We start from the raw sequence: 288,358 nt of genomic DNA, 5'->3' as shown, positions 1-288,358 counted from the left end.
CATCACCCACTAACATGATGCTTTGGAGCGGCAGATGATGCAGAAGCAGGTGTTCTTTCACTCACTCCACCACCTTGTCCAGACTTGAAAGGTAGCAGGGCTCTAGAGCTCTACAAAGTAAGCAAGCAGGCAGGTGGCCATTAGAGGATGACATGACTACATGCTGTGCTATGTAAGCCCTGACACAGGAGGGCTACCACGGACTGCAGCAAAGCTCAGCCCACTCTGCTGCCACACCCCCAGATTCTATTTTATTGCATAGAATGAACATGCACTCAATATACCAATTTAAAAAGATTTCTGCACACATCCCACCCCTCCACAAAGTGACCAGGAGAGATTTCTATCTGTTGCTGACTGACATAATAAAAGCAGCTTTATTTTCCCCTTTCAGCAATTTAGAGCTCTGCCTGCCCTAAAACAAGCAGGGTCATTTTAGTCTGTGACCACATAAATAAGTTGCATCTTCAGAACAAAGGGATCTCAGGTCAATTAAAAAGATCCTGTGGCTACAATATTCTTCTGGGAAGATGCCATCTACATATGCTTATTACAGCCACATAAATCCCACCCCCTCATTTGCCGCAAGCAAGTAATTGTCTCTCAAAGCAAGCAAAATAATTATTTTTCCAGCATGCTTGTCATCATTAATTATGGCCAGAATAGCCAAGCAAGAGCTCATGCCCAGGCTTTTAAATGCTTGTAGCTAGTTAGCATGGCTGCCTGTAACTTTACAGCTTTTTTTGCAGAGTTAACATTAACATACTATGGCTTCATTAAATCAAGGCACTCACTGATGAGCTAAGTATGATTTGTCTGCAGAACATTGAGACCCTTCATGCCTATGTGCCCCATAGCAGGAACAAGGTTTAATTCATGCCTATATTATGGGTAAATAACACTGCCAGCTGTATTCCTGATGTCACATTCAAACAAACATGTTCCAATGAAGAGAGATTTTCAAAAGAAAAAACAGAGCTTGCAGGAATTAAATGGCAAAAGGAGATGAAGTTAGAGGCATTTCACCTCTCCCCTGGCTGCCTCTGCGAAGCTCTGTGGTGTTCATCTGTGGATGTGTGATACGAACTTCCTAAAAACCCGAATGCAAACTTTGGCCTGGCTCCTGTACTTCTCCCTGAGCCAAGTCTCCCACTGAAGTTGATGGGACTTTCCCTGCATAAAGGCTACAGAATTTGCCCTACTTTTGTTTTTGTTTTTGGCCCTAGTTTAACAGGGAGGTGGGAGGGGAAGAGATGTTCTGTTATTTCCTTGTTACATCTCTGTAACATCTTCATCCTGCTTACTAGGACTTCCTAAACTCGGTGAACCTTGAAAATGCGTTGAAAAAACACTTGATACAGAAGATTACAATGTACCATGAAGTCCATCGATAGCTTCCAGAAGGCATTTTTATCGTAATTGATTTTTAAATTACATGTTTCTAAAGTAACAGTGACTGTTGTTTGCCAACCAGCCTGCACACAGTCTGCCTTCTGAATCATTGCTGCTCCAGGCATTCACAAATTGCAGGTCAGCCCACCAAAATCAAGAGACTGGCTTCCAGTCAACGGGAAGTGTTTATTATCTATCTTATGGTTTCTGAGTCTTTACAGAGTCTATTTGATATCTTTATTTAAAATCCACAAGCACTATGAAACTTGCTTTTTATTAATGAAAGCTGTAATTTTTGCATAATCACAGTACTCAGAATCAGGGCTCTTTGAGGGAGAACACATAATAAACAGCACACGAATTCAGGCCTATGCATTTCTGAGTGGGAAACCTCATGGCCTTGTGACATTTTACTTAATTCACTTCAATTCAAATTGAGCAGGCATCTAAACCAAAACAAGGACACAAATATATCTGTGGCACTGAAAAATTGGTAAACCTATAGTGTTTAGTTAAAAGATACTGATGCAGAAAATGGATTCAGTAACACTTTTACTGATGGAAATTAGTGCAAAGCCTGGATTCAAGTGACACAGGAGGTAAAACAGGACAGAGTAAACCGCTGTAAACTTGCATGCATTATGAGAGCAGGGAAGGAGCCCTTCCTTACACCCTCAAAACAAGAAACAGCAAAAGAGTTTAGCAGACACCTGTACTCTCTACCCTAAACAGCATAATGGAAATGATGATAAAGACAGAGATGGGAGCTGAACAGAAACACAGCACATGCAACATAAGCTAGCATCACAGCTTTTGTGATGTATCCTTATGCTGAAGCTCTAGAGCCACTGGGTACAATTCTCTGGCAATTCCCTGGTGCACTGTGCACCTCTCAATGCATCTTCCAGCACTTCCAGTAACAGTCACAACTGGCCCCACGTGTGCAATCAAGGGGATGAAAGCCCTGGGGCACCAGCTAAGGGAAGAGGTTGTTTTTTTTTCTCCCCACAGTAAGTTCTGATTTTCATCCTCATTACACGATTGCCACTCTACAGTCGCTCAAGTATACACAATGCACCGTGGTGATGCCAATCTCACCATGCAAACCTCCTTAGGCTTCTTTAGAGAAAAGGGGAAAGAGGAGTAAAATGGTAAAATGCAAATCAGCCACATATTGAATTTCAAAGCCTTCTTTAATTACAAATTCTTCCTGTTTCTCTGGGTGTTGGAAGCATTGCTCTAAGCAAGCCACATAGTTAAACAGTCCTGATCATTTTGTTTAGCTCATTTAAGCACGTTACATCTGCTTTGGCAGTTCATTGCCTTCTAATGGAATTTGAGTCTAAGCTTGAATCAGGTTTGATTCAGGTACCAGACCAATATTTCTATCTTCATATCCCTCCACTGGGCAGAAACTGAGACAAAACTTCCCTTTCATGTGAAAATATGAGGAAATGGAAACAATGCAGATTCCTGTAAGACTACTAACCCAAGGATGTGCCTTCTTCAAGGGTTACACTGACGCTTGCCTGAAACCCACAGCCCTTTGGTCCTGCACTCAGGCCAAGATCCCTTCTGTTAACCTGATGCCTTCTCAGTGCAATGACTTGACAGCCAACTGTCAAGTTTTCCCTCTCTCTCTACCAGACCTGACAGCAGGTAAATAACTTCTCTTCAGAGTTGGCAATTGTTACTTTCCCAGGAAATAAATAATAAATGTAGGCAAGTAATAAATGTAAAAAACCAAAACACAGACATGCATACAACCCCCCAAACAAAAAACTGCCCCACAAAACCCCAGCATCTGTGTAATTGTATGATTCTGTAAAACCTCAAACATGAACACTAAACCCAAACAACAATAAAAAGTTACTTTCTTTTCAGTAGTATCTAGATTAAGCCCTACAAGTTCCTCTTTGCACAGAAAAGCCCCTGCAGCTGGCTGTTACAGAGGCTCAGACAGGTCCTTTCCCAGTGGAGCATGAGATGGAGAGCAGGAAACATTGGCAGCCTGAAGTGCTTTGATTCATCAACACCCATCAGCTAAACATTTCACACCACTAGCCTCCTTGATAAAGATTTGTCAGCATCTTCGCTCTTCTGCTGCACACAGGTCCATAGCCCATAGGTGTGACTACTCATTTGCATTTCTTATCTTTCCTCATTTGTCCCTAGGGAGTGAAAGACTCTCTTCACCTTTCATACTGAATATAGTAGATGGGAGGTTTGATGTACTGTGCACATTCACCACCATTTTGCTTTAAACTGTGCTCTGACTCTTCCAAGTTTCTCTTCCTTGCTGCCTATCACAGAATGCATAGCATTGGAAGGAAACTTTGAAGGTTAATTTGTCACCCCCTGGCACTGAGCAGGGTCATAGCTCTGCTTAGGGCCCCATCAAATTTGACCTTGAATGTCTCCAGGAATGGGGCCTCCAACACATCTCTGGCCAACCTGTTCCAGTATTTCACCACTCTCATAGTGAAGTACTTCCTCCCAAATATCCAATCTAAATCTACCCTGCTCTAGTTTACAACCACTGCCTCCCATCCTATTGCTACAAGCCCTTCTTAACAGCCCCTCCTCTAAGTCTCCTTCAGATAATAAAATGGCAAAAATGCCACTATGAGGTCTTCCTAGAGCCTTCTCTTTTGCAGACCAAACAACCCCAAGTCTTTCAGTTTTATCTTTGTAGAAGACTTTCTCCAGCCCTCTGATTATCTTAGTGGCCCTTCTCTAGACCAACTCCAGCTGTTTAGGTTCCTGCAGGATGTATATACAGTGCAGTGTGTATGTACAGCACCAAAATACCTGCATATTGAGTCCTAGTACTTGTGACTTTGATCCACAGGTGTTTATTTTTCAGAGCTCTGAACAGACTTACCATAGCCAGAGTGAGAACTCTTTCTGGAGTCATCTCATCTTGTTACATCTTTTTTGATAAGCTAATTAATGAGAGCAGCGGCGAGCAGTACACCAACAGAGAACGTTTCAGACTTTTCCTGTTTTGATACACACTAAGTAAGATGTCTCACTGTACAAACAACTGACAGCGTACAACAGACATGCTGTCATGAACTGCCTATCCACTACATGTGGTACAGAAGCCACTGCTGAGTCACAGCCGCCTTTTCTGAGACTGCATCCACAGCACTGCCACAAAAGAACACGACAATATTACTCTGGATCAGACCAGCAAGCCCAAGCTGCCATATCATGGTAACCTACTGAGCAGGAGAAATGGGGTTAAACACTGACATACCCAACTCTTGCTTAAACACAGAAGTTTGTATTATTGTCAGGCTGGGAACATTGTTTCATTGTTTTCAGTTACAGCTTCCTCAGTTGCCTCTTAGTCAAAACACAACTATTTCACACAGAGCTGTCTGTGTCTCTCACAGTGTGGCAACCTCACCCTGGGTAGTAAGAGCTGCCTTGTCTGCAATGGATCTGACATCCCAACCTGTTCTTGATGGCTGCCTACTTTTTTTTTTTTTTTTTTTCTTTTTTCCCTGTTCTGATGGAAAGGAGTCAACTAAATTCTGCTAAGAGTCTGACTGGATTCCCTAGGGAAGTGCTCTGTGGAAGGGACATCATCTCTGCAACTGATTCTTCTGAGATCATAAAGTGAGCATAAGATAGAATCTTCTCAACTGCAACTTCATATGAATTAGCTTTCAGGCCTTTGCTGCTGTTCCATGAAGCATTAATTTTTACTTCAGGACTATCCTCTACAACCCTTTCCTAACATTGACCCTTAAGACCAGTGGATAATTCCTAGTATGGGAACTCTGGAAGATCTAACCTGGCATTTCACTCACTGCATCCGGGACCTGACAAAAGCAAGTTAAGAATGCTGGTTGTGCCTGCATGACCTCACACAGTATTTATAATAAATAGGTGTCCTAATTTTATTGCAATGAGCTTACACATAGTGGTGGTTTGCTGAGTGGGCACCAAACTGTGTTCTATGCCTAGCATTAACTCCAGCTTAAAGGAGACTTGGAGGAAGACAGATTCTTTTGAACACTGGGGTCAGATTTACATTACCATTAAGTGCAAAATTTCCACCTAACTACAGAGCTAAATGCTATAATAACCTATATCCTCCAAGCAGGCATAAAAACTAAGATGAATAATCCATGGCATTACTGGCCTAAGCCAGACCCTTACTCCAAGCAAGAATATAAGTAATAGGAAGAGAAATAATCCCTCATCAACTGCAAGACAGTAAATGATGGATTTCAGACACAGTGTGGTTCATAAAGAGCAAAGTATTCCAGACAAAATGGACTGGGTTGCTACTGTGAGACAAGCAGAGTACAGCAGGAGCAAGATGCTCGGATTTTGTTACAGTGTTATATCCTGTTGTGATGGTTTGGGTGTTCCCTGCCCCCCCACACACTTTGGAAATCACCCAGACTAGACTCAGCCGGCTCTGGAAATTGAATGAAGCTTGTATTCACAGCTTAGCAGAATACACAAGCAGATATTTACAGTATATACAGTTATATACAGAAATATACAAGGTAAAAGGTAATACAGAAACACAATACCCTTCCCAGAAACCTGAGTCCCCAGGAGGGGCTCCCAACCACCCCTCCACCTTCCCCCTACCCCTCTCAACCTTATCCCAGTCCCAAGGAAGAATAGAGGTTCGGCCAGGGGGTTAGGAAGCAAAGTGGATTAATCAGAAAAACTGAGGGTGAGGTTAGAGAGAGATGCAGCTCAGAGCTCCCCAGCAGGAGAAGTTGTGCCTTCTCTATGTTTTGATTCTTCTTCTTGTATCTCTCAGCAAGCCTATGAGTGAAATAGACATGACCATTGTTTTCCTTTCACAGCCTGTAATCTATTTCTTCTCACCAAAACATTCTAGCTACCTTCAAACTAGCACGCCTGTGACTCCTGAATTCCTTAGTTGTGTAACTCAAGTTGTCTGGAACCTGAGCACTGCCAGAGGAACCCAAAACTGAGAAAGGTTTCTCAAAAAGGCATTGCCATAGCACAGAGTGTAATAAATTTGAGACAAGATATACAATATCCAGCAACAGAGTAGAAAGACCAGAGAAAGTGGATCAGATCCACTCTGAACTGGAACATGGTTTTGCTCCCTTTGCCGTAGCTACCAACATGCAAAACAGCTAAGATGACAACTTCTTACTTCTGTCTTGCCTAACACGACAGAGGTTCCACAACAATTAATGCTGGCTCTAAGCTACCAAATCGCTTAATAGGGCATGACTGAGCTAGATCAGGCACAGACACAATCACATTTCTGTCAAGTTAGCAAAAGTACAAAATAGAGAGTTTACATCAGCTTTATAAAAGCTGCAGAAGAAAAGATACATAATCCAACATGAAACTGGAATGATATGAACAAGCCCTATCTCAGCCAAAATAAAGCTTGTTGGTTTACAGCCTAGGGAGAGATTTTTTTTTTAATCTTTTTTTTTATCCCCCCCCCCTCTTTTTTTTTTAAAGTAAAAAATACAAAATTGAAGCATCAAAATTAAATTATATCAGAACAGTGTTTCATATCTTTGGTACCAGCAGCTTTCTAATCGTGTTAAATTATTGAAACAGCCTCAGACTGTCAACTCTTCAATACATGTTAAACCTCATATCACAGCACGCACAGTAGGAGGCTCTAGTCTCAGCTGTGCTTCAGGTCTTGTGACTCTGATGCAAATAAAAATCTTGAGGGGATTCAACATTTCACTCTCTCTAGAGAACACATCTTGGGATGTTTTACTTAGCGTTCAGGTAAGGTCTTTATAAAAATCTGCAAGCAGAGAAGTGTGAGAACATGTGAAGACAGTGTAAGCGTTGTAAACTGCAGTAACAGTAGTAAAGAATCCTAGATTTGATACAAAGAGAGAAATAACCACATAGGATTAAAACCAATGTATTGTATGAAAAGAATGTGCATGTTATAGAAAATATATCTAACATAATGCATAACTCTCATGATGATGTGAGTTGACAGTCAGTGGCTAATTACAGTGCAATTTGCATGTGATAAAACAGCAAAGAAAACACAGTTTGGACTGCAAAATAAGAGACCAAACATCATCAGCCCTCTTAGAACACACTGCATGGCTCTGTGAGCATACAAATTGTCCTACAGCTACTTGCTGTATGCCCAGCTGAAGACCTTCCCAGCCCTATGGCTAGAATTAATTTCTTACCACTCTTGTCTGAATTTAGTGATTTTACTAATACTGGGAAGAGTCTAATTTCTGTGGAAAGTAGATTTCTCTAAATGCCTTGGTTTTCAACACAATTACTAGGTGACTTTGGCTGGAGATCTACCTCTGAAAAAGCAAGGTTAGAGTAACATTATTACTGGCTATTACTCTACAGCTTATACACAGGGTAATGGGTATTTGGCAAGGTTAACACAACTACATTTGAGGTTCAGAACAAACTTTACCCCTTCTCCCTGCACATACATCATACAGATTTTTAACAGATGACTGCTTTCAAGTGTATTGAACTGCTAGTCAACTAGGAAGCTGGTTCTGGAGTTTTTAGCAGTAAATGTAAACCTCATCATCCTGTGCTGGCACACATTTCACATTTCTATGAAATATCCTATGCATATATCCATTTATTTTGCAAGACAACATATTCTGCAATGGGATCTGGTAACTGAACCTCAGCATTAAGCTCTACAAGACTATTCAGGAATATCTCAGAGAACTTTACACTAACCTCCAACCACAAAGAATACACAACAGGGAAAATTCAGGTTGAACCTTATTCTGAACAGCATATTGTGATGGTTTGGGTGTACCCTGCCCCCCTCCCACTTTAGAAATACTCAGACTAGTCTCAGCCAGGCTCTGGGAATGTAAATGAAGCTATTTATTTACAGCTAGCACAATATACAAGCAGATATTTACAGTACATACAGTTATATACAGAAATATACAAGATAAAAGGTAATACAGAAACACAACTCCCCTCCCAGAAACCTGAGTCCCCAGGAGGGACTCTCAACCACCCCTGCACCTTCCCCCTGCCCCTCTCAATCTTACCCCAGTCCTAAAGAAGAATAGGGGTTCGGCCAAGAGGTTAAGAAGCAAAGGTGAATGGAGGGTGTGTTAGAGAGATGCAGCTCAGTCAGCAGCCCAGCCAGAGTGAATCAAAATGGCGAGAGTGTTATCTGATGTTGTCATTTATTCTTCCCAAACTCCTTAGCGAGACTTCTGAGGGAAGTGGACATCACCACTGTTTTCCTTTCACAGCTTATGATCTAGTTCTTTTCACCAAAACATTCTAGCTAGCTTCAAACTAACACACATATCTTGTCTATTTCAAGCATCTTCTCTGCAGTGTTCCATGGATTCAAGACAAAAAAGTGAGCAGAAAGAAAAACGAGTAGGTAGCACAGAACTTAGTAGAAGGGATTTGGAAACACCACAGGGCCATGCTGACAACTAAGTCAGAAAAAAATCATTCAAACCTGTCTGAAAGCCAACAACCTATAGTATCGAAGGCCAAAGCTGTCCCTTTCATGAGCCTACTAGGACTTACAGTTCCTATAGCATCTCTCCTGTTATCAGTAGTTGGGATAGCATTTTGGGTTTATATGGGAAAACAAGAGAACAGAACAATGATTCAGTGTGGAATCCATCTTTCCCCCCAGCTCCCTTCTTTTCTCCACCTTCCATCTGCTCTCTGCCTGCAGGGAACCCTTGCTGGGAGTCACAATAACAGTTGCTTATCTCTGTAGCCTCTCCAGCTGGATTGGTGCTATTAGGAGCAAGGCACAAACACTTCCTAATCAACTTTATTAAAACCGTTCATTACAACATATACACATCACTTGAACGTTTATGACAAAAATGATCCTCAAAGGCGCAATTCCTATATTATTAAAAAATCAATGTGGTGCAACAAACAAATCTGGGTTTCATAATAGAACTGAAATTGTCCCTTGAGTTACACTTAAAGAGACTGACTCACCTTCTCACTACTGGTTAAGATTAAATCTACACTAGCCTCATATTCTTACTTCATTGTACACATTTTATTGCTTGTGAGCAGATTCTGCTTTCCCAATAAATTTGTATGGTAGGGAACACACTGTAAATTATATAATTGAATACTTATGGTTATTACTTCATTGAATCAGGTTTAAGTTCTTTGTCCTTCAAGACTTTACTTAATTGTGTTTACCCCAAAACTTTTTTGCTTGTTATTATGCCTAATCTCAGACAAATACCCTTACAATTATAGAATCATAGAATCAGCCAGGTTCAAGAGACCTCCAAGATCATCCAGTCCAACCCAGCCCTAGCCAGTCAACTAGACCATGGCACTAAGTGCCTCATCCAGTCTTTTCTTGAACACCTCCAGGGACAGTGACTCCACCACCTCCCTGGGCAGCCCATTCCAATGGCAAATCACTCTGTGAAGAACTCCCTCCTAACATCCATCCGATACTGCCCTTGGCACAACTTGTTCTGTTGCTGGTTGTCTGGGAGAAGAGACCAACCCCCACCTGGCTACAACCTTTCCTCTCTCTCACACATTTATATAAAAGTCTAGTTTTAACTCTGTATATTTCAGCTTTAAGAGCTATACAGAATGATGTAGACCACTGAGCCAGGATGGAGTGGTTCTCCTAGGATATGTGAATTATAGGTGAGTGGTAAACACGTACTACCTACTCTCTGAAAGGACAATGGTTCACAATTCATCACCATCACAGAAGCTACTGAAATAGTTAACATTTCTGCCCAAATAACACTAAAACAGAATCCCTTATTAAGTTACAGGTAGCAGGAAGTCTCTGGATATTCTTATAAACTGTTTAAAACATAGGTGGAGAGATGCTAGTGCTTCTTAAGAAGTTAATACACTCTTTTATTCTAATATCTCTTTAGTGTTTACATGTTTTTCTAGTAGTTGGTGAATAGAGCAAAACTTTTCATTCCCATAGGTGTGGCAATCCTAAATTGGCACAGAACTTCTCTCAACTTGAGCAGCCTAGCACAGGAATTGTGGATAGCCAAGAGGTAACAAAGATGCTTCTGCTAAGCTGCATGGTCTGCTTTAAAGCTTGCAGTTCAGGGTGTCAAGGCACATTTCAGAAGAAATCACAGAATCACAAAACATAAGGGGCTGCAAGGGACCTCGAAAGATCATCTAGTCGAACCCTCCTGCCAGAGCAGGATCATCTATACCAGATCACACAGGAATGCATCTAGACTGTTCTTTAGAATCTCCAGAGAGGAAGACTCCACAACTTCCCTGGGCAGCCTGTTCCAGTGTTCTATCACTCTCACAGGGAAAAAGTTCCTCCTCATGTTTACATGAAACTTCCTATGCTTCAGCTTCCACCCATTGCCCCTTGTCCTGTCATTGGGCACCACCGAGCAGAGCCTGGCTCCATCCTCCTGGCACTCACACTTTACACATTTATAAATATTGATGAGATCACCTCTCAGTCTCCTCTTCTGCAAGCTAAAGAGCCTCAGCTCCCCCAGCATCTCCTCATAAGAGAGATGTTCCATTCCCTTAATGATGTTTGTAACTCTGTGCTGGACTCTCTCAAGCTGTTCTGTGTCCCTCTTGAACTAGGGGGTCCAGAACTGGACACAGTACTCCAGATGCAGCCTCACCAGGGCAGAGTAGAGGGGCAGGAGAACCTCTGTTGACTTACTGGCCACATCCCTATTAATACACCCCAGAATGTGGTCAAATCCCACTTACCCAGTAGATGGGCTCAAGCTCTTTCTGCTCTGCGTCAGAAGGCAATAGAGAATTACAAAGAGGCATTGAGCATTTACTCACAAATTATTATTACCTACTCACGGGGGCTAGCCACACTCCAGACAGTGCCCAAATGCTTTCAGGGGACTCTGTCTTGTTGGACATTGTCTTGGGTTCTAATTTAAATTCCCAGAGACTCTAATAAATTTGCTAGAACCAACAGCAATTTTTAGAGTGCCCTCTCCTCTTCCCCCTCCTTTCCTAAAGAAAGGGGTTAGATATAGGGAGAGAGAGAGGTAAGCACACCCAAACAAATGAATCTCACTCGATTCGGAAGTTAAAAGGAAAAGTTTAACAATAACTTAGAAAGGTATTGGAGGTAGGGAAGTTTACAAAGGATAGGGAAGGGAAAATAGCAAAATACAAAAGGTATAAATACAACCCGAGTTGTATGATGGCGGCTTTGTCTGCCTCGTGTCTGCCACGTGGTATGGGGGTATGCAGGGAGAGATGTGCAGAGTGAGGTGTGGGGTGAGAGAGAGAGAGAGCGGAACAGGAAGTCTCCCTCCTTTTATGGGACAGGAAGGGGGGAGTGGGCGAACCATCACCTGGTGGGGTTCAGACCCACCCCTGGGGAGGGGTCAAGACCCCTAGGGTCAGGGTTAGTCCCCCTGGAGTGTTAACCCTATACAGACGTTGAGGCTTGAATCTTCCTGGCTTCTGGGGAAAGGATGCAGACAATCTCTGACCTTGTCCCCTGGCTTCTTCTGGACGATCTGTGTATATGTCCAGGAATTCCAGGCAGGACCTTCAGGTGCAGAAGGCAGATGTTGTGCAGTCTCAGCACGATGTCACGCTGGACGCACAGGCCGATTGCATGCAGACATCCAGGGTCTGCTCCTGGTAACTCACAGCAGTGGAGTTTAGCAGGCAAGCACTAAGGCAGTGTGCAATAGCAGCAGGGCTGGGCACAGCAGAGAGGGCACAGCAAAGAGAAGGGAAGCAAAGTAGGTAAACAGTTCACCTGCGTATCTCCTTTTGTCAATGTGGGCCAAGATTAACTGCCCTTTGGACACAAGAATAGGCAATCAGGGTGGCAGTTAGCCAAACCATACCATATTAGGCAAAGCCACAGGCTCGCTTTTGCCTAATTTGGGAGAAGCAGGGGCCTTGCACTAGGCAGGCACAAGCTAAGTGTGTGTGTACCTTACAGCACAGGACCCCGGGCAGGCCAGACTCTGTGGCTCCAGGTTTTGTGTCTGTTTCCCGTGCTTGCCTCTCTGGTGGAGCAGGAAAACATGCCTAGGCAAGGCAGGACAGGTATAAGCCTATTTTGGGCCTATCAGGCCTACCACAACACCAGGACACACCAAAACACAGTTTCATATTTTTCATTTGAATAATCCTCTCCAATCCCATAACCAATTCTAGATCACCAAAAAAGCCATTCATCTGAAATTTGTCCCTTCTGAGTTAACAACCACCAATACAACTCCCACTCATTCAAGAGATACGGAAAATAACCTTTAAAAATAAAGTTAAAATTGTCTCCCACAAGTTTTTAAACACAAACAGTTCTCTGAACTTGCAGCAGGCATCCACTGAGTAATTTCAGTCTTTAGAATTCTTAATCCAACTCTGGTGATAATGATCCTTTTTATGACAAGCTAAACCTAGACATTCTTTGGACAGACAGAGGGAAACTCTACACTTCACATTCCTTTGGAACCTCCTAGTACCCAAAGAGGTATTTATGTTCAAAAGAACAGCAGCAACAAAGGCTGAGCATTTCATATTAACACCTAGGGAAGGCCAGCTTCAGTCATCTCGTTCACATGTCACAGCCATTGCAGGCAAGCCCCTAAAAGCTCCCCAGTGATGCAGGGGCAGCAGTGGGATTAACATTTGGTAGGTAAACATCTCCTGGTGACAGAAACCTAACCCCTCTATCCACATCAGCTTCCTCACTGCCATCTCAGCTGTCTCAAGTTCCTCAAACACTGAAAGTGGAATGGGAATAGTGGAAAGAAAGAGGATGAAAAATAAACTAAGTGATCTCTATTAATAACAGCTGAAGGGAATGAATGAGACAGACTGGGTCAGGGCCAGGAGAATGGGAAAGGGCAGGCTGGGCCTCAGCATGCTAATACGGGCTTCAGATTCTGAGAAAGAAACTTGAAATTAAGTACACTTTAAAAATAAGTCCCAGTCATTCCTGAATCTCTCTCTCATGGGTGCAGCTGCAATGCTGAATCTCTGCCCACAACAACGTATCTGGCTTTCAGCCCAAGGTTTGAAAGTCACTGTGATCTTTTTTCCCCTCCTCCCCAGCCATACATAATTTTTAAGCATTCCCACAGCTGTGAAAGAAATGATAGCTGGGAGGGAGCAGTGGTTGTGTACTCAAAGGCTGCTCTCTCCCATTTGCTCACAGCTGGAATTCTTCATGGTCTTTGGCACAAGCCTTTGCTACTGCCTGCAGTGCCCTTTGAATGGGCACAGCTATCTGAACAGCTCCAGATTTATTTCTAATTGGCAAATACTGGATTTCCCCATAAGTTCACATAAAAATGGACAGATGTTTCCAGACTGGGGGCGGGGGAAGGAAAAAAATGTTGCAAGTCTATTTGCAGTAGAGGTTCATAATTCAAGCAGACACAAAACTTTTTGAATTCTGAAGTGCAGTCTGCTTAAGGTGAACTTGTTGTAGAAAAGGGTTGGACTAGGTAATCTCCAGAGGTCATTTCCAACCTCTACTATTCTGTGGTTCTGTGATACAGACTCCAGCTGCAGGCTGCATCTCGACCATCTCCGTGAAAACCTTTTCTTTATTCACATGCAAAACTAACTCCACCATGAAGTCCAGTTCGTAGCGCTGCAAATTACTGAGCATGTGGTGAGCTCCTAGAGAAGCAAGGGCAGCAGCCAGGAGTCACAGCTGTCTTCTACCTGCCCGGTTGTTTAGCATGGGAACCACCTGAGCTTCTGTCTCCCCCTGCCTGACCTAAAACCAAAATACCAACTCAGTAAATCCGTGGTGCTCAAGCGTTCACCTAGTATGAGACAAATCACCTCTTTTAGAGGCACCTTTTCTAGGGGCGCCACACCCAATCATCACCCTCCCATCATTAGAGATCCATCACATGACAAGTAGGTGTCACACAACAGAAACAGGTTACATCTTGTTATGGAATGTGCACAGAGAGTCAAGTGTAGGTGTACCCTGCACTTTCCAGTCCGTCGCCAGATGTGTCCCTACCGCCTGCATAGGAGCTGTTAGAATTTCATTCGCTTGAAATATTTCCTTTGTTCACACACTGGGAAAAAAATTTACAGAGCCTCTGGGTAGGAGCACAGCTACAGGACACGACTACAAGAACAATCCCTCCAGTCCTCAACACACTCCCTGCCCACATCTAAAGAACCACCAACAAGCAGGACAGGAGAGGAATGTTCTGGCCTGTGTGGTGTTTGCTTGGCATCCTTGGATTGATTTTTTTGACCCCTCGGGCTGTCCTGACAGTTTTTAAAAGCTGTAAATATAGGATGAAAGGTCCTGAATGAATATGCTTGCCTAAAACTGTGAAGATTTTACCTTGCCTAAAAAAGTGGATTCCCACCCCCCTGCCTCCCCAGCTCCACCCCCAATCCCCTCAGTTTTGAGGAAATTACTGAAGTGGTAGAATCATAGAATGGCTTTGGCTGGAAAGGACCTTTAAAGGTCATCGAGCCCAGCCTTCCTGCAGTGAGAAGGGACGTCTTCAGCTACATCAGGCTGTTCATTTACATACCACTGCTACTGTGCAATGTGCCCCCCTCAGATTACACCTCAGCTTTTGCCTCTCTCAATGTAGTTTATGAACTCAATGCCTGAGACGCAGTGAGGTATGTCTGACAAACATCACAACTGAAACAGCTGACACATATCACAGTTAAAGTTTTGGTGATATCAGAACTCCATGGTGCCATACCGCTCTAGAGTACAGAACTGGTGGAAACAGTCACAGTAGTGACTAAAAATGTTGACTATGTCTGAGCTGCAAAGTGCTAGGTGCTGCCTAAACATGCAGCTGGCAGTTTCCACTGTCTACAAGATAGAAGTAACAACTGGCTGAGACAACAACAACTAAATATAGTCTAAGGAGGGAGTGGTAACTAATGAGGAAGTGCATGGCATTTTCACACCACAAGAGATGGTCCATGCCCTGCAGAGTTTAATCATCATAATAGACAGGTAGGGAACTGTGGGCAGACAAAGGGATCAGTGTTCTCAGTCACAGAATAGGCATCAGTAGAGCCAGGAGAAAACTCCTGTTGCTTTGTTCTGCATCATGCACCTTCCACTATGCATAATGTGAACCTGCCACACAAATACACACATTCCTAGCAGACCTACTTGCTGCTTTATATGCCACCCACCTCAAATGAGCTGAGCAGACTCTGCAATTAACTTCTGTTGATGCCTTTCTTGGATTTCACAAGTTAATCACAATAAAAGGAGATTATAAAGTCTCTCTGTTAAACTGATCAAAGAAAAAAGAACAAAAAGTGTGATATGAGACAAAATAACTGATTGAGATGTCTGGTATAAGAGCACATTTAAGCAAGGAGAAGAAAGCCAAGCAACAGGAGGTTTCAGACTAGGTATTGCTTGACTTGGAAATGTCAATTCTTATGGCATTAATATTTATAAAATAAAAAATAAACCTAGAAATTGTTATCATTGAAGACTAAGTTAAGAGCTGAAGATGAGGTAAAACCTGAACTGATAGTAGAACAAGCTTACAATGCAAGCTTCCTTTATGGAACTCTAAGAGCTTGTCAATATTCACTTTTACACAGATTTAACTAAATTGACATAAACCCCAATGCACTTGTAGCCCTTCAGCATAACTAAAGTCAGAGTACATTAAAAGTATATTGGCATGACTTGATTGGATAGTGAATTAACTAAAAATCAATATCCATTTAGTAAAATGGGTTTAGTAATAGAATGCCAACTGGACACAGGCAATGATAGATTCTAGCCATTTATATTTCTTCCCTAGGCTCCAAGTTCTGTCTCTAGCACTATGACTGACTTGCTGAATAAATAGTCCAAATTTTTGATTCACAAAACCTTAGCAAGATACATTTCAAGCTGAGATATAATTAGGGTCCATGCAAGAGCCGCTAGGCAATGCTGATTAGGCAAGGCTTAGCATGACTGTTCTAGCATCTGTGCTTTCCAGCAAGTGCAGGCATAATGATAGGAAGAGTTCAAAAATCTCCTCGTCCCTTTGTGGAGTCTACCATGAAGAAAGATAAGAGCAGAACTGTCATGTACAGTTTCCTCTCTTTGGCGTTTCTCATGCTCTCCCTCTTGTGGTAAGAGGAACTTTTTTTCCTTCAGAAAAGAACAAAACCTTCAATGCAGTTAATAAGCAAGTTTCTGCATGAGTCAGCACACATCGTTAAGAACACAGAAGAAAAAAAATACAACAAAAACTGTTACCAACGAAACAGAAGCTCTCTACTACCTCTTCTTTACACTTGTAACAATGACATGTGCATCAGCAAAAGTGAGATCCGAGATCCTGTCACTTCACCTCTTCTCTTTATAGCTATGGTTTTAAACCATCCCCTTTGAAACTCCTATTTGCCCCATCATGACTTAGTTCATCCTCTTGCAAACTCATTCTTGTATATGTTTTCATCAGGTTGGATGAGGCCTTGAGCAACCTGTTCTAGTGGGAGATGTCCCTGCCTATGGTGGGGATTGGAACTGGATGATCCTTGAGGTCCCTTCCAACCTAAAACATTCTATGATTCTATGATTTTAGCAGAAGTCAGATTTGCCTATACAGAAAAAGACTAACAGCTGAATAAAGATGGTAAGAAGGTGGGGAATAAAGATGGTAAGAAGGTGGGAAACAAAGGGACCAAAGGCCATTCTCTGTACACAGCTTTAGAGAACAGTCCAGGGTACAACCATCAGTTCAGCTCACTCTGTTGCCAAGCAACTGAAAATGGGGATATGTGAACTGAATCCAGCCTCAGTATCCAAGAGGTTTCAGAGAATGGGATTTTAAGAACCTTGGCATATAAACACCTGTAATGGTGGTCATTGATGACACACTTTTCAAAAGGAAAATTAGTGTGTCCTCTCAAAGGTTGCATTACACCTGATCTCTTTCTAACCCTGTTTTGTATTAACTACATTCAACATCAACTCCCCTCAATTAGACCCATTATTTATCCAAGCTAATACAAGATGCCCCTGAGAACTCGGACTAGGAACCAAGGCTACCACTGCAGAAACAGACATATGTTTAAATGACTACAGCTTTAAACAGACCAAAAGTCTGCAGAAAAATTATCCCACAGATTCCAGAGATAGTCTGTTTTTAGCATGTGTTCATGCTCAAGAACAAACTAACATGTTACTTCTAGCTGCAATAACTTCATTTTATTGTCCATAGTTTACAGGCTTCATGCTGTGTGAACTTTTTCTTCTAAAGAGCTGCATTGTAACTCTTGACTACTCATCTGAAAATCAATTTATCAAAGTGAAAGCAAGCAATCCAATGTAAATGAGGATTTTGACGTAACCATGAAGGTTCAAATAAAGTAGGCAAGAATGGAATACTACAGGCACAACTACTTCATACTCTCCTTCCCTTATTTAATGCTTAGCTACTAAATAGTCAAATGGTTAATTCAGAGGTCTTCCCATAAGACTGAAATGTTCTTGCAGTAGTAGATCTTATATTCACACAGTGTGTGGGAAAGCTTCAACACAAGCAAACAGCATGAGAATCATATACAGATTAAACACTTTGATGCTACTTGCAGGTCATAACTTGCAAGCCAAGGCAGACATGAGTGATATCTAGGAAGACCTATGTCCTACATAAAGGTAAGAGCTGTCTTTAAGGATGCAGAAAACGAGCCTAGTACAGTGCTAGGAAGAACTGTATTGCTGCAGCTACTGCTCAACTAATGAGTAAACAACACCTGATCATTTGAACATGTCCTGTTTAACTCACATGTAAACTAAGAGACAGTCTGCTAGAAATAACAGCTCTAGCCTTGGAAGATTTTAAACCAGTGCAGGAAGAAACTTCAATGAAAGCTTGTTTTTAACACCACAGGAATAGTGCATCAGAGCAGAGCCTTTATTTCATTGCCATATAAAGACTTTCTAATTTGTGCCTCTGGACTTACTAGATGGAGCCCTTAGCATACTTTTTATACTTCCTGATTGGCTTTACCAGCTTGATCTAGAGCTTGTGGTCAGTTACAGATACTGAGGTGAAAATTCCACTGCTATATACAACACACCCCTTCCCAGCTGTCTTGGTCTCAACAGTTTTTAGTCTAACTTGGGCTAAAGCCTTAACTTCTAAATAGAATTTATAAAGTATTCTTGGGTATGCAGATACATTCCTCCATTTTTCTCAAGCATTTAAAAATGTTTAGGCATTTACTCAGTAGTTTCTCATTTATTTTATAAACAGCATCTGTGTTAGTTGTCATGGGCTGCAGGCAACTACTACAATCCTTAAGTAACACTACATCCAAGTCCTCAGAGACTCCTTTTTATGAAAGGCCACTGAATTGAGAACAAAGCTGGGAAGTGATCCTTTTCAAGTGGCACATGGTGTGCCGGCCCTATCTGCTCACAACCCACTATCAACTACACAGTACGAGGAGGATTCATACCCGTTGACCAGTATTGGTAAGAAGGTTTGTCTCCTGGAGTTGCTATATATAGAGCTGCAAACTTGTAGTCCAACAACTAATAGCATAAATAAATTCCACTCAACCCCTCTTAATCATAACACTATTATAGTCTCCAATTGTTTGAATTTTTTCGAGGCAATAACAAGCTGAGAACCAGGGTTTTAACGCTAAAGTTTCACCTCTTCACCATGGATGTTAAAGGAAAAGAAATTAAAACCACTGCCAGAAACCAGCAGCCTCATGTCTCTGATCATGAGGCACTATCAGTTCTGAACAATTAGTCGTGACAACAGCTATTTGCATATACACAATTCAAGCAGTCCATTAGGATAACATCAATAAAATGAGAGTTAGCATTCACCACCTCACAGCACCAGTCTGACTGCTCTGAAAGTCTTTTATAACACTTTGTTACCAAGGGCCAAAGATGCTTTTACATGCAAAAAAACTTGTGTTGCTCCTTTGACTACTGCCATCCTAGGGGGACACCATGGATGACAGAATGCATGTATTCTCCTTAAACAGTGCCTCATTTCAATAACCAGCAGTTCTAGAGGAGCATCACCATTACTGACCTTGGGATTGCTGAAAACAGACTATTAAGAGGATAAAAAACTACCCAAAGAGGATATCCATATTCAAAGCAATCCAAACAGGCTCCCTACTCAGAACTGACTTCCAAGCAAACCAGATTATAACTAAGGATAGTGAGTGAATTCAAAAGTGAGTGAATTCAAAAGTGAGTGAATTCAAAAGTGAGTGAATTCAAAAGTGAATGAATTCAAATTTCTACTTTTTAGGAATACCTCCTGCACATTTAGATGAGTCTGGAAAGATGCATATGACTACTTTCATGTGTACTGGGGTAACATCTCTGTGCATTAATCACCGATCAATTACTGTAAAACCAAAGCAAAGGTCTTTGCCTCAAGGAACTGGACAAGAACAGAGAGACCTCTTCTGATGCTCAGGCAACAATTAAGTTACGGTCAGATAATTTACGTTTCAGCAATTACCAGCTCTTATCTTGACATTTGTTTTTTAAGGGTGATGCATCAACATACCACCTTATATTTTTCAGCTAACTTGTTTTACTTGGCATTTACACCAGATAGAGGTACATCCATAAGTTATTACACCTCTTTAGAAGATGAAAGTTTAAGGTGTATTATCAGCCAGTGATCACAGGGCTCCTTCCTAAGAGCAGAACAGAAAGTTTACCTGGAAAGAGAGTAGATCGTGATGATTACAAGACAGGAGCCCTAAGAAGGGATTATGTTGCTCATATTGAGTTGTTTGTTACAACCCTCAGGTGCCTTTCTGCCAGAAATTTTTCCAGCCACACTTCCCCAAGCCTGTAGCATTGCTTGGGGTTGTTGTGACTCAAGAGCAGGACCTGGTATTTGGCCTTATTGAAGCTCATGCCATTGACATTGGCCCATGGATCCAATCTATCTAAGTCCTTCTGTAGAGCCTCCCTACTCTCCTGCAGATCAACACTGCCACCCAACTTGGTGTCATCTGCAAACTTACTGATGACGCACTCATGTCTATTTGAGGGTTGCAATGGGCAAAGTTACAAAGAGTTCTCCTTCCTGAAATGTTTTCTGAGATGGACCTCAAATACTGCATCTCAGACTTTGTAGGTCATTTGCATGGGTTCAAATTCCATTCCAGTTCAAAGCTGTACAAGCAGCCTTTTCTAGGCCTACAAGCAGAACTTTTTCTTTGCGTTTCCTGAGGAAATCCTCTCCTGCATTTTTACCTCTCCTAATGACCCAGAAAGTACTTGAAATCCATATAAGGCAAATCCATATTTTAATGCATTATTTATCCATTTCTGAAAGTTCTCATGGCTGCTGCACTCTGTATGGTAACCAGAACTAGCTTTGCACATACCTCACAAAACACCAAGTCCACTCATGTGGTAGCAATTATGAAACTCCCTGAGGAGCATATCTTGATGGATGCTTCAAATGAAAGCTATTATCTGGTTCATATTGATTCCAATTAGTAGTCTGGAACAGAACAAAAGGTCTGCCAAAACCAAAAGCTGATAGGACTACTAGAGATCTGATTGGACACAGCATCCTGACACTGGATAAAGATATCAGAATTTACTGCTCCTTAGGAAAAATTTATACAAGAAAATCAACCAATCACATGTTGAAGGACATTCAACTCTAGAATCAGTATTCAACACTGTTGTGGGACACTACAAATGCCTTCTTCCCCTCCACCCCTGCCTCTGGAGGTTTGAGTGGGGGAAGCAGTTGGCGTGAAAAACTGCTTCCCCTCTTGCCTTGCAGGCTTGAAGGGGGAATAGCAAAGGTGCCCTTTTCCACATGTGTACTGGCTCCTGAGAAAGCCCATGCTGGAATCAGCTGATGATTGGCTGGATTCTTTGTGCCCAGTATATATGGCAAGTGGACACATTGTCTAGGAAAATATTATAAATACAGTGAGGAAAACAGCACAAGATTCCCTCTTTTGGACAGTTCCCATTTTGCACCGTTCCCGTTTTTGCACCGGTCTGCACAGTCCCTCTCTTGTGCCATTCGTGCTGCTTCCCTAACAAGTCTGCAACTTTGGCAAGTCCTTAGGTCCATTTGAGATAGAGCTGCCAGTGTGTTGTGGTAGGCCTAAGCAGGCCAAAATAGGCTTATACATGTCCTGGCTTGCCCAGGCATGTTTTTCTGCTCTCCCTCCTTCTGTTCTGGGGAGAAGCAATTGCAGGAAAGAGGACAAAGAACCTGAAGCCACTGAGTCTAAGGACTGTGATCTGCCCATACTTGTTTGCATCCTATGGTAAACAAGATACCCACAGTTCGGTTGTGGCTGCCTTGTGCAAGGCCTATGCTTTTCCCAAATTTGGTAAAGCAAACCTACAGTTTCACCTAATATGGTCAAGGTTGGATAACTGCCATTCTGATTGGCTATTCTGTGTCAGAAGGTCCATTAGCCTCAGGCTGTATTGACAAAAGGACATGAGCAGGAGACACAACATGCTCTGCCCTTGTATTCGTGCTTGCTTACCTGCTGCCACAGCTTACTGCCTTATTGCATGCTATGCTAAGTGATAAAATAGCTCTGCCACAAAGTAACAAACACTGACACTTGAGATTTGTTTGCCTAGAAACTGCCTGCCTTGAGTTTACCAGGAGCAGGCTCCAAATGCCTCCACACGATTGGCCTTCATAGTCAGCATGACATTGTGCTAAGACTGCACATCACAAGACATCCTGCCTACACCTGAAAGTCTCCTGCCAAGATGTGATATCCTAGAGATACACAGACTGTCCAGGGCCAGGTCAGAGATTGTCTCTCTCCTTTCCCCAGCTCTCTGAAGCCTGGAAAGAATCAAATCTCAGTGGCTGACAAGACAGTTAACAAAATTCCCTGAAAGCTTTTGGGTACTGTCCAAAGCTGTAGCTAGCCCCACAAGTTGGGAGATAATTTTGTGAGAAAATATTTGAAGCCTCTTGTAATTCAACATTGCCAGGAGAGCCAACAGCAGTCTGGCCTGTATCAGGAACAGTGTGGCCAATAGGAAAAGGGAGGTTATTCTTCCCCTGTACTCAGCACTGGTCAGGTCACACCTTGAGTACTCTGTCCAGTTCTGGGCCCTGCAATACAAGAGAGAAGCTGAGATACTGGAATGTGTCCAGAGAAGGGAGACAAATCTGGTGAGGGGCCTGGAACACAAACCCTATGAGGAGAGGCTGAGGGAGCTGGAGGTATTTAGCCTGGAGAAGAGGAGGCTCAGGGGTGACCTCATTGCTGTTTACAACTACCTGAAGGGAGGCTGTAGCCACATGGAGGTCAATCTCTTCTGCCAAGCAACCAGCAACAGAACAAGGGGACACAGCCTCAAGTTGTGTTGGGGGTGGTATAGGCTTGATATTAGGAGGAAATTCTTCACAGAGTGATTTGCTATTGGAATGGGCTGCCCAGGGAGGTGGTGGAGTCACCATCCCTGGAGGTGTTCAAGAAAAGACTGGATGAGGCACTTAGTGCCATGGTCTAGTTGATTGGCTAGGGCTGGGTGCTAGGTTGGACTGGATGATCTTGGAGGTCTCTTCCAAATTGGTTGGTTCTGTGATAAGCAGAAAGGAGCTCCTTGAGTCCATTTAGTGGACAAGTGGTATATTGACCACAAGAACTTTCTCTTCCAGTTCAATCAATGTTTATATAGTTTTGCAAGTTATTTCTAGATCTAGTTATTCCTCTGTGTAATGTTTCCATGATTGTGTTAAGTAGTATTAAAATTAATGGCGTGTGTGTGTGTGTGTGAGGCTCCTGAATGTAAAAATTAATAAACAATATTAATTTTGGAAAAATATAATCTTGCATTAATTAATTACCCCTCCATAACACTCTGGCACCCAGATCTGGCTTCTCTTGGGCCATGCTGTATCCTGACTTCCTGCTTGCTATCCGAGCTGGGCAGCGTGCTAGCAGTTTGACTTTTCCTGTCCTGCTAAGGCAGTGCCACTCCACAATCTTTTGCCTTGTGGAAGCTGTATCTGAGACACTTTGGACTTTGGCAGGTTTTATTTGCCTCGGACTTAATGCTGTGTGGATCCACGATGGGATATAGCTTGCAGTTTCAGCGACTGCCTCAGAGAAAATCACCAGGGATTGTTGTTAAATTCCCACCTCACCTCCATGAATAAAATCTGCTGATTCCCTAGGGTCTCTGCTCAGCCTGACTTATAAGTGGGGTAAAGCTGTCTTGTAGTTTAGCCTTTTCCATTTCCTGACTTTTCTAAATTACTAAACTTACCCATAAGCATCCTTGTGAAGATTTCCCAACCCAATTGAACCTATAAACAAACCGTAACTATTTCTGCATATAGTTTGCAGGTGGGGTTTTGGGGAAAATAAAAATTATACTATTTTTTGTATTTCCTGCCTCAGCCAATTAATTCCCAACCGAATCAAACACTAACCACATCACAGCTGAAAAGGTATCTTTTAGGAAATCACCACTGACACATCAACATCTACCCTGTGGATCACACACTGTCTGTGCATCATCAGGCCACACTGTGCCACTAGGAATCAAGCAGTAAGCCATAACACTGCCTTTCATGTAAGACTGCCAGAGGATGGGTATCATCTATTGTGCTGATACTATATGACACAGTTTGAACCAGTAAACTCTACCTGCTGTGATGATGAATATGGTATCCAATGTTCTGTGGCTTATGTGGACAGCTGACAGCAGCAGAGGTTTTGTCAAGAAGCCATGTGCACAGATCATTTCATGTCCCACGTGCCAGTTCTGCTCAGTTCCAAAATTGGACCAATGTAATTAGACAGAAAGAAGCTCAAAGGAAAGAGGTGGGGCAAAACCCACTCTGCTACAAGATTCTGGGTTTGTTTTTCAGCTATACTTAGATGCCTTACTGAGATGACTCCACTAGCTTCAAGGACTGCCTGCCAGTATTAAATCATCACTGCCTCCTTGGTATTAAATCACCACTCCTCACATCCACGTTACACCTTAACCTCATAAGGCTTTTTATGGACAGTATGAAGGAAATTAAAACTGGACAAAAGAAAATTATTTCAGGAGTTTTCCATTTCAATGCAAAACCCTCCCAGCATTACACAACAAAAGGACACCAAGACCCCTGGGTGCATTGCTGCTACTTAAGGATAATTATCTTGGCATAGTTTGCTTAATCAACACTTGTCCCACACATGTGCCCTATGAATGAACACTCTCTGCATGGTTTGGTTCTCAAAGACAGCAGAGAGACTCACTTAGATTAGTCTGCATGAGTCTTCCTTGATTTCTCTCTCCTCTGGGGGCTCTGCATTCCTTCCACAACCAAATAGATGGAAACAAACCTACATTGTCACCCATCAAAGCACAAGGTTAAGGCATCTATCAGCATTGCATTTAAGCACATATTTGGTTGGACAGACTACTGAATGTTGATCTATGCTGGGAGACAGCAATTCCAAGTTTTCTCCCACAGTTTGCCAAGGGCATGTCACACACAAGTGAGTGTCACTTAGGAAGATGGAGCACACAGCAGCTCTGAAAAACAAGACCTTTCTCTACTGACCTCAGTGGATGTTGTGAAATGCATTTCTGAAGGTCAACACCTTAACTGCTCAGTGTCTCAGTAACCTCACCTGTAAAATAGGAATAGATCAGATCTATACTCCAGATCAATTATTCCTGAATGCTATTCTAATGTGCAGCATCATTTATTTTCTACCTTTATGTTGCCCTGAATCAATATATCACTAAACAACTGCACATACACAGCTGTTGCCAGAGATTTCTTCAAGTAATGCATCTCTGGAAATCTGAGTTACAGTTCTGTCTGTCTGTGCCATAAGCTTCACCAGTAGTTGTAGGATAATCACTCCAGCTAAAATTTGCAACAAAGTAGGCCAAGCTGAGTTGTGAATCTGAACTATACTAGTTGACATTTGGGTGGTGCTTAGTCTTAGTGACCCTAGTCCATTTTTAGACTTGGTGATTCTTAGATCACCCCACAGCTTGTACGCAGCCAAACAGATCAAACTCTCAAACCCAGACTTTTCTTTGAAGAAGTAACACCCATTAGGGGACCTGAAATACCACATTCCCTGGTTCAAATGCCAGATGGCCAAATTGGTCTCTGCCTCAGTATTCATTTCTGTGAAATACAGGCAATATGTTTACAGAAACAGAGCTATTTTTACTGAAATCCAGGTAACAAAAGACAAAAGGAGGCAATTTTTCCTATACTTCTACAAGTGGTCAGATTGCATCTAGGCAGCAACAATTAACAGTGCTCAGAAGAGCAGCCTCCAAGACTAGTAGACAGCAAGAAGCATTTTCACCACCACTGCGGCAGAGATGGCTTTAATAAAGAAGAAACTGCTTTTTCATAAGAAAAAAAAATGTTAATGACTTTCCTGAGGAGCTAGGAAGAGTCAGAGAGAGAAATGACACTTCAGAAAACAGGAGTATTACCCTTGTGCCACCACATATTTAGAGGCATCAGACTAAAAACAAGGGGGGGAAAAGGCAAAACACCACAAAATTTACGATTCAAATCTATGTACATTGCCAGTGCTAACAGGATCTTTCAGAGTGATCACTTCACTATAACAACAGACATTTGGCAGAAATATTGAAACATCTTTTTCAAAGCTTAACTTATCTCTAGCTGTTAAAAGCATGATAAAAATATAGTATAGGGGTAGATTAGCTCCCACCTACTCTTGCAGACCCCAGTCACCACCTCAGAGACACCTGGCACCAGCCACTGTAAGAGATGGAATACCAGACCTTGGGTCATATCCAATCTAACAACTGCTGCATTCTCAGAAAAAGAGAACAACAGATCTAGATAATGTGATAATTAACATCCCAGCAAGGGTTCTGAGCAAGGAAACGGAACTATCAGTGAAAACAGGCCTTGATCATGCTTTATTTTAGCCCTTATCAGAAGAAGTCTACAGTTGCAGAGATTTCTTCAAGTGTGATATCCCTACTCTTTTAGATAATACAGAAAGGATGCAGAGAGGAGGAGAGAAATACATCAGCTTCAAAGTAATGAAATCAGAGTACACTTTAGTTTTGTTCAGCAGAAAACATAAAATTTCAGACTCTTACTCGTATTCCTCTATTCAAGTTTTTGTTGCTTAATTCTGCTCCACCAGCTGCTCACCTACAGCATCAGAGAAACAAAAGAGAATGATTCTGAAGTCCTTTCTGGACTAGCCAAGTCTGCCAGTACCACCAGCTTAGGTCTCTGACAGGGTGAACAATTCAATATGGATAAATAATTGTGAGTGAGAGGAATGATCTTGGTGCTGAAGTACATTCATATCATTCAGACATTCAAGCTGTTCTGTTAGTGTCTGGCTATACAATTGCTAATTATGGTAAATGAGTGATTTAGATGGTGATTAATCCTTTGCACTGCACACGAAAGAGGAAACTCCATTTAGAATTTGAGAAGACATTGGTCCACATAGAACATCAGAAAGTTTGAAAATCTGCATTGGTGATGAGTGGTAGAACAAGAGGAAATGAACTTAAGTTGTATCAGGAGAGGTTTATCTTGGAAATTGGGAAGAATTTTTTTTCCCCTAAAGGGGCTGTCAAGCCCCAGAAGCAGTCCCCATCCCTGGAGGGTTTGAAAAGCTGTGTAGCTGTGATGCTGAGGGACATAATTTAGTGGTGACAAGGCAGTGCTGGGTTAGTGGTTAGACCTGATGATCATAAAGGTCACTTCTAACCAGGATGAATCCATGAATCTAAGAAAACCATGAATTCACATGGGTTACTTGGTAGTATATAGTTAAGAGGACATAAAATTGTGGGAGACTGGAATGAATGATGACAACAGACTCTTTAAGGATACCATCCTGTGAGGCAGTAGAGCAAGTTTTAGTGCATTTTCCGCTATACTGGAAAACACCCCAGCTGCACAGGGTAAAACAAAGGTGGCAGTTCTGCCTGCCATAGTCAGATGCATGAAAATATCACAGTATCATCAGGGTTGGAAGAGACCTCACAGATCATCAAGTCCAACCCTTTACCACAGAGCTCAAGGCTAGACCATGGCACCAAGTGCCACGTCCGATCCTGCCTTGAACAGCCCCAGGGACGGCGACTCCACCACCTCCCCGGGCAGCCCATTCCAGTGTCCAATGACTCTCTCAGTGAAGAACTTTCTCCTCACCTCCAGCCTAAATTTCCCCTGGCGCAGCCTGAGGCTGTGTCCTCTTGTTCTGACGCTGGCCACCTGAGAGAAGAGAGCAACCTCCTCCTGGCCACAACCACCCCTCAGGTAGTTGTAGACAGCAATAAGGTCACCCCTGAGCCTCCTCTTCTCCAGGCTAATCAATCCCAGCTCCCTCAGCCTCTCCTCGTAGGACTTGTGCTCAAGGCCTCTCACCAGCCTTGTTGCCCTTCTCTGGACATGCTCAAGCATCTCAATGTCCTTCCTAAACTGGGGGGCCCAGAACTGAACACAGTACTCAAGGTGTGGTCTAACCAGTGCAGAGTACAGGGGCAGAATGACCTCCCTGCTCCTGCTGACCACACCATTCCTGATGCAGGCCAGGATGCCACTGGCTCTCTTGGCCACCTGGGCACACTGCTGGCTCATGTTCAGGTGGGTATCAATCAGCACCCCCAGATCCCTCTCTGTCTGGCTGCTCTCCAGCCACTCCAACCCCAGCCTGTATCTCTGCATGGGGTTGTTGTGGCCAAAGTGCAGCACCCTGCACTTCGAGCTATTGAACACCATCCCATTGGACTCTGCCCATCTGTCCAGGCGGTCAAGGTCCCACTGAGGCGGTCAAGGTCCCGCTGACCTTACAAAAGGGTAAACTTGAAGGTTTTGTGTGTTACATCACGCACAGCCTGCTCCCAGGGGTAATACAAGGCAGAAGCTGACAGTATAAAACCCTACACTGTTGCTGTCTCATCTGATATAACACTGATGAATTTGTCCTTGTAAAGGGCTAACCCTCCTGGGGATGGTCTGAACCTGACCCCAGGTGCAGTGGTTAGCCCACTCCCACTTCCTGTCTAGATGCCCTACAAAAACACAGGCACTTTCTGTGTCTCTGTCTCTTTGACCAGCAGCACCCTGCTTCCTGGTGCTACTGGTTTTGCCACGTGGCCACCCTACCACATGGTGGGACAAGCCCTTCCTGAATCTACTTCCATCCATTGCCATCAACCTGGTTGTACATATATATATATATATATAGTACCTTGTTTCCCTTCCCTATGCCTTTTTGTAACTCCCCTTACCTTAAATACCTTTTATTTGTTGTTAAAGCTTTTCTTTTAACTTCCAAATTGAAGCAAGACTATTCTTTGGGTGTTTTATCCCTTTTGCCCCTCTACTTCTAATTCTTTTCTTTCCAAAAAGGAGAGAGGGGAAAGCATCCTATAATTGCATTGTTCTGTTAGGTATTTTGGGCTCTGGAAAGCTAAATCAGACCAATACAGTCCTCTAGATCAGATTCACACATTTATGCTGCTGTGTGATCCAGTAACACACATCTGGTATTAATAGGAATGGAACCAGCACGCTTAGGCAGTAAAGTGCTCTGACCAGCAGAGTGCTCAGGGAACATTTCTACCTCCCTGAGCAGCTGCTTAAGAAGCACCTCAAGCAGCCTAGTCCCCTTGATTCAAGGGAAGAATTCTAGTTCCAGGCTTACTTGTTTCTTACTCCTGTACTAAAATCTCTCTATATCTACATGTGTCAACACTGGATCTTCAGAATGAAGATTGGAGGTAAATTACAACATAAAATGAAGACATAACAAGGCTCTGAGTCAATGCTACTGTCAGTAGGCACAAAACTCCTATGTCTACCTTTGGCTCAGACTGGTAAACCCCTGATGGTACCATCCAAGAGCCCTTTCACATTGATGCTGTTTTCAAGCAGATTCCTTGATTCCCTTGGAGTCTCATTTTCCTCCCTACAGTGATGGCTGAATTATTTTTTGCCTCCCAAGGGAGAGCTTGATGCCTGTCACTTGAATTACTTACAGCTGGGCTGGACAAAGCACATGAGAATATGCTGGGGCAGACAATACCACATATGATTTCTCAGCATTCCTGAGAGCTGCAGACAGAAAGGGATTGATGAAGCCAAAGTCCTCCCTCCCACTGCCCTTCAATCTGACTCTTCACTTCAGAAGGGTGTCTGACCCAGTAGCAAATCAGCAAGGCACACACACTGGTGCACATATTTTCCCACACAGAAAGCCAAAACACTGATTTTTCAAACAGTACTTCAAGAGCTAGACACAAAAGGCCTACAAGTTTTAGGTTAATAGGAGTAGAGGCTCTGATTCTGCCTTTAGAAGCACTTAAGTGGTTTAACTTCAGGAAGATGCTGCCCTTCATTGAAACAGAAACCAATTCTCACAGAGCATGAGGAGACAGTGGTGCAGCATCCCTTGAGGGACTGACTGCTCCATCTCTCACCCTAGCACCTTCCTTTGTATCCAGGGCAGCTCCAGGGGAAAAGCACCACCTGGAAATACATGGGGAGATGACTGAGAGCTTCTGGGTCAGTATTAAAGGCAGAGTAGGGGCAGGTGACATTATAGTGGGTGGTCTGCTACAGGATGCCTGGCTGGGAAGAGCAAGAGGATGAGGCCCTCTACAGACAGGTAAGAGCAGCCACACATTCACATGCCCTGGTCCTCACAGGGAACTTCAACCATCCATTATCTGTTGAAGGGACAGCACAGCAGAGGACAAGCAGTCCAGGATGTTCATAGAATATGTTGATGACAGTTTCTTTCTCCAAGTGGTTGAGAAGCCAACAATGAAAGGTTCTATGTTGGACTTTGTTCTCACCAACAACCTGAAAATGCTGAAACTCATGGGGAGCCTTGGCTGTAGTGATCATGAGATGCTACAGATCAGGATCTTTAGGGCAACAAGGATGGTGAGCAGCAAGCTTGCTACCCTGGACTTTGAAAGAGCAGACATTGATCTCTTCAGAAACCTGTTAGGAGGAACACTGTGGGATGAGGTCCTGGAGGGGGAAGAGGCCCAAGAGAAATGGTTAACATTCAAAGATTACCTCCTCTAGGTTCAGGAGTGTTCCAATAAAAAAGGGATGCAAAAAGACCAAGTGGTCTGTGTGGATGAAGAAGTTGCTCCTGGATACACTGACCAAGGAGGCCTACAGAACATAGAAGAATAGACAGGCATCTTGGAAGAAATAAATAAGTTGTCTGAGTAGCCAGTGATAAATTCAGGAAAGCTAAAGCCTAGAGCTAAATTTAGCCAGGAACACAAGAAGAAAATCTTCTATGGGTGTGTCAATGATAAAAGCCTAGGGAAGAAGTGGGCTCACTTCAGAAGGAAACGGGACCTAGTCAGTCACTCAGCAGGAGAAGGCTGAGGTACTCAATGACATTTTTTGCCTTAGTATCCACTAGCAAGAGCTCTAACCACACACTCAGGTTACAGAAGATAAAGATAACAGAAAATAGAGAAGAACTCGGAGAATCAAGAAACCCCCACTGTAAGGGTACAAGTCCTTGGGACCTAATGAGATGCATCTACAGGAATATGGGGAACTGGCAAATTAAGCTGCTAAGACACTTTTCATCTCATTTGAAAAGTCATAGAAAAGTTGAAGTTCCCACCAACTGGAAAAAGGCAAACATGACCCCTATTTAAAACCCAACCAACCAACCAACCAACCAGAAAACCCAGAGAACTACATCCCACTCAGTTTCACTTTGCACCTAGCATGGAGCAGATCATAGTGCAGATCCTCCTGGAAATTCTGCTAAGGCATATGCAAAACAAGGTGTTTGGTGCAGCCAGCATGGTTTCACCAAGGGCAAATTTTGCCTGCTGAATTTGCTGGCCTTCTACGACTGGGTAATAGCATTGATAGACAACAGAACAACAACTGTTGTCATCTCCCTGGACTTCACTGTCACAAACAACATACTGGTCTTGAAATTGGAAAGACATGGGTTTGATGGGTGGACCACTTGGTAGTTAAGGAATTAGCCTGATAATTGCACTCAGAGAGTGAGGTCAATGTATCTAAGTGGGAAAAAGAGGCTAGTGGTGTTCCTCAGGGATGGCTACTGGGACCAGTGTTCTTTAACATCTTTGTCAGTGACATGGACAGTGGTCTTGAGTGCACCCTCAGCAAGTCTGTCAATGATACCAAGCTGTATGGTGCAGCTGACGTGATGGAGGGAAGGGACACCATCCAGAAGGATATTGACAGGCTTGAGTGATGGGCCAATGTCAACTTTATGAAGTTCAAAGCCAAGGGCAAGGTCCTGCAGCAAATAAAGAATAAAAAAAATAACAGTATAGATTGCCTACCGTTGCTAAAATGAGCAGTTACAGGCATATTACACTTCATGTGTCATGCCATAACATATTTACTCATACAACATCCAATCTCAAAGACTAATAGGACAGTATTTGATTGTAACAAATTCTTTATTGTTTCAATTCCAGGCATTAGCTGTTTTTCACAAATAAAGGGAGGCCTTAGAGGACAAAGCAACTGGCCTAGAGTCAAAACAATGACTGAGGCAAAGCAGGGTAGACTTAGGTCTCCCTAAACAGTGCTTTATCCACAGGACTTCCTTAGGTTCTCTTAATCTCTATGTTCTATTCTTAATCTGGAGCACATCAATAGCAAGAACATAAGCGAAAAGGCCATGATAATATATGGTGGTTTTCATTTCTTATTCTGATGGTAGCAGTTCATGGTATTCACAGAATTCTACAATATCAAGTTGGGAGGCACCTCGAGGACCATCTAGCCCAGCCTTGCAGTGTAAGAATATAGTTTAAATGAGAGGCCCTATCAAGCTGGGCCTTGAGACTGTCTAATGTAGGGGGATCCACCACCTCCCTTGGGAGTTTATTCCAATGTCTAATATTTCAAATGGTGGCATCCAGACTGAATCTCCCCAGCAGCAACTTGTGCCCATTACCCCTTGTGTTTACCAAGCGACTCTCTTTGTAAAAAGAAGTCACTGCGTATCTCAGCAACCTCGGTAGAAAAGTTATCTCCATAGACTGTAAACTCTTTATGACTTCCTCTACCAACTTCACTTCTGATTTGTGTTTTGATAAACAAGAGATGCTGGGAGACAGTGTTGTCTTATCACAGAGATAAGCTAGGAAACTGCCATAGACACTCAGACTGGAGAGGTTTGTCCTCTATCTATCCAACAAAACATGCTTGGGGGTGGAGACAAAGGACAATTCTCCATACAGGCATTTTATTTTCTTATTATCCTCATGATACCAGAAGCAGAGCATAATCCACTTGCCTGGCAATAGCCAACTCACAGGGAATGACCAGTTCACAGTTGGTCCTGCTACAAGGACACATGGCCGAGAGAAGCCACACTGAAATTACTGGGAAGCAATGGTTGCACCTTGTACTGCCAGGGCCTCCACTGTTAGCTCTGTCACAGGTTATTAATGAACCTGCACATATACTACACTTCCTAGCTGAGGTGTAATGGTCTTTTTATAGATTTCTCAGAGCTGAGTTAATTTAAAAGGAGATCACATTCATTTCTCAACTCCCACCAGATTCATTTGCTTATTTGATTAAACCTGCCAATACAGTACGACTAGATATCCATTTCCACTTGGATATGTTATAGCACTTTGGAAGTTTAGAGAGAACATTTTGGCTGCAAAGGGAGGGCAAACAGTCTCTCCTGCAACTCCAGCCACTCTCAAAGTAGTGCTGAAACTTATCAGTTTTATTCTTTCAGGACACTGTCCTCCCAAAAGTTTATTCATATCACTTACAATTATTATTAAAGCCCCTGCTAGGGAGAGAACATTGTGAGCTCTCTCTCCTTACTACCAACTTTTTAAAGCCAAGAAAGACAAGAGGACAATCCTATTTATGTGGTCCAGAGTCCATTCCATTTTCTCATGTAGCACCTACCATATCTAGAACTGAAAATGCAGCCTTGAGAATCATGTATACAGTGCCCACCTGCTGTAATGTTTGTCTTACATGCCTTTACTCTTGGTTAAAAACATTGATTACATCAGAGCTGCAAAACATGCCTTTCAGACTTCTATTTCACTGTCTACACTGTGGAACTGCTGAAAATAAAGTTACTAAGTCACTGGCAAACCACTAAACCAGGTAACTGTTAAAGTAGCAAAATGAGAGCCTGTCTGCTACTACAAGTAGTAAAATGTGAAGTTAAATGTTTCTATGTAGATTAAATATTTGATTCCATATCTGCAATGAAAATGTGTTATTTTTTAGGTCACTAAAATTTACTACATTGTTGTGGAAGGCTGACTCAAAACAACTTTTGAGAGAATACATGAGTGGAAGAGTGTAAACAGTGAATTATTCTCAACAGTTTCATCAGGAAACAAGAATTTATCTCCTCATTCTCTTGATTATTTGCTGGGAAGCATTTGCAAGTCACTTCCTTTCTCTGTACAAAAACATGAAGATAATAGGGGAAAAAATAAGGCCTGCCTTGTTTTAGCTTTTCAGTAGGGTAAACCACAAAATGAAGAACTGTTAACCGTTGCAGAAAAGCAACTCATGTCGTTGTGTTTTGGTTTGGTTTTTTTTCCAATAAACCCAGCACTTTTTTCCTGCCATTTCTCTGTTCTGGTCAGGTTTCACCTAGCACAGCAAGACAGGTTTGAAGACCAGAGGCAGCAGACACACCTCAGAAAATCAGTGAAAAACATCAAGAGTGACAGATTTAGAATAAATCCCACAGAAAAGCTAGAAAACAGTGGGTTTGTTTAGTCTAAAGTGACTGAAGTCGGGATTTCAGATAGTCTCACAGTATGCTAATGGCTGTCACTAAGAAATAAGTTTCACAAAAGATGCATGTAGGCTTCAGGAGAGAGTTTTTGCTGTTGGTGCTGACTGAAGATGCTGAATAGAAAGCTTGTGTTGTACAATCTTTCATTAGAAGTTTAAGACCCTACGGTAGTCATCAGTCTGAGAGCTGGGGTCGGAGTGGCTGGAGAGCAGCCAGACAGAGAGGGATCTGGGGGTGCTGATTGATACCCGCCTGAACATGAGCCAGCAGTGTGCCCAGGTGGCCAAGAGAGCCAGTGGCATACTGGCCTGCATCAGGAATGGTGTGGTCAGCAGGAGCAGGGAGGTCATTCTGCCCCTGTACTCTGCACTGGTTAGACCACACCTTGAGTCCTGTGTTCAGTTCTGGGCCCCCCAGTTTAGGAGGGACATCGAAATGCTTGAGCATGTCCAGAGAAGGGCGACGAGGCTGGTGAGAGGCCTTGAGCACAGCCCTACGAGGAGAGGCTGAGGGAGCTGGGATTGATTAGCCTGGAGAAGAGGAGGCTCAGGGGTGACCTTATTGCTGTCTACAACTACCTGAAGGGTGGTTGTGGCCAGGAGGAGGTTGCTCTCTTCTCTCAGGTGGCCAGCGCCAGAACGAGAGGACACAGCCTCAGGCTGCACCAGGGGAGATTTAGGCTGGAGGTGAGGAGAAAGTTCTTCACTGACAGAGTCATTGGACACTGGAATGGGCTGCCCAGGGAGGTGGTGGAGTCGCCGTCCCTGGAGCTGTTCAAGGCAGGATTGGACGTGGCACTTGGTGCCATGGTCTAGCCTTGAGCTCTGTGGTAAAGGGTTGGACTTGATGATCTGTGAGGTCTCTCCCAACCCTGATGATACTGTGATACTTGGTCTGAGCACAGGAGCTGGAGAAGATAACTTCTTGAGGCAATTGTGACAACCTCCTATCTACATTTCAGCACTTAAGCAGCATCTCTTTTTTAAAAAGATAATAAAAATATTCACATGAATCATTACCTTCCACTTGTGCTCTGTTGTCTGCTGTTGCTCCTTAGCCCTAAGGAAATGAGTGTATTGCCACAGAAGACGCATTGACCAACACAGCCAGATGTCTGACAGTACACTTCAGATATTTCAGCCAGCAAGAACAGTAAAACATGTCCAAACCTAGTGCATTGTATGTCTTTCTAGATACAACAACACAGTAATCCAAATTCAAAACAAAAATCCCTTCACAATGGTTTTCGCACAGTCTGGATAACAACTCTCTGCATACAGGTCCTGAACATTTGTGTTATGTTTAGGTGGGGAAAAAAAATAGGAAATAATCAGTATTCCATGAAATCTCAATTCTTGCTGCAGCTGTGATATACTGTAAGCAAAAGGTCTCAAAATGTATAGCTCAAACTGTCAAACAGAACTGAAACCAAAGGTTTACTTCTAGACGTGGAAATAAACCAGAGGGTCTGGTTAGCTGGAGTGGGATCTGAAAGACAGGAATTCTTTCTACAAATAATTCATACTGCATTTGTCTTCAGGTGAAAACTGTGTAGAAGATTGAGCAAATTAATACCAGGTAAAACAACATCAGCCAGAGAACCTTTAAGCTCAGCATACTAATGAACAGAAATACCAAACAGTATCTAAAGAGCATCCAGGCAGTTAGTGTTTCTACAATAATCATCAATATGTTTGCCTGTAGAAAAAGATTAGTAGTCTGAAACCTGTGTGTACCAAGTTTTCAGCTGGCTTCCTGAACAAGTTGCCTTGATTCTGTGTGCCTCAGTTTGCAGACTGTAATTATATGTATGTGAATTCATCACTCTTGCAAAACTATTCCTGGAGACCTCTGTACGAGATATTCTAGATGAGGTCAGAAAGACTCATAAATCTTTAGTTAGGGATCACAGACTCACAGAAACATTCCAGTTGGAAAAGACCCCCAGGATCCTCAAGTCCAACCATTGTCCTTACTTTGCAAAGTTCACTCTTACACCATATCCTCAAGCACCACATCCAAACAACTTTTAAACACATCCAGGATTGGTGACTCAATCACCCCCCTGAGCAGCCCATTCCAATGCCTGACCACTCTTACTGTGAATAGATGTTTCCTTATGTCCAGTCTAAACCTACCCAGTCACAACTTGAGGCCATTCCCTCTTGTTCTATCACTATTTACCTCTGAGAAGAGACCAGTAACAGCCTCCCCACAATGTCCTTTCAGGTAGCTGTAGACAGTGATGAGGTCTCCCCTCAGCCTCCTCTTCATCAACTAACCAGCCCCAGCTACCTCAGTTGTTCATAAGATTTATTTCACAGGTCCTTCACCAGCTCCATTGCCCTCCTCTGCACTCACTCCAGCACCTTCACATCCCTCTTGTAATGGGGTGCCCAAAAGGGAACACAATATTTGAGATGTGATCTCAAGTAAAAGGGGGCAGTTACCTCCCTATCCCTGCTGGACACAGTACTTCTAATACAAGCCAGGATGTCATTTGCCTTCCTTGCTGCCCAGGCACATTGCTTGCTCATATTGAGTTGTTCGTCTGTTACAACCCCCAGGTGCCTTTCTGCCAGACAGCTTTCCAGCCACACTTCTCCAAGTCTGTAGCTTTGTTTGGGGTTGATGTGGCCCAAGCACTAGACCTGGCATTTGGCCTTATCGAAGCTCACACCACTGACATTGGCCCATGGATCCAATCTATCCAAGTCCCTTTATAGAGCCTCCCTACTCTCCTGCAGATCAGCACTGCCACCCAACTTGATAGAGTATACTTAACTGTTCTCTCTAATGCCTCTTCAATTTTTAAGTCAGCACACTATTAACCACTTGGAAGAGAGTTAGCAATGTTAGCTTCAATAAGACTTTCCCATAGCACATTTAATTAAATAGCTAGTTGGTACACTTCAGCAAGTCTCAGGAACAATGAACTCAAGTTCTAGGTCTGGTAAGATGACAGGCTGAAAACTTTTATGTCCATCTGGACACTATATGTAGGAAAAAAGACAACAAAGAATATAAAACAAGCTTAAGACGAAAGAGCACATCTCATTTCATGCAGATTAGGAAGTTTTCCTGTTTCAAGCAAGTGATGTGGTAACAGAGAGCAGAAACACTGCAGGGGTCCATGCTGCCTTTACAATTTTCTCACTGCTAGAGCCTGGAATTAGAGCAACAAGTAACAAGACTCTGTTGACAGTAAATATAAGCCAAAGGTTGTATAGACAGCAGATGTTATCAAATCTTCATGTGTCAGCTTCAGTTGTTTACAGATTAAAGTCAGCAGGCAATTTAACATATAAAAAGCAGTTCATTGAAGTGGCACCAACAGTCTCACAAAGGGAAGAGCTGCTTAAGCTTCTCAGATGATGTAATTGTTACACATTAAAAACCTCTGTGAAGCTACCCTCTGCATAGACATATTCCATAGGTTCCTGGCTTTATATATGGGCAGTTACACACTGCTTTGCTGAAACTCAGCAGCCTCATTTCTAGTTTTGGCCCCACATTCATGTCCTGCAAGGTGGCATCCCACACCAATCAAGAAACTGCGTGGCCATGTCTGGAGGACAAGGTCCAACATCACACAAAGCAGTGTTTGCTCCCTTAGGTACTAATGACAACGGAAAGCATTCAGCACTTTGGGGTGCAAAGTATTAGTTTTATGGGAAGAAATAAACTGTTCTTCTCATTTTTAATTGAAAAGTATGTTTCCAAGTCACAGGAATTGAACACTGAAGGAATACAACTTTTGATTAAACAGGTTTTTTTTTAATAACATGCTTCAATAAAAGAATTGGAACTAGTTTTGCTTAGCAACTATATGGTATCTTTGAAAATCAGTCCAAAAACAAGACAGTACTTCAGACAAGAGACTGAACATATGATCAAGCCTTTGAAATGTTATCAATTAATTTCTTTCCTCTTCAGAGCAGAAGTAGTAGAGACCATAGAGGTTAATAGTATCTTCCCATCAGCTAACATGGAAGCAGCTCTGCTGTGTTAGGTCAAAGGTCAGTGTTTGCTTTCATTGACAAAACTAGGCACAGACAGATTTTCTAGACAAGTGACAACTGACCAGGTACCTTCCACATAATACTTATCTTAAAATCAATCTCTCAAATTTTCAAATGTCGAGTTATCTTTTGGATTTCAGTAAAAACTACCAAAGAAAAGTCTCCTACATGCCTCAAGACATACCCTCCAAATGTCACCCTTGTTAGCCATAAGTCCATGTGAAAAAAGAAGAAAGCACATTTGGGTGCACACCAAGTGGAGACCCTTGCAGGTAATATTCTTCACTCTACTGACTGACAGAATCCAATTAACTTTTCCCTGCATTTTAGAAGAGACATGAATTTATCTTTTATTGCCTTTGTTATGTCTAGGGTTTTCAAAAAGGACACAGAAGGCTCAGAACAACCTCAAGTCTTATTTTGCTACTGTGATTATCATGTGAACCAATAACCTTGTTGAAATGAGGAACAAGTTCACATACTAAATTCATATACATTCCTACCCAACACAGGCTGTACTTACAGTGCTTAGGTCCCAGTACACAAAGGAAAGAACTGTTTCTTACATGAAGGAAAGTGTGCAAAATAATAAGCACACAAGTTTATTTATACAGATACTTTCTCATCTGAGGACTGCATAACTCTAAAATACTGCAACTGTGCTACTGTGTAACACTCTCCCACCAGCCTCAGGTTCCATTCTCGTCCAGGCTAGTAGGAGCTGACTGTACCAGTGAGCGAGGTTTTTTAGTTCCATTCCAATTCCTACCAGCAATCATACCCTTCTCCCACCTTCATGTTTCAGTGCACAGTCAGTCACCAAATATAAAAGACAAGGTAAGAGGGCAATTTAGCATTCCTGACCAGGAGTCTGGTACTTTCTAGTCAGTAGGATAATTCTACAGGAACAGATGTAGGTGGGTAACTGAGAATGACAACACTCAAACTCCATTCTGGCCTTAAACAAAATAAATATCCCCAAATTCCCATCCCCAGATAACCAGCCTCACTCAGGCAGACCAACTCTTCAGCCAGCCACTTCTTCTAAGATATCAGAATCTGTTAATCAGCCCTATCTGTACCTAATGTGCTAGAAGCCTACCAAGGCAAAAAGCTGCTAGGGCAAATGCAATAACCCAAAACATACTGTTATCAGCGCCCTCGTCCCCAGCCACACCTCTCCTCCCACATGTGCTGAAAGCATTCTCACCACAGAGCAGGGCTAGTTAAAGCTCATGGTCAGAAGGCCACTGCAACAGTAGCCTGAGCCATTCTCTAAAGCCATATTACAAAGACTTTTGTGAATTGACACGGGAGAAAATCAATGAAAAAACCTCCACTGAGCCTTTAGAAATAACATGGTGCAAAAGCAGAACAGGCAACCCCAATCAGGGGCTTCTCTATCTGCTTTATAAATCTTGGAGTATCTGAAAAGCACTGAAAAATGAACTTAATGCTTCAAAGGGACCTACACCAAGCACCATCGAACAAATGAGTTTCAGCAGCATCATACAAAGCCAAACTTGTTCCCAATTAAGAATAAAAATCACAACTTGGCACTTCAGGCCTTCCCTCACAGTGACTGACCAGAATATATAACATAGACTTTTCACTGCACTGATCATATTAGTGCCAACAGCAGAGTTGTATTAAGCTTGAGATTTTTTAAGTTTTATGAGCTTCATGAAACAAATTTCAACTAGAAGAAAATTTTATACTATTGCACAGGATTGACTTAAAAATATAGTTCTAAAATATGACAAAAATCATGGCAAGGCCACTAATGGGATACCCTTGAAAGAAGGCCTCATAAGATGTAATGGCTACAGGCTCCACAGATAAAGTGCTGTTTAACATATATATCTACCTCAATCATACCAATTCTCAGAGAATGGTGGTGTTTCACCAATGCTGGCAGGTTTACCCCAATGTCCAATGTGGACACAAACATACTTTGTTCTTTCAAGCCTGAACTTAATATGCTAACTGAAGCTCTACCCAAAAAGAGTAAATATAATTTCACTTAAGTGAATGAAATGTCTGGATTTATGCCAGGAATTAGGACAAATGGGTTTTTGTAATCCCCACTCTAAGCCTCCCTTCCTCGGTAGGTTAAACTCAGGAGCAAACGAAAAAGCCCATGGTACTTCCAATCAAAAATTCAGGGCTATTTTGCTCAAAGTTAGGGTTTGCTGGTTTTTCTCTTTCTTTTCTTTTTTTCTTTTCTGAGCCTGTCTCTAGAAGAAGAGTAAAGTACTTTCAGCAGAATCTGTGTTAAGTATCAAAATACTTAGATACACCTTTACCTGACCCTCCCTACTCCTGACATAGAATCATAGAATCAGCCAGGTTGGAAGAGACCTCCAAGATCATCCAATCCAACCTAGCACCCAGCCCTAACCAATCAACTAGACCATGGCACTAAGTGCCTCATCCAGTCTTTTCTTGAAGACCCCCAGGGACGGTGCCTCCACCACCTCCCTGGGCAGCCCATTCCAATGGGAAATCACTTTCTCTGTGAAGAACTTCTTCCTAATATCCAGCCTATACCTACCCTGGCACAACTTGAGACTGTGTCCCCTTGTTCTATTGCTGGTTTCCTGGGAGAAGAGGCCACCCCCCACCTGGCTACAATGCCCCTTCATCTCTCTTGAAACAGAGAATTCATTTCAGTACTATCTCTCTCTCTAATATAACTGATACTGCTAATACCTCAGACTACCACACTTTTCATCTATTTTTATATTGCTTCCTTAACTTCACAAAATTTATGCATCCTGATAAACTTCACCCTGATAAAACTGTAATGCTGACAGCAGCTTCATATTCACAAGTTCTAAAGACTTTGTTTTGTCTCTGTCTCAAAATCAAAACACATTTGCTAAGTTACAACAAATTTTGGACTCACGCTTTCAGTATAACAACTGTGAGTGAGCATATTGGCTTTTCCAAAGTTTTACACAATAGTTTCCCCCCCCCCCCCCCCCCCCCCCCCCCAGGAAATCAGAGGATTTTTAAAAGTAAGTATTTTCATCTGTTAAAAAGTTAAAATATTTAAGATTTCATTTTACAGATTTGAAGCACATCAATGCTTTTGAACACTAGCCTCAAAAAAAAACCAAAACCACAACACTTTCTGCAGAGAAAAGCTACACTTCTTTGAAATACTCACTTGACCCATTCTTAGAGCTCCTGACTCCAAACTACTAACTTTTGCCACAGCAAACCAGATGTTGAGGGCTGGTCCCAACAGGTAAATCCATGCAAAAAGCCACCTTGGGAGTAGCTGACACACCATATGAAGACACGAAAATTAAAAGCAGCTTTAGGTTTGTCAGATATACTGTCCCTTTGCTTCCTACACCAGTCTATTCTGGACTGCGGGATGCTTTCAGAAAGTATGCATGTCTTCCGAAGGACAGAACAGAAGAGGAAAGACTGTGTCAAGTAATCCTGTTACCACAGTAGCAATCTTTCTGAGAAAGAAAGAACCACTCCCCCTCACATCAAACTTCACTTGCTAGTGGAGGAAAAAAATAAACAATGAGTTGTGTTTTAAGCATAAGATCACATCCAGAGACAGCTTGCAGGGTAGGGTTTTCTGTGGCTTCTTGTCTGTTTTGATTGCTGTTTTGGGGGTTGGTTGGGTTGGGGCTTTTCATGAACCATAAAAGAAGACACGGCACTTTCCGAAGGACTGGACACTGAACACTGGACACACGGGAAAACAGCTTTGTTTCCCTTTCAACTTTGTCCTGCTCTGGCAGGATTTGAGAGCGGCGCAGCTTAGCACGGGCTGCAGATGCCGGCTCCGTGCTGCGCTGGCCGGGGCTGGGGGAGGCATCCCACAGCCGCCGCGGCCCCCGCGCCGGATTGAATCGCGCCGCAAGGACAGGAGACAAGCGGGGAAGGAGATGTACCGGCGCCCCAGTTCCCCTGCCACCTTTGAGGGATCGGTTAGTTACCTCTGGGCTCCTTAGGACAATCTTTGCAGCAACATAGTCCCATGGCAGGTGACAGTGTCCCTCGCAGCCGAGACCAGCCCGCTCCCTGCCAGGCGGAGCCGCCCCCAGCATCCCGGGCAGCGGGGCGGGCAGTGGGGCCGCCGAGCTCGGGCTCCCAACAGGCTGCGCAGGGGCCAAATCCGCAGGCTGGTGCCCCTCGGGCTCGCTGCCTTTGTCACCTGTGTTTCCAGCCGGCCTTGGGGTAGACGAGCGCTTCACGGCTCTTTGCCCGTTAAACTTCACCAGCTTATTAATTATAGTTGCTGCTTTGAAGAGTGAAAGCCGACAGAGGCTGCTTGGCGTGAGCGGCAGATGCTTGCTCTAAGGTGGCCGGAGGGCACCAGATACCAAAGGTAAATCTTCAACGTGCACAGTAAGATACTAGAAAGACCATTTCAACTCTTGCAAAATTAAGTCAGCACAGAACAGGGTCATACCATATGTTCTCCTTCCCCCTACTCGGCAAGAGTAAACACTTAACCGCGTATCTTTGGGAGTCACTGCAGAGATTGCAGGAGTTACAGGGACCTTGCATTCTTGCAAAGGTCAGCACTGGTCTAGCAATATTCAAAAGGCTTGTTTAAACACTTACTTTTAATTGCATTAACCTAACTAAATCACTAGCCACAAAGACAAGATAAGCGTTTTGTTTTGGGATAAGGAAAGAACAACAACCCTAGGACAGATATTTGCTGGTTCTCTGATCACTCAGTGTTTGCTTTCTATACCCTACAGCATTTAAACCAGCATGGACTCTGCTTATTGAAGACCCGCTGCTCAGAAGTCGGAATGCCCTGAGCATTGCAGCATAGTCACACAGCTTTGTTTCACACAGAACCTCCCAAGCAAATGAGTCTACCTTTGCAAAACTTGAATCAAGTGTTAAGAGACCAAAGGAAAAGGTCTTTTCCAGTTTGGCCACTGCAGGAAACAATGCTTTTTGATAGCTGTGTATAACGTACAAAAATTTGAGTGCTGGTAGGAGAGAGGCACAAAGAAGTTTGAGGCATGGGGCAACAGGGGTGGTAACAAGGAGTTGTATCTTTAAATATAAGCTAAAATATCAGAAACAGCCTGAACCTGAGACTTAGTGAGAATCTTGAACTCCTGCTTCCACACATATCCAAATCTCTTAAAATGTTTCAGAGTGGATTTCCAGGACAGAAACAGAATAGTAGATGGATGACTACTGCATCTCCCACCATCTAAAAAAAAAAAAAAAAAAAAGATTACAGTCATGTGCTACAGACATCTTCCTGCAGAGTAGCTGTTACTGCACATTTAAACCATGCTAGGTCAGTTCAGTAGTTATCACAAAAAACCCAAACCAAAACAAAATCCCACACAGGATGGAGGATGGACAGGGCAAAAAATCTTCCCCATCACCACCAAACATGCTAGAGGAACCTTCATATGTTCTTGCAGGAGAACAGAAGGATACAGCATTCTGGCTTTCCTGGTACTAACTTGTTGCTCTTGAAGAGAGGCATAAGAACTCATCACAATTGTTTACTTGAGCCTCTAAATTTGTCAAATAATGCTGACCACTGCATAAAAAAAAAAAAAATCTCTTGTGCAAAGTGCCTTCCCTAAGTAAAAGAGCCAGAGGATGATCTCAGAGAAGAAGCACATAAACCACCTGTTTGAGTGTCTGGATGCTCTCCTAGCAACACTTTTGCATTTCATACAAAGGAAGCTCTGGAGAGCCTCTTGGTTGAGGTAAGATTTCCACGTTCTGGAAAACTTGCACAAGGCATTTACTAATGATGCTGTCAGATCAGCGATAGATAAAACACGGAGAGAGCATCTTACACTCCAGCTGCTCCAGCCTGTCAGCCAGGTCAGTTCTGTATAGATTGTTACTGCAGAGCAACTTCCCAGACTACCTAAAAGCTGCTGTCATTTCAACATTCACGAAGGCTCAGAACTACTATGTGTATCACTTCACACTGACAGACAGAGGCTGCTGTGGTTTTAAACACACATGCTTCTTTTGAACAATAAAGCTGACAGCCTCAGTACAGCACGTCATGTTGGGGTTTTGTTGAGGTTGTTGTTTGGGTGTTGGCTTTTTGTTTGGGTTTGGTTTTTTTGCATTAGTCCTAAATTCCCTATTTTTCACTTTTTTTTTTTTCAAAATTACAAGAAGTTTGTCTTCTCTTTTGCTTATGTCAATTACATGAGGGAATTAGATGGTCCTAAATGAAAACAACCAAGATTCATTTACTGCAGTGTCGCAGAGGGGTATTCTGCTGCCTACACCGATTTGGCAGAGGGAAGAAATTAATTGGTGCAAGATAATATTCTATACAAATATATATTTATTAAACTCAATATTCTGAACTCTCACCATCCCCAACCACTGTAATTAATATTAAAAGGATTCTACACGGTCATGGAAACATTCTGGGATTAATATCCAAACATTAACTATTGTAATAACTAGCAAACAGTTCAAAATATAAACAGAGAGAGGATTTTTTCCCTGCAGCAAATATCGCTTGGGAGTCTATAAGCTGCTTGCCCAGCAAGGTGGGCTGGGAGCTCTTTCTGCTCTGTGGCAGAGGCAATAGGTATTACAGAGGCATTAAAACATTCACTTACAATTCTTATTAATTATCAATCACCCTCCGGGGCTATGTCACAGCCTATTACTAGTGTCCAAACTTCAGGGATGTCTTTGCCTGTGGACTTGGAGGCTGGAATCCTCCTGCTTCTGGGGAAATAGTCTCTGACCTTGTGCTGCTGATTTCTTCTGGATGCTCTGTCCATGGATTGTTAGGCAGGATCTCAGGTGCAGAGGCAGGATGTCGTGCTGTCTCAGCATGAAGTAACGCTGGCTAGCAGGCTCAACACATGCAGACAATTGGTGTCTGTTCCTGGTTACTCGGTGGCAGTGGCACTTACCAGGCAATGATAAAGCAGTGGGCATGCAAGGTGTGCACAGCTGCTTGGGAGTCTGTGTTCCGTAGGTAAAGGCTGGCAATACAGGAACTGATTCTGATAACTCACTACAGTGGTGTGCAAGTGTGCACAGCTGGCTGGGAGACTATGGGCTCCATATATATACAAGCAGGCTTAAATGAGCTCTGCAAGTGAATACACAGGCAGGCAAGCAATGCAGGGAGTCTGAGCAATTGGGAGAGTCCGAGCACGTTGTTTACCTGTGTACCCCCATTTATTGAATGTGGGCTGAGATTAACGGCCCCTTGGCCACTAGAATGACCAATCATGTTGGCAGTCAGCCAAACCTTATCATAATAGGCAAAAGCCACAGGCCTGGACTTCCCAAATATGGGGATCACATGGGCCTACACCAGGCAGGCATGAACTGAGCGTGTGGGAGCTTATACAACATGTTTACAAACAGGAGTCCTGGCAGACCAGACCTTATGGCACCAGGCCTATTGTGCCCCTTTTATCCATTTAATGTGTTTACCTCTGGTTTGGGCAGAAAAACATGTCCAGGCAGGGCAAGTGTGCTAGTTTGAAGCAGCGTAGAATGTTTTGGTGAGAAAAAGTAGATCATAGGCTATGAAAGGAAAACAATGGTGATGTCTCCTTCCCTCACAGTCTCGCTGAGATGTATGGGAACAAGAAGGGTAAACACTAGATAACACTCTCGGGCTGGGCTTTGACTGAGCTGCATCTCCCTAACCTCACCTTCCACTCACCTTTGCTTCTTAACCTCTTGGCTGAACCTCTATTCTTCCTTAGGATTGGGGTAAGCTTGAGAGGGGCAAGAGGAAGGTGCAGGGGTGGTTGAGAGCCCCTCCTGGGGACTCAGGTTTCTGGGAGGGGAGTTGTGTTTCTGTATTACTTTTACCTTGCATATTTCTGTATATAACTGTATATATTGTAAATATTTGCTTGTATATTGTGCTAGCTGTAAATAAATAGCTTCATTTATATTCCCAGAGCCCGGCTGAGTCTAGTTGGGTACTTCTAAAGTGTGAGGGGGCAGGGTACACCCAAACCATCACAGCAAGGCATAAATAAGCCTATTTTCGGGCTTATTTAGGAGACTAAACTTTTTTTTGATGTATCTAATGCAAGAAGAGTCTCTGTTGTCCTTACTGTGTGAGCATAAAGTGACATTACCTGAGAAAATTGCTACATGAAGCAGAATTAAAGAACACTTGGCCTATCCCTCATTTTTCTCTGGATGGCAGTAATAACTACAGTGAGGTTCAGCAATAAACCAAGCCAATGTTGATAGCTTTCAGAAAGCTATCCAAAGTTTGCTTATGCATGAACGATTCACATTTTCAGTTTCACAGAAAAATACAAGTTTTGGGTAAACCAAAGCAGTTCAACACTGGTTGAAAAAAAAAAACCAACAACTAAAACCCATCAACCCACAAACAAACAATTAGTAGAAGAAAATCTTCATTGTATTGGTGGCTTTGGTATATTTGCCTGCAAGTTTTGAGAGTGAAAAACTTAGGAGTACATTCAGGAAATACAAATCCCTGGGACTGGAAACAAACCAACCAATCTCAAAACCCAACAAAACCAACAAAAAACCCAACCCAAACCAACTGACCAACAAAAAAAAAAACCCACAAACAAAAACCCAAAACAAAAACGCACACTAAAAAAACAGCATTGTAGAGGGTTGCTCATTGATAATTCCACCAAACAAATGGAAGAGGGAATATAAGAATTATGCACCAGTTGGGATTAAGAACAGACACCTAGCCTTTAGTAAAATACTGTAACTACTATCACTTTCATAATACCTCTTTTATGACCTGAAGAAGTCCATATAAGCAATGAGCTTACACCACATGCATGCTGTACTTTCCTTCAATGGACTTCACAGCCCATTTGTCATTTTAGCTTTAGAGGGCACATGTGTTGTTTCTTAAAACACATGTCAGTGTCCATTCTTGAACACACTGCCAGTCCAAATACTGCCAGGCCAGCTGATTACACCCCCACAAACTCATCACCTTCGTTTCCTTTGGTGGGGGGAAGGGTGTTTGGGAGATGCAGAAGCCAGGTTTGTCATCCTATGGGTAATTCAAGATTCTTCAATTATTAAACCTTATTACGTTTCTCTTTTTAATGCAGTTAGCACTAGGAGGTCATCTCTGAATAGAGCCAATGCAGGTAAGATGGGGTCTGTCTACAATGAGAGTTTTTGGGTTGCTTTTGCACATAGGCAAAAGACTTTAGTGGACCATCTGTTGATGCAAAAAGTTCAGAGCTTCCTAAGCAAAACATAGGAATTTTAGGTTTAAGCTTCAATAAATGAAGAAAGTTTGGTTGTAAGTTCCTATATAAAACTTTAACCAAATCATGCTAAGGAGTAAACCACCAGGGCTTTCCTTTGAGAGTATTAGCAAGCTGTTATTAGGGTTCTGGCATTGAGGTACTAAGGAAGAATGAAAAATCTCTCATATAGTTAGCCTTACTCATTGGGAAAGTCCCTTAGTAATGAATCTTTTGCACCTGGCTCTGGTAAATCTGATGTCCTTGCTGTTCTGCCTTTGCCAGTAGAAAGGGTATGTGTGGTCTGATTAAAAGGACAGTGCTAAGATAGCTCTGACTGCTGTGCTTCCATTTCATTCGGAAGGAGGTGACATCTGCAAGTCTTAACTGTTTGCAGACCCTCAGGATTATGCAGAGAGATTCAAGAAAATACCTGGATTCTTACAGCCTGATAGACGTTGACAGAGGTGGTTAAGAAACAGCTTCTATTTCCAAAGTTGCTGAGACTGAAAGCAGAACTCTCTGATCACAACTGAAGGCAGAACTGTAGTTTTCAAGAGACAATAGACGTGATGTCCACAGATGTATTTATGACACCTTCCACAGACCCTCACCAGCTTCAGAAGAAGTGCTTGGGAGGGAAGTTTTCTCCTTCCAAGCATGATCATAGTCACAATATTTCCATTTCTACTTTCCATGTTCTCTGCTGTGATGCCTTTGGGTCACAGACCTAACCAGATGTAATATGCACTATTACATATTCTGCAGTGTCAGTAGCAAATTACACCGATGATCCATTTTCAAGACGTATGACAACACCAGCACAGAACTAAATTACTGAACCCCAGTCTGTCCACAAAACAGACCACAGGAAATTCAGCCTGGAAAAGCTGAACTCTCTCAGAAGGCATAATTTTCTCTCTTTGATTAATATATAAATCACACTGTCTCAAAGCAGAAACTTTATGGCCTCTATAAAGTAGGAGTATTCTCACACTAGCATAGCTAGAAGGCTGCTACTCTTTGTTGGCACTTATATTTGTGTTAGGAAAAGTCATCTTTCTCCATGTTGCACTAGTATGCTAGTACAGGCTTGCTTTTGGCATTAACCATACCAGTACAGCATTCCTAATGTAGATAAGTTTCTACATCACTCCAGTTAGCAGCTGTCAGAATACTAATAAATCCTTATATCAGAATCCACAACTTCAAATCTTGGGAAGCAACATCATTTGTACACAAAGAATGTGTGATTGGTTATAATAACTTTTCCTTGTGGCCTCGCGGACGCTCCCTTTTAACACTGTGTGCTTTTGATTTCATAGCTCTTACTTGTTATCTCAAATTCCTCCTCCTCCAAGTTTTCCTGAGTGTCAGAGAGTTGGCAATTAAAATAAAACTCCAGAATTAACAACGATGTTTCATCAGTTCAGTATGATATATTGCATCGTTGGTGTCATGTGAAAACATGGATATCAACATCATCTTAAGTGGACTTCAATTAGATGAGCAATGGTTTATGGATTTAGGATACGCTGCCTAATCCTGCAGTTACAAATGCTTCTATCTCTGGCTGAGATTCAAAGCCAGAATTTGAAAGAATGTGTATGCACTGAGCTGTGCACCTGCCAGAACAGAGAAGACACAAACTTGGTGAACATAAAGATTTAGAGTGTGTTAAAAGTTCTGTAATTACACTTGACCTGAACTTTATCTTCCTAATAGAGAAAATTATATTAATTTTAGTTGGAGTGCTGGAAGAAAATTGGGAAGATTAAGCTTATCAAGAATGTGCTGTGTTAAAGAAAATACAGTCATGCCTCAGAAAACTGCTTCACTGCTTTTGTAGAATGGTACCTTGAGCAGAGCCCCTGTGATGGGTACTGTAAAGATGCTATGAAGTTTAAGTTAAACTGATAAGAATAAAGTTATTGCAGTCATGGTAAATTCAAGAGACATTAGCCATGCTTCACTAAGTGTTCTTAACATTCACTGTTTTGAGGTCCTCTTAAAAATCTTGAAAATTAAATAGAAAATGTTAGTGAAGAATGCAGCATTTTTAAAGTGCTTGCAGTCATATGGAGTACTTTCAAGATCTGGCATTTTACACCTGTTTAGAAATGGGCTGCTGAAATAATAAAATCAAAGTAATTTCTGGTATTAATATGAACACAGAACTTGTGTTCTTCCCTGGTATGGTTCAGATCTGGTAATGTGGTGCAATGTAAATCTTAAAATGGTATGACACCTTCTGCATAACAGAGGCATACTTATGCATGTCCTGTAAGAAAGCTATAGAGGTAACTAACACTGGGAGTTAAAAGCCTTACCCCAAATAAAATAAAATAAGGTAAAGAAATAAAATAGAATAAAGAGATGTGAAACACAGCCATACCAGTTAATAATTAGGTCTCAAGCAAAACTGTCATAATGTCTCACCTTTAAACCGAAAGACTTAACCAAATCAACAGGCTGTGCTCAAGTTCAGTGCTCTATAGAGCATAAAAATATCAGAAAGGAGGAATTGTTCTCAGGGCTCTGAAATACATGTGAATCCAATATCCAAACATTTACAGAATGCTATGTATTAGAAAAACTTGTGACCTAAAATAAAATAAAAATCCCATTCATTCTGGACATGGTAAGGATTCCACATTCACCTCTTGCTTAATATATCTAAGCAACTGATGGAAAAAGACAGATATTCTTATAATTTGTTCATTTTAACACAGACAAATTTAACTCATTATAGAATTTATTTTATACGATTTGTGTCAGTATTTCCTATGGCTTTACTGCTTTTCATGCACACTAGTTCCTTAGATCCTGTCTTTTCAACAGTTCAGGTGTCAGACTGACTTACTTCCCTGTCTTTCCAAACTTATTCATAAACACTAAGGCCAAGAGGGATCCATGTGATAACCCAGTCTAAGTTCCTGCATAACACAAGAAAAATCCTACAAGCAACTTCACAGGCATCTATTTTATAAGCAAGTTGGTAGAACCCTACCAAAGAGTGAGGCTAAGCAGAGGCATGTGTGTAGGGTAAAAATCTGGGACTGAAAAAAAAAATCATTAAAAAGAACCACATAAGTCACTTCATCACCACAGCCTTCCTCCTCCACTCATCACAGGTAATCAGTACTTTGGAAATACATAAGTAGCTTGTGAAGGGCAAAGAAAGCTTTTACAATGTAACATTAAGTTCTTATTACTTATTGTATGACTGTTCAAAGTATAAATCTTAAGTGTTATGCCCTAGGCAATACATCTTTGCTGTATTTCTTCCCCCTCTCTATGAAGTTCAGAAAGTCCAGTGCAAACTGGTTCTCACTGATAGCACACAAGTCATCCCTAAAGTATTTCAAACAGAGTAGGTTTTGCCTGTGAACTCTCACAGCTGCTTGACAGCAGGCCAGCTGCCACTTTGAACTGGCATTAGTGCACCATTCAAAGATGCAGTTTCATTAACACACCAGATAACAGTTTCCTAGTTATAGTTCCTTTTGGATGCTAGAGCAGCACATTATCAGTTTTGCCTCCCTTTCCCCACACTTGTGCAGGCTGTATGAAAGGGAAATGTGTTTTATTTTTCTTACCTTTGCTTCCCAGAATGACTTCCAGACAGTACTTTTAAGTTAGTGTATTACAATAAGTAATTAAGATACTAGCACTGACAGCTACTGCAACACTATCAGCAGTGCTGCCTTAGAGGAATGCAGTGTGACTGATGTAGTTTGAGAGTGTTTGTATTTCTCTCTGTTCTTCATAGCCTGCGTCTGCTGTACAAGGCACAGAAATCAAATCCACAGCACCTCAAAGCAGGTAGGAAACCAGAGTAAACACACAAGCCATTAAATGCTGCAGATGTTGCAGCAGTTCTGTAAAGACAACAGCGGGAGCATAGCAGGCACACACACACAGAAAGACAAAAAGAATAAATAAATGAATAACAAAATCAGCTGCTACTCCCTGTCCACAAAATTTTACAGCTAGAGTCAAAGAAATGTTTTCACTATTCTTGTTGTTATAAAGCAAGTGGATAAATGCATTCACTGACTGGTGATGATCCACAGAGTATTATAAAAAAATAATAATCCACCTCAAATAAACAAAGTATCATTATCCATCCACCAGCTATTTACTTCTCCTAGTATCAGACATACAGAAAGTGAACTCAGCAGACACCTGACCCTTAAAAAGCTCAAGTACAGAAAACAGAGGAAAGTACTCCCTAGGAACACTGAAGGATAAAAGTGAGTGAACCTGACTGCATCACCAGCTCATGCAACCAACCCAACCCTGCAAATTAATCTGAAATGTGTTTTATTTGTAATTTCACATGACTATGCCAGATCAGCTAGGGATAAGAGTTAACCTACTGAACTGCAGGTGAACTTCAAATAAATGGCCCAGTCCCACAAAACTTAGATCAACTCCTCTCAGATTACTGAGTTAGTAAAATACTTGTGGAGCAGGCATCTAAGCAGTAAATTTCTTTTAAGCTGGATTTTTTTTTTTTAATTCATGCTGATGTTGACCTTTAATCCTTATTTTTGCTACCACTAGAAATTGCTGTGTGCTATGAACTATTTAGCCACACATCGTGTATCTTATTTTATTTACTTCATTGTGCTAACCTACTAGAGCATTTTTTTCTTTGCTTCAGGGATCCCAAAAATTGCATTAAATCCTGTGGAGAGCTGCTACTGAGGCAGAACAAAGCTTAACCTGCAGCAGCAGCACACAAGCTGCAAGCAGCACTGAAGACTTGATTTCTAACAAATTAACATGAAATATAGGAGAGACATTATATAACTGATCATGCTGACAGATCGATAAACATATCTTAATGGAGCAAAGCTCTTCTTGCACATAAATGCTTGGGGGTAAAAGAAATCTCTACTAACCACACATGCTTTTGGGCTTAAAATACTGTACTCAAGTCAGAATACTCAACAGCACAGCTTACTCTGGAGCATCTCATCAGGAAAAATTCAAAAGTCATACCTAATCTGCACTAAAAAGGCAACCTGGTGGAATCAAATTTTGCCTATGCACTCCAGCAACAACATGCCATGGTCTTACGGAGCAATGTTTCTGTGCCCAAAGAGCAGCCACACAAAATGCTTGTGAAGACATATTCCACTTTGAGAACTACAATGAGTTAAAACTGCTCAAGAACAGTCAGGTGTTACATCTCAATAATCTTTACTAGCAGAAAAGCTATTCATGAAGCCCCTTAAGTCTCATGCTTCTTTTCCAGTGGGCTTCATGCTGTTGCAGTTGAAGTTGTGAAAAATAATATAAAGACAGGTAAGTGCTACTGACCATGAATTAGATGCAGAAGTACTCCTGGAGGTGCAAATTACAGGACAGCAGAACACATATGCTGTCATAGTCTGTTTCCAGGCATACTTTAAAGGGTCCAGGGCCTCAGAGCACTGAGGTTTGTAGACAGTACAACTTGGAATACATCAAACACCTCTAATGAAACAAAGGCTAGCTCTTGTTTATTTCATGTGGCAGAATCTTTGCTTGCCAAATGCAAATATAAGCCTTGGGCATTGCATATTCTAGGGGAAAGAAAACCCAAAACACACAGCAAAAAAACAAACAAAGTTAAAAAAAAAGAAAACTTACAGGCTGTAGATGCCTCCTGATGCCCTTCAAGATGTTTCAAGCTGACAACATCATGTGAGCCAAAGCGTTCTTAAACTATCAGAGAGCCTCACAGCCCTCAGGGAGAAAGAGCAGTCTAATAACCTTACTGTACAAAAGTCTGGCTGCAGTCCAAAGACCTTCACCAGCAATGAGTCATCACCTGAAGCAGGCAATAGAATATTGGTCAAGTTGTAGGGATACTTCATTAGACAGAATACAACACTGTAGAAATCAGTAAGGCTAAATTAACCTAGAAGGCAACATTCAGTCCCTTTTTTCATGTTCTTTTTTCAGTAGTATTCATTGACAGGGCACAGTCAAGTATTCAATGCAAGTATTCAATGCAAGTAAGCAGAGATGCCTCACTTGCAGAAGATTTGACTTGTCTGTGTCTGCTGTCTGCATGAGGGAAAGTGGGCCCTCCATTAACTTAATCAAGTAATAGCTGTTCATCTCAAAACCATTTACATAACACAGGCCTAGAAAGACTGGCATCTGATTGATACTTCTATTTATGCTAAATCATAGAATTAACCAGGTTGGAAGAGACCTCCAAGATCATCCAGTCCAACCTAGCACACAGCCCTATCCAGTCAATTAGACCATGGCACTGAGTGCCTCATCCAGTCTTTTCTTCAACACCTCCAGGGATGGTGACTCCACCACCTCCCTGGGCAGCCCATTCCAATGCCAATCACTCTCTCTGGGAAGAACTTCCTCCTAACATCCAGCCTATACCTACCCCGGCACAACTTGAGACTGTGTCCCCTTGTTCTGTTGCTGGTTGCCTGGCAGGACAGACTGACTACAGCCTCCCTTCAGGTAGTTGTAGACAGCAATGAGGTCACCCCCGAGCCTCCTCTTCCCAAAGCTAAACAACCCCAGCTCCCTCAGCCTCTCCTCACAGGGTTTGCATTCCAGACCCCTCACCAGCTTTGTTGCCCTTCTCTGGACACATTCCAGCATGTCAACATCTCTCTTGAATTGAGTGACCCAGAACTGGACACGGTACTCATGGTGTGGCCTGACCAGTGCTGAGTACAGAGGAAGAAGTCAAGGTCTAGATAGACCACATGAGCTGGTTTTTTCCCACTGGATTAAAAAAAAAGTATGATTAGGAAAGGAGGCACAAAGAGCAAGAGGACAATTGGCATCTTTTGTTCTAACCAGCAGATCCCTAAAGCAGCAATGCAGTGGGAGATTTGATCAAACTCCTTCACCCTCACACTCAGACAGAAGGGGAAAATGCCAATTCATTTAAACTGGAAATGTCTGAAGACACAGATTTTGAAAACTGGGTTTATTGAGCTCAGAATGGGAGAAGGGAAAAACAGTCAGGTGCCACAAAATGCCCAGCAACCCCTGGGTCAGTGTGTTAACCTGAAAGTGTGGAGACCCAGGTTCAAGTGGCTTCCCCATGCAGTCATTACTACACATGTCTGTGTAGAACATGTTTTGCTCTTCCATATAAAACATGTCTTGTTTTCCTCTTAAGTGAGCAAAAAAATCTGAACTTGCATGTTTTGAAGACTCGATTTGGGCATCTGCAACAGCAGCTGAAAGCATTCGGTTACTTGCATCTTGCAGATTTAGAGATAAAGATGCCCATGGCAGGGTAGATGTGCAAAAATGCTTGCAATACTGTGTTCTGCCCACAGAGCACAGCATTAGCTCCACAGGCTGGGCAATGACATTGCTAGGGAATTCTTGCTTGATGATCTGTGTGGTGGAGGGGCAGCAGCCCCAAAACTGAGGCTTTTTCTATGCCTCTACATGCCCAGACATGTTCTTCTGCCAGGACCCACGAGGCAGCAAACAAATTGCATAACACACATGCCCAGCCCGTGTGCCCCTGGGGTCTGCCCAGGTAATCCCTACTGGAGGTCCATGCACGTCTCTACTGCCTACTGGGGCAAGGTTTGGCTTACTGCCAACCTGATTGGTCATTTTAGATGTCCAATGAGCCACAAATCTTGGCCCAGAGTCCATAAAGAGGGGTGCACAGCAGCACCACGTGTTCAGTCTGTTCAGACAGTCCAGAGGTTCAAACTGTTCAGAAGCTTAGAGCATTTAGACTCAGCTCTGATCCACAGCAGCATCCTGCTGCCCTGACCTCGCTTGAATGGCCTAGACACAGGATCAGGCCTTACTCACTTGCAAGCATTACAGAGGCTCAGACCTCATTCATTAATCTCAAGGCGCAGTCAAGCTACCTGCGAATCCTTTGAGAAGCAGAGCACATTCATGCCTGCACCATACATATATGGGGAGCCGAGAACCCCCTGCCTAAGCCTAGAGCTATCTTGATTCATCTACGGAGCATTAGTCTCCATGCAGCACGGCATAGACCCTGCTTGCCCGGCATAGATACTGCTTGCCAGCTATTCTGTAACTCTGGAAAGACCCAGAGCCAGCAGACCCCTTCCCAGATGGTCTGCAAACCTGCAAACACAGCCTGCTAGCTGCCAGATCGTGTCAGAGACCACACGGAAAAATCCTTCTCCTGCACCTGGAATTCCTGCCAGCTGATCATCCCTGGACACGCACAGCATCCAGAAGCCACAGCACCGAGGCAGAGACTACTTCACCCCAGGAGAGAAGGTTAGAGAAATACTGTTACCCCAGAGACTGGGAAACTTTATCATGCTTTGCAAGCCGGGACAGACTCCAGCTCACCAAGACCCCAATACTGGGCACATGCTGAGACAGATTCCCGGGAGGGTGATTAGTGATTAATACTCAAGAGCAGCACACCTAATAAGCTTTAAACCTTTGTAATATAAGTTATCTCTATCTGAAGAGCACACACAGTTTCAGCCCCTACTGGGCAAACACTAGAGTGGTTAAGAGGCATTAAGCCTAAGAATCTTTCTCTCTGTCAATAATTGTTAATAATTTGATATTTCCATTTGATAATCAATACCTGTAAATATATATCCCAAAGCTATTTTCATAAACTTGCAGATGAACTTGATTTCATAGTGGTTGGGGGTGGTGTAAATTTGTAAATATTAATTTTAATTAAAAAATTTATAAAAAATCAAAACCGCCTCAAATTAATTTCTCACCTCCCCCTAACAGGGGAAGAATAGAGAAAACCCCTCCATGACAATCTGATTTTGAGGGAATACTAATGAACAGTAAAACAAAGCAGAGGTGATTGGTGGTAACCAGCAATGGCTTCACCAAGGGCAAATCACGCCTGACAAATTTAGTGGCTTTTTATGATGAAGTCACAGCAACAGCGGATGAGGGAAGGGAACTAACACCATCTACCTGGACCTGAGTAAGGCATTTGACTCTGTCCCACATGATATCCTGGTCACCAAACTGGAAAAACACAGACTTGATGGGTGGAGCACTTGCTGGATAAGGAATTGGCTGGATGGTCACACACAGAGAGTGGTGATCAATGGCACAACGTCCACGTGGTGACAAGTGGTGTCCCTCAGGGGTCAGTGCTAGGACCATTGCTGTTTAACATCTTTGTCAGTGACATGGACAGAGGAATAGAGTGCACCCTCAGCAAGTTTGTAGACAACACCAAGCTGTGTGGCACAATCAACTTGCTAGAGGGAAAGGATGCCATCCAGAGGGACCTGGACAGGCTGGAGAGGTGGGCCAAGGCCAACCACATGAAATTCAACAAGGCCAAGTGTAAGGTCCTGCACCTGGGTCAGCCCGATCCCAAGCACAAATATAGGCTGGGTGGTGAATGGCTGGAGAACAGCCCTGAGGAAAAGGACCTGGGGGTCTGGGTAGATGAAAAGCTCAACATGAGCTGGCAGTGTGTACACACAGACCAGACATCACAGTATCACAGTATTATCAGGGTTGGAAGAGACCTCATAGATCATCAGGTCCAACCCTTTACCACAGAGCTCAAGGCTAGACCATGGCACCAAGTGCCATGTCCAATCCTGCCTTGAACAGCCCCAGGGATGGCGACTCCACCACCTCCCCAGGTAGCCCATTCCAGTGTCCAATGACTCTCTCAGTGAAGAACTTTCTCCTCACCTCCAGCCTAAATTTCCCCTGGCGCAGCCTGAGGCTGTGTCCTCTCGTTCTGGTGCTGGCCACCTGAGAGAAGAGAGCAACCTCCTCCTGGCCACAACCACCCCTCAGGTAGTTGTAGACAGCAATAAGGTCACCCCTGAGCCTCCTCTTCTCCAGGCTAAACAATCCCAGCTCCCTCAGCCTCTCCTCGTAGGGCTGTGCTCAAGGCCTCTCACCAGCCTCGTCGCCCTTCTCTGGACACGCTCAAGCATCTCAATGTCCCTCCTAAACTGGGGGGCCCAGAACTGAACACAGTACTCAAGGTGTGGTCTAACCAGTGCAGGGTACAGGGGCAGAATGACCTCCCTGCTCCTGCTGACCACACCATTCCTGATGCAGGCCAGGATGCCACTGGCTCTCTTGGCCACCTGGGCACACTGCTGGCTCATGTTCAGGCAGGTATTGATCAGCACCCCCAGATCCCTCTGTCTGGCTGCTCTCCAGCCACTACGACCCCAGCCTGTATCTCTGCATGGGGTTGTTGTAGCCAAAGTGCAGCACCCTGCACTTGGAGCTACTGAATGCCATCCCATTGGACTCTGCCCATCTGTCCAGGCAGTCAAGGTCCCGCTGCAGAGCCCTTCTGCCCTCCAACTCAGCCACATCTGCCCCCAGCTTGGTGTCATCTGCAAACTTGCTGATGACTGACTCCATGCCCTCATCCAGATCATCTATGAAGATGTTAAAGAGGATGGGGCCCAGCACAGATCCCTGAGGGACACCACTAGTGACTGGCCGCCACCTGGATGTGGCTCCATTCACCACCACTCTCTGGGCTTGGCCCTCCAGCCAGTTCCTAACTCAGCACAGAGTGTTGCCATTTAAGCCATGGGCTGACAGCTTAGCCAGCAGTTTGCTGTGGGGGACAGTGCCAAAGTCCTTGCTGAAGTCCAGATAGACCACATCCACAGGCCTCCCCACATCCACCAAGCGGGTCACCTGATCATAGAAGGAGATCAGGTTGGAGAGGAAGGATCTGCCCTTCCTAAAACCATGTTGGCTGGACCTGAGCCCTTTGCCATCCCTTAGGTGCGCTCTTATCACCCCCAAGATAACCTGCTCCATCAGTTTCCCTGGCACTGAGGTCAGGCTGACGGGTCTGTAGTTCCCAGGTTCCTCCATCCGACCCTTCTTGTGGATGGGGACCACGTTGGCCATTTTCCAGTCTCCTGGGACCTCTCCAGTGAGCCAGGACTGCTGGAAAATGATGGAGAGCGGCTTGGCCAGCTCAGCTGCCAGCTCTCTCAGCACCCTGGGATGGATCCCATCTGGTCCCATGGACTTGTGGGTGTCCAGATGACTCAGCATCTGGACATCAAGAGAAGCATGGCCAGCAGGGCAAGGGAGGGGATTCTCCCCCTTTCCTATGCTCTTGTCAGACCCCACCTGGAGCACTGTGTGCAGTTCTGGAGCCCCCAACATAAGAAGGACATAAAACTGTTGGAGGGAGTCCAGAGGAGGGCCACGAAGATGATCAGAGGGCTGGAGCATCTCTGCTACGAGGACAGGCCACAAAAGCTGGGGCTCTTCAGCCTGAAGAAGTGAAGGCTTTGAGGAGACCTTACTGTAGCCTTCCAATATCTGAAGGACGCCTACGGGAAGACTGGGGAGAGACTATTTACAAGGTCTTGTAATGACAGGATGAAGGGTAATGAGTTTAAACTGGAAGAGGGGAGATTCAAACTAGATGTTAGGAAAGGGGTCTTTATAGTAAGGGTGGTGAGACACTGGAACAAGTTGCCCAGGGAGGTTGTGGATGCTTCTTCCTTGGAGGTGTTCAAGGCCAGGCTGCATGAGGTCTTGAGCGAGCTCTTCTAGGGGGAGGTGTCCCTGCCCGTGGCGGGGAGTTGGAACTGGATGATCTTGGTTTAGGAGGTCCCTTCCAACCTAAACCACTCTGAGCCTAAGCTCACGGTGGAAAGAAACAGCGCCATCTAGTGCTGAGCAGCGGACGGCGCAAGCTGAACGTAACAAAAATGGATCAAACCTTAGGCATGGAGGTGCAAGTTTCACACTTCCAAGGAGACACAGGCTGCACTTTTCTTGCACGTGAAAAAGAGATTCTGCAGCTGGCAAAAGGCAAGCAGATGCACCTATCGCTATATTAGTGCTAAGACCTTGAAGGTCTTCAACCCAATCTGTAAGATAATAAACCAGTTTCCAGACTCTGTGACTGCAAAGGCAGCATGTAATTTTATCATTCTGGGCAGTCCTTTTGAAAGATAGTTCGACTGAAAGTCTATTTCATGTTCCAAAAAACAGTTATCACTTCGAGTGACATACAAATATTTGCATGCCCTCAACTTCAGACCTCTAGGAATGTTAAACACAGATCAACTGTTGCTCTCCACTGCAAAACCATGACCGTCAATCTTCTTCTGCAGGTCAATGAAGTGCCAGAGATGCTCTGATGACCAAAAGCTCTCTCATTTGCTAAGTGTTTACACAGTACATTGCTGAAACTACATTTCCTCAGTCAATGTGCTGTGCATCAAACCAGAAACCTAAAACTCTCGAAATATCAACATCATCACATATTCAGATATGCACAGTCAATTATCAGCTGTAGACTTCAGGAGTAAATTTAATTACCAGTGGCAAATTCAGTTTCCTGATGTTAGCTAGAATTGTAATTTGCATTGAATAATAGAAAACTCAGACTGATTTTTAATGTCTGAACTCCGAATTTCCCCTCCAGGTATTTTAATTACACACCATCTCAACAGGAAGTGAGATAGAATGGCCACAAAAATAACTTAATTGATGTCGATCCCCAAGGATATAAAAGTGTACCACAGAGCAGAATGCTTTGTAGGCATCAATCAACCTATTAGGATAAGACAAACGAGCTGCCACTCCAGTTGCTCTGGAGGACACTGCCAACAGCACTGACTGACTCTGCAGAACAAGCAGTCAACATATACTGTCCCTGTAAGAGTTAGGATTGCCACTTTCTAGTTCTTTCTTTCTTGATTTCTTACTACTTGTGTAGCACACACAAGACAATGAAAGAGCTTCTGCATAGAAGTTCCTGGATAGGGTATTTCACTCTGCCCCAGCTGAACTGCTAGCAGAACACAACCACCAGCCCAGCTTGAAAGGGGTTACTATTTAATGCAGGTCCCTTTTGTAAGGGCAAGCTGCCTATACTGAGCTCAGTATTTATAATAAATTGAAGAGTGTGCCACAGAGCTCTCATGTCTAAAGCTTTGAAAGCAACCTACATGGGAACCAATCATAGACAGTCTTTACACAGAGTCTTCAGAAAGCCTAAGACAAGAGTTTTGAAGAGGACTGAGATGCTAAAAGCTCTCTTTAGGGGTGGTACTTAGCTGGAGCATGAAAAGCAACCTGAAGGTGCAGTTTTCATCATGATCAGTTAAATCAGCCTTAAGTCACAAACTCATAGAGTGTTAGAGGTTGGAAAGGAATCGCAGAAATCATCTAGTCCAATTTCCCTGCCAAGGCAGGACCACTTATGGCAGGTCACATAGGAATGGGTTCAGGTGGGTTTTGAAGATCTCTAGAGAAGGAGACTCCACAACCTCTCCAGATGGTTTGGAATTTTTTGTTGTTGTTGTTGTGGGGTTGGTTTTTTTTTTTTTTTGTGGTTATTGGGGTTTTTTTTTGTTGTTGTTGTTGGTTTTTTTAATCATAAAAGCTGAAGTGAGAGATAAGATTAGATACTGGAGAATATGCCACAAGGAAAGGGAAAAAGCAAGATCAACTCCCTTTCAGCAGCAGTTTCCAGTGAAAGCAAGTTCGACGTATCACAAAACAGATTCTTACTTTCACACAAAGACTGTGCTATGAGCTGTCACTTTGGCAGAACGCATCGTGTCAAGAAACAGGGGTTAGCAACATTGTCTCCTTATCACTGATGACAAGATGCGTACCACGAGTTCTGGGCAGGAATTTTTCAGCAAGGCTGCTTTTAACTATAACACACTAGTCTGTTGAAATAGAAAAGTATACAGTTTATTTGGACAAAATCATTACTCTAGAAATAATTAATAGGAAAAAAATGCAGCAAAAACATCTTGCCCAGAAAAAAAATCCAGCAGTAGTCCCTTAGTCGCTTGTCTACTATGCAAACAGTTCAGGCTCCTGGTCTAACTCCAGCAGAACAGAATCTCCTGCACCACAGGAGATGATGTTAGCCACAGGTACCAGGTAACCCGTGGAAAAAAAAAAACATGCTCATGTTTCGATCTTTCACCTCATGCTCCGTGAAACTGATTCTACTCTGAAGTAGAATAGAAGAATCTTCTTAAAAATCATCAAGTTTCTTGCAAATAAAAGCTGTTCTCCAGATAGTTGGTAATAACTTTTGCCATATCTGAAGACAATGCTTTTACCTTCTAAATTCTGAAGCTTTTTACCCCTCCACTTCCTTGACTCTGAAAGCCTTAGCACATAAGAGAATTATCTCCAGTTCTGCAAAGAAACATGAACATCTCATCTCAGTGCTGCAAAGACCAAAGAATAAAAACTTGGCAGGCTGTTAGCTACAAGGCATTAGAAACAAATTCCTATATGCTCCTAAGGTCTCACCTTCTAATCCATGAGTATTCCTTAAGACATTCTCAGAGGTCAATCCCTGTGCTGCTTTACATGACTTTTAAATCACACTGTAACCTCAGACTAAGGTGTGTTTGCTTTATTGCCCCTAGTGATCAGGTAGCTTCTGTTTCTGATACCACATTTGGATTCCCCTCCTGAGCAACATACAGTGGTAATTTCTACCCAAAAAGGCCATTGCCTCTGTGATGATTATCCCAGATAGTTAAAGCTCTGCACCTGACTTCATCCTACCCTGCTAATCTCATAAACTGACATCCCCTCCCTCTCCCAACACACACAACCTCTTAATGTGCACTGGAACAAAGCATCTCGAGCCTGCAGCTTATGCTGCCATTTCATTTTGAGCTTCACTATCTGTGAGAGAGAAAAGCATGAGTGGGTTAAAGGGTGCTTGGAAATTTACACAGCCTCCCCAGAAAAGAAAATAGAGAACATCTCTTGCCAAAGGAGGCACTTCAGGAAGCGCTGTCACCAGATCTGACACTGGTTTGACTGTAGAACTATTCTACAGTCTCTCATGTCCCTATTTAACCCTTCTCCCAGCTGCACTATACAGCTTGGGAATGAGCTTGATGAAACATGAATAATACACAATGCCCATCATTAGTTCTTGTTACTCAGCAGAAAATCAATACATGCTCTGTTACACCACAGGACATGCTATTACTTTAAGGAAGCAGCTCACAGCCTGCAGCAGAGGAAAGGTGAGAAGATTCCATCAACACTTTCAGAACAAGAATGCTAAAAGCCTTAGCTATTGATGATTAAATAAGGGTTTGTATGTAATTGGTCCAACACTTTCTCAAGCCTGGAGTACGTTTCCTTTCTGAGGGATAGCAGTCTTTTCTCTCTGGCAGATAAATTGGTATAAGGACACTGGGAACGTTTTAGGAATGCTGCACTTTGTTCTTGACTGTGTTAGTTAAAGCTCTACTGCTTATAAGCACAGTAAAATCTCATCTTAGTTAAGATGACTTAAAAGTTAAAATCTCATAATCCCTATGGAAGCTACATGAACTTATATTGCAGTGGGAGAACTAATGCAGAATTAGGCAGAGATATGATAATAGCCACATATCTAATACAGGGGAAGAGGGCAAGTGACAGAAAATAACGATTTGGGTCCTGCAAGATCATTCATGCTCCCTTTCCTGTCTGGCATCCTTTCAAGAGCCTTTCACTATGTGGGTGTTCTGCAGGCTGGCAACCACACAGAACAGTCATTTCAGAACACATGCAGAAGAGAAAAGGCATTTAAGCCAAAATCAGCACAGAATAAATGCACTGTGAATAGAATAAGGAATTCTTCAGGCCATGTTCTCCAGCAACTCCTGTGCTGAGTCACACTCTGTAATGGTTTGATATATATATATATATATATATCTACATCTATATCTCCATATATATATATATCTCCATGTCAGTTTTTCGGGAAGGACAGCGGTGCACTAAGACTGAATATTTTTTCCAGGGAACACAGAGAAGAGCAATACCACAAGTGCATGCCAAACACAGGTGTCCTGGGATTCACAAATATGGCGTGAACAGTGTCATTTTTTTCTATGCTTCTGGATAGCCCCTTTCAAGGAGCCACACAGGATCACTCTACCAACTCCAGAGAGGCAACTGCCAGCTATTCAGGACAATTCTTTTGCATACCATGACATTTTGGGCAGGAAGCACAGAATGACTGGTTTCCCACATGGAAGAACAGAGCAAACACAAATCTTGAGGAAACTCAATCATGACATTTTGTGGTTCAGGTAACTCTTTTGGATCAAGCCGCAACCAGAACTGAAACCTTTCACATCCCAGGTTGTTATGAAGGGGATAGATGAAATCTGAGTTTGGGGTGAAATGCAATGAGGCCACTTCCAAAGTTATTAAATAATTTATTAATATATATTACAGTATCACCAAGGTTGGAAGAGACCTCCTAGAGCATCAAGTCCAACCCTTTACCACAGAGCTCAAGGCTAGACCATGGCACCAAGTGCCATGTCCAATCTTGCCTTGAACAGCCCCAGGGACGGCGACTCCACCACCTCCCCAGGCAGCCCATTCCAGTGTCCAATGACTCTCTCAGTGAAGAACTTTCTCCTCACCTCGAGCCTAAATTTCCCCTGGCGCAGCCTGAGGCTGTGTCCTCTCGTTCTGGTGCTGGCCACCTGAGAGAAGAGAGCAACCTCCTCCTGGCCACAACCACCCTTCAGGTAGTTGTAGACAGCAATAAGGTCACCCCTGAGCTTCCTCTTCTCCAGGCTAAACAATCCAAGCTCCCTCAGCCTCTCCTTGTAGGGCTTGTGCTCAAGGCCTCTCACCAGCCTCGTTGCCCTTCTCTGGACACTCTCAAGCATCTCAATGTCCCTCCTAAACTGGGGGACACAGAACTGAACACAGTACTCAAGGTGTGGTCTAACCAGTGCAGAGTACAGGGGCAGAATGACCTCCCTGCTCCTGCTGACCACACCATTCCTGATGCAGGCCAGGATGCCACTGGCTCTCTTGGCCACCTGGGAACACTGCTGGCTCATGTTCAGGCGGGTATCAATCAGCACCCCCAGATCCCTCTCTGATTGGCTGCTCTCCAGCCACTCTGACCCCAGCCTGTATCTCTGCATGGGGTTGCTGTGGCCAAAGTGCAGCACCCTGCACTTGGAGCTATTGAACGCCATCCCCTTGGACTCTGCCCATCTGTCCAGGTGGTCAAGGTCCCTCTGCAGAGCCCTTCTGCCCTCCAACTCAGTCACATCTGCCCCAGCTTGGTGTCATATACAAAGATAATTCCCCCAAACTTATTTACAACTATCCACACAAGTTCTTGGATGCGGTTAGCAGAACTATTTCACAGAATGTCTCTATACAATGGAATTTTGAAAGGTTTTAGAAATGTCTTTAATAGAGAGTCTGGAGGCTTAATTCACTGCCTGTGAGGTTAATCAAATTCCTTCAGCAACTTGAATAAAGAATTCAGAATACTCACTAGTCCTCGGTCTTAATGTCTGTGGCCCAAAATGTATGCAGGAAAATACTCAACAGAAGTCCTGTGGTGAATTCCACGTGGGCTGTGCTGTGGAATCGGCTGCTGGCTGAGGTGGCTGAAGTGGCAGGGGACCGTCGGGTGAGCGAGGAACGAAGGAGCACACAAGCACCTTATTCACCTGTTTACCCCCTTTTATAGCACAATGGCCGAGGTCAATGGTCTCATTGGCCACACTATCACCCAATCACCTTTGGCAATCACCCAAATATACCCAAAAAAGGAAGAACCCACAGGCTGCTCTCCTCCAAAAATGGGGGCGCCTACACCTTGCACGCGACAGGGGCGTGGGCCTCATGAAACCCCTCTTATGTGACCAGACTAAACCAGACCAGGTTGTTCTGGGTTTCTTTTGTCCTGTTTTCCCGCCTCTGGCCACAATGCAGACAGGCAGGTAAACATGTCTGGACAAGAGAGGACATGCTCAAGCCCGTTTTGTGACCCTTGGGACTCTCCACCACACAGGTCCCCAGTCCTGCTGCATTAGCATGGTGCACATTCACGGGGAAAGCCTGAAACTCCCGAGAAGGGTGTGCAACACAGGCATTTTAAGCCAGTCTGATTAGAGGGTAAGAAAAAGAATCCAGAGACGCGAGTGAGAGCACATCTGTCTCTACAACAGTAACATTCAAGGATAGCATTTAAAACCAGAACCACAGAAACATCCAGGTTGGAAAAGCCCCTCAGGATCACTAAGTCCAACCTATAACCCTACTCTGAAAGATTCACCTCAAACCATATCCCTGAGCATCACATCCAAGAGACCCTTAAACACGTCCAGTGTGGGTGACTCAACCACCTCCCTGGGCAGCTCATTCCAGTGCCTGACCACTTTCTCCATAAAAAACTTTTTCCTAATGTCCAATCTAAACCTACCCAGCCTCAGCTTGAGGCCATTCCCCCTTGTTCTGTCTCCAAATAAAAGGTTGCCTAATAGGCTAATATGCTAACTTTTATCTACCTTATCAACAGTATCAACATGTGGAAACTAACACACTATGAAGCATGGACAGGTAAACCATGCAGGAGAAACAATCTGTGAAATAAAGCATGACTAAATTAATACATCAACATCTTTTTTATCATATTCACATTTGCCTTTCTCCTTGTTTCCACGAACTCAGTCTTCAGATAGTGGGAGACAAATGTGGAAAAAGTGACTTGGTTCATCTTTTGCACTCCTCTGGTCTAACACTGCTGGTGATGAGAACTTACTTCTCTGTAGATCCTGTCACCTGAAACTATTTTAATTTAATAAAGCCAATACAAATGCTGCATCAGGGAACTTAAGTCTAAATATACCCTGGAGACACCAAGCTAGTCCACAGGAAACATTTAAATAGGAGTTAAAAGGATTTCAAAAGTTTTACATTAAATTAACTTTTTGAAACATTAAAACTATGCTGACAGGTCATTAGATTTTATACTTAACAAAATTTCAACTTGTCTTCCACAGGTTCCTCTCTTAAATCTTTTATCTAAAAGGAAAATATTTGAAATTATTTTTAATTTCCCTCCTCTTCCCTGAACTGAAGTGGAATATTATGTATGAAAGAAATTACATTCAGTTATTGGATGCCCCTTTTCCATAGGTGCTGTGCTCTGTGTTAGCTTCCCTCACTAAAAAAAAAAAAAAAAAAAAAAAAAAAAAAAAAAAAAAAAACAAAAAAAAAAACAAAAAAAAAAAAAAAAACAAAAAACAAAACCAACAAAAAAACCCCCAACCAAACCAAACAAAACCTCACAAACAAACACACACACAAAAAATCCCCAAAACAAACCACACAAACCCACCACCAGAAAATCACAGAGACTTGAGGGACCACACAGCACTCCAGGCAAGGAACTTTCTCCAAACAGGAAACAAAAAAAAATATCAAGGAACATGAAGCAGCTCAACTACTGTTTCTTTGAGGTACCACAGCAGCAGTTACATCCACAAAGAATAACAAGCAGCCTTTCAAGATAACCTGGTTAATGTATCAGAATGCTTAGAAGTGAAATACAATTCAGTTGTCATCAATAACCACCAATGAGCATGAGATGATATGTTCAAAGTACAAGGAAATGCTGACCTACCTGGGGCAATTTCAAAGAGATGTTTCCCTGGTTCATCTGGATTAGGTGGCAGCTCATTCACCTGATTGCCTTGCAGTAATATCAAACCCTGTAAGGGACATAAACACTGTGAAAGGGGAAAGGCCACAAAGAAGGTAATGAAAAGAATATATGCATAGCATACAGCAAATTTAAGCGTAACTCTTCCACTGAGTCCATCTCCTTTCCACTTTCCTGAGCAAGAAAAGATGGATCTGATCATGCACCTGCCGCATCTGCTTTCTCTCGCACTGGACCCTCCTTGCCAAATGATCTTTCCTATGGAATACAAATACTACAAGCATGGATGATTCTCCATAGTTTCCATAATTAATAATTCCTTGCAAAATTTTAATCTTATGCTGCATCTGCTCTTCCTTCACCCTTCAATTTTCTGGATGCAGTCTGCAGCAATGAAGTGTCTGAAGTTCTGTTTCTAAATCTTTACATCTGCAACTGAAGAAAATAGCCTGTTTTGTAGAGACTCTCAGGACACAAAAGTTTCCAGGAAGATACTGGAGAAGAACATCCAAGTCAGGTTTTCAAGGCAACAGGGCTACTTTTTAATCTAAGAGATAACAGTTTTGCTAGCAAGAAATCTGAGCCCCTTTACTTCCTAAATTCAAATGTTGCCAGAATTCAGATTAATTTTCACCTTGAGTCCAAGCATAATACAATATATTCCACTAATAATTCTGCATAGTTGGTGGTACAATATCTTCAAAGTTAAGAAAATCATATTAACCTATTCTTCCTTGGGATTGGGGTAAGGTTGAGAGGGGTGGGAGAAGGTGGAGGGGTGGTTGAGAGCCCCTCCTGGGGACTCAGGTTTCTGGGAGGGGAGTTGTGTTTCTGCATTACCTTTTACCTTGTATATTTCTGCATAAAAATGCATACACTGTAAATATCTGCTTGTATATTCTGCTAAGCTGTAAATATAAGCTTCATCCAAATTTCCAGAGCTGGCTGAGCCTAGCCTGGGTGATTTCCAAAGTGTGGGGGGCAGGTAACATCGAAGCCACCACAGCTCCCCTGGAAACTAGGGAGAACTACAGGCTACCTCCTCTCCTGGAAATAGAAATAAACCCAAAGCAACTTCAAAAACCTGCACATGTATTGACGGTTAGTGGCAGCATCAAAAGGTCTTAGGGGGTTAGTTCTCCCCTCTCCCTTTCTTTATGAGGGCATTGAAGAAAATACTCCAAAAAAAGCAATGACTGCAAGTTCAGCCTCTAACCTTTGGGACAGAAGTTAGTCTGATGGAGCAGACTGTGCAACTGTGTCATATGGCAGACAGCAGGATACAGCTTCAACAGTACTTGATTCATTAAGACTGCAGAGTAACTCCTCTTCATGCTAGTAAGACCAAGCCATTCTCCTGTCACTTGATTACAGTTCCAGCTTTTCAGCACTATTTTCAAATAAAAGATAGCTAAAATTCCCTCTAGGGACCCAGAAGTACACGTTTTCATAAAAATAGTCAATGAGACCAATGTTGTTTGAAGTTTCTCTTTTGAAACATTATGGCATAAATCTAGTTTGACTTTTTCAGATAAGCAGTAAGAATATGACCATTTACCAGAGTACATATAAATAATCAAGCAGATAGAAGATCAATGGCAATTTCATTCAAGCTAATGATTTAGGTTTGCACACATGCTGCAGGCCATACTTAATATTTAATCCAGATCTTTAGAGCCGAAAGAAATTAGAGGTATCAACTGATGAAAATATCTACATGACCTGTAACAAAGATGTCTCAGGGTAACATCTATGTTCTTAAGACATGTGGACATGCTTGCATCATTGTCCATTCCAGAGAACCCCAAGCAATAGCTGCCTACAGATTCCAAAAGTGTGTATCACCTGTGGGATGCATACGGTCCTAGCTGAAGCCAGATGCAAATTCTAGTTTGCAGCTGTTACAAGAGTAGTCAGGACACGGTCCTGTATTATCCTACAGGAAATGGCTCACACCAGCGATAAATGCATAACAAGAAGAGACAGGAGTCAAACAAAACCCTTTCCAACATGAGTCTTTGAGGCAGGTCAAAGCTCTTTGTGTTTACTGATACAGAAGAACCCAGCTCCCCCCATGCATTGTATGGGATGTTAAGGTACTTGTCTTTAAAGTGTAAAACCCAGCTGTTGCCTGCAGAACCCCCAGTGCAACTGGTTACTTCATCAAGTTCAAGTCTCTCTAGCCTTTACACAACAGCTATCTATAATGATGAACCAAATTCCTCATTAAGCAAGTGTGGGACATAACATGAGCCAACATCCTCATGCATCTACCGTGTGTCAGATTCACAAGGGGAAACTAATTTCCATTCTCACTCTGCAATGAAATTTATATGCAACAATTAAGCACACAGCTGCATCAAGCACCTTAATAATAGACTATAATGAGTGTGTGCATGGTGATGATGATTCACAGGTTGTCTGTCACTGTAATGCCTGTCTTGATTCATCAGGAGGCAGCACTACAGGGACATTGGTTTATTCATTTATGTTCCCTCTGTTCAATCACCCTGGTTAGAGACCTGGCAGTCAAAACAATCACTACATCAAATATGCAGAAGGTATTACAACAGCTTAGGAACTTCCTTAGCTCAAATGCTACTAGAATATTTTACAAGTGTATTAAAGAAATTCTTATTTAATTTCTTCATCTCATCTGTAAGCTTTATCCCATCCCAAGAAGCTGGAGATATAGAAGGGTCAGAGAAGCAGAAAATCACCCCAGTTGTAGTGTTGATTGCAGACCAACAATTGCAATGTTCTCAGCTTTGCATTTACCCCAAGTACAGAAGCACTACCCTGCTGTTACAACTTGTTTTAGAGAACCACAGTTAATTGTAAGAAATGGGTGCTAGACCAGTAATACACTCACAAAAACGATGTGAAGTAGCAAGAAGCTAGTTAAAATGTTCCATTAATTAATACTTGGCTTGAAAGACATACTTACACAATGCTCACCTTATTAAAAACCACTGAAAACATTCACTACCAAAATTTGCAAGTTAAACATGTCAGTCACATGGTGACTGTCTATTACCCTTTGTCACCAGGAAGCTGCCCTACAGCTAATCAACACAGTTAAGTAGATTCTCTTCAGTTATTTGCAAGAACAAAGGTACTTTGGTGAGCTTTCTTGCACACATTTGTTGTCCCTTGGACAAACTGATACAGCTGATCTAAGCTCACCATTTTAAGTAGTCCTACTGTGATTCAGTTCATTCAATTATCATTTAGTAACTGTTATCTAACACCTAGCTGACAACTTCTCTCTTTGCTAGCTCCTAAATACTCTGATCCTATTCCTTTCCTTTGTCATTTTCCTTTCCATTGTTTGCTATGGGATGGCTCTTGGGCACTGTCAAATACCTATCAAACAGCAGGATTTAACCAGTGGTTTCCACACAGAAAATTGGTCTTCTCTTTCATTCATACTCTGCAAAGTCCAAAAAGACAGGTGTCAGACTATCTGGGGCTTTTTCCTCCGTTGTAGATCGTCACATGGTTTCCCAATCTGCTGTCAGACACACACTCCTTCCAGACACAGGGCACAAAAGCCTTAAGTAAAGTCTTTCTCAAGCATTTTGCACAGAAAAGCAGTAACTTCCAAGTATATATAGAACATATTAGAGCCCATTCTCAAGCCCAGCGTGCTGGTAACAAAATCTATGTACTCTACCCACGCAAGCTATCCCTAAGCAGCTGACTCACATCTCTGCTTAACAATGGATTTTTTGGAAGATAATGAGTCTCAGCTGACTGAGCAAGGTTTTTCACTCCTTCCTGGAACTCCATAGCTCTTCCCAGCAAAATGCAGTGTCATAGATGACCATATTAAGCCTTGGAGGTCAGTATGCCCTAGCAGCTAAATAAACACTTCCTGGCCATCTCCCAGGCTCTGCTACTTGCCTGTCTAGTAACTAAGTCTCCCTGCAATGTCTTGTACCTTTGATCCTCCTTAAGCATGTGGAGTTTTGGCTATGATAGAAAGCAACTGAAATACTGTCAATCAAGGCAGTGACTATGACCCATATGGAAGTCACATTCAACATGCCCTACAGTCCTCTAGTCATACCTGAGGTTTAGTTTCCTCTTCATCCTTATAATAGGAGAGCTGATCCCCACGCAGCACAAACCACCGCTGCTGCCAGTTCTTCATAATGCTCCTTTGTTTCTTCAGCCAGCCACACTTTAGCACACGTTCTTGAGGGTTTGGAGAAGAAGATCTGGAAGGAGGCCCAATCTGTTCACCCATCACCAAGCTCTTTGACCGGGCTGAAAAAGCAATTACAGAGTAAATTAACAACAACAACAAAAACAAAACCAAAAAAACACAACAAACTTTTTAAACAAGGAGTAAGAGCACACAGAGAGGCTAAATAACTGCCCATACTTTCTGCTCAGATATGGACACACCATAACAGGAATGCTCCTCAGGTACTTGTTTTTCAGGATATGCATTCAAGTCCATGGTAGTCAGACACAAGAGAAACATCTAGCTTTTGGTACTGATTACTCTAGCAGTCTTGTAAGCAACATGATACCTTCACTAAGGCTTCACCGTCTGCATTACCTTTCTTTGTGGCAAATCATTATTGCCTTCAGGCTCCACATGAGAATAACAACGTCTCTCTCTCCTAAAGGGATCTTTACCCAGTGAGGATGTGTAAGTGTGGTAAGGTGGGACAGAAAAGAAAGAAGGAGAGAGTATAAGAAAATATTGCCACTTCAGACTGTCCTGGTATGGCATAAATCCTTCCAGGCAGGTTTAACCCTTGCTCTCCTTCTCCTGTCGTGCTGGGGTCCAGGAGCGAGGGTTTCTCCTCAGCAAAGCCTTGCGGGCTAGGGGGCTTAGCACCTCAGCTCAGGTGTCTTGTGCTGCCCTCACCATGCCTGCATGGTCAAAGGAGGCAGGAAGCTCTGAATTCATTGGCCAGAACAATGGTGCTAGTGCCTATTGGCCAGTTTGACTTTCAAATCAAGTATTTAAAAGGAGGAAGATTTAGAAACCACACTTTTTCTACACTAGCCGTTCTGCACCATGCCTTTGTCTGCATGGAGTCTCTCCCTGTTTGCGGCTCATTAACAGGAGGCCACATGTATGCAGCTCACACTTAGTGGCTTAGCAGCATTTCTTCCCTCTGCCTGAAACGTCTGTATTTTACCCTGGGATCATTGTGAGTTTGAAAGCATCTTTCATACAGGAGACTTACGCAGGAACCAAAGAGTCATGAGTACATATGCTGGATTGAATGCCAAGGCTCCACAGGCATTAGTTAGAATTTTTCCTGTTCTCACGTTACTGTTTTCCAAGTTCTGATTGTTTAAGCTGTTTAATTCTGCGCAACTGTTTCTTGTCGACTGCAAATCCAAAGAACCTCAGGGAATTTTCCCGATTTTCAAATATCAATAATAAAAATTAACATTCATAGAGAAATTAGTAGTCATAATTCTGTCCTGGAGTCCTGTACCCCTAAATTCCTCTCCTGCGCAGAATTTGGGGGGAAAGGGGAAAAGCTGCCTGGTTTCCCCCCTCCTCGTCTGCCCTGCAGCCATGAAGGGGGGGACGACTGCCCCGTGAGTTCCCGCGCTGGAGCCAGGCTGGGACTGGCCGTGCGCTTTCGCGCCTAAGGTGTGGTAACTCTGCCCTTTGTCTAGAGGAGGTTATAAATATTGGGGGTCTTCCCGCCTTTGGGGTTCCTGCTTTGGAGTTTGCCTGTGCCTGGACGTATGTGTCTGCCTGAGCTCACACACTCCCCTGTGCCTGGACTGCAGAGAGACCAAGGATTCGCTTTCCTATTGACACCTTTGTGTGCCTAACGACCCTTAACGACCTCTTAACGATTCACCTGCAGCCACTGGAAAAGAAGAGGAAGACAGACCGCACGAGTCAGCCTGAGTGAGTTATTTGGCTTAGCTTAATTTAGTAAGAAACCGCTATTAATTAATAGCTAAAGCTTTTTCCAACTTCTGACTTCCATTATAGTCAGATTATTGATGGTATCCTTGTAGGTTAATTCTCATGCAACTGAATCTGCTTATTAAACTAAATTAATCTTTGTATATATAGTGGGGGGGGTGGGTTTTTGGGAAAAAAATAAAAATAACTATTTTTGATAAATTCCCAACTCGGCCACATATTAATTCCTGCTCTCCGCAACAAATTCATAACCAATTATTAATTTTTGCTACACAGGCACTACTACTGGAGCCAGTGAAACCAGTTGTAACAGAATTAAAACTGAGAAAGATTCAAAGATGGAATAGAAATATATAGATAAGATAGCTATCCAGAATGATTAGTCACCTCACTCTTCAGGGCCTTCTGACTGTGAAGCAGAAAAACACAATGGAAATACAGACAAAATAAGAGTTTTTTTAAAGCTAGTCTGGAGTGGCAGATAGTGATTATATATGGCAGGCAGGAAGCCAGTCCTCCAGAATGGATTGGTTAGGTGACTCCACAGGTCTTTTCCTCCTCTTCTTCCTTTGGATTTATCAAACATCTTGTAATAAGTTATTAAATATCTTGTGCCATCTTCCTTCATCAGTGCTCACGTGATCCTTTTCCTTCTCACTTTCTAGATTCAACTAACTTGAAGCACAATTTGTAATTGCTCACATGAGATAGGACTACAGTTCACAGGCTGGTACCAGTAATCTATGATACTGATGTCTTACACTGTAAACTGCTGCAGATAAAAAACAGGCCAGCTTCTTATTCTGCCATCCTCAATACAGTAAATTCGGCCTGTCTCAACAAAGGGCAACTCTCTACCTCTCAAAGTATTGTCTATTTTTGCCTCTTTTGGGACCAATTAAAACACAGCAACCTTGATGTTAACAGCTGACTCTGGTTTCTGACCTTGGTGCCTCACATCAAAGAAAAATTATAAAGTGGAGGTGGAGTTGGGAAATAAAAGCTTATTTGAAAAAATACTAAAAATGACAGAAGTGTCATGAAACTTGATCCTGTTTCTTTGTTTCTATGAAGCAGACTGCAATAGAAGGAGAAGCAGGTAAGACACTGAGGTCAGATCTTTGGAGAGCCTCCTTAGTGTAAGCCAGTGAAGAACAATCACACTGGTGTCTGTGATAAAGCCTATTTGGACCTTCCACATAATCTGGTAAGTCAGGCCACCATGTTCTGCTTCAGAAAGAAGTACAAAACCTGCACTTTTACACACAGAACACTTATGCCAGTGAAGGGTGTTCTGAATAGTACCACATCACTCATTACCAAAAAGCCTCAGTGACAGCAGTCCCCACTTGGGTAGTATCATATACTTCTTCCCCCACTCCAGCTTGAAAATATACACACCTCTCTTATAAGCATTCAAAAGACAGCATAGTCTCTGACAACTTACCAACTGTATAAGCAGAAGGCAGCATCACTTTGTTAGTCTTACATTTCAAACTCAAAGCCATGTCTGATAGGCAGAAAGGATTGTTTGGGTTTTTTTTATTCTCTAATTTGTCTGAACTGTTAAGGCAAATTCTGCAGCCCTCAACAGAAGTTTGAATAACACATTTGGCCTTGGGCCTCAACAAAGAGAAATTAGGTCTCAACCTACAACTATCTCCTGCTGTTATAAAAACAAACAAACAAGCCCAGAAAAGTTTTACTTTGAAATTTATTACAAAATTGAAATGTGACTGGTGAAGGGCCTGGAACACAAACCCTATGAGGAGAGGCTGAGGGAGCTGCGGTTGTTTAGCATGGAGAAGAGGAGGTTCAGGGGTGACCTCGTTGCTGTCTCCAACTACCTGAAGGGACATTGTAGCCAGGTGGGGGGTGGCCTCTTCTCCCAGGCAACCAGCAATAGAACAAGGGGACACAGTCTCAAGTTGTGCCGGGGGAAGTACAGACTGGATGTTAGGAGAAAGTTCTTCCCAGAGAGAGTGATTGGCATTGGAATGGGCTGCCCAGGGAGGTGGTGGAGGCACCATCCCTTGAGCTCTTCAAGAAAAGACTGGATGAGGCACTCAGTGCCATGGTCTAGTTGACTGGCTAGGACTGGGGGATAGGTTGGACTGGATGATCTTGGAGGTCTCTTCCAACCTGGTTGATTCTATGATTCTATGATAAGACTTGCTGGTGCACTATCACAGCTTTTTTAGAATCACAATTCCCCTTTTTTTGGGCTAAAATTCCCTGCTGAATGCAACCACATAGAGCATTAATCCCATATTAGTAAATTATGCCAGTGCATCTCAGATTGTGCCAGTAATCTAGTTCCACTTCAGTTTTACATAGCCAAGCCAATAATATTAACTTTAAAAAACCTTAATACAGAAATCGCTTAAAATCAGTCTTTGATGTATTCAGAGTTATTGTCTAAAGTTACTCACTGTCGTCTGAACTCTCACAGACAGTCATTTTCTTTCCAGCAAAACACCTAAAGCACCACTTTCCACCACGCGTCGAAGAGCCTTAGGCTTTAACGCATCCCTTTCTGGCAGCACAGTGCCCTCTAGCAGATAGTTACAAAAACTACCAGAGCAACCTCATCTCCCTCCTCTTCCCGGCACTGCCAAGAAATGAAGGGTCCTATTTCATGTGCATTTAGTAAAAAAAGCCCACCACTTGTCACATTCAAATCTCTGTGGCACAAGGTTTTAGCTGAAGGAACCACAACTACCTTGTCCCAGGCCACATACTGCAACAAGGACAAAGATGTAATCTTATTTACACTGTCCCAGATTCTTTTCTACATTTATGATGCAACAACCAAAAATACCCAAAGTATTTACTTTTCCAGATAGAATTATAATACTTTAGGCAACAGCTTGGCTATTAACTAACTTGTCTAAGACCACCAAAATTCTTACTTGAGTAACACCTCAGTTATCTCCACACCTCAGCATTCTCCAGATAAAGCATGCATATCCCAGAAGTTTCAATTTTCTTGACTTGTGTGTGGTTATATATACACTCTTCTACTTCACCCCTGGTCCTAAAAAGAAATTATATTTATTTAACTGGAACTCTATCATCCTTGTTTTAGTGTCTGTGTTGACAAAGAATTCACAAAAGACATCAAGTATCTATCCTTGGAATAACTCAGTGTATGTTACCCCCTATTTTCCCTCAAATAGTCTTTGGTGGGTTTTATACAATTAATAATTATTTATTATAGTGAAGAGCTAAAGCTTTTGTCATCAATAACTGGATAATGTGGGTCTGAATATTTTTATTTTAAGCAACCCCAATCTTAGTTGATTGTTTTGGTTTTAAATTCTTCATGCTGTCTTCATGCTTTCTATTCCTAGTTATGAGTGTAATAGTTAATTTCATTAGGGAGAGACTTAGCAGCCTCATCCGTAAATTAACAACGTGGATCAGATAGAAACTTTGAGCAGGAGGAATTATTTATGGCTAGTGACAGTACTGATGTTTATATTTCATGCTCTAGAGAGCACAGTAATTGCACAAAGGTCAGAAGAAAACTTTCACAGATGAACACAGCCTGCCTTTAAAGCAGAAGATATCTCACAACACTGAGATCAAAACATCTGCTTTTATAATCTGATCCAGTACATCAAGACCCTGATTCTTAATGGTAGATATATCATGTTGCTCATCTACTTTACAGAACTATGGAATCAACAGAGCATAAGGAAGAAACAAATCAATAAATCAGATTCACAACAACTCAGCAAGTACTTTACATGCTCTAGTTTTGATCCTGTAATGTCTTATCAATAACACACAGTCTGGTTATGCTCTTCACATGTTCATTACTTGATTATTGATTCAGCCGTACATGTAAACTCAAAACACAAATCAACATATAAAGGATTCTAGGTCTCTTTGAGGAAAAAAAAAAGATTCATGATCCATTTGCACAGTGCAGCAGTACTGAAATGCCAGTGACAGGGCATATTCACTCAGAAGCAGGGAAACAGGGCAATTATAGGACACAATGTTCACAATGGATCAGGAAAACCTATCCTTGCTGCCTCCCCCATAGCACTAACAATGAGTCAAGCTTGTCTTTTGAGATGACAAATCATTGGAAAGCAAGAATTACAATTCACAGAACTTGAAAATGTTCCTATAAATGGAATGACAACAGCATGAGGAAGTTCTAATACCTCAATGAAGATGGGAGGTAAAATATGAAGGAGTAATGATCAATGCCAGTAGTGCCTATGCCTGGACTGCACTGAATATGCTCCCTATCCAAAACTGCACACTTGGTTGCCACATATTTAATAGTAAACTCAAAGATTGTCCTAAGCAGTGGATGGACCAGATCAGATGAAGCCACACTGCCATTCCCTACAGAAACTGCAATTCCTATCCCCATCCCAACTCAGCCCTATCTGGATACTCTTTCTCCATTTCTCTCCCTTGCCCCTTTAGTTGAGCACCATGCAATTCTATAACAGTGCCTCTGCAACTCAGATCTACTCCCAGGCAAAGCTTTCCCATTTTGCCATCACATACATTTTCTGCCCTAAGCATGAATGTAACAACAGACAACTTCTTTCCTATCCACATCAACCCTTTTCCTGTCAGTCCTGCTTGACAACGTTACACAATGGCTTCTGCTTTCGTTCTCCCACTCGCAGCTCTAAGCATGACTACAGATTTGAGCAATCAATAAGTATCTACTTAAATCAGGGATGTGGAAATCAATCAAGTCAGTGCAATTCAATATCAATTAAAGATGTAATCTTTTGAAATGTCATAGGCAGTTAGCTTAAATCAGTATAGCCATTATAATTGATTCTGGATGACATTCTCCTACAGTGCAGGCACTTTGCTTTAGTTTTTTTTCAGCCTCATGACATAGTGACACTGTGTATTATTTCTGACATAGTCTCTGTCTACCAGCCACAAAGGGAAGTGTTTTCATATGCTACAAACAAAATTCTCAATTGTTTCATTTAATTCTAACTTTGCCTCCAAAATGGGTGCATTGAAAATCCAAGAGTCTGGTGCTTTAGAAAGAGGTCATTTCCTGTCAGCAAATTGTAGGAAATGAGATATTTGAATTAGATTTGTTTTCTGTGTCGGTTGTACATCTGTATTTGTGTTTGGATTTGATTGCTGAGATACCACAGCCAGTGAGCATAAATGAAACCAAGATACTTCCTCAACAAAACCTGAGAATTTGGCATCTTGAAACACAATAAGCAAAGAAATGAAAGGCAGTCTGTTTGAAGTAGTTGGTGATAAGATGTGTTTAGGTAACTAGAAGGATTTCAGTTGTAAGATACCAGCAAGGGCTTTTCATTCTCTCAAGCCAAAAGGAGTAGTAATCTGTATGAAAACAAGAGGGTGTTACACAGCCACCTGCTTGCTCACATTTTGTGACCTGAAGGGCACTCAGCACATTCAAAAACACTACTGTAAGAACAGGTTGTGCTGCTTCACTTCAATAAAGCTGCACTAATCTATTCAGAACACTTCAATGGATCAAAATGTTGTGCTGCATTCTGCTTCCTTTTCTTCAACTGTTTCTTATTCAGTCAAAACCATGAAAGGATATTTTGCTCTGGAAAAAACATTTCCATGGCCACACATCAGATATTACTGAAGAAAGTTAAAGGGAAAATAAATGTATCTGGAAACTCTTTTTTTTTTTTCCCTAAGAGAAAACATACATGCACTACACTGGAAGCAGTTCTCCAACTTTATTGTCCCACTGAATGAAAACTACCATAGCTGCACTGCAGCAAAACAACTCAAGATAGTCACAGGCACTCCAGTCACTCATGTGTATGATAAACACTAACGTTTGTGCCATGCCAAGCACGTGGTCCATATTATTCAGATACTGCACTTGTACCTTGCACTGGTGTTACGAGCAACAAATATCTTTGTCTGCCAGGCTCCATGGGATGTTACTTTCCATAATTATTCAGGACTGGAAAAAAAAATTGAGTACAGAAAACTTTGTCAAGGCCTTTTGCCAGCAACTAGCTATAAGACTAAAGTCTCATGGCCACTTTCATGAATAAACTTCCCCAAATTCAGCCAGAGCACTACAGTTCTCATTTCCCCTGTCCAAACATCAGAGAGGTATTAATTTCTATCCTACATCTCAGGACACTGTCCAGTGTGCCTTTCCCAGCATTTGTTTTACCTGTTTCCGAAGTGCAATCAGAGTCTGCTTACTTCTCTGTACAACAGGTGGGTAAGTTAAAATCAAAAATCCAGAAATTCCTATTCCTACATGAATTCATACTCTGAACCTAGGTACCCAAGTTAGGTTATTTACCTATAAGTATTTGTAATAAGGTATTGCTGATTAATAAGGTAAGGGTGGTCCCTCCTAAACTGGAGATGTGCACAGGAGTATTAACCCTGCACTACAGTTATCCCAAATCAAATATTTTTCCCATCACAGAACTGTTTGTGGCCATTGAATAAACATATCTTCCTTGTCAGTTAGCTCCTTATAGCACAGATTTGTTCTTTAAACTTCAGTACCAGGTCACAGGATGACTGTATTACTGAAACATAAATAGTTCTTAAGACCTGCATTTAAGAAGACCATTACAAGTGACATTTTTCAACCACAGCAAAGACCCAGTATCTCCCCTCTTTAGCTCTTCATTAAGACCAGTTTATTTACCTTTGGGGCAAAAGGCACATACAGAAAAGCTCCGTGGAAGGAACTCACATTAGAACAACTGTCAGCAGCTGCTTCCCTCACCTATGTTAATTTTAAATACACACAGAGCAGAGTCTAGGCATAGATTCTTTCCTCTTGTAGCTCATTATATAGCTCAACTCCTACTGCAGTCTCCTCAGGGGCTTTTGCCTTCCTACTAGCATGTGAGTGCTTTTATCACTGCATCTCAGCCCACAAAGCAGGGAGACAGAGAAAATAAATCAAGCTGCTTATGCTGTTGTGCTTGTCTATCAGCTACCATAACACAAAGGGAAAACCATCAAGGAAAGAAGTCATTCCGATAGTAACCTTGCAATGAAAACAATTCCATTTATACAAACGCTACAAGTAGCAGGTGACTGCCCCCTCAGTAGAGAGCTGCTAGCACTTGCAGTGCTTCCACCAAGCTCTTCAGCACCATGCCAGTTTCACCTTGTACTCACACCATGGGCGTTTTACAACTAACTATAGAGCTGATGGCTTTTCATTTTTAGGTATTCAAATCCTTCCCCACAAATTCTCTCCCCAGCAGTTCAGCTGCCCTTTAAGCTGAGTTACTGCTTTTTCTCTGTACCCCTTTCCCAGGAGGTGAGGCTACGGCTCACTATTTCAAATTCAGATTGCCTGTGCTTAATAAGCTGGTGCCTGCCTGTAAACTTTTCAGGGTTTTTCTTAAGGAGAGTGATTTTCTGCCTGAATCTTCAGGCAAGGACAGAAAGCTGTTATTGCCAAAAGCTGCATTTACTTCGGTACACACTGTGGATCCTATGTGGAAAAAGAGGGACATCCCAACAGTGATTATACTTCTGAGCAACCCATAATCTTCCTTATGGACACAGTACATAGCAAGAATGGGAATCTGAACCTTTGTCTGGAGGAATGGCACAAGTATCACTTTCTTGATCCTTCCTGTGTTTGTACACGGCCACTGAGACAAAGTAATTACAGCACACAGCTAATAATGCAGCTCACTGCTGCATAACCCTGCACCAGAACAGTACAGCGCCAGGAAACTGACCCAGTACCAAGAGGAAGAAGTAATTTCTAGCTGCATTCACCTCCCTAAGGGTGGACATGGTAACAAGGGACATCCAGCTCTCCCATCTCAGGGTATTTCTTCCTGCTGCCTTTAGGGTAGTTAATTCAGTAGTTCAACCAACTCTAGCCCCAGAGTCTCCTTCCATTAATTCCTTTAGTATTTGCCTCTGTGTCATTTCCATGGGATTTTAAGCTCAACTCAGAAACTTTACACACATTCCTCCAAAGCAAAATGATGAAACCTAGACTCACACCACAGGCAGGGTCACAGCTGTTGTGCCTCCTCTTCTCCAGTGCATCACAGCCTCCTTCCTCCACCACCTCACAAAGTATGAGCCATAAACCAAACCAGCAATGTTGGTGGGCTTTCAGCAGCTGAAGAGAGTGTTTGGAGGAGTTCATGCTCCAGGGCAGTTTACTTTGGTTCCAGGAGTGTTATTCTTTGCCTGGTAAGCTGGAGGTGCCAAGATGCTGGCCACCCACATGTTCTGCAAATAGCTAGGTGGATCAAGCCCCTTAAAGCAGAGCTGCAGCATGGGGTTGTGAAGACACTGGTGTTCCTCTTTACAGATTTAAGAGGCTGCAGATGCTATGCTGTGGTTTGCTGAGGGGACTAAATACATGGGAAAGTTCCCATTTTCTGCATTTCACTGGCCAGTGAAAGGAAGGGATTCACACAGTATGATTTTGAAGGGAACGCAGCCTGAGGAGCTGCCTGCACTGAGCAGTTTCTGAGGTCCAGGACTTGCTCCAGTATAGTGCTGGCCTCTACAGGAGCAGAGGGGAAGGGTGCCACAAATTCTCCTTAATGTCACAGGAAAGTAGAAACATGACCCTGAACTATTGTGCGTGTGGCATCAGGATTACTTTCTCTGTGTGGATGACTTGGAGAACAGTCAGAAGCTAGAAGGTTGATGCCTTGCTAAACAAAAAGTCTGAGTGCACTCAGGACTGTTTGGCTACCTCTGGGTCCCTATGAAGCATGTTTATTTTGCTGTTTCTAGTTTCATCTCTCTGCTATGTCCTCTTTTGCACACTGAGTTGCACACTGTTTCTTTTTCTCTTTTTCACTGAAATCTTCTTCAACCACTGGCTTTTGTTCCCTTTGTGGTCACTGTCTCAGCTCTGCCAGATAGCTCAGCTGACAGTCTAGTTGCCTGTGCTTGTTGCTGGGGTTGTAGTTTGGCCTCTTAGATAAGGTCCAGCTCCTGGAACCTGAAGAGTGTAGGTGATACTGAAGAATTATTAATTGGACAAATACAACTCTGAACAAGCAGCACCTTCTAACAGTGTCAGAGGTCACCTTCACTGGTCTAAAAATGCCTACCTAACTCATGTTTCCTTAGAGGTCATTTATCATCATCAACAAAGCTTATTCCTGAGCCTGGCAAACTCAGGATAGATGAGAACGCCTGAAAGCCAGGACTGGTTGATAGCCTTCTCCTATGATTAAGACTGTCTTGAGGAAATGATTAATAATGACATTTCCTTTAGGCAAAAAATCCCCAGGATGGCCCAGATCACCCTATGTTTCTGGAACAGTAAAAAATGTTCCTGAAGGCATCCCCCACAATTTCATCTTCTTATGCTGATATCAGTTAATATATTTTGAGTTACTAAATTCTGAGATACAATGGTAACAAATTGTTGGCCACCTAAGTAATGGGTTAACATGAAATTATCAGCTCTGAGTACAAACATCTTGGGACTGACCACTTTGGAGATGTCTAAATTAGCAAACAGTGCAGAACATTTGAAGTGGATCTGTTAGCTAATGTTAGGCAACTAATATCCATGCTACACATGGCAATTCATGGACTCTGTTTCAGACTAGTTCTATTCTGATCATGTGAACTGAATACCCATTAGTGGCCTGAGAGCACTAAGCATTTCCCACCTAGATTAATCTAAAAGGAATTCTATTTTGTTTATTCTGAGGCTGCTTCCTGACATTACCAAAATGCAGTAGGTGAGGAGAATTAGATTAGTTTCAAAACCTTCCTTCTAACCCTTAAACTCTCATAGAGATCCCAAATTGTACTACTGTAGTTCTCGTTACTGTCACTGACTTTCATATTAAATAATGTGCTTTCAGACTGCAGAATTAAACTTTGCATTTCTACTAATTCCTCTTTTACATTTTTCTATCACACAGACCCCAGTTCCTTTACATGCTCTTTAAACTTGTGCAATGCCATCTCTTCATTTCCTTCAAATACATATTTTTTTTCTGTATCTCTGACAAGCCAATGCATTGCTCTATCCATTAGCTTTCTGGCTAACTTGAATATATGTCTGCTCTTACATGAGAGACAATATGTGCCTTTTGGATGGTCAAGTGGTTATTATCTCTCAGAACATCTATTTCTGCCAAGTACTAGGTGTCAGTTTTCCCCAAGTATACAGATAGAGTTATCTTTGCTATGCTATCAATTTTATTTGAGTTTGTAGGAGTTTAATGCATTTTAATATTTGTTTTCTGCTTTCTAATCTGGTTGGATTTAGCAGAGCACCTAAAATACCTGTGAGGACAGACTAATAGAAAAATCTTACAATCATGTGCCCTTATTGCCATAGGGAAGCAGAGGGCTGTAATAATACTTTAGGCTATAAAGTCCTCCCTGGCAGCATTACTATACAAATTCTCTAGAAATGTTTTATGTATGCTAAAGCCACTTATCATTAGAATTTAATTCTGAGAAGTCTCAGTGAAGGAAAAAAAAAAAGAGAGAGAGAGAAAAAAAAAAAGAGGAGAAGGAACCTCAAAAGTTCTGTGATTCTGTGATGCTGTGAAATTGTTCTGTTTAGTTCCTTCATGCTGAAAGGTACTCAAGGTAAAATCAGTTTATCTGCAGCAAGCTCTTTAGCCAAAATGTCTCACACCACTTTCCCCAGTCTCTAAGTTTTAATTAAGCAAACAGCAATTTAATTATTATGACTGTGAAGAAAAATTTCAGCATATTGTAACATGTGTATGGCCATGGCAAACCCAGAAATAACAGGCCAGGGAAGTGCAGATAATTCCATAGTATCAGATATCCAATAGTATAAAGTCCTACTAAGGAGAGAAGACTATTTCCTAGTGCCTACATTACCTCAGCTGAAGATAGGAATGCTGTAAAGCACTGGTTTAGTCTTTTGTTATATTGGGTAATCTCATCACACCACTCATTAAGAAACATATGCCTAAGCTTGACATCAGCCCAGCTTCCATTTCCCACCACACTTAAATGAAACTGGGTATTACAGCTGTGCTGGTCTGAAGCAGGCTAGAACGTTTTGGTGAGAAGAACTAGATTACAGGCTGCAAAAGGAAAACAATGGTGATGTCTACTTTGCTCATAGGCTTGCTGAGATGTATAGGAACAAGAAATAAAAACACAGATAACCACTCTCACTTGGGCTGCTGGCTGAGCTGCATCTTACTCTCTCACCTCACCCTCCATTTCTGGACTAATCCACTTTGCTTCCTAACCTCCTGGCCGAACCTCCATTCTTCCTTGGGACTGGGGTAAGGTTGAGAGGGGTAGGGTGAAGGTGAAGGAGCAGTAGAGACCCTCCTGGGGACTCAGGTTTCTGGGAGGGGAATTATGTTTCTGTATTACCTTTTTATCTTGTATATTTCTGTGTATAACTGTATATACTGTAAATACTGTAAATATCTGCTTGTATATTGTGCTAAGCTGTCAATATAAGCTTCATTGTATTTCCAGAGCCAGCCGAGTCTAGTCTGGGTGATTTATAAAGTGTGTGGGGACAGGGAACACCCAAACCATCACAACAGCCTATTTTTTTTTTTTAACTTTTTGAACCAAGGAGCAAATGCATCCTTCCTTTCTTTCTTTCTTTCTTTCTTTCTTTCTTTCTTTCTTTCTTTCTTTCTTTCTTTCTTTCTTTCTTTCTTTCTTTCTTTCTTTCTTTCTTTCTTTCTTTCTTTCTTTCTTTCTTTCTTTCTTTCTTTCTTTCTTTCTTTCTTTCTTTCTTTCTTTCTTTCTTTCTTTCTTTCTCTTTCTTTCTTTCTTTCTTTCTTTCTTTCTTTCTTTCTTTCTTTCTTTCTTTCTTTCTTTCTATTTCTTAAAAACAATGAAACAAAAAATGCTTTTTTTGAGACTGAAAAATACAGTCTGAAAACTGCCTTCCCTGCTCTTTATACCAGGAACTCTCTTGTCTCCACTCTGGAAGGATTTCTTTGCCCCTTCAACATAGAAAGAAAGTGAAAAATAGATGTTTTCCATTGCAGTAACCTTTTTTTGAATCCTGGACTCCATCAATTGCTGTGAACACAAAATCCATTCAGGCTTAGCCTGGATGAATGATCTTCCAGAAGGCTCTTTTATCCACATGAAGATTTTTAGTTTTCCTAGGTCTTGGGAAATCATAATGTACCTCTGAACACATTTCTGAGCTACAGATTCGAAGTTGTTCATATAACAGCAAGGGCTGCATTGCACTTGAGAGTTACTTCTACTAAGGCAAATTATCTTTGTCCTCTGACAAACCCTTCGCAGATATTAAGAATAACACCCTAAATATCAGGCTCAAGTCCAGATTCAACATTTTCAAAAGCCTGGATGTATTCTAATGCAGGAGCTGTCTTAAGGGGCACCACAAGTCAAATACTGACAGCATAACATGGCACAAGTGAAGATTTAAAGGCGAATTCTCAGCAGAGATATAGAAATATAAGGGAAGCTGATGAAGCTTTCCTGTTTGCAAAGATGCAGGCATTCTGAAGCAAAAAGCTGGATGTGCACACAAAGTGGTTTGAGAAGTTGAACAGATAATATATGACTAGCCCTAGGTTCAGCTTTGCTGCTACCTTCCATCACACTCAAGTGAAACCACAGGCTGTATCCAGAGTACTTTCTTATCCCTTCTCTTCATTCTGTCTGCTCAGAGAAGTCACAGTGGCCCTTACACAACTAAGTCCTCAATGGTGGAGTTAGCAGACGCTACTCTGAGAAGTCAGAGAAGCTCATGCATCAGCTGGCAACAGATCTACTGCCCTTGTTGATGTTGCCAGCAACAGTCTTACATCCTTCTCAATACTTTGCTTGCTCTTCATTTGCCATCTGAAACTTCATTAGCAGTCCCAACTGCTTGTCCAAGGAGCACAAACTACAATTTCATATTTAACTCAGTCTTTTAAGGTGGGACACATACCTTCAAGAAGCATTTAACATATCAGCACTGCAATTTTATAGCTCCTGTGAACAAAAGCTATAGACGAACCTTGCAGGATTAGGTCCTGGTTGGTAACCTTTGTAAGAGCCTACCAATGCTCTGCCACAGCATTTCAAAAGTAGGAAAATTCCTGGAGTTTCAAAAGCTTTCAACCCAGCTCTTTTCATTAGTTCTAAATCCACTCAGAAATAAACGCATCACTGCACAGTTAATGAGCCAGAGAGAATGACATATACTGCTATAAACTGAAATCTAATCACAAAGGTACACTACCGTTTGCCCCCAAGCGCCAGTAGCCCACCGAGATCTAGAATAGTGTCTGTCCCATAACTAGACTTCAATGTACAATATAGAGTTTAATCTCTTCCAGATGAATTAAGAAAGTGAAAGAGCAATAGACATGCAGTTTTGAAAGCCAGCACTCCTTGCTCTGCTACTGAGCTTCCTTCACCATTCTAATCACATCATTCCACTTGTCTCATCAGAGCTGTAACAGCCCACATGAATACTGCATAACGAATATACTAAAGACTGGCAGGAGATTAGACACCCCATAAAAGGAGAATGGCAAAGGAACAGCACCTACAAAAGGCTTGCTGAACTTCTACAAAATTCTGTAACTGAAAAATACCTACATACGACTTTACTGTGAGTGAGGCTATGAGTTTCTGATCCTGACACCTCCAGATGGCAAGAAGCTTCTTCTTTCCAAGATACTAACAGCTGTTTAATGGTCTGCTGGTATTTTAAAGGCTGTTCCAGTGTCCAATACATGTGATGCAAAATGACATTCAGCTGGAGTATCTGTGTCTGAATCACAGTAACTGGAAAGAGTGGCAATTACCTATTTTATTATGTTGGCATGGCTGAACTAAAACCTAATCTTTGCACGCTCTTCCAGCTGTGTCTGCTTTAGTTCCTAAATTATGTGAACCAAGGATCTGTTCCTATTGGGCTGGAAGACATCCTTTTGAGATTGTCTCATTGGACTGTGAATGGTAACAGTGCTCAACAAATGCCATGTCAAACGAGAAACTGGTGCTGCAGCAAATCATGCAATACATCCTCTGACAGAGCATCTCCTTTAGGGAAGCTGGAGAAGAGATGCTGCTGTGCCAAGCCCCACATGGTCACTTTACCTCGCAGGTTTGAATGACTGCTCAAAGAAGCTGCTGTAAACCTACGGTAGATTCTCCTTCCTTCCTTCCTTCCTTCCTTCCTTCCTTCCTTCCTTCCTTCCTTCCTTCCTTCCTTCCTTCCTTCCTTCCTTCCTTCCTTCCTTCCTTCCTTCCTTCCTTCCTTCCTTCCTTCCTTCCTTCCTTCCTTCCTTCCTTCCTTCCTTCCTTCCTTCCTTCCTTCCTTCCTTCCTTCCTTCCTTCCTTCCCTCCTCTTGCTTACAGCAAGCGACTGCTTCGAGCCTTTGGAGACAGCTTGCTAAGCAAACTGCTCGAGATTTCACAACTGTCTCTTGCTGCTAAAATGACTTTCAGCATTAGAAACACAACATCAGCAACCACCACAGGGGTGCAAAGGCTCCGTCGAGTCCCAGGACGGAATTCAATTGCTGAATTATCCCCGTTGCTCAACTCTAACACTGCAGACCACGCTGATGAACACAAGCACAGGTTCCCTCCTCCCCCACCTCCTTCTCCCCGAACCTTTGCAAGTGCCGCTCACTCCATCTGCCGTCCCCAGATCCGGCTTCTGCGAGAGGCACAGCAGCTTCACTCTGCCGTGGAGCGGCCACCGCAGCTGGAGAGGCACTGGCACCCCGCGGGCTGAGGCAGAGGCTCTTCACTACCGCCCTGAAGTTTCGTCGCTCAGGCAGACGTTCCCCCCGCCCGAGCGCATGGGAAGGCAGACTCACCTCTCCTGGCTTGCCTGATCCTGGGACTCAGCATTCTGCCACTCGGGCTGCCCGCAGACGCCAGCTTCAGCGGACGGTCCCGGCCTCGGACGCTGCACCGCGCATAGGCGCGCCCCGCTCAAAAGCCGCGTCTCTGCTCCCTCCGGATCTGGCTCGGGGCAGCGCTTCACATGAGCCTATATAAACCCTAATGCATTATTTAGCCGGTTTGCAATTAATTCTCATCCAAAGCAGGCATTAAGTGCCTGGGTAATTACTGTCGATAAATGGCTAGCACGCAGACACGAGGGCTAGCCCCGGCTCCTGTGACTGCCTGCGCACCGGCAGCATTAGTGTGCAGCTGCCAGGGCGCAGCTCCGGTCCCACGCTCTCCCCGCATCCTCCTCCGGTCGCGCTCAACAGACGCTTGGACTCGACGAGTATCAGCTCAGGAGCAGAATGTCTCCAAGCTCGAGCCAGAGGGATAAAAGGGCACAAAGCACACTCCGAAAAGCTGGTCCAGGGAGCAGCCTCGTGCTGTGCTGCCTGCTGAGCACTGCATCCCTCCCAGGGAGAAATTCCGGTGGGCGCCCGGGAGCCACTCTCTGCAAGAAAGAAAAATGTCTCTTGCCTACACTGACATCCTGATGGGATGGGCCCAAGGGAATGCCAGCACTCCATTTTATCATCCCATCATTTTCATTTGTACTTCTTACTAAGCTCTCTCACACCTCCCTGGGGGACGGGGGTAGGCAGGAGGCAAAGCCTGCAGTCAGTAATGGAAGGATGAAGGACAAACATTTGATGAAATAGATACTCTCAGATAGTATCCTACAAATTATAGCTAATTGGCTGAAAGTCCAGTCTGAGCAATTGACACATCCTGCCCCTGGGCTGCTTTAGCACAACCTCCTTTCTCGACATCCCCATCAGTTCCTTCTGCAGTACAGAAAAGCAGGTAAATATTTCCCCAGCAATCTGCTTGTCCTGCAATATTGCTCTGCAGATTTATATTGCTGAGTTACATTGACAAAAAGTATCTGAGGTTGGCAGCTTTCCCCTTTGCTAAGAAGATGCATCATATTTTGGATGCTGAATACTGTCCATCAAGTCATACCTTCAATAATGAAAGAGATCCTCTGAGCTTTTAACAGAAGCTGTACTTCTCTTGATGTGCAGGGTGCAGCATTGGCTAACATGTTCTGGAGTTTTACCTGCTGGTGGAACCAGCATCTTAGAAGTGATGGCAAATCTTTGAGTTCATTGTAGATATCTCAAACTTACCTGTTTGTGAGGCTTGAAGTGGAATCTGAACTGTCACCAGCTAACCAGTGATCCCTTGGCCAGCAAGCTTAGCAAGAGTTTGGATGCTGCTGACAACCAGAAAAAGCATCAGGAGAGGGAAAATGTGCTTATCCCTTTCTAGCCAACCCCAATCACTGAATCATTCCTACCAACCATTTAACAGAACTTTTCCTCTCTTCACATTTTTATTTCTTGGTTGCTTTGCTGCTGTTTAATTTTGCATTTGGAACAGGAAGCCAAAAGGTATGTACAGTAAGACATGACAAGGAATAAAGTTAGCTAAGCTTTTAACCTCTGGGAAACATGGGACACTTCATCCTGCTAAGTCACTTCCCATGGAAGGTTGATTTTCCCTCTGGAGAATGACATTGTTAAGGCACTTATATAAATAATTATGTTCATGGGTAAAATGAAAATGTTTAGATTAAAAACAGCCAAGTTCAACACTAAATGCTAACTTTGAAGGGTTTTGTTGCTAGATTAAAAAAGTATTCAGTGTGAAGAGAAATAGCCAGTTTGGTCCTGTTTGAAATGTTTTGCTTTGATTTGAACAGTTACAGCCCTTCTGAAGCACTTTCTGAAACAGAAATGTAACTTAACACATTTTTTATTATTAGGTCAGTTTTTCTTCCCCCCCCCCCAAAGCTTAAATACAAGAAATTCAGAGCTGAATTTCTCAGATTAATTCTTTGGAGCAAATAAACTCTTTGTCAAGGGGAAAAAAAATATACAGAAAACATCAATTCCAGCAAGTGGCTGCAATGCCTTGCTCTGACAATTCAAAGAAATATTTCCTCAAAGAAACACTGAGAATAAGTCCAGTAGAAAGATAGCCTAGCAAGAATCTAGAAGGAAGCAGATCCCACAGGAATGTTTAATCCCTGAAGTTCTGTGCTGAACTACTTAGGCAGAGTAGGATCATTATGACAAAATATTTTGATGGTTTGTATTTACCTTAATTCTCCTGCAAATTTCACAGCCTCTTTTCATCTCATGGCTAGTTTCTCAGGGTGTGTGTTCTTCACCTGTACCAGTTCCTCAAAACTACATCCCACAGGAGCCCTGCCTGTAGAGTTGGGAATTCACTTTATCTGTGTCTTAAGTCAGCTCTTCCCCTGCATCTGTCCCCACCACTGCCAGCTGCCCCTTCAGCACACATGGCAAGAAGCACTTTGAACATATACTTTTCTATATCAAAATCCCCTTTATAAAAGGTGACAGAGCTGTGGTGATGCAGAAGGCAAAAAAAGGTTGAGTAATGGCTGATTAAACTTATTCACCCCACATCAGGTTTTCTGTAACTCAGATGTTGTTCCCAACTTGCACTGGTGTTGGCAACTTTAATTCTTGTGAAGAACAGCAACTGCAATCTGAAGAATTCATGATTTAAATATACTGATGTTAATTTGGCAGTACATCTAAGGACAGTTATTACAGTGAAGTAGTTTTGCTTAAAAGAAAGGATTGTAAAGGTGTGAAGAACAAAGCATTAATCAGTGGATTCTTTTCTTTCATTGTATGTGCATCATGTCCCTCATTGAATATGCAGTCACATAGCACAAAAGAAGGGATGCTAGGTTAGCCCAGCCCAATCAGGGATATATTAGCCCCATGCAACTTTGTTAAGCAAAATCTAGTAAGTATAGAGATGATAGAGCTGAGAAAAATAGGGGTATCATTCTGTGACATCAGTTTGCTTCTCTCGCCTTCAGACCATCTTTTCTACTGAAGACTAGGCTTATGATACCATGACACTTCTTGCACAGAGATGCAGAATGAGTTGCAATGGAGTCACAGCAAGAAGCAGAATTATTTTTGCACTTAAGCATACCCTTACAAAGACTACAGAAACCTATATTGTAGTCCTAAAGGGCATTAATAGACTTCACAGCCCTAACCAGCCTCACTTGGTCACCACTCGCACCTTCAGCCCATAGGCCCAGGAGCTTGATTTAAGGCCAGGCTTGGAGCTTCACTACTAGTCTGTGCTATTTTATAGCAGTATTGGTCTCTAGCTCAGCCATCATAGGATCACAGGATGTTAGGGGTTGGAAGACACCTCCATAGATCATCGAGTCCAACCCCCCTGCCAGAGCAGGACCATACAATCCAGCACAGGTCACACAAGAATGAATCCAGACAGGTTTTGAAAGTCTCTAGAGATGGAAACTCCACAACCTCTCTGGGAAACCTGTTCCAGTGCTCTGTGACCCTTGTAGTAAAGAAGTTCTTCCTCATGTTAAGGTGGAACTTCCTGTGTTGTAGTTTATACCTATTGTCCTTGTCCTATCACAAGGTGCAACTGAAAAGAGCCTATCCCCTCCCTCCTGACACCCAGCCCTCAGATATTGATAAATATTGAGTAGATCTCCTCTAAGTCTTCTCTTCACCAGACCAAAAAGCCCCAGGTTCCTCATCTTCTCTTCATAGGGCTCATGCTCCAGCCCCTTAATCATCTTTGTAGCCCTCTGTTGGACTTTTTCAAGTAGATCTCTGCCCCCTTGAACTGGGGAGCCCAAAACTGAACACAATTTTCCATGTGAGGTCTCACCGAGGCAGAGTAGAGAAGGATAAGAACCTCTCTCCATCTGCTGGCCACACTCTTCTTAATGGACCCCAGGGTCCCATTAGCCTTCTTGGCCACAAGGGCACATTGCTCTCCCATGGATAGCTTGCTGTCCACCAGGACTCCCAGGTCCTTCTCCACAGGGCTGTTTTCCAGAAGGTCACCTCCCAGGCTGTACTGGTGCAGTTTACTATCCCTTCCCAGGTGCAGGACTCTGCACTTAGCCTTGTTAAACCTCATTAGGTTCCTCTTTGCCCAGCTTTCCAGGCTGTCCAAGCCTCACTGAATGGCCACACAGCCTTCAGGTGTGCCAGCCAAGCCTCTACTAATGCATATGTCTGGATTGTGATATATGTAGGTGTCTTGGGTTAACACAGCCTGCCCTCACAAGCCCCTCTCCTCCAACACAGAAGTGACACAACCCAAATTCTGGGTTGAGATAAAGAGCTTCACAGGAAATTAGATAATGTAATGGACAATTACTTTAGCCTATTTGCAGAAGAGTGCAGCCAAATGCAGAAGCAGCAGCAGAAGCCAGCAGCCTGCCCATACCTCCTGATCCATAGCCTGCCTAGCACAAAAGACCAATGCCCCAAATCTGGAAACCAAAAGCAGCAACCAGAGCAGGAAACCTCTCATTCCTGTCTGAACTTCAGGCACCATGGTATGTTGCTCCAGCAAGCACTTTAATTTTGGAGCTGGCATCATGGCAGCATGGTATTGAGTATCAACAGCAAATTCAACTCAAGCCATGACAATAGGCTATCTCCTCAGTTTTGTCTGTTGTGGATCTACCTAACAACTGCTGGATTGTCTGGTGCTGGTAGCCTTCACCCAACTTAATTCTGATTATGAGTTGTGGGTAAGTTTTTACTTGATTCTCTATCTGCTTTATCATTACTAACAAGTTTTTTGATCTAGACTCCTAACTGAACCTCACTATCACTTCTAATTCTATCTTTCTTACCTCACTCAGGTACTGTGAGGACTGTGCACTGTCTTGCTGTACTGTTCCTCTGTTTCCTTTGGGGAGCAAATGACTGTTGCTGGTCATCCTGTTCCAGATCTAGGTTAAAAGTGGCCTAACAAATACACTTCTCAAAGACACTTAGGAAGCTGCTGGACTGTGGACAATAGAGCTTTTATAACGAACTGATTTGAAGCAAGAGAGGCATTGCTAGTGGCTTGAGATACCAACACCAAGGTGTGCACCAGTTGTTGGAAACCACTGTTTTCACAGTTATGTCTCTCAGCTTGTTCAAATCCAGAATGGCAGCCTGTCATAGAACACTGAGTGTCTAAAAGGCTAGAAAATAGAAGTCAGTTGATTAACCACATGCTAGAGAAGCATTATTATCTCTTAGGTGAATCTAAAAATACATGTACTCATTGTCTGTTGCCTGTTTGGAACGTGGAAAAACTCTTTTGTATAACCCAAGCGTTTGCTGTATATCACCACTGATTGCTAAGCAAACATAATGAAGGAAAAGTGATGTGTCCTACGGATTGGAAGATTCAGGAGCCAGGAGAGGCTTGGCTCCACCCTTAACGGCAACTGATATTCTCTTTCAGGTCCTATCCACCTCCATGCAGCGTTTAGAGAATGGGGATTGGCAAACACTACCTAAATGCAAAAGATGATAATGATAGTAAGTTACTGCAGCAGGGACACTCACAGAAGATATGATTCATGTGTTGGCGCCAAGGCTGATGGCTGGGGGCTATGAAACATGCCGGGTGCCTGAGATGGAACAGTGCCTGGGCCAGTGAAGTTGCGGAATCTGTGTGTGTGGGGTTGAATGGATCTCTGTTTCCGCAGGCTGCACACACAGCATGCTGTCACCTACCAATTATTACGCTGCACATCCTTTTTTACCTCCTCCTCATCTTCTGCTTCCATAGGCAGGCCAAGGACTTGTTGGAACTAGCTAATTGATATATTTTCTTTACTCATCAGCAAGATGTATTTGGACCAAAGCCCAAGATCTAATCACCCTGGACTTCAACATCACTGAAATCAGATCCAGCTTATGTAGATTGTGACTTTTGTTACTATCTTTTCTCGTATGGCATAAAGTGGAGTTGATCACACAGAATGACCTTCGAGATCATTGAGTCCAGCCTATTACCTGACACCTTCTAATTAAGTAAACCATGGCACTAAGAGCCTCATCCAGTCTCCTTTTAACCATCTCCAGAGCTGATGACTCCACCACCTCCCCAGGCAGCCCATTCCAATGCCAATCACTCTTTCTGTGAAGAACTTCCTGACATCCAGTTTAAACCCTCCCCTGGCACAGTTTGAGACTGTGTCCTCTTGTTCTGTCACTGGTTGCCTGGGAGAAGAGATCAACACCCACCTGACCACAACCTCCATTCAGGTAGTTGTAGAGAGCAATAAGGTCTCCTCCGAGCCTTCTCTTCTCCAAACTGAACAACCCCAGCTCCCTCAGCTGCTCCTCATAGGGCTGTGCTCCAGCCCCCTCACTAGCCTTGTTACCCTTCTCTGGCCAGGTTCAGGCATTTCAACATCTTTCTTAAACTGAGGGGTCCAGAACAGCACACAATGCTAACCAGTGGCCTAACCAGTGCTGGAAAAGGGTCCAAAGAAGAAAGACTACAGTCTGCATTTTGAGATCTGTAACTGCAGCAGCATTGCCTTTGTATGGCAAACTAGAATAACTATGTATACAGGAAAATCTGCTGAAGAAAATTTGCCATAAATTGACAATTTTTCAAGTATCTAATGACCAGAAGGAATTTTAGTTTGATATGACCCTTGATTACAAGCTAAGTGATCACCAGTTCAAACTTATCAGTGATGATGATGCTGCATGGTTTTCCAGGTGAAAAGGCTTACTGGTCTTTCAGCTGCCAGTAACCAGCACTTTTATTAGCAGTCTTTAGAGATGCATCAAGAAAATCTCCAGCCATGAAGAAAAAACTCCTCTGCTCTCATTTTGAGATGGCCCCTGTAGTACTACGTAAGCTGAAGGTGCAGGATGGAGAAGGTTGTGCAGTTGTTCTACAGAAACTCTGGAAACAACAAGAAGTTTAAAGGTATTTTTGAAGAAAAAAAAAGAGTTCAGCAAAAAAATTATTTCAGGGAGTATCTAAGGCTAAGAGGTGGGAAATAGAGCAATTTCTTTAGATTTGGCTGCAAATGAAGAAAATGCATAAGCCTAATGATGTCTTTGTCTTCTCAAGAGTAATTCTTCCCAGAGCAGGCAGTGAATATGCCAAACACATTGAGACTACTAAAAGAAGACAGAACTATGTTCTCATGGAATTACATTTAGGAATGATGGGTCAGGTGGAGACTGTAAACAAGAATGATTTTAAAGGCTTTGCAGAAACTAGGCAATTTCTGGGTATCTGTATTGTTTTTTTACAGTTACTGTTTCTTCCCATCTAGTCACATTCCAGAAACAGGTCAGGAGTAACTAACCTTTCATTTCAGGATATAAGAATGAATCTCTAGAGAGTAGCTATAACTTGAGAGAAGGCTCTAACAGCTGCCATAGACTTCAGCAGGACAAGATCTTACCAAGCAGAGATATCACTGTCAGCCAAAGGTGGCTTTCATTTTTCTTTCCTCTGTAGCGATGAAAGTGCACAAAGTGTGCCTATGTCCCTTCAAGGTCTCTCCCACTTTTACAGCAAATATGTGAAAATCATTTGACTTTATTCAGAAGAGCAGCCTGTAAGTAGGAAGAAAGATATCTTACTTAAGTGACCTGAAGAAGCAGTTTGAGAATTGCATGTTATGCTTCATGGCAGATAAAGAAATCTTGACTCGGTTTGTGTGGGGTTTTGTTTGGTTTGTTCTTGTAGCACTTTGGGTTTTTGTTTTGGAGTTTGCTTGTTTGTTTGCTTTTTATATTTGACAGAGATCAGAGATGCTGATGTGCACTTTCTGGTTTTGCTATAACAGTGGCCTCTGTCCATGCCAACCGTGTGCACTCTACTACTGAGAAGAAAAATCTTGAACAGAAATTTCTCACTTCCAAGAAGCTGTTGGGCAGTGCAATTGATGAGATGACAAAAGAAAGGCTAGATAATTCTGAATGATCTCATAAAGATCTCCAACTTTGTCTTGTGGTGCACCTTCATACCTTGGAGGCAGGCAGTGTTACGAAGACTTAGATCCCAAATGCAAACATTTTTTGCAAATAATAAATCTCTTAAATCCAAGTATTCTAGATTTCTCTAAGCTTTATGAACAGTGTGACAGAGCATGCTCCTGCTTCTCTAATTCTTTTATTTTCTTTTCTATAGTAGCCATTCTGGTATCATTCCTATTACACCAGGGGCAACACCAGGAACGGAGATGATATTACCAGAAATTCTCTTGATGTTACAGTATTTCTGAACAAGTCTGCAGCACAAAGTTTTCTTCAGTGATGAAGGCAGTCATAGGGTTAGTAAGACAGAGTGGTTTCAATATTGCCTTTCATAGGGTAAGAAGATAAATTGCATATAAGATGGATCTGAGTTGCATGGATAACCAGTTCTTAATTTCGTGCCTAGGTGATAGCTTTATTAATGAGGTAGGAAGAAATCTTTTTATCTTATCAGTATCTATTTGAGCCACCCCAGGGCAGATTAGAGACTTTGAATTATTTGATTGTGCTTCATAGAAGATCCATATTTATCAATATGAAATAGAAAGACAATGACACTGCAACTTGTGTCTCATAGCCAAATGAAATACTGAGTCATTGTGGTGGTTTGGCTGTAACCCACCCCCCCACACTTTAGAAATTGCCCCAGGTAACTCAGACAGGCTCTGGGAATATAAATGAAGCTATTTATTTACAGTAGCACAATATACAAGCAGCTATTTACAGTATATACAGAAATATACAAAGGAAAAGTAATACAGAAGCACAACTCCCCTCCCAGAAACCTGAGTCCCCAGGAGGGGCTCCTAACCACCCCAGCACCTCCCCCAGCCCCTCTCAACCTTACCCCAATCCTGGGAAAGAATAGAGGTGCAGCCAAGAGGTTAAGGAGCAAGGTTAGTGGCAGTGAGGTTAATGAGATGTTAGTCTAAAGCCAAAAGCAGAGTGAAGACAAAATGGAGAATGTTATTTAATATTTACTTCTTGTTCCCATACTTCTCAGCGGGACTGTGAGAGAAGAGACACAACCATTGTTTTCCTTTCATAGCCAATTATCTACTTTGTCTCACCAAAACATTCTAGCCTGCTTCAAACTAGCACAGTCATATAATTAAGGTAAATAGAAATAAATTGTTCCCAAATTGTGCTTGCCTTGAAATCTGTTTCATGTCTGAGTAAGAGCTACTCAGATGGTTGAGGACTAGGGCACATCACCCACCAAGGGGGTTGAGAAAGACAGACTTGTTTAATCTGGCAGAGATGTTAATGGGGGATCTAATAACAACCCATAGCTAGTTAAAAGGCAGATTCAAAGACTGTGAAACCAACCAATTCTTGGTAGTGGCAAATGCTAAACCAAGAAGTTCCCTCAAGCTGCAATTTAGAAACTCAGATTGGAGCCAGAAAATTGTTTTCTGAGAAAGGGTGGTGCACTGAGATACCCACAGAGCAGGTGAGATCTCAAATCGTCAGAGGTTTTCAGGATGGCTGGATTAGTCTGGTTTTGCTGCTAGCTCTGTTCCAAACAGATCAACCTAAGTAACCCCCAGAGGTCCTTTCTGTCCAACATTTTTTGTGAGCCTGTACAGAAGCCTGTTTTCTGTTGCTGTATCTATTGGTATAGCAAAATGCTGTTTTGCCCTCCATGATCTGTGTATCACTTTCAGATCATCCTAAATCTGTCTAACAGGGCTGTTACTGTAGTCAAAGCTGTCAGATCAGAGAAAGAGCAGCTGAAGGTCTTCCCTTCACAATTACCTCTGAAATGCATGATACTTCTCAGACATTTTCTATTAAGTTAATTCTGATTTCCCCTGAACTTAACTTCCTGATTCCAGTACAGAAAAACATTTAAAGGCTTAAACCGTGAGGGAATACTCACGTGCATCACATAAAAATACATGTTTAACTGCATCAGAATATTTCTGGATCAGAATTTATTGGAGTAGTTTGGGATTTGCATGATGTGAGCAAAGCATAGAGTCTCAAACTTCAAAGCAAAATACTTAACCAAGTCCAAGTTAACTCTGTCAAGCCCAGGTCTCTGATCCTAATTGTGTTATCTACACACTTATGCCTTTAGTTGTATGTTGACATCATTCTGACCTCACTCAGATCTCCAACAAAAATTGTCTGAGTTTCTCTGATATTCCTAGGATGTGGGATGTGAAAGCCTGGAGAAATTACTGATCTTTCTCCTCTTCATCTATTACTCTACACTCCTAGACTGTCCCTGCACCTTTGAGAACAGTGACAGTAATGCATCTTTTAGTCAGGAGTTACAGGACTTCATGAATCAGCTGCATTAAAATGCAGCAACCTGGTCCATCATTATCCTGTCTGCCATCTGTAGGCCTAGAAGAAATCAGGTCTTGATTTGGAGAAGAGATACAGAAATGCATTATTTAAAACTTCAATGCTCTCTCTGCAGAATGGATTTCTTTTTTTTCCCTTTAGTGGTAGGAACCAAAGAGCAATGCATGCATATTTCAGACACTGGGGACTGAGGCTGGCATCTTCAGGAATATATCTTCTTCTGCCGTCTCAGGAAAAAAATATAGCCACTTAGGAAGCTCTTGTTCAAACTGAAACAAAGGTGAAAACTGGAGGCTTGGTGAAAAATTAAGGGAGCAAAAAATTTCAAATGTGCTATTTTTTTTAATGCTGACCCAAATATTTTGTTTCAAATATTTATTTTGGGAGGTGGGAGAATAACGAAATTAAAGTAGAATTAATTATTAGTGACTTTTGGACTTGAATTTTGGAGGCTGAAGTAATATCTGTGTCTCTGGCAGTGGCTACCAACGTGGCCCTGGGTATGTCACTTCAATTCTTAATGTCACCATTTCCAGCCTGCAAAATGAAGATTAATACTGGCCTCTCTGGTAAACTTTGCAAGATTTATGGAAGAAAAATGTCTAATAACATGGATTTAATATAAGTAATATTACTTATTAAGGGAAAACGTGATGTGAAAATATGTTCCTGTAAGTAGTTTTGGATCAAAATATAACTGTGAAAAGGATTTTTGTTTTCTGAATAACGACGACAACATTTTCACAAGAGGGAATAATCTATTTAGAGCTCATGATCTTTTAGAATGAGCATTCAGGAGAGCAGATACGATCATAATAAAAGTGGTTTTGATTTTGGCAGTCAGCATTGTGTTTAGGAGCATACCTATTTCCTGGAAGATGACAAATACCTCTGTTTCTCTGCCCCAGTACTAATATGTGGAACAGTTATTTGGGCTATCCATCTGCAGTCACATATGACCTCCTGTGGAGCTTGTCCACTCGTAGAATCTGCAATATAATGAGTCTACTTAGAAATATTTTGTTTGTAAATCAGGAATTTGTAGTATCCAAAAATCCCCATGGTTCTAAATACTTAGCAAAAGAGTCTCTAAAGGAATTTACAGTTTGGAGGAAAAAAACCCCACCCGTGTACCAAGAAGCTCTATATTACTTGTTTTGCAGAGACAAAATTGAACCATTCAGTGAAGTTGTATGAATAAGGTTTTGTTTGTTTATCTGTTTAAAAATAAATAACTGTCTAAAAATTAACTCTCCACAGATTACTGTCTCACAGTATTCTATGTTATGTATTATTAACCTCCCTAATATTCAGTGTTCAGTGTTTAGATGAAAAACACCTTTTCATAAGGAAACATCAACCAGTTTAATTTTGAAAGTATTGGGAAAAAAAACCTCTTCTATTTTTTTTTTTCCTCTGTCAAAGCTGATCTAGTTATAAACAATTTGCTTCCTCCCAAACACCCATTCCTAATTTACAGGTTTTTACCTGCTCTGGCACCTTTATATCTGTGCCTATAGAGTGAGAAGGTCAAACCAGACCAGTTTTCCAAGTGACTTGCCTGCTGGGCACCCAGTTGAAACCTGAGCATCCCAAAGGCTGGTGGGGGTATGACAATGTAATCTTACAAATGCTCAAGCTGCTGAAAGTAAATAAACAAGAAAGTAGTTTGTTATATTTAGTGCTGCAGTGCCTTCCTTTCTTGTTATTTGAGGTGGACTGGGGAAAAGAAATGGAGTCTGCATTTGTAACATGCAATTAAAATGCATACAAGCAGCCATACGATTTCTGCTGCTTCGTGTTAACAGCAGACCTTGAGAGCTCTTCTGTCGTGCTGCCACCTGGTGACTCCTGGAGAGGAAGGTGCCAACACAAAAACTACTCAGGATTAAGATTACCCCTTTTACCGCTGAGACCTGTAAAGCAGGTGACATCTGGCTATCAGCAGACACTAAAAGACTACAGGATAGCATTTCATGTTTGGTCTATTTGGACAAAGTAGGCGCGTACATAAGGAGCAGCTCTGAATATCTCTGGCAGGAATGCAAAGTCCTCCTGTTTGAAATTTTCATCTTTATTCTAATCTCATTTGAGGAAAAAAAAAATAGACACTGGAAGTTTAATGGAAATGGAGAGGAATAAGAACTGAAATAGAAATCAAATTACCACTAGAGCCTGGCATGTCTACATTAAGTATTTGGTCATAAATGTGTTATCTGTGCAATTAAGATGGATTTTGAGATGGATTCCAGCTCTGAGCTTCTCCTCCAATTCTGCAGAATAAACCACAAGCCATTGAACTGACTTTGACCTTTTTTTTTTTTTTTTTCATTTCCTACTGGTGGCTCTGCCAATGATCTGAACACAGATTCTGGTACGTTTGCTGCTACACAGTTGGCATGAAGGGGGCAAACCTGGCAGATCATGTTCTGAATGCATGTTAGCCCCAAACTCTTACACGGTAGACTTCTGCTTCCTTTGCATTTGTGACAGCTGCACGTTCCTCTGTGCATTACATAGTGACCAATGCACTGATATACAAACCAGTTATTTAACTGCTGACTTATGACTGGTGTCTGTTTTTTACACAGTTTAACAGCTTTTTACTGAATAAGCTTTATTAGGACTCCTCGTGAAGCCTGCCATTCACGTTCCCTTGCTTCTAGAGAGGCAATTCTCCCAGGTAGAGACAGCCCTCGAGACTCTGTGTCTGAACAAGCATCCTATCATGCATCCTTGAAGAAGAATTTGCAGATTTGTCATCTCTGAGACTTCTTTTGTTCAGCCCTGGCAAGGTATTAGAGCAAAACGGACCCCTGACCCACGGCCGCTGAGAAGTCTGTTGCAGTTCCCTCTTGCGGTGAGCCTCTTAGTAAGGTAACTACTGTGTTCTTTAACCAGTTCCTCCTTTACTCCACGTGGCAGCAGGCTCTGCTGCAAAGGTGAAAGCTATGTTTTCAAGCTCTGATGAATATTCTGAGCTCTCAAATGATAACACAGCCAAAGACTAGTTTCTTGTTGCTCTATTTTTGCTTCTTTAACAAATTATTTCTATGTGTTGAACACTAGCATTTAAATTCAAGAGTAATATCACCTCTCTGCAGAAGCAGCAATTTTGTGTATCCTCAGAGGTTAAGTTCCTGGCAGAAAAGAGAGCACTAACATAGAATCTGGCTATAAATTTAGCAAATACTTTAAAGATTTTTCTTATTATTTACCAATCTAGAGTTATCTGAATGCCCTAATAAAAGTAGTCCTTTCCCAGGAAGAAAAGGAAACCACAGTCCACAGAGAAGTTAGTCATCTTAAGAATTGTTTGCTTTGAACTAGACCATACCATGTAGCAAAACTACTGCTTTCATCAGTTTGTCCCCGTTCCTTCTTCCCAGAATTTTGTGTGACATGGCAAAATCTAGCAACCAAAAACAACTGTAGTGTTGTCTAAATAAGGAATTAAAGAAAGAGGAAGATACAGGAGCCTAGTTCTGAAAGCTAGAGCAGTATTTGTAGAAAAGCCAGGCTTATCCATGACTAGAGTGTGACAGCTGGTTAAGGATGCCTGTCAGTTTTTGAAAGTATCTGAGCGGTTATTGCTGTGGGAACACAGCCTTCCTGGGCACATGCAGAGTCTCTCTGCAAGGGCATCTTATAGAAGAGCAGGAGTTTACAGATAGACTTGGGAACTGCAAAGGGAAAATAATAGTATTTAGTAGAAGACACATCAAAGATTCAAAAACATCTGCTTTCACATCTGTTTTGTAAGGATTTGTCTTAATTTGTTTAGTCTGCACTTCAGGCTCCCCATTTTTTCTATGATGATGAGAATTGCTGTCGGGTGTGCAAGATACTTAGCATCCTTGCAGAGAGCAGAAAGGTGTTAAACAAGAACTAGGACCAATTTCTGAGACTTAAGAATGTGGCATTTTCTGCGGAGGTTTTGGTGGGTATTTTCCTGCAGAGGGAACAAGAAGAATAAATCTTAAAAGAAGGTAGAATAGAATAGAATAGAATCAACCAGGTTGGAAGAGACCTCCAAGATCATTCAGTCCAACCTAGCACCCAGCCCTAGCCAGTCAACTAGACCATGGCACTGAGTGCCTCATCCAGGCTTTTCTTGGACACCTCCAGGGACAGTGCCTCCACCACCTCCCTGGGCAGCCCATTCCAATGCCAATCACTCTCTCTGGCAAGAACTTCCTCCTAACATCCAGCCTAGACCTCCCCTGGCACAACTTGAGACTGTGTCCCCTTGTTCTATTGCTGGTTGCCTGGGAGAAGAGGCCGCCCCCCACCTGGCTCTTGCTTGGTATGTGTTTAGGTAATTACATCTTGTACTTTTTTTTTCTGAGGCTGTGTCTGAGAGTGGTATCATCTGATAAGCATCATGTGCTAAAGTCTACCTTTATTTTCTAAGTATTTGTAAAAATTTTCCTGCAGAACTGATCCTTCCATCTGACAGTTATTAAGCTGATCAAGAAAGCAGTCAGTTCCTCTGTATCCTGTAGTAGAAAGTTAATCTGGAGTACAGGAGGAAGGAGAAATGGGAGGCCATTTTATTTCACATTAGCCTTTCAGCTTCCTTGATCTTATTAGACTAACATGCCTCCCAGTGTGGGGATCATGTATTCAGTCAGGTTGCCTTAAAAATCTTCTTGCACAACATATTTTTAGTCAATCATTGTTATTTATCCAAAACAGTAACTTCCCAGATGAACTTTCTTATTTGATACTTTTTTCTTCTAGAAAAAAAAATCTTTTCATTTGATCAATATGTTTGGGCTTGGGTCTGAAAGCTTCAAGCAAAAATGCTTTCACTTCTGTTACAAATCTTTTTTTTTTTTACATATTGTTTTGTGGTTGAAAGGAATTTGTTCAAATTTCCAATTAAATGATAAATTACCATTATCACATAACACTGCTACTGCTCATCAGACCTTACCAGTATTAAGGTGATGGCTGGATGGTGGGACACACAGAGGGTAGGGTGCAGGCTACCTGGGGAAGGAAACTGATCCCTTTCCTGAGACAAATTAGGTGTTTGATACCAACAGTGCAAACTGCCCTGTCTTCTTACAACCCATCAGATGTGGTGCCAGGGTAGTCAGTGGTGTAACTAGATCTCCTGATCCAGACTGAGCACTCAGGTTCAAAGGGTGCTGGCAGGCAATAGGCTGAGATGCATTGTCTTGTATTGTCTTGCTGTACATCTTCACCAGCTAGCACTTTCATAGCCTCATTAGGATGAGCTCCATTTAATTCAAAGCTGAAGCTTAGTTATCTGTGTGGGTGTACTAATATGCAAGTTATCTTACAGCCTGCATTGTGTGGTGGTGCCTAGTTTTCCTCGGAGATGGTGGTGCTACTTGAAGGTGGCAGGCCTGAATGGGAAGGCTGCCTCTTGAGGGCTCTGGCCCAGTTCAGGGTGGCCTGGCAGTACCAACAGAAGCTGGCTTTTACTTCCCACCTCCCTACAGCTCTGCCCTCCGTGGAAGACCAGGCCAAAGAGGTGGGGAGGCATTTGATGGTACCCCAGGCTGCCTCGCTCTCTGTGTGAGTGCCAGAGGGAGAAGACCTGAGCTGCTTGAGCTCACAGTCCTGTGGCTTTTTACTTCTTAGGCTGCTGCTTCACTCCTTTGAGAAGATTTGCTGAAGGAGCTGAATGCCTCCTGCATTGCAGATTTCAAGGTTTGCTAAGAAAAACGATGAGTGAAAATGATGGCTGAGCAGATGGTTTTAATTTTTGCATTGCCTTTCTCTGTCAGTTTCTGTTCTGCCATTGAAAAGAGGAGAGGAAAATGAAACACAGCCGCTTCCCTTTATGATAAGTAAATGAAAAATGATTCTATGAATATTTTCTAATCAACATTCTTTTTATCAAGAAAAAAAAAAAAGAAAGAAGATAGCTGGATTTCAGAAGGAAAGGCAAAGAGTCAGAAAAATCCTGCAGTTAGCTCAACTTTTGGCCACCGCAGTGTTGAAAGGGACAAGATTTCACTAGCCTTTTTTCTAGTCTGAAGGTTATAAATGTGCAGCAGAAAAATGTATTGTCTCAGCAAAATCAGCTGCATTTTGTTTCTTATATCTACAAGGAAAGAAACTTGCTGAAGAGAGAAAGACAGACTTCTCAGCAAAGCTCCATCCCATTTGGGTTTGTACTTGGCAGATATGAACTATCCAGCTCCTTGGGAAATGGCAGCTTCGCAGCAATTGCCAGAGAGCCTGGTTACCCTTGGAGTAGCCAGTCAGCCCATTTTGTCAATCCAGTGTAACTGAAACATGATGCATGTTGGGTTTCTGGAGAAACCTGCAGTAACTAACCCCTAGCCTCAAGATGGAGAAGTGCTCTGCTTCTAGCTGTTCAGGACCACTAAGGCAAACAAGAAATCTCAGTGTGAGGGGTATCATAGAATCAACCAGGTTGGAAGAGACCTCCAAGATCATCCAGTTCAACCTATCTCCCTAGTATTAATTTAAAGACATGAAATAGGTTTTTTTTTTCCACTTGTGTGTGGAGGTTGGAGTGGCAAAGAAGAGGGAAGTTTGATAAGAATCAACTTATTTTGGGGGACATTATTTTGATGATGTGAGACAGGTGCACCTTGTAGTTATCTCCAGGCCCTTGTCTCAGGAAGCCTACTGCAGTTCTGGCTCAAACAGTACATCTCATCTCCACTGAGCCGCAAATGATGATCTACTTAAGAGTGTTGTCCCTACAAGATGGCAGTTTTGAGTTGGTGTTGATAGAGGTAGCTCCTTGGCCCAGAAAGTTATTATTACTTTTAACCTTAAAGCAAGGTGAGGGCTCCTTTGAGCTAGGTGCCTTCCACATAGTTACAAATACAAGTATGTTTGCAACATGAGTTTGGGTTTTTTTTTCCTCTTCTCGTGAGATTGGAAGAAAAAAGATGAAGAAAGGCATTGTGGTACTATCACCTTCTACACTAGCAATTCACTTCTCTTTACCCCTTGAGTTATTTTTGCTGCAGGTAATTTGATTACAGCTGTCTTGCTCCAGTGAAGCAGAGATTGAGCTGGAGGGTGTGTGTTGAAACTCCAGACTTTCAGCCCCATCAGCAGTCACTGTAAAATGAAAAAGAGAAACGGTGCTTCCTCTGCTGTGGGGATTAAAACTCTACTAATGACTGTGTGGCTACTTCAGTTCTGACAATATCTAGTGAGTAGGCCAGCACTGGGTAGGGAGTGCTTATAGTTCTGATAAAACAGCATGGAGGGTTGCTGCAAATGACCTTCTGTAATGTAGTTTCAAACTGAACAGTAAAAGGGTGGAAATGGAGCACATTTAGGCTTGCTTCTGATTTAGGAAAGGAAAACAACAGTGTTATCTCTGGGTTTGCATTAAAATTCTCTTCTGTGTCTCTGTGCTTGTGCCATTCATCTCTTCCCTGTGGTTTTAGGGTTTTGTGGATTGCAGCTGCAGAAGTACCAGCTAGGATGTGAATGGCTTAAGGCAGAAAGCCGGTGGATATGTTGTTGCAACCCTTTGCAGGCTGAGTGAATTTGTTAGACCTGTGCTCAAAACTGTCCAGAGGCTACACAGCCATGTGAATGTGGCACTGATTTCAGCCAGACCTGTGTATGTCTCAATGGAGCTCACTCATGGTCAAATGTGACATCCGCTGGAGCTGACCTGGGTGTGGGTAGCTCAGTGTGAACTTACATCTGCCTGGAAAGCAGACTGTAGATTAAGTTTAGTTTAGCTAATACTTTCCAAAACCCAGTGTTAGGCTGCTGTATGTACAGACTGGAGTAGGATATATTTCTGTGTCAAGTATGTTTCTGTTTACAACAAAGCTACAAAGATGCTTAATTGCTAGGGTAATCTGTAAAGGCATGAATGAGGCCCCTGACTGCTGCTGCCTTTATTGTTGATCTTTCCTTCAATAAATACATTTCCACAGTAAGAGATGAGAGCAGTTGTGATGGTTTGGGTGTTACCTGCCCCTCCCACTTTGGAAATCACCCAGACTAGTCTCAGCCAGCTCTGGAAGTTGAATGAAGCTTATCATTTACAGTTTAGCACAATATGCAAGCAGATATTTACAGTATATACAGTTATATACAGAAATATACAAGGTAAAAGGTAATACAGAAACACAACTCCCCTCCCAGAAACCTGAGTCCCCAGGAGGGGCTCCCAACCACCCTTCCACCTTCTCCCACCCCTCAACCTTACCCCAGACATTACCTTGTGCCCCAAGGAAGAATGGAGGGTCACCCAGGGGGGTTAGGAAGCAAGTGGATTAACCAGAGAGTCGGAAGGTGAGGTTAGAGAGAAAAGCAGCCCAAAGTTCAGGCAGTGCCCAAATACTAAATGCCCTATCTATGTTTATACTCTTGTTCTTATACATCTCAGCAAGCCTATGAGTGAAGTAGACATTGCCCTTGTTTCTCTTTCACTGCCTGTAATCTAGTTCTTCTCACCTAAGTATTCTAGCTAGCTTCAAACTAGCACAGCAATCCTCTGGGACTGTTGTACGATAGAAACACCACTCCCTGTGCTGCACAGGCAGTCATGGTCCTGTTTTATTATTTAACCCTACAAACCAGCAAAATCTGTCCCTTTGAGATTTGGTGTTTCTACCTTTGGAAATATCAGGAGTCTCCGGTCTGGCTACTGCCCTAGCTTAGCTGGAAGAGGAAGTTAGATTTCATCCTGAATAATTTTTAAGACATCTGAGTGAAGAACATGTTAACAGAAAACAGATGGCTTTAACCAACAAGGGCAAAATCCCTTCAGATTTCAGTCACTGTAAAGCTGTACTGATTCGCAGGGTCACCATAAAACCATCAGGGAAAAGCAGTTTAGGAAACACTTGAATTTCCTGTATAAAAGTATTTAAATTCCACCTCCCTTTAAAGTCCAAGTGCAAAGCCTTTCAGATGTGTTACTATAGTGAGCAAAAAAAAATCCAAGTAGACAACTAAGAAGTAGTCTCCCAGCCCTGTACCCTAGCCTAATTGCTAGACTGCTTTATACTGGCAGTGAGTTTATTTGGCTCATTTAGGTCTTGATCTGAGTAGCTGTCTTGACCATTTTAGTAGAGGCCAAAGTCTTAGCATTCACCTCAACATTCAAACGTATTTATTTTAAGGATACTGCATTTGAGGAAAGATTGCAACTGTTGCCTGCCGTTGGAGAGAGCTTGAATGTCATAGTGCTCTATTCCTGTAGTAGCTGGGTAAGCATTACATCTAGAAAAACTCAAACCAACCCCAAACCCGAATGACAACAACAAAACACCCAACAAACAAACACACACACATAAAGAAACAAATACCCACTCACCCCCCCCCCCCCCCATTCCTGTCCTTTCTTTGTGAATATGGCATGGAGGAAGTACTTGGTTGCTCTTAACCCAGGGAGAACTATGCAATGCCTGTCAGGTTTGTGTGTAAACTGAACTGTTATAAGCTGTTTTAGGAACCTGGTGGGCTCTGAACATGTGGTTTGTTTGCTCTTCACTTCTGCTTTCTTCAGGAAGTAAGTGCAGCAGCTAATCAAGTGATTCACAGTGGAAGGTCTAAAGAGCTGCTGCATGCACCAATATGCCTACTTGGACAGAAGCAACAATGCTCATTTCTCTGGCTGTGGTTACTGACTGCCACGGGAGCTGCTGAATCCAGGAGCCCAGGTATGTCAAGGGATTTGTGTGAAAGGACAAAGAAGAGACCTTGCCATTAAAAAAAACAAAAACAAAAAACAGGCAAAGCTCTGAAATTTTATATGAGACTTGATCACATTTTGGTCAACCATCTTGCCATGAGACACTTCTCTGATAACAAATGATTTTAGATACATAAGTAAACTTCCTGATTTTGGTGCAAATTGGGATTTTGTGGCTTCTTTGGGTTATTCTTTGAACTTCTGGGGGAGTTAATATCAAATAAATATAATTGGAATGTGATTTTAAAATTATGATTGTTGAACTAGTAAGCTTTTGGTATCAGTTTTGTTTCTGTCCTTCTGCTAGCTTAGGTCAGGCTTTTCTTCCCTTTAGTCATGTCAGAATGAAAAGGCATAGCCACACTCCAGTGTGATTTCACACTAGCTTATTTTAGAACAAAAGGGAAAATACATTATTAAGTTCCATTTCCTCTCTGTTATCTGACACTACTTTCTAAATGATAGCATCAGGATTATTTGATATAATTTCACTTTACTGTCCTTTAAAATCTTTATTATTTAGTCTTTGTCTTTTATATATTTGTGGCATTTATAACTTATAACTGAAAATAAGCTGTTGGATGAGGATGAGGAAAAATGGTGGCATGTATAAGACAGCCAACATATGAGACCTTTTAAAATATCTATGCTATCCTTAATACAAATGGTATTTCAGTGCTGGATCCAGTGGTGGAAGAATAAATATCTGCCTAGAAGAGTAATTATCCTCCAAGAGGAACAGAAAAAGTGAAGTCTAAAAGAAACTGCAGATGCAAAAGAAGGCTATTAGAAGGAATATTTAAAGCAGATAGGGCAAATAAACACAACAGAATAATACTGGAGGACTGATAGTGAGTCTAATATTCTTCTACTAGTCTAGATGGTTGAAGTAAATAAGGAGGCAAATCATAATCTTTGTTTTGCTTTCTGGAGATTAAAGATTTCCACGTACAGTGAAATGTTTTACCTAGTCTGTTACAGTTACCTCATTGTTAAGGAAGTTGTGTGTGTGTGTGTATCTGGTTTTAATAGTTTCTGTGGAGAGCAGAAGAATTATTTCATTACATAGATTCATGAAGTGAGGATTTTTTAAGAGATCTTAGTTTGCTTTTGCTGTGCCACTAGCAAGAAAGGCCTGCTAATAATGAATAAAAAGAGAGAAAATTGCTAAGCACATTTGCAAGGCCATTCAGTGCAGTACAGTTCAAGCAGTGCTGTTGATGGCTCAGTTACTGACCTGAGGCCAGTGTAAGCTTTTAATTTTAATTTCTCTTCTCCATGCCTCAGTTTCCCCAAATGTTTAATGCCTCTATAAAGGGTTTTGAGATTCTCTATACAGTAATCAAGGTGAATGTATTGGGAGCTGGGGTTGTTCAGCCTGGAGAAGAGGAGGCTCAGGAGTGATCTTATTACTGTCTACAACTACCTGAAGGGGAATTGTAGCCAGGTGGGGGGTGGCCTCTTCTCCCAGGCAACCAGCAACAGAACAAGAGGACAGTCTCAAGTTGTGCCGGGGTAGGTATAGGCTGGATGTTAGGAGGAAGTTCTTCACAGAGAGAGTGATTTCCCATTGGAATGGGCTGCCCAGGGAGGTGGTGGAGTCACCATCCCTGGAGGTGTTCAAGAAAAGACTGTATGAGGCACTTAGTGCCATGGTCTAGTTGACTGGGTAGGGCTGTGTGCTAGGTTGGACTGGATGATCTTGGAGGTCTCTTCCAACCTGGTTGATTCTGTGAATCTATTGGTTTAGGCACAACAGAGCAGCATCCAAGGTGAGAGATTTCTCTTAGGCAGAGAATGGTGCCACTTGGAATGCAAGCCTCATTGAAAACATGGCTCTAAACTATGCTCACTGAAGCCCCCAGAACTTTACCCAGACTTTCTCAACAGATTCACAGTCACTACATAGCTTTACAGTGACTCAAGTGGGCTGCAATCCCACACCAGGATTAAGTATAGCATATGACAAATGTAACTCCCACACAGTCATGAGGACAGAGTCTTCCTGTTTACTTTGCACAGAGTCATCACACTTTTTCTGCCCATAGAGCTCTGTTGTCTTAACACAGATAATTAAGGAAAACAGAAAACAAACAAACAAACAAACAAACAAAAACCAAAACCACAAAATGTTGTTGATGTAGAAAGTTCCAGATTGACACCCTTGGAGACTTTTCAAGTATTCATATCCCTCCATCTCCTAGTGAAGGTTGGAATATGGGCTGTGGTAGCATAAGCTGCCCTCTGCTGTGGCGTGAAGGATCAACATTTACATCCAAGCATAGATGTATTCTGGTTTGCTACAGGTGTTACGGTGTACAGTGACAAGATAATTACATCATCTTCATCTCTACAGTATGGAGCTACTGTGGAAGTGAAAATACTTCATCTGATTTAGGGTGGGGAAAATCCAAGCAGTGAGCAAGCTGCATAACTGATGGATGGCACAGGAAAATAATCTCAGATACAGTATTAGTATTGTCTCATATTTTCTAAACCAGGCTCATAATTGTCTTAATTTTTTTTTTTTTCTAATGAAAGAGTGTATGCATTGATAGTGCAGATTTGACTCGGGTTTTTTAGTTACATTTGGGTTTGGGCATTTTTTTTGTCATGATAGAACAGTAATCAAAAAGACACTGTACAGAAAGAACTTATTTCCTAGAAATTCAATTGCATTAGTGTGTTTCTCTAAAGGGGTGTAATGATGTGCTAAAAATTCTTCTAGTTACTTAAAACCTAATACATTTGGTAAACAAAGTGATGAGCTATGTTCATCTTGGTGACAACTTCCCAGCCACCTGGGCACACTGTTAATTTATGTGTGTTTCACTCTAAGTAGTCAGATGATGTTGTAGACACAAATAAGCTTATGACTGATTTTGATGGAAACAAGAGAATCTTGATTTTCTTTGATGTAAGTGTTGCCATTATGTAAGCTCTGGTAGCAGAGCAGGATCACAGAAGGCTATGACAAAGGATTAGCCTGTGAACTACTGTGAACTCAAGGATGTCAGTGACCTTCCAGAAGACTATGAGTGAAAATAAGGCTGTAAAGTACATGAGAGGACTTGGGGCTGAGATGCCAGTGTTAGAAGGATTCCTCTACCTATAGTGCAAATCAGACCTATTATAAATTCAGTTTGATGGAAACGAGACTGCTAGAAGTACCTTGCTGCTTCATTGAAGCACATACAGTTTACAGGTTCAAACAGGTCATGTTGTAGGAAAAATATCTACCTCTTGTACAGAGCTGTACATCTGCAGCACAGAATGTCACTGTCTGTTTTGGCCAAGACATGTGTGAGGGAATCTGTGGCTTTTCCACACAGCTCCTATTCCAGCCAGTGCTTCAGCCCCAGACTAGGTGGGGAACACATCAGAGATTTGCAGCTTATTTTAGCATCCATACTCACTGGAGCTTGGTTCTTGGATCATATTCTTCTCTTGCAAATCTGATGATGGTAATAATAATGACCTGGTTTATGATTGTGTTGACCGAAGTACAGGGAGTGGTTCTTGCCTGGGGGCAAAGCTGGGGCTAGAATCCATATTTCCTTTATGGTTTACCAGTATGTCCTGCCAAAACCTGGTTGAGTTGTGTAGCACATGGATATGTGTCTCCTGGAAGAGACCTTGTTCATGTGATTGCAAAATGGTAGTGCTCTTGTCCAGGAGCAGAGTGCTTTGCCATCAGAACTGGAAAAGAGTAAGTGGCTGCCAGCATTTCCGTACTGCTAAACCCCACAGCTCCAAGAGTTCAGACGTTCAGTGTCTAGTTTTGTGGAACAGCTGACTGGTAAGAGGTGATTCTAACTGTAAATGACACAGTATCTTTAACTTCAGATTTCATTTCAGAATGGACAAAGCAGATGAACTCATGTGGCAGCTGGAGGGTTCACCTGGCAAAGCAACACAGCAAGAGCAAAGCACTGATGGTGAACACAAGGCAGAAGTGCTGGGAGAGCCCACACATAGCAAGGACAATCCATCCCTGAGCCATACCCTCCAATGGGACACGCTAAACAGACAGTTTGTAGAGTATGAGCAGATGGTTCCATTCCTCATACCAGAGGAGCAACAGAGAAGGCTGCTGGACTTTCTTCCCCTCTTCTTAAAGGTTTGCTCTTGTTTCTGATTTTAGTGTAGGTGCCATAGATGTGCATTTGAGTTTCTGTCGCTCTATTCACCATATAATGAGCATGAAGTAAGCAAGACTTGGGGAGATGAGATTATATAGAACAATTTTAGATTTGCTGGTCACTAAAATGAACAACAAGAATGCCAGCCATGTGAAGGTCTATTTTTTTTTTTTGAGTGAGGAAAGCGAGTGAATGTTTAGAGTGAACTTTAAAAGGACTGAAGAAGTTGACAGGATCACAAGATGTTAGGGGTTGAAAGTGACAACCATAGATCATCGAGTCCAACCCCTCTGCCAGAGCAGGACCGTAGAATCTAGTTCAGGTCACACAAGAATGCATCCAGATAGGTCTTGAAAATCTCCAGAGAAGGAGACTCTGGGAAGCCCATTACAGTGCTCTGTGGATCTTATGGTAAAGAAGATCTTCCTCATGTTGAGACGGAACTTTCTGGGCTGTAGTTTATACCCATCACCCCTTGTCCTATCACAGGGTGCAACTGAGAAGAGTTTGTCCCCTCCATCTTAACACCCAGCCCTCAGATATTGGTAACTATTGATTAGATCCTCTCTAAGTCTTCTCTTCACCCGACCAAAAAGCCCCAGGTCCCTCAGCCTCTTCTCATAGGGCGGTGCTCCAGTCTCTTAATCGTCTTCATAGCCCTCTGTTGGACTCTTTCAAGTAGATTCCTGTCCCTCTTGAACTGGGGAGCCCAGAGCTGAATGCAGTATTCCAGGTGAGATCTCACCAGGGCAGAGTAGAGAGGGAGGAGAACCTCCCTTGATCTGCTGGCCACACTCCTCTTAATGGACTTCAGGATCCCATTGACCTTCTTGGCCACAAGGGCACATTGCTGTCCCATGGGTAGCTTGTTGTACACCAGAATTCCCAGCTCCTTCTCCACAGGGCTGCCTTTTAGGAAATCACCTCCCAGGCTGTACTGGTGCAGTTTGTTATTCCTTTCGAGATGCAGGACTCTGCACTTATCCTTGTTGATCCTTATTAGGTCTCTCCAGGCTGTCCAAGTCTCACTGAATGGCCACACAGCCTTCAAGTGTGTCAGCCAAGCTTCCCAGTTTGGTATCATCAGCTAACTTGTTGAGCAGACTGTCTGTCTGTCCCCTCATCAATGTCATTGATGAAGATGTTGAACAGGACTGGACCCAGCACTGATCCCTGGGGGACTCCGCTAGTTACAGATCTCCAGATGACTTGGCACCATTGATCATCACTCTTTATACACTGTACTGTAACCAGTTCTTAATCCATCTTGCTGTCTGCTCTTCTATCCCACACTTTCTGAGCTTGCTTACAAGGATGTTATGGGAGATAGTGTCAAAAGTCTTGCTGAGGTCAAGGTAGGCTGCATCCAGTAGTCTCCCTGCATCTACCCATTTGGTTAAAGCATCACAGAATGCTATCAGATTAGTCAACCATGATTTCCCCTTGGTAAATCCATGCTGTCTATTCCTGATAATCTTCTTCTCTTCTAAGTGCCTAGAGATAACCTCCCAAATGAGCCACTCCAGTTTTTTTCTGGGAATGGAGGTGAGGCTGACTGGTCTACACTTACCTGGAATCTCTTTCTTTCCTTTTATGAAGACTGGAGTGACATTGGCTTTCCTCCAGTCCTCAGGCACCTCTCCTGTTTCCCACAATTTAGCTAAAATGATGGAGAGTGCCAAAGCGTCAGCGTTGCACCTCTCCTGTTTCCCACAATTTAGCTAAAATGATGGAGAGTGCCAAAGCGTCAGCGTTAGCCAGTTCTCTCAACATTCTTGGGTGTATCTCACCAGGAACCATGGACTTGGAATGCTCAGTTTTTGTAGCTGATTCCTAACCCAATCTTCATTGACTCGTGGAGAGTCATCGCTCTTCCAAGTTTCCTTTCCTTCATCTAGGGGAAGTTCAGTCTTGGGAATAAAGGCTGAAACAAAGAAGATAGTTAGCAACTCTGCCTTTTCTGCATCCTCAGTTGTCAGGGCTGCCTTCTCATTCAGCAGTGAGCCCACACTTGCCCTATTCCTCCTTTTACTACGGATATATGTGAAGAAGCCCTTCTTGTTCACTTTTGCATCCTTTCCAAGTTTTAGTTCCAAGAGGGCTTTAGCCTTATTTGTTGCCCTCCTGCATGCCCCGACAACTTCTCTATAGCTCTCCCAAGTGACAAGCCCCTTACTCCATGAACTGTGAGCTTTTCTTCCACAAGATTATCTTCAGAAGTTCCTAGTTCACCCATGCAAGTCTCCTAGCACATCTATTTTTTGCTCAAGGAAACACACTTATCTTGGGCCTGGAGAAAGCGGCATTTAAAATTTGAACAACTTTCTTGGGCTCCTTTACCCTCTAGAGCCTTAGCCCATGGGATTCCTGCAAGTATATCTCTGAAGAGTACAAGGTTAGCCCTGCCAAAGTTCAGGGCTGTAATCCTACTTATTGCCCTGCTTCTACCCTGTATAATACTAAACTCCACCATGTCATATTCACAATTGCCAAGTCTGTTTCCAACCTTAATGTCCCCAGTCAGGCCTTCTTTGTTAGCTAATATAAGGTCCAGCAGTGCACCTCTCCTCGTTGGTTCCTTCACTAGCTGCATCAGGAAGTTGTTACTGAACAAAGGTGATGAAAGCTATAAAATCTAGATGTCTTAGAAATTAAAACCTTGTCAGCAGAGCAGAAAATTGGTTATTCATCATGTCACATGAGAAATAAACTTTAGTACCAGGGTGTCAGAGTACCAGGAGGCAAGCTGAGCATTGCTAAGGTATTGGCAATGTTGTGCATATACACACACATCATGTTCTTCCCTTCTCTAGAGCTGAGCTTCCCATGCTTTAGGGTTGACTAAAGTTATTTCCTGAATTGCAGTAATGCTTGCCAAGAGGGGTTTTAAATTCCTAAGGGACATTTTGGCTACAGAATATATTTGAAATAAGAATGAGATTTTCTCATTAGCTTAACACTTCATTTTGTGTTCTGAGAGATTCTTCCCCTTCACTTTTCTTAGATGTGTCAGTGGAGCTTTGCGGAGCTTTGTAGGTGTTTAGACTCATACAAGTTGCTAGATCACTTTGTCCTTGCACCCAAGATTTGGGAGTACATTGTGGAGGATTTGGACCTTCAGCTTTGACTCATTATGTCCTTCCCCCTATGACATTTATTTCCTTCGTGTACCAGCCTTCTGCTTTGTGTGAAGTCTATGAGTTGGCTTGGGGAAATGCATCTCAGTTTGAGTTGTACATGTTTTGAAGCTCCTACAGAAACTATCTCACTTCCTCCAGTTTAGCAAAAGACTCTGCATAACTCCTCTCCCTTCTTGGAGAATTCTAATCTCTTGTTTTTCCTTTCCTTGTTTGATCATGTAAATGCCAGTGCATGTCTGTCTTTCTGTCACAGCATTTTATCTCTTACTTGGGTGGCTGGAGAGAGAGGGCAATAAGTGGGAGCCACTTGGGACATGGGGGCTCATTACTTACTGATATTCCTTGATATAGAAGGAAATGTGTAGGAGGAAAGTGTTAGCCATCTGCTTGTGATTCAGGCCTAGTTTGGAGTCATTTTGATGTGCCCTCTCTATATTCCCTCTTGGTGCCTCAGTATCAGAATGTTCCATTACAGGGCTGACTTTTGAGCTAGCACCTCTCCATGAAGCATGAAATAGGAAGGACAGATGGTTACAGCAGGCACAAGGAATTTGTAGCAGAATCTTGAACATGTAGAAATAGACTTGAGATGAAGAAAAAAAAATCTTAAGAGGAAGAAAAAAACTTTCTCCCAAAGACAGACATCCTGGATTGGAGGTAGCTTGATATTCTTCCAAACACATATCTTTTGTAAACTCAGAGATGAATATGGTACCAATTAGATCTGTTCTTAAAGGAGAGCATAATATAGAGGTTGATATCTGACCCCCCTATAAAATCAAATCAGAACATTAATGACCTATTATGTAATGAGATGCATGAACTGAATATTTGCCCAATGGTAGCACTGCTATGAACTTTTGATTACTGCTCTATGATGATTTTATGAGGCTTATTTTCCTGACAAAGTAGAGTAGAATTGAAAGTCAGAAACTTAATTAAACCCAAGAAAAACTCCACAACCCCAAACAACAAAAAACCCAAATACTTGAAGTGTTTTTCTTGTTTGCTTATTCTGTGATTTGTTTATATTTATTGACTCAAAAGGAACAGTTCAATTTCAGGTAAATCTTGGCCAATATTCTGCTACCTGGGAGCAGTAGTCTTGTATTACCAGATTCTTTTGGACAAGTTTGATGCAAATTCTCCATGACAGTAGCACTTCCAGCCCAATTTCAGTCTAAGTAGCTGAGAATACAAGCACTTGCTAAACAGAGAAAATACAGTTTTTGTTTTTCATTTGTATCCATTTCAAAACTCAGGTTTTCTTGTGACCAGCTTTAGTTTTGGGGAGATTAATTTTTGGAGAAGGATATATATTTATTGAAAAATTCTCACCCAGATGTAGCTACAAGATATTATGTGGTATTTCAAAAGGGACAAGCATGCTTTTTGATGCAAATAATTAGCAGCACAGTGGTGAAGACAAACATTAGCATTGTTCTGATTCTATTCAATGGAGAAAATAAAGTAAATGAGCTCTAGAAGGTGCATTACATGATTTCAAAGGTAGTTCTGGACTGGCTTCTCTGTGGTGTTGGATGACTGGGGAGGGATTTTTCTTGCAGGGATATGTTAGCTTTATGTTTATTTATATTTATTGGTACTTCTCAGTCTACTAAAGACATTTTGTATCAGAAAGACTAAATGGACACTCTTGGATTTCAGGCCTGGGAACAATCTGCTGGAGTAATTGTATTCCCCAATATTCAGCTGTTAGCTAGTGAGGTTTCCAAGCTTCTGACAAAAGAAATTAAGAAGAACCTTAATGGCAAGCCTGCAGGTAATGATCTAATACCATACCCACTGGATCTGCTTCCTCTAGGAATATGCTGTCTTCATGAGTCCTCTGCTTACCATGAAGGAAATAGAGGGAACAGGAAAATGCTAGGTGTATCAGCCAGATCTTTTAGTAAGTGTGATCTAGCACTGATTTTGGATGATTGTACTGAAGATGTGGTCTCGTATGGTATGATGGCCTTGATTTTTGGAACTTTGCTAGCTGGAAATGTATAATACTGTACCTGTGCATAGAAAGAGTAGGCTACATATTATTTTGAGGGGCTTTCTTTAAAGAGAAATCTCCTGCTAGCCACACATGGTTTTCATGGTGACTGTTGTACATTCTGTTCAGCTGGCAGACTTCAGGAGCTGAGTTTGTATACCACTAAAGCTTGTCAGTTTGAAAGATGTAGTTTACATGAACTGACCTGAGCCCAACGCTGAATCAAAATCCTTTTATGTTTTTCTATTGACTTTAGTGGACTTCTGTGAGTGTAGTTTTGTTAAATTTGTGAGGTTTGTTTAAAAAATAATAGAAGCAGCATTTCCATGTTTCATTGAGGAATTAAAGTTTCATGGTTTCGTGTAACAGAGGAAGCTCGTCTGGCTTTGGAGCAACTGCTGCAACAGAAAGGGGAAGCAGAAGATGGCCATTTGCTCCTTAAATCAGCCTATCTGCTCTCACAGATTGACTTGGTAAGAAAAATTACTATAAAGGGTAGTTTGTTGTCATTAGTTTGTTTGATCTTGTTTGGGTTTTTTTCCTTTTGATTTTGGAGAAACTAGATGACCACCCCAACAGTGGAACACTTAAGTCTCGTGTTTGCATTATCGCCAATACTTTGTGCTTCAACATGCCCAGGATCTGCCAGTCAGATAGTGAACACACCACCAGGAGGGAAGTAAATCCTCTGTGCTTGCAGATACCCTTGTTGTTTTCATCACCAGGAAGCTGTTTTTCTGCTGTTCTGATTTATGTTTTCCTGTTGTGTGTCACTGCTCTTCAGCTCTTCTTTGTCACTCCAGCTTACATATCAAAAAGTTGACTAGCAAGGATCTGTCAAGTAAGTCAGTGATTGTATCTTCCATCCTGATAGCCTTTCTCTGAAGCATTTCAAAGCATTTCACAAACTCTGCTTATACAGTCATCCTCAATGCAGACTGGTGCCAGTAGTACAACCTACTGATGGGCAACAGGGATGTGTTTGTCCTCAACACTGACCAGAGCAGTTTGTCTTGTCTCTTTTTCAGATATATGAAAATAAAATCTTACTGTCAGTTTCTGGTGGACACAATCTGTGTCATAATGAGCTCTATAAAATTAGATATAGTTAGTCACAACATGAAGCTCCTGATGAGGTGTGTGATTTTCACAGATTAAAGACATTGCTATTTTTGGTAGCACATACACTTAAAAAACCTCCATATCACAAACCTTATTCTTCTGTTTAATTTGCTGCTGATTTTTGGGTTGATTATTATGTGCCAAGCAGGCACACCAAGACTTCTTTGCAAGTTGTACATAGCTGCAGTGAAGATGGGAAGAAACTAAGTGTTGAGAAACACTGTGGAGAAATTCTGTCTCTTGCATTTATAAGAGCTATAATTAGAAGTGTATGTACAGTTATTCCATTTGTTACCAAAGCAAGGGCATTATAGCTAAATGTTTTTGTAAATTCTGTAAATTACTGGGTCAAAGAGAAGATGAAGAATTGTGATGGTTTGGGGGTTACCCCACCCCCCCACACTTTTGTATTTGCCCCAGCTAACTCAGACGGACCCTGGGAATATAGATGAAGCAATTTATTTACAGCTAGCAGAATTTACAAGCAGCTATTTACAATATATACAGTTATATACAATTATATACAGAAATATACAAAGGATAAACAATACAAAAGCACAACTCCCCTCCCAGAAACCTAAGTCCCCAGGAGGGGCTCTCAAACCACCCCAACACCTCCCCCCGGCCCCTCTCAACCTTACCCCAGTTCTCAGGAAGAAAAGAGGTGCAGCCAAGAGGTTAGGGAGCAGGGTTAGTAGGAGCAGGGTTAATGAGATGTGACCAGGTCTAAGGCAAAAGCAAGAGTGAGAGACAAAATGGAGAATGTTTTCTTCTTCTTCCCAGAGTTCTCAGCGTGACTGTGAGAGAAGTAGACACAATTGTTTTTCATTTCACTGCCTGTTATCTAGTTCTGTTACCAAAACATTCTAGCTTGCTTCAAACTAGCACAATCCACCCCTTGTCTACTTCGCTCAGAGTATCGCTGAGAATTATCCAATCTAATCTAAACCAATATTTACACTAAAACAATATATACAAGTTCAGTTCACACTTCAATCAGATGTAGGTGATTCAAAAGCTCAGAACAGGGACTCCCAGATGATGTTGGGTTCGTGCTCACGTATTGTAGATTCTCTCAGTGTTGGGCGCCGATGTTACCTAGAACAGAAAACTCTTAACAGCTTGAATTTAAACTCTCTCAGCTAATGTTAGATTTCTCTGTGGAATACACTGGATTTCACCATTCTCCTGCATTACCCAGTATGTATGACCAGGACCTTCAGCAGATACCACCCCTCGGACAGGTTTCCCTTCGCCCGAAGGAGAAAATACCCAAACAGTTTTCCCTAACAGATTTTTCTCATGTACAACAGGAACTTTATCACCGTCTACTGTTTGGACCAAATCTGATTGTGCAGGTCCTGCTCTATTTACTGAACCTCTACTATTTACCAACCAGGTAGCTTGTGCTAAATGTTTGTCCCAGTTTTTCAGAGTTCCACCCCCCATGGCTTTTAGGGTGGTTTTCAGCAAACCATTGTAGCGCTCAATCTTCCCTGAAGCTGGTGCATAGTAGGGTATGTGATAGATCCATTCAATACCATGCTCTTTGGCCCAGTTTTTCACAAGATTATTCTTGAAATGAGTACCATTGTCTGACTCGATTCTCTCTGGAGTTCCATGTCTCCACAAGATCTGTCTCTCCAAACCAACAATGGTGTTACGTGCAGTAGCATGTGGAACTGGATAGGTTTCCAACCATCCAGTGCTGGCTTCTACCATCGTTAGCACATACTGCTTGCCAGAACGAGATCGAGGTAAAGTGATGTAGTCAATCTGCCAGGCTTCACCATACTTGTACTTTGACCATCTCTCACCATACCATAAGGGCTTGATTCGCTTAGCCTGCTTAATAGCAGCACAAATGTCACAGTCATAGATGACTTGGGTGATAGCGTCCATGGACAAGTCAATTGACCTATCACGAGCCCATCGGTATGTTCCATCTCTGCCTTGATGTCCAGATGAATCATGGGCCCACCGAGCTAAGAACAGCTCACCTCGGTGTTTCCAATCAAGGTCAATGTCAAGTTCAGAGTTGGTGTCAACTTGGGCAATCTTAGCAGCTTGATCTGCCTTCTGGTTATGTTGATGTTCCTCAGTTGCTCTGCTCTTAGGCATGTGTGCATCTACGTGCCGCACCTTCACTGGAGTTCTCTCCAGCCGTGCATCAATGTCCTGCCATAGATCAGCACACCAAATAGGCTTTCCTTTCCTCTGCCAACCATTCTTCTTCCAGTCCTTCAGCCAACCCCATAGAGCATTGGCTACCATCCACGAGTCGGTGTAGAGGTAAAGGATAGGCCAATTCTCACGTTCAGCCACATCAAGAGCAAGTTGAACAGCTTTTACCTCAGCGAACTGACTGGATTCTCCTTCGCCATCTTTCGTTTCGGTAACTCTCCTGGTTGGACTCCAAACCGCTGACTTCCATATTCGCTTGTTCCCAACAAGACGACAGGAACCGTCTGTGAACAAAGCATAGTTCTTTTCCTGATCAGAGAGATCACCATAGGGAGGAGCTTCCTCAGCACGAGTTATTTTCTCCTCCGGAGGTTTGGAACAGTCTGTGCCTTCCGGCCAGTTGGTGATCACCTCCACCAAACCAGGTCGGTCAAGATTACCCATTCGTGCTCGTTGGGTTATCAAAGCCATCCATTTAGACCAGGTTGCATCTGTGGCATGATGTGGTGATGAACCTTTGCCCTTGAACATCCAGTTAAGAACTGGCAGTCTAGGAGCTAAAAGCAATTGTGACTCAGTTCCAATCACTTCAGAAGCTGCTTTCACTCCCTCATAGGCTGCTAGAATCTCTTTTTCAGTTGCAGTGTAGTTTGTCTCTGAACCTCTGTAACAACGTCCCCAGAAACCAAGTGGACGACCACGTGTCTCATTTGGAGCTCTCTGCCAGAGACTCCAAGTTGGACCATTGTCACTGGCAGCCGTGTACAGAATGTTTTTAATGTCCGGACCAGATCTCACAGGTCCCAGGCCCACTGCATGGACTACTTCTCGTTTAATTTGATCAAAGGCTGCTTGTTGTTCAGGTCCCCACTCGAAATTGTTTCTCTTACGAGTCACATCATGCAGAGGTTTGACAATCTGACTGAAACCAGGAATGTGTAGTCTCCAAAATCCCACCACACCAAGAAAAGAAAGTGTGTCCTTCTTACTGGTGGGAACTGCCATGGTAGAGACTTTGTTGATCACATCCTGTGGAATGTAACGGCGACCATCCTGCCACCGCACTCCCAGAAACTGAATTTCTTTGGCAGGTCCTTTGACCTTGTCTCTTTTAATGGCAAAACCTGCTTGCAACAGAATGTCAATGATTTTGTTACCTTTCTCGAAGACTTCCTTAGCAGTTTGGCCCCACACAATGATGTCGTCGATGTACTGGATGTGCTCTGGAGCTTTACCTTTCTCCAGTGCATTGTGGATGACTGAGTGACAGATGGTTGAGCTGTGTTTCCACCCCTGAGGCAAACGATTGAACTGGTACTGGATTCCTCTCCAGGTGAATGCAAACTGAGGCCTGCAGTCCTTTGCTATGGGAATAGAGAAGAAAGCATTAGCAATGTCTATGGTTGCATACCATTTAGCCTCCTTCGATTCCAGCTCATACTGGAGTTCCAGCATGTCCGGCACAGCTGCACTCATGGGTGGTGTCACCTCGTTGAGGGCACGAAAGTCAACTGTCAGTCTCCAGTCGCCCGTAGGTTTGCGCACAGGCCAGATGGGACTGTTGAAAGGTGAATGAGCTTTCTCGATGACAGCCTGACTCTCCAATTGACGAATCAGCTGATGAATGGGCAACAAAGAGTCACGGTTAGTTCTGTACTGCCTATGATGAACAGTTTGAGTTGCAATTGGCACTTCCAGGTCCTCTATGTCATGATGTCCCACAACTGCAGATTCATCAGAAAGTTCAGGTCTAATGGACAATTTCAATTTATCATCCTCAATCTCTACAGATGCTATTCCAAAAGCCCATTTATGACCCTTAGGATCTTTGAAACAACCTTGTCTCAAAAAGTCAATTCCCAAAATGCAAGGCGCATCAGGACCAGTTACAATAGTATGTGTCTTCCACTCTTTACCAGTTAAACTGATCTCAGCCTGTACCTTAGTTAACTCTTGAGATCCACCAGTGATTCCAAAGATAGAAATGGACTCTGTCCCTTTACAATTAGATGGCAATAAAGTACACTGAGCACCTGTGTCAACTAAAGCCCTGTATTTCCGAACTCTTGAACTGCCAGGCCACCTAATGAATACATTCCAATAGATTCGGTTCTCTCCACTATCCCTTTCCTCCTCCTGGCTGGAGGCAGGGCACCCCTAATGCTGAACATGGCATGTAGGGTGTACACAGTGATTGGTGTTGTTGCAAGAGGAATTGCAACTGTTGGAACAATTGCAGTTGCTCTCAGGAGCTGAAGAAGTGACAGCTACTTTCCTGGCATTATTGCCTCTGTTTCTGCCACTCTGCAGATCCCTGACCCTCTTTGAAAGAGCTGAAGTAGGTTTACCATCCCATTTGTTCATGTTCTCACCGTATGTGTCACGCAGAAGTATCCACAGTGACGCACGTGATTGCTGCTGTCTGGGTGGAATTTGTCTCCTCCTGGGCTGGAATTGCCTTGCAGGAGGTGGGCGTCTGTTCCTGATGGCAGAAACATTCACCCATTCAGATGATGCAGGAATGGTATCCTTTACCAGATTGGAAATTGAGGTTGTAAGATCCTCCTTCAGTTCTTTCATGCTCTCCTTAATGCCATCTCTTATACCATCTTTAAGCTCTGTAGTCATAGTCTTTATGGCACAGATTATACCAGAATGTGACAAGCTGTCCTCAATCTGCCTGAGCTGGTCAGTGAATTCACCAACAGTGAAGGATCTTCCATTATCACTCCTTGCTAGAAACTTACTGGCCAAGATGTTAGCATAGGATGAAGGAGCAAGCTTAATCAGCTTCTTCATGAGACCTGTTCCCAAAGGAATATCGTCAGGCTCATGAGTACCATGATCTCCATAAAGCACTTCCTTCACAGCAAACTCCTTCAGAAGCTTAATTCCCTGCTCAATGGTGTTCCACTTCTTGGCAGCCCATGGCAAATCATCTCGGGAAGGATATCTCATAGCCACAGCCAACAGAAGGCGTGTCCACAAGCTAACCCTACCAAGAGGACTTGCCAGGTGTTTGTCCACTCCACTCTCCTTAGTGAGTGGTCCCAGCTGCTTGGCAGACTTGTCTCCTACCTGCAGAGCATTAGCACCAATGCCACGGCATCTCACTAACCAGCTTAAGATTGGCTCACCTGATTCCCTTGTGTATTCCTTCCTAACTTCCCTGACCTCTCTGAGTGGATCCTTTGAGCCTTGGATGTCATCTTCCTCCTCCTCTTCCTGTTGTTCTGGTGGTGCCGGGCCTAACACAATCTTCCTCATAGCATTCCTAAACTCATGGGAACCATCCTCTCTCCTGGCAGCTAACCTCACAGCACTCCTCTCACTTGAGTATTGTTGTCTCAGAACATCTACAAGGTCTCGCAGACTAACTATCTCATCCTCCTCCTCTTGCTGCTGATCACCAGAGGTTCCATCTCTTACATCCTCCTGCGAACCACTCTTTGTCTTAGCTTTTGCCTTAGCAGGTGCCAGAAGGGCCTGAGCAGCAACAGACTTGGATGTGTCTGCTGGAGGATTTGAATCTTTAGGAGTCTGACTTGGAGCATTTGAATTATTGGAGGTCTGACTTGGAGCATTTGTATCCTTAGGGGTCTGACCTGGAGCTTGTGAGTTCAAATCTGCCTTGCTTTTAACAGGAGGATTTTGGTTCTGGTCTGCTGGCTGGGGGTTCGAATTGGCTGAACTGGTGTCATTAGGATTTGGACTGACTGGGCTAGTGTTACTAGCACTAGCAGTGTTATTATTTGCCTGTCCTCCTGGGATGCCTGCCAACCCTGACTTATTTTCATTTTTGCTGGGAACATTCTGATTTTGGGTACCTGCCTGTCCTCCTAGGGCTCCTGCCGAACTCTGCCCGTTATCATTGTTTACATTAGTGGCAGGAACACTGGCTGTGCTCCCAGCACTTGGAGAAGGAGGGGCAGAGGCTGGCAAGGGGGAAGCCGATAACTGTGTTCCCTTGTTTTGCTGTGAAAGAGACTGCTTCTGAGACACAGAAATTTTCCTAGCTCTTACAGAAGCTGGTTTTGAATTTTTCACACATAATGCCAAAATTAATATGAATATTAAAATCATGAGGCAAATATTAAAAATTGTGAGAAGAAAAACAGTTTTACACGAGCATGTACCTATGCAAACAGTTGGAATTCCTGTCTTAGGCTGAATAACTCTCATTAGAGCCATATTTAAAGCAGAATTTCCATTGATTGTCACATTATTGACCAGAGCTCCTGTAATATCCTTGGTAATATTCTCAGAGATATTAAAACCAGCATAACCAAGAATAAAATCACCCCAGCTCCAGAACATATCTGAAAGCTTAACTTTAGCCTTCTTAAAAACTACATGAAGCAAGAAATAACCAATTTGATCTTTGATCCAGTTGTACACAAAAAACCAGAAAACAGGCCACACAGCAATCCCCACCAAGTACAATAGCTGCTTGATTAGCTTCATCTTAATTCCCAGAGCTGATTTCCACTCACTGAAATATCTAGCCCCACGTTGGGAAAGCCAATAAAAAATGTGATGGTTTGGGGGTTACCCCACCCCCCCACACTTTTGTATTTGCCCCAGCTAACTCAGACGGACCCTGGGAATATAGATGAAGCAATTTATTTACAGCTAGCAGAATTTACAAGCAGCTATTTACAATATATACAGTTATATACAATTATATACAGAAATATACAAAGGATAAACAATACAAAAGCACAACTCCCCTCCCAGAAACCTAAGTCCCCAGGAGGGGCTCTCAAACCACCCCAACACCTCCCCCCGGCCCCTCTCAACCTTACCCCAGTTCTCAGGAAGAAAAGAGGTGCAGCCAAGAGGTTAGGGAGCAGGGTTAGTAGGAGCAGGGTTAATGAGATGTGACCAGGTCTAAGGCAAAAGCAAGAGTGAGAGACAAAATGGAGAATGTTTTCTTCTTCTTCCCAGAGTTCTCAGCGTGACTGTGAGAGAAGTAGACACAATTGTTTTTCATTTCACTGCCTGTTATCTAGTTCTGTTACCAAAACATTCTAGCTTGCTTCAAACTAGCACAAGAATTCATCCTTTTAATGTGCCAGGGTCTCTATGGCTTCAGAGTGTCCAGTTCTGGGCCACTCAATTAAAGAAAGATCTTGAGATGCTGGAAGGTGTCCAGAGAAGGGCAACAAAGCTGGTGAGGGGCCTGGAACACAAACCCTATGAGGAGAGGCTGAGGGAGCTGGGGGTGTTTAGCCTGGAGAAGAGGAGGCTCAGGGGTGACCTCATTGCTGTCTACAACTACCTGAAGGAAGGCTGTAGCCAGGTGGGGGTTGGTCTCTTCTCCCAGGCAACCAGCAATAGAACAAGGGGACACAGTCTCAAGTTGTGTTAGGGGAGGTCTAGGCTGGATGTTAGGAGGAAGTTCTTCCCAGGGAGAGTGATTGGCATTGGAATGGGCTGCCCAGGGAGGTGGTGGAGTCACCATCCCTGGAGGTGTTCAAGAAAAGCCTGGATGAGGCACTTAGTGCCATGGTCTAGTTGGTTGGCTAGGGCTGAGTGATCGATTGGACTGGATGATCTTGGAGGTGTCTTCCAACCTGGTTGATTCTATCAATTAATGACAAAGGGTCCACTATCAGTCCCTGGACTTACTGCTGTTTTGGCTGCTAGTTAGTTTACAGGTTGTGTGCTTTATCAACTGTAGGCCTCCTTGTCCAGGACACAGTATCCCTGTTAAAGCTGTAGGTCAACTGGCACAGTTAGTTCTGGCAACACACTGTCAATGTGTTTACTTCTGTCAAGAGGATTTCTATAGCCATGCTGTGTGATTACCACACTTGTTTGCCCTAGAACACATGTAATGGTAAAGCCTGCTCAAACAGCTCTTTCTGCCATGGCTCTTCTGCCATGACTACACTCTGTGTAAAAACTCAAGGAAACTGTTGTCAGTTTATGGAAGTGCTGATTTCCATTTTCCTTACCTAGAGAACTATGCGAAACATCATTGGATCTGGCCTTCCAGCTGCTCTGATGCAATGCTTGTACCTTTTTTTTACTTTTCCTCTGAATAAAACCAGTGATCATGGAGAGACATGTGAGGATGACACCCAGACTCAGGAAATGCTTGTAAAGGTGAGATGTGACTTTGATAGTTCATTTGCTCAGAGTGTCTCCTGTTCGCTTAGGCTTTTAGCTGGCAATTGATTCAAACTGCCAACAAAATGGAGTAAATATGGATTGATGAGCATCAGGAGCAGTACAAAACCATCATCTGTGGTGATGCTGCTATAGCTCTCAGGTTTTTTTTTATTAAACAAAACATAACTTTGTAAGTAGAAAGAAAATTGATGGAGAATTTCTTGGTAGTAGTTTTAATTGTTCATTTCACTACATCCTTTTTCCTGACATTGATATCAAACTATAATCCTCTCTTCTCAATGGATTTTTCTTCTACCAGATGTTTGTAGATGTATTTATTGAAGCTGGTGTTTGTTTGTTTGCTTTTCAGATAATGCTTAACATGTACAAAGAGGAACAAGGTGTAGAGGAACTTCTGGCAGCTGATAAACTTCATGCATTAATTATCGCAACTGCTTCCCTCTGGGACCAGTGTAGCCACTCTTGGAAAGTACCTACAGGGCATGTGCTAAGAACAATTTCAAAGGCTCAGACCAAAAACAGCATTATGTACTTACAAGGTTTGATGTAGTAATTTGGCTTCTCCTTTCCTCATAGCTGCAGTGACAATGAATTCTCCAGAAGAATCTCCCTGGGATAGGTTTTAATCTACGTAATCTGATAGTCAGTCAACTGCAAGGCATGAGCTCTAGGCTTTCTAGAGAGGAGCTTTATTTAGTACTGAGAGCCATCTGGAAGCTGAAGGGTTTTTTCCTATGCAAAAAATAATCCACATTTTACTGTTGATATTTCTTGTCATGGAGTCACTGTGTATAGGAATTTTTACTTTTAAAAATAAGAATTTAGCTTCCTAGGTGAGATTGAAAGACTGAGGAATAGTAGTTCTGAGAATACAGAACTGTATAGACATTTTGAAGCTGTTCTGGTGCAACTGGCCATCACATAAGACACGTAGGCTTCATTGCTCAGAGCAACATGTGTGTACCCCTCATGAGCAAATATGTGAACTCTGCACAGACTGTATGATTGACTTTGTACAAGAAAACTAAATATGTCAGTTTCTGCTTATCTTGTACTCAGACCACTGGATTCTCTGTGTATAAATTTTGTTGAGTGAGTGGGTTGGCTTGTTGAGTGAGTGGGCAGCATGTTCTTCGTGTAGCCTCTGAGATGAGTGTGGTGTTCATATATTCCCCATATATTTCTCTAGGAGAAGAGCTAAGTGATTCCTATTTTGGGGGGAAATTACCCTTTAAACTTTTTGTTTGTTTTTTGTTAGTAGCTCTGAACTTGTTTGACTGTGAGTTCTAAAATACTTGCCCCTCCCTCCCCCTTTTTTTCCTTCTCTTCCCCCCTCCCCCTTTTTATTCTTCACAGCTGTGGACTGCATTAAAATAGCTATTCAGAATCTCTTTAAACTGGCCGATACCCTATCTGCTTGTGATGTGTGTGAAGCTGCTACTATTCTCTTATGTTTTGTAAAGGATTCTTATCCCATATCATCAGCTTTGTTAACAGAGTTTGAAAATAATGATGGCTACCAACTTTTGCTAAAAATCTTGCTCAGGTAAGGAGAGAGGTTTTTTAGTGGGCTGCTAGAGGATGGTAAAACTTATTTCAGAATGTATGATGCTCTGTTTTAAAATATGGGTTGTGTAGGTGGATACATTCTGTGTGGATGCAAAGCTAGCAATAAAGACCCCGATAGCAGGTTTTCATTGCTATTTAGGGAAGGAAAAGGTACATCACTTCTGCTGAAACAATGCAATTAACAGGAGGAGAAGTTGGTCTGCAAATGGCATAGGAGTATACTGAACACAGACAAAGGTTCTTCATCAGTTAGCATTAGAGGGCATGAAGGTCAGAGACATTTGCCTCAGTTAAGGTAAAGTCTTGACCCAGGAATATTGTCAGCTAGGGAGGAAAACATGATCTTGTTGTGCAAGAAAACAACCAAAATAACCCACCCAAACTTATATTTGAAATTATTGCATTCTTTAGAACTGAGATGAGTATGAAGACATCAGGACAAATCGCCACTAGTTGTCCTAACCCAAAGTACAAAGTCTCCTTGCATTGTTTAATCACACTATGAGTTTGCTGCATTACAACAATACATAATATCACTTCCCACAGAAGCACATAGGGTCTTTGTTCAGGTTTTCTTTGACAACATATGAAGAGAGTATTTCCAGCTTTTCTGAATCTATTGTTATTTCCATTTTGTCTTTTTTCCTTTTCTTGCACTCCTTCTCCAGAACTTGTAAGAACTGTGGTTCCTGATCAGTAAGTTAGACTGAGGGCAAGTATTTTGCAATCTGAATCTAGAGGATTGTAATTTGAATGACAAATCCAAAGCTATTTGTAGGTCAGTGTGATTTCTGGTGATTTTTGGATGGAACAAAGTTATTAACTTACAATTGGAGAAAGTTTTGTCCTTTTCTGGCAGTGTTTTCTTTGGTTACCATAGATTATCTGTTTTCCCTTATAACTAAGCTGCATGGAGATGAATATTTCTGATGAAAGAGGACAATGTGATAAGCAGTGCTCTGCCCTTTGACAGACTCATTTCAGCGAAAACTTTCAGGAATATGAAGTTACAATTCAAACTGCTTCCTTATGCAGGAGGCACATGTCATCTTCCTGTCTGATTCACAAAGCTCAGGCAATGCAACATCTTTCCCTTCTGAATGGCTGAGATCTTTCCATTACTTATCTCAGCAAGTCCCTTAGCTTGCTTATCTTTTGATGCAAAATATCTGGTTTTTTTTTTTTTATTTATCCTTCACAAAATCTCATTTCTTTTCCCCTAAAATAGATATTCTTTAGAAGCTTGGGATTGTTAGTTTGTCTTTGGTTTATTTGGTTCATTGGTTGATTGGTTTTGTGTGCTTGTTGTTGGGTATTTTTTAGGGGGATTTTGTTTGTTTGAGTTTGGTTGATGCTTTTGCTTGCCTTTTTTTTTTTTTTAATACACATAATAGGACTAAATTCCAACCTTTACCTCCTTATTCTTCAGAACATTCTTACTGTGTCCCTTCAGTGTTCTTCTTCAGTTTGTAAATTTTGTCCAAATTCGGAATGTGCCAACATGATTGTGATGGTTTGGGTGTTCCCTGCTCCCCCACACTTTAGAAATCACCCAGACTAGTCTCAGCCAGCTCTGGGAATATAAATGAAGCTATTTATTTACAGCTAGAACAATATACAAGCAGATATTTGCAATATATACAGTTATAGACAGAAATATACAAGTTAAAAGGTAATACAGAAACACAACTCCCCTCCCAGAAACCTGAGTCCCCAGGAGGGGCTCTCAACCACCCCTGCACCTTCCCCCTGCCCCTCTCAACCTTACCCCAGTCCTAAGGAAGAATAGAGGTTCAGCCAAGAGGTTAAGAAGCAAATGTGAGTGGAAGGTGAGGTTAGGGAGATGCAGCTCAGCCAGAGCCCAGCCAGAGAGTGGGTCAAAATGGTGAGACTGTTATCTAGTGTTTACCTTTCTCCTTCAGCAAGACTCTGAGGGAAGTAGACATCACCATTGTTTTCCTTTCACAGCCTATGATCTACTTTTTCTCACCAAAACATTCTACGCTGCTTCAAACTAGCACAATGATTTAGAGTTAGTTTGTCGGTTAAGTAAGTCACAGAAATAAGACAAAAAGACAATAAAATAGACTGGGGAGGAGTGAGGAGAAAAATGGGTAGCTCCTGTGTGCTCAGTAACTGCTAATATATCCAAAATGTTTATGTTGCTAAGGCATGAACGTATGACTGCCCGAGTTTTATTCCTAGATGGGAGGGATTGCAGAAGAATGAAGGAGACCCCTATCTGGATGAGATCTTGGACATTCTGACTTGCCTTACAACCTGTGGGAAAACTGAACTGAAAGTTTCTGGCAATATTGTACACCCACAATTACCACACTTTGATTTTGAATGGACACGGTCTTCTGGTACAGTATATATATATATATATACATATATATGCTTATGTGCTTATATAGATCAGTCACAGGTTCACTGGCTGTCGGCCAGTCACTAGTGGTGTCCCTCAAGGATCAGTGCTGGATCCCATCCTCTTTAACATCTTCATAGATGATCTGGATGAGGGCATGGAGTCAGTCATCAGCAAGTTTGCAGATGACACCAAGCTGGGGGCAGATGTGACTGAGTTGGAGGGCACAAGGGCTCTGCAGCGGGACCTTGACCACCTGGACAGATGGGCAGAGTCCAAGGGGATGGCATTCAATAGCTCCAAGTGCAGGGTGCTGCACTTTGGCTACAACAACCCCATGCAGAGATACAGGCTGGGGTCAGAGTGGCTGGAGAGCAGCCAGACAGAGAGGGATCTGGGGGTGCTGCTTGATACCCGCCTGAACATGAGCCAGCAGTGTGCCCAGGTGGCCAAGAGAGCCAGTGGCATCCTGGCCTGCATCAGGAATGGTGTGGTCAGCAGGAGCAGGGAGGTCATTCTGCCCCTGTACTCTGCACTGGTTAGACCACACCTTGAGTACTGCGTTCAGTTCTGGGCCCCCCAGTTTAGGAGGGACATTGAGATGCTTGAGCGTGTCCAGAGAAGGGCGACGAGGCTGGTGAGAGGCCTTGAGCACAGCCCTATGAGGAGAGGCTGAGGGAGCTGGGATTGTTTAGCCTGGAGAAGAGGAGGCTCAGGGGAGACCTCATTGCTGTCTACAACTACCTGAAGGGTGGTTGTGGCCAGGGGGAGGTTGCTCTCTTCTCTCAGGTGGCCAGCACCAGAACAAGAGGACACAGCCTCAGGCTGCACCAGGCGAAATTTAGGCTTGAGGTGAGGAGAAAGTTCTTCACTGAGAGAGTCATTGGACACTGGAATGGGCTGCCCGGGGAGGTGGTGGAGTCGCTGTCCCTGGGGCTGTTCAAGGCAAGGTTGGACGTGGCACTTGGTGCCATGGTCTAGCCTTGAGCTCTGTGGTAAAGGGTTGGACTTGATGATCTGTGAGGTCTCTTCCAACCCTGATGATACTGTGATACTGTGATATTAGGAGTTGGAAGGGACCCAGGAAGATCATTGAGTCCAACCCCTGTGCCAGAGCAGAACCATACAATCTAGCTCAGGTCACAGAGAGACCGCATCCAGATGGGCTTTGAGAGCCTCCAGAGAAGAAGACTCCACAACCTCTCTGGGGAGCCTGTTCCAGTGCTCTGTGACCCTTACACTAAAAAAGTTCACTACATATCTTCAGATGAAGAAAGGAGTATGAGATGGCATCTTCCTTTCTGTGTGCTCAATGCTGCAGAACCCTGAATGCTACTTAAATAAAACTGAACTGATTGTGTCAGTTGTAGGGTTTGATCCAAGCTGGAGAACATACCTCCCAGTCACATCCCTCATGTATGTGAATCCTATTTCTACTCTCAGACACATTTTTTTCAGTGTAGTTATGGTGTTTACAGTCTTAAATAGCATAGATGTAAAAATAACCTCACTTGGTTTTGTCTGACAGGACTGACAGTGAAAAACCTCCAAGCTTTTCAGGTGTTGCAGACCATTTTCCAGAAAAGTAATGATCAGCACCTGTGTGGAAGAATTTTGTCAGCAATTGGTACAATATGGGCCTGGAACACAGCAAACTTCTTCCTTCTAGAATGGACGCTACAACCTATCAACCAGTTTACTGACGTAATCCATTTCAAACCACAACCAGTTCAAGTCCAGTTCTTCAAACTGGTAGAGTCCATAGTGCTAGACCTGTCCTATGTCCCCCATGAAATCTTGAAGAAGATTCAGTATCTGATAAAGGAAAACATAGCACCATTCTGCACCTTAGCAGCTCTCCAGTGCCTTCTCAACATGACCAAGAAGGACGTGTTATTCGGTGACATATTCCGTGACTCTGGGCTCTTAGGCCTACTGCTGGCACTTCTGAGGAAGCAAGCCAAGATCCTGAGGAAGTCAGGTACACCTTAATGTTGTTGGCAGTAACTGTTGAAGTTATGGAAATAATGAATCTAGACAGTTGGTTTATTAATTTTATATCCTGAGTAGTTTCTGCCTGCAAGCTGATTGACCTGTGTTTGAAATCTCTGAAGTCTTAGCTGCTTATCATTCTAGCCTAAACAGTTTGGGGTGTTTTTCACCAGTGCATGATGGATTGTTCTGGAGGGTACTATTCAACCCACACTTTTAAACAAGACCTTAATTTGGGGTTCTCTAGAATGCTAGCTTTTGAGTACAGCAAGTTTTTAACAGTGTTCAGTTCCTCTGTAAAATGACTCTTAGTCCAGAGGACTGATGATAGAATCATAGAATCAACCAGGTTGGAAGAGACCTCCAAGATCATCCAGTCCAACCTAGCACCCAGCCCTATCCAATCACTGAGACCATGGCACTAAGTGCCTCATCCAATCTTTTATTGAACACCTCCAGGGACGGTGCCTCCACCACCTCCCTGGGCAGCCCATTCCAATGCCAATCACTCTCTCTGTCCAGAACTTCCTCCTAACATCCAGCCTATACTTTCCCTGGCACAACTTGAGACTGTGTCCCCTTGTTCTATTGCTGGTTGCCTGGGAGAAGAGGCCACCCCCTACCTGGCTACAATGCCCCTTCAGGTAGTTGTAGACAGGAATAAGATCACTCCTGAGCCTCCTCTTCTCCAGGCTAAACAGGCCCAGCTCCCTCAACCTCTCCTCATAGGATTTGTGTTCCAGGCCCTTCACCAGCTTTGTTGCCCTTCTCTGGACATGTTCCAGCACCTCAACATCTCTCTTGAATTGAGGGGCCCAGAACTGGACACAGGACTCAAGGTGTGGTCTGACCAATGCTGAGTACAGGGGAAGAATAACCTCCCTTGTCCTACTGGCCACACTGTTCCTGATGCAGGCCAGGATGCCATTGGCTCTCTTGGCCACCTGGGCACACTGCTGGCTCATTTTCAGCTTACTATCTATCAGTACCCCCAGGTCCCTTTCCTCCTGGCTACTCTCCAGCCACTCAGTCCCCAGCCTATAGCGCTGCTTGGGGTTGTTGTGGCCAAAGTGCAGAACTCATCCCATTGGCCTCTGCCCACCCATCCAGCCTGTCTAGGTCCCTCTGCAGGGCTCTCCTACCTTCCAACAGATCAACACCTGCTCCTAGCTTGGTGTCATCTGCAAACTTACTGATGCTGGACTCAATCCCCTCGTCCTGGTAATCAATAAAGATATTGAACAGGACTGGGCCCAGCACTGATCCTTGGGGAACACCACTAGTGACTGCCTGCCAACTGGATGTGGCACCATTCACCACCACTCTCTAGGCTCTGCCATCCAGCCAGTTCTTGACCCAGCACAGAGTGAATCTGTCCAAACCATGAGCTGCCAGCTTGGCTAGGAGCTTCTTGTGGCAGACAGTGTCAAAGGCTTTGCTGAAGTCCAAGTAGACTACATCCACAGCCTTCCCCACATTCACCATGCAGGTAACCTGATCATAAAAGGAGATCAGGTTGGTGAGGCAGGACCTGCCCTTCCTAAACCCATGCTGGCTGGGCCTGATCCCTTGGCCATCCTGTAGGTGCTTTGTGATGACACCCAAGATGACCTGTTCCATCACCTTGCCTGGCACTGAGGTCAGGCTCACAGGTCTGTAGTTTTCTGGCTCCTCCTTACGACCCTTCTTGTGAATGGGTATCACATTGGCCAGCTTCCAGTCTTCAGGGACCTCTCCAGTGAGCCAGGACTGCTGATAAATGATGGAGAGTGGCTTGGTCAGCTCATCTGCCAGCTCTCTCAGCACCCTGGGATGGATCCCATCCGGTCCCATGGATTTGTGAGGATCTAAATGAAGCAGCAGGTCCCTGGTTTCTTTAATTTTGGCCATAAGTTACCCACAATTGCTACCAACAATTGTCGTCTGATAAAGATGTCTCCTGTTAGGAAACACAAAGATAACAGTCCTAGTGTATAAGTGTTGGATAGAGTTGATCTGGGAGACAGACCCACATCTTTAAAAGTTTATAACTGCTATTTCAAGGACACAAAAATGCATGGTCATGTTTTCTGTGCTGTATGAATCATAGAATCAACCAGGTTGGAAGAGACCTCCAAGATCATCTAGTCCAACCTATCCCCCAGCCCTATCCAGTCAACTAGATCATGGCACCAAGTGCCTCATCCAGTCTTCTCTTCAACACCTCCAGGAACGATGACTCCACCACCTCCCTGGGCAGCCCATTCCAATGGCAAATCACTCTCTCTGGCAAGAACTTCCTTCTAACATCCAGCCTGTACTTTCCCCAGCACAACTTGAGACTGTGTCCCCTTGTTCTATTGCTGGTTGCCTGGGAGAAGAGACCAACCCCCACCTGGCTACAATGCCCCTTCAGGTAGTTGTAGACAGCAATGAGGTTTGCCTTGAGCCTTCTCTTCTCCAGGCTAAACACCCTCAGCTCCCTCAGCCTCTTCTCATAGTTTGTTTGTGTTCCAGGCCCCTCACCAGCTTTGTCACCCTTCTCTGGACACATTCCAGCACCTCAACATCCTTCTTGAATTGAAGGGCCCAGAACTGGACACAGTACTCAAGGTGTGGCCTGACCAGTGCTGAGCACAGGGAAAGAATAACCTCCCTCGTCCTACTGGCCACACTGTTCCTGATACAGGCCAGGATGCCATTGGCTCTCTTGGTCACCTGGGCACACTACTGCCTCATCTTCAGCCTACTATCTATCAGTACCCCCAGGTCCTTTTCTCCCTGGCTGCTCTCCAGCCACTCTGTCCCCAGCCTGTAGTGCTGCTTGAGGTTGTTGTGGCCAAACTGCAGAACTCTGCACTTGGCCTTGTTAGATCTCATCCCATTGGCCTCTGCCCATCAATCCAGCCTGTCTAGGTCCTTCTGCAGGGCTCTCCTACCTTCCAACAGATCAACACCTCCTCCTAGCTTGGTGTCATCTGTAAACTTACTGATGCTATACTCAATCCCCTGGTACAGATCATCAATAACGATGTTGAACAGGACTGGGCCCAGCACGCTTTTAAATTTCAGCACAATAGTGGTTTAGTAAAGGAAGAGTGAACCAAAGTACAAGATTCTGGACAACTGGATTACTTATGCATATTTATTTCAAGAAACAGAAAGAGTATGAACTGTAAGCACACTTAAATTTGTGATCCTGATGCCAAGGAACAGGAGTTTTGTCCAAGAGTACATAGATAAAGGTTGTCAAGATAAATACTAAGGCTCATGAAAATGTAACTTGCCACTGTTATATTAATTAGTGATAAACAAAGCAACAGCAACACAAGGATATGTGGACATAGCAGTCAAAGCCAAAGCTGTTTATTGTTATAGCAGCAGTCATTTTTTATGCCACTCTACAGATTGTGGTAACTCTACCAGTTGTGGATTACAATGACTGCATAAAATATTGGGTTTAACATTTTTATTGGATAACAGAGAGGTGTTGGCTACCTTGGCACAGACTACTTTCAGTTCTTTTTTCTACATTTATTATGCTTCTGTACAAATGTCACTCAAGGCGAGCATACCAGCTTACTATGTTTCTAACCTTAATCTTCTTGTGTCAGGGGTGCACAGGGATGCAATCTAGCTGATTCCCTTCCCTGGTTCCCACAGTAACTTCTGGATTTGACTTGGTGTACAGGGGTTTTCTTCTGCCTTTGCATTAATTACACTCTTTAGATAATGTCTTGATAGAAATTCTATAGAGTAAGTAATTGAATTGCTATGGAATTTGTACATTTAGGCGTAGAGATGAATTGGAACAGGTGGGAAGACATTGTGCAAAATGATCACTGCTTCCTTCTTTTGGTTTCTGTCACTTTCACCTCCAACCTTCAAGACATTTTAGGTCTAAAAATAATCTACTGTGATGGTTTGGGTGTACCCCATCCCCCCACACTTTAGAAGGTACCCAGGCTAGTCTCAGCCAGCTCTGGGAATATAAATGAAGCTATTTATTTACAGCTAGCACAATATACAAGCAGATATTTACAGTATATACAGTTATATACAGAAATATACAAGGTAAAAATAATACAGAAACACAACTCCCCTCCCAGAAATCTGAGTCCCCAGGAGGGGCTCTCAACCACCCCTGCACCTTCCCCCTGCCCCTCTCAACCTTACCCCAGTCCTAAGGAAGAATAGAGGTGCAGCCAAGAGGTTAAGAAGCAAAGGTGAGTGGCAGGAGAGGTTAGGGAGCTGCAGCTCAGTGAAAGCCCAGCCCAAGAGAGCAACAAAATGGCAAGAGAGTTATCTAGTGTTTACCTTTCTTCTTCAGCAAGACTCTGAGGGAAGGAGACATCACCATTGTTTTCCTTTCACAGCCTATGATCTACTTCTTCTCACCAAAACATTCTAGCCTGCTTCAAACTAGTACATCTACCTTACATAATCTGCTCCTGTAAATATTTTCCTTTGAACATGTAAGGAGTTTCCAATCTTCCATTTTAGTTTGAGTATTTAAGTACTCCCTGTTGCTATACTATTTTACCAATTCATAGCTCATATTCTGTAATGATCTTTTATCTATGTGTCTTCCTACCACATATTGCCAAGCTGATAACTCTACCTCAGCTGGCAAGTGGAAACACCACTGATACCAGTATTGCTGTGGTGGTTTGGGTGTTACCCGTCTCCCCTACACTTTGGAGATCACTCAGACTAGACTCAGACGGCTCTGGAAGTTTGAATGAAGCTTATATTTACAGCTTTGCTCAATATACAAGCAGATATTTACAGTATATACAGTTATATACAGAAATATACAAGGTAAAAGGTAATACAGAAACACAACAACCCTCCCAGAAACCTGAGTCCCCAGGAGGGGCTCCCAACCACCTGTTTAACTTCTCCCACTCCCCTACCTTACCCTCAGGGTCTGCCAGGGGGGTTAGGAAGCAAGTGGATTAAGGAAGGTGAGGTTAGAGAGAAATGAAGCCCACAGCCTCTACAAAGAGCGACTCCCCTGTCTATGTTTGGATTCTTGCTCTTATACTTTTCAGCAAGCCTATGAGTGAAGTAGACATCACCACTGTTTCTCTTTCACAGCCTGTAATCTAGTTCTTCTCACCAAAACATTCTGGCTAGCTTCAAATTAGTGCAATTGTCCGTAGTTATGCAGTAGTTCTGGGCTGCAAAGCATAGAACCAGATCTGTGTTTTCCCAATCTCAGACTAGAACGTGACTGTACAATGCCCTGCCTATACTTTGTTACTCATTTTAAGGTTCAAGTAGCTTTTAAGAAAAAAAACCCTAGAATTTTCTAGAGAGCTGGTTTTCATTTTTTTTTTAAAATATAATTTATCTGTGTTGTGTAAATTGTATTATTATTTTTGATATATTAATAGCTGGAGGCCATCTGCCTGGTCTGGAAGAAGGCACTGAGAAGGAATTAAATGCTGTGATGCTGAAGATGGTGGCTGCCCTTACAGTGAAATCTGTGAGGAATGCTGGTAAGAAGTGACACATGACTCCATTCCATTTGTGATATTTGGTGGGTGAATGTCCACGATGCATCTTCAGGAGCAGTGACAAATTTTCTCACTTTCATGCTTCAGTGTGAAACGAAGGACAGAAGATGGAAGTGTAGGGATAATGGTGTCACAGTGGGAAGAAATGTGGCAAAGATATTCTCATCCTGCATAATGAGCCTTATCCCTGTAGCCACTCTGCTTGCCTCATCCATGTCTATACTCCTGAAGTGTTTGTAGAGAAAATACAAGGTTCTGGAGTCCCATTCTCTGGAGGCATTCAAAACCCACATGGATGTGTTCCTGTGTGACCTGCTCTAAGTGGTCCTGCTTTGCAGGGAGATTGAATGATCTCTGGAGCTCCCTTCCAACCTCTATCATTCTATGATATTGTCAAAAATGATTAGACAGCCCCCTTCATAAACTAAAGAAATATTAAGATGAAAAGTAGTAAGTGGTTTTTGTTCATTGTGATGTTGGGCAGCTGTCATCTTGGACGATTAGAGACTGTGGTCATCCATTCATTTTATACCTAGCTCTTCTTGTGCCACTTACTTTGTGCTACCTTTAGCCTAACCATGTCATCTTCTTGCCACTCCTGATGTGTTTGTAGAAATCTGTCATTTTACACCAACTCTAAAACTCTGCCTGTGAGCTACAAGTAAAGGATAGTTTAAGTAACAAATGATAACCATATTTGTCCACAGTTGTTCTAAAGGACTACGGAATGGTGCCATATATCAAGATATTTTTAGATGATGAGTGCTACAGAAGTGCAACACTCAGCATCTTGGAGCAGCTAGCAGTCATCAACTATGAAGAATATATGAGCATTATTATTGGGGCTCTCTGTTCTTCTACTCAAGGGGAACTAAATCTGAAAATAGATCTGCTGAAGGTAATTAAAGTGGATCTCTACTTGGCTTATTTGTTGCTGTTTTTGTGGAAGCTGTTTTATGGGAAATTCCTCTTATTCTCACCTCTAGCACTGTGTTTTTTCCAAGTTGCTAAATGCAGAGGGAAAAAGCCATGAACTAGTTTTTGATTCTAATAATTCTAATCTGATTTTTAGCAGTGTGTGTGTGGTACCAGCTGTGAAGTATATTGAAGACTTAAATAGTAATTCAGAGTGGAGAAAGGTTACGGTTATATGAGCATTTCTGTTTAACATTGGAGGGGAGGGAGAAACAAATGTAAATGAAAGGAGGATGTATGAGAAGGTAAAGGGGTAAGATTAGGAGGGGCGAGGTAGGCATGGGATGAGTGCTCAGTTCTGCAAGTTTCCAAGGTTGAAACTTGACTGTCCTTAATTTTGTCATCTCCTTAGTACACTAGTGATGTGCAAAAAGAGATACTAGATGACAGAAAACATAATAATTGTGACCATTTATAGGAATATATTAGAGCTATTCATAGACTCTATTGTGTTTATAGAGGATCTGATCCAATATTAATAAAGCAGAATCAGTGTACTTTATTTTGAATTAAATCATAGGTAGCAAATTAAGAAGCAAAGATGTTGCAAGCACTGATTTAAAGTTTCATTCTACTTTCTCTGCCAACTGTGAACTGAAGTCGTATTTCAGCACAATACAGCAGCTGCTTTTGTGGTTAAAGAACCACGTTACTGTTAAAGAAACATAAATGTGACAAAGTTTGTTGCATTGATTTGAAAGAGTAAACTTTAACAATATTTGTGGGAAAGTTGAGTCTGGTGTCCAAACTAATATGAAAATAAATGCAGCTTCAGTGTCTAATTTTGACAAATGATAACTGTATTAAAGCATAATGTAAGCAGATGAATTTATTATCTACATCCATTGGGACTGTGATTGTGTTACACACAAATTCAGATTGATTTGCTAATATACATTTAGCTGATAAAACCTAAGCCCAAATACAATTAACACTGCTGTATCCCAGCATGGCACATGGACAATTATGAGGAATAACAAATAATGGAATGTGAAATAAATTCTGTTAACGTTCATTGAGTTAGGGGGTTTCCAGCAGACAGCAGTTCTGCAGATTCGAGGCTGAGGAATACTAACTCGTAGGCGATTAAATTCTAACTGAGTTAGACCTGGAGAAAACGTGGTTGCTTTTGACCTTCTCTGAAATCTGTTAATGCCATCTTGATTACTTCAACTCTGTGTTATTAAATTTGGTCCCTGCTTGGAAGTCTCTGCCTGGTTTGATATATAATCATGCAAAATTGAATGACAGTAATAGAGTTGCCCCTCACCCTTCTGTTCTGGCAACCTTTTATCACAGTCCTAGATCCTGTTACAGGGAGATGTATTTATGTTGGAAAGTGTTCCTCTTCATCAGGTTAGGAAATGAATCTCTTTCATTGGCTCTCTCTTGAGAAACTTTATATGTGAAATTAGCCCTTTCCAGTGTTAAAAGGCACGGCCTCAAATTTGAAAGGTCCCTGGTGCCTGAAAAAGCATCATAGCATCATAGACTCAGTCAGGGTTGGAAGGGACCACAAGGATCATGTAGTTCCAACTGCTCTGCCATGGGCAGGGACACCCTACCCTAGATCAGGCTGGCCAGAGCCCCATCCAGCCTGGCCTTAAACATCTCCAGGCATGGGGCCTCAACCACCTCCCTGGGCAACCCATTCCAGGCTCTCACCACTCTCATGCTGAAGAACTTCTTCCTCACGTCCAGCCTGAACCTACCCATCTCCAGCTTTGCTCCATTCCCCCTAGTCCTGTCACTCCCTAATATCCTGAATAGTCCCCCCCCCCCAGCTTTTTTGTAGGCCCCCTTTGGATACTGAAAGGCCACAAGAAGTTCACCTGAGAGCCTCCTCTTCTCCAGACTGAACAGCCCCAACTCTTTCAGTCTGTCCTCACAGGAGAGGTGCTCCAGCCCTCTGATCATCCCAGTGGCCCTTCTCTGGACACACTCCAGGCACATCCACATCCTTCTTGTAATGGGGGCTCCAGAACAGGATGCAGTACTCCAGGTGGGGTCTCACCAGAGCAGAGTAGAGGGGGAGAATCACCTCCCTGGCCCTGCTGGCCACACTTCTGATGCAGCCCAGAATCTGCTTGGCTTTCTGGGCTGCAAGTGCACACTGCTGGCTCATGTTGAGCTTCTCATCCAGCAGCACCCCCAAGTCCCTCTCCTCAGGGCTGCTCTCCAGCCAGTCACTGCCCAACCTGGATTTGTGCTTGGAATTGCCCCAACCCAGATGCAGCACCCTGCACTTGGTCTTGTTGAACCTCATGAGGTTGGTTTGTGCCCACCTCTCCAGCTTGTGGATGGATCCCTTCCTTCCAGCGCGTCTGCTGCAGCACACAGCTTGGTGTCATCAGCAAGCTTGCTGAGGGTGCACCCAGTGCCACTGTCCGTGTCACTGACAAAGACACTGAACAAGACTGGTCCCAGGACTGATCCCTGAGGGATCATATTTGCAAAATTAATTGTGCAACATCCCCAAAACTTGGGATGGATTACATTAGATTATAATAGAATATTTCCTTGCAAGATTTTTTTTTCTCCCTAATTTTACTACTGCCATCATACTCTTAATAAAACTTTTTGTTTGTTTGTTTGTTCATTTAAATTTACATGTGTAAATGAATGTGTCACATTATCAGGCAACATTCATTTATAGTCTGCTTTAAGCCCACTAAAGTTAGAGAACACCTCACAATATCATTGTCTTGGGATATGAATCTTTGTGACTTTTTTCCTCCAATATCTTGTGCAAACTTCAAAAATACCTCTGCTGACAAATGGAATTGTTTCTTAATGAGGAGAACCTGGGTCATCCTGTGTCATTGCTTTTATAGAAAGATTCTGCTCAGTCACATGAGCAAAAGTCTGGTGTGGCTCCTCATATGCATTTGGAGCTGTCAGAAAACTTACCTATAGAGACCTGTTCTTTCTTCTCATTTTCTATCTGAGGTTATTTGCAATTGACTCTCTGCTTTCATTTATTTTAGGCAAGGCAGTGTGTGAGAAGACTGATGAAAGAATAGCCAAAGGTCTCAAACTACCTCTGGTCAAACTGTCTAGGATATGTAATGCTGAAAATCTGATTTATTTGTTTATTCCTATGAACACAAATTCTTGTCTGACAGGCTGACTCCATGGACTGCTCCATGTTTGATGAACTGGATGCATGGGAGAAGGGAGGAGGGGAAAATTCATGCAGTGATGACCTTTACTTTGACCAAACATTTTTTTTTCTTCAAAGAGTGAAATTTCAGTGAAGGAATTTTTGGTACAAACTTGAGTTTCAAAATATTCTGAAGCTTCTTTGTTCCTTTTAAAAGTGTTTCTTTTGTCTCCTTTCTTCATAATGTTTGTAGTCACTCCTGAGGATATTGGAGAGTCCCAAGAGCCATTCAGCTTTCAGAACCTGCAGTGGATTCAATGGACTGCTGTCCCTTCTCTCAGATATGGAAGGTGCATTGCAGGACCCTCCATCTGGGCTGTGGATGGCAGTTGGACCGAACTGCATATTGGAGCTTGTGTTTTACACACTTCAGGGGATAACAGCAGCCCTGCACCTGGACCCTGTCAACAGCAACTTCTTCCAGAGAAATGGTCTCTTTGAAAAGATGGCAGAGGATCTTGGGTCACTCGGATGCTTCAGGACACATGGGGAATGGCAAACTCCTGTGAGCCTTGAGAAGACAAGGACATTTGCAGAATTCTTGGAAGCAGCTTTCTGCTCTTCAGAACCTTTCCCAATGTGGCTAAAGAACTGCATATGGATTTTGAATTTCCTTGATCACATGATCAAAGGAACCCTCCATCTGGAGAGTTACTTCAAGGAGACAAAGCCAGAGATGGCAGAGGCATTAAGAGATAATCAGGAGGGATTTCAAGCTCAAGAAGAGAATCCTGTTGCTTTCAAAAGACCAGGCAACAAATTACCTGTCTCTGCTTACAGGCTAAGCGGGAACCCTGAAGAGAAGTAAGTCTTTTACTACAGGAAATACAAGAGTAAGACTTGTATCGGTATTTATATGGTAATAAACTGAAGTTGCCCACCTAGAACAAACAAACTGATGCCAGTCCCAGCTCCCAGCTCTCTGGAGAGCAGAAATCAGCTCTTTTTGAAAGGCTGATGGTAAACATTGTGGCTTGTGTGAGGCAGTACAAAACCCCTGAGCACTGCAGAGTTTATGCTGAGGGTTCTAACTCATGCCATGCGAGAGCAGAATTTAAGGAAAGGGTTCCTGGGACTCACAGCTTGTGTTTAGTCTGTATTTGAATTGGTCTCAATCAATTTCGACTTTTTCAATTATCTGGAAAGATGTTTCCAGTCATCTGATAGATTATAAGTAATAACTATTGCAAGTTGTTTTGAATGCTTCCACATGTATGTGTGTGTCCAGGTGCCGAGATGAGAGACGGGGAGCAGCTTGATGCGAGCTAAGTTCCATTTATTGTACTTTCAGCACTTGGTTATGTACCTTAACATACAAGCTAAAAGATCATGCCAAATCCTAATTGGCCATTAAGACCAACACCTCATCCAGACAAACCTCATACGTTAGCAACTAGATAAGCAAGGATTAACAAAAACCTGCGAGTTCATGCTTTACATTGCTTTGTCTGTTGCAACATTCTCTGAGGTCATTTCAACCCTCTATTTACTTAACTCAGTACTTTTCCCCTTGATACATTCTGAACCCATGGCTTATGTTCCAGTGTGTCAAGATCAAGCAACAGTACAACACTAAAAGTCCTACCATTCCCAACACCCAGGCACATGTGTACAAGTACACACACTCTTACTCATTTATTCCTAAAGCTGAAACAGAGAAAATTGGAAAAGGAATAGTAGTCCTGTCTCCTTTATATACTAAAGGGTTGTATCAAAGTATATATCCCTGGCAATAAGCAAAGACTACACCAGAACTCCATGTAACTCTCAGCTGTGAATCAATTCTGAATAACTTGCATTCTGTAACTTGTGAGATCTTCTGCCCCTTCATGTGTCAGTTACTCTTGGATCTCCTAGTCCTTGTCTCAAAAATGTCTCTCACAAGAAATATGCTTAAAACCACTAAGTTTATAACTGTGAGAGTCCTTCAGCCCTTAACGTAGGTTGACACTCATCTTCTACTAAAAAGACCAAGTCATGAGGATCTGCCACTCATAGCCAGCAGTTGCTGGAGTCAGCAGAACTTTTGTTCCCTGAGTACTGAGGCAGTCTGAGTAAGTATTTCTGGTCATATCTGTACTTGTTCAAAGCAACTAGAAAAACCTGCAGCAGATGTCTTTGCTCCTTGTGCAACTGAATTTAAGATAGTCTTGGACATATTAACTTCCTACCACCACTCTTCAGACTACACTCTAAGCTTCTGGTTAGACAAGTCATTGCTGAGGAAAGGACTTGGTAGCTCAGGAGGAATGAATACTCTTTTCAAAGTAGATCTTCCTAGCCCCACTTGGGAGAATGTGGGTCAAATGTGTGGAGAGTGTATTGATGGTGGTGGATTGTGCAAAGTCCATAGGCTGTAGCTCAAGTGTGTGTATAACAGGAGCTCAGGCAAGCTAAATCAGAAAGAGCAGATTAGTGGCAATGCCGGGAAACATATGGCTTTGTCTTCTGTTTGTCATTCTCATGTTACTAGACCTGAAACATAAAGCAAGGCTTCCTAAGTCCTTGTATTATTTTTCCTATTGGGCTATGAGGCTGTGTGGTAGCTGAATGAGTACCACTAGTGGAGAAATGAGTGGTAGAATCATAGAAGTGTTAGGGCTGGAAGAGACCTCAAGGATACCCACAAACAGGGACACCTCACACTAGATCAGGTTGCTCAGTCAGGTAAACTGGGATCCATTCAATTCTCAGGATCTGTTTTAGGACAGTTTGACTTTGTTTCTAGAGTGGCTACACAGCTTGAAAGGAGGAACTTGAGTGTAGTCAGTGTAGATGGCCTGTAATGCCCCTGCGGGAGCCTGTGACAGAGGCATAGGAAGATCAGCATTTTAAATGATAGTATTCTAGCACCTTATGCTGTCCTGTGGCCAGTGCTGCTGCAAGCTGCTGCACCACAGGGCAACCGACCCTTTCATTCTCATCTGAAAAACATCCCTCTGTGTTTCTCACTGTATATTCATGTTTGAAGCACTTTCTGTAATGGATGAGGTTTCTGCTTTTCCTTTTTCTTCTGGTGATTACAGTCAGTTTGCTGTAAACTGTGAATGATTTCTCTTTGGGAAAGAAGCCCATCTTCGTGCCCACCCTAGCAGAATGGCTGCTGCAGCTGCTGTTACCACAGACTCACTGTGCTGATGGCTCCTCTTCGCTCTTCCTCATAGCATCCCATTTTTGTCCACAAGTCCTCTTATATGTCTTATTTTTAAGTAGTGGCACTTGTAGAGCAGATCTGGTATTCACACCATGTTACAGGTGGGGGTAGATGGAATGGAATCGTGGGGCTGATGTATAGCTGTGAGGCAGGAGTGCAAGAAATGGGATATTTGCTTGAGTGAGGAGTTGGTACATGGAGATGGCTTTTTTAGTAAGAAAAGCATGGAGATAAGGCTTATTTAATACTCCTAGAGGAGAATGTGTGTGCAGCATCAGCAGGAAAGTAGAAATGTAGTTCTGTTCTCCCTTATGGACTCTGGATTTTTCTTCTTAGTTCTTCCTTCTCAACAGCACTGGAGAGTGTTAAACCCTCCAGGCAGTGCTCAAAAACAAGAAAAAGTCTCCTTATAGTTATGGCAATGTCTTAGCCATTCCATTATTTTAGTTTTTATAGAATCACTTTCTATTATTATCTTCTGATATTCACATTTTGTGACCAGTTCTGGGCCTCTCAATTCAAGAGAGATGTTGAGGTGCTAGCAGGTTTCCAGAGGAGGGTGACAAAGCTGGTGAGGGGCCTGGAACACAAACCCTATGAGGAGAGGCTGAGGGAGCTGGGGTTGTTTAGCCTGGAGAAGAGGAGGCTCGGGGGGACCTCACTGCTGTCTACAGCTACCTGAAAGGAGGATGTAGCCAGGTGGGGGTTGGTCTCTTCTCCCAGGCAACTAGCAATAGAGCAAGGGGATGTAGTCTCAAGTTGTGCCAGGGGAAGTATAGGCTGGATATTAGGAGGAAGTTCTTCCCAGAGAGAGTGATTGGCATTGGAATGGGCTGCCCAGGGAGGTGGTGGAGGCATTGTCCCTGGAGGTGTGGAAGAAAAGCCTGGATGAGGCACTTGGTGCTATGGTCTAGTTGACTGGATAGGGCTGGGTGCTAGGTTGGACTGGATGATCTTGGAGGTCTCTTCCAACCTGGTTGATTCTGTGATTCTATGTTAGCTCAGATGTTACCTTTACAACATATACCATTATAAAGAAATGGATACAACTCCTATGTGCTTAGCCTCCAGAGGTAGCTATGTTCCTTAACTGCCTAGGTCTTTCAGAAGATCATTATATGTTAGGAGAATTGGATGTGCTGCCTGGCAGTGTGTTTTTTCAGTGCTAGAGTTAGAAGATTGAATTTAATGGAAAGTTTGGGAAATCAGTCCTTGAGTATAGAGGCTCAGGATGAAAATGAACTTACCTGGGGCACACAGCCACAGCAGAAAAACAGACTAAAATGTTGATCCTATTGATTCTAGCGGGCCTGGATTTTTGTCTTTAAATGTGGTTTGATTTTTGGTTTGATTTGGGGGGAGGTGGGAGGAGAATGTATTTTTGGTATGTGCTTTTTTTCTTATTGGACACCTAAGAATTCACCCACGTTCATATGTGTCTACACTGGAGCCACGGCTGCCATAAGTCTGTATAACCAATCTGATTTTCATTTGTTACACAGAAAATATTGTTAATGAGCAATCTCTTGGACATTCTTTCTTGAGGTGCAGTAAGAAGTGTTTGTCACTGTGTGGCAGTGTGCTACACGTTACTAGCTCTGACAGATCGGGTGAGCTTTTATGGAAGTGACTAACACGTTTGTTACAACCTTTTTAGCCTCCTTTAGATACCTCGTAGAACCCTTTTTTAGTGCTCACTTTTACTTGCACCTTTTGTTTTCTACAGTCTCTAAAGTATATTGTGGTTTGTGTTTCTCAGTCTGATTAGGACTGTGAGATGTCTGCTCGTCCCACGAGTTCTGTTTGAGACAAAGGTTTCTAATAGTGCACACCACAACTCTGGTTCAGAGGTACACTCAGAAATGCTGATGATGGCGCTGCGCACGATGAGCTGCGCCTAAATTAGAATTAGGGTTCAGTGTTCAGATAACTCCAACCACTAACCTGCATCACAGAATTATAGAATGGTAGGGATTGAAATGGACCAAGGAAGATGATCAAGTCCTCTCTGTTAATCATAGAGTCATAGAATCATAGAATCGTAGAATCAATCAGGTTGGAAGAGACTTCCAAGGTCATCCAGTCCAACCTAGCACCCAGCCCTATCCAGTCAACTAGACCATGGCACTAAGTGCCTCATCCAGGCTTTTCTTGAAGACCCCCGGGGACGGTGCCTCCACCACCTCCCTGGGCAGCCCATTTCAATGGGAAATCACTCTCTCTGGCAAGAACTTCTTCCTAACATCCAGCCTATACCTACCCTGGCACAACTTGAGACTGTGTCCCCTTGTTCTATTGCTGGTTGCCTGGGAGAAGAGGCCACCCCCACCTGGCTACAACGCCCCTTCAGGTAGTTGTAGACAGGAATAAGATCACCCCTGAGCCTCCTCTTCTCCAGGCTAAACAGGCCCAGCTCCCTCAACCTCTCCTCATAGGATTTGTGTTCCAGGCCCCTCACCAGCTTTGTTGCCCTTCTCTGGACATGTTCCAGCACCTCAGCATCCTTCTTGAATTGAGGGGCCCAGAACTGGACACAGCACTCAAGGTGTGGCCTGACCAGTGCTGAGTACAGGGGAAGAATAACCTCCCTTGTCCTACTGGCCACACTGTTCCTGATGCAGGCCAGGATGCCATTGGCTCTCTTGGCCACCTGGGCACACTGTTGGCTCATCTTCAGCTTACTATCTATCAGTACCCCCAGATCCCTTTCCTCCTGACTGCTCTGCAGCCACTCAGTCCCCAGCCTATAGCGCTGCTTGGGGTTGTTGTGGCCAAAGTGCAGAACCCTGCACTTGGCCTTGTTAAATCTCATCCCATTGGCCTCTGCCCACCTATCCAGCCTGTCTAGGTCCCTCTGCAGGGCTTTCCTACCTTCCAACAGATCAACACCTGCTCCTAGCTTGGTGTCATCTGCAAACTTACTGATGGTGGACTCAATCCCCTTGTCCAGGTCATCAATAAAGATATTGGACAGGACTGGGCCCAGCACTGATCCTTGGGGAACAGGCATACATCACGTCGTATGCAGGTCTTTGTGGTACCACTGATGCCTCAGTCCCTTCTTGTGCCTGAGGATACAAAGGTGATATGTGGCAAAAATAAAAATGGGAGCACAGATGCTGAACTTTCTTTTATTAGTTTAGGCAAATTCTAATGCTGGAAAGGAAGGCTGGCATGCTGATTTCAAAACTGCCTCATCTTCGCTTGTTTCTATTATCGGTTGAAAGTACTGAAGCTATTGTTTGACCCAAGTTACAAACAACTTGAAATCTGAAAATACAACACTAGTTCTGGTCTAATGAATTAAAGAGAGTCCTCTGATTGACTGTCATGTCTAGTACAAGTACTTTCAGGGCCAAAGTCTGTTTAAAGAGGTTGCTGCACAGCTTTGAATATGCAGGTCCCTGAGTTGCAAGCTCATGAGCAGGTTGTGTCCTGTTGTAAGTCCTCTTGTTTAGTTTCAAATGCTGACTCTGGTTACTGCTAGGAGGATTTAATGCTGTACTCTGTTGGAACGTTGTTGACCCTCTTTGATTTTAGTGATAATTATGATTTACAAGTATTATGTGTCTTTTTCCTGCAGGTGGGAAATGGGAGACTGTGCCATTGTACATCCAGGTGCTGTCTGTGTTATGGTGAAATTGCTACCAAAGCTGTACAAAGAGGGATACTGTCAGGTCAGTCTGAACATATCATACTGCCATACAAACAGCATCTGCTACTTTACTAAGCTTCACTTCCAAGAATCACTTACTATTCGCAGGTATGCAGGTACCAAAATTTACCTAGAACACTAGCAGGAGCAACAACACAGACTTTATTGAGTCAACACATTTAAACCAAAAAAGGCTCCAGGCTACCATTTTAACTTAAATGTTTCTATGCCTGTCTGATACAGAGCATGAGACTTGATCTCAGAATACTTACTGCAAAAGTGCAATCATGGAAGTCCTTTTGAAATAGCTTAAAATAATTGCTAATGGACCCAGCAACCAGAACAGTCTGTCTCTTTAGGTCCATAAACTTTCAATGCATCTTAGAACCTGCTTTGCTTTGCCAAACTTTCCGTATGTATACCCACTCTGAAAAAGCACATTGCCTGTATTGCATCTGCTCTCTGGTCTAACATTCTTCAATTCAGTTAAACCGCATTCAGAGGATTGACATAAAGCCAGATTGCTCATCCAGAGATATGGAAGGTGAGAGTGTAACTAATTTCTGGCACATCCCAACTCCATATAGGGGAATCGAGCAGAAGGGTGAATTAATTGTGTGAGAGACCGTGTAAAGAATAACCAGTTGGCACTAGGGCTGAGCTCCATGAGAAAGCTAGTCGCTAAGACCCTCAGTAGATGGCAGTGTTCTTAAAAGTATGACTGACTAGAGCACGAATTTTCAGCAATTTCAGTATTGTATTTGTGTGTGTTTATAGGTTTTTTTCCTATCTCTTTTTTTCCCCTTTTTATTCTTAGCTAAAAATATAGTATTACTGATGGTGTTTGGTTAGTATTGCTGTTGTGAATAGGATTGCCTCTGGTAAAAAGAGGACTGTTATGGGGGGTCCTGGGTCAGACTGCCCAGGAGTTAACATGTCCTAAAAAGTTTTTCATCAAATGGCCTACAACAAGGGTAGAGGTAATCCAGAATGCTTCACACAGTATCACCAAGGTTGGGAGAGACCTCATAGATCATCAAGTCCAGCTGTTTACCACAGAGCTCAAGGCTAGACCATGGCACCAAGTGCCACGTCCAATCCTGCCTTGAACAGCATCTCAATGTCCCTCCTAAACTGGGGGGCCCAGAACTGAACACAGTATTCAAGGTGTGGTCTAACCAGTGCAGAGTACAGGGGCAGAATAACCTCCCTGCTCCTGCTGACCACACCATTCCTGATGCAGGCCAGGATGCCACTGGCTTTCTTGGCCACCTGGGCACACTGCTGGCTCATGTTCAGGCAGGTATCGATCAGCACCCCCAGATCCCTTTCTGTTTGGCTGCTCTCCAGCCACTCCGACCCCAGCCTGTATCTCTGCATGGGGTTGTTGTGGCCAAAGTGCAGCACCCTGCACTTGGAGCTATTGAACGCCATCCCCTTGGACTCTGCCCATCTGTCCATGTGGTCAAGGTCCTTCTGACTAATGTTGTTTAAAAGTTGGTGAGAGAATGAATGAAACCTCATGTCTTGTAGTTTGGGCAGCTTACTAATGTAGCCAGGTTGTGACAAAAAAAGGCTGGACGTTATTACCTTTAGTCATAACAAATGCCACTGCATGAACCCTTATTCAATGAGATGCTGCTTGGAATGTAGGAGTAAAGCAAAAAATGAACCTCAATGGCTAATGAAGGGTAACTGCTTAGTAGAAGGATACTGACCAAAGGAGTTAATCTTTGAATTGATATCTTCTCTCCCAAATAGGATGCTAGGCTTTCTTTTAGTACAACAGCATTTAACAGTCATATAAAAGATGAAACAATTTATTGTGGATGGAGCTTTTTTTTACTTCAGACTTTTCACTCAAAAATATAAGGAGTCTTTTTTTGAGCAAAGGTGAAGAACAGACAGTAATGAATCTCTTTCTGCTTGTGTTAGTGCTGTGATAGATTTTTCACCTGGATATTTGGAAGTAATCTGGAGAAACCTTTGGAATCAGTTCAGGTCACATGCACCCTTTTGTTTTCACAGAAATGGCAATGAGAAAGCACTGTTTTTATAGAAACATTAATGGAACTCAATGAAGTTAATGTATTTTGCTTCTGACTGTCAGAGATAATATCCATTTCATGCCAAATTTGCAGCTTCTCAGTGACCTTTGTTAGACACTAGCAGTGAAGGGCTGAAGCAGTGTTGAGCTTGTCAGCATAGAAAAATAGTAACGGACAGTAAAAGAGGTGGTCTTGCAATTCAGTCATTTATTCTGACAGTCTAGAATGACAATTAGAAGCTGAGGGGAATCGATTTGTGGGTTTATATTATTGACATTTTTACATATGATCAAAAATAGTTTGAATGTCATGTGGGTATGAAAATTTACCTAAAAGTCATAACACTCTCCCAAATAGACAATCTTTGCATCAGTAAACTATACGTAGAAGATATTTTTTCATGTTCATGCCTAGTCCTGGTACTAAGCCATTTCCCATCAGATTTCATGCATTTTGACCAAATACAAAGTGGATTTTTTCTTTTATTAATATGCTGCCTGTTCAGTGCTGAAAGATGGTGTTTGTCACATTTCAAAAACTAACTAAAGTGGGACAGGTTAACATCTAACTGGATATGTAGCTTGGGATATTCACAGTTTTTTTTCTACCCTAAAAAGAAATAAATTTACCCTTAGACACAACTCATCCTTGCCTGACATTATGGACCTGTGGCTTTTGAGACTCCAGAGTGTCATGCTAGATCTTTCCTATTTTTGATATTGGATAAACAGATTTCCTAGATCTGACAAGACTGGGTTGACAAAGAAGAGAACAAAAGCATAACTGTGTTCTGTGTCATCATCCTGGCAGATTTCTTGTGAGCATGGATGACAAAAAGTCCTCAGATGATTAATTCTTTAAATTATCTATGTATTTCTGATATCGTGACTTCCACAGATGAATTTGTTCTTTCTATTTTTATCTACATCTCTCCTATGAAACTGCTGTCATATTCACTGTTGTAAAATCAGAACATGTGCCGGGGTTGGGCAGAACTGAATAGTCTGAGAAAATAAGGAGAGTAAGCAGGACTGAGTAACTGAACTGATAAGGAGGCACAGCTGCAGAAAGGTGGCCTTCGCGGGCTGGCAGAGAAGCTGCTATCTGTAGCTGAGCTGTGCAAGAAGGCAGGGGTCAGCCCTGGGAACGAGCAATGTTGTGGCTAAATTGCTGCAAAGGAGGATTAAGGGAGGTAGTTGGTTAGGTCTGCCTCTATATGTGTAGACAGCCCATTTCTGCCTATGTAACCCTATCAAAAGTGCACACTCCTCTACCAGACTCCACTATATAGGTATGATGCTTAGCTTCAATGAACGGATTGACCTTTATGCATCACACTGGTGTAAGCCTGGTGTCTCTCCCTCTCCAATGCAGCTTAGAAGAGAGGCCAATTCCACAAACATGGTTCATTCATAAGGACTTTTGACCTCTTTAAAACATCTTTATCTGAGTTTTAAATTTAGCCCAGAGCAGCTGTTCTCACTGCAGATGTTAACAGCATAACACTTTACAAGTATTTTACTTCTTAAAAGTGTAAATTCTTTCTAAACTGAAAAGGCCCTTGAGCTTTAGGTATTGATACTGACCATTAGATATAGCCCAGAGAAGACTATGCATACACTATTGTGGAACACTGGAACAGGTTGCCCAGGGAGGTAGCTGAGACCCCACCTCTGGAGGTGAGACTCAACAAGGGCCTGGGCAACATGATCTAGTTAAGGATGCCCCTGCTTACTGCAGAGGTGATTGGACTAGATGTCCTTTCAGAGGTCACTTCCAACCCAAACTATTCTGATTCTATGATTTAAGATTGTCTGGCTTTAGATTTATCACAGTATCACAGTATCATCAGGGTTGGAAGAGACCTCATAGATCATCAAGTCCAACCCTTTATCACAGAGCTCAAGGCTAGACCATGGCACCAAGTGCCACGTCCAATCTTGCCTTGAACTGCCCCATGGATGGTGACTCCACCACCTCCCCGGGCAGCCCATTCCAGTGTCCAATGACTCTCTCAGTGAAGAACTTTCTCCTCACCTCGAGCCTAAATTTCCCCTGGTGCAGCCTGAGGCTGTGTCCTCTTGTTCTGGTGCTGGCCACAACCACCCCTCAGGTAGTTGTAGACAGCAATGAGGTCACCCCTGAGCCTCCTCTTCTCCAGGCTAAACAATCCCAGCTCCCTCAGCCTCTCCTCATAGGGCTTCTGCTCGAGGCCTCTCACCAGTAATTTATATTACTGATATTACTGCTAATGTAACTACTAATGTCACAGTGAATTCCTGAATTGCTGCAATGTATTATCTGCAGAAGGAAATTCTTCAGGTATTTGGCCACAGCTTCATTCCTCTTTGGGCTGGGCAGACAAGACTATGGGAGAAGAGAAAAGAGAACACTGGCAGCAGATACTTCAGACTGGAGCTTCTAGCTGATGGTCAGCTCTTTCCCCTCAGCACTTTCCTGCAGGCTTTACTCCAGCCCTATCTCCTGGGAGACTTTCCTTTGCTGAGCCTCATTACAGCACACATTTTCAAAAAATTGCTTTTATATAAGAAAATGCACTGCTGGCTGCATATTCTTGTCCAAGCAGCTTTGGGGGCTTTTAATAAGAAGTTTACTTGTTTATTGATTGGCCAGCTTCTGGAGCTTTCACTGTTTGTAAAGACCAAGCAGTTTTCTTCCTGTGCTTCCAATCCCACAGCTTGCCCTTTTATTTGACCGATTTCACTCACTGTTCACTTTCTCCTTAAAAAGCAGCAGTCTTAGTAAAGTACTCTGTATTGAATATATAAGAAGTCTTCCAAGAATCCCTGGCTAACTATACCAAATATATTGTTCTACTTGTGTTGTTCTTTGTGCAGTTATGTCATTTATGAAGTGTCACACCGAGGCAGCTTTGCATTCATTTCAGGTGTCTGATGAACATTTTATTATAGCACTGCACAGGAGCTCAGAAAAATCAGGAGACACTGCATTCATCTAATGATGTGTGGGGAGAAAAAAAAATACTACAACTAAATGTAATTTGGTGAGCAAAAGTTATGTCAGCCCATCAGAATTAACAAAATTATTCTTAACATCAGAAAGAGATTTTGTTGCCTGTCTTCAAATGTTCAAGACTTACTTCTCTAGAAGGCAGCACTAATCCTGGTATTAAAGAGGAAAACACCATTGGTACATTGTTGCGGAGGGGGATTTCTGTACCTACGCCTATTTGACGGAGGTGAGAAATTAATTTGAGGCAATATATATTTTATATATAAATATAAATTATTAATATTTATGAACTCTTGCCATCCCCAACCACTGTGTATCCAAATTTAGTTCCGTGCAAAGTTATGAAAACAATTTAGGATAGAATATATATGGGGATTTGGTTATTTAACTAGCAAACAGTAAACATTCAAACTATTAAACAGAGAGAGGAATTTCCCCTTTGGCTTAATGCCACTTGGGAGCTTATGCTATTAGCCCCGCAGAGGTGGCTGAAACTCTTTCTGCTCTAAGGCAGAGACAGAGGTATTAAAGCTTTATTTATAAGTGTTGCTATTAATTATTAATCACCCTCCAGGGCTGTGTCACAGCCTGTGCCCAATGTCCAGACTTCAGGGGCTCTCTGTAGACTCTGTGAGGCTGGAATCTTCCCGGCTTGAGGAGAAATGATAAATTTTCCCAGTCTCTGGGGTAATAGGTTTTCTCTAACCTTTGTTCTCCTGGAGAGGGACTATCTCTGCCTTGGTGCTGTTGGCTTCTTCTGGATGCCGTGTCCAGGGATTATCAGCTTGGCAGGATTACAGGAACAGGAGGAGAATGTCCGTACTGGCTCTGGCATGGTTCTCTTCATGGGTTCAGGCCATGTGTGTGTGTGCAGACAATCCAGAAGTCTGCTTCCTGTTTCTCTCCAGGCAATAAGCAGCAGGCATGCAAAGTGTGCTAGGCTGCTGGGAGTCTGAGCTCCGTAGATAAAGCAAGACAGCTTGCAGATATGCACAGCTGGTTTAGGAGGCTATCATCTCCTTATATATGTATGTGCAGGCTTAAATGAGCTCTGCATCTAAGGTGGATTAGCTGCGAATGAATCAAAGCATGAGGTCTGAGCCTCAGAGAGCATCGGAGCTATGCAATGGCTTCCAAGTGTGTGAGTATGAGCGGCTGAGCACTTCAGGTGAAGGTCAGAGCTGTGTTTGATCCTTGCAGGTGGGTCAGAGAGCTGAGCACGTGATTCACCTGTGCATCCCTCTTTATGGGCTGTGGGTTGAGATTAATTGCCTCTTTGGCCACTAGAGTGACCAATCAGGTTGGTAGTAAGCCAAACCTTACCATAATAGGCAGGAGGCTCTTGCATGGACTTTCCCAAATATGGGGATCACATGGATTTGCCCCAGGGAGACATGAGTTGGGTGTGTGTGTGTTACACAACTTGTTTACAGTCAGGAGTCCTGGCAGAAAAACACGTCCAGGCATGCATAGGCATAAAGAAGCCTCTGTTTGGGCCAACAGACCCTCCACGACATACATGCAAGCTGTTCCAAAGGGAAAAGCCTGATGGACATGATGGAATTTATGGGGGGTGTCGTAACTACTTGCTATCTATGTCCATGATTTTGGAAAGGGAGAAAGAGTTCATACATGAACTCTGTCTACTTGCAAGGAAGGCACGGACTCCAGTTATTCTGTAGCTTTGTGCACGCTGTCAGCCTGTTAAGAGCAGTGGTGAGAGTTAAGCAGAAAACATATGGTGACAGAATGGAAATATGCTTGCAATTGGGAACCATGCATCAAGAATCTGAGCTGTAGTAAATGTATGAGCAGTTCTTGAAGACATTTCACGGAAAAGGTATTGCACAGATGATTTTCAGAAGTGGCTCTCTACAGATGGGTTTTAAGCTGATGGATGTCTACTTCTTTTGAATGCTAGATTTAAAGTCCCAGCTCATGAGAATTTTCAGAAGCACTACTTTTGATGCCTTGATTTTATCATTTGTAAAACTAAGCCTCTGTGGTATGTTAATGTTGTGGAGGCAGGGAATTAATGTGGCCGAGGCAGGAATTTATAGAAAAATAGAGTTATTTTATTTTCCCAAAAACCCGCCCCCAAACTATATACAGAAATTAATTAAAACTAAATTAGCAGATTCAGTTGATTGAGAAGATCTACAATCTGACTATTTTGGAAGTCAGAAGTTGGAAAAGGCATGAGCTATTAAATAATAGTGTTCCCCACTCAATAAAAAAGCTGAGCCAGAGTTACTCACAGGTGAGTCAGGCTGGCTGAAAGAAGGGTGGTCCAGCTGCTTGTCCTCTCGGGTTCTCTTTCAGAGGCTATCTGAGGGTCGGTAAGGCCTATGGAGCCTGCATAAAGGGTGCTAATGGTGGGAATCAGAGCACCAGGGGCTTCTTCTGCAGGATCTATCCAGGCGGGGGAGAACTCTAAGGCGGGCACGAACTCTCAGGTGGGCACAAACTCTAAGGCAGGAACCCCAAGATGGGAAGTCCCCCAACATTTATACCCTTCCTAGACAAAGAGCAGAGTTACCACTTCCTAGGCATGAAGACCACAGCCAATCCCCAGCCCGATTCCAGCGCGGACACTGTACGGGGCACTCCTTGTGCCAGAAGGGCCCCTTGCTCACCCCTTTCGCGCCTGCAGGGTGGGAGGTGGGGGAAACAGGTCTTTTCATGCCTTTTCCTCTCCCATTCAAACCACAGAGGGAGAGGAGTTTAGGGGTATACAGGACTCCAGGACAGTTAGGAAGTTTGTTCTAATATTCCATGCATGGCTGACACCTTTGCAAGTAAGAGATGCTCTGAGATTGAAATGTAAGCTTGCCTTTTGGAACTGCACACTGAATTATTGCTGCATCATTCTTAAAACTAAGGAAATTACATCATTTTTAAGTGAATATAACTGCTAAAGGTTCAAAGTTCTTGCTCATCGTGAACATAGCATAATTGTTTTGAAGACAAATAACAGTAAATTAAATTCAGCTTTGAAGTTAAATTCAGTTTTGAAATGTTGGGCTCTTCTCAGCAAGAATCTGGGAACTACTTATGTAGATTAGACAAATTGTCATTTGTGACATTTTGCCCTTATGAGACTAATTTGAGGCAGAGCTGTGAGCACAACTACGTTCTAACTACACCTTCAATATCATGATTCATGGTGCAAGTAATATGCGTTAGGAAAATCAATCCATGAGTATAGAAACATACAGCCTGGTTTCCTGGCCATCATTAATGTTTCCACTAAAATCTCATTTTACTGGAACTAAGATCCATGAAAACAGCACATTTCATTCAAAACAAGACAATAGTGGTATTGACAAAGCTGCTAAGATAATGAAAACAATCAATTTTTTTGTATGCCATTATACTTTCATTGGATTAATTTTGGAGCAAACCAATAGTTTCACTTAGTCAAGACCTATGTCCTCTGTTTTCTCATGGGTTTATACATCTAGATGCTTTCCTGCATCCAGTCAAAAATGGGGTAGAATGGTAAAAAAAAATGAGGATTTGATGCACTGTAGCAGTAAATGCCTCTCTGAAAAACAGTGCAGTCTTGTGAATGATTTCTGTTTGTAATGAGATGCGCAGTGAAATTTGTGTCAATGGAAGTGATCAGCCATTCAGAGAGAAGAAAATATTGTCCAAATAGCTTGCCCTTCAGATAGCAAAAGTAGAAGTTGAGTTTACAAAACTAGTATGTCACATTGGATGTGAAGGTATTACTGTTGCAAGTGGAGCTTTTGGTTGCTGAGAGGTTTGTGTGAGGGATTATGCAAAATTAATAAACTGTATTAATTTTGGTATCCAGGCAATGATTGTTAATAACTATGAAAACTGTTTCTTAACATTAAAACTCACCAGAAAACTTACTGACAGGTTCAAAAATGCACGGGTTGAAAATTTTTACATGCAGAGAACACACAAAACTAGATCACTTATTTCTTAAAGTGGCAAACACAAATATACAGGAAGAGGCTTTTAAGGATTTACTCACAAAATATAAATCAGACAGCACACAAAGCACATGGGACTCTGTCTTGTTGGCTGCTGAGACTTGATTCTTCTCAGGCTTCTGGAGGAAGGAGGCAGACAATCTCTGGCCTTGTCTCCTGGCTCCTATGGACGATCTGTGTATCTCCAGGACTTCTAGTCTTACCAGGAGACTTTCAGGGGCAGGCAGGATGTCTTGCAATGTGCAGTCTCAGCACAATGTGTGCCTATGCAGGCCAATCATGTGCAGGCATTTAGAGCCTGTTCCTGGTAAACTCTCCAGGAAAATTCAGGAAGCAAAATCAGACGGCAGCAGCCTCGTGCTACCTGCTTATCCCTTTTATCAATATCCAGCCCACGGCTAGTGGGGCATTGGACATCAATTAGCCGGTTGGAATGGCACTTTGCCAGGCCTCACCATATTAGGTGAAGCCAGGGCTTTTGCCATCCCCTCCCATGTTTGCCTCCCCCAGCACAGGAGGAGCAGGGGAAAAGGGGAACATGTCTGGACGAGCCAACATGGATAAGCCCATGTTTGCCCCATCAAGCCTACACCACACTTTGAAAACAAATTGCTTGCTGGTGTTGAAATTGTCCTCTATTGGTTGGTTTTGGTCCGGATGCAAAAAAAAAAAGGGATTCCTCGTTACACCTAACAAGCTAGTTTGTTCTGAATACAGGGAAATTGCTTTGCATTCGTGTTACCAATGTCCTAATCTGCATGTCTGCCACCACTGTTGTCCTTTTATTTAAAACATCTGCATAGGGATTTCCTAGAAGAGTACATGAGAAAGACAAAGAGTTATTTAAGGTAGAGAACACTTAATTTTCTTAAGATTTGTGTTAAAAGATATGGTGCACAGTTATTATTGTGTGATATCTACTTAAGTCACTGGGGTAAGCTCCTTTCCCGCCTAGGAGAAAATTACTCCAAAGATAATTCATGAGAAATGAGATACTTATTTAAGACCATTAAGAAGTGTAATAGTGGTAAAACTTCATTTGAGCAAAACATGCAGAGAAATATTTAAAACTAAGTGTTTCATGCTATTCCTAGATAATTTTTTTATTTAATAATGCTTTTAGAAGAAAGAGTAGACCACGCCAATATGCATATTCTTAACGCTAAATATATTCTGAGTTACTGTGTGGAGCTCATGTCTTAACAACCTGCCCTTGGTGGCAGTCCCTTCTTTTGATTAACAAATGATTGCTCTGTTCCTTCACTACTAAAGTGTTGTGGCAGGAAAGCTCAGTTGTGGATGATTGGGTGTGCTAGTTTGAAGCAGGCTAGAACTAGATTACAGGCTGTAAAAGGAAAACAATGGTGATGTCTACTTCCCTCATAGGCTTGCTGAGATGTATGAAAACATAAGTCAAAACATAGATAACACACTCAGCACCACTCTCGCTTGGGCTGCTGGCTGAGCTGCATCTCTCTAACCTCACCCTCCATTTTTGGACTAATCCACTTTGCTTCCTAACCTCTGGCCAAACCTCCATTCTTCCTTGGGACTGGGGTAAGGTTGAGAGGGGTAGGGGGAAGGTGCAGGGGGTGTTGAGAGACCCTCCTGGGGACTCAGGTTTCTGGGAGGGGAATTGTGTTTCTATATTATCTTTTACCTTGCATATCTCTCTATATAACTGAATATACTGTAAATATCTGCTTGTATATTGTGCCAGCTGTAAATATAAGCTTCATTCATATTTCCAGAGCCGTCTGAGTCTAGCTTGGGTGATTTCTAAAGTGTGGGGGCAGGGAACACCCAAACCATCACGCTGGGCATGGATATAGGCACACTTTTCAAGTGCAGAAATTTATAGAACACCCATACTGTTGCACTTTAGCCTCAGGCCTTAGATACTGCTTTTCTGGACCAGATTTTGATACCCAGAAATTTAATATGTGAAAGAAAGGAGGGAGGGGGAGAGGGATAAAAAAGAACCCATCACCAGGTACAGTTTTCATTTTAGCACACTAACTTCAGTTCTGTGTCCATTTCAGCTTTCACAGGAAATCCAGTGTGCTGTGGTGAATCATATCCAGTCCCTGGTGAAGTCAGAGAAGAGTCGCCAGGTGATGTGTGGAGCTGGCTTACTGAGCACCATCATAAGCTCCTGTCAGGGTGCCTTCCTCAATGAGAACCATCCACTGCATCTGCCCCTCACTAGAGTGTTTGAGAAGCTTGCATCACAGGCTATTGAGCCAGATGTATTAAGGTATCAGATTGTATTTATTAGAACAAATTTGGTGTAGTAGTGCAACTTTTTTTCAAGGTTTGTGTAATAATTACCTGCTTCCTGTAATGGTTTCATTCAGCAAGACTCCTACCCTTTTTGTTTCAAGTCTCAGGTAATACTACTTGCACATTGATCACAGGATATATACTTAAATGATTTACTGAAAACAATTTGAGTCTATAGTGTTTGGCTGCATCATCTCCACAAGGGTTGCAAAGCCATTTAGGAGTGGTTATTAATTAAATAACTGCAAGACATCAAAATTTATTCTCTCCTAGAATTCATATGGAAAAGCTTTTTCCTGAGGAGTGAAACTCACTCCCTCTTGGCTTGGATGCATGTCAATGACAGATGCAGGAATAGAGTGTTGTCTTGTTTCTCGCTCTCTGTTGTTCCTTTGAGGATACTTTCAGGATGTATTTAGTTCTTTAATGCTAACATATGCTAGGCATGAGAGTACCTAATAGAGATGAGAATTTAGACAGAGCTGGATTTGCAGTGAAAGGCTGGCTTTCTTTTACTAAAAAATGAAACATTTCTTTAAAAAAATAAACCAAACTCCCCTAACAATTTCAATAACTTTTTTTTTAAGTAATAATCAAAAATATTGCTGAACAAAATTAACCTTTTTATTTTTTTCCCCGTAGGAAGGCACTGAAAGGGGAAGTGCAAAGCAAAACAAGTATTTGTGATAATACAATGGGAAATATTGCTTCTATTGTATTTGGTATATCTCTAAAACTGGTATGCAGTAAGAATGTGGGTCTCCAGAAGCCTGAGCTGTATTTGCATGGTGGCCATGACTTCAAAGTATCTGGCTTGATTATTTACCTATTTTTTGTTACTTTTTTTTTTTCTTAATGTTAGGCGATTTCTTTGGTTGGGAGGTTCTCCATCGCTATCTCCCAGGACCTGTATGAAGAATATTGAGGCTATTTCATGTCAGAGAAGTTATTTAGCTAATGCAGATTGGAACGCAGGTATGCACACAACAAACACCCTGTTCCTATGCAGTGATTTGCTTATAGATGTCTCTGTAATGACAGGAAACTGCTGTTGGAGTAAGTTGTTCCAAGACAGTTACAGTGAAGGTGAAGTGTGCTTGGATGTTTTAGTCTGGGTGTTGCTCAGGTTGGATGATACTAGACCACCACTGGAAGCTGATCTACACCAGCAAAGATCAAATTCTGAAATGTCTTCTCAAGCCAGAAGCTGATATACACTAAGATTTTGATGGATCAGACATGAAAGCAATTTATTAAAATGCTAATTATTTTCCACCAACCAAGGGACATGTCTGGTGGATTTGCAGCATGTTTTCCAAGTAATTTATAGCTAGAAATAGAACAAAATGTGACTAAAGATGATAACCAAGTACTATGCATTATTGATATAGGCCATTTCCCATCCAAGTCCTTTCTTTATGCTAACATATTTTGCAGGTGAAAGGCTGTAGTAGTAGTATTTAGTACTTAAGCTGTTCTCATGCCTATGAAACTCTTCATGGAGCATGGCACAAATCTGAGTTTTAAGTTCTTTGTACTCATTCTTGGATCCTCTGCCACGTGTTGGTTGCAACTATTCTGTCATGCCAGAATCAAATGGTCTGTGTATAGGAAATATAGAACCAACAGATCAGGAACCTGTTTTAACAGAAATGAAGTTTGCAGCTGCCTGAAGAAGCATGGGCAGAAAATATGGCTGTTAATTCTGTTCATTTTTCCTGCCAGCCTCCCATTTTGAAATGTCTTCAATGAAGTATTTCTGTGTGTTTCTACAGGCCACTGAGGGTGTGTTATTTCTAGAATATGCAGCACTATTCTTGGCAGTGGTGAATTTAATGCAGGCAAAGCCTGTGATTGAAAAAAAATTATTGCAAACACTGATCTGGTAAAGCACTATGATCTTTTAGGTGCAGAAGAGGACACGGTGGACAATAAAACTGATCTTCAGACAGTTGTGCCTGCCAACAATTCTCCTTGGGTTTCTAAGGGATCTACATTGGCACTCCAAACTGCAATGAGTCTCGTCTCCATGACATCACCTCGAAACTTCCAGCTCTGCAGCACTGCTTTGGCTCCATCATTCGTGGAGTTTGACATGTCAAAAGAAGGATATGGGTATTGCTACTGTTGCTCTTCTCTTTATCTGCTTGCAATTTCCAAGACTTTATTCTGAACACCGCAATTGATGTCTCTCTGTTTTGGTCAGTCCTTGTGCCTTGATCTTGGCTTCCTTGCAGCAATGTTGCTGATAGCATAGGCTCTGCCTTGCTACCATGATTCTGCAATATTAAGGCACTGGTGTCCTTCAGGGATGACTTTACACTTCTGCTGAATGGATGCTTGCTTTCTTGCCTTTTAGGTGTTTATACCTCCCTACCTTGGCCACTGTCATGGGACCCAGTGTAGAGCAATCTGTCTCAGGAGGAATTGGCACGGGTAAGCACTTTGATTCACCTCCAGCTTCCTGAAAGCTCTGACTTTTCATTAGTATGGAAAGTATTCAGCATTTGTATGAAATGACATCAAATAAGCTTTGTATTTCAATGCACTTCTGTCTCTCTGTCCCAGTCCAACTCTGAGCTGTAAAACTCAGGTTGCCCACAAAAAGCAATGTCAGATGCAGATTAATAGTGTGGTGCATTAGAGTTAGTGATAGAAATTTAAAACAAGCTGCAAAGAAAACAGTCTGAACAAGTAAGAACCACCAGATTTCAGGGTGATCTTCCACAGAAGGCATGGCAACTGTCACTTAAAGTGAAATGGGATTTTCCTTTAGATCAAAATCTCTATTGGGCAAACTGGGAAATGAGTGCACTTCTTGCTTCCTGAATTTTGTGAACTTTGAGAAAACTTGTTCCTGGCTCAGTGTTTTCCAGTTGACAAGCTCCATGGCGTGGAGATCTGGTAGTCATTTCTCATCAGGCAGTTTTAGGTCACGTAGCCTCTATGGTATTGAAGATAGACAGTAAATTCTAGTAGAGCTGAAAAGAAATTAAACCTGTTATTTGAATGTTGGTTCTTACATGGTTTGGGCTCCAAATGAAACATTAGTTTGATAATGTCTGCACAATGAAACTAACTTCCTTACTGGCATTTTTTTCCCCCTTTTTTGTCTACAGGCAACAGAATGTTCCCTCCCTCAAGTGGCCTGACACTTTCCTGCTGGTTTCTGGTTAGCAAGTTTGGTTCAGTGCACAATAGTCACCCACTCCGTTTCCTCACAGTTGTGAGGCATATGTCAAGAACAGAACAAGAATTTGTTTGTTTTTCGGTGAGCTTTTTTCCACAGGACCATTCTTTGGTCATTTCCACAGAAGAAGTGGAATTTCAGCCTCTTGGTAAGGCTCTTCTCACTCAAACTGCTTTGCTGTGTCCTCTGATTATCTAAAATCTTTTGTTAACAAATTTCCTCTTCTTATAAGTACTCAGGACATCAATAGAAGATTTTTATATTCAGTTTTCTTCTGGAAGCCTGTTCACATTGTAATTCTTGGTCGTATTTCAGCTTTAAATTTGCAGTAGGCACTGAGAAGTACTTTGTATGTCAGTCACATGCTTGCATGCAGTTCTGGAGACTGGACTTGAACCAGAAGTTTTCTGCCTGTTCTATACAGCAGTAGGCAGGTTTGGGTATTAGGAGTGTGAAGTTTGGGGATGATCTAGCTTCCTGATGAAAGAGCTATCTTCCTCTCCTTGTTTTAGAGTGTTTTGTGCTGTGCCAGTCTATCAAACATTTTGTTATTGATGTTTATCCTTTTTTCTTTATTGAGTGCAGTAGGTACTTCAAATGTGAATGTCACTGAGCATTGCAGAGAGGCTGGGAAAGGAGCAGGAATAGTAGCTGAGATTTTTTCATGCACAACTGACATTGTGTGAATGTTCCAGTTCCCTTGGATGATGTTAAATGTCCCAGCTTGCCTCTTTTCTAAAACCCACAAGTTAATGTAGAGTTTATCATCCCATGAATCTGCTAGGAATATTTTCTATGTCAGCTAACTCAGTGAATATCCTGAATTGTCCTCTTAAAGAATATGTTGACTTCGCCCTTGATGCCTACACAATCCTAATTGGCATTTTAGGGGAGTATGGCATAATGTATGCTGAAGGGCAGTTGTGCAAGCCTCAGGACCTTCATGGAAGAATTTAAAGATAGGATAGCACCAAAGCACTGCATACCCACAGAGAGTCATGTTCTTTGTGTCGTTTTTGATGGTTGTGTTTCAGAGGCAGGGGAAAGTGAAAGAGGCTTTCTGTTGACTGCATGCTGTTTTTGCTATTACAGATATTATGGAACCTGAGGGAGAGGTCCTGAATCCCTCCTCACTTCCAGGGCAAGTCCACTTTGTCTGCAGCAAGCTGCTTGTCACTGGCCAGTGGTATCATCTCACAGTGACTGTTGCTAAGGAAGCAAAGAAGACCTGCATTGTGTCAGCTTACATTGATGGTCACATGCTTGGGTCTGCAAAGGTAAAAGCTCTCTGCACAGGTGTCATGCCTGACATTTGCCTGTTATTGCTTTTGATTTTCATCTGACCACTGACATACCATGGCTTCTTGGTAATAACCTGAGAGACTCAAAGCATGAAGAATTGCATGTATAGCAGGTGCCACCCTGTGCTGTGTGTGACTGGAGTCAGAAATCCATACAAAGTAGAGTGTATTTGTGGTGCTTTTCAGAAGTATATTATCAGCTTATACTTATGTTTGAGTTATTTTCCCTCTCAGCATGCAAGTAACCAGGACAATTTTGAGTGATGACACACATCTCTGATTTAGGGTTGCCTAGTTTGTAGGGTTATAATGGTGAAATGAAATTGTAGGCTAAAATGTTCCACATTGACTAGTGATTTTGAAGATCTCTCAGTTTACACCCAAGATTCTCAGATGTCAGCTATAAAAAGTACATTCCATTAAGGTATGACCAGAGAATCCTAAACTGAAAGCAATTTGCATTTAGGCTAAGACCTGCAAAGATGATGAGTTATGTAGTGACCCAGCATTAACAAAAGAAGGCCTGGAAATGCAGAGAGGTCATAAAGAAATAACCTTCTGTAATTGGACATCTCTTTGCAAGGATTCCAGGGTGGGCAGAATACCTTATGGGCATATGGTTCCTGTTACACTCATTGAACTATCAACTGATAACTCAGTGACCTTTATTCCACTGGCACTCTAAGCATTCAGGAGCAGATAGGTGTTCCTCTGGGTTAGGTTTTTTTCAGTGGGAGAGATAGCTCTTGAATAAAAAGAATACCTTTTAAAAAATTAATATAAAAAAAAATTCAATTAGAAGAAATGTGTGAATTTCAATGAGAGCAACTCATAAGTTCATTGCAAGTGTTGATGTAGCTAGTATCTCCCCTAACATTGTGTATTTGTGACCTATGTGTTATATAGGAGTCAGTTCTGAAATGGTGAATTCCTCAGGTTGCATGAGATGCCAGGAGAAAAGTATCAAAATGCACCTGAAGGGCTCGTAAAATCTACAGGGCAAATGAGAAGAATTCCTAGTTTATAATTTTATCATCATGCTCCTGGTTTTGAATCTAATCACAAAGTATTTTTCAGATTTGATTTTTGGATTTTGAATGCTACTGGTTGGCAATACTGAAATGTAGTCTGCTTATATTGCAGCTCTGGTTGGGGATTTTTTTGGGTTTGTTTTTGAATAGAATCCTTCTATTCACTGAAATTTATAACTTTCTTCTCTTATATACTCCTCCTTCTTGTTCCCTTATTTCAAATCAATCTCAACACATGCAAAGCTCACTTATGTGTTTTATGCTTCCTTTATAAAAGCAACCTGTTTAATTCCAAATATGCTCTTTCTCATATTTGAGAAAAATGATCTGTCTTCTAAATGCCTTTTGGGACCTATACTCATTTCAAGAATGAAGATTTAATTTCATTTGCCTTCCTTCAGATGAGACTGAAAGTCATCAATAAAACTAGGACTAAACATTGCAATTGATTAAAGAATTCACAGCAAATGTGTTTAACATACAGTGAATAGTTCATAATACATGAAACAAGCCATGAGTAAATAAAATGCTGTCCCAGTGCTGAGGTCTCTGACATGATGCAAGCCTTCATATTTATGTGCACAGTGAAGGAAAGATTGAGGAAGAAATCAGATTTGCATAGAGGTTGTTGACAGTACCAAGCGATTTTTGGATGGTGGAGCTGGGGAGTAGGGAGGATATTATTTTGTTGCTTCACACTTAATATTTGTTCACTCAAATATTGACTTCTGCCTCCTATTCTTGACCAGTCTTGTCTTCTACATCTCAGTAGCCAGAGATCAGCAGATGCTAGGAGTCTCTCAACAGTAAATTGTTAAAGGCAGGTCTAAGCCCTGAACTACCAAAAATATTTCAAAAGCTTCCTATTAAAGCTTCCCACAATTAAATAAATTAATAGACTCCATTTAGGAGGCTGAATCCTTTTTTTGACACCAAATAAATAGTACCATTTATTAAACTATGCTGATTTCACTGAAGGTGTCTGATATGCTTAGACACCCTACACTCTTCAAAAACTCCTTATTCTCTAGGTGCCTAGTAGAAGCTGTGATCTGTGAATTTGCTTTTTGTAATGAAATCCACAGAGTTATCACAGTATCACAGTATCATCAGGGTTGGAAGAGACCTCACAGATCATCAAGTCCAACCCTTTACCACAGAGCTCAAGGCTAGACCATGGCACCAAGTGCCACGTCCAACCTTGCCTTCAACAGCTCCAGGGACGGCGACTCCACCACCCCCCCAGGCAGCCCATTCCAGTGTCCAATGACTCTCTCAGTGAAGAACTTTCTCCTCACCTCCAGCCTAAATCTCCCCTGGCGCAGCCTGAGGCTGTGTCCTCTCGTTCTGGTGCTGGCCACCTGAGAGAAGAGAGCAACCTCCTCCTGGCCACAACCACCCCTCAGATAGTTGAAGACAGCAATAAGGTCACCCCTGAGCCTCCTCTTCTCCAGGCTAACCAATCCCAGCTCCCTCAGCCTCTCCTCATAGGGCTTCTGCTCAAGGCCTCTCACCAGCCTTGTCGCCCTTCTCTGGACACGCTCAAGCATCTCAACGTCCCTTTTAAACTGGGGGGCCCAGAACTGAACACAATACTCAAGTTTAGAACAGCAAAAGTAAGTCTGACTCCAAGATAGGATTTTTCTTTGCTTACACTTGAAATTATTTTGGTTTTTGAACAAAAAAGTAAGCTTGAATTTCCAAAAATGATTGTTTATGATACTTATAAGTCCAGTTTCTAAACAGTGATTGCTAGTTGTGTTGCACAGCTGACTGAGACTTCCTTGAGGAAAGAGGTAAGCAGTACCTTGCAAGGGACAAGAAGATCTTAAGGCTCCCTGAGTGTATTTTGTACCTTCAGTGAATTCTTCTTCTGTTACAGATGCAGTATCTCCAGCCCTTACCAGGTAGCTGTATTTCCATGGAGCCTTCCTCCTTTATTGATGTCTATGGGTACATAGCTAGTCCTCGGATTTGGAAACAGAAATCTTCCTTGACCTGGCGCCTTGGACCTACATACTTATTTGAAGAAGCCATCTCTGTGAAAACTATAGAAGTGATTAATAGGCTGGGCCCACAGTATTGTAGCAATTTCCAAGCAGTACAGCTTCAAGGTATGTGACCATTCTCATATCCACCACTGTTTATCTGTCAGGGCCATTGTCTTTTTATTCTTATAATCTCCAGTTGTGCCTAGAGCTATCTCTGAAAGTCTGGAACTCCTTATTACAAAATAAGATACCATGAGCATCTTCTAACATGCTGCAAATTGGGCAGAAAAGGAAAGAGGAAGGCGGTAATGAAGCGGCAGAGAAAGACTGAGCATAGAGAGGGGTAATATATCCTTGAGATATGCAAGATTGCAGTTTCTCTTAGGCACATATTAAAGAAACAGCTTGAGTTGAGACTCACACTCCATTTGTGATGCACAGAAAACACATGGCAGAAAAAGAAAGCATCATCTTTAATTGCAAATACCTGCAGAGTAGGAGAGAGCACCGGGCAGATAGGGGAATAAGTTACATTCCATTTAATGAAGAGGCTTTTTAACTAAAGTATACTGTTAGCTTCAATTAGTAAACAGGCAGACAAAACATTTCAGTTATTGATCACTGTTTGTTCAATAAGTGATAGGTTTGCCCCTCTGCTAGAGCAGAACACGAATTGCCACCATCATCTTTCATTTGAAAAGAGTAGAATAATCTCACCATGGTCCAGCCTTAAGGCTAAAACTAAATTCTCCTTTAGAATACTGGATTGACAAAAAAATATATCTACAAGTTGAGTACAAGAAGGGCCTTTTGAAAGAGAAATTATGTCAAAATACAGCTCAAAAATAAAAATATTACTAGTGGAGCTCAGGAGGATTTTATCCTTTTTAAGAGCTGAGTCTCTAAGGCGCTCATGGATTTTTCCCAGCTGGACTTTAATACTAATCGTCTATTGAAACCATCTGACTCCAGTGATGCTCTGATGCTGGGAAATCACAGAGCACTATACAAGATGTAATATTGTAATTGTGATCTCTCTCTTCCTTTCTTTCTCTTTTTTTTTTTTTTGTTGTTGTTTGTTAGTTTGGGGTTTTTTTGTTTGTTTGATTGATTTTGTTTTGTTTGTTTTGTTTTGGTTTCGTTGAGTTTGGATATCTTGTCTTTTTGGGACAGTGATGGGGACCACAAGGAAGGGAGATGGCACCTGATATATCTGTATTCCATTAAAATGCCCTAATTTTCTAATGAAAAATTTTACTTAAATGTTTCAGAAAAATAGAAATAAAAATTATGGCTTTTTCTTTAAAATGGATTTTTTTTACTTTGTGAGTGGCAGTTTTAATTGTTTCAGCAGTGTTGTGTTTTTTCTTACTGATGTCTCCATTTTTTTCACTGATCAGCAGCAACTGTGAGCAGGTTACCCTTAAGTCTACATCCTACTGGAAGCAACATGGTCTGGGTGCATTTCTTTCTAGTTAACACAGAATATATACTAATTCTTTTTGCCTGTAATGGCTGCATCACCATCATTGATAAACAAATTCATAAATCAGTTGTTTCCCAGTCTGAACTTCTACCTCTGTTCATTTCCATCCACATGAAGCCTTGCTCCTAGTACCTCTGAGAAAGCTTCCAGTAACATTCAAGGACTCTGAAATGTGGGTTTTTTTTTCAGTTTTGGGTTGTTTTTTTTTCTGCCCACAAATTTTATTTGTGTGGACAGAGAAGGGTTTATTCTGAACTTTTCTTAGCTCCATGAGATACTGGGACACAATATAGGGTCTGTAAAAAGCAATAACCTAAGGAAGCATCTCCTATTGGTGCTTACTTTGGCAAGCTGTTATAGATTGTCTTGCAAAAACTGAGGGCTTTTTTCTCATTACAGTTAAGTCAAAGACAAGTTCCCATCTAAACTTTGGTTTTCTCAAGCTATTTTTTGTCTCTCTCCTGTCTTATATGCTGAGCATACAAAGTTTCTTCAGAGTTTAATACACTCTCTCTTTTCAGGTGAGGACCAGTACAGTGATCATAATCCTACACCTCTGGTGGCAGAAGAGAAGATTTCCTTTGGAATCAATGCCATGAGCTCATCAATCACTACGATTCAAGATATAAAGAGCACCTACAATGAAGTGGATGGCCGGCTGATTGCCAATGAGGTCACAAGTTTCCCTCGTTTGTCTTAAACACTTTTCTCCATGTTTCTAATAGGTTCCCAGAACAAAGTTCACAACTTTTTCTTAGTTGTGTACCTTCAGTGATTTATTCTACTCTCCCCATCGACTCCCCAGTTTCTTTTCCCACTCCTTTATTCTGCTCACAGTTTTGTTTTTATCTCTGGAGAGGAATAGATTGGACAATATGAATGCAGTGCTAAATGCCTGTCTTGAAACAGCAATTGAAGCCATAATTTTCAGGTCCAATGATAATTTGTTTCAGTCTGTGATTTCTTCATGCCTTCACAATGACCTTTCACATGCTATTCTAGCATGCCAGGCCTACTGATGCAGCAAAGTAAAGAGGCTATGTGATATTTTAGATGAGTGAATGTTCAAACAATCAACTTTGAAGGAAAAATAATAGTTCTCCTAGACTAAAAGTAATAATACAATCCAAAATACTTCCATGTTTTTTCTTAGTATGTCTTTTGTCTGTTTTAGATAGGGATTAACTCTCGGGACAGTTCCACTCCAATATTCCTAGCTAAGAACATTGCTGGACACCTCTCAGGTTCCTTGCGGACAATTGGGTCAGTTGCTGTGGGACAATATGGTAAATACACAATGCCTTAATGTTTCATGTTTTTAAAGATTTGGGCCTCTCTCTGTCCAATAACAGACTTTGTCCATGTAAATTCCTGGTAGAGTAATGCTGCAATTTCCTAGGGGTAAGAGTGTTCCAGTCCTCTCCAGCAGCTACTAGCCTGAACTTCATTGGAGGTCCTGCCATTCTCCTGGGTCTCATTGCTATGGCCTGCGATGACCACACCATGTATGCAGCTGTCAAAGTCCTGAACTGCATCCTGAACAGTAGCCCAATGAGTGAAAAATTAATGAGGCACATGCATGGATACCAGGTAGATACCTTTTTGTTCTTTCATTCTGGTTATAGTGTTTGCCCTGGAGAACTTTATTCTAAAACCTATAAATGACAACAAACCAAACACATCCTGGATATTAACGTTTATGTTTGGATCATCTTAAGTTATGACATCTTCAAGAAGAGGATGTAGGATAATGCTCCAAATCCTAAGTTTACAATTTCTGGAAACCTCTCTAATGGTGTATCTGATGATGAGAAGATGAGGACAGATGCCTCTTGGTCAGACACAATCTAGTAAACTAAATAAGCTAGCGCAGCACACTTGTGAGTGACTTGTCCTTTACCTTTTACCAACACATTTGATCCCTCTCACAAGAGGCCACTTCTCAGGCAGGTCTGCTTCCTCCCCTTAGCTTGTCTAGTTTGAGATTTCTTTTTATAGACTGCTCAGTGTAGTGCTGTCTGGGTCTTCATTTTATTAGGAACTGTTCATAAGTAAGTTCTATCTGGATTTTGTTGATTAAGTCTGTCCTAAATTCAACTCTCAAACCTTAAAGCTGTGCAAACTGAAGACTTTAGTTGTATTTAAGCCCCATACGTATTTTACTGGATGAGTTGAGTCTCAAGCGTGAAGTTTCAGTTCAGTATCATTTACTTCATGCTGTGTAAACTAAGCAGAGTCTTATAGAATGGAGAAGTCTCTTCAACAGAGATGATTCCTAATGACACTCTTAACACTAGGGCTTCATCAACAATTTACTACAAAGTTTCCATTTCCCTAGTTTGTGAATTGTTTATAAACATGAATTAGGAGAAGTGTGACCAGCAGGACAAGAAAGGAGATTCTGCCCCTCTACTCTTCTCTCACAAGGCCCTATCTGGAGTACTGCACTCAGTTCTGGTGACTCCAGCATAAGAGGCACATTGAACTGCTGGATCAGGTCCAGAGGAGGGCCACAAAGATGATCAGAGGGCTGGAGCACCTCAGCTATGGGGACAGGCTGGGGGAGTTGAGGCTATTTGGCCTAGAGAAAAGAAAGCTCCTATGAGACCTTACAATGGTCTTCCAGTACCTGAATGGGTCCTGTAAGAAAGCCATGAAGGGATTCTTTACAAAAGCTTGCAGTGACAGGATGAGAGGAAACAGATTTAAGCTTGACAAGGGTTGATTTAGACTAGATATTAGGGAGAAATTCTTCACAGTGAGGATGGTGAGACACTGGAACAGGTTTCCCATGGATGCCTCCTCCCTGAAAGTTTTCAAGGCCAGTTTGGATGAGGCCTTGTCCCTGCCCATGGCAGGAGGTTTGGAACTAGATGATCTTCAAGGTCCCTTCCAACTTAAACCTGTGAGTTTATTTATCATACTAAGATATTGCTTGCCAAATCCTTTCTTGTAGGTGAACTGTGTACAAGCCATCCTTTTCAACTTGATGCTAACTAGTGTGCTCTCCATGAGACTGATCACCACAGTGCAAAGTTTTGCTCTTCACTTATATGTCTGAACCTTTTTTTTTTAAACAACCAACTAATAAAAAGATGTCTTGATATATATCTTTGAATGAATGTCTGTTCCTCTTAACCTATTAAAAATGTACTGGCTTTCAGGACATTTTCCTCACTGTATCACCGAGTAATTTTATCTGAGAAACTGGCAGTGTTTCACACAAATGCCTTTCATTTGAAGAGGTCAACATCAACTTTTAAAATCAAAACTAACACCATTTTCAAGCAACTACTATTTGACCATTCCACAGGGTTGTCAAACTCTTCCAATAACTTATACTTTCATTTACTGCATAAAATTTTATGCTTGGGCTGAAATCTTCACTGTCTTCACGATGCTTATGTAAGATGTATACACGCACGACTACTGCAAGTAAACTGCACATTCATCTTGAATTAAAAAGTTGTGTTGCATTTTAGTTTATAAATATAGATTTATACTCAGCGGTACAGACAGACCTATGAAGTTTTCTTTCTTTCTCTCCCTCTCATTCTTTTTTTCCAGTTACTAGCCTACCTGTTGAAGAAGAAGACACAGCTGTTAAATAACAGGATTTTACAGTTAATATTCTCTCTAGTGGGCACAGCTGAGCTTGGCTTCGAGTCTTCAGTGATCAAGAATTATAATGCATTTCAGTATGTTCTCTGCAACTTTGAGGTAAACTTGTTGATGTTAGTTTGAGGGTTTGGCTGTGTTAAAGATGACTTTATACTATAAGATTTGATTTGTTCATAGCACCTCCTGCATCCAATATTTGGGATGAGCTGGTGTGTGGTGATTTTCCACACATCAGGGAGGTGGGAGCTTCTGAAATGGCAGACTGTTTGTCATCAAGGCTCTCCGCTATGCCCTGGTGCAGGTTCTGGAATGCTCTTGCAGACCCTGCAGGATGTGCTTCTCAGGCTAACTCAGGAGCAGCTCTTCCTCACACTGGCAGAGATTTTCCACTTTCTGCAAGTTGTCACTACAGAAACAACTGAGAGTTTATGATGTTATACTTCCTGAACTACATATACGTCTTTCTCTGCCACAGGTTACTGTCCTTTCAGCTCAGCAGAGCAGTAAAATCTATGTTTTCCTTTGTCTTTCAGCTTTGGAGGAAAGCTCCAGAAAATCTTGACCTTGCTCTTTTTTCACATCTTGTGGAGATCTTGCAGTCCTCCAGGTATAGTAGCTAGTGTGGAACAAGCACATCTCTAACCTGAAGCTGGAACTATGAGATGGATAAAAGATCCAGTCCTAGTGGAATCAGTGGGCTCTGGGTGTGATTCATTCCTATATTGCTCTTTCAAGGCTGGAGTTACTGATTTGGTCATCTCCTGAGATAACTGTGGGGCCAGAATGAGAAAACCTATCCCATGACCTGGTTTACATGGAACCACTGCTGTATAGAGCTAAATGTTTGAACTGAGTATGAAATAACACACACACACACACACATATATATATGTATAAAAATAAATAAAATTGTAGTTCTGTTTAAAGCCAAAACATAGCAGAGGAAGGCATTTTGTAATAGTATACTTCCTTATTCAACTGTAATAGTCTTTATTGTATCTGAAGACACATAGCATGTGTCTTCAGATAACATGGTGGAGGGGCTGAGTAGAGCAGGATGCTAAGTTACTCTTTTTTAGGGACCAGTGAGCTCTGTGCAGAACTGTATGGTGTCCTTTGTTGAGTTTTACAAGAATAACACCTATTACCACCAACTCACCGCTTGAAAATTCAATAATGTTGTTTTCTTTGAACTCATTGCATCTTTTGCTAAGGCAGAGGGCAGATGGGAAGGGTAGAGGACATAGATATAAGTCTTCAGATCTCCATTGTTGACACATACTCAATTTGTCTGATGTCACTTGAAATGTTTCCAGGCAACATTAGAAGCCAAAGGTACAAAGTACTAGTGCAACCTGAGAATCCTTTTAGCTGAAACCCAGCAAATTTGGCTCTTTCCAGTAAAAGCTTTTAATAGCCCTTGCACACTTTTTTTACAGAGATGGTTGTCAGAATGCTGCAGTTGCCTACCAGGTGCAAATGGTGCCCAAGCTCATTTTCCTCTTCAATGATCCTGAAATCAGTACCTCCCAGATCATTGTGGCCTGCAAAATTCTCTCCCATCTGTTGCAAGGATACTTTAACAGAAGAGATGTTCTCAGGTAACTTTCCAGTCTACAGGTTTTTCTCAGTTTGCAGATGAGCTATACTCCTGCTAGTACTGGAGAGCTACAGTAGAATTCCCTCCTGCTAGTATTTGAGCTCTATAGTACAATTCCTCTCACCTGATCTTTGGTAAGAGCCTTCAGATCTCTGGCAACTGCAGGATCTTCAGCAATGAAAGACCTTTTCATGCTTTCAAAACAGCATTCAGTGCAACCATTTTTTTCACGTGAAGATGAATTGGGTGGTGACCCTTACAATGATGGCACAAACAGTTCTGCTGGTATTACTGAGACTACTCAAAGGCTGTACTTAGTATTTGGTTTTGTTGTAGCCTGTCCCTAAACTGTTGCAATTACTATGGTATTGCAGCTTGGCTCCCAGCAACTATGTACCTAGTTCTCTTGGTTTGGTTCATATCCCGGAAACTACCCATATTGTTCTTGAATTTCAATCAGTTATGTTAGTTAGGATTCCATGAAGCAAAGAGTTTAAATCCATGTTTGATTTCCAAGGAATGTAAGCATCAATCCATTTTATATTCTCAGCCTACATGCATCAGCCTGTAGCTTCTGAACTGAGGAAGGCCCACACAATGCTGTCTACAACCACCTAACTCCAGGAAAATGCACTGCACTGCTGAGAGCTCTGTTTTTAAAGTGCTTTGTCCAAAAGTAGAAACTTGCATGTCAAACCTGTGTTCTTTGCAGTCAGCCTTTAGCTCTCTTGAAAAGTATGAGCAGCTCAAGTAGTTACAAGAGAGTAAGCTAATATGTGAATTTACTGCTTTCTAGCTGGTTTTACCTGTATGTATGTTCCTATCCTGGCCTTGTATGAATTAACCTTTTTTGTTGTTGCTGCTGTTCATGCAGATGTGGGTAGTGGATGTAGTACGTAAAACTTGCCATGCGATAAAGGGCGTGAATGAGTATTTCTCTTACAATCTCAGGACTTGTTTTTCAGTGGAAGTTTGGTTGTCAGGCCCATGAGTGCTGAGCAAGGGGCTAAAGGCAATCCCTGGCCTTCTAGCTCCAGGACAGCAGACACTCTAGCAGACTCTCATCAGCACTGCAAGCCTTTTTTTTGGTCATAGACTTTTGACATTTTAGACTATTGAGACTTTAGATTTTTGGGAAGTCTTCTGTGGATCATTCCTGCAGAGCAAGCAGTGTTCTGTTCCCTAAGAAATGCCCTTCTTGTTTTCAGGAGGAGGTTATGAACTTTCACTAAGTGTGTCGCATAAATCTATCCTTGGAATCATAGAATCAGTCAGGGTTGGAAGGGACCACAAGGATCATCTAGTTCCAGTACCCCTGACATGGGCAGGAACACCCTGCCCTAGATCAGGCTGGCCAGAGCCCCATCCAGCCTGGCCTTAAACAACTCCAGGGATGGGGCCTCAGCCACCTCCCTGGGCAACTTATTCCAGGCTCTCACCACTCTCATGTTTGAACAACTTCCTCCTCATGGCCACTCTGAATCTCCCCACCTCCAGCTTTGCTCCACTCCCTCTAGTCCTGTCACTACCTAATAGCCTAAAAAGTGCCTTGTCGCGGAGGGGTATTCTGCCGCCTACATCGATTGTGCCAGAGGAGAGAAACTAATTGGTGCGAAATAATATTCTATAAAAATATATATTTATTAACTTAAATATTCTGAACTCTTGCCACCCCCAACCACTGTATTTTAATATTAAAAGGATCTACGTGGTCATGAAGACATTCTAGGAATATATCAAGCCATGACTTATTAATAACTAGCAAACAATTCAAAATATAAACAGAGAGAGGATTTTCCCTGCAGCAAATACCACTTGGGGTCGATATGCTGCTTGCCCAGCAGAGTGGGCTGAAAGCTTTTTCTGCTCTATGGCAGGAGGCAATAGAAATTACAGAGGCATTAAAGCATTTACTCATAAATTCTGATTAATTATCAATCACCCTCCAGGGCTATGTCACAGCCTATGCCAGTGTCCTAACTTCAGGGGACTCATTGCCCATGGACTTTGAGAATGGAATCTTCCCAGCTTCAGGGGAAAGGACAGTCTCTGATCATGTTCTCCTGGCAAAGGATGCAATCTCTGCCCTTGACTCCTGGCTTCTCCTGGACACTCTGTCCAGGGATTCGCAGGCAGGAACCTCAGGTGCAGGAGGAGTACGATGCTGTGCAGTGTCAGCATGGTGTCAGACTGGCTACAGAGGCCAATCGCATGCAGACAATGCAGAGTCTGCTTCCTGGTAACTCTGCATCAGTGGCACTTATCGGGCAATAATAATGCAGCGGGAGTGCAGGTGTGCATGGCTGGCTGGGAGACTGAGCTCCATAGGATCTGGTCCTGATAACTCACCACAGTGGTGTGCAGGTGTGCACGGCTGACTGGGAGACTGAGCTCCATAAGGCAGATGCACTGCGGGTGGGCATGCAGGCAGGCATAAACAAAAAGCAGCGCTGGTGAGTTTAAGTGAGAGAGTGAGCCTGAGCAAGGGAGCCCGAGCAAATGAGTGATCCATGCGGGGGAGCCTGAGCACATTGTTTACCTGTGTACCCCTATTTATTAAATGTGGGCCGAGATTGATGGCCCTTTGGATACTAAAAAATGACCAATCAGGTTGGCAGTTAGCCAAACCTTACCATAATAGGCAAAAGCCACAGGCCTGGACCTCCCAAATACGGGAATCACGTGGGCCTTACACTAGGCAGGCACGAGCTGGGTGTGTGGGGCTTATACAACTACCTTACCTAATCAGGGGTCCTGGGCAGGCCAGACTTTATGGCACCAGGTCTGTTGTTCCCCTTTGTGCTTGTTTTATGTGTTTACCTCTGGTTTACCTACCCATCTCCAGCTTTGCTCCATTCCCCCTAGTCCTGTCACTCCCTAATATCCTGAATAGTCCCTCCCCAGCTTTTTTGTAGGCTCCCTTCAGATACTGGAAGGCCACAATAAGGTCACATGGGAGCCTCCTCTTCTCCAGACTGAACAGCCCCAACTCTTTCAGTTTGTCCTCATAGGAGAGGTGCTCCAGCCCTCTGATCATCCCAGTGGCCCTTCTCTGGACATACTCCAGCATCTCCAAATCCCTCTTGCAATAGGGGCTGCAGAAATGGATGCAGTACTGCAGGTGGGATCTCACCAGAGCAGAGTAGAGGGGGAGAATCACCTCCCTCTCCCTGCTGGCCACACTTCTCCTGATGCAGCCCAGAGTCTGATTGGCTTTCTGGGCTGCAAGTGCACACTGCTGGCTCATGTTGAGCTTCTCATCCAGCAGCACCCCCAAGTCCCTCTCCTCAGGGTTGCTCTCCAGCCAGTCACTGTCCAGCCTGGATTTGTGCTTGGGATTGCCTCAAACTCGAACTGCAGCACCCTGCACTTGGTCTTGTTGAACCTCATGAGGTTGGATTGTGCCCACCTCTCCAGCCTGTCCAGGTCCCTCTGGATGGCATCCCTTCCCTCCAGTGTGTCTGCTGCACCACACAGCTTGGTGTCATCAGCAAAGTTGCTGAGGGTGCACTCAGTGCCACTGTCCATGGCACCAACAAAGATGTTGAACAAGACTGCTCCCAGGACTGATCCCTGAGGGACTGTGCTTGTCACTGGCCTCCACTTGGACATGGACCCATTGACAGCCACTCTTTGGGTGCAACCATCAAGCCAGTTCTTTATCCATCTAGTGGTCCCCCCATCAAACCCATGTGTTACCAGCTTGGAGACTAGGATGTAGTGCGGGACAGTGTCAAAAGCCTTGCTCAGGTCCAGATAAATGACCTCAGTTGCTCACCCCTGATCTATTAATTTTGTAACCTGTGGATAGAAGTCTGTCAGGCAGGATTTGCCCTTGATGAAACCATGCTGATTGTACCTAATCACCTCTTCAGGTAATGTGTTAAAGCAAACTGCAGAGACTGTCGTTCCTTCTCCCTGAGTTTTCTCTGCTGAGGTTCTCTGTTTTCCTTTTTGTGCTTGGAAACCAAGTGGTGATAACAGGGGTATCTGAATGTCACAGGCAGTTCAGAGTATTTCATATGAACAGAGTCTTTAACTCAGTATTGCTTTCCTCATGGTGAAAGTCTTTCAAAATTAACAGATAAAAAGCAAAATATTTCCATGATAGAATAGATGTTACTTGCATTTGTAGATAAATACAGTTTTATTTTCTTTCTAGTTTATGAACTTTTGCATTCCTGTTTCTGTGGTGATTAGGATTTCCAATGCTCGTCACTAACTGTAATCGTTAATGAGTACTGAGAATTTATTTTAATCTCACAGTAATTAAATTAACGTCTGCTTTTCTGCTGACCAAACCTGCTTCTCTCTTTCTCTGTAAGGATTGCATTATTCCTCGTTTACACTTTGAAACCTTCTTCTGTGGATGAAAATCAGACTTGTCTGGATGGTGTGACTGAGACACCCAATGAAGGTGAGGAGCTTTTGCACATGTGTTCTGGCAGACAACTAAAGAACTTCCCTAGGGCATGATGTGCTCTAAGAGCAACATAGTGCTTTCTGCCTCCAATGGCAGGAAGGCACTGTCAAGGTCCGGAGGAGCAGAGATTAACAGTATCTCTGTCCAGAGTAGCTAGACCAGTTCTTATGGATTCCGTGTTGTGAAATTAAGGTGCAAACGAGACCAGATATCACCATGAAACTGTTTATTAAAGGATAAGGTTGGGCAAAACGGAGGGAGAGAGGGGAAAAGGGGGAGACAGAAAGATAAAGAGATAGATGGAGAAGAAAAGAAGGAACAGGGAAGGGTAAAAGGCTGTGAGCATATTACCCTCAGTCGCAGATGAAGGAGTGAGAGAGAGAGACGGGTGCGTGGCCCAGGGATGATCTTCTGTGGAGTTTGTCAGAGGTTCTTCAGGCAGTGTGCAGTTCTGGTGGTCTGGTGATGGTCTGCCCTCGGTGGTCCGATGGAGGTGCCACTCTTGGTCCGGTGGGAATGGTGGTCTGCTGGGAATGACACGCTTTGTCTGGTGGGGATGCCACCGGTGGTCTGATGGGAATACCACACGGGTGGTGAGGATGCCACACTTTGGCAGGCATTTCTCCTGCCTTTTTATACAGTTTTCTGCTCAGTGTCCAGCTGCAGCCCCCCAGGGCATCTTCCTGTGCATTCTCACACATTCACAGGGGTCCGGTGTCGCCGGGGGGAGGGCCTCCGCCCTCTCTCGGCTACACCTGTCCACACCCTGCATACACATCCCTTGGGGGCAGCTGAGATAAGATGGAGGCTTCCTGGGCAGTCCAGCCAGGGTGAGGTCTAGGAGTTTCAAAGGTATTGTCTGTTGATTTGCATCTCTGAGCTTTTGGGCCAAGCACCGAGTCTGAGTCCCAAAAGTAACAAGATTAAGGAGAGATGATGCAATCTTTGTTGATTAAGGAGGGACGATGCAATCTTTATCTTTGTTGATTAACAAGAGAGAGGATCAGACTCTCACAGGCACACAATTCAAATGGCTTCATCTGGAAAGAGACAGGCTGCACTGAGGTGACCTAAGATTGTAGAGAAGACTTATATTGCTACAAGGGCCAAATGTGAAGAACAATGAAATAACAGTTCCTGTGTATATATCCAGGAAGGTGTGACGTATCACAAGATCCTGCTCCTGCTGGGGAAGTTCCCCGTTTGTCCTATCACTCCAGCAGTACTTTGGCTACATTATCCAGAATTTACACAATGCTGAATCTCATAGATTACAGGAAAATGAAGGCCATTCAATTGACATTGCCCCCAAAACTAACATAATCATCTGTTATGAGGAATAAAATTTCACTTGACATCATGGATTTTCTGTGAATGCTTTGCCACACTTACAGTTGTAGCAACTAATAACATGGAGCTCTACACCACTTAAATTATCTGAGTGTTTACATTAAACTTTGGTGAAGGAACTTGCAGTCAGCTGGCTCTTTCATTACGATCTTTCAGCTGAGACTAGACTGGTTATCGCACCTTTGAACAATATACAATAATAAGGAGACATTAATAAACTCTAGTTTATATTCACTCTTACATGGGTCAAGAACTGGCTGGAGGGCATGGCCAGAGTGGTGGTGAATGGTGCCACATCCAGTTGGCAGCCACTCACTAGTGGTGTCCCCCAGAGATCAGTGCTGGGTCCAGTCCTTTTCAATATCTTTATTGATGATCTGTACCAGGGGATTGAGTCAAGCATCAGTAAGTTTGCAGATGACACTAAGTTAGGTGCAGGTGTTGATTTGCTGGAGGGTAGGAGAGCCCTGCAGGCTCTCCTAGACAGGCTGGATGGATGGGCAGAGGCCAATGGGATAAGATTTAACAAGGCCAAGTGCACTTTGGCCGCAACAACCCCAAGCAGCTCTACAGGCTGGGGACAGAGTGGCTGGAGAGCAGCCAGGAAGAAAAGGACCTGGGGGTACTGGTAGATAGGAGGCTGAAGATGAGCCAGCAGTGTGCCCAGGTGGCCAAGAGAGCCAATGGCATCCTGGCCTGCATCAGGAACAGCGTGGCCAGTAGGATGAGGGAGGTTATTCTTCCCCTGCACTCAACGCTGGTCAGGCCACACCTTGAGTACTGTGTCCAGTTCTGTGCTCCTCAATTCAAGAGAGATGTTGAGGTGCTGGAAGTTGTCCAGAGAAGGGCGACAAAGCTGGTGAAGGGCCTGGAACACAAACCCTATGAGGAGAGGCTGAGGGAGCTGGGGGTGTTTAGCCTGGAGAAGAGGCAGTTCAGGGGTTATCTCATTGCTGTCTGCAACTACCTGAAGGGAGGTTGTAGCCAGGTGGGGGTTGGTCTCATCTCCCAGGTAACCAGCAATAGAACAAGGGGACACAGTCTCAAGATGTGTCAGGGGAGGTCTAGGTTGGATGTTAGGAGAAAGTTCTTCCCAGAGGGAGTGATTTGCCATTGGAATGGGCTGCCCAGGGAGGTGGTGGGGTCACTGTCCCTGGGCGTTCAAGAAAAGACTGGATGAGGCACTTAGTGCCATGGTCTAGTTGACTGGCTAGGGCTGGGCGCTAGGTTCGACTGGATGATCTTGGAGGTCTCTTCCAAACTGGTTGATTCTATGATTATATATATGTATGTATATAGACAACAAAGCTAGGCAAGTTAGATTGCCTATTTCCATTTTGCTCTCTAGTTAGCTTGAGATTGCTTCCATTAGACTATTATTCAACATGTATTCTGACTGAGGGTTAAGTAACTCCAAAAGTTTGACAGTGTAAGCACTGATCATTTCTGACGTTAGAAGGAATTCTTGTGTCTAAAATCTGATGTCTGCATCTTTTAACTCTACAAAAGACTGATACAAATACTTCCACTGGGCTAATCCGGTGCAAACAAGATTGTTTATCAAAGCAATGGAACATGTGTTTTGTCTTTTCATTACTCTTTATTACTTTCTGATATTTGTAGCCTTAAGCCAAACATCTGGAAAGACAATCTGGCTTCGAAACCAATTACTGAAGATGCTGTTAGATGTAATGCACTCAGACAAACTTCATCTGTCCTCTGAGTAAGTAGAAACAATTTAGAAAGGCATAGGTAAGTATCTCTGTCTTCTAGATTTCCTCTTTTCTGTTGCTTGACAAGGCCTAAGCACACTGACAATGTTTGAGCCTCAATGTAATCGTATGTAAGAGCAGGCTGGATTCAGAGTTATTATTTGTCAACAATTTATCTGACGTTCACTCAAATGTGTGATCAGATCCCACATCTGACATCCATTTTGAAAACAGATTCATGTTTTCAGAAAATTTCTCTGAGAAATTTGGATGTTGCTGTTTCTTCTGCATTGCAAAAATCAAAGAAATCCCAGCTAACTGTCTCTGAAAATCAATTCACTCTAACGTGGAATGACCTGCACTCTTTTATCATAACTGTGAGCACATAGTTACTATAGTCCTACCTTGTATTACTGAAAGGCTGGGTGCTGTAACTGTTGTTGTGGAGGGCCTGTAGGCCTGAAAAGGGGCTTGTTTATGCCTTGCTCTGCCTGGGCATGTTTTAATGCCAGGACCCCTGGTTGTAAACAGGTTGTGTAAGCCCCCACACACCCAGCTTGTGTCTCCCTGGGGCAAATCCATGTGATCTCCATATTTGGGAGAGTCCAGGCAAGTAGCTTCTGCCTATTATGGTAAGGTTTGGCTGACTGCCAACCTGATTGGTCATTCTAATGGCCAGAGAGGCCATTAATCTCAGCCCACAGTCAATAAATAGGGGTACACAGGTAAACAACGTGCTGTGACCCTACCCGCAGCTCAGCTCGGACCCCATTGCAGCTGTGCACACTTTGCGTGCCCGCTGCCTATCATTGCCTGGTAAAGGCCACTGCCACTGAGATAACCTGGAAGCAGACTCTGGATTGTCTGCACACATGGCCTGAAGCCATGAAGAACCGTGCCAGAGACAGCACCGATGTTCTTCTCCTGCTCCTGAAACCCTGCCAGCTGATAATCCCTGGACACAGCATCCAGAAGAAGACAGCAGCACCAAGACAGAGATCACATCTCTTGCCAGGAGAGCAAAGGTTAGAGAAAACCTATTTCCCCAGAAACTGGGAAGATTTATCCTCCCCCTCAAGCCGGGAAGATTCTAACCTCAGAGCCCACAGGCAGAGGGAGAAATGGACATTAGAGATAGACTGTGACACACCCTGGAGAAATGGACATTAGAGATAGACTGTGACACAGCCCTGGAGGGTGATTAATAATTAATAAGACTTGTGAGTAAAAGCTTTGATACCTCTGTAATATAAGTTGCCTCTGATATAGAGCAGAAAGAGTTTCAGTCCGCTCTGCTGGGCAAATAGCATAAAGATCCCAATCAGCATTAAGCCATGGGGAAAACTCCTCTATTTATAGTTTGAATGTTTGCTAGTTAAATAACAAATTCCCTGTACATATTTTATCCTAAATTGTTTTCATAACCGTGTACTGACCTTTAATAATAATATACAGTGGTTGGGGGTGGCGAGAGTTCAGAATATTGAATTTAATAAATCTATATTTTTATATAAAATTTATATTGCCCCAATTAATTAAGGCGTAGGTACTGAGGAATCCCCCTCTGCAACAACTGTGCTTTTTGATTAGTTAACACATGTCACGGAGGGGTATTCTGCCAATTTTAGTGGAGGGGAGAAATTAATTGGGATGAGATAATATTATATACAAATATTTATTTATTAAACTCAATATTCTGAACTCTCACCGCCCCCAACCACTGTATATTAATATTAAAAGGATTCTTACATGGCTATGAAAACATTATAGGATAAAATATGTACAGTAACTTATTAATTAACTAGCAAACATTCAAACTATAAACAGAGAGAGGAGTTTTCCCCTGCGGCAAATGCTGTCTGGGGTCTATACACCATTTGTCCAGCAGAGCAGGCTGGAGACCAATTCTGCTCTATGACAGAGGCAACGGATATTTACAGAGGCATCAAAACAATTACTCACAATTCTTATTAATCAATAATCACCCTCCAGGGCTATGTCACAGCCTATGCCTAGTGTCCAAACTTCAGGGGATCTCTGCCCATGGACTTTGAGGCTGGAATCCTCCCGGCTTGAGGGGAAAGGATGAATCTTCCCAGCTTCTGGGGAAATAGTCTCTGACCTGGTTCTCCTGGTGAAGGATGCAATCTCTGCCTTTGTGCTGCTGTCTTCTTTTGGATGCCCTGTCCAGGGATTCTTAGCAGGCAGGATCTCAGGTGCAGGAGTAGGCTATCATGCAGGTTGAGCACGATTCTCGTGCAGCTAGCAGGCCGATAGTATGTGCAGACAATTCAGAGTCTGCTTCCTGGTTGTCTCAGCAGCAATGGCACTTACTGGGCAATGATAGGCAGTGCTCACACAGGATGTGAGCGGCTGATGGGAATCTGTTGTGGAGGCAGGGAATTAATGTGGCAGAGTCAGGAATTTTATACAAAAATAGAGTTATTTTATTTTCCTGAAAACCCGCCCCCAAACTATATACAGAAATGAATTTAGTTTTAGTTACCAGATTCAGTTCCTTTGAGAATATCTACAGGATGCCATAGATAATCTGACTGTTTTGGAAGTCAGAAGTTGGAAAAGGCTTTAGCTGTTAATGAATAGCGTTTCCCACTTAATAATAATGCTGAGCCAAAATAACTCACTATCAGGCTGACTTGGTCCCGCAGCCTGTCCTCTTGCTGTCTTCTAATGCCTTAGAAGAGTCGTTAAGTGTCATTAAGGTCTGAACAAAGGACGCTAATGAAGCAGTCCTTTGGGATGTTGGGCTCTTTCTGTATCCAGGCCAGGTGAGAGGGGGAGAAGTCTCAGGCAGGCACCAATGCTCAGGCAGGCAAGATCTCTCCCCAAAGGCGGGAAGTCCCCCAATATTTATACCCTCCCTAGACAAAGAGCAGAGTTACCACTTCCTAGGCGCAAAGACCACAGCGAATTACAGCCGGATTCCAGCATGGGCACTGCATAGGGGACACCCCTCGTGCTGGAAGGGCCCCTTGCTCCCCCCCTTCATGCCTGCAGGGCAGGGGGGGAGAAACAGGTCTGTTTGTGCCCTTTCCTCTCCCATTCAAAGCATGGAGGGAGAGGAATTCAGGGGTATACAGGACTCCAGGACAGAGTCTGAGCTCCGTAGGTAAAGGCAGGCAATACAGGATCTGGTCTTGATAACACAGTGGCATGCAGATGTGCACAGCTGGCTAGGAGACTATGGGCTCCACATATATATAGGCAGGCTTAAATGAGCTCTGCAAGTAAGATACACAGGCAGGCAGCTGCAAGTGAGTCAGAGCATGAGGGTCTGAGCTGCAAGTGAGGCTCCGAGCGTGAGCAATGGCATCCGAGTAGGGGTCTGAGCCATCAGGGTCTAAGCATGAGGGTCAGACCACATTGTTTACCTGTGCACCCCTATTTATTGAATGTGGGCCGAGATTAATGGCTCCTTTGGCCACTAGAATGACCAATCAGTTTGGCAGTCAGCCAAACCTTACCATAATAGGCAAAAGCACTTGCCTGGACTTTCCCTAAATATGGGAATCACATGGGCTTACCCCAGGGGGGCTTATACAACCTCTTTACAACCAGGGGTCCTGGCATTAAAACATGTCCAGGCAGGGCAGGACATAAATAGCCTGTTTTCAGGCCTACAGGCCCTCCACGACAACACATCTTGGACTTCAAAACGTAGGACAGAATTTTCAGTATCACAGGCTGAAAGATCTATTCTGTGATGTGTTTTACCTCACTAATTGATGCACACTCTCAGAAGGACTTCTTTTTAATCTGAAAGAAATATAAGGTTGGATTTAGTGGGAAATAAATGGCTTGAACTGTGTGGATGGCAGTTGTTAAATCTTTTGTGATTCTATATGTTGCACTACACCTTTGATCAGATGTTTTCTAGAGAAACCTGAGGTTCAAACGACAGAGACAATTTTAAATAAAACCTCCTTTGTTTTCCACCGTGTCTCCTTTCACATGTTTTCATGTCCTTGTATGTCCTAGCGAACAAGAAGAGACATTTTTGGCACTGGGACCAGACTGGTTTCTACTGTTCACACAGAGCTATCTGCACTCTAGCACAGTTGTCCTAGGAGTCAAGCTACTTCTGTGCTTCCTCCACAATCGTTCGTTGTTGAATAAATTCAAGGAGGGGACAGTGGCTGGGCGCTGGCTGGAAAATAGCTCTGCAGGGTTGAGTATTCTAATGGGTATGTGATGATTCAATGTTCCCAAAACAATCCTTTGATCAGACTCAGTGACAAAAGATCTCTGAAGTAGGTAATAGTAGAATGCCCACTGATCTCAGTAGACCAGCTGATGCGAATTCTAGAGGAAGCTTGCCCTAGTGCTTCAGTTTTGCTTTACTCAAGAGTGGAAGGCATCGTTTCTCCCTTGCACAATGGCTGGCATTTCTGATTAGTTGCTGCAGGAAAATGAGTCTTTCAGTCTTGCGTAAAATCAAGGCAGGTGATAAGCTTGTGAGGTGTTCAGAAACCTTCCATTTTTTTAAGGCTTGTTTGGCTTTCTTTCTGATAACTAGGCCAGTGGTTCTGAGAAAGGGAAGACAAAGGTGTTTTTGTGGCCAGGAAGGCCAATGCCAATCTGGGATGTGACTAGTGAGTCGAGAGAGGTTCTCCTGCCCCTCTACTCTGCCCTGGTGAGGCTCCATCTGTAGTACTATGTCCAGTTCTGGGCCTCTGAGTTCAAGAGGGACATAGAACTGTTTGAGATAGTTCAGTGCAGAGCCACAAAGATGATTAAGGGAATGGAACATCTCTCTTATGAGGACAGCCTGAGGGAGCTGGGGCTCTTTACCTTGGAGGAGAGTAAGGGATGACCTCATCAGTGTTTATAAATATGTAAAGCATGAGTGCCAGTAGGATGGAGCCAGGCTCTGCTCAGTGATGCCCAGTGATAGGACAAGGGGCAATGCAAGGTAGTTAAGGCATAGGAAGTTTCAAGTAAACATGAGGAGGAATTTTTTCCCTAAGTGGGTTGTGGAGTCTCCCTCTCTGGAGATATTCAAGACCTTCCTGGATGTGTTCCTGTATGATCTGGTATAGGTGATCCTGCTCTGGCAGGAAGGCTGGACTAGATAATCTTCAAGATGATCCCTTCCAGCCCCTGACATCCTGTGATTCTGTGGAGAATATTTCAGGAATAACATCCGGCATAAAAATGATAATGGGACAATTTGTTAGTCAGGGGAAATTTTGTAGAATGTTACTATTGCAGTGGAGCAGAGGACTGAGTGGCCTGGGACCCAGACAAGTGAGGATGATGTTGGATAAAGTTCTTCTGGTGTTAGACAATTCCTCTGAATATTTTCCTTTTCCTTTGAAGATAATTTAAAAGCTCACCCTCCAGCGCCTGTCCATGGCTCCTTCTTGATTTTTGGATTTTCTGTGTTGCAAAGATGTCTGACTGATCATGTCCACATCCCTGAGATCTACTTGCTAGTGGCAGAACTCTTTTTAGCAACTCCGCAATCTGACCCCCCTGAAGAGGCTAAGGTATGAGTAAAATAGTGGAAAGGCAAGAAACTTCTATTGCTTTACTACTTTGGCATTTTATGGCCTTTCCTGTGAGAGGATTTTCAGGCAAGTTAACCTTTCCTGGGTTTTGTGATAGTTCAAATCAGTCATTCCTACTTTAAAGATCAAGCAAGTTAACTTTGATTTAAGGAAATTTGCATTTAGAAGAACTTGTCCATGCAAGTGTTGAATGCTATTTAACTACTGTGTTTTAGAAGGTAACTCAGGTTAGCTTCCATGTCTGTTCTTACATTGTCAAAATTCATTAAAATCTCAGAATTAGCAGATCTGGGTACTTTCCTTCAGTGCCCTAAAAAGCCATGAGGCATTTTTGCTCTGGTCATGTCAAAGATATATTTCAGAAGAGGACAATCTATTAGTGTTATCCTTGGGAAAGACATTTAATAGGAGATGGAGTAGCTGTGGGAGGTGAAGATGTTGTGGGGATGTGAAGATGATGTGTCTCTGATGTAGAGACAGCAGGCATTGTTTTTGATGTATCTCATATAATCTCTGTCTCTTGAAATATCTTTCCTCCTGTTGCAGAAAGATCTTGAGTCTATGTTGCAGTGGGTCTTGCAGCACCACCTTACAGAGAATGTCCTCAAATTTGGGTTGTGTACAGAGGCAGCTGCTTTACTGCTAGAAATGGTTAGAGTGACTGTGAACACGGTAAGCATTTTGTTGCAAGGACAGTACAGTGTGAACAGCAGAATAAACTGCCCAAGACTGATAGATATGAGTGACAGTCTTTACCTGTAAGCCTTAGCTTTCATCTTGCCCCCACCTGACTTCTCTGTGGCCACACTGCTTAGGCATACATAGAGAGAATCAAAGATGAGCTTATATGAGAGGAATGCTGCCTTAACTAGATGCAGGTTTGTCTGTGTTCAGCCTATTGCAGATGCAGAAGCCTCCTGGAAGATTGCCTACCCAGGGAATGTTATCCAGTTTCTGTGCCTGATCTATCAGAGTTATATCCAGGACCCCATGTGGCACTGCTCTGACTTCTTGAAAACTCTGGCTATGGTTGCTTTCCATTCTGGACCTCCCAAGGTATTTGCATCTGAGCCTACAAAAGTCCTTCAGATGAGAGATGGTTTGCTAAGAGGAAAAATAAGTTGCAAGATTATGAGTTCAAGTGCCTTGCTGTCTGCTTCTGCAGGGAGGCTCTGAAGGCCTTTTGGCTCCTGATGGCCCAGCCGTTGCTGAAGGGAAAGGCTGCAGCGATTCCTCTCTCCCACTCCTGCCACACCCTGCCAAGAAACAAGCGTGGGATTTCATGCGAGTCCTCCTGATGGATAGTCTTCTCAACATCCCAGCAAACAAACAAGGGCATCCACTTGAGCTGCTTCTTGAGGTCTCTCTAGTAGTCCTCAGGCTCTGTTGCTATTCCTTGCAAGAAATGCAGTATCCCAATAATGGCCTAGTCAAAAAAAGACTAATGGTGAAGAGGTGTACTCAGTCAGTACTCCCAATAGTCCAGGATAATTCTGGGATCACAGCTTTTAGAGAGCATCCACTACATCCTGGCAGATCTGGGCTTATTAGAACAGAATTCCTACCTTTTCCCCAAGGAAGAGTTTTTTCTGCCTGCTTCGTGTTCCTGTGAAGTAGGAAAACATTGGCCCTAGACAACAACAAAGACATTTTTGGAGCAACATTTAATATTAAAGTAAGGCATGAAAAGAATTCCCTTTTCCTTTATAATACCTGCTTGTCATTCGAGCAGCCCTTGAGTTTGAGAACAGGAGATTCTACGATGAGAGGGTAATTTCTTTGCAGTGTTCAAATAAACGAAAAAGAACTGTCTTCACTTTTAGTACAGGTTAATATAAACTGTAGCAGCTGAGTCTGGTTAAGGAATTTTAACTACTTGAAGCATGGGAAAGAGTCCCTGAAGAAAGGGAAAATGTAAAATTTAGGTTTCATCTCCAAATTGCCAATAGCCTAGGTATCTCATACGTCACTTCTGATGCAGACTTAGCTTAGTGGTACAAATAATGATGAATAAAAGCTTGTCTGCAACTGTTGTGAGTTAAATCATCTTTCAGAGCAGCAGTTCCCTGAAGACTTATGTAATAACAGCCCAAGGCCTGGTACCATTTAAAATAGAAGGAGGATCTGAATCCTGAGCCTAAAAAATGGGCCTGGAATTCCCTGAGGGGAAGTTCTTTTGGGAACCACTTGTGAACACATGTTGTGGCACTGTGCAAAACCTTGTGTTCAGTGTGCAGAGGGTAGGTGACTGTTGCTGGCTACCAGCTATGAGCTGCATATGTACATAAGATTTCATGTTTTCCTAGATAGAGCATGAGGTTTTGCTGTCTCATCCACTGTTCAATGACTGTCCATACACTCACTCTTGGTGAGCTCTGTATGAGAGGTGCATGTTGCCTTTGCACAAAGTACACCAGATCTTTGCATTTGCATGTAACAGTGGATTAACTCTCACAGATAACTTCTCAGCTTAAGGCATCTGTGTCCTGTGCCCACATCAGGGGCTAAAGTGTGCAAGTGAATGGAATTGTTGTCCTTGCTCTTTTTGTGTTGTTTTCCCTTTCCTCTTCCTAACACATTGCCTAGGTGTTTAAGGGAAATGGTGGATATTTTGAATTACCTCAGACAGTACTGAGTATCTCTTGAAATTTTTGCTTGCTTCTTTGAGAAAAACTTTTACTAAGTCTGAATTTTTAACAGGAATAATTTGAAAAGATCCAATTAAATCAAAAGCCTTTGAATAAACACTGAAAGTGAGTTGGAGTCTGATTTCCAACCTGATTTTCTGCTGTTCTAATATCTATGCAATCACTATATAGGCTTCTCCAGAGGATGCCACCAGTGAGGATAAGAGACATTTTCAAACAAAAGTTTTGCTCTCTGCTATGGATGTCTTCCATGTTACCAGTCAAGGTGATGGGAAAACAAGACCAAGAGGTGAGTGGTGAGAATCAAATTATTATCTATCTGATACTTAGCACATAGCTGTAATAGCTAGAAAGATTTTATAACAGTAGGTAGGTGGACAGTCCATCTGAGCTGTCCATTTACTCCTGCTGTTGGACAGTTGCATAAATTACTGGATTTTTATCATTTTTCTAGAGTGCCCCCTTACTTTTTTTTTTAAATCTCTTTTTGAGAGCTGATCCTGAACTTTCAAAAGGGAGTTTGTGCTAGTTTGAAGCTAGATAAAATGTTTTGGTGAGAAGAACTAAATTACAGTCTGCGAAAGGGAAACAATAGTGATGTCTACTTCACTCATAGGCTTGCTGAGAGGTATAAGAGCAAGAATCCAAACACAGATAAGGGAGTCGCTCTCTGGGCTTTGAGCTGCATTTCTCTCTCTAACCTCTCTGATTAATTCACTTGCTTCCTAACCCTCCTGGCCAACCCTGCATTCTTCCTTAGGCATAAGGCAACATCTGGGGTAAGGTAGAGGGGTGGGTGAAGGTGGAAGGGTGATTGGGAGCCCCTCCTGAGAACTCAGGTTTCTGGGATAGGTGTTGTGTTTCTGTATTACCTTTTAACTTGTATATTTCTGTATACAGCTGTATATATTGTAAATATCTGCTTGTATATTGTGCTAAGCTGTAAATAATAAGCTTCATTCAATTTCCAGAGCTGGATGAGTCTAGTCTATGTGATTTCCAAAGTGTGTGTGGGGGTGGGTAACACCCAAACCACTACAGAGTGCTTAGAAAGAAACCTAGGTTTATCCATGAGTGCTTCTGGAAACAATTGTGTTAAACTTAGTTGTTGCTGCTCTCATTTCTGAGTCATTAGTTGGACTAATCCTTCATGATAGTATTTTTTTTTTATTGATTCTGTGCTTAGGATGGAGCTGTCATTTCTAGACTAAGTATTTCTGCTAGCCCTAGAATTTTCTTAAGCATATCCCAACTCTGAGACACTATGGCATGAGCCTGTTCCTTCATAGCTCTGATAATCTCATAACTCATGCAATTACTAATTTTATTTATTTATTCACATTTCAGGTTGCTTTGGAATAACCAACCTCCTTTGTATCTTCTACAGGCATCAGCGATCCTCATGGCACTCCAGCTGCACCTTTATTCATAATGAATGTTGCTTACTTTGCTCAGAAGCTGGTTGAGAAGCTCAACAGCCAAATGTTTGCTGCTGACCCCAAGCAAATCCTGATCTTCACTGCAAAACAGATTGTGGTGGTGAGCCAACATGTTGTAATATGCTGCTTCACACTAAGGTTGTGACACAGTAATTCTCAAGAAGGTGTTTGTAATCCACTTGATGATGGTGATTATTCCTGTTCTCTTGCCTAAGCATATAATGACAATCAGAGCTGGATAGTGTGGTGTAAAGAAGGGATAGCTAGATCTTTTGTGCCACTCTCTGTTGGCTCTGTATGTGTTATGAACAGGAATAAATTATTCTCTTCCACAATTCTGGGGACTTCAGCACAAATACAGAAAAACTGAATTTGTATCTATCAGAGGTAGTTCAGGGACATTTTGCTGAAATGCTTGAATGAAGTGACAGGATTGCATCTCTGGGGACAGAGCTCTTTGAGCAAGTAAAATACTCTGATGTTTTTTATTTTCACAGGTCTTAGAAAGCTCAGTTTCTCAAAAGGAAATTCTCCTCAGCACCCTGTACAGTTGTCTCAACAGAGCCATCCTATACTGCCTATCCAGACCCAGACAACTGCTTCCTGAACAGTGTAATGTCCTCAACACTCTCAAAGTCCTGCAGGAGGAGTGGGACACTATTTTTGCAACTTACAACTCAAATACTAATTTTGTCATCTGCCTAATGTACTGCCTTTGCCAACTGAATCTGGGCAGGTGCGAGTCTTAGTCATACTATAATGTTTGTTTGCATCTCTATGTTGTTATTTATGGGAGTGGGCACAGTAGGAGAGGTTTCATGAAATTTAGGCAATAACTACTTTTGAAAATTGCTAAAAGCTGAGACTGAGCTGGATTTAGCTAGACAAAGGACTTTGCATGTAGTACACTGTATCTTAGCAAGCATTTGCCCCATTTGGCTCAGCGTTCTGGGGATTTAAAGCACAATTCTGCTTTAAAAAGAGGAAACCTTCCACTCTGATTTGGTGTCTGTTGAACTCACAGAGTAAAGCCACTCAGGGAAAGATGGTTGCTTTCTTGATACACTTACAATGAAAAACAACAACAGACATGTTTTGATGTAATTTTTTATCATTTAATTTGGAGGAAAAGAAAGGTTTCTAACATGCTCAGTATTCTGAAAGTAATAGATCATCTTTCTGCAAGAAAGTGGCAAGGATAAACTGTTCTTCAATCAGAGGGCTCTTTTTTTTCTTGAAATACTATTGAGCAGAGAATTTCCTGCCACCTCTCTTGCTCAGTCAGCTTAGTGTGAGTGTGGATGTAACAAGCAAGGTGCAGTGGGTGATAATAACATAACAATTAGCTGTTTTTTGTTATTATTTTGAAAAGGCTGTTTCGTTTCAGAGACACCTAGATGAGCTTGCATATTTGTCCAAGCAGAACCATTAAATTTGCACATAGGTTTAATTGCTACTCTTTATTAAACAAAACATCTGTGTTGTATCTGTTTTACTCCTCCAGCATTTCCAGCAGTCTACTCACTTTGGAGTAACTGCAGATAACAAGCTTGAGCTGATTTCAGGGGAGCTGGCTGAGAAGTTTGTCATTAAAATGAGAGTCTGGAAATCTTCCTGGGATGTAGGCTAGAATCATTTAACATGCATGCAGGTGGCCATTCTCCAAGATACCCACATAGGCTGATTTAGGGAAATACTTTTTCTCATGCAGTTATTCTTGTATGGGTGCATTTAAAATATATAGAAAATTCTGCATGGATCTTGTGAGTCTTTCTGTTGTTTTTACTTGAGTCGAAGACACAAAGTTCTGGTTGTACCAAAGTTGAGAGTTTTAGCATTGACTTGGGTAAGGCTAGAACGTCCATACCCACTGTGTTTGTTATTCTTACAGGTGATGTATCAAAACTACTCTTGTTAGTATCAGCTGGGGAGTTTTGGAAACTCTATTTTTTTGAAAAGTGAATACTGGCTAGTGCTTTATTCACTAAAAATGATGTTTATTGTTTCAATTAAAACCTGTGTGGCTTAGGTGGTCTGAACTGAATCCCTTAATATAGCATCACATCAGAAATTAGTTGCAGTTCTTGAGGCCTTTTCTTGATTGTTCTTATTCCAGTCAAATAATAACTTCCAAGACAAAACTGTTAGGATGAGGTAAGGATTCCTTGTATGTATCAAGAACAGAAACATTTCTTTAAAAAAAAAAATAATCCAAAAACCCAAACATAGTAAATTTAGGGAATCACAACTCTGGTATTTAAAAGAAAATCATAAATAAAAATATCATCTCTGCATATCCAAGAGATTTGACTTTCCCAGGTAGTAGAGTCTGTTTACAACAGAAAGAACATAGCAGATAACAATTCTGTGACTTAGTCTGGGTTGCCTGGATTCCTTAGCTGATCCTGTTGTTTTATTGTAATTGTTGCTGCTGTGCTGACATTTCTGGTGTAATTTATGTACTGACTGGTAAATTATTTGACACATGCCCCCACCCAGTGCTAACTTTTCTTTTTGGCTGTGGTGATACTCTCAATTAAAATCACATCTACATGATACAAATATCATGGAGCTAATGTTTCAAGGTTCTGTTTGTTTTGTTGTTTGGTTGGTTGTTTGTTTTTTTTTTTTTTGGTGTGTGTTCTGAGTGATTTATAAATCAAATTAAATTAACTGGTGCAAAGATCTTAGACTAAGTAAGCAGTTCAGGTATAAAGACAGTTTCCCACATAATGGGAGAAATCTCTAGTAAAGAAATTTGGAGCAAAAAGTTGGCAGACAAGAAGCTCTGGGGGAGGTGCAAGCAAGCTGCATGCAGTCTGGCTACATGAGTACAACCTGGGATTCTCTCTAATTCAAATGAATAGCAGACACAAGTGCACTAAGTAGTGCAGGGATAATGATGTACAACAGAGTGTTACATAGGATCAGATGGCTGAACGACAGTGGTTTGAGTTACCCCTTCCTGCAGATTCTGCAGTATCATGTGATTTTCAAGCCTGGGAATATCGTTATACTAAATGAATTGTGTAGAAGCAAATGCACAGCAACACTTTCAGCTTTTTCACTACCCTGGTTTCCTCATGTGAATTAGAAAATTTTTTTTTTCTTTCTTTCCACAGTTATCCAGAAGGTTTTGGGGTGAATGCAAAACCAAAGCTGGCTTCATATCACCAGATTTTCCTTGCACCCAATGAGGAGGAAAAGGCCAGCATGCCTTCTGCAGATGATGGTAATTTGAGGCATATATTGCCCGTGGCTTACAGAGCAGCAAAGTGCCTGACCCAAACAGTTATCAGAGCAGCTTGTGCAAGTGTTGCTTCATTAGAGTTAAAAATTATTTGTGTTTCTAACATAATTTTTTATTTCAAAATTCACACTCCATATCCTCAGATGTAATGGTTATCAGTCTGAAAACCTCTTCTCTGTATCTGGGTGCTAGTAATAGCACCCAGATACATACTATTAGTAGATCTCTTTCTTTTTTCAGTGCTCATACAGAGCTGGTGTCGTTCTGTTGTACAAAGGAAGAAACAAGTCACTCTTTGAAGAGAAATATTGGTTGGATTCAGTGTGGGGTCCCCCAGATGAACCCTGAAGAATGATGCTTTCTTTTCATTTCTCTTTTCTTTCTCTTTTCCTCTCTTTCTTTTCCTCTCTCTCTTTTCCTCTTTCTCTTTTCCTCTTTCTCTTTTCCTCTTTCTCTTTTCCTCTTTCTCTTTTCCTTTTTTTTTTCCTTTTCCATTTTCTTTTTTCCTTTTTCTTTCTCTTTTTCTCTCTCTCTTCCATTTTCTTTTTCATTTTCATTTTCTCTCTTCCTCTTCCTCTTTCTTTTTCTTTTTTTTCTGTATTGACTTGGATATGACAAAACCAAATAAATTTGATTTGCAGGGAAATACAGCAAAACAGCTCAGAACTTCATTCAGGAGCATCATGTTCTGGTGTCAAATGGTTCCCCTCATCATCTCTAATGATATTTGGCTACATAGAGGAATGGCCTTTATGTGCTTCAGCATTCTACATATGATAATAAGATCACCAAAATCCTGATGATTTTTTAAGGCAGGAATCAGTCAGAGTCACCTGTCAGTCTTACTTGTTTCTTTCAGAGAATTGTAATACATTAAAAGAAATGTCTTGGTGTTTTCTGTATTAGACTGTCTGGCTTAGAACCTCTTGGAAACAGTAGATAAAAAGGAGCAACTTAGCTGACTCCAGCAGTTACTCTGGAGCACTGATGTTCCAAATTAGATGTTTTGCCTTATCTGCTGCTTTACTTTTTACACAAAATCGGATTCTTCATTTGTAGTTTCTTCTGTTTCCTAGTCCATCAGCAGATCCTGAGAACAGTAGATGTCATCTGGAAGCAGCTCATTTCTCAGAGGCGGCAGGCTCTGGAGGACACTTACAAGATGGATCTTTCTGTAAAAGGAAATGACAAAGAAAGGGACATGAAGATAATGGAGATCACCCCTTTATGGGAAGAAATTATGACAAAAGCTTGGCAGCACCTAATAGGTCTCTGGTCTGTTATGGAACACTTACAGCAAGCAAAGACATTGCAGTAAATATAGTGCTTAATGGAAAGCCTCTGATTCCTTGGTTATAGCCTTCCTTTGCACATCGCCTTCTAGATAAAGCAGATTCTTAGTTTTTTCTCCTATAGGATTGTGGCTGATTTCTGTGTTGTGCCTCAGCCCTTCTGTAATCTCTTTGTGATGCTATAGGGCTCATGCTGTACAGCAACAAAAGAGAAATCTCCTTAGACAGTTGTATCCCACAGAAGAATTTTAAAGGGATCATATTTAGGTGAAGGACATCCCAATGTGTGTAGCGCTGCAGGGCTTCAAAGGTCATGTCTGTGTAAGGAAACCAATCTATGGCAAATCTCAGTGAGACTTTTAAATAAGGACTTGAGAAGTCCCTCCTAATTCAATAGTCCTCTTCTAAATAGAAGGATAATCCAGATGGAGGGAAGCACTGCTGCATTATTGTGACTTATGTAACCAGGATACAAATGCTCTACCTACCCATAGGCTCTGCTTCAGATTTTATAAGTTTTTTTTTGTCTCTTCTGGCCCACAGCATCTGAAAAGAAGTTTCTTCAGAATAAAGCAGGGTCAGGCCTGTCTCAGAGCAAGCACAATTCCTGGAGTGAAAACTTGTCCTCAGCTATCAGCTTGATGCCTGGTCGAAGCACAAAGGAAGTGACATGCAAATCTGAGGTAACTTTTGCTTTTTATCTTTTCCAACTCTACCACCAGTCTGCCTTTGGTAAGGCTCTGCAGAGTTTATCTGGACTTGAGAGGCTTCTGAGTATTTCTGTTGACATGTTCCATTGTAAACTAGAAACCTACTGCAGCTAAGTTTCTTTCTCTATATTGCTAGGAATGAACACTAAGGAATAGTTACGGGTCTGAAGAATTTTGGTTGGCAGCCTTTAACATATAATGTATTATTGCATACTTTTATCATGAGGCCTAACTATTGCACTTGAAAGGAAAAACTTAAGTAACTGGGGTTTGTGTTTGCAAGGCTCCACCTAGGTTAGAGCAAGGTGAGATGCTGACTTTGGTACTGATTTTGACTTAGATCATATATGTAGACCTTGTCCTTTAGACACTGAATTAATAGAAAAGATCAAATATTACCATAGTTCTGTCCTTTAATTTTCTACTCATTATGAAGTATTAAAGACGAATGTTAGTTTAGCCTGAAGATGCAAGGAGACAAGTGCTTATATAAGCCAGGAGTGAATCTGGAGGGTATGCAGCACTCCTACTGCCAGCAACACAGCTGGACTATCTTTTCCATGTGTGGATTCTTTTGCTAACAGAGAGTGCCATTCCCACTGTTTTGCTGGACATTTGTAGGAAATACAATTAAAAAGCACTTTAGATGTTACTTTAAGTGTATTAGGGCTAGGGTAACCAGCTATAGGGTAAAGTAGAAGTTCATTGCAGAATATTCAGAGCTTTGGACTAAGTTCATGCTGTTGCACTGATGAACATATTTAAGCCTTTTATTCCTCATTCTGAGGAGACAGTGAGTCTATTACAGCATCAGTTTGTGAAGTTTTAATCCTTCAGCCCAAGCTGTAGCAGATTTCAACTTCATTCCCAGTTATGACTGGTTCACTTCCAGGTATGCTGATCAGGCTACGAGGCATAAGCCTGAGATGTTAAGGATTTTTTCTCAGCACACCACAGCATCCTTCCTGTTCCTTAAAATCGCTTTCCTGCTTACAGAGTGAGCAAGTTCTTCCCAGGTACATATGTAAACTGTGATGTCATACTACAAGAGCATCAACTATTTGCCCTGGGGTCTGTTTAATTATTTTTTAAAAATTAATTTTGATTATTACAGTTGATTACACCTCAATGAGCAATGTAATTGATATTTGTAAATGTATCCCAAGGAACATTTTGTTCAACATGTTTTTTGCTGTTGAAGGTTAAAGACGCCGTTATTAGTTTTTCCCTAAATATGCCCACATCATTAGTTCCTCCAGTGAAAAGGTTGCCATCTGGAAAAGGCAGCACAGAGACATTATTCAGGCACAAGTGCATGAAATTGCTGTTTCTGCATCTTCTGTCTCTCTTCTGCAAGGAAGCGGCTTGTAATTAAAGGAGCTGGGTTTGGAGGAAACATTACTCATTTGGTGTTATTCCTTATCATGTCAAGGACTGACAGCTCCATAGCTCTGATAAATTATTCCTCTCAATGAAATGCAAAGCCACAGTTCCAAATGTTCTCCTCCACTCTCCCTGTTTCTCCCTGCAGCCTGTCTCTGCATAGGTTTGATGCCCTTTGTGGAGAGATGAAAACTAAGAGGAAGAAAAAGAATTCCTTTACTCCCCAACAGCTCTCTATCTTCCATATGCTTCACAAGAAAGTATATAGTGGGATTTGCAGTACCAAAAGAAGTTGAGAACACAAGTTCCATTAAAAGGAGAGGCTGAGGGAGCTGGGATTGTTTAGCCTGGAGAAGAGGAGGCTCAGGGGTGACCTTATTGCTGTCTACAACTACCTGAGGGGTGGTTGTGGCCGGGAGGAGGTTGCTCTCTTCTCTCAGGTGGCCAGCGCTGGAATGAGAGGACACAGCCTCAGGCTGCGCCAGGGGAGATTTAGGCTCGAGGTGAGGAGAAAGTTCTTCACTGAGAGAGTCATTGGACACTGGAATGGGCTGCCCGGGGAGGTGGTGGAGTCGCCGTCCCTGGGGCACTTCAAGGCAAGGTTGGACATGGCACTTGGTGCCATGGTCTAGCCTTGAGCTGTGTGGTAAAGGGTTGGACTTGATGATCTGTGAGGTCTCTTCCAACCCTGATGATACTGTGATATTGTGATACTGTGAAAAGTAAATGCCATTTGTGCTTCTGACTATACTTTTGACCTCATTTTGGTAGTCACTTTACAAAGTGCAGCAATATGATTTTGCATTGTTTGCAGAGTTTAAGGTACCTTCTGCATTCACCTGGGAAGAATCTCAGATACTTTGCCCTGTCTTTGCTACTGTTAGTTATTGACCTATAGCAATAGGCACGTGGCATTCATATAAAAGGAAAAGTAGCAGTATGAACCACATAGGGAGAGAAAAACCCTTTAAATGTCATAGTAAACTAAAAATTCTTACATTTACTTAGAGCTAAGATGTGTGGTTTTTCCTAATGGAACAAAATTAATTGCATTTGAGAAAAGTGCAGAAATTCAGTCAGGATTTCAAAGCTTTTCCCAGTAGAAAGAAAAACTACATTGATTACTGGGTTATGTATCTGATTTTTTACAAAGATTGAAAACAAAGAAGCTAAAGCAGTAGTAGAAGTTGGTGCTGATTCAAAAGATAAACAAACAAACAAAACATCACCCTCAAAACTGTTAACTTTTTGCCTATCGCTATTTACAACATTGCAAGAGTGCCTTTGAGATCCAATCCTTACTGTGGGAAAAAGAGTAAAATTCAAACTATTCACTCCAGCTTCTGAGTATTTTCATTCAGAATCTCCAGCACTAATGATGAAACTTTCCTACTACTTGGTGGCAAATGTCAAAGTTAGTAAATACATCTGTGCTGTCTTCTTATTTCTGAATCCTCTTTGCTATGATGAGCCAGCAGTGTGCCCAGGTGGCCAAGAGAGCCAATGGCATCCTGGCCTGCATCAGGAACAGTGTGGCCAGCAAGACAAGGGAGGTTATTCTTCCCCTGTACTCAGCACTGGTGAGACCACACCTTGAGTACTGTGTCCAGTTCTGGGCCCCTCAATTGAAGAGAGATGTTGAGGTGCTGGAAGGTGTCCAGAGAAGGGCGACAAAGCTGGTGAGGGGCCTTGAACATAAACCCTATGAGGAGAGGCTGAGGGAGCTGAGGGTGTTTAGCCTGGAGAAGAGGAGGCTCAAGGCAGATCTCATTGCTGTCTACAACTACCTGAAGGGGCATTGTAGCCAGGTGGGGGTTGGTCTCTTCTCCCAGGCAACCAGCAATAGAACAAGGGGACATAGTCTCAAGTTGTGCCAGGGAAAGTACAGGCTGGATGTTAGAAGGAAGTTCTTCCTAGAGAGAGTGATTTGCCATTGGAATGGGCTGCCCAGGAAGGTGGTGGAGTCGCCGTCCCTGGAGGTGTGGAAGAAAAGAGTGGATGAGGCACTTAGTGCCATGGTCTGGTTGACTGTATAGGGCTGCGTGGTAGGTTGGACGGGATGACATTGGAGGTCTCTTCCAACCTGGTTGATTCTATGATTCTATCTTGTGCTCTGCTGTGGGCTTTGTCTGGAAGGCATGATAATTCAGAAAGGAGAGCATGATCATATTTCTGGTAGTAGACTGATGATGACCTGCTCTGGTAATTGTTATTTTGTGCTTTTTTGAAAGCCTGAATAGCCATGTGAGAACAAGAGCAGTACTGTGTGAAGTCAGATATTTTTAATGCTTACAGGTTACAGAGTTGGGTACACTTGCCAGAAGGAGAGTTTATAAGACTGTACCAAAGGTTTCTAAAGATTAACTTCCCTATTTTAGAGTGGGCCTTTTGATATTTTGCTCTTTCTCCTCCTTTCATCACCTAGTCTCTCTCCTCTCTAGTTTTTCTGTCATAATCTGGGATATGTATTTTATTTTTAGGTTAGCAATGACCGATAGTTTTTGTCATCTCCAATGAGCTACAAGAGCAGCAATGACCACTATAACAACCAGTTAACTGTAATTCAGTCAACACCAATGTCCCAGGTTCTTCCTAAGGATAGAGTGCCTGCACAAGCAGCATACTTCTAACTACTGTAAGACACACTGCCTCAGGGTTGTAAATATGCTTTTTATTCTTTACAAGAAATGCAGAGGAAACTGAGTTTTACAGCAGGCCTAATCATGCCTGTCCTCTCCTGTTTTGCTTCAGGTTAGGTTCTGATTACATTGCTCTATGTCAGAGGCTCATATACCTTGAGACAATGAAATAGAAAATATCTTTCTAAATCATGGCATCACAGGATCACAAGATGTTAGGGGTTGGAAAAGACTCAAAGAGATCATTGAGTCCAACCCCCTTGCCAGAGCAGGACCATACAATCTAGCTCAGATCACAGAAAAGCCACATCCAGATAGGTTTTGAATGTCTCCAGAGAAAGAGACTCCACAGCCTCTCTGGGCAGCCTTTTGCAGTGCTCTGTGACCCCTACAGTAAATAAGTTCTCCCTTGTGTTGAGGTGGAACCTTCCGTGCTGCAGCTTATATCTGTTGCTCCTTGTCCTATCACAGGGAGCAAGTGAGAAGAGCCTGTCCCCCCTGTCCTGACACCCAGCCCTCAGATATTTATAAACATTTATTAAATCCCCTCAGCCTTCTCCTCTCCAGACTAACAAGCCCCAAGTCCCTCAGGTCTCCTCATAACTCATGTGTTCCAGTTCCCTAATCATTCTCGTAGCCCTCCACTAGACTCTAATGAACAAATCCCTGTCCCTCTTAAACTGGGAAGCTCAGAACTGAACACAGTACTCAAGATGAGGTCTCACTAGGGCAGAGTAGAGGCAGAGGAGAACCTACCTCGATCTGCTGAACACATTCTTCTTAATGCATCCCAGGATCCCGTTGGCCCTCTTGGCCACAAGGGCACATTGCTGTCCCACGGACAACTTGATATCCACCAGGACTCCCAGGTCCCCCTCCATGGGGCTGCTCTCCAGCAAATCACCTCCTAACCTGTACTGGTGCAGTTTATTATTCCTTCTCAGGTGCAGGACTCTGTACTTATCCCAGTCTTTAGAATGCAGAGGATAACAGAGACCTCCTAACTTGTCATTGCAAAGCCAGAAACTTTGTGGTAGGATTTTGGACAGTAAGCACACACTTGTGAAGACAGCCATAGATCTTTAGCTATAGAGCCATCATCTGAACTCATTCATGCTGGCTTTGCCATTGTGTCCATTGCAAGAGAATTCCTCCTAGCTAAGTGATTGGAAAAAGCAGTCCTTGAAGGATTTTTTAACAGTGTGATATATTGCTTGTTTTCTGCTCTGCTATCTTAGTGTATGCAAGGTCAATGCAGAGGTAACACCAAAAAAAAAAAAAAAAAAAAAAAAAAAAAAAAAAAAAAAGAGGCATTTAAGAGAGTAGCTCCAAAAGCCAGGAAATGCTAATTGCAACTTTGGCTTAACTGGAACTGATTCATTCTTCTTTAGTTAACTTTGTAATGAGTCTCTCTCTTGTACTTACTTTTGTAAGCAACAGGCAGATTGCTAAACCTACACCAAATATGTAAAATACAACTGCATCAAAGATGTGTTCCTGTCCTCTTGTCAGGGCACAGAAGACTCAGCCCTAGCACATAAAATCGTTGTTAGCTCAAAATGCTGTGTCAGAGGACTTTGACTTCTGTAAGAAAGAATCTTTATCCCCAGTTGATGCACATGAATTTACAGAGACTTGGCTATTATCACCCATGGCATCAGCAGCAACACTAGCAGATGAACCCAGCATTAAATAGTGGACCAGTGCTTTCAGCTACTGGCTACTTCTTTGCTCCACTGTTACAGCATCTTTCAATAGCTAACTGTAAAGGCTAATTCTGGGTAGCCTAGGTTTGCAAACAGTAGATCCACTGCATCAGAGAGGGGTTGTTCAAGACAGAAGTGGGGAGGGAGATATGCAAGGTAGCGAAACAGAGCACAAGGTCGAACAAAAAGAGAGCACTAATTTGGAGCGAAAAAGGACAAGCTCAATTTAGCAGTTCACAGTAGGTGAAATGAAGAAGATAGAAATATTTGAAACATAATAACAATTATTACTTAAATATTTTTGGTACCAATTGCTGTGATGGCCTTTTATCAGATTTTGAGGTTAAAACATAAAACAAGCAAACATAATGATAATTCTTTGAAAAGGGCATCATTTGTGTGGCATCTTTATCTTCATAACAGAGGGATAATTAACATCACTAATTATCTAATTAAGTTCATTAACTATCCACCAACAGTGCATCGTGAAGTTGACATTATGTTCTGTCAACAAATGCTCTGATTTCTTAGGAAGTAATTAAAATGTAAATTAGCATGCCATTAAATGCACAAGGGAAGTTTGGAATCAAATATTCATTTCAAAACTGCTCATAACACACTTTTTTTTTTTTTTTAACTTCAATGAAAGCAGGCACTTTACTATTAATGATGTATATTAAACAAGCTCCATTATAATATTATTGTCTTGTTTAATAACTGGCTCAAAGCTAAATTAGTGTGTGCTGCAGCAAGCTGGAGAAAGTTTCTTTAACTTTGAACAAAGAAATGTTGATGTCCTTTTAACTGGATATCTAACACTGCTCATTCATAATTTTCAGATTGTTTACAGGATCATAGAGAAGTGATTCAACAGATCAGTAAGGTAGACAAGAGATGCATGAAAACATAAAATGTGGAGCTCTCTAATTTTCTGTTATACAAATCACTGAACTTTCTGAAATATGTGGGAATAATTTCCACATTCTTTGAAGGTAACCATAACAGAGAAGCTGGAATATAAAGGGTGTATGATGATGAATACAAATTATTAGGCTCGTTCAGATCCAAAGGCCATCCACCCCATAGTCTGTCCCCTAAAAATCCAGGAGCAGCTGTTACAGGAGATGTTGTATGACAGCTCAATGAACAGTAGAAAATACATCCTAGCAAAATGGTTCCTTTCTTGATTTACAACAGTTTCATCTTAAAATCTGACATACAGGAAATAATATCCTTTCTCAATCTTCTTGTGGATAACTATTTGGAGTTTTTCTGTGTTTTTAAACACAGTGGTAGCCTGTGGCAGTGAAGAACCTTTCCTACATGTATTTTAAAGACATCTTTGCCTTTCAAGTTGAAGATGGTATCTGGTGCAGTTTTAAACTTGGTTATAGGATTTCAATTAATGGAGTTTTATGTTTAAGTCTATTGGCCTTGATATTCTCATCTTTCAAGAGCTGCTGGTTGCAGAATTTTGGTTTCACATAAAAGGTTATGCCAAGTGAGTTGAATGATATTAATATGGATGAAAGCAGAGGTTTATTTGGTTTTATAGAATGCTTAGAAACAACAAGTGCTAGCCACTGGAAGAGACAGGGATTTGTTTTCTCTGCTCAATATATAGAAAGACAATTTTTATTTTTCCTTTGCTCAATTATATCAGTTTTCTTCCAGAATTTCAATGCAATGAAATCCTAATCATGTCAGAAAGAAATTGTTGGGATTAATTTTCTTCATATATATGGTTCAATTCAAAAACCTAGAATGGCAATTTTAACTAAATCAAAGTTACACTTTTACATTAAAAGTTTGCATGAAATCAGCACTGTCATCTACAGTTTCCCCCAAGAAAATGATTATTCATTTTTTTTTAAGTTATGTGTTGTGTTTTTTCTACAACAATTTTTTTTTAATTGCTATATATTTAAATAATCTTTATAAAGAGAAGAATTGCAACCAAATTTGCTTATCAACAAGCTACGAGTTTATATGGAGTATCTCATCTCATTCAGGGAACAATGTAAATTGCACATAGGAGTCTGGGTGCCCAGAAAAATGGAGTATGAATTTCTTTCAAATAGCAGGGACTGAAAATAGGTAAGATTGTGAATTCAATGATGATATGTGAAAATAGAGAACAGGAAATAAGGACTGATCCTAGAAATCTCCGCAAGATGAACTCAAATGTTTCTTATAAAGGAGGCTATAGGTTTAAAACCTCTGTTGGGGTCTGTGACCATTTATTTCTTCTTGTACTCATCAACATAGAATCACAGAATCAACCAGGTTGGAAGAGACCTCCAATGTCATCCCGTCCAACCTAGCACCCAGTCCTAGCCAGTCAACTAGACCATGGCACTAAGTGCCTCATTCAGTCTTTTCTTGAACACCTCCAGGGACAGAGACTCCACCATCTCCCTGGGCAGCCCATTCCAATGGCAAATCACTCTCTCTGGGAAGAACTTTTTCCTAACATCCAGCCTATACTTCCCCTGGCACATCTTTGCTAGCCAAATTAAAGATTAAGCTTGGTTGTACCTATCTGTGTTCCATTCACATTTTCTGCTGCAGAATAGCCTGTACGGTCCAAGACTGTTCCACAGGCACTAAAAATCTCCAGAAATAATTTTGTCACATTTATATGTATGTCATTTTAGGAAAACTGATAATTTTAGGTGTCAGGGAAGAGATATTTCTCAGTATTCTGTACTCTAAGCTCTAAACATACCCTGATGTTTATAGAATTCTTTAACTGGCTAAAGGATTAGAAGTGTACATTTTTTTAAATAAAAGCCATGACTCAAATGTAATCAGCAAATACCTGTGCCTAAGGCTTTCAGATATGTGTATGGAGTTACTATATAATAGAGCTCTAGTTTAAGACAAGGAAAATGATAAGACCAAGTAAAGGAAAGAAGAGGCCCCCACTGCTATTCCACATAATGCCCAAACGTGACCTTCACCTTTCACTAGAGGTAAAATCTGATACTTCTGATATATCAAGACAGAAACTGAGCTCTCAAAGGCTGAGTGATTGATTCCAAAGCCACAAAAGTAATTCTTGGAAACAGGATTAAAGAACAAATGTGTCTCACCTCCCATTGTGCTTTGTTGCTGTTAGGAAACAAGCCATTTATTCGCCCAGGAAATCATCTCTTCAGTGGTATTAGCTGCTGAAGGAGTGCATATGTAATGCTCACATACATACATACAATTCCTATAGAAGTAGAGCTGCTTCTATGCTGCTTGAGTTTAGCTGTTAAATACAATGTGAAAGTCTCATCCCATGAACACCATACTTTGAGTTTATCCTCTTGAAACCCACTCCTGCGTGAGGGTACACTTCTAATGCACTGAAATATGGAGGGTTTTGTCATTAAGTTTGCTATTCCCCAACGAACTGGAGATGCCAGGAATCCATCCATGATCCTTAGGAGCAGTTGGCACTGTGCATTAGCCTCCTAGCGGGTGGAGGCACAAAGCGTCCATGCAACACTTAACTGCTGGAGCTACAGTCTGTTGAAAAGTTAAATGAATGTTGGCAAAGCAACAATAAAATCCACATATCAATAACAATTCTGTGATTCAAATATGCCTACAAACAACCCTCAGTGTGGAGAGTGTATGCAAAATCCTAGGATAAACTGTTCTGTAATCTGCCAAGGAAAACATCCGCCTTAGCTTAATTCTTGATACCTGTTCACTAAAGAAACAGTTTTCCTTCTTCTGAGAGGAACTTACTTGCTTCCTAGTGCATAGTCAATTACTTGAAAAGTATAGTCACAAGATGAGTGGCTCATTGTTTTCACAGAGTAGAAAGGTAGCCAGTCTCTGATTCACTGTGTTAGATTTAGCAACAGTAGTAGACTGTTATGGACAGTTCCTGTATCTGAACACTACAGGGCTGGTGAATTGCAGACTTCATCTAGATCCAGTAGTTTACTGTAACACTTGGATACCTTTCTGTAAAACTGCCATTTTACCTGCAATTCTCTCCTCTGCTTGTGAGGCTGATGAAGAAGGGATTGATTTATTCTCCATGATTTAGCAGCAAAGGACCAGAAGTGTTGGGCTTTGCTCATGCATATCAAAAGAGGAAGTTCTGATTAGATGTGTAGGAAAAAAAGGAGCATGAGAACTGAAGTAAGTACAAGATAGTTTTCACATCTCAAAAGAGTCTGGCTCTATAGGTAGGTAAGTTAGGATTTTTCATTAGAAACACTATCAGCTTTGGATGATGGCTGCAAAAATCAACTGTTTTTATGAGAGCCTTCTTCCTAAGTCACATCATCAGAGATCCACACTGGTTAGGGCATGGAGTCCAGAGGACAGAGCTGGGATATAGAGGCTAAGAGGAGTAATGCTGCAACACAGGTGGATGCTGTTTAATGGTGAACTCCTAGGAAATACATACTAATGTAAAAATGAATAATAAGCTCTTTATAAAATGACATTTCCTTAATGCATTCTCTCACAAAGAATGCAGCTTTCCTGTGTGATTTAAAATGGCAGGAGTTTATCACATGAGTATCATGTAATTTTTCTAATTCTAAAGATACTAATTTCCTGTTTCCCTCTTTTGCAGAGGTTTTAAACATGTTTAATGGAGGCTTTTAAGCCCTGAGTGCTGTGTATCTATTATCTGTATGTTTCTGTCTTAAATGCTTGGATGAAAATCTCTTCCTTTCAATAGCAGACAACCTGTATGTAAAAGTTTCAAAGTGTATAGACAAACACATCCTAAACCACAGTGAGTTCTTCAGTCAGGGTCATCAAAACAGTTTCTGCCATGTACAAACTCCTTACCACTGTCACGTGCATGATTTACATGTAGTTTGTTGCATTCCTAAAGAGCTCCTTACCTGTTGTTCTGTTTCCACATGTCCATATAATGCTGCCTAAAAATCTAGTGATTTCTGAAATAGTTGCAATTAAAGTAAAAATACTTCTATTCAGAATTGTGAAAGCCGAAGTTTAGAGGTACAAGGTATGTGGGCATTGTTTCTGTGATATGAGGTCTAATATGCCATGGTCTAATTGATTGGACAGGGCTGGGGGATAGGTTGGACTGGATGATCTTGGAGGTCTCTTCTGACCTGGTTGATTCTATGATTCTATGAATATCTGTTAAATCAGCTGCATTAGAACACTATCTGGCACTGGGAATGTAAGAGTAGAAGTCTCCAAACTGGCTCATCAGTTTGTTTCCCCTTCCCACCACTGCATGCTGTGAGTATATACACCCTTTTTGTAGGCTCATCAGGATGTATAAGATCAATTCAGGTTGGTTTTGCCCCATCGCGCTATGCCCCACCCCGCCCATTCCTCCATAAACAAGTTCCAGTGGCAGAATATTCCCCTAATTCCTTTGCCTTAGTTTCCTCATCTGTAAGCTGAAGACTTTGACCTCTTTCATAAAAACCTTTGAAATGTACTGGTGAAAAGTGCAATGCAAGAGTAGATTTTTTTTTTTTTTACAGCTGCAATGCTATATGAGTGATCTTCCTGGGTGTAAAATCGTTCCCAGCTCTCCTCATGCCGTTGAGAGCACCCCAAAGTAACAAGTTGTACACCAGTATGGCTAGATCATTGTTCTTCATTTATTGCTTTTTGTGTTTGGCTTATATTCCCTCAGCAGAGGGTGTCTATGTATGGCACTTGCTGATTGGTTAGAAGCATAGATAAACATAACATTTTTGTGGTAAGCTGCAACTAGTTTCTGCTTCAGCATCCTGTTATTGTCTAGCACTTAGCCAAGTTCCTCATATCAAGGAGTCCAAGGACAGCTCAAGAATTAAGCAGTTTCTTCATATAATGGCTGCTGGCTGTGTGCAGGATCGCTCACCCCAAGCAGTTTGTGCCCTCCTTGTTCGGCCAAAAATTCCTCCACATCCTCATAGGGTTTGTGTTTGAGGCCCCTCACCAGCTTTGTTGCCCTTCTCTGGACAACTTCCAGCACCTCAACATCTTTCTTAAATTGAGGGGCCCAGAACTGGACACAGTACTCAAGGTGTGGCCTGACCAGTGCTGAGTACAGGGGAAGAATAACCTCCCTCGTCCTACTGGCCACACTGTTCCTGATACAGGCCAGGATGCCATTGGCTCTCTTGGCCACCTGGGCACACTGCTGGCTCATCTTCAGCCTACTATCTATCAGTACCCCCAGGTCCTTTTCTTCCTGGCTGCTCTCCAGCCACTCTGTCCTCAGCCTGTAGAGCTGCTTGGGGTTGTTGTGGCCAAAGTGCAGAACCCTGCACTTGGCCATGCTGAATCTTACCCCATTGGCCTCTGCCCATCCATCCAGCCTGTCCAGGTCCCTCTGCAGGGCTCTCCTACCTTCCAACAGATCAACACCTGCTCCTAGCTTGGTGTCATCTGCAAACTCACTGATGCTGGACTCAAGCCCCTCATCTAGATCATCAATAAAGATATTGAACAAGTCTGGGCCCATCACTGATCCTTGGGGAACACCTCTAGTTACTGGCTGCCAACTGGATGTGGCACCATTCACCACCACTCTCTGGGCCTGGCCTTCCAGCCAGTTCTTGACCCAGCACAGAGTGAATCTGTCCAAACCATGAGCTGCCAGTTCTGCCAGGAGCTTGTTGTGGCAGATAGTGTCAAAGGCTTTGCTGAAGTCCAGGTAGACTACATCCACAGCCTGCCCCACATTCACCAGGCAGGTTACCGGATCATGAAAGAAGATCAGGTTGGTGAGGCAGGACCTGCCCTTCCTAAAACTGTGCTGGCTGGGCCTGATCCCTTGGCCATCCTGTAGGTGCTTTGTGATAGCACTGAAGATGACCTGTTCCATGGCCTTGCCTGGCACTGAGGTCAGGCTCACAGGTCTGTGGTTTTATGGTTCTTCCTTCTGGCCCTTCTTGTGGATGGGCATCACATTGGCCAGCTTCCAGTCTTCAGGGACCTCTCCAGTGAGCCAGGACTGCTGATAAATGATGGAGAGTGGCTTGGCCAGCTCAGCTGCCAGCTCTCTCAGCACCCTAGGGTGGATCCCATCCGGTCCCATGGACTTGTGAGGATCCAAATGTCTCAGCAGGTCCCTTACTTCTTCCTCATGGATTACAGGGGGACTATACTGGTCCCTGACTCCATCTGCCAGTTCAGGAGTCCAGTTGTCCTGAAGACAACCTGTCCCACTATTGAAGATTGAGGCAAAGAATGTGTTAAGCACCTCTGCCTTTTCCTCATCCTTTGTCACTATATTCCTCTCTCCATCTAATAAGGACTGGAGGTTGTCCTTGCCTCTTCTCTTGCCATTCATATATTTACAGAAGCATTTTTTATTCTCCTTAACAGCCGTGGCCAGCATGAGTTCTAAATCGGCTTTTACCTCTCTAATTTTTTTTCCTACAAGACCTAGCAAGTTCCTTGAACTCTTACTGGGACACCTCCCTTCTTTTCCAAAGGCAATATACTCTCTTTTTAATCTTTAATTCCTTCAGCAGCTCCCTGCCCATCCAGTCTGGCTGCCTCTCTCATCGGCTCGTCTTCTGGTACACTGACACAGCTGCTCCTGTGCCTTCAGGAGTTCTTTCTTGAAGCAGGTCCAACCTTCCTGGATACCTTTGTTTTTAAGGGCTGTTTCCCAAGGAACTTTCTGAGTTAGTTCCTTAAAAAGGCCAAAGTCTGCCCTTCGGAAGTCCAGTGTGGAGGTTCTGTTGATGCCCCTCCTGGTTTCTCCATATATTGAAAACTCTCTAATTTCATGGTCACTGGACCCCAGGCAGCCTCCAACCACCACATCTCCCACCAGCCCCTCTCTGTTTGTGAGCAGCAGGTCAAGCAGGGCTGCACCCCTGGTAGGCTCATGTAGCAGCTGAGATAAGAAGTTGTCCTCCACACATTCTAGGAACCTTCTAGACTGCATCTTCTCTGCAGTATTAGAGTCCCAGTACATGTCTGGCAGGTTAAAGTCACTCACAAGAACAAGGGCAGGTGATCTTGAGGCAGCCTCCAATTTCTTAAAGAGTAATAAATCAACCTCTTCATCCTGGTTGGGTGGTCTAGAACAGACTCTTACCAGGATGTCAGCCCTTTTGGCCTTCCCCTTAATTCTCACCCATAGGGACTCAACTTGATCATCCTTTATCTCTGCCTCCATGACATCCAGAGCATCCCAACTAGACAGAGCTACTCCTCCACCCCTTCTCTCTTGCCTGCCTATCCTGAAGAGTCTGTAGCCATTGATTACAGTGCTTCAATTGTGTGAGTCATTCCACCATGTTTCTGTGATGGCAACAACATCATAGTTTTCCTCCTGCATCAAGGCTTCCAGCTTCTCTTGTTTGTTACCCATGCTTTGGGCATTAGTGTACATACACTTCAGCTGGGCTGCTGATTTTACCCCTATCTCTGGCCTACCACCCTCAGCCTCCTTCATTTTGTCTCTAGTGCTGTCATGTTTAACCTTCTCTCCCATCCACTCTAGTTTAAAGCTCTCTCAACAAACCCAGCCAGCTCATGTGCCAGGATCCTTCTTCCCCTCTGAGTCAGTTGTACCCTACCTGTTGCCTGCAGACCCAAGGCCATATAAAGTTCAGATACTTATAAACATTGATCAAATCCCCTCTAAGTCTTCTTTTCTCCAGACTAAAAAGCCACAGGTCCCTCTGTCTCTCCTCATAAGGCAGTGCCCTCCAGTCCCCTAATCATCCTCATAGCCCTCCGCTGGACCCTCTCCAGCAGATCCCTGTCCCTCTTAAACTGGGGAGCCCAAAACTGAACACAGTATTCAAGATGGGGTCTCACCAGGGCAGAGTAGAGGGGGCGTAGAACCTCCCTTGATCTGCTGGACACACTCCTCCTAATACACCCCAGGATCCCATTGACCTTCTTGGCCACAAGGGCACATTGCTGTGCATTCCAACCTGTGACTAAGTGTATAGATGAAGAGATAGATAGTAGTGATAGATATATATTTTAAAATAAATAAATAAATCAGAGATAAAACATCCCAGACCTTAGTATTGTTAACTTAGAAGTCACACTTCAACATTTTAATTTTTTAATTTTTCTTTTTCCTTTTTTTCTTTTTCTTTTTTTTTTCCCTTTTCCTTTTCCTTTGCCTTTTTGATTTTTCCTCTTTTTTTCCTTCCCTCCCTGTGAAGGATTAGGCACAATTAATAATCTGTATTAATTTTTATTTCCAAGAGAAGATTGTTAATAACTATGAAAACTGTTTATTAACATTAATACTCAGCAGAAAACTTATCCACAGGTTCAAAAAAATGCAGAGGTTGGAAATTTATACACGCAGAGCACAGGCAAAACTAGATCACTTATTTCTTAAGGTGGCAAATGCAAATATTGTACTGGAAGAGGCTTTAAGTATTTAGTCACAAAATTATAAATCAGACAGTACCCAAAGCAGGTGGAGCTCTGTCCGATTGGCCGCTGAGGCTTGATTTCTCCCAGGCTTCTGTTGAAAGGAGGCTGACAATCTCTGACCTTGTCTCCAGCTCCTCTGGATGATATGTGTATCTCCAGGACTTGTAGTCTCAGCAGGAAGACTTTCAGGGACAGGCAGGATGTCTTGAGGTGTGTGCAGTCTCAGCACAGTGTCACACTGGAGGCTATGCAAGGCGACTGCGTGCAGGCGTTTGGAGCCTGTTCCTGGTAAGCTCTCCAGGCAAAATTGGGATGCAAAATGAGATGGTAGCAGCCTCGTGCTACCTGCCCATCCCTTTTATCAATATCCAGCCCACGACTGGTGGGGCATTGGACATCGATTAGCCAATTGGAATGGCACTCTGCCAGGCCTCACCACATTAGGCAAAGCCAGGGCTTTCACCCTCCTCTCCCAAGGCTGCTTCCCCAGCACAAAAGGAGGGGGAGCAGGCAAACATGTCTGGGCATGGATAAGCCCATCCTTACCCATCAAGCCTACCACCACGCTCCCCTAACTGTTTTGGAAGTTGTTTTGGTTTTTTACTTAATTTTATTCTGTTTTGGGTTTTTTTTGCTTTGTCTTTGTTTGAGTTTTATGTTGGTTTCTTTTGGGTGTAGGTTTTGGGTTTCAGTTTTTTTTATTTGGTTGGTTGGCTTGGGTTGGGTTTGGTTTTTTTTGCTTTGTTACAAGCTTTAGCTGAAAGAAAGTGTAAGCAAATCTGCTCTCAGGTTTTTTTTTTGGCATGCTAATTTCTCTGTTTGCCAGTATTTTTCTACTTGTTGGAGGAGTACTTTTCCACAGTGCTAATCATTTTCCCTCATTTTTGTGTGTTGTCTCATTGAGGAAGAGGACAGAGGTTTTTTATTCTGTGGCTTGTTTTTTTCTTTTAAACATGAAAATAGTTTGTAAATTCCATCACCTTTTCAAGCTCTAAATATTGGCTGGGGAATCTGACGCAGCAAAATATCTGATTCCACTTAGAATGTGGTTGTCTAAATCTGAAAAGTACAGAATTCTATTTGAAAAGGACTTAAAGCATGGTATCATGGCTTCAAACAAGAGAAGAGCAGATGGATAGGAACATGTTCCTTACTATGAGGGTGATGGAACACTGGAACATGTTGCCCAGGGAGGTGGCTGGGGCCTCATCCCTTGAGATATTCAAGATTAAGCACAACAGGATTGTGGACATCCCAATCTAGTTCAGGATGTCCCTGATAAATGTAAGGACTAGATGACATTTGGAGGACTCTTCCAGCTCAGACTATTCTATGATTTTATGATTCTATGATCATACTCTGACATTTAGGCCAGAACGGATCAATATGGTCTTTTAATCTGCTGTTCCCTCAAACACAGCTTGTATTTCATGCATTTACACTGTTTTTCTGCATATTAAAGACATAATGTTACACAATGTTAACAGTTATCAAAGATGGTGTGGTGATTTTGTTCAAAAATAGATATTGCATTGTGGCAGTGTGGTAATCTACTGTAGAAAGTGTGTTCATTTTAAAGGATAATCACCTACATTTTTTAATGGAAACTGTTTAATTGTCTGAAACCTGTCTGCACTAGTTGTTCATTCAACATTGTGCTCTATGGTAAAGGGTTGGACTTGATGATCTACGAGGTCTCTTCCAACCTTGGTGATACTGTGATACTTGTTCTCACTGAGTGCTTAATAAGTAATAGCCTGGTATGTATGCGTCTGTGTATATATATATATATATATATATATATATATATATATACACACACTCCTCTCTCTCTCTCTCTATATATATATACACACTTCATGTTTATTGGATAAACTTTTGAGGTTTTGTGTTTATTTGTTGGTGTGTATCAGTTGTTTGGGTTTTTTGGTTTGATTTGGTTTGGCGTTTGGTTTTTTTTTTTCCCCAGTCACAGTGATCTCTAATTTTGTTAACTGTTAATTTCATTTTACAACCAGATGGTTTTCCTGTGGGGATGATCATCAGGGACATGTTCATCTGGTTGAAGATGGCTAGCTATATCTCATTTGGAAGGCAAAGGGGTTAGTCTTCAGCTCACCAGACTTGGCAAGCAAAACTTTTCTTTCTCAGATCATTTCATATATTTCAAAGGCAGGAGATGGGTCAGTAAATTCAGACATAATCCTTGCAATGTGGGCTTTGACTATAGGGGTCTGATCAGTGACTATGAGTTGAAAACCAGATTATAAGCAACTTGGAAATAACTGCAAGTAGATCACTGACTAGAATTGAATAGCCTGTGAGTATCTGAAATGGTTGTTAGTACTTGGAGGAATTCCTTGTCTGTTTTGAATGACTTTTACCCTATGTCCATGTAGAGCTGAGATCTCAGCTCTTCCCCTGTATTGAGCCCAGCTCGACAGCACAGAGATGATTTCTAGGTCAGCCTTTATGGGAGCTTTATATGAATTATGGAATAGTTTTCTGAGGCCACAACTGTGATTACAGGTTTAATGATGCTTTAAACAAACAAAAATGTAATGACTTTCATCAATGTAAAACAGGAGATTCCTGCAGGGAAACACCCTGCAGGGGTAGAGACCTGGCTGGCAGCCAGCAGTAATCGGCACACCACATAGACCTTGTGTGTTAACTTAATTATAGCACAGTGCAAGCAGCAGCTAAACAGTTTGCTGTGAAGCATCACTGCTAACATGGCACAGAGTCCATGCATTTAAAAGTTACCCATCTGATCCATGGATTTAGGTAGCGAGAGGCTGGGATTTTCTCAACAGTTTAGCTTCTTGCAATCACAGCTTCAATGCTCACAGCAATCTTACCTTTGTCAGGGGAGCTTGGACAAGCATGAGGAGCTTTGAGTGGCACTGAGGACATGCTAGCCTCTTCTGTATAATCTCCAAACAGCTTCTGCCCTCTCTGCCAGCTCTAATCCTCATCAATTTGTCAAAGGAACAGATACTTCTTCTAATGGTCTGCCACTTTCATTTATTCTGTTTTTTTTCCATTTCATAACTTTGGTGTAAGTTCCAGGGAAGGGTAAGAAATATTATTGAATGATATTCAAGTTTGCAGCCTTCCTACACATGGAGTTGACACATGGAATAGATATTTATGATTTATTTGGATACTGTGACTTTTGGAATTCTGTTTCTTCGAGTAGTAATTAGGAGCATCATCCTGAGACCGCTGTCAGTGGACCTCAGGGAAAAAAATTAATTGCTCTTCCAGAGAGCTTTGGATCTGGGAAAATTTAAAACTATTCCCATGCAATTAGACATTGCATCTTGTAGTTGTAGCAGGATGGCTAGAATCTTTTCCAGGAAATGCACTTTCAAACAGGAAGATTTTCACCTGTGACTGGCAATAAGAGGCGTGTGATACTGAACTTCTCCTATTGAGCAAGGAGAGAAACAGATGACACAACTATCCTTGCATTTATATAGAAAAGTATGAGTTACAAGACTGTAGAACAGTCCCAAGAGTGCCTTGGGAGCTTGTTATATCAGAGTCCTGTGCTGGTGTCTTCATGCAATAAGGAAAAACAAGCCAGTAGCTTAGTAAGCATTGTTTGTGACCCAGAATTTCATAGATGGCTAGGAGAAAGAAGGGGACAAACAGCATTTTCAAAGCTGGAAGCCTGACATTTCTTAAAGTTTAACAGATCAAGTTGAGGAATTAGTATGATTGTGAATATCTTAAACTGTGTTTTGTTGTAATTTTCTTGATGGCAGTTGAGGATTTCCAGTAAGTTTAATGATGTTTCTGCTGATTTTTATTTTTTTTTTCAAAAGAGAAGCTCAGATAAAAGAGCAGTGTTTGAAGTTCTCTGATCTATGTTAGGTATAGGTCTCGGTTATGTGAACCTTGTGACCCCAGAACCTGTGAATTTTGATAAATAAGTGAGAAGATAATGAAAGCAATTTCATTTCCCTACTGCCTGAGTTTAAGGATCTCACCACAGTGGACCATTGTTTATGATCTTAGTCTGTGTAATCCGTATCATAGTTTCTGTTTTGTGGTTGAAGAGGTAGCAGAAGAGGTTGAAGTAGTTGAAGAGGTCTTGCTGAAGATCGTATATTCTGCTTGCAGAGTGCAGAATGCAACTCATAATCTCTTATACTTGCACAGAAACCCTTAGCTTGAGAATTTCATTTCAGTAACACTGCAGATTAAATGTATGACTGTTAATTCAGGTTCACTGCTCCACAAATCTACTACATTCTGGAAGGAAAGGAAAAATGGCCAGGAATTTCTGCCAGAATGCTTTGGATAAGATATATTTCCAGAAACACCAGGGGAGCACTGGGATTTGGGAAATGTCTGTGCTATGTAGTGTAGCAGAGGCAGTCGTAATAGGAATTACTTTACACTAGTGTAGCTCTGCAAGTTTCCAGTTCTATAGCTAACTCAGATATCTCTGTGTCATATTCCCAGTAAATAATGCAATAATACTCCAAGTCACTTGTTATGAGAGGACTTAGGTTTTTAAATCTTGGAAATGTTTTTGGAAGCAGTTGATTTCCTATCTGCAGAAGATGACATGGACCATTGCATTTTCTGCTTATGCAACAGAGAGCAGGTGTATTGCTACAGATCCTTACCTCGGCAAGGGTTTCCAGAAGAGATAAAGGTCTTTTATGCTACTTGCAGTACTAACTAAATCAGATTCAAAAGGAGAAGTCTTAAATTTTGTCTGCTGGATTCTATCTCCCTTTGACTAGTTCCACTTAATTACCTTTGTTAAGATCAAGAATATGATCTTCCTGGTGTAAGAGTGCAACTTGCTCTGAGATGATTGCCTCGTCACTGTACTCTCTGGAGAGGCACCAAATTTGCAGACAGGGCATATTCCCTAAATATGCTTGTGAAAAACAGAGTGGCTAATGTCTGCTTCTGCACCTCACAGAGTTGATACAGCACCTTGAAGTAACATGCGCTGATGTTTCTTCCAGGGCTTTGTCTCATGTATGGAACAGTACCGCAGAACGGGGCAGGAGCTGTATGCATCTTTGTACAAGAACCATATACAGGTAAAGAACAGACTATTGTGTAGCACCTTTCTGTTACTGAAAGGTTTTTCTTGCAGTACCCTGGCAAATTGGGCACTTCAGAAGTGAGATGGGTTGCATGCCCAAAGAAATGCTGTGTTGAAGAGCCAGTACTCTATTCCTGACATCAAGCGTGATACAGCATCACTCGCCAATGAGATTCTTCATTTTCTCTTCAGAAGCCTTTTTAAATGTTGTTTAAATTCCACTCTTACAGTGGCAGGGATGAAAATGAGGTCTTTGGCCCTTTTTTCTTAGCATCCAGTAAAACTTCTCAAGAGGTCCCAGGCTCATACTCAGTAAAATCTCACAAGTATGTTTCTGTTTCAGAGCTGGTCATTGTTGTGGAGGCAGGGAATTAATGTGGCCGAGTCAGGCATTTATAGAAAAATAGAGTTATTTTATTTTCCCAAAAACCTGCCCCCAAAACTATATACAGAAATTAATTTAGTTTTAATTAGCAGATTCAGTTGATTGAGAAGATCTACAAGGATACCATAGGTAATTTGACTATTTTGGAAGTCAGAAGTTAGAAAAGGCTAAGCTATCAAATATAGCGTCCCCCACTATTAATCAGGCTGAACCATTAATTTACTCACAGGTGAGTCAGGCTGGCTGAAAGAAAGGGTGGTCCAGATGCTTGTCCCCTGGCTCTCTTTCAGAAGCCATCCAAGGATCATTAAGGACTACTGAGCCTGCATAAAGAGTGCTAATGGTGGAAACCGTCCAAAGCAGAGATGGCTCTGGCCCTCAGGAGCTTGTCCTTCGGAGCACCAGGGGGCTCTTTCTTGCAGAATCTATCCAGGTGGGGGGGAGAACTCTAAGGCAGGAACCCCAAGGCAGGAAGTCCCCCAATATGCTCTTCCTAGACAAAGAGCAGAGTAACACTGCCTAGGTGTGAAGACCACAGCCAATCCCCAGCCCAATTGAAGCGCAGGCACTGCACAGGGCACCCTTCGTGCTGGAAGGGCTCTTTGCTCCCTCCCTTTATGCCTGCAGGGCAGGGGAGGAAAACAGGTCTTTTTGTGCCTTTTCCTCTCCCATTCAAGCCACAGAGGGAGAGGAATTTTGGGGTATACAGGACTCCAGGACAGTCATCAAAGACCAACACGCTGTTTATTCTTTGAATTTTTCTTTGATTTTGTTCACCTCTTATCTTCTTTAAATTGATATTTGAATGTCCCCTGACTCCCTGCACACACCTCCTACACAGCAATAATTAAACTGAAGCCATGATTGGAGAGAACAGTACACTTCTGACTGAGACTTTCAGAGTATGTTTTCAGCAAGCACCTCTATTGCCATTTGCCAGAAACAAAACAAAACAAAACAGAAAAAAAAGAGTGAATAAAACCTCTGCGCTGATGCTTTCCTGGCTCACTGTTTTTGAAATGGAAATATAGTGAATCATAGAATCAACCAGGTTGGAAGAGACCTCCAAGATCATCCAGTCCAACCTAGCACCCAGCCCTAGCCAATCAACTAGACCATGGCACTAAGTGCCTCATCCAGTCTTTTCTTGAAGACCCCCAGGGACAGTGCCTCCACCACCTCCCTGGGCAGCCCATTCCAATGGCAAATCACTCTCTCTATGAAGAACTTCTTCCTAATATCCAGCCTATACCTACCCTGGCACAACTTGAGACTGTGTCCCCTTGTTCTATTGCTGGTTGCCTGGGAGAAGAGGCCACCCCCCACCTGGCTACAATGCCCCTTCAGGTAGTTGTAGACAGTAATAAGATCACCCCTGAGCCTCCTCTTCTCCAGGCTAAACAGGCCCAGCTCCCTCAACCTCTCCTCATAGGATTTGTGCTCCAGGCCCCTCACCAGCTTTGTTGCCCTTCCCTGGACATGTTCCAGCACCTCAACATCCTTCTTGAATTGAGGAGCCCAGAACTGGACTCAGTACTCAAGGTGTGGTCTGACCAATGCTGAGTACAGGGGAAGAATAACCTCCCTTGACCTACTGGCATGTTGAAGTTTGTGACATGCTTCTATTTGTCACTATGTTAGTTTGACTAGTAGCATTTCCCACAGTGCACTTTCAGTGACCAGCTGGGTCTGCAGGGCTCCCTTTGAAGTGGTCCTGACTGGTAGGCTGGATAGATCCCTCTGAAACACTGAGGTGGTGCCACTGCTAGATGGAAGGAGGGAAACTCGAAAAAGGTGGCAAAAAGTGGTTCTGTCCCGCAGATGCTGCAGTGTGGTTACAGCAAAGCAGCCAAGGACTGGATGATAATTGAAGAGCAGCTTTTCTACAGAAAGGGCCCATGGAGAGATGCATCACAATCCTTAAAGCCACAATGGATTCTTGATTGTTATGAAGGGCCTTCACGAATGAGGAAGAGGATTCAACATGTGAACACCCAAGCAGCAACTATGCGAATGAGGAGTGAGGTAGAAGGCTTTTGCAGGAGGTGTACAATTTCTATAACAGTTGTTGGTGACTTTATATTTACTTCTTTCCTCCTGTTCTCATCTTACTCATCAGTATGCTGTGTCATGCATACTGAACCCACTGACATGTCTGGGTTTGAGAGAGAAAGAGAGGCTGTAATGTGTTTAGCAGCAATAGTATGATTATCTCTCTTTTCTGGTATAAGATCTTCCCAACTAGATGAGAGTATAACCTGACTATAAATTTCTGCTTGTAGTGTTGCATGGGTGTAATGTTTCCCAATGTATTCAGCAGAGTCCAGTTAGAAGACTGCACTCTCCCGTTAGTCTTATGCTGTAAGGATGCTGGAAATGGTAGATTATCAAATGGGGAAATCAGAGTGGTTTGAGATAAGCACTGAATTGTGTATGTGGGATATTTACTATTCTCTGTCTATCTATCTACTATCTAAGTGCTATATCCTACCAACCAAAAGCTGAAACACATTAGTGTTTCAGGAGGTTCTCACGTCTAGGACTTCTGTTGTGAAGCTTGGATTCTGGCAGTTTTCTGTAGACTGGATGGTACAGTTTTCATCCTATAAATGATTTCATGAAGGGTCTTTGAAAAGACAGTAGTCCTTTTGCTTAGCTGGTGACATTTGTTCCTATGTGTATTTGTTCCCTGGATTCTTTCCAATGAGTTTATTTGTATTTCCAAAGCATTTGATTGCCATTGGTGTTTTTCTCTGCAGTTCTGTTTGTCTGTCTGCATATTCCACCTTAGTCACACTTACTCTCTTTTCAGCTTCTCCTACCAAACAGAAATGAAACAACTCCTACTGCTGAAGGTAATTTGTGGACACAGTCAAAAGGAATTGAAGTTAGTAGTTGTAGTTCTGGGTCAGAATTTCATCTGATGAGAAAAGTCTTATTGTAATCACTCCAGGATAAAATATCACTGTAACATCTGAGAAAACACTGATGCAGTTGTTATAGGTGGTATATAAACTTCAGAATTTGTTGCTCTCATTGTCATCAGAAAGATCTGAAAGCAAAAAATCTAACTTGAAATTAAATCTCTTGGCATCCTTGGGCACCTGGAAAGTTTTCAACTGCTTAAACTCAGAAAGAATAGTGTAGATTTTACCCCTGACTTTAGTAGCCACAGCAATCCTACCTTTCAAATAGTATTTAAAATCAGATGATAGATGGCTCAGAGAAACAGTAATAAGAATTGCAAGTTTCCAAGAAAGTGGGCAAATTAATGGAGAGTGGAAGGAAACAATCAAAAATATTAACATGTTAAACTGTTTTCAGTGTTCAAAATAGAACCTGATTTTTCAAAATAATGTCAACATTTTCAGTGTTCCAAGGCCAAGTTTTCTGTTACGAGAGACACTAAAAGAAGGATAAAGAAGTTTGGGGTGTATGGGCAGGGAGCAAAATATGGTACAGAAATCAATAGTTTTTCTGAGGAGGTAGAGGGGAAACCACTTAGAAAAATCTGTAGATTGGGAATGTCAGCCAAGTGTAAGGCTGTGGATTTCAACCTCATTGATGGCTGCTTCAAGTCAACCTTCTAGTGTACACTGTTGGCAATCGGCAGTATCGTCGTGTAGTTTTCAGTGTGATAGGGAGCTCATCATTTTAGACTCCAAACAAGATTGAAATGCTACATAATTTACCTGGGTAAGAAAACTGATCATGCCTTCTGTAATGGCATGCGATGGATGAATTTGCAAAACTTGGAACACAGTTTGGGTGAGATATTAGTGGATTGTTTCTCTTTTTAAGATCCTGATAAGTGCACATTGCCGAAAGTCTACCATTTACATTTTTCATTGATTTCCTAATCTTCAATGAGTATAGATGTTAAGTTTGTGTTATGACTGAGCACAGCTACCTGAACTAAGCATCCTTCTTTAGCAGTCACAGATTTTACTATTTTACTTAGTGATTGCCTTTTCCTTTCTTTTTTTCTCTCTCTCTCTCTCTCTCTTTTTTTTCTTCCCCAGATAAGTAACACTATTTCCCAAGGTAGAACAGATTGAGTGAAAGTCTAAATTGCAAACACTTTTGGTGTCATCTGTCTGCCACTAAAATTGCAATCTCTTTTATACTGATATAGGAGAGCTGATGTTAAATGGAGCAGAAAGGGAGATGGGTGAGAAGAGATTGGATTGTAACCAGCTGACATTCTTCCCTGCTCTGCATGAAAGTTTCCATTCAGAAGACTTCTTGGAACTGTGTGTGGAGAGGCAAACTATATTGCAGGAGTTTGCAGAGAATGAAAAGGTAGGCATGATGGACTAGAAAACTTTCTCTGGGAAAGTGGTGCTTTGAGATGGTGAATTGGACATGGAAGCCTTTCAGTTTGGTGTTCAGGTGGATCCAGACTACAGCAAACATCATCACAATGCGACCAAGTTTTTGTCATACCTGTGAGACAGTATCATCTGCCTAAAACATGGCAAAATATGAAACTCTGAGAATTCCTGCCCTGCTTCTCCTTTACTATTGTTCAGAACAGTGCCTGGATGGAATTTATTTATTACTTCTGGAAGAGTGTTCCCATTTAGTATAGATTGTTAGTTTGATGATATTTAAATCTCAGCCTGATGAAAATCAGAAAATTTTTTCTTCCTTCATGTGCTTTTTTCTTCTTTGCCTTCCCATGAATCTGGACAGATTCTTGCATTTAAGGCCATAAAGACTTAGCCTACTTCCTGTTTGATACTTCCGCCATGTGTCAGCTAACCAAAACAGTGTTGTCCTTGTTTCTTGTACTGGACTGGGTGCCATTCTCCTAGATTTCTCCCCAGCATTAGGAAGAGGCAGGTTCAGGACCATGACAGGAGTATGTGAGCTGTGTGAGTAAGTAGGTGTGACTGTTAGGGGGATGGTATTTGATCTGGTATTCTCAGTTTTATCCCTTTGCATTGAAGATGCAGCCTGCCCTTTCCTTTCATCACAGGCCCCACAATGGTAACACCAAATCACATCCTTGATGTTGGGTAAACACTGTACATAGCCATTTCCAACATGACTGAGTGATCTTGTCATAAGGAGTAGACCTGTCCTCATTCTCTGATCTTTTGCAGTGTACCTTTTTTTTTTTTCCAGTGGCATCATTCCTCATGGTGGACCAAGAATTAGCATCCCGAAGTGGCAGCCAAGGGTCAGACTAGGGGTTTTCCAACTCAGTTATCACAATGATGTACTGGTTTTACATAGATACAGAAACATTTTGTTTTATTTTCTTCAAAACCATCGCAGTTTTTCCTGATGCTTTGCCAGTGAACAGGTCACATTCCTGCTCTCTAACACGATGGTTCCTTCATGCTATTAGAGCTGTTAGTGCACTGTCTATACAACATAATTAATTTCCCTGCCTGTCATCCTTTCCCCCTGCCCTCCTGCCTGCTCCCCCAGCAGAAGGAGAATGGCAGGAAAACGTGAGGCAAGTTTTCTGTCCGCCAATCTCATTTTGAGCCTTCAAGCTGTCTGTCTCTTCTCCATGTAACTCCACAGGAAACCATCAGAAATGCCAGGCAGGTTTTTTCCAGCAGCAGTCACTGTGTTGCCGAGCTGACAGAAGTATTAAAAAAAGCAGTAGGGGGTGACATTAGCTGTCCTGTGCTCACTTAGTGCGCTGCAGTCCTGCCTGGTAAATAGCTGCCTTGTGAGCTGTTCGCACTCTAACCAGGCAACTGGAACCGTCTTACCTACTGCACTGCACAGAAAAGTCATTGCCATGTGTTGGCTGCTGCTAGACTGACTTCTAGAACACAGGGATAGCACTTGTCTGGAAAGTGAGTGTTGATTTGTGATGTCTTACAGTTACATTAACCAGACGTCTTTGTACATATTCACACGTGTGAGGAGGCTTTTTGCAGGTGGCTTTTTGCAGACGCAACAGATTAAATGCTGTCGACCTTCCTGGTTCAGAGCACGTTACACAGAGAATGAAATCAGGAGAATACTGGTGCAGCTGGGGTATTGTTACACTAATATAATCTGGTGTTTTTGTATTATCTTACTTGAGAAATGGAATAGAAAACATTTCTAGGCCTTACTGTGAATGTAGCTTAAAGTATTTAAACAAGGGAAGTCCACTACTTGGACTGCAAGACAAAGGGACTATAAAGCAGAAAGCAAATAAATATAGTTTGAGCAGTTAATCCCTGCAAGAATAGAGATTAATCTTGTGAAGGAGCAGCTAGGCTTCAGTCAGGCTTTGTGTGTTTGGCCAGCACCCAGACTATGCAAAGCTCAGCCTTTAGATTTGAGATGTCCTGTTTTGCCTTTTTTTTCCCCCAGTAAACTACCTAGAGAGGAGTGCATTTGATAGATTTCAGAGTAAAACAATCTGAATCTACAGAAATCAAGAAATTAATGCCAGATCTGTGCAATTACAGACCTTAATGACATAATCATCCTCTGATTTTACCACAAGGTATATTTATATATAAATCCATATCTTCAAAGTGGTAATTAATAGTATTGAGCTTAAGTCTGTCTCTTCTAGCCAAGATCCTTATAATACATATAACTACACCATCAGTGCTCTTCACAGATAGCTAACAGGAAAGCTATAGGCTCCAGTCTATAGACTTCCATCCACAATGTTAATTTATTGCTAGAATATGTCCAAAGAAAATGGGCTCTATGAAAAAAACAATACTTTAAACAGAATGTATATACAAATACAAGGATATTACTTTTATTACGACTTATGTATATTTCACAATAATTCCTTCTTAATTTTTGTGTGACATTCCCAAAGCTTGAAAATGAAAGTCTCTATCAGACCTCTCAAGAATAGTAGGCCAACAGCAGAACTGCTAAAAGTTGCAGTTATCACATTGATATCTCCTGGAGAAGAAAAAAGCTTTAGAGCCTTTCAGGCCTCTGCAATGGCTTCTTCCAAATTGGCAGCTGCAAAGGTTACTATGAGTATGTCACAATCCTACATAGGGGTCTGTCCTGAGAAGGGAAAAGGCTGCAAAAGAATCACAAATCTCCACAGTATGTCCCAGCCATGTCTTTGGAAGGGAGAGTGTGTTGTGGCAAGCAGTTTCCTTCCTGGTTATTTGAAGTTTTGTTGGAGAAATTCTTGCTAGCTGAGGACACAGAAATGATAAACATGAGCAATCCGTGCTGGGAAGACCTTGAGTCCATACTGGGAGTTAGATAGCAGGGATAGGGTGGCTTCCCCCCACATGCCGCTGCAGGGGGTGGAGTGCAGCTGCAGGTGGGCACAGTTTGGCCAGCCCGAGGCTGACACTCAGATTGTTATGGTATACTGACCTATCCATGCCTTACAAGTAACCCTGTACCCTCTGTTTGTAACCAATCTTGGTGGAGCACACCTCTTGCTAGACTGCATATAAGTCACTGTATCACAGAAATAAAGTGTATTATGACCATCTAACCGTATTGGTGAACCAAGAGTCATTTTACCCAGGTGCTCCACCGGTTAAATGCCAACAAAGTTTAACTTCAACTGTTTTGGCCCTCTCAGCTGCCCTAGTGTTCCTGTTGCATTTGACTTCTCTACCCCATTCTTCTCACCTACATAGTGCAGCCTCCCATTCTCAGGATTCATGATCTTATCCTATTTCTCTTGCCCAGAGTAAAATAGTCACTCCTGTACAGTCACCCTACTCTAGATCTAATGTCATTTCCAGTTTTATGAAGCTTTCTTTCTATACTCTGCATTGGTTTCCTCTAGTTGCCATCAGCTTTCACTGACCTGCTAGAGGCAAATCTAAAATCCAAAAGCCTTGTATGCAGTGCTGGTGAAATGCAAGATACAGAGGGCCATTGCTGTGTTTTGGTGCTATAGAGAGTACCTAAAGAAGTAAGTAGATATTCAGAGGAGTTGTAGACATTTGTGGCCCACCCATGCAGAGTCTGGGCACAAGGGATAGTCAGGACAGTTGTCTGCAGACTAAAAGAGAATTGTGGACTGGTAGCTGAGATCTCTCCTTGCTTCAGTTCCTTGCTCACAGATGGCCCAAGCAGAGACCACTTGTGAAAACTGGGTAAAAGGCCTGATGTTGGTATGCTTGGCACAAATATGACTGAACTCACAGGCTGGGAATTGAGTCACCTCACTGATGAATATTTGGAACTAGTGCTGTAGTTACAGAAGCATAAAGTAGTATCTATGTGTACATATCCAAAGCACAAAATGATGTTGGGTTTTTTTTCCCTGCACACAAGGTAATGTGTGTGGTTCACTGGATGAATATATCAGATTTCAGGTGCAGATTGACAGATGCTGCTGCCAGGGCCATCCTCTCAGAAGTTACTGAACTGTCATACTCTGGCTGCTTAGTTATACATCTTACCGGGAGTCGCTTGAGGTTTTAGGTGCATACAGGTGATTACAGTTTGCACATATCTTTAGTATACTGAGATGTGCACACCATAGTCTTTGAAAGAGAAGTTTTAGGTGTGTGATCATTCACAGTATGTGCTGCTGCAGAACTTTCCAAGAGAAGTACGGATAGGAACCTATCCTGACCTAATTTATAAACTTGCCGACCAAAAGCTGGAGCCAACTCTTTAAATAACCCTGGATTACCAGCAGAGACAGGGAGATGGAATTCCTGTGTCTGTAACCTGAGCCCTCAACTGCAATATTTCCTCCCCATTCTTTACAAGACTAAAGTAGTACTACCAGGGTGTTAATATGCTGCTAGCATGTAATGGATGAAGAAAGTGTTGGGAGGCTTGGGGAACCATTTTGCTGTGGAAATTATGAATTTTGGAGGAAAGTAAACCTCTGTTCACCAGCAAGTCATTTGAAGTGATAAGAAAGAAATCCAAACAGTTAGGGTAATGAATCTGAAGTTAACAAGAGGGCATGGCCTAGCAGAAATGTGGGCACAATGCCTTTCCTTGAAGGAGGTGTGGAAAGGGCACAGGAGATGCCAAGAAATGACTAGCATAAATCAGAGGGATTGCAGAAAAGAGCTAATTAAAGAAGAGGCTCAGTTGGAAGAGGGGGCAGCTATGAAGTTCAGCATCTAGGTCTGGCAGAACGTATCTGCTCTCCATCTACTTGATGGAGGTAGTGCTTGTAGAGGTATTGAATACACCTCACAGATATGAATAGAGTAGAACAACCATCAACCCCAACTTTCTGATCACTTCAGGGCTGTCCAAAAGATAGAGCATGTTATTTAAGGTATTGTCCAAATGACTCTTTAAAGTTGATTGGCTTAGGGCAGGAACCATCTCTCTAGGAAGCCTGTTACAGTGTTTGACCTGATCACCCTCTCAGTAAAGAAATGCTTCCATGTGTCCAGTCTACACCTCTTCTTTGAACCTTTCCCATGCATCCTGTCAGTGGATACCAGGAGAAGCAATCAGCACCTCTCTCACCATTTCCCCTTCTCAGGAAGTTGCAGAGTGTGAAGTGCAAAACATCTCAATAAGAATGTTCACCTCAACGAAAACTTCTTCAATTCCGAAGCTGCAGCCACTGTCATGATCTCTGCAGAGCTTCTGACAAAACCCCAAGGCCCTGACTGCCACCTCAAGCAAGCACAGCTGATTCCCCAACTTCCTGAGAAAAGTCATGGGAGCAGTGGGAAGAGTAAGAATTTGAGTGATCTGACCTAAGGGGAAATGTGAGACTCATATTAGTTTTTTGACAGCCTTTTCTGTTTGAGAGAAGCCTGAAGTAAAACAGAGACATCTGGGTGTGCAAGAGGTATGAGCATCATCCAAGTAGAACTGTCTTCCAGATGCTATCATCAGCTAAGGGACCTCAGCCTTCTAGGCTTGTGATGGGCCAGGACAAATGGCAGCTTTCATCACAGCAAGCAAAGACAAACAACAATCCCCTTGCCCACAGCCATGTACAAGGCAAAAAACTTCTTCTACATCCCTGACTTTCTCCCAGATGTCTGATACTCTTTCCTTGCAGTATTTGGGAAGTGGTTAAGACCTGAGAAGTGTATACCAAGGAGACACCTACTAGATGAGGCTTTTGGCTCAATAGAAGGGAAGGAGGGTGAATGATTATTTGCAAAACCAGGAACGAGTCCTGAGTCTTCTAAAGCAGACTTGTGACCACAAGGCTTTCTTCCTAAGGATTGTAATGTTTTTACTTAAGTCTGAGCAGAAGAAATTTGATCCAGTGTTTGTAACAGTTCAGATGAAATGGAGCTTGAGCTAAGAGCCCCTACCACTAAAGATTAGATACAGCAGATTTAGTTTCCTTTGGTCATTGAGCAACTGCAGAGAATGAAACACCCTGTCATGTATTCTTAAGTTGTGATTAATGAGACGCATGTGTGAAGGTTTCCTAGTAAGATGAGACTTCAGCAACAAGCAAACCAACAATCATTGCACGAGAGCTCTTGTGAGCTGCAGAGAGAGGTGGACCTGTGTTGCTTGCATCTACCATGGTAACACATACCTGTTTCCCAGGCAAAAATTGTGAAAGCAACATATTGGATTTCATGTATTCCTGGTCACTTTAAATTCTGTGGCCCTAAATAACACTGACCCTATTTTACTGGCAGGTCTTTTATAGCTGATGTACCATGGGATTCCTCAATATAGACCAGTAAAGGCAAAAAGAGAACACAACAGCAGTTTAACCTCTCATTTCTGACACAGTGCTACCTGAATGTATTGCTTTTGTGCATGAGGTGAAGTTTTTGTAGTTTTTTATGGGCAAGTGATTAGAGACAGCTGTGAGCAAACATGAGAAATGTGACATGAAATACATGAAATGTGGCAATAAAGATAAGCAAGGGGCTTCAGGAAGGTTAAAAATCACTCCATACCTAGCACATTCCTTTTAGTCCTTCCAATGAGCTGTTGTTACTAAGATGCAGGCTAGTGAGTTAGGTGGACTTGTCATTTAGAACTGACTTGGAGTCACAATTCTTTTGTCCTTATTCTGTAAAACTGATATGCTTAGGAGATTGTGTGGCTTGGGTAAGTGTGGTCTTGTGATACAGTTTGGTGACTTGAATTTCTTTACATTTTATTTTTCCCTGGTTGGGGCATGCCAACACTGCTAGAGTCTACAGGAATAGATGGCTAGCCTCCTCCAGTGTTCTTGAAAACTGTACTGCCTCATCTTGAGGCATGTAATTCCTTTGGAAATCTGCCTCTTGAGTCACAGAGTAGATATGCTTTTATGGCTGTTTGCTTAAATGCAACTTTTACATTTACAAACAGCTCTTCTGTAAAATGAGAAAAAGGGAAAAGAAAGGGAAAAAAAAAGAAGCATGCATGCCTTTAGCTTTAATTTCTTCATGCATCTGAATAAACAGAGGAATCAAGAGATGAAAGGCTTTGGGCAATACCTTAGAAGGTAATTATTCAATTATTTTATGTCATGTTTGCTTCACTGATTAATGATTCCAGTGGCTGGATTCTATTCTGACAGAAAAGGAAAGTTTTTCTGTATGATAATTTCAGACTGTTTGGTGTTTCAGTGTAAGATTCTGGATACAAGACTCTCCTAGTAGGGTTCTCTAGTGTACCTCATTGTCAGATCTTTATTACTCACTTGAAATAAAATGAACCCTGTACTCCAGATGAGAGCAACTGATTCAGCCCAAGGACTCCAGTATTTCTAGCAGTGCTGATGTAATGAATTCTGTTGGAGGCACTAACACAAAATTGAAGAAATGGATCTGGTCCTGGTGACTGTTACTGACTGGATAGTACTCCAAGTGAGGTCTCATCAGAGCAGAATCTAAACCTGCTGGCCATACTTCTTTTCATACAGCACAGGATGTGATTTGCCGCCTGGACTGCAAGTATGCTTTGTTGGCTCCTGTCCAGCTTCTCATCCAGCAGTACCCCCTAGTCCTTTACTGCATGGATGCTTTCAATTTCATGGTTCCCCCAGACTGTACTGATATCAAGGGTTGCCCTGACCTCATTGTTGATATAATTGATGAAGATATTGAACAGCACTGGTCCCAGTACAGATCCTTCAGGGACATCACGTGCCACCTATCTCCATCTGGACATTAAGATGCTGACCACTACCATTCATGTGAAATTGCCCAAACAATTCCTTATCCACTGGACAGTCCACCCATTAAATCCATATCTCTCCAGCTTAGAGAGAAGGATATTGTGGGGGACTGTGTCAAAAGCTTTACAAAAGTCCAGTTAGATAACATTTGTTGGTGTTCTCTTGTCCATCATGGGGAGCATTAGTCTTTAGCTGTAGTATGAATGTTTGAAAGAATCTTTGGAAATAGAGGGTGATTCATCTGGGACTGTGTTAACAGGTTAGTGATTAGCTCTTGCCTGCTTCTCTGGGCACGTAGGAGACACTGATTGAAAGTTCTGGTACAAACAGCAAAGCAGTGAGTTGACCTTGATCCTCCCAGTTGACTGTGCTAACAAGCAGGCTCCTCTTCTAAAGCAGAGTGTATATAGAAAGTTAAATCAATACGCCAAAAAAAAAAGGAACATCATGCCTCTAAATGTCAGGAAAGTTCTTCTCAATGAATTACTGCTTGATTTGAAATGAGAACTTTATTTCACTCAGCCTACACAATTTTCTGGATCATGGAGCTTTTCTGGACTCTATATTGGTCTGTTTCCCTTCTACACAATTTCTCAGATGCAGAAACTCTTTCAGAAAAAAAGGACTTTTTTTACTTTATCAAAACCAGTCGATTTCCAAGAAGGCTTTCTGTGATCTGACATGTACAACTGAAGAACTACTTTGTTGAAGAATTCCTAATACTTACAAATTGTGGGTTAGGGATTCCTTTATTTTAAAAGGCCAAGTTAATATGTTCAGAAGGAAGAAAAAGAAAATCAGTCTTAGGACTCCAAGGAGGATTTTCAAAACTATTTCAGAACGTTTAATCAAATCTTCAAGACAGCTAGAATCATAGATTCACATGTTTTGATTTGCCTTCTGTATAATATGGGACAGAAAAATGCCAATACAGGGAGTTTCGGGTTACTGAGATTTCAATCCATTGTGTGCTTATTCAGATGGCCATAGTGAGAGAGATAAGGCAGTGTTAGGATCTGTCTTTTTTTGTGACTTCCAGAAATTCCTCTGCATGTTTTTTAAGTGTAGATTTCACTGGAACTTAAACAAAAGTTTTTGCCCTTTCTCTGTATCCTATATATACAATACCTTTATTATATGCCACTGTTTTCTTTGTATGATGCTGTGTAAGTCATTTCCTTCCTCAGTGGATTAACCCCCTGCCTGTGTACAAGTATTGCTGTCTACAAAGTTTTGTAGCACTAACTTCTGCAATATTTTCAAGAGTTCTATAGTGATGTTGCTAGATATAGCCACAGACAGATGAAGAGGGAACAGATTTCATGGGGAGAAAGGGCATTAGACTCTCCCACTAGCAGCAATACCACCAGGAATTCACTGTCAGTCATATAACGATTTACTTGGCTGCATCCTTATTGACCTGCCAGCCAAGATGGCATCTGGTTTGGTGGAAATATTCATCCTTCTTCATCACTGGGTCTTTCACCCTGCTGTCCTTGTCTTTTGAGTTATCAACTCCTGGCTTCATGATGTTTGCTTTCATACTAGGTCACGTTCAAGTGCTCTGTAGCAGTTGTGCAGGGGCACACAGCATTGGAAGGAGTGCTGCTTTTTGGCAAAGAGCACTTTTACATCTGTGAGTGCTTTGTGTTATCCCCTCTAGAAGAAGTCTACTGTACACGTCACTGCTTGTCCAGGTAAGTCATTCTTTCCTCCCACACGTGTTTGATTAATTTCAGTATTGCCACATGGATACCTAGAATTTGCACAGACTTTGAAGGGACTTCAAGAGAACTGTTGGCACAGCATGAAGTTTGCCATTCTTTCTGTCTGTTCACAGAACCATGTAAGCAACATAGGTGCTTTTTCACAGGCTTCGGAGGTGCGACGAGAACTTCCAGCTCCACAGATGGAGATGGTGGGCACTGCTGTTCTCCAGTTCTTTTAAAGTGTTAATATTTCTTTCTGATTGGCTCCCATCTTTTATTCATATGCAACAGTCATTACAAGAGCGCCTTTAGCTTCATTGTCTCATAAGGTTTCATTTTGTTTCTCCAAGACAGAATTTTAATTAATTTTTTGGCACAGTGCTATCATCTTTGACTCATGATTTATTGAAACTGATCAATATTGAACATTAATCTGTTAGTCTTAGCTTTTTGTGCATACAGTGTGCTCACGTGCAAAGCCCAGTGGCTGGTGAGCAACAGTGTTTTCATTCCCTGACTTTCTGCTCTGCATCCAAGTCTTACTAAGTCCAATATCAGTTAATCCAATCAGGTGACATAAAAATTAATTGGGCTGGGTCTGATAAAAGGTTGTATTTCTAAGGCATTTGCTATGGACTAGTCTGTAGATAGTGATTGCAGTACATAAATAATAATGAATTAATTGCTTAATTATTACTTTCAATTAATTGCTGTTTACAATAGCTGTGTATGTTTGCCCTTAGCCTAGGCTTTCAGGTTCTCCCACCTTGCTGCTTCTCAGGCTTCAGTGTGTACAAAACATTGCTATATGCATGCACTAAAGTAATTCCAGAGCTACCCTCACCCACCACAGGCTCTTTGTTTTACTTTGGGAATGAATACAAAATCTACCTTCACTATTTATCTTTGTTTTCAATTCAAGTATGTCCCAGCTGATCTTCCTATGTCTTAGTATTTCTATTTTTCTTTAAGGAGGACCAGGATGTTCATGGGGACTATCCTGATCTCATTTGTTACAAAATATATATATATTTTTTCTCTTTCAGCATCACTGATCCATTTATTTTCAACTTATGTCATAAAGACCACACTGTGGGAGACCAGATATGTTCCCGCTATTCATATCATGATATAAAAGAGATTCATCTGATGCGCTTTCTTCTGCAGGTAAGAACTAACATGCCCTGAAATAGCAGTCATGACATATCAATGAAAACTAGGTCCACAGTTTTTTACTAAGACTGATGAGGTTTCTTTTGCCTGAGTCCCAAAATACTTTTGCTCCCATCATTGCTTTATTAGCCTTTGGTAATATAAACTGCTTCCTTTGATCACCAGTGTTTAAATACCCTTTCTGGAGTAGATGGCTTGTTAACTGTCAGGGTAACAATGTTCTTCACAGTTTATTTTGACTTTTTTTTTAGTAAGACTTAAAGTAATTTTCCTGGTTTTAGCTGCAGCTCACAGTAAGTGTCTGGCTTTCAGTAATATTCAGCTCCCACAGGCTTCAGCAGCTATGGGTACATGTGTGCAACATGCTTACCCTGGGTGTCTTGGAATAGCTTTTGTGTTATGTGAATCAATACATGAATCATACATTGGATCAGAGGATTTTAATCCTCTTTACCTCTTGCTGCACTACCTAGAAGCTACCTATCACCAGTGGCCTGATACTTTTAGTTTTGCCTTGTTTTGATGAGCCTGTGATGAGAATCATAGAAAAGTAGTGCCCAGAACTCCTTACAGCATCAAAGCCCATACATCCTCTTGTCATTTGATAGGAGTTTTGAAGAGGCCATAACTCGTTGCCTGTTATTTTAGATCCATCTTTGCAAGACTGAGGTTCAACAGAGAATTGGCTTATCATTTAGAAAACTCAAAAGTTGGAGAAAGAGGGGCTGACAATTGTCTTGTCATCCACTGTTGTCATGCAGTGTGGCATTCATCCACAACTCAGCCCTCTTTTATTTTGTATTCAATTCTGTATGCAAAACAGACAATTTCAGTAAGTGAGGCTTCTGGATATAGCATATCTCAGTGATTAAGTCACTCCCCAAACATGTATAACCATGTTAAGTTTTGTTCTGAGTAACTGTATGAAGTTTATTTTCTTACACTAGTGCTGAGCAACATGAGCAGCAGAACAGTCACCTCTTCTGCTTTGTGAATAGCATCAAAGTTGCCAGTGGAGTCTTGCCACCTACCTCATATATTCACAGATCTGTCTATGCATGGATATTTTTTAAACATTTGACATGGAAATGTTTTATGTGATCCAAAGTGTAAAATGGATATGAGTCAAAATAGTTTTTAACTGGGCCTGGGACAAAGGTGGACATTTCTGATTAGAGGTGATTGTGAGGTTTTGTGAATTTTGTTTTTTATTATGAGGTTTTTGAAGGCTTTGTCTCAATTAATTAATTGAGACCTTGGAAATCTGTACCAGGCTCTCAAAATATTGCACTGAGACTCAATGTCACAAACTACTTTGAAAAAATTAAAGCAAAAGAAGTAAACTGATTCCATGTGCTTTCCCTGTGAGACAGGTGGATCAGCCATTTAGGCAGCTAGTCTCTGACTCAGAAAACTAATATCCTGTTCATGAATGCAGCCCAACTCAGAGCTGTGAAACCACACAACCCAGTTCTGCAATGAACACAGTTGAGCAGACTTAGTTTGGAAAGATGAGCTTGAGAGCAAATGCTGCAAGCTGCTTATTGTCATAACTGCTCTCATATTACCTTACTGCTTTATATTTCGTTTGTGGATCGTGTATGGGGCATTTGTCCTTGTGGCATAGGTTTGTATTGCACCTGCCACAACTGGGTTGAAACCCATGTCTGGGTTCCCAGAAACTACATGTTATTTGTAACTTTACCTGTCTGACTTTGGGAGAAACAGGACCACTCATGAAGTAAATGACAGGATCATACATAAATGCACAACATAACAATGTGTGGAGACACCGTGGAAAAAGAGTTGGCAAAGTTTACAAGTTCAATTTGTTAAAGCTTCAGTGGAAATGTAATAAATTCCTCTTTTCCCTGTGCTGTGTGCAACCAGGAGGAAATATTTTAGCATTTCTGTTGAGCTCACAATTCGTTTACAAAGCAATATAGTTGCTTTTAAAAATAAACTTTTATTTGGCATCCCCTTTCTACGTTATCTCTCTCACTTAATTAGAAGCTAATGCTACTGCTACTTGTTAATTACACTGAGATTTCGAGATAAAAATGTTTCAGAAGCAACAGGAAGAGGTGGATGATGATATCAATATCTGGAGTTTGGTTTTGTTTCAGAGAAGCATTTGAATTCCTAGACAATTTAGTAGGACTGTTCTTGCTACTGGAGAAACTGGGTACATTAGGCATATTTTGCTACACTTCTTCACACTTAATACAAAAGCCTGTTAGTTTTTTTATGAAGCCTTGAAGAATTGGACAGGCCATGATGGACTGACTCTTTGCAGCACTAGACTTTACTCTGCAACTTTTCACACTGTAAATTATTTACCTTTCCAGGAGATTGCTTTGGAAATATTCTTCAAAAACGGTTACTCCAGATTTCTTGTCTTCCATGATAGTGACCGAAATAAGATATTTAAGAGGTAATCACTATGTCTTAATAACAGATGACACTCCTGGTCTATCACTCTTATTTATCCTGGCTTCAGTTGTCTGTCTTGCACTGACCTGGAGGCTTTATCTTTAACTGCAGCTTCTTGATCTTTAACAGCTCTACACTTAAGCAAAGCTAAGAAATTCTCCTTTTGCTGACCTGTGAATTCTACAGACCATTCTATAGATACTGAATTATCAAGGTAGCAAATGCATGTGTTGGATTCCTCTAACATCCAGTGGTGTATAGTATGTCCTTGTACCTCAGGAATTTGCAATTATAGCCGTGCTGCTTCTCACAGATGAAAGCTGTCTCCACCTCACCTGACAGTACTGAGTCAATGAAAGTTTCTTCCTGCTTTCTTCCAAAGCCAGAAGTGTCATTAGATTCTTTAGGAGTAATGTTTTTGCCTTTCTGACTCTTAATTTTTTTTTTGGAGCTACATTTAACAATTGAATTTTGTTTAAGAGACACTTCTCCTTATGCACTTGTCATGTTTGATGGAACTTGAGTGCGAGACTATGAAGTGATTCATTTGCACTTTGTTTTCTTGCACTTTTTTTCCTACTGCAATTCTGGCTGTTATATCAGGTTTATTCTCTCTATCTTTTAGACAAGGAAAAAAAAAACTTCACTATGTAGCACTTGCTGTGGTTCTGAGGACTGGTTCTCTTAATTTCTAAACAGTCATAGCAGTTTCTTCTCCTGAAATCTCCAAGCAATTTCTAATGGAGTATTGCTGTAAAAGTCAAAGGAGATTTATACACTCATCCTTTCTAAACTGGCTGCATAATGTGTCCACTTAGATTCACCAGGTTATGCTTCAGAGCCAGCTGCTTTTTTAGCCCTTGTCTTTACACTGTCTCAGCTCTGACAACTATCTCTTGGAGGAATTTTACAGAGGCAGTTCATGGTAAGGTTTTGATCCTCAGCTGCATGTATTGCCTCTCAGCTGAAGGTCACCAAACCTATGTATTTCAAGGGTTTAGTGTGTCAGATATCATAAACCTGAAGGAAAGAATGTAGAAGTGGCTGAGTTTGGGTTGGTATTCCTTTCTACTGTTCTTGTTAGATAAATGTCTGAGTTCTCATTCTCTGGTTTTGATTACTATCAGCTTCAACAACCTAAATCCAGAGTCCTTTATATCAGTTCAAGGTCTTGTAAATAAACCACTTATATCCGGCCCCTAGGCAGCTCCTTAATACTAAATGTGTGCTTTTGCTGTGTTTCTTTGCAAGTTTGCCCTAGGTTAGAGTCTCAATGAAATCTGTGTCATCCTTCAAGAAGAACATTGCTGTCAGGACATGATATAGATTATATACAAGCGTAATGTATACTGGTAAACATTTAAATAGTTATAATGTGATCTTTCATATCTCCTATAGATTTTGCTCTTTCCAACCTGCTTTGAAGTCAAAGGCAATAATGGAAGAGTCCCTGAATATAAGGTAAAACATTGGATGACTGTACAAAAGTGCAATTGTGTGAATAAGTTGCATCTTAAAAAATCACCTAGAAACTTGTTTGTGTCACCTATTTTAAAAATTCAAAGGTGTCCTCACACCTCTGAAAAGCACTCTAGTGCATAGCACCCACAGTATGAAGACATGACCAACATCAGGGATGGTGCGAGCGGCGGCACTTTGGCTTCTTCGGCCTTGGGGGAGCTTTTACTGAGCCGGACCAGCTTGATCATGATGGGGTGCAGTTGTCTAGCAGGGGCAGGAGAGTCCTGGCACTGGAGTTGGCAGGGCTCATTAGGTGGGCTTTAAACTAGATCTGAAGGGGGTGGGTGAGGCAATTACTCTCGCTGAGAAGGAGAGAGTGGGAAGGAAACTAGGGACAATTGGGGAATTGAGAGCAGAGCTGAAGTGCATCTACACCAATGCACGCAGCTTGGGTAACAAGCAGGAGGAATTGGAAGTCCTGGTCCACCAGGGTGACTATGATATAGTTGCCATTTCAGACCCTTGGTGGGACGACAGGCATGGTTGGAGTTCTATACTGGGGGGATACAGCCTCTTCAGGAGAGAGAGGCAAGGGAGAAGAGGAGGAGGGGTGGCTCTGTATACTAGGGAGTCACTCCTTGCCACTGAGCTTGAGGTGAGGGACAAAGGGGTTGAGAACTTGTGGGTTAAAATCAGAGGGAGGACTAATAAATCTGACATCCTGGTTGGAGTCTGTTATAGACCACCCGACCAGGATGAGGAAACAGATGAGATATTTTACAAACAGTTGGAGGCTGTCTCAAGATCTTCAGATCTTGTCCTTGTGGGTGACTTTAACCTGCCAGATATCTGCTGGGAACTTAATTCAGCAGAGAGGAGGCAGTCCAGGGGATTTCTAGAGTGCATGGAGGACAGCTTCATGACCCAGCTGTTAAGTGAGCCTACTAGGGGTCAAGCTCAGCTTGACCTGCTGTTCTCCAACAGAGAAGGGCTGGTAGGAGATGTGACAGTGGGAGGCTGCCTGGGGTGTAGTGATCACGAGTTAGTGGAGTTTTCAATATGCAGGGAGATAGGGAGGAACTATAACAAAACCCACACCTTGGACTTTTGGAGGGCAAACTTCAATTTGTTTAAGAAACTTATTTCCAAAGTCCCCTGGGCAGCAGTCCTTGAGAACGAAGGGCTCCAGGTTGGTTGGACCTACTTTAAACAGGAGCTTTTGAAGGCACAGGAGCTGGCAGTTCCCATGTGCCGAAAGATGAGCCGGCGGGGAAGGCGACCAGCCTGGATGAGCAAACAGCTCCTGAAGGAATTGGGGGAAAAAAAGAGGGTGTATCACCTCTGGAAGGAGGGGAAGGCTTCTCCTGATGTGTTTAAGCATGTAGCAAGATTATGCAGGAGAAAAACTAGAGAGGCTAAGGCCCAGCTAGAACTTAGTCTGCCACTTCCGTGAAAGATAACAAAAAGCACTTTTATAAATTTATCAACGCTAAAAGGAAGGGCAAGAAGACCCTCCACTGCTTACTGGACCAGGAGGGGAACACTATAACTGATGATGAAGTAAAGGCTGAGGTCCTGAATGCCTTCTTCGCCTCAGTTTTCAACAGTAAGGAGGGAGGAGTTCAAGGCAAGTGGCCTCTTGAACTGGGGGATGGGGTCAGGGAGTGGTGTGTTCCCCTGGAAATTCATGAAGAATTAGTTCAGGACCTGCTGAGCTATCTGGACACCCACAAGTCCATGGGACCAGATGAGATCCATCCCAGGGTGCTGAGAGAGCTGGCAGCTGAGCTGGCCAAGCCACTCTCCATCATTTTCCAGCAGTCCTGGCTCACCGGAGAGGTCCCAGGAGACTGGAAAATGGCCAACGTGGTCCCCATCCACAAGAAGGGTCAGATGGAGGAACCTGGGAACTACAGACCTGTCAGCCTGACCTCAGTGCCAGGGAAACTGATGGAGTAGGTTATCTTGGGGACAATAACTGTGCACCTGAGGGATGGCAAAGGGCTCAGGTCCAGCCAACATGGTTTTAGGAAGGGCAGATCCTGCCTCTCCAACCTGATCTCCTTCTATGATCAGGTGACCCGCTTGGTGGATGTGGGGAGGCCTGTGGATGTGGTCTATCTGGACTTCAGCAAGGCCTTTGACACTGTCCCCCACAGCAAACTGCTGGCTAAGCTGTCAGCCCACGGCTTGGATGGCAACACTCAGTGCTGGGTTAGGAACTGCCTGGAGGGACGAGCCCAGAGAGTGGTGGTGAATGGTGCCACATCCAGCTGGCAGCTGTCACTAGTGGTGTCCCTCAGGGATCAGTGCTGGGCCCCATCCTCTTTGACATCTTCATAGATGATCTGGATGAGGGCATGGAGTCAGTCATCAGCAAGTTTGCAGATGACACCAAGCTGGGGGCAGATGTGACTGAGTTGGAGGGCACAAGGGCTCTGCAGCGGGACCTTGACCGCCTGGACAGATGGGCAGAGTCCAAGGGGATGGCGTTCAATAGCTCCAAGTGCAGGGTGCTGCACTTCGGCCACAACAACCCCATGCAGAGATACAGGCTGGGGTCAGAGTGGCTGGAGAGCAGCCAGACAGAGAGGGATCTGGGGGTGCTGATTGATACCCGCCTGAACATGAGCCTGCAGTGTGCCCAGGTGGCCAAGAGAGCTAGTGGCATCCTGGCCTGCATCAGGAATGGTGTGGTCAGCAGGAGCAGGGAGGTCATTCTGCCCCTGTACTCTGCACTGGTCAGACCACACCTTGAGTACTGTGTTCAGTTCTGGGCCCCCCAGTTTAGGAGGGACATTGAGATGCTTGAGCATGTCCAGAGAAGGGCGACGAGGCTGGTGAGAGACCTCGAGCACAGCCCTACGAGGAGAGGCTGAGGGAACTGGGATTGTTTAGCCTGGAGAAGAGGAGGCTCAGGGGTGACCTTATTGCTGTCTACAACTACCTGAGGGGTAGTTGTGGCCAGGAGGAGGTTGCTCTCTTCTCTCAGGTGGCCAGCACCAGAACAAGAGGACACAGCCTCAAGCTACACCAGGGGAGATTTAGGCTGGAGGTGAGGAGAAAGTTCTTCCCTGAGAGAGTCATTGGACACTGGAATGGGCTGCCCGGGGAGGTGGTGGAGTCGCCGTCCCTGGAGCTGTTCAAGGCAGGCAAGGTTGGACGTGGCACTTGGTGCCATGGTCTAGCCTTGAGCTCTGTGGTAAAGAGTTGGACCTGATGATCTGTGAGGTCTCTTCCAACCTTGGTGATACTGTAATACTGTGATGTTGAGGAGCTGACTATGCATAGTTGAATAACAATCATTACCTCCTTAATATGTTTTTATTGCTAAACTCTACACATGTTTGGTGTAGGAAAGAGTCAGTCAGTGAGGTGAGGATAGAGATAGCTCATAATGATTCTGCATTAATGGCCTTTCTATTGCATGGCTCTACAGAAATATATGTACACATGGCTGTTTTGGTATGTTATTGTACCTGTGCAGTGGATATTACAGTTTGTTATCCCTCAGATTTAACCCTACAGGGCAAAAGGAAAGTTTTCTCTTAGTGAAAGATGACTGAAAGCATTTACCATGCTGGCCTTGAGTTACCTGCATGCCTGTCACTTTTTTCAATTTGTATATCTGAGGAACGCTTCTATAACTGCCTAACTGCTGTCCATTGAACAAATCACCTGAAGGCTGGAGTGCTGTTGAGACCTGAGGGCCAGATTGTCCCTATGAATTGTTATCTGTCAGCTGTACTCTTAATTTTAATTTTCATTCTACCTACTGTAGATCATTGCTGGTCTTGTAATTGAACATTTTCACCCCTGTGTATCAGCCATCAGCTTGCTAAAATATCAGCGTAGTATGCAAACAGCTCTGACCAGAGCACAGTTGTGCAGAGGTGATGGTTGATTCCGTGGAGCATGATGTGTGTTCTGTGTGGAGTGACCCAAAACTCATCCCAGGGTTTCTTTTCTCTGTGCTTGCTCAGTGCTCAACAGGTGAGAATATCTTGAGACAACATGCATAAGGACTGCAGGAACTTTGGAATTAAGCTAAGCTTGTTATTACTGTGAAAAATACTTGTCTTGTGTTTGGTCTCAGTGATTGAAGTAGGATGTATGTCTAGGGCTAAGGTAGTCTGTCCTGAATCCCATAAAGCTCTGCATTTAGTTTTACTCTACTGACTGAGAGAGGACCTTCTTCACTCTGAGAGAATAAGAGGCCTTTCACCTAGCTTTGACTGGGTGTTGTTAGGCATGAACTGAAGGAAAATAAACACAGGACAGTGATACTGCCTAAGTAATGATCCCAGAAAAGTTATGCTTAATTGGAAAGTCAGAGGAAATTACTCTAGTGGGCATGTTTCCCTTCATCAAGCTCCAGACTGAGAACTGAGGGACTGAGGACTTGATGAGCTTACTTTTCCCATGTTTGAATTCTGGAATCACTTCCAAAAAATCGAGCGTAGCACATGGGGCTCCTTCCTTATCTAGAGGGGAAAAGCTCTCTTCCATAGTATCCCATCTTTTTCTGTCCTACCTGAGACAGAGAGACAGGCCTGACTAAGCCCAGACACACTTTTAACAACTGCACAGGTGAAGCATGGAAAGAAGAAACTGCTAGTTTCATGTATCCTATGACACTGAAGTAGTAGCATTTATGGGAAACATCATATCAGTTTCCCCATATAAGTCCATAGGAGTAATGCCCAAGAATTCTGACTCCAAATCTCTACTGTAGGCATTTAAAAATTACAATGGGCTGTTACTGGACAACTGAGTGTTTTGATTCTAGCACTTTATTCTTCATCTAAGTATACTTAAACATTTGCTATGCTACTGCAGCCACAGACACCACCTCATCTTGTGTCATACTTGACTGCTTTTATAATCAGTTTATACCTGTATTTGCAGGCTGTCAGCATTCTCTGCCCTAGGGATGTGATTTAAGCAAGTGAATGTGAGTGCTCAGTGCACGTTGTGTGCACACATGTGAGCAGAAAGCTAAAAGTACTGAGAACACTGCATCTGATCTCATCAGTTCACCAGCTGACTCAGATCATGGAATAGGATGACTCTTCTTGTCTTAGTTACTGCTTAAGTGATATGCCTAGGAGCCTTAAGGAGAACAATCTTTTTCCTTCTCCTTCTCCCTTCTGTCCCCTCTTGAGAGGGAACCTCCTCTGCATCTGCAATGAGTATAGGTAATCAACGAGTACAGGTGGTGGTGCTAATCATATTGTGTATATTAGAGATCACAGTATCACAGTATCACCACAGTATCACCACCAAGGTTGGAAGAGACCTCACAGATCATCAAGTCCAACCCTTTACCACAGTGCCCAAGGCTAGACCATGGCACCAAGTGCCACATCCAACCTTGCCTTGAACTGCCCCAGGGACGACGACTCCACCACCTCCCCGGGCAGCCCATTCCAGTGTCCAATGACTCTCTCAGTGAAGAACTTTCTCCTCACCTCGAGCCTAAATTTCCCCTGGCGCAGCCTGAGGCTGTGTCCTCTTGTTCTGGAGCTGGCCACCTGAGAGAAGAGAGCAACCTCCCCCTGGCCACAACCACCCCTCAGGTAGTTGTAGACAGCAATAAGGTCACCCCTGAGCCTCCTCTTCTCCAGGCTAAACAATCCCAGCTCCCTCAGCCTCTCCTCGTAGGGCTGTGCTCAAGGCCTCTCACCAGCCTCGTCGCCCTTCTCTGGACATGCTCAAGCATCTCAGTGTCCTTCCTAAACTGGGGGCCCAGAACTGAACGCAGTACTCGAGGTGTGGTCTGACCAGTGCAGAGTACAGGGGCAGAATGACCTCCCTGCTCCTGCTGACCACACCAGATCACTGCACTCAGGTTTTAACACCCAGAGTCCCAGGGAATTTGCTTCTTCAGACTCTACCCCCTTGACATTGGTTGCTTAGCTCTGAGCATGGCATTTAGACTGCTTAGTAACTCTTGAGCATAACATTTGTGTCTGCTTACTCTGGAAGCTACTTCTTGGAATGAGCTTGTGGTTTGTACTATAACAATGGCTGTCTTTGATTCTTTGAGGGATTGGAGGCAGCCACCAGCAGCAGAAGGTTTTCAGGTCTTTTCCTCCAAATGGATTTACTGAGACTAGCTTAACTGTGCCTTGTCCCATGAAAATGAACAGAAGTAACATTTGGGTTGCAGTGGTGGCAGTGGAGTTACTAGAAAAACCTGTCCTCTTGAAGATTTCTTCACTGGACAGATGCACACATAAAAGACAAAGAAAAAAAGTCAAACAAGCAAATAAATAAACAAAATATATGCAAACATGGAGAACATGTTGTAAAAACAGTCCCAGAAGGAAATAGGCCTTCTGTTCCCAAATGTATCCTTTCTCAACTACACAACTATTTAGGTTGGTTTGGATTTCATTTCAGAGACCACACAGATCTGCTGCTTATAAAACTGCATAGATATTTAAAGAAAAAGAACTGCAGGAAAATGGAGGAGGAAAGATGTCAGCTTTTTATTAACTTGGACTGGACTTCATGGGAATATCATGTGGATGTACCTCAGGGGTCTTCACTTTTTAATCTCCATTCTTCCTGGTTATCCTTTGCAGAGGAATTGGGTGTAAGAAGCAAAGGGAAACTTAGCTTCCTTGAAGTGATCTGTGTATTCTTCTTTAGTGTGTTCATCTTGTCCTTTTCATTCTGACACATCTCCAGGCAGGAAGAGCACAAGTCTTTCTCTTGTACTAAGTAAAGAGTCTCTACACGTTTAATGGGATCATCTTGCACTTCTTCCTTTGAATCTGGGAAAGGATTTCTTTCTGCATTCAGTTTCTTGAGATTGGGGAGATTTTCCACACTCTTTGGGATGGTGGTCAAGGCATTATCAAAGAGACCTATCTCCTTGAGTTCCTTCAGAGCCCCAAGAGTAGTGGGAATACTGTCAAGACAGTTCAGGCCAAGGTTGAGAATACGCAAGTTCTTGAGAAGGCTCAAGTCTTCTGGCAGATTCTTGGTGGTCAACTTGTTGTTGCTAACATTCAGGTAGAAAAGCTTCTGAAGAGTACCAATTGCCTCAGGCAGCTCCTCAAGCTGATTACTATGCAGGTCTAGCCAGCGCAGATTTTGGAAGTTCTGGATGCTGCTTGGGATCTTTTTTAACATGTTTCTGCTCAAATCAAGTTCATCCACATCAGCCAGCTTCAGAATGCACTTGGGGAAGGTGGTGATCCCCATCTTGCTTAAGTCAAGACGAAGCCCTCCATCCAGAGATATCCTGATGGAATTTTTGGCCATTTTTAAGGTGATTTTCTTCCCTTTTTGACCTTTTGCTTTCCCCTTGGGCATCTCTCCAATGAAGGATAATCAGGCACACCAGACTGTGAACAAAGTGTGGGAACTCCAGTAAAGCCTTTAAAAATACAACAATGACATAGTTCTACATTAACATGCAACCATTGGACTCTTAAGAAGTCTTTTTTTTTTTTCCTTTTTAAGATCAGGAAGTTTTGACCCTAAAGCTGTAACTCTCAAAGCTCTTTCTGAAAGTGTTTTGAATAGGTGAAATTCTAATAATTCATATACAATCTTTCCAACTTTCCTACTGCTATTAGTCCATCTTAGCAGCAGGAGTAAAACCTTTTTTGATGTTCTGAAAAAGTTTTCTGACTATGTCCCTGTTTTTTTGCATCAGACATCATAATTTTGTTGTCTTCACATGATGGTAGGTGGTTGCTTAGCTCAGTGACATACTGTGCATATCCTAAAATATTAAAGAGCAGTGGCATATAGCATGGTGCCTGTGTTTAGCCCACATCTGGGCCTAAACTACAACACTTGCTCTATCACCCCATGACTCCTCCCCAGCAGAGAAGAGGAATCAGGAAAGCAAAAGGTGGAAATTCAAGCTGCCCCTTATTGACCACTCAGCCAATGCTTGGTTCTGATGGGTGGGAGCCAAAGCACTGCTTAGGGAGGGCCTGACCCAGAGGTGGCACCTGGTGGGCACAACCCAAGCTTAAGCACCAAGGTCAGAAAGAGTTGGCAGCGGCATGTTGCCCAGGGAAGCCAAGCCTCCTGGAGGCACTTAGTGCCAGGAGTTAGTTAATCAGAAGGCTTAGGTGATAGGTTGGACTCGATGATCTCAGAGGTCTTTTCCAACCTGGCTAATTCTGTGATCCTGTGATTATTTTACTGCATTGTAACACTTATTCTGCATTACAGTGTGAAATTACAAGTGGGAAAAATCTGCTGTCTTTTGTCCCTAGATACTGATTTGAACTCAGCATGTACTTAAACTGAATTAAATGTTGTTATTCATCATATGTTTGAATACCTGAGCATATGTATTTACTGTACGTCTCAATCTTGTCCTTAGGGACTGCACTAAAAGACCCTACCTGACCAATAGGTTGCCTTCTTCTACAGGCCTGGCATCTGTTGGCAGGTTGATTAAGCATCCTACGTAATGGGCTTCAGATTTAGGATATGGATTCTGTTAAAGCAAACGATTAGGAGTTTTAATCAGGACCTCAGAAACATAGTGGACTTCCAGATTTGTGAGAACTGCTTGCAGTTCATACATCACTTGTAGGGTAGGCTGCAACAGGGGGTGCTTCTCAGTGTGGTTTAATGATGTATCAAAGCAGGCCTTTCTCTTGTGCTCTCAAGGGCACTCTGGTTACTCAATCTCACATGGGATAGACAGACTCTTACTGCAAAGGTGCACTGCTCTCAAAAAATGTATGTAGGTCTTCTAGTGACTTTTCACTTGTATGATGCCCCACATGTGCTATGTGCTTTGTTTAATTGAGGTCTGCATGAATAATAGTCTGCTGTAGTCTCAGGTTTGAACTCTCTCTCTAATTGAAGGTCATGAAACACAGATGCTAATTATGCCTAGTGACAAAGGAAATAGGCTGATTCCCTGGAAATGGATGACAATGTCCTTCTCAGCCAGAGTGCAGAGAAGAGCATGGGTTACAGCTGGCTAATCTCAGGATGGTCTGGGTGCTCTGGCATTTAATTGTGAAGAGCCAAACCGCAGCTTTGATGAATGATTGTTTGGGACAAAATATGGATTTGTCTACAATACATTTCCCCATTAGAAAGGCTTCATTACAAACCCTTCAGGCTTTTTGGCTACTCATTAATCATGTGCAAATACATGAAGGGGGAGATCAGGCTACAACTAAGACATTTCAGCTACTTTTCAATTACATGCCATAGCCAAAAATAATGCAAAAGCAAAAGGGATCTCTGCCAGTTACAACCCACCCCAGGAGCTCTGTAAGGAGGCAAATGCTTTAGGAAATCTTGGAATCAGCACAGTGGAGACAATCTAGCCATGAAGGAATGTTCCAAAATTAAATATTCATTATTTTATTTAAAAATATTTAAATGCAGCAAATATTTCTGTGTCTGTCACTCACAGATTTCTGTCACTGATCAACACTTACGGGGGTATAATTGCCATTATATGTGAAGCCTCTCGCTCTGCTCTAACCTCACAGTTCCCTAGGGGCAATAGCAATGCTATTCTTTCCATAGGATAGACTGGCAACAGAAGCAAAGTATTCTACAGTGGAAAATTGAGCAGTTTTCCTATTTTTCATAGAATCATAGAATGCCCTATGCTGGAAGAGACCTCAGAGACCATACAATCCAACCCCCCTGCCATAGGCAGGGACACATCTCAGCTAGACCAGGTTACTCAAGGCTCCCATCAAAACTGGCCTTGAGCATCTCCAGGGAGGGGGCATATTTAATCTCTTTGGATCTTAAATAATTTGCCCAGAAGAGAGTGGGAAGTTCTGGAGATCAAACTAGTAGCTGTTTTAATCACAATTCACTCATTTTAAGGTTTTGATGCAATCTTGTTGGCAATTCTGTGAAAATAAAGTTCAGCTGCATGGGAAATGTCAGAGCCCTGCTGCTGGTACAGGACATTCCAAGTCCCTTATTGGTGCACAGAGAGTGGCTACCATGCTTCACAAAAAGATCTGTGAGGCAATTTCTTTCCGCTTTGGCAGGATGAAAAGAGATTTCCTACCTCTCGCAATTGGTGTTAACCTGGTGAGTTTTCAATCCAGCTCTCTCTTTGTTTGAATTGTATGTTGGACAAGTTGACCAGAACTTGGCCAAAGCATTCAATGAATTTTAATGATTGACAATTTCAGCCAAGTGGACCCCTAAAAAAACCTGAAAAGTACTCTTTTTTTTTTTTTTCTGAATCCAAGATGATCATTTCTTTCAAAATTAATTTCAAAACACCTTTAAACTTTCACAAAGATAAAATTTTGTCCAGTTCCAGACATATTTTTCTATTACTTTTAGTTTACCAGCCAAAGGAGAAACGCTGGTCCAAAGCGCTCTCTTTCCTCCCAGACACCAGCTAGCCAGAGCGCAGCCTGCTGTGCAGCTGCCTGGCAGCGCTGTTTGCCAGCGCCGATGTGCCTCTGCGCTGTGCGCGCCTGGCAGCACTAGAGGGAGCCTGGTGTACGAGGTTGGCTTGTCAGGCGCAGCAGCAGAATTCACCCTTTTGAGTTTTGAGTGCTTCACCGTCAACAGCCCTTGCCAACTTGTTAAAAAGTTTGAACACGGACCTTTCAGCTTTTTAAGCAGTCCAAATGGACAGATCAGTGTAATTTTCCTGAAGGCAGATCTTTTTTTGTTGTGATGCACTGGATAATCCCCAGTCATAGAATCACAGAATCAGCCAGGTTGGAAGAGACCTCCAAGAACATCCAGTCCAACCTAGCACCCAGCCCTACCCAGTCAACTAGACCATGGCACTAAGTGCCTCATCCACTCTTTTCTTGAACACCTCCAGGGACGATGACTCCACCACCTCCCTGGGCAGCCCATTCCAATGCCAATCACTCTCTCTGGGAAGAACTTCCTCCTAACATCCAGCCTAGACCTCCCCTGGCACAACTTGAGACTGTGTCCCCTTGTTCTATTGCTGGTTGTCTGGGAGAAGAGACCAACCCCCACCTGGCTACAGCCTCCCTTCAGGTAGTTGTAGACAGCAATGAGGTCAACCCTGAGCCTCCTCTTCTCCAGGCTAAACACCCCCAGCTCCCTCAGCCTCTCCTCATAGAGTTTGTGTTCCAGGCCCCTCACCAGCTTTATTGCCCTTCTCTGGACACTTTCCAGCACCTCAACATCTCTCTTGAATTGAGGGGCCCAGAACTGGACACAGTACTGAAGGTGTGGCCTGACCAGTGCTGAGTGCAGGGGCAGAATCACCTCCCTCGTTTTTTCTAAAATCAGACTATAGACCTCTAAGATGCACTGATCATGAAAACATGAATCCCTAGGAAGTGCTTACACTTTCCAAGGGCTATTTTCTTTGAGTTAAAAGTTGGAGTTGCTTTTCAAACATACAAAAAAAAAACAAAAGTGATTTAAAGTGATTTACAACCCCAGAGACAGGTGTCAGCATTAGAAGTCTGCAGAAACACCCCACCTCAGAACAACAACTTGAAAGGGGATGGATAGCTCTCTTGTCTCTGTGTGTTTCTAAACTGTCACTGTTTCACAGGTCTATAGATGGAGATAATGGAGCTTACTTAACCATGTCTTGTTTTCTTCAGCTCTGCATAAGAGAGCTGCTGTCCTGTAGCCACAGATATTAAATATTCAGGAATTGCAGGAGCTTTCCTTGATGTAAATGTTAATTATGCCTGTTCCATCTCATGCTTGCAGTGCATCTCATGGGATGGCAGAGGGAGAGGTATGTGTTCCCTTACTACCCAAGAAATGAAGATGATGTTCAAGAAAAGCCTGGATGAGGCACTTAGTGCCATGGTCTAGTTGACTGAATAGGGCTGGGTGCTAGGCTGGACTGGATGGTCTTGGAGGTCTCTTCCAACCTGGTTGATTCTATGATTCTAAACACTCTCATTTTCTCTAAACACTCACTCCACTGCAAGGTTCACCCTCTAAACTGCTGGCAAGCCTTTGTCCAAAGGTGGGAGTGCTGCATTTCTGTGTCTATAAGGTCTCACTTGACTGGAAAGCTCTTTCCCTTTTCACCCACAGTTGGTAAAATAAATGTTTTGTCTGGATTGGTTTGTGGTGCCATGTTGCTGGGAGCAGCAGGGAAGGAACAGAGCTTGAGCATCAGCATTAGGGTTTTTGTGTCTTTCTGAGGCAAGGAAGGATTGGAAATTACTCTTTATGTGCACCTAAGCACTTCCATAGGTCCCACTAATGACCAACTGTAGCTTAAACCAGTTCTAAGGAGATCCAGTCCTAGAAGAATACAGTTTTGGACCCTGATGATTCAGTCTCTTCTACTTTAATGTTTCTTCTTCCTTTGTCAGCACAGGGTTGTGAAGAGAAAAACAGGCCTCTGACTGTGACTGTTGGTGTTTCAGGACCTCCTGCTTTGTGATTCTGCCTTCTCTTTTCCCTCCTATATATTGCTGATTCCTACTTCACTGCATCCAAGGCTGCACAGATCAAGATCCTATCTTGAACCAGTCTATGAGAAAGTTTTCCTCTGTCTTTCTTCCTGGTAGTCTCTGTGTTACAAAGCTATGCATGCTCTGCACCTCTTTGGGAGCAAGAAGGCACTGAGGTAACATGTTCTAATTCACCCATGGAATAGCTCTGCAGAAACACTTTCATACAAATCTTAAAACCAGCATTTGCATAGAAATGATTTTGCATGAACCCCATCAGTTCCAGCTAGGGTAGGTTTTTATTTCACTGCTTATAAACCTGTTACCATTTCTTTGTTGTTGGATACAAACTGCTGTTGAAGAGAAATTAAGTCACTATCTTAAATGGATCTCTTGCTAATAAGCAGGTTTAGTCTAAATCCTGCTATGAGAAAATAGTAAGAGATTTTCTTCATTTGTTTTTCTAGATCACTTCAGAGCCACTGTGCTATCACAGCGCAAGGTCACTTATAAACCTAAGACCCATCAAGAATAAAATAAATAACTAAATAAATAGTTTCAGTGTAACAATTCTACCAGACTGCCCCCTGCATATGATCTTACCAGTTAGCAGCTATGAAGACTTAGAAGGTGAGGATGTCACAAGCAGATTGTTTTTTTTTTTTCCAGTAGTGTGGAATGAGCCTTAATGATCTGTGACTGTGCTGTTGTCCTCTGTCCACTCTTCTTTGAATTAGTCTTTCAGTCTGTAAATAAAGTCTTGAGCAGGGAGTACAGAACAATTTCCTTTCCACAGTCCTGCAAATTCTGAATCGTACTTCCTTGTTGGAAAATTGCAGCCCTTCAAGAAACTTGTGTATGTGAGTGTGCAGGAACAGAGGCAGGGAAGAAGAGTGGCAAAAAAGACTTCCCCAGGCCCATGGTCTTTCTATTCAATTCTTCCACAGTCTGAAAGCTTTTGTTCCTAAGCAACAGGAATGCTAAGTCCTTGGAGATCATTAGCATAATGCTTGGTTCCAACATGCAAGTTCAAGCTGAGGGAAAAGAACTGAATGGCATGCAGTGCTGGGAAATGTTAGATTCCAAATTATGCAGAAAGAAAAAGCATCTGGACCTCATTAAAAGCTGTTTGTCAGCTTCTAATATTGCCTTAACTGTCCATTTTCATAGTTCAACTATTTTGTTTTACTTGGCTGTAACTTGTGTGTCTGTGTGTGTTACAACTCATAACCTTTGTGATACCATCCTTAGCATGTGCCAAATCGAATAGACACAGGAGGGAAGGCTCATGAAGTACTGCAGCAGAGAGGATAAGAGCTCCAGTTTACATTCATCTATCTGTGACTATAAAGTGCATTTGATACAACAGTTCCCCTTTTCTAGCACATAAATTTACTGATTGAGGCTACTAAGCTCAAGCTTTTCGTATCTGGTTGCAGTGATTCGAATTTACTATCTGAAAAAAAGAAACTCTCTGGAAAAAAGAAAGCTATTGAAGATAAATAGCTGTGTGCTTTGTTCACAGGAGATGCAACACTGAGGTCCCTCTCTTGCTGATCGGGGATCCAGGATATTATTGGCCTGATTCTATGATTCTATAAAAGAACTCACAATGTAGATGTGCTTCCTTGATTCCAGGGTTGGAGACTGCATTCTGCATATTTCAATAAATTAATTGAATTTACTTGATGTTTATCTTCATGACCTGAATTGTGGCTGGATGCAGCATTTCTGTAGTGGAAATGTCTGATTTCAGACTGCAAAAACACATGGTGCAAACAGTGTTCTGTATGTGAGAGAAATTCCTTTCACACTCCTTCACCCTTTCAAAGACATCCTACTTCAGGGAGCTCCACTTTTAATATTGTACATATTCATAAATTTTGCTTTGTATATCTATTTTTTTTTAGCACAGAGTAAGACTACCCAGAGGATGACATGAACTGGTACAATCAAACAAGGAGGATGCTGTGCTTTTATTCTAAAGTAAACTAACCTAACACTTTTTTTGAGTTTGAAAGAAACTGTGATGGTTTGGGTGTTACCCACTGTTGTGGAGGCAGGAATTAATGTGTGGCCGAGTTGGGAATTTATACAAAAATAGTTATTTTATTTTCCCAAAAACCCACCCCCAAAACTATATATACAAAGATTAATTTTGTTTAATTAGCAGATTCAGTCGCATGAGAACTACCTACAGGGATACCATCGATAATCTGACTATTTTGGAAGTCAGAAGTTGGAAAAGGCTTTAGCTATTAATTAATAGCGGTTTTCTTACGAATAAAGTTAAGCTGAGCCAAATAATTAACTCACAGTCAGGCTGACTTGCTCGCAGTCTGTCTCTCTTTCTCGCTCCCTTTTCAGCGGCTGTAGGTGGACCATTAAGAGTTAAGAGGTATTCAGCTCTTATAAAGGTGTCAATGGGGAGGCCGTTCCTTTGAAGATCTCTCTGCAGCCAAGGCGAGGGGAGAGTGTGTGAGCTCAGGCAGACCCGTATGTCCAGGCACAGGCAAACTCCAAGGCAGGAACCCCCAAAGGCAGGAAGACCCCAATATTTATAACCTTCGCTAGACAAAGGGCAGAGTTACCACACCTTAGGCACGAAAGCGCACGGCCAATCCCAGCCTGGCTCCAGCATGGGAACTCACGGGGCAGTCCTCATGTGGGCCAGACCCCTGTGCTCACCCCCTTCATGGCAGCAGGGCAGGCGAGGGGGGAGGGAAACCAGGCAGCTTTCCCTCTTCCCCCCAAAGTCCAGGCAGGAGAGGAATTAAGGGTACAGGACTCCCACCCTCCCACACTTTGTAAATCACCCAGACTAGACTCAGCCAGCTCTGAAAGTTGAATGAAGCTTATTATTTACAGCTTAGCACAATATACAAGCAGATATTTACAGTATATACAGTTATATACAGAAATATACAAGGTAAAAAGGTAATACAGAAACACAGCTCCCCTCCCAGAAACCTGAGTCCCCAGGAGGGGCTCCAAACAACCCTTCTACCTTCTCCCACCCCTCTCTACCTTATCCCAGATGTTGCCTTGTGCCCGAGGAGAAATGGAGGGTTGGCCAGGGGGGTTAGGAAGCAAGTGGATTTATCAGGCTGGGCTAGAGAGAGAGATATGCAGCTCAAAGCCCAGACAGTGACCAAATATCTTGTCTATATCTACATTCTTGTTCTTATACCTCTCAGCAAGCCTGAGAGTAGACATCACCATCGTTTCTCTTTCACAGCCTGTAATCTCATTCTTCTCACCAAAACATTTTAGCTAGCTTCAAACTAGCACAATCCACCCATGTCTATTTCACTCAGAGTATTGCTGAGAACTATCTGATCTAAACCAATATTTATACTAATGAATATTACAAGTTCAGTTCACACTTCATTCCAGCTATCTCAGATGTAGGTGGTTCAAAATCTCAGAAAACAGCAGTTTGCCTCCTCACAGATGAGACGAGAACAGGGACTCCCAGGTGACGTTGGGTTCATGCTCATGTACTGTAGATTCTTTCGTAGATTCTTTCATTGGTTGCCGATGGTACCTAGAACAGAAAACTCCTAACAGCTTATATTATACACTCTGAATTTAAGCTCTCTCAACTGAAGTTAGATTTCTCTGTGTAATACACTGGATTTCACCACTCTCTTGCATTACCCAGCAGGTATGACCAGGACCTTCAGCAGACACCACCCCTTGGACAGGTTTCCCTTCACCTGAAGGAGAAAATACCCAAACAGTTTTCCCTAACAGATTCTTTTCACGTACAACAGGAACTTTATCACCGTCTACTGTTTGGACTAAATCTGATTGTGCAGGTCCTGCTCTGTTTGCTGAACCTCTACTATTTACCAACCAGATTGCTATTGTTTTCCAGGAAAAGCTGATATTTCTTTTGATGTTGTCTTTCCTCTTTTAATAGTAAGGTTTACCTAGGTTGTTGCTTATTAGGAAGAGGGTTTTCCTTACAATATTTTTTGTAATTGCAAGGATTCTTTAAGGAAAGAGGTTTTAGGAGAGCCTTGCTGCTGCTTTGCAAACATAAGAAGTATGGAAGCTGGAAGACAAAAAGAAAATGGCAGCAGTTTTATGAAGTCTAAGAACCCATTAAGTTTATTGGAATTTTAGTATTAACTTCAGTGAGGGCAACATCTTACCCTTTCAGATTATCTCATCTGCTATGAATTTCCAAATAGGTTGGAGATCCACCTGTCTCTAGCAAATGGAAAGTACTGACTATCAAAGAAGTGAGATCATAGTCTGATGTTAATGGAAGAGGGATTAATAAATCACTTATGTATCATGTAGCCAAAGGTGGATCATCATTAGTACACATCATGCCTAGATTCTGCTGTGGCTAGTGCCCTACAAATGTCTTATAGATTTAAATATAGATAGTTGCATTGGTACTTCACATAACTTCACCCCCTCCTGATGTTTAGTTACATACATTTATAAAGCACTTCTGCTTCTTTTTCAACCCATCTTTTGATTATTTATTTATTTTTAAATGCATTTACTGTGGTTGGATAGCTGTAGTTGATCTACTTTGAGCTTTTGCTGTGCTGGCTAGAGAGGTGCTGGCTAGAGGAATGCTGATTGATTACTAAGGAGAAGGAATAGGCTTGAACTGCCTGTAATGCGATTCATGTTCTGAGCCCCTGCAAGTTGCACAATTCCTGATCTCTGAGGACTTGGCATCCTGCCTGTTCCCCTGAGAGCCAGAGGGATGGCACTACATTTAGTCTTGCATATTTTCATGACGTGGTGAACTCACTGACCTCTTTGAGTTACACAGCGGTCTCCAGAGTCAGCAGAGAGGACTGCTTTGACACATGTAGAGGCCCTGTTAGCTGTTTAAGGCTTATGACAGGCAGAGCAAGAGTTTCATGAGAGGGTCATGGCAACCACTAGTCAACACCTGTAGTGTATATACACATAACGCAGACTGGCCCAGTTTAGTCCTGTGTATAATGTTTAATTATGCTCCCATTTTAAATGTTGGAGGACTCTCAGGTTGAGCAGGTTCGTACATCACATAATCTCCCACTTTCCAACCCAGCCATAAATCCAAAATAAACCTGTGCAATTTTAGTGAGTGAGTCTGCCTCTGTGGAAAGGGAAGAACCTAACTTGATCCCTCTGTGACAAGCAACCTTAGACAACCACACTTCAAACAATGTCAGAAATCCTGATCCTCTCTCTGAGTTCCAAATATCTGTTGGAGACCAGTGAGGCAAAGATCTGTGTAACCTACACATAGTGTGAGAGGTCTGACTTGTAAAGGGTAAGTGTGCATCGTAACTGTTTTCCACTTTAGAATTCCTACATTATTGAGCCACATATTACCGAACCTGGGGATACGAAGTGACGTAACTCCTGGAGTCAGTGGATTATTTCTTGTTTACATTATGTAAGTCAGAACACCATACAATCTGTTAATTTTTTTTAGACAGAGAGTGAAGCTCCTATTTCCCCATATCAGATATGAGATACACTGTTTTGTGTTACCTGGTTTCTACAAACGTAGCTTGTCATGATTAGGTTTCATATGCTTAGCAGGAGAACTAAGCAAAGCTTAGGCATTGTAGACTGTATGTTAGAATTGGTCCTGGGTTTCATACTTTTTTTCATGGAAAAGACTATTGCTTAGGGTATGCAAAATCTTTCCCTCAGATACATGCTTTTCTCTGAAAAGAGTGCCAAAGCAAAGAGCAAAGCATGTTGAGTAAACCGTAGTGGTTTGCCTTTATGTGCACTATTAACTGGTCCAGGAGTGAACAGGCATTAAAATAATGATTCATACTTGTGAGAGGTAATTTAGAAGAATTTACTACTACTTTCTGATCATAGACCATTCCAGAGTTTGAAGCTACCTTAAGCCTAGCTTTGTGAATTTCTAGTGTGATCCAATAGAGAGCACAAGAGTGCAGATAACCAGCTAGTTATTCCTGTTGCAGTTTTATAATCTGTGGCTGTAGTGATTCCCTTGCTCTTCAGGAAGTTTGTAGCCTTGTCTCTGGAACAGCACTTCAGGATTAAAGTTGTATTCTTAAAGGGACAAGCATCTCCTACTTCAGTTACAGCATATCATACTGGTAACCTTGCTTACTTTGGCAGATCCAAAGTTTCTTTAATCCAAAGGCTGTTGCCTGTCTTAGCTTGATCTCTAAGAAGCGATAAAGGCAAGTCCATGGCCTTCAGATGCTGACACAACTTCTAGATCAGTATAAATGAAGTGTGACTTGCTTGCTCAGAATCATTGATCTTTTCACGCGTTCAAGTGAATCCCCTTGTTTAGAATCCATCTTCAGCTGGTTTGGGCTTTATTTAAAGTTTCAATTAAAAGTTGCACTTTGTGAACAAAGTAAGTGGAAAAACTATTTATTAATTTAAAAAAAAATTAAATGACAACCCACTTTTTTAAGAATTAGCTTAGTTTCAAAGTGTGTTGTGCAAAAATCTTTGTGTATCTTTGATATGGAGACTGGGACACTTGTCAAGATGCAGTTTTCAGAATGCTTCAGAAAACCTTGAGCCTTTGAGGATAAGACTTCAGAATAGAAACAGACAGTCTTAATGGTACCTGTCACTAGCACTCTAACTCTACAATGGGATGAAATTTGGAGCACTGACTGAATAGCACTGTGGCTTAGCTCAAAACAGCTGAGGAGATTGCTGTCCCCAGCCATTCATCTGCCTCTGCTGCAAGGGCATCTTCTATGCCTGAGTCAGCTTCTGAATTCCTGCAGCTTATCATGTGGCATCACTGCTGTAGTTTTTGAAGGTATCTTAAGGCAAGCATAATCCATTCTTAGCACCACCACCATCATACTTCCTTCTCTATTCTTTATTAAATGTAATAATTCAAGTAGCACTTCATTCAGGATTGGACTGGTAAGTAGCTTAGGGACACTCAACTTATTATGGGAAGAGTGACTGACAGTGACAAATTCATAAGCTCTCTGAATCATAGAATGCTCTGGGTTGGAAGGAACCTCCAAAAGTCATCTAGTCCAACTCCCTGAAGCTAGGCCACTACTGTTCATCCGACAATGCCTGCCTTCTTCATGAAAGCAGTAATCAAATTTGTATTGTGCAGCACTAACCTTACTGGTGACACTGATTTTTGGAGTCAAAGAGGAAACCTCAACACTCTTCTAGACTTGGTGTTCTCTTGTTTCTGTGGGATCAGAGCAGGGGGCACAGGGTGCACAGATGTTGTTGTGCTGACTCTCTTACTGTTCTGAAGCAGATTATATCAATGTTTGTTCCATACAGGAAACACTCAGGAGGAGAAAAGACAATGCTCCAGAAGTGGCAGGTGAGCTAAATCTTGTCTGCACATGAATTTCAGAAGCTTTTTGTGTGTTTGCACACAGGTACATATTTATGTGTGTACTTACAGACCTAAGCCGTTCTCTTGCTGCTGGAGGTGAGATTATTGGCAAGAGGAGCTGAGTATTTGCACCTGGTTACTTCAGAGGTTTTCCTCCTCCAGCTGTGAAGCATATGGTACTGCTGTCTGGCAGACTGTGATTTTATGCACAGTTTTAAACTGAGGCCAAAAAGAATTGCCTAGTTGAATGATTGTTCAGAGATTATCTGTACATCTAAATCAATGCACCTCTTGTTTTCCCAGATGTTTTGCTGAGCTGTGAGATTCGTTTATTTTCCTGTACCTCTGATTTTGATGACCCAAGACATTGGAGAAATCTATACCTTCATGTAGCACTTTGTGCAGGCTTTCTGTACAGGCAGTTGTCCAGGATTTTCCAATATACAAATTGCATGCATTTGGGCTCGCTTTTAAATTGGGAAGAAATGCTCTGTGGCGCAAGTAAAGCATAAAAGCACTGTGTGATAATACACAAATGCAAATAGTCTGCCTGAAGAAGAGATAGAATGAAGACAGATTCTGGTGAATGTATTCTTGTATAAGAGAAATTGAGCTTATCTGAAAGGCAATGGATGACTGATTACACTATTTATAATTCCTGTCCTGGCTGACCTGGGAACCACAGGATTTTGAGGGTGTCTTTGTGATACGGTTTTGAGGGATGGAGTTGGGGATTTCAATGCTTGCTTCCTTTCCCTGGCAGAAGAGGGAGATCAGCAACTTTGATTACCTGATGTATCTGAACACACTGGCTGGCCGCAGCTACAACGACTACATGCAATATCCTGTGTTTCCATGGGTCCTTGCTGACTATCTCTCCAAGGTCAGTGTTTGATGCATCACTCTGTACTTTCTATGATAGCAACCACACAAAAGTTTGTTGAATGATGCCACAGAAGCAGCAGAGTTAAAAAAATTGAGATAGTTAATTTGAAATGTACTGATTCTTTATAGATTAGCCTTATGTTCAAATCAGCATGCTGAGGATCACGTTATGTCTCAGAAAGGTAGATGAATGTCTGTTGAATATATATCTAGTTAAAGGCAGGCTGCATCAGCTTGGCAGACAGGCAGGAACAGGCTTCTGTGACATGGGGATTTGAACACAAATGCCTTGAGAGCAATTTGCAACCTGCCAAGTCCCATATTTGTGAAACTCCTTGTACAGTGGCATATACTACTACTCTTTCCAAGTCTTATTGCAGTTCAGAAGATGTTTTAGTACTGAAGCTGTGATCTTCTGTGGATGAAACTTCCAGCACAGACTTGCTGCTATGCAATGTCACTGAGCTAGTCATGACATCTAAGACTCAGTGATCCAAAAAAATCTACATCTTTGCTGGTTTTGATTTTCAGACTCTAAACCTTACTAATCCTCATACATTTCGGGACCTGTCAAAGCCCATGGGTGCGCAGACTGTGGGGAGGAAACGCAAGTTTATCCAGCGCTACAATGAGGTGGAGAAGAGTGAGGGTGAGTGTTTCAGAAGACTAATAGACAGAAGAGGCTTGAGTCCCCTCAGGCCTTTGGGAGTGCTGTTAAGTCCCTTGAAAAAAGTCATCCAAGGACTTTCCAGAGTTGTGGCTAAGGGAAACACCATGACAAAAAGATATCACATCTGGATAAAATCTCGTTGAAGACTCAAAGGAAATTGTTCCTGCAAACACTGCTTTATGTGCCTTGTACTGCTCAGTTCTATGCTTTTCATTCCAGTAGAAGAGATGCTACAGCAAAATGCTGCACTGTTAGCTAAGCTGCACACATTAGCCTTGTTTGTTAGCCAAGCTACATGAAGACGACTGCTGCATCCTGCTTATCTAACAGCTCCTTTAGGAAAAGGAAATAGAATGTTGGAGGTGTTGACTTCAAGAACTTTTCTGGTACCAATGGGGAAAGGAATAATTTGGAAAGTTAAAGGCCTTATTCTTCAGAAAATGAAATGTGAAAGGCAAAGAAAAAAAAGGACATACAGAGATGTTAGTAACTTCACATTCAATGCAAATATGCAAGTTGTGCTTTTGCTCACAGATCTTTGACTACATCTGCTTTAAATACCTGCTTCCTGTTTAGTTATTTTGTGTTAAATGGATGATGGAATCTAATCTGTGTCCAATTTCCAGGAGACCTGTCAGCCCAGTGCCATTACTGTACTCACTATTCATCAGCAATTATAGTGGCATCTTACCTGGTCCGATTGCAGCCGTTTACTCAGACCTTCTGTTCTCTGCAGGTAAGGGGACATGATAGCTTCCCTCCTACACCTCATTATGAACTATGTAACACAGTTATAGTGGTTGTATAATGAAGGGAGATTAATTTGACAATTGCTGTGTACTCTGTGTGGACTCTGGGCTTGCCGAAGGCTCTGTGTTATGTCTGTTGAATGTGGTGAAAGCATCTTAATTGGAGCATGATTGATGTCTGATGATTTGGGTTTTTTTTTTTCCTATGAAGAAAGATTATTTAGTTTTGGTCCTGTGATGCAATTTCGTGAGAGCTGAGGCAAAATTGGTTGGACTTAATGATATCAGGGGTCTTTTCCAAAGAAGCAGTTCTATGATTCTGTATAAACACCTAGGCAATGTTTTACAACTTGTCTGAACAAAACCTTCTGACATTGAGGCAGATGCGTCATTCATGGTACATACTGTAAGTCCAAGTACCCACACAGTAATGCAGTTACAGGCAAGCACTTGGAGCCAGCTGTAGTGGCATAAAGAGCTCTACCAGGCCAGAGGAGGATGCACAGGCTCTGGTGACTGGGACAAAAAAAAGAGGGTGCATCACCTTTGGAAAGAGGGGGAGGTAACTCAGGAAAAGTTTAAGGATGTTGCTAGGTCATGTGGGAAGAAAATTAGAGAGGCAAAATGCCCAGTTAGAATTTACACTGGTCACTTCTGTGAATGATAATAAAAAAATGGGTTTTTAGCTATATTAATGGGGAAAAAAAAAAAAAGAGAGAGGCAAGGACAACCTCCATGGACACGGAGGCAAACATAGTAACTAGAGACGAGGAAAAGGCAGAGGTACATAATGTCTTCTTTGCTTTAATTTTCAATAGTCAGACAGGTTCTCTTACCTCTCCCAGCTGGTCAGCATACAGGGCTACCAAATTTCCTGACTGCTCTGTTCAGCTGGCAGCTTGTGATGCACAAGCACAGACACTTGGGCTGTAGCCAACAGTTGTTGTCCTTATTTCTGTAACATGTGTTGTGTTTACAGCAGGGTCTACCAGTAGGACAGGTCCTCAAAGGCATATGTTTTTAAGGAGTATTTGCTGAAATCCATCTGTCCTTATGGATTAATGTAAGGGACATAACTAGGCCATAATATTCCCAATATTCCACGGTCAGACTGCTGGATGTATGGTGAGGACAGATCATGCCTCCTGCAGATTTCCAAGTGCTCTGCTGTTGTGCTGCTTTGTTGTTTTTCTTCTTTTAATGAACTAACACAAGTAAAGTGCTGTGCTAATTAAGTACTAAGCCCTGTGATATTGGCTGTTATCAGCAGTAGCTGATGGCTTAGTAAACCACCTGAGGCAATGGTTACCATTGCACTCTGTGAGCCATATGTCAGCTGCAGTCATGAATGACTGCGGAACTGTTATTTCTTCTTGTAAACACAAAAACGCTGCTGTATCTCACTGGCACACTTTTCATGTGTAACAAGTTCCCAGTCTGAGTAGCTGCTCTGTGGCTCTGTTTATGTATGATTAGGTGGTAACTAGCATTTTTGTGAGGGTAATTATCTTCAAAGGCTGCTGAGATCTGAAGCAGTCTGAAATTTGTTGGGATGTGAATCCACTGAAACTGCTGAACATATTCCATTCTCATTTCTTTGCTCTTATGTTGCTGCATGTTCAGCTGAGATCATTGTTGTAATTTCCTCAGGTGACTGGACTTACAGTGGGTTAGGAATTGCTAACTGTGAGATACAGTCAGGTAAACAGCAGACCTGTGAACTGCATGATCAAGTTAGGAGCAGGTTGGAAAAGGAGTACTTCAAACTTAAGACCTTTGAAATGTGCTGAGCTGGAAGCTGTGAAAGCTTCTCAGCATCTTAAAAAGTGGAAACGCTATGCTTGTAACTGCAAACTGCCAGTCTGAATGCACATGACAAGGAAAAGAAACAACTTAGGTGCACCCTAATGTTGGTGTAATATCCTGCTTCTCAAGTGAAAGGATTGATTTGTACCTTACCACAGTAAGTGGCAGTGAGAAAGCATTGTCTCTACTAAGGGAACTGTACAGGAGTTTACAGAATCTCATTATTTCACATTTTACCTAAGTGTACTGAGGTCTGACCCTGGGAAGAGGTATGTATGTGCTTTGCATATTGTATGTGCTTTGCATATTGTATGTGCTTTGCATATTGTATGTGCTTTGCATATTGTATTGGAATGGATGAAATCCTGGCTCATTAAGTAGAAACTGGATGGTATGTTCCACTTCACCTTAGTCAAGTCTGCAGGTAATTATTTCTTAGCATCTCTGGACCTGTGGTGACTCCTTGCATCTTCATAAGCATATTTTGGAAACACTTTGAGTTTCAAGCACAACCAAGGGTCAGTGCTGCTTAGTTTTATAAACATGGGAAGTTCAAACTTCTTTTTGAAAATCACCTTGACTAGCTGTTGTGTGTGTCCTACTGAACTGTAGTATTGATAAGCATATTTTCCCAATATTCCTGATGAATCATAGAATCAACAAGGTTGGAAAAGACTTCCAAGATCATCCAGTCCAACCTAGCACCCAGCCCTACCCAGTCAACTAGACCATGGCACTAAGTGCCTCATCCAGTCTTTTCTTGAACACCTCCAGGGACGGTGCCTCCACCACCTCCCTGGGCAGCCCATTCCAATGGGAAATCACTCTCTCTGTGAAGAACTTCCTCCTAACATCCAGCCTATGCTGAAAGGAAACAAAGCAGGCTTACTGTCTCTAGCTATATAAAACCCACAAGAGTTTATGTCAACTTTCAACCTAAAGGGATAAAGCAATTCATGATTCTCTTTTTCCCTTTCAGCGCATTTTTTGCATTCATAGGGAGCAAAAACTCATTAATTCTGATATAAATATATGCAAATAAATTTATTAATATAGGAAATGGGAAAATCAGTTATTGCTTCCTTTATAAATAATACAGGCTTAAGTTTTAAAGATATTACTTTTCCCTAAAATGAATTAGACAGCGAGAGGAAAAATCACATTTTTTGGTGGTGGTAATATCTTTAACCAGATTTGTCGCGCTAACAGTATTTCCTATGTATATATTATTTTTATTTAATACAGGTAATCTTTTTATTACAAATCATATTGTTTCTCAGGAGATTACCATCAGCTCTAATAAAAGCTGCAAAAAAAGATGAAAAAGCATCAATCACCACCAGACACACCACGCTGTGTGCAGATTAAATATACAAAGGCCTTTAATATGCTTCAATGAGATACTTGTTAGCTATTGATTTATTTATATTCTTCCTTCTACTCTGTTTTAATTTCAATTTGAATTTGAGTCCAAGGGTCCCTGTCTAATAATGATCAAGAACAAGATGACCTTGTGCATCAGATTAACTCCAGCTAGGCTTACTGATGTGATTAGCCACTTTTTCACTCAGTCCCATGCATGGGTGTGGGAAGGCTTCAGTTGTCAACAGAGGGAAAACAAGGAGGTAAAGCAGAACTATGCTGTCCTTTAGAGATGAGACTGCACCGAAAGCACGGTCAAAATTCACATCAACAGAAACAAGGATGGGGTTGTTCCATCAGGAATACATGTTGGGTTTTGATGGGAATCCATCTCAAAAGAAAAGCAAGAAGACGTGGCTTCAGAACTTAGGGCTTACTGCCTTTTGAGTTTTGACATCTTATCCCTGAGGATAGTTTCTCCCTAAAAAAAAATAATAAAAAAAAAAAGATATGGCAGAAGTTATTTCTTGACTCATAGTTCCTCGACTTAGCAGAGTCTGTAGGTACTAAGGGGTTACATCATATGTGTGCAGGTACTCATGAGATCCAAAGGGAAGTAGTTCTTACTGTCAGAAAGCAATATGGGAACTAAAGCCTTTCTTCCCATCTTTATGCTTTCTGTCCTTCCCATAAAGAATGAACAGTCCTGAAGGCTCCTGCCCACTGGGTCTTTCCTGTTTGCTTGGATCAGATAAATGCTACTTCAGTGGTGAACACACATACACACTCACTCTTCCTCAAAGGTTTCCTCAGGAGATTTTCACATATGATTGTTCACAACTGTTTGGGTCACAACTGAAGCGCAATATGGGAACTAAAGCCTTTCTTCCCATCTTTATGCTTTCTCTCCTTCCCATAAAGAATGAACAGTCCTGAAGGCTCCTGCCCGCTGGGTCTTTCCTGTTTGCTTGGATCAGATAAATGCTACTTCAGTGGTAAACACACACACACACACTCACTCTTCCTCAAAGGTTTTCCTCAGGAGATTTTCACATATGATTGTTCACAACTGTTTGGGTCACAACTGAAGTGCAAACACTGAAGTTGTGTCCAATGTTGCAAATCACTTTGGGATGAAAGGAATTGATTGCCTTTAGAAGCATTAATAATGTGTACCCTGATATTCTTAAGCTGCCCAAGATCATTTCTGCTTTCCTCCATGTTACTGCAAACTATGCTAAGACTCCAAGCTTCACAGTAATCTCAACCTACATATCTGTAAATCTGAACTAAAACAATCCCAACTATAAAATCATAGTAAGCAGAACTGGGACCGATCTTTAGATATCACCTAATGAAGCATGTGATAGGGTGCTTATTGCAGAACTGGTTAAGATTCTGCATCTGCTTTTCATTTAACTGAATATTCACACTGCAGTCTTTTTGTCTGCCTTCATTTCACAGGGTGGGAATTTTGATGTTGCAGACAGGATGTTTCATAGCGTTAAGAGCACATGGGAATCGGCATCAAGGGACAACATGAGTGATGTCAGAGAACTCATCCCTGAATTCTTCTACTTGCCAGAGTTCCTAACCAATGCAAATAATTTTGAACTTGGTAAGTTCTAGAAGGGAATTCAGTTTACTGCTCCCCAGCGCCCTGTCAAGGGAAAAAGATCCAGATTATGTGTTGGGAGTTGGTCCCTGGACTATGCAGACTGTTGATGCTCTCTAGTATTAAGAGATCATTTTTTACTGAAATAAGACTACAGGAATACAAGCTTCTGAAATTTGAACTCTATCAGAACCACTGAATTTCCAGCTCAGAAAGCATTGTGCTTCCTATAAGTTACTGTGCAAAGGAGTTATACATTTTTTCAGTCAAAGGTAGATTTTGATATAAGCAGTCTAGTTACAGTATCACAGTATCACAGTATCACCAAGGTTGGAAAAGACCTCATAGATCATCAAGTCCAACCCTTTACCACAGAGCTCAAGGCTAGACCATGGCACCAAGTGCCACGTCCAACCTTGCCTGCCTTGAACAGCTCCAGGGACGGCGACTCCACCACCTCCCTGGGCAGCCCATTCCAGTGCCCAATGACTCTCTCAGTGAAGAACTTTATGAACAATATATTCATTCGTCTTCTGGTGATGTGATACTTGTTAAATGGTATTGGTGAAAGGTGGATTGTGTCTTTGGTTAAAGTTACCAAATATTCTCACTGTCATCTTGAAAGATTCTGTGCAAGTCACATGAATTAGCTATATTGTCCCTGTCTTCAAGCAGCACCACAAGCCTTTCTGAGCATACACTGCATCTGGATGTCTTTCCACATCAGTTAGCAGAGAGAATCCAGAAAAAGTAGTGTTCAGAAATAGCCGTAGTAGTCCTGATTCACTTCACTTTACAGGAAGGTCACATCATTTGCAATGCAATGATGCTTTCAGGAGTAGACACAGGTTGATTCACAGTTAAGGCAGAGGAGGCAAGATTCAAGGCAAGTTCAAGGCAAGATTGGACGTGGCACTTGGTGCCATGGTCTAGCCTTGAGCTCTGTGGTAAAGGGTTGGACTTGAAGATCTGTGAGGTCTCTTCCAACCCTGATGATACTGTGTGATACTGTGAGAAATACCTTAAGAATCACAGGATCACAGGATGCTAGGGGTTGGAAGGGACCCAAGGAGATCATCAAGTCCAACCGTCCTGCCAGAGCAGAACAGTACTATCTAACACAGATCACAGAGGAACACATCCAGACAGGCCTTGAAAGTCTCCAGAGAAGGAGAGCTCTCTGGGGAGCCTGTTCCAGTTATCTGTTACCCTTACAGTAAAGAAGTTCCCCCTTGTGTTGAGGTGGAACCTCTTTTGCTGCAACTTACACCCATTGCTCCTTGTCCTATCCCAGGGAGCAAGTGAGAAGAGCCTGTCCCCCTGCTCCTGGCCAGCCCTCAGATATTTATAAACATTGATCAAATCCCCTCTAAGTCTTCTGTTCTCCAGACTAAAAAGCCCCAGGTCCCTCAGCTTCTCCTCATCAGCCATGCCCTCCAGTTCCCTAATCATCCTTGTAGCCCTCCGCTGGACTATCTCCAGCAGATCCCTGTCCCTCTTAAACTGGGGAGCCCAAAACTGAACACAGTATTCAAGATGGGGTCTCACCAGGGCAGAGTAGAGGCAGAGGAGAACCTCCCTTGATCTGCTGGACACACTCAGAATCATCCTATATGAGTGACAGCAAAGGCAACTTAACCCATGATACTGAGGTCTAGCTACAGTTGCATTTAAGAACTCACGTTCTTAAGAAATGAGACACGTTAAGAAAAGAACAGAATGAGAAAGATATGTTAGAAGATTGTTGAAAGATAATAAATACTTGGAGTAACTTCATCCTGAGAGGAAGCCAAGGAAGACCTTGTCTCAAAGTTCCAGTGACTGACCTGAAAGGAATCAAGTGGAGAGACCTAAAAGAGATACCAGAATCTTGCCAAAAAAGGGAAGACATGCAGAAAGATTTTACTACAGGCAATACCAAGAACAGAATTTCTTCACTGCTACCCTGAGGGGACACATGCAGTCCCAGACCTGGGCTTCAACTTAGATTTAAATTCATCCAGTTATCACAGTATCACAGTATCATCAGGGTTGGAAGAGACCTCACAGATCATCAAGTCCAACCCTTTACCACAGAGCTCAAGGCTAGACCATGGCACCAAGTGCCACGTCCAATCCTGCCTTGAACAGCTCCAGGGACGGCGACTCCACCACCTCCCCGGGCAGCCCATTCCAGTGTCCAATGACTCTCTCAGTGAAGAACTTTCTCCTCACCTCGAGCCTAAATCTCCCCTGGCACAGCCTGAGGCTGTGTCCTCTCGTTCTGGCGCTGGCCACCTGAGAGAAGAGAGCAACCTCCTCCTGGCCACAACCACCCCTCAGGTAGTTGTAGACAGCAATAAGGTCACCCCTGAGCCTCCTCTTCTCCAGGCTAACCAATCCCAGCTCCCTCAGCCTCTCCTTGTAGGGCTTCTGCTCGAGGTCTCTCACCAGCCTCGTCGCCCTTCTCTGGACACGCTCAAGCATCTCAATGTCCCTTCTAAACTGCAACACTGTGCTCTGAAATAAGAATACAATCTTCACCTTCTGAAAAGAACAAGATTGCAAAAGACTTGAAAACAAAAAACCTCTCAGGTGCCTACTTTAGTAGGAATATCTGACAGTTAGGCCTCCAGGATCCTGTATAAATGGGAAGCTGTGCCAGCACGTTTGTCTGGAGTGAAATTTGCAGTGTGTGTTAAGGATGTGTATTATTACTATATTAGCAACAGTCACTAGAACATCTCAGTTCTTTATTACAGGAGCAGAAATCCCGGAAGAAATTGGTTCTGCGTTGTTCTATGGCATTAGAATTGATATAGAACCTGAAATCACACATGTAACAGCCACCTCAATTTCCTTTGGCATCAGTATTTAGAAAAGCTCTTCATATTTGCAATGTGTTTGATTCTTGTTTTCAATCCTCCCTTTGTAATCCCTGCAGGCTGCATGCAGGATGGAACAGTGCTAGGAGATGTGCAGCTTCCTCCTTGGGCAGATGGAGACCCCCATAAATTCATTCTCCTGCACAGACAGGTCAGTGAATATCAAGATTTGTAACAAAATGCTGAACTGAATACCAATGAAAACAAAATTCTGAAAGCCAGAATCAAAACTAAAATGTTAGGTCCAAATGCATCCTGTCTTTGTGGAGCTCACTTAGGTTCTGAACTTTGTATGTTTACTTGTCTGTCTGACAATTCACCCTGAATCAAGGCCAACTTTCCATATCAGGTGAGGTTCATACCTAGGTCTGTGGCACAGACCTGTCTAAGCCTGTTAAGCACATGTGAATGTAACATAATGCATGCCCAGAGCACTTTCATGAATATAACCCCATGTTGCTAACCTGATGTGTGTTTATTTGAACTAAATCCATCTAAATCCATCTCCAAGCATCTCTAAGTCTTGCCAGGACTACAACTAATTATTTCCTTTTTTTTGGGGGGGGAAGGGGCGGGGGTGGTGGTGGTGGTGGAGGAACCTAATGTTATTTCCTGCCTTTAATGGAATCAGCCTCGGTAATTTGAAAACAAAATAGCTTTAGAGTTCTGAGACTTACTGCACTTAGTGCTATCTATTAATAGTTAGAAAGTCTTAACTGCTGTATGATGTCACCTGCTATGCAGCAGTGAATGGAAAAGCAATCCTGTATGAAGGCAGTTGCACTGAACACAGACTTTGCACCAGAATCTCTTGGTGCAAGTCTCTCTTTCTGTTAGAGCTAAAAAGGGAAAGTGCTGTACTGTAGTGCTCCTGTGTTATCTCATCTGATTTCATCTGGCAAAAGCAGTCAAACTGCGTTTTTGAGTGCCTGCAGACTATTGCTATGTACAGGAAGAGTGTGGATTTTACATATTAGCATTGGTGGGACTAAACAAACAGCCCATGATTTTCAAGGCATTACATCACCCTGGTTTGTCATGTGTACCTTCAGTTTCTGCTTCAGTGTGGGGTTCTCAGCTTTCTTTTTCCAAGTAAGATCTGCCTTTGGGGGTTCAGCTTTCACTCTCTGCAGTCTTTGTAGGTAATTATAGCCAAACCTGTGAACAGAACCATCTTCTCTATATTGATATCTAAATGTCTTTCCTCAGCTGATCTCTTCAAATTCTAGCTTAGGTCCTGTCTTTGACTTCCCTACTGACTGCTTTAGTTTTCTTTCTTTTTTTCAACAAAACCAGAGTCTTAGTCTTGTGTCATAAATGTTATTTTCTTCACTGTTCCTTTGACAGCACTATGCTCCCATTAAATGACCATTACTTTTGTGTCCCTTGCTTTGCGCTTTGTCCAACATTCAAAGTCTCTACTTCCTGTTATTGTCCATACTGCTAAATAATTTGCATACTTCTATTGGATGTCCTCTTGAATCTTCATCTTGTTTCAAGTCAGCAGGGAGACAACTGAGATGAGGCCACCTTCATTGTCTGGAATTGCATGCAACTCTCCTTTCCCATGCTCTTATATTTTGAATTTCTATGACTCCATTTCTTGTACCTAAAGTGTCTCTCCATTCCCTCTTGAGACCCTACACATCTGTCTGTTTTATTTGTTCTTGCCTCTTCTTATGTTTCTTTCTCCATGCAGAAAGTTTGTAACAGTTTGGGAATGCTGTTTTTACCCAACAACAACCTTTCTGCTGATTTCCAGATTATATGTATGGATAACCAGTCTGTCTGGACCTCTTCATGTGCTGCAGTTGTGGGCTTGCATGTCCATTATTGGCTAACTATGTACAAGTGGTTTAGATGTTTGTTGCAACCAAAAACCCACAAAAACAAGCAAACATAGCCCCTAAAAAACCAAACAAGAAAAACAAACAAACAAAATCCTTTATAAGGTTGTCTATGGGCTATGAATCCATTTTTAAGAACATTTTCTTCTATTAAATCTGTATTAAGAGAACAGACTCCTGGAAATATGCACCAGCTATATATTTGTCAAAGAATTAATTGTTCTTAAAACATTATATTCCAAAGGCAAGTCAGTATTTTGTAGCATCTGCATTCCATGCTATCTCAATAGGTTCCTGGTGCTGCAAATGCTTTGGCTTGTAAATAACTGAGTATGAGAGTAAGCCTGTTCAACTCTGGATCCATTTACACTGCTCAGATTACTTCTGTGAATGAATATTTGTATGATTAGAGTTTGTGATTGCCTACTTTTTTGTGCTGTAGTCCTACTTTTCTTTCTTTTTTTTTTCAGGACTGCTGAGCACAAAGTGAGAAATTTCATATTATTTAATTGAGCTTCCCTTTAGTCTCTGCTATGAATTCATGACCTGAACATTTCCATTTACATCTGTCAGAACAATAAAGATAAAAGAAGTTACGTTTCTATCTTGCTAGCTTGCCTGTTATGAAATGGAAAACTTTTGTATATACTTACTAAAAATGCTGTTTTCAATCATTTTGAGGATGTGATTGAAAGTAGTCATCTATTCTTTTTGCCTCAGAATCCTGCCTCAATAGATAAAAGCTTCTGAATTAATGTTATTTCAAGTTACATGGTGTGGAGAAGAGCTGTTTATTACTATTACCAGATCTCAAGTGTTTCTATGCTTAGTAGCCTGACACAGTGATGTGCTGCCACTCAATTTAGTAATCCAAGCAAGTACATAGAATTTACAGCATATTCAGTAGCTAATGAATCCATTTACAGAAGCTACATTAATATTTTTCTTTGTTTTACCTCATGTTTCTGTAGCAGTTACCTGAATAACTTAGAGTACAGCCCAGTACTGGCAAGCACACAGTGGGTATACCTGTCTGGGAGAACAGTGAATGGAAGAGATTTTCACCACAAAACTAGTCAGGTTGAAATGGAAGTGTGTCAGTAGCAACAAGAGCATTGCTCAATAAATTATTTCAACTTTCTGTTACTGTTATCAGAACCTTTTTCTTTTCATTGCAGTGTTACATTAGATTACAAACTGAATGGAAAATATTTTATGATGTAGCTAATATTGTCTGTTATATAGGTTCATTATTAGTAAAATAAAAGGATGTAATTTTTTCCAAATCTAGAACTGGGCAAAAGGGCAGATTTTAACACATGAGAAAACTTGAGACTTGGGGTTTATGTTCTGATTGGAAAGCAAATACTCTTTAGAGTATGAATTTGCCCTAGAACCTAGCTTACTTTTTTCAGTCAGACTCTGCTCCCTGATTTTTTCCAGCCTGTTAGTCTGAGAAGATAAGAAGATAATGTTTTTGCCAAAAATTGAGATACAGAGAGATTAAGAGCCTTGTTCAGACTGCTTATGCTCATGTACATACACACTAATAGGCATTACTGAGTCAGACATCTCTGACACTGCCTAGAGAGTGATTTAAAGGCTCAGAGCTCTAGTCAGACTGAAAGGTTGTGGAAGGGAAGAGACACCTGAGGTTACAATAGCTGTAACCACATGATACATGTACTTCAGGAAGGAAGTCCTTATGTGAGTGTTGTAGGTTTGCTGCTCAAAGTATTGTCTTTGCTAAAATGAAGACTTGAGGAAGTGCTCAATTCCTTCTCTTTCCAAGAAAGCAACTCAGTGTTAAACATGCAACAGTTGTATGGTATTCCCCACTGAATCCCATGAAGGCATGTAGATCCTTTGCTCTATTCCATGCTTCCTCTGTGACCTTCCAAGGGGCTTAGTCTCTGTTCTCCATTTTCCCCAAACATGGAAAAGACAACACTGCCCTTCCTTAACAGAGGTGCTGCAGACAGAAATCCGTGGATGTCTGAAACATGTTGTAGCTTTACACTGATATTTCTTAAAGAAAAACAGGGAGAAATGTTTGTTTGGAGTGTAAAGTTCTGAGTTGTGCTCCTCCCTGCTTGTGTGATGGTGAGCACTTCAAAGGCACTTAGATGCAATGGAGAACATCTGCTTTTGCCTTGCACTTTGGAGTAAGGATGCAATTTGGAAATCAATCTGTCAGTCATCTCTGCATAGTATGGTTTTGCTCTCATTGTAGTGCTATCTCAGATTGTGTGAATGAGATTTGTGAGAGATAAAATGAACCCAAAAGCCGCACTCCAGTTGTGCACTCCAGATGCTAGTGGCATTTAGCCTGTGCAAGCAGCCTAAATCTAGTTTGTAGTAAAGCCCCCACAGTGCATGTAATGTGGATACTGGGCCCTCTCTACCATCTGTTCTGTTCTACAGACCTGCTTCCACTGAGCTGCACTATTTGCTAGCAGTGACACAGCTGAATAAAGCCACACAAGTTTTACAAATTAATTTAAATCTCATATAGGAAGAGTTTAGCAAACGAAAGATCACATTTATAGACTCATCTTCTTAATGATTTGCTAGACCTGATCAGACCTGCACTGACATATGGTCAGTGCAAAACTCTCTCGCCAACTATAGCTACTACTAGGTGTTCTGCACTTACAGTGCAAGAAATCTTGTAGAAATAAAGTTGGTCAGCACACCTAGAAAAGTTTGCCTTATTGTGAAGTGAAGAATTAGAAATAGGAGGGTTTCCAGAACCTCTGAGATCACCCACTGGTGTATTTGTTGCTGACATCATGGTCATTTTTAGGAGGCTTCACAGTGAGTTTTGGTGCACTAAACAGACCCAAGTAAATGGTGTTCTGAGGTTTTGCTATAACTTTAAAGTACATGAGTGCAAAGAATTGTTCCTGACATAAATTTCCCAGTAACTCCCTGTTTCATGTTTAATAAGTTAGGAATCTAGCCTACTAAAGAAATTTATTTATTTCCTCTTTCAGTCACAAGTTCTCCCTCCCTGGCTGTGCTTGTGTCATAATGCTTAGAGAAATACTGAGAGACACAGTTGCAGCTCTGTTGGCTGCTTTGTTTTGCTCTGGCAGTGATGCCAGGCAAAATTTACAGTTTGCAATTCATGGACTAACTGCTTTTATTAATGAGGATGAGTTCCGAGTCTGTTCATAAGTGTATTCCTGTTGTTTGCAGGGGACAGATTGTATGTTGTGCTTGTTCTCTGAGCTGCCCTGTGATCGTTATAGCTGTGGGCAGGGTCATTTAAACCAGCTGCACAGGGCTAAGTGTGTGCTCTGTGAAATGAGCCATTGTTCTGGATCCCATTAGCCTGTCTGTTTCTGCTGTGCTTTGGGTGGGATGGTCTGTTTGGGAGACCTTTAACTGAGCATCAGGGAGTATTGCACAGTCAAATGATTTCAAGATAGGAAAGTATTTTTAATAATACTTAACACTGCTGCTTGAATCATTAGGCAAGGGCATTTGGGAACACACAACACTTTGGTGAGGCAGGTGATGGCAGGGGCAATAGCATTTATTGAAGCCTTAGGGATAAGACTGGCTAATCTGGAGGTAAGCAAAGGTTCAGCTCAAACTTTTATCCACTGCTGATGAACTTGCTGCTGAATCTTCCAAGCACAAACTTTATACTGTGATTATATTGAGCTTTCCAGAGAGCCCACACTGACAGAGATGTATTACTTTGTTGCATCTCTCCCAATCTCCTCTAGCAATCTTCTCTTTCTTCTGGTCCCATTAACCCATACACATGTCACTATGGGTGGAAAATCTAACCAAAGCCAACTATTTCCTATTTTAGGGGGAAAAAAAAAATCAGATCTCATTTTTTTCTGTGAAGAGGAAATGTGGTGCTTCAACTATCTCCACTTAAGTCCTGAGAGGGTTGTTGACCAAACCCAGGCAGTCTTGAAGCTTCTGTCATACAGCTGACCTGCTGCGCCCCAACTCTGCCATTGCAAATCTCTTCCCTGTCTTGGCTTGCAGCGCTCCTTGACAGTCAGCTACAAGCTCTACACTGTCTTCACTGATTCATGCCTTGCAGCATCTCCTGCCGTATCCTCTAGGTCCAGCTTCAAGCCTCTCTTCTAGTCATGTCTTCCTAATCTATGTTTGTGTTGTGTGTATCTTCTCAAACATAAATTCTGCTACTTGATGCAAATCATAACCAAGGCACATTCCTACAAACAGAAAATCACCTCTGACTTGTCTATAGAGCAAAGTGGTGGTACCATATACTAATAAATGTTTTGCTTATTTAAATCATCTTGTATCAGCAGCACTATTGGTGAGGACATGATGGCACATGTGCTGCAAGTTGGAGAATGCATCAAGATCTGAAGAGTTCTTGCACTTTGCTTTGTGGAACCTGCCTGTGCTGTCTCTTAGAATACTGCTGCTGTATCTCTTACGCTTGTTGCACTTCGTCCTTCCCTTTCCTGTGGGGATCTTCTCATAGAGGCACCCACAAAACAGACAGCAGTACCTACCTAACAATGTGGATTTATTGTAACCAAAATAACTCACTGCTCCATCCAACACAGTGAAATTATAAGTTTGGAAGTCACTCAGGAATATATTACCAAACAACCAACTAAACTTCAACCATAAGCTTTAAGGAATGTTCTTTCTTGAAAGAAAGTGTGCATGCTCACTCATAAAGTGAGCCTCTAGCCAGCCTCAGCACTTCGTTGGGTGTCTGTTAGGCTTCTGCATTTCTGTCGGCGTGGTTGTGCCTGCCACAGATCCACTTTTCATTTCTTTGGTTACATTTTGTGAGGATGTGCTAAGAATTGTGGTTGTAGAGCTACTGAAATTGTGAAGCTTCACTTGCAGAGAATTTAAGTCTCCAGAAGGGGCTGGGAAATGGTAATGCATTTGTAATAGACACAAGCTACTGAATTGATTAATTTTCTTTTGGTTTCAGGCACTGGAAAGTGACTATGTCAGTGCACACCTCCATCGCTGGATAGATCTGATTTTTGGCTACAAGCAATATGGCTCAGCTGCAGTGGAAGCAGTTAATATCTATCACCCTTACTTCTATGGACACAAGACAGATCTCAACAACATTAAAGACCCTCTGATTAAGAGCACCATCCTGGGTTTTATCAGTAACTTTGGACAGATACCAAAGCAGGTACCACTTTGTTATGATAACAGAGAGCATAATTTATTTTGATTTTGTAGAATTTCATCTGAAAATCAAAAATAGAGACTGAAATCAGAGACATTTTCTGATTTAAATCTTCTGAAAGATGGATGATGGACTGCTCCAGATTGTATATTACATCAGCATGCACCCACACACATATGGGATTCAGCTTTGTACTCAATGCTGTTCCTGTTGGATACCATAGAACTGTGGCATCTCATTTGAGTTCTTCAGTGTAGTCACATGAGTGACCATTATTCTGAGAATGGGTACAGCCAAAGAAAAGTCTCATCTATGCTCTACTCTCTTCTGAACTGTGGGGATTAGCTTTCTATCTCCATGAGAAAGGGATGAAGTTTGATGAAAATGTAATATGGGGAGGATTTCTTTTAATGAAGATATTTGTGTATGATAAGGCTAGGGTCCATGGTTAAGGACTTAAACAGATATCTCTCCTGCATGATCTACCAAATAGAGATTTATTTTTCAATGCCATTCCTTTGTTCTAGCTCTTCACAAAACCACATCCATCCAGGAATGCCCAAGGGAAAAGTGCATCAGGAATAGACACCATGCTGTCACTTCATTCAAGTGGAATTCTTCCTCCTTTTGTGAGCAGCCTGCAAAATCTGAAGCTTTCACCAGTCACAGTAAAAGGTGCTATAGGGGCTGTGCTACTCTTTCATAGAATCATAGAATCATAGAATCAACCAGGTTGGAAGAGACCTCCAAGATCATCCAGTCCAACCTATCACCCAGCCCTAACCAATCAACTAGACCATGGCACTAAGTGCCTCATCCAGCCTTTTCTTGAAGACCCCCAGGGACGGTGCCTCCACCACCTCCCTGGGCAGCCCATTCCAATGGGAAATCACTCTCTCTGTCAAGAACTTCTTCCTAATATCCAGCCTATACCTACCCTGGCACAACTTGAGACTGTGTCCCCTTGTTCTATTGCTGGTTGCCTGGGAGAAGAGGCCAACCCCCACCTGGCTACAATGCCCCTTCAGGTAGTTGTAGACAGCAATGAGGTCTGCCTTGAGCCTCTTCTTCTCCAGGCTAAACACCTCCAGCTCCCTCAGCCTCTCCTCGTAGGGTTTATGTTCCAGGCCCCTCACCAGCTTTGTCGCCCTTCTCTGGACACCTTCCAGCACCTCAACATCTCTCTTCAATTGAGGGGCCCAGAACTGGACACAGTACTCAAGGTGTGGCCTGACCAGTGCTGAGTACAGGGGAAGAATAACCTCCCTTGTCCTACTGGCCACACTGTTCCTGATGCAAGCCAGGATGCCATTGGCTCTCTTTGTTAGTGAATAAGTGCACTACTGTTAAATCCTCTCCTTTGGAGCACATCACTTTCCCTGCATGTATTTATGTGGTTCATTGGAGAGGAGTGTTTCTACCATTTTGACTGGCATCACAGCTGTAGAGTGGATTTCTGTCTGTGGGTCTGTCCTGCTGAGTCCAGTTGCCAGGCTCACTACACAAGCTGTGCAAGGAGGAAAGTTAAGTCATCTTTAAAAGACAGAATTAAACTTGTTCTCTCTTTTGTCAGACTATCCCAAGGGAGCTGTTGGGCATATTGTTCATACTGAGAAAGGCATTCTAGCTGTTGAAAAAAACAAGATTTTAATTCCTCCTCTTTGGAGCAAAACATTCTGCTGGGGATTTGAAGATTTCACCTGCTGCTTTCGCAACTATGGGTCTGAGAAGGTAAACTAGAAAAAAAGTCTAAGCATTCCAGAAATGAATGGTATCTTGTGGGCTCTGGCTGCTTTGGGCACTCATTTCAGAGGCTGCTGGGGAGCTGATTTCAGAGACTGCTGCGCAGGACTTTATCACAGTCAATCTTCTTGAGTAATCTCAAGTCAAATGTCTCAAAAGAGTACAAAGTAATTCTAGACTGGTCAAAAATGTAACATTTCCTCTCTAAAATATCTCCTTTTCTTCTTCCAGTGCCTCTGTTGTCTGTTAAAATGAAGGAGAAAAAGGGTAATATAAGGTCTCCTGGCCACAGATAAGAAATTTCATTGTGCACAGCTTTCTATTGGAATCAAGATAGAGTCATCTGTCAGTTCCCCTCTGGCTCCCAAGCTTATCCTACTGCATTCATTCAAAAATAATAGCGTTGTCTATCCTAGAAAGTAAATATTCTTACTTCTTTGCTGTTAAAAACCAACGGTCTGTGTCATCACACTGCACTTGGCAGATGCAGTTTCTTCCTCTACTACACAACCACTGATTTTTTGATGTGCTTGGGACAATATTGTGACATGCAAATACATATGATTTAGCTTGAGTACCAGAATACAGCATTTGTAAGCCACACCATTATGTTTTTACAAACATATCTCAGAAGTAAATGGAAGTGAAAAAGATATGAGGTGTATTTTACTTTCTACTCTCTATATAAAAGTATTGGGAATTTTCTCCGTTGCTTTCTATCAAAAATCAGCTGCTTAGCAACTCATAGGACTGTTGTAGGTATAAATTATTTGTCTCTTCAAAAGTCAGGGTGTCACTGAGCCTCGGGACACTGAGCATAGTGAATGTGATTACACACTCACAGTAAAAAGTAGTTGGGAGCCCATCTTGAGTTCTCTCTGGTCAGCAGTACCTCTGGACTTGATCTTAAAAGATCTTTTTGTCCTTGTAAGTAGTTAAAAGTTTGTTCTGTCTGTGGCATCGGTTTTTGTAGCTGTGCTATCTAGCTCTACCAGAATCGTTAGCACCATAGTGTGGTCCTCTTGTGGGAGAGCACCACGGCAGGATGAAAACAGGGCAGGGCATTTGCGCTTTAATTGTACCAAGGTGATAGACCTGACATAGGTTGCTTCTAACAGAGCTGTTTGAACGCAGTGGAATTGAGTGCTTTGGCTTTTGGCTTTTCTACCCAGGTATGGAGAGGGTTGCAGAGCCTGTCACTAACTGCTAGCAGTGGCTGTCACAGGTTTCTTTTTAACGTATGCTGAATGTTTGCATTCTGTCACTGCATGGTGGCAGAATGAGCTTACCTGAAGTTAAGCAGCAAGTCTGTGGCGCAGGAGGTATTGGGAATCAAGTCTTCCAAGACTTAAGACGCTGACCTTCATTCAGCCTTCCTGTTTGGTCCCTGGGTGATGACACAACCGCATGCTCATGCTGTGCTGTGCACATAGAGACTGGTTAACACGAGCTTTTCTTTCCTGGATTTGAAGAAATTAAGACTCGGTTCTGAAAAATTAATCTGCCAACAGGAATTAACAAAATGTATTTGACTAAAAGCTGCTTTCTTGTACAGAACGGGACGACATTTGAGTGCATGGCAGACTGGGGAAAGTGCCTCTGTGCTGTGTGTCCTTCAGCAACTACCATAATCACATCTGGAACAAGCTCAGTTGTATGTGTCTGGGAAGTTTCTATCATCAAGGACAAAGTGAAATGTCTAAACTTGAGACAGGTCAGTATCATAGCTTTTTTGCTATAGAAACCTAATGAAAACCAGAAGATTTGTTGTCTTCTGTTGGAAATACTTCTGGGCAAATCAAGAAGGGATTAACAACCAATGATCAACAGTGACAGCCTGTTGACTCCACCACTGCCCTGGGCAGAATATTCCGATGTTTGGTAACCCTTTCAATGAAGAAGCCTAAACTTCCCCTGGTGCAGTTTGTAGCTGTTTCCTCTAGTTCTGCTGCTTTCCATCAAGGAGAAGAGGCTGGCCCCTGCCTCACTCCAGCCTTCTTCAGGTACTTGTAAGGAGCAATTGAGTCTCCTCTCAGTCTCCTCTTCTTGAGACTGAACAACCCCAGTCCCCTCAGACGCTCCTCGCCACAGGCCACGTGCTTCAGCCCTTCACAAGCCTCATTTGTCCTTCTCTGGACATGCTTCAGCATCTCAATATCCTTCCTATAGTGAGGGGCCCAGAACTGAATGCAACCAGGATATGAGAACAGAAGTAGAAGAAATAGCACGAGATAAAAGCACGAGTGGTAATCTTCATCAACAACAAAATGCTACCAGGTTGAGTTTCAGGCAACAGTTTGAAGAGGCTGTCTTTCATCTCCAATGTAATGCCCTTCTCTCTAACAATCGGAAATCAGCTTTGCTGGTGTGTTCCACTGTGATTAATCTGCCATTACACAAAGTCCACAAAGTGGCATGAGATCATGCCATGACAAATGTTGTAATTTTTGCTTCCCTTTGCTAGCAGAGAATTTTTACTTTTTTTTTAATGTTATCTGGCATAGATGTAAATCTGAAGTACAGTTCTAAGTGTCTTCCAGGGAATTACTTGCTGCTTTCATGTAATTCACCATTTCATGGTAGCTGTTTTTTTCTGCTGAATCAAAAAAAAAAACAAACCACCAACCCATAGTTGTATCATCTTTCCTGAAAGAGTGAGCTTTGCTTAAGTACAGCTGACGTGCTATAAAGTGGATGCTATTCACTTACCAGCTGTCTCATGAGACTGACACATTCTGGTTCGGAATGTAGTAAAGCACAGAAGCTATATTTTGAGGGGGGGGAAGAAAAAAATCACTTTTCCCTTTCTATCAGGGGCAGCTTCCGCAGTTTTGTGGGACAGTAAAGATTGTGCATAATAGCCTTAGTATTGATCCATGCAATTTACCAGTTCCTTCAGCGTTCACAAGCAGAGGGATTGGTGCAATCCAGGCCCTAGAATTTCTGAGCCAAATGAAGCACTGGCTTGGAGAAGGATCTGGGCATGCTGTGCTGTCTGTCATGCAGACCTCTCAGAGAGGTGTTGAGTGGAGTTGTGAAGTATCTGTCTCCACGTCAACCAGTTAAGTTAAATGGTCAAACTTGGTTTAAGTTTTCATATGCTAAGCATTCTTGCAGTGAAGCTGGTCTTCACTTTTTGTCTTTTGATATTTGTGAGTCAGCTCTGGAGCCAGGCCTCACAGTGTTTTCTGCAGACTTGCTGCAGGATATTTCCCATTCACAGACAACCTGCCAGCCTTGGCAAAGCAATAAGGAGAGCATAAAAGAGAGCTAAAAGCATGCAACTCGTTTTTACATGACTGTGCATTGAGACACTGGTGGATTGGAGCTGAAATTATAATTGGGTTCATGCTCAGCCATCTCTTCCACACGCAGATTGTATTTAATGCAGATTGTATTCCCTGCCAGGTAGGATCTTTATGGGTTAAAAACAACAAAAAAAAAAAAAGTCCTATTTAAACTTGTACAGAAGCTTAGCTTGCCTTGAATTGGTAGTTTGGATGCTGTGACATATGTGTTCTTTCTAGATATGTATTCTTTCATGCTTTGGAGAAAGGAGAGGCAGCTTGAAGCCCTTGAACCAGCCCTTTTTACAGAAGTCTTTTGCAGTTCACAAGCACAGGCTCTGGGTTACACCCAGTCTTTTGCAAACAAGTCTTTTGGCCCCATCCTCTTTAACATCTTCATAGATGACCTGGAGGAGGGCATCGAGTCAGTCATCAGCAAGTTTGCAGATGACACCAAGCTGGGGGCATATGTGACTGGATTGGAAGGCAGAAGGGCTCTGCAGCGGGATCTTGACTGCCTGGACAGATGGGCAGAGTCCAATGGGATGGGGTTCAATAGCTCCAAGTGCAGGGTGCTGCACTTAGGCCACAACAACCCCATAGAGAGATACAGGCTGGGGTCGGAGTGGCTGGAGAGCAGCCAGACAGAGAGGGATCTGGGGGTGCTGATTGATACCCGCCTGAACATGAGCCAGCAGTGTGCCCAGGTGGCCAAGAGAGCCAGTGGCATCCTGGCCTGCATCAGGAATGGTGTGGCCATCAGGAGCAGGGAGGTCATTCTGCCCCTGTACTCTGCACTGGTTAGACCACATCTTGAGTACTGTGTTCAGTTCTGGGCCCCCCAGTTTAGGAGGGACATTGAGATGCTTGAGCGTGTCCAGAGAAGGGCGACGAGGCTGGGGAGAGGCCTTGAGCACAGCCCTACGAGGAGAGGCTGAGGGAGCTGGGATTGTTTAGCCTGGAGAAGAGGAGGCTCAGGGGTGACCTTATTGCTGTCTACAACTACCTGAAGGGTGGTTGTGGCCAGGAGGAGGTTGCTCTCTTCTCTCAGGTGGCCAGCACCAGAACAAGAGGACACAGCCTCAGGCTGCGCCAGGGGAAATTTCGGCTTGAGGTGAGGAGAAAGTTCTTCACTGAGAGAGTCATTGGACACTGGAATGGGCTGCCCGGGGAGGTGGTGGAGTCGCTGTCCCTGGGGCACTTCAAGGCAAGGGTGGACGTGGCACTTGGTGCCATGGTCTAGCCTTGAGCTGTGTGGTAAAGGGTTGGACTTGATGATCTGTGAGGTCTCTTCCAACCCTGATGATACTGTGATACTGTGATACTGTAACAAAGTGTTCAACAGCCAGTCCAAATCTATTGCTGAGCCTCCTTTTCTATGCCAAATTGAGAGTGTCTCTGACCATTGCTTTTGGAGACCCCATTTCATGCCAATGGTTCTTGTGAATGGAATAAATCATAAACTGAAATTCATCCCTCATAGTTGCAGGTCACCTTCAGTAGCACATAGCTTGCTGCAGCTCAGCTTCTTCACCAGTGGATTAATGCTTGAACACTGTTGTCCTAGTAACCTTGGCAAGTGACAGCACATTAACCAGCAAGAGTTCAGACTCTCAGTCACACACTGGAAAAGACTGAGAGGTGTGTTTGCAAAAACCATCCCAGACTTGCAGCTCTCCTGTTTCATGATGAACTGAGACAGACACTGAATATATGTTAATTGTGTCATACAGAGAAAGTATGCATTTATTGTTAAAACCAACATTAAAACTGGTGGGTCTGATTTTCACAGTAAGGCAGCTAAAAACACCCTTTGGAAGGCTATTTTGGAACACTGTGAAGGACTTATTCACTGTTGCTCTACAGACTTTACTGTCATTGGTGATTATGCAGCAGAAATGTATACTGCTGTCACTTGAGAATGTGCATTAAACCATTGCCATCAGTATACTTCAGTCCATTACTTCTATCTGTTATTCAATTGCCTCAAGTATAGTCTTTTTTTCATGAAACCTTTAAAATTAAATGGAGCTCTCCTTTGTCTCTGTAACCTATAAAACAATGACAACAAAGAATGTGTAATGATGAAAAAGAAAGGAATTCCTACATGGCTTTAAAGCAAAAATTCTCCCCATTCTTTTTACTTAAAACTGTGAAGTATTAGCACTTGTTTAGGAATATTGAAAGACTGAGAAAGATTTCACTAAAATACATCCTCATACATTTTTTCCCCACAACTTTTTTAAATATTGAGAAATTATAATTTCTGATCATAAATTATACTTCAAACTGCACAGAGTGAAGTAAAAAGTAATGTTTTGTTGCTGAGCACAAAGCAGTTCATAGAATCTGAAATGTATGACAAGGGCCCTGAATTATAGTGCAATTTAAGGCAAGTCATGTCATCTCTGATTCTAGGATTCTCTTTGACCCTCAACAACCAGTTGAGTGCAAGGATGCTGCTATAGGATCCTTTGGTATTTCTCCCTCTTACCTTTTTTAGTTCTTCAAAGAGTGGCTAAGTTGTTTGTTCTTAGTGAACAACAGTAGGACTGTGGCTGCCTACTAAAGCAGTCACCATTTGTCATGGTTTATTTGTTACTTTTTCCCCATCAGGCTCTGTATGGACACACACAGGCAGTGACCTGCCTTGCAGCATCTGTGACCTACAGTATCTTTGTGAGTGGATCTGATGACAGAACCTGCATCATTTGGGACCTAAACCAGCTGACATACATAAACCAGCTTCCTACCCATGGGGCAAACCTCTGTTCTGTTGCCATCAACAATTCAACAGTAAGGTCTTCATTTATCATCTTTCTTCTGATGTATCCATGAACATTTCATGATAATTTAATGGGTGCTTTTCCTAACCTAAAAACATCCTGAGAGTCTGATACATTGATTTTATTTAGTTATTTATTTATTTTTACAGAGATTGCTAATAGTGTTCTTAATGATGAGAAGCAAGCACTAAAAGCAACATCTTAGGCTGAACAGCTAAGTAGAAGCATGTGGTGGATGGGTAGATAGCAGGATTAAACAACTTCTAGTTTACAGAGCATGAAATATTTACCCTTACAGCTCCTGGATTTTTCTCACTGCCTCCTTTATGTCATTACTTTTTCCCGACATTAGTGCAACACAGCCCTCAGCCCTCAGTCTGCCATCTCAATTTACAACTACTTCACACTTTTGCAGTGACAAGTTTGCCTTTTGCTTTGCCTTCCTCTACTCTCAGGTGTGATGGGAGCTCTTGATAGTACTGGATGTAAGTCTCTGGGCAGAGGTGCATGAATGTTGATGGGAAATGCATGTTGTTTGATAACAAGTTTTGTTTTTTTCCCCTGGAAAATGCAGAATAATTTGAAGCAAAGTTTTGAAGGAAAGAGATTTCTGAACCACATCCTTTTCTGTGAAACAAGAACACTGTATGGCTCTTTGTTATGTGACTGTTTGGTTTCACATTTTCTGGAGCATCTAGAAGCTCCGTTTATAGAGGCAAATCTAATGATGTTTGTATCACGTAGGCTCAAAATAAAACAGCTGTCTCAAAAAGCTTACAAGCTAGGGAGGATGTAAAATCTTGCTATAACTAGTCATTTCAGTTAATTTTAGATCTTTGATCTAGACCTGAAAAACACTGTAGGTCATAAGCAAATGCTTGCCTGTACTCTCACATGGATAAGATAGCTAAAAGTTATTGTCTTTATTGGCAACTCTATTTCAAATGTACTATCTTTGTTTTATCTTCAGAATTCTACCCTGCACTGCAAAGAGCCCTGGTCCCAAGTCAAGCAGGGGCATAGTATGGTGTTAGTTGATTTGAAACAGATGCACACTGCAAATTTAAGGGCACACTGGCCTTTGCCAGAATCAAATGACTTTACTGACAGTGTTCTATTTATCTAGTTCTTAGTGTGCATGAAGGGTGGAAGGCTGAGGTGGAATTTTGATTAGTAACTTGATCAAAATGCACATTTGACAAGATCATGTAGAACTGTAGCATGGTTCTTGGTTCTGTGTGCTTCTTGCCCCTAAGAGATTACCTATGTATTTGCTCCTTACATGCAGTCTGTGGTAAGACTGTGAACCCGCACGGAAGGAAGACTAGAGGAGAGATTGAGTTGCAAAGGATATTTTCTCCATGGGAAGTGCAGGTCACTGAATGCTGATCTAGTGATTGGTCAAACGAAAAATGCAGTCTAAAAATGCGATGACATTAAGCTCCCTGTGAGGGGCAGAGGAGGATTGTGAAATCACCAAAGGCAGTTGAGCAGCTGAACACCAGGTCCTTTTCTAAGAGCATTTTTATTTGTAACAACTAGGTGTACTTTATTTATAAAACTTAAGAACATTTAATTATTCAAGAAAAGGGGGAAAATGTAGTTTTTATTTTCTCTGGTTTATATTATCTGACCAGAAGCAAAACAAGGATCAGAATTTAAAGTCAGAGCAACTCTATAACTTAAAATCAGCACTTAAGTTTTGAGAAGGATGAGTGTAGGATTTTGAAACACTGCATCTTGCTTTATTACAGGGTGATATTATCTCTTGTGCTGGATCTTACCTATATCTCTGGACTGTCAATGGCCAGCTGCTTGCAAGCATTAACACCAGCTCCATCCCTGAATGCCGTATTGCTTGCTGCTGCTTTGCTGAAGTGATGGACTGGGACACACGCAGCGTCATCATCACAGGAAGCACAGATGGAGTGGTGAGGGTAGGTGGATGGGAGAGAGGAAAGGAAATTCTGATTTATTGTAGAACAGAGGAAGAATTTTGCATCCTAAATGGAGAGACACAGCTACTAAAACTCCATGCCACTTTTTCAAGAGGGCAGCACAGGGGAGAAGCTACAAATATTAACAACATGCTTGCTTCATATCAACATTTATACTCCTGAATGGAGGAGTCTTTGCCATTCAGAAAGAGTTTTGAAAACATGATTTCCACTCTGGTATGGTTTTGAAAGCAAACATTACATTGCCCGTCGGAAATGTGTTTGAGCATGTTTTCTGAGAGCAAGTTCACAGATCAATTTAGTAAGTCATACTTTCTCATGAGCAGGAATTCACTGGTGATTCCACTTCCAGTCTGGTGGAAGATCTTCCTCGATTACTGGTATCCTTGTTAGCATGCCAGCCTGGCAGCTGCACCAGCTCCCTGCATACATTTCTCCAGTGTGATGCTCGGCAGCACAGTGGTAGAGGAAGAAAAAATGGGGAATCCTGTTCCCGTGGTAGAAGTCCATATTCCACCCCTTCCTGGGAAGCAGACAGTCACATCTCTCTCTTACTGGATTGTTGTAATTGATTTTTTCCCCCATTTTTACCTCTTTGCTGTCACAGCTCTGGAAGACTGAATACATCAATACCCCAGACCAAGATGCTGGACCAAGACCACAGACAGGCACAATAGAAGACCCAGGAAACACAGGTATGACCACAGGGTGGGCTGCTGCAGTGTAACTGTGTGCTGCAGACCTTGTTTGCCTGTGAGGAAGAAGAAGCTGTGTGAGCACAGTGATGTGAAAGGGAGATGGTGCAGACAGCTGATGCAACCTTACTGTAAGCAGCAGCAGTAGTGGGCAGCCACTGCACTGCCTTAGAGACAGGGAGCACTCCTGAGTCACCAGTCTCATGGACACATCCTGCTCGGGTGAAACTGAAAAATTCTTCATAGGCTCTGTCATGGGTTCTTCAAAACTTGACAGAAAACCATCCTGCAGAAACCTAGGAAACTAAATGAACTATCCTGACTCCAGAAAGCTCATTTCCTTGTCACCACTGCTGATGGCCTGTATTAAAGTATTGTGACATGTTGGAGTGGGCAGTTTCAGATCTTGTCCTGGGAAAGAACAGGGAAGTTTGTTGGTTTTGCTACCGTAAATGAGTTCAAAGGCATGCCAAACAGGCAGGAGGCCAGTAGCAGGCCATGGTGTATAGAGCCGTTTACTCAAGTTTGTGGCAAGCTGGAGGTGATACCCTGGAGTTCTTTAGAGGTGAGGTTAATAAGATGATGCAGCTCCTGTGCTGACTGGTATTAAAAACAACTCAGGCTCACTTGTCCTTCACCATAAGGGTGATGAGATACTGGAATAGGTTACCCAGAGAGGTGGTAGAAACTCCATTCCTGGAAGTTTTTAAGGCTAGGCTGGATGTGGCTGTGGGCAACCTGATCTAGTGGAAAGTGTACCAGCCCATGACAAGGGAGTTGAAACTAGATGATCTTTAAGGTCCCTTCAAACCCTGACAATTCTGTGATTCTGTGATTTTCACTTCTCTGTTCTAATAAATACAGGTGTACAAACCTGCCAGGGAGCTTTAGGAGCATATTCTAAATAGCACATCTTGCATATTTTATAAGAGAAGGAAATTGTGGTGTTAGCTTTTACACCACAGATTTGCTGTGATCCTCGTTACAGACATTCTCTATTAGTTCAATTTTAGGCACACAATTTGCATAAATATAGAACTATAAATGTAACATCTGCGTAGAAAAAGATATTATGCAGTAATTGAGCATTGCCACTGCGATCTTCAGAAGTCCTGTTCATGGAACTACATTATTTACATGGCTGTGTGAAAATATTTCTACATACAGAGGCATATTGGAAATGTCAAACCAGATGCCCATGTGTACAGGGTTAACCCTCCAGGGGGAGTGACCTTGAACCTGACCCTAGGTGGTCTTGACCCCTCCCCAGAGGTGGGTCTGAGCACCACCAGGTGATTCATGGTTAGCCCACTCCCCCTTCCTGTCTAAAGTTCATTAAAGCAGGAGGAACGTCCTGTTCCCTCTCTCTCTGCACTCCCTGCCTCCCTGCTTACCAGCATCACCATCCTGTTCCTGGTTCTCTTTGTTTTACCACGTGGCCATCACCCACAAGGCAGACAAACCCCTTACCACCAAAATCTGGTTGTATTTACACATTTTGTATTTCTTTTTCCTTCCCTATACCCTTGTAACTTCCCTACCTCAGATACCTTTTTAATTTTTTGTTAAACTTTTATTCTTTTTAGCTTCCAAATCAGAGTAAGATTATTTGGGTGTGCTTACCTTTCCTCTCTCTACATCTAATTCCTTTCTTTTGGGAAAGAAGCTGTGTGCTAGTTTGAAGCTAGCTAGAATGTTTTGATAAGAAGAACTAGATTACAGGCTGTGAAAGAGAAACAGAAGTTATGTCTACTTCACTCACAGGCTTGCTGAGAGGTATAAGAACAAGAATCCAAACATAGATAAGGCACTTCTTCTGCTTGGGAGCTCTGAGCTGCATTTCTCCCTCTAGCCCTTCTGTCATCTCTCTGACTAATCCACCTTGCTTCCTAACCCCCTGGCTGAACCTCCACTCTTCCTTGGGACTGGGGTAAGGTTGAGAGGAGTGGGAGAAGGTGGAAGGGTGGTTGGGAGCCCCTCCTGGGGACTCAGGTTTCTGGGAGGGGAGTTGTGTTTCTGTATTACCTTTTACCTTGTATATTTCTGCATATAACTGTATATACTGAAAATATCTGCTTGTGCATTGTGCTAGCTGTAAGCTCATTCAAATTTCCAGAGCCATCTGAGTCTAGTATTTCCAAAGTGTGTGGGGTCAGGTAGCACCCAAACCTCTACAAGGGGGAAGAGGGAAGGGCACTCTATAAAACTGTTATTGGTTCTATCAAGTATATTTGAGTCTCTGGGAATTTAAATTAGAACCGAGACACCATGCAACCTTTTATCATGTCTCAGAGTAGCTAGAGCCAGCTGCTTCTACAGAAGGTGCAACAACACTGGAGATGCCAGATGTGAGATAGCCTGGCCGCAGTGGCTCTCTATTTGGTTTCATTGTGGCCTGTAAATAGAGATTGCTCTAAGTCAAAGGAAAAGACTTATCATTCCTTCTAAAATCCTTGTAGGCTTTTTTGCAGATTCTTTGTACACGTAGAAATGTCCACTTTGCCTTAAGAATTTCCAAAGTTCTTGTCCGTAGCTTCTGGTGGCAGATACTTTCCTGTCCTGTTAATGGGGTACAGTTGCCTAGGCAGGTTTTTGAATAAACTGAGGTTTTAGCTATCTTAAACAGTTTTCTAAACAAGGACTTCAAAGCTACCCATGGGAGCCCTGCAGAATATTCCTGCTTCTGCCTTTTTCAGAGAGGACCACAGAAGGCATGCACTGGCCCCAGACATCTGGCACTGTGTAGACACACACACCTGTTCACACACGAGCGGGAGGAGGCACATCAAAGAGTTGAGAGGGGTAATCAAAGCAGTGCCATGCTCCCTTCAACTATTCAGATGACTTCAGAATTGTTTTAAATATTCCCACCTCTCCTTCTACACATCAAGCAAAACAAAATTAATACAAAACACAGTTATTCAAAAGAGCAAAGTAACTACGATTGAGTTATGTCGTTAGGTTGTGTGTGTGTACGTATGCGTGTGCATGTGAAGTGTTCTTAGCATTTAATTATTGTTTCTGTTATGAGCAGATTTAGATAAGTTGATAATACCAGGGCTTTATATAATTTCTTTTTACTAGGCAATTATGGGCTGTATTATATCCTGGCAGCAAGGTATTGTGGGGCATCTTATTAAGCATAGAGCCAGTGAAAACTGATGAACAATTTTGCTGAACTAGGCATGCAATTTAGAAAGCAATAATACACAAATCCAATTTAGCACACAATTGATACAGCCGCACGTCAGCACATGTAACTATCATAGCCACAAATTAAATTGGGATGGGCCTATTTTGCAACAGCACAGGCTGAGATTAAATATATTTGTTCTCAACTTAACAACTTGCTGACCGTAAATAATAACAATCCCATCCATGCTCCCTCCAGGTACTTTCTAAATATGTATTTTTAAACCACACAACAGGTAACAAGTGTGAAAAACGTCTTGTTCTCTGTCGGGAGCTGAATCACAGCCTTGCCTTGACTGGAAAACCCAGTAAGACCAGCCCAGCGGTGACAGCACTGGAGATATCCAGGTACAGTCCCTCCTTTTCCTCTGCTGCCGACGTCCCACAGAGAGGCTGTGCCAGCCTAACTCATGTGGGGGGGGGGGGGTTGTTTTATCCTGCCATTTGTATTACTGCTGCGTTTTTCTGCTTGGGGTGGTGGTGCTCAGTTTTTCATTGTTGGCTGGAGTGTTTTAGATCTCACTGGAAATGGCAGCCAAATGCAGTCACTCTAACAGCTGGCCTGGCTAGCTCTATTAAGTGAAGGGTGTTGGAATAGTTGATAGCCAGACAGGAGACAGCTCAGCAGAAATCAAGTAGGGTTTGGCCAGAATAGCTGTAGAGATCAGTAGCTGTTACACTGTCTCTGTACTATAGACAAAACAGTATCCTAGGAGTTGAGGGAGATATTATCTCCCTAAACTGTAAACAGAAAATGTTGGCCAAAGGACAACTCCAATCAGTTTGCACAGCTAGCAATATTTTTGTTTACTCAATCCACCTCCTAAGAATTTTGGTATTTTGTTAGTGGATTAAATTATTTCCATATTCTGCATGCTCAGATTTGGGGCACTTAGTGTGATGTTTATGTGCATTGAAAGTGGGAAAGTTTGAGAGAGGGTCAGTTTTGTTAGTGTTGCTGGCACTGCATGCAGCAGAGATTTCAGTGGCTGAAGCCATGACACTATGTGCTAACAAGTTTGAATGCTGAATCTGGCCAGGATATTTTTTAACCCTTAAAGAATGGCAAGATCTGGTTAGATTATCCAATACTGATCCCCTGAACTCTTTAGGAAACTTTGGATCCAATTCTAAGTTCAGTCTTCAAACTACAATCTTTGGCTGCTCTATAACATTATTCTTCAAATTTAACATTTAAGATATCCTACTCCCCTGAATGCTGGATTCTCCTAATAGCTACATATACAGGGAAAAGACTTGATCCTGTTTGTGTCTCTCTCTTAAACATTTTTTTTCTATTTTTGTCTTTCTTTCATTCTTTCTTTCTCAAGAAATTCCAGCAAGATCCTAGTTGGTGATGACTGGGGAAGAGTCTGCTGCTGGTCTGTGGATGGATAGGAAGAAATGGCCAAAGCCTCTTGTTTTTTCAGGCTCTTGCACGGAGAGAAAATTACCCTTGAGAGCACAAAAGAGAGAAACTGGAAGCCTGTGGTTGGAAACTGGTTTTCAAGGGAACTGCAGGACTGGTCCAGCTGTCAAATCTGATTGAAATTAGAGAATGGAGTTCAAAGTTCAGAGACACACTGACAGATGTGCACATTGACAATGAGATTTTGCAGTATTTGTCCTGGGAAAAATTCTGTGCTTTAAATGTTATTTTACATACTGAATTTGGCATAATACACTGTATTTCACAAATAATAGATAGCAAATAAAACTGCTTTGATTATACCAAAGAGCAATGTAGCTTAATAAAATCAATATATTCTAATGAGAATTCATATTCTAATGAGATCAGAAAATACTGAGGCTTCAAACAGATGTTAAGTGAGTTTGTGGCAGTATCTTTGTTCTTACTAGTATGCAACTATGTTCATATCTCCATTCCTACTCTTCCTCTTTCACTGAATCTGCATGAAAATGTATGCATGCCTTCTGAAAGCTGTTTTGTTTGCAAAGTGAAGGTAGGAGTTCTCAGGCTGATAGCAGTGTCTTAATCCAGCCCCATAGTGAACATGTTATGGTGTGATATTGATTTCCTAATCCTTGCCTTGTTTCCTTTCTCCATAATGACAAGACCAGCAAAATGCATGGAATGGATGAGGACAAAAATCTTCTCGCCTAGTCTTTTGCTGATGTTCTCTG

General features: G+C 42.4%; 3 protein-coding genes across 11 annotated transcripts in view; 1 reads left to right on the top strand and 2 right to left on the bottom strand.

Annotated features, from left to right (window-relative positions):
* Window positions 1–88,132, bottom strand: part of ARHGAP22 (Rho GTPase activating protein 22) — a 164,933-nt gene extending 76,801 nt beyond the window's left edge. For 2 of the 7 annotated variants that reach the window (XM_064144770.1, XM_064144772.1), the window contains exons 1-3: window positions 78,656–78,735; window positions 70,930–71,129; window positions 66,819–66,906 (exon numbers count right to left, since the gene is read on the bottom strand). In XM_064144770.1, coding sequence (XP_064000840.1) covers window positions 66,819–66,906; window positions 70,930–71,129; window positions 78,656–78,704 — 337 coding nt within the window. In that variant the 5' untranslated portion in view covers window positions 78,705–78,735. The other 5 variants (XM_064144771.1, XM_064144774.1, XM_064144775.1 and 2 more) reach the window with 5 other exon arrangements.
* A 6,229-nt stretch (window positions 88,133–94,361) lies between these two features.
* Window positions 94,362–287,955, top strand: WDFY4 (WDFY family member 4). Of its 2 annotated transcripts, XM_064144766.1 has the most exons (63): window positions 94,362–94,482; window positions 107,362–107,515; window positions 111,394–111,667; window positions 116,498–116,612; window positions 117,204–117,307; window positions 126,105–126,251; window positions 126,628–126,817; window positions 127,635–127,824; window positions 130,053–130,213; window positions 131,744–132,196; window positions 137,586–137,690; window positions 138,416–138,606; window positions 142,040–142,650; window positions 148,584–148,677; window positions 159,705–159,919; window positions 160,808–160,920; window positions 161,853–162,060; window positions 162,305–162,381; window positions 163,065–163,283; window positions 164,228–164,412; window positions 167,350–167,581; window positions 169,466–169,617; window positions 170,119–170,230; window positions 170,344–170,534; window positions 172,512–172,664; window positions 173,099–173,172; window positions 174,005–174,166; window positions 178,491–178,582; window positions 181,562–181,661; window positions 185,650–185,855; window positions 186,991–187,160; window positions 187,728–187,853; window positions 188,076–188,237; window positions 188,347–188,541; window positions 190,001–190,118; window positions 191,217–191,368; window positions 191,766–192,004; window positions 194,391–194,500; window positions 195,595–195,786; window positions 196,354–196,493; window positions 216,591–216,668; window positions 218,880–219,083; window positions 219,871–219,913; window positions 221,194–221,360; window positions 230,635–230,783; window positions 231,842–231,962; window positions 234,317–234,402; window positions 235,800–235,862; window positions 255,536–255,578; window positions 256,357–256,476; window positions 257,010–257,127; window positions 257,775–257,884; window positions 262,530–262,683; window positions 265,604–265,695; window positions 272,343–272,555; window positions 273,080–273,227; window positions 274,126–274,283; window positions 275,851–276,009; window positions 280,199–280,378; window positions 282,123–282,305; window positions 282,934–283,021; window positions 286,450–286,561; window positions 287,545–287,955. In XM_064144766.1, the coding sequence occupies exons 3-63, from the start codon at window positions 111,407–111,409 to the stop codon at window positions 287,609–287,611; spliced, it is 9,573 nt and encodes a 3,190-aa protein (XP_064000836.1). In that variant the 5' UTR covers window positions 94,362–94,482; window positions 107,362–107,515; window positions 111,394–111,406; the 3' UTR covers window positions 287,612–287,955. The 2 variants fall into 2 exon arrangements, with proteins under 2 accessions (XP_064000836.1, XP_064000835.1); XM_064144765.1 differs by lacking the exons at window positions 94,362–94,482; window positions 107,362–107,515; window positions 111,394–111,667; ... (4 more) ...; window positions 130,053–130,213; window positions 131,744–132,196 and having other exon boundaries at window positions 127,741–127,824.
* On the bottom strand, window positions 242,335–249,153 carry LRRC18 (leucine rich repeat containing 18). 2 transcript variants are annotated; one of them, XM_064144767.1, is made up of 2 exons: window positions 248,855–249,153; window positions 242,335–243,252 (listed from the first exon to the last, which is right to left on the bottom strand). In XM_064144767.1, the coding sequence occupies exon 2, from the start codon at window positions 243,186–243,188 to the stop codon at window positions 242,403–242,405; it is 786 nt and encodes a 261-aa protein (XP_064000837.1). In that variant the 5' UTR covers window positions 243,189–243,252; window positions 248,855–249,153; the 3' UTR covers window positions 242,335–242,402. The 2 variants fall into 2 exon arrangements, with proteins under 2 accessions (XP_064000837.1, XP_064000839.1); XM_064144769.1 differs by having other exon boundaries at window positions 242,335–243,220.
* Window positions 287,956–288,358: the final 403 nt, after the last annotated feature.

The sequence above is a fragment of the Pogoniulus pusillus genome, chromosome 6 (assembly GCF_015220805.1).
Source record: "Pogoniulus pusillus isolate bPogPus1 chromosome 6, bPogPus1.pri, whole genome shotgun sequence".
In the NCBI taxonomy this organism is placed as follows: Eukaryota; Metazoa; Chordata; class Aves; order Piciformes; family Lybiidae; genus Pogoniulus; species Pogoniulus pusillus.
The sequence above is the reverse complement of the archived record's forward strand: the minus strand, read 5'-3'. Positions and strand labels throughout refer to the sequence as shown.

Excerpts from the sequence above, each read along its gene's own strand:
- LRRC18 (XM_064144767.1), bottom strand. The coding sequence starts at position 243,188 with ATGCCCAAGGGGAAAGCAAAAGGTCAAAAAGGGAAGAAAATCACCTTA.
- WDFY4 (XM_064144766.1), top strand. The coding sequence starts at position 111,407 with ATGGACAAAGCAGATGAACTCATGTGGCAGCTGGAGGGTTCACCTGGC. Across the intron at positions 167,582-169,465 it reads CCAAGCAGTACAGCTTCAAG|GTGAGGACCAGTACAGTGAT; the intron begins GTATGTGACCAT and ends CTCTCTTTTCAG. Across the intron at positions 273,228-274,125 it reads TTCACCAGTCACAGTAAAAG|ACTATCCCAAGGGAGCTGTT; the intron begins GTGCTATAGGGG and ends CTCTTTTGTCAG.